Source organism: Castor canadensis, chromosome 4 (assembly GCF_047511655.1).
Source record: "Castor canadensis chromosome 4, mCasCan1.hap1v2, whole genome shotgun sequence".
Classification (NCBI taxonomy): domain Eukaryota; kingdom Metazoa; phylum Chordata; class Mammalia; order Rodentia; family Castoridae; genus Castor; species Castor canadensis.
Genome location: NC_133389.1, coordinates 130,656,912 through 130,920,051, shown reverse-complemented (window position 1 = coordinate 130,920,051; position 263,140 = coordinate 130,656,912). Strand labels below are relative to the sequence as shown.

General features: G+C 38.2%; 1 protein-coding gene across 13 annotated transcripts; it reads right to left on the bottom strand.

Annotated features, from left to right (window-relative positions):
* Positions 1–55,303: 55,303 nt before the first annotated feature.
* On the bottom strand, positions 55,304–254,017 carry Osbpl6 (oxysterol binding protein like 6). 13 transcript variants are annotated; one of them, XM_074071170.1, is made up of 28 exons: positions 253,876–254,017; positions 167,843–168,041; positions 167,105–167,249; positions 145,036–145,292; positions 114,197–114,289; positions 108,991–109,113; positions 106,181–106,234; positions 104,981–105,094; positions 104,697–104,867; positions 102,163–102,295; positions 98,883–98,986; positions 98,250–98,342; positions 93,363–93,437; positions 87,864–88,029; positions 84,624–84,757; positions 83,851–83,874; positions 76,305–76,412; positions 74,367–74,504; positions 68,497–68,584; positions 67,785–68,038; positions 66,079–66,216; positions 65,708–65,771; positions 63,623–63,701; positions 61,936–62,080; positions 60,388–60,532; positions 58,773–58,899; positions 57,233–57,355; positions 55,304–56,236 (listed from the first exon to the last, which is right to left on the bottom strand). In XM_074071170.1, exons 4-28 carry the CDS (start codon positions 145,135–145,137, stop codon positions 56,128–56,130), a joined length of 2,904 nt encoding a protein of 967 aa, XP_073927271.1. In that variant the 5' UTR covers positions 145,138–145,292; positions 167,105–167,249; positions 167,843–168,041; positions 253,876–254,017; the 3' UTR covers positions 55,304–56,127. The 13 variants fall into 13 exon arrangements, with proteins under 13 accessions (XP_073927271.1, XP_073927270.1, XP_073927267.1 ...); XM_074071169.1 differs by having other exon boundaries at positions 167,126–167,249; XM_074071166.1 differs by lacking the exon at positions 167,105–167,249.
* Between the last annotated feature and the right edge of the window lie 9,123 nt (positions 254,018–263,140).

Here is a 263,140-nt window from a genome sequence, read left to right as displayed (position 1 = left end):
TGAATGAACTCTACAAGAAGAATTACAAACTCCTGAAGAGAGTGATCGAGGAAGACTACAGAAGGCGGAGAGATCTCCCGAGCTCATGATTGGTAGAATCAACATGGTAAAAATGGCTACATTACCAAAAGCAATCCACATGTTTAATGCAATTCCCATCAAAATCCCAATGACTTTCACCACAGAGATAGAAAAATCTACTCTAAAGTTCATTTGGCAACACAAGAGACCGCAAATAGCCAAGGCGATACCAAGCAAAAAGAGCAATGCTGGAGGTATCACAATACCCAACTTCAAACTACATTACAAAACAATAGCAATAAAAACAGCATGGTACTGGCACAAAAACAGACATGAAGACCAGTGGAACAGAATAGAGGACCCAGATATGAATCCACACAACTATACCCACCTCATTTTTGACAAAGGTGCCAAAAATATATGATGGAGAAAAGACAGACTCTTCAACAAATGTTGCTGGGAAGAGTGGTTACCCATCAGCAAGAAACTGAAACTAGATCCATGTCTATCACCCTGTACTGGTATCAACTCAAAATGGATCAAGGACCTAAATATCAGACCTGAAACTCTGAAGTTACTTCAGGAAGGAGCAGGAAACACTCTGGAACTAATAGGTATAGGCAATAACTTCCTCAATAGAACCCCAGCAGCCCAGCAACTAAGAGAAAGGATGGACAAATGGGACTTCATAAAATTAAAAAGCTTCTGCACAACAAAAGAAATGATCTCTAAACTGAAGAGACCACCCACAGAGTGCTAGAAAACATTTGCCAGCTATACATCAGACAAGGGACTGATAACCAGAATATATAGGGAATTTAAAAAACTAAACTCTCCTAAAATCAATGAACCAATTAAAAAATGGGCAACTGAACTTAATAGAACTTTCTCAAAAGAAGAAATTCAAATGGTCAAAAAACACATGAAAAAATGCTCACCATCTCTAGCCATAAAGGAAATGCAAATCAAAACCACACTAAGATTCCACCTCACCCCTATTAGAATAGCCATCATCAAAAACACCACCACCAACAGGTGTTGGCCAGGATGTGGGGAAAGAGGAACCCTTATACACTGCTGGTGGGAATGCAAGCTAATGCAACCACTCTGGAAAAATATTTGGAGACTCCTTAACAATATAAACAGACCTGCCATATGATCCAGTAATCCCACTCCTGGGGATACACCCAAAGGATTGCAGCACAGGTTACTCCAGAGGCACCTGCACACCCATGTTTATTGTGGCACTATTCACAATAGCCAAGTTATGGAAACAGCCAAGATGCCCCACTACTGATGAATGGATTAAGAAAATGTGGTATTTATACACAATGGAATTTTACTCAGCCATGAAGAAGAATGAAATCTTATCATTTGCAGGTAAGTGGATGGAACTAGAGAACATCATTCTGAGTGAGGTCAGCCAAGCTCAGAAGACCAAAAATCGTATGTTCTCCCTCATATGCAGACTTTAGATCTAGGGCAAATGCAGCAGTGTGGTTGGACTTGGATCACATGATAAGGGGAGAGCACATTTGGGTGATATAGAAATAGGCAGAAAACCCAAAACATGAAAGTGTTTGATGTCCCCACTCCAGAGTAGCTAATACAGAAACCTTAAAGCGACAGAGGTTATCATGAGAAGGGGATCAGTAACCAGGGTAAAGATCAGTTAGAGATGAATCAACATGGGTCATAGCACGTGTACACGAAAGCAATGCTAGGAATATTTCTGTATAGCTATCCTCAACTCAACTAGCAAAACCACTGTCTTCCTTATTAGGTTTGTCTCTTTTCTTCAACAAAAATAGTGTTAAAGGCAGAACTGAGGGGAGAAGGGGGAAGAGGGTGGGGGAGGGGGGCAGGGGGGAGAAATGACCTAAACAATGTATGCACATGTGAATAAAAGAATTTTAAAAATTAAGAAAAAAGAGAAATCTGATTTCTAGACCTCTGTCATCAATGGTTACTAGAGTAATAGGAATAAAGAGAATAATTATAATCCTCAGTAATTAAACACTAAGTGCTGTGTGCTTTACTATGTGTTTAGGCTCTATAGCATCTCTGCAAGTAAATGATATTATTCCCCTTTTATGAATGAGAAGTATGAAACTTAGGGAGGCTAAGGGAGGCCTACCTGCCAAGCTCCTGATAACTGGGGCCCAAAGGCTCTGCCCAGCTTCTTTATCCCTCTGTGTTCTCAGTTCAACAGGTTAAGTCTTAACTCAGGCAAACATAAGTGAACCAAAGACTTCATTCCACTCATTCAATAATAAATAAAATAACCAGCAAGATGCCATATCAACATCCATTTGTGGAGATAAGATATTTGTTTACGAGAGAATAAGATCGCTGGGTGAGAAAAAGAATTAAACTATGTTTAGGGTTATCTGTTACACTAGATAAAATTATTTGCCCTCTACTAGAAAAAAGTTTCCATGTTGACATGAATCATCACAAATTCTGAAACCTTAAATCAAGAATAAACAGCTAACTGCTGGAAATAGTGGTTCATGCCTGTAATCCAAGCCACTCAGGAGGTGGAAATTGGAATGATTGCACTTCAAAGCCAGATTTATGAAACCCCATCTCAACTAATACTTGAGTGTGGTGGGACACACCTGTAATCTCAGCTGCCAGGGAAGCATAAATAAGAGGATTATGGTCCAGGCCAGCCTACACAAAAAGTTAAACCCTATCTGAAAAATAACTAAAGCAAAAAGGGCTGGGAGCATGTCTCATATGGTAAGAGCACCTGCCTAGTCAGTGCAAGTCCCCGAGTTCAAATCCCAGTACTGCAGGAGAAAATAAAAAAGAATAAACAGAGCTGGGGTGTAGCTCTGTTTACCTCCTCTCCAAAATAATAGACAGCAAGACTTAAAAAATCTAAACATTGATCTACCATATGATCCAGCAATACCACTCTTGGGGATATACCCAAAAGAATGTGACACAGGTTACTCCAGAGGCACCTGCACACCCATGTTTATTGCAGCACTATTCACAATAGCCAAGTTATGGAAACAGCCAAGATGCCCCACCACTGACGAATGGATCAAGAAAATGTGTTATCTATACACAATGGAATTTTATGCAGCCATGAAGAAGAACGGAATGTTATCATTCGCTGGTAAATGGATGGAATTGGAGAGCATCATTCTGAGTGAGGTTAGCCTGGCTCAAAAGACCAAAAATTGTATGTTCTCCCTCATATGTGGACATTAGATCAAGGGCAAACACAACAATGGGATTGGACTTTGAGCACATGATAAAAGCGAGAGCACACAAGGGAGGGGTGAGGATAGGTAAGACATCTAAAAAACTAGATAGCATTTGTTGCCCTCAATGCAGAGAAACTAAAGCAGATACCTTAAAAGCAACTGAGGCCAATAGAAGAAGGGGACCAGGAACTAGAGAAAAGGTCAGATCAAAAAGAATTAACCTAGAAGGTAACACACATGCACAGGAAATCAATGTGAGTCAACTCCCTGTATAGCTATCTTTATCTCAACCAGCAAAAACCCTTGTCCCTTCCTGTTATTGCTTATACTCTCTCTACAGCAAAATTAGAAATAAGGGCAAAATAGTTTCTGCCGGGTAGCGAGGGGTAAGGGGTGGTAAGGGAAGGTGCGGGGGGGAAAGGGGAGAAATGACCCAAACATTGTATGCACATATGAATAAAATAAAAATTAAAAAAATAATAATAATAGACAGCAAGTAGAAGTGTATCACCCTGGGTAATCTTGAGGTAGCCTTCATTCTCATATGCTATTAAAAGGACATGCCACCCTCCTTTTTTGCCTTATTTCCAGGTAGTTGATAATTTATCTTAACAGTTGTCGCTCTTAATTTAGAAAAATAAGACATATTTATTTATTCATTTCTAATTCTCTGAATCCTGTTGTCACACTTGCATGACAGTTCTACAAGAAACCTCTAATTATCTACTGCGATGGTCTACACTCCAGTCTATGAGGATGTATTTGGCAGGATTAACCCCTTGGCTGGAATACTAAAGGTCAGCATTGGAACTTTGCTACACCTACATGTTTACCCTTAATTTGAATGACAGTAAAAGAAGATTTTATATACTTTTTTTTTTTTCTTACAGTGCTGGGAATCAACCCAGAGTCTCACATATGAAAGGCAATTGTTCTACTACTGAGCTACAATCCCGGCCCTAAAATAAAATTTCCTACTGCTGCTAACAATTGCCATGTGTTCCCCAGGATTTCGTTACTGTGTCAAGTATTTTACGTGGATGATCTCAACTAATGCTTACTCAGTTCTCTGGTACTCTGATTACCTCAGTGTTCTTTTCAGGGTGCCATAATGATTTGCTTACTCTGAGTCACTTTGTTCAATGGATGCACCCTTATGTTTTTCACTTTTTCCTTAATGTATAAATCTAGTCTTAGTCCTTCTGAACATGTACTGTGTCTCATCTTTCTACATGTCAAGCTTCTAGAATGGTGCCATGCATATAGGAGGTACTCATTCTTCCATGGGCTTTGCCTTAGAGCTAGTGATCTAGTTAGCAAGTGCCTTCACCCACAGGAAGTGCACCCCGTTGGTCACCAGGGGGAGACACACAGCGCGGGAGTCTAAGCCCAGCTCCTCAAATCCCTCGTACCAGCCTCTATGCACTCCGCCCATCCAACCCACACTGTTTCAGGTAGGTGATAGTGATTACCATTCACTTTATGCCATTGCGGCTACCTAGCTCAGAGAGGAATCTTTTGCAAAGCATCTCATCCAAGACTGACCAAGCTGAGATGGAGATGATGAGCCGTTGTACTTTGGGTAAAACTTGTGAGTAAGCAGGGGAATTCCAAGATGGCGGCTAGAGGTAGGAAGCAGAAAGCGACCCTCCTATAGTGAAATCTTGGAGAGACGCTGGAGACACACTTTGCAGGCATAATCACCGAGAAAAGGCATAACTTTGACCCCTCCACATCTCCAGCCGGCGCAGAGAATCTCCACTTCACGTTAAACGGAGAACCGAGGAGGCCCCCGGGCCGCCAGTGGCCGGCGACCATACGGTTTGGGAAGACGCGGACCAGGTGAGCTTCGCGGTACCGCGGTTCCCCCACAGACAAGCCTGGCCAGAGCAGCATAGCCCCCTGGACAGACTGACCTCCACCCGGGGAAAAAAGAGAAACTGAGTACTAAGCAATAAGAACAGTTAAGACACGCTGGAAAGAGGGTGGGGCGCCCTGAGCGCTGAAGATTGGGGGAAGGGAATCCTTCCCGGGACTGTAAATAAATGAGCCGGGCGGGCCGGAGAGGCTCTGGCGGGAGCGGGGCGCGCAAGCAACCAGGAGCGGGGACGCTTGTGAGAGGAGGGAAGACCCACTTCCCACGTGAACTGTAAATAAACACGCAGGCCTGACAACGCGGGGCAGTGTCGCCTTTCCCAGTGCTTGGAAAGGGAAAAGCCTGTAGCAGAGGCCCCCTTCCCCTGCACAGGAGAACTCTGAGCAAACAAAGCCTGTGGGACCAGGTGAGTGCTAAGCTCACCCCAGAGATCTGCATAAATAACGCCGCCAGCTACAGGCTGAGAGCAGCAGGCAGGCAAGCCACAGTTGCAGATACCACTCTCAGAACTGCCTCCAGACGCTTTTTTTTTCTTTTTCTCCGTACCTTTGATGAGAGAACAACCGAATTACACCTGCAAGCCGAAAAACTTACTGAAACTGTATTGCATTTGAACTGGGGACACTTGGTGGGGCTTTTTTTTTTTTTTCTTCTGTGTGTGTGTGTGAGTGTAGTTTTGTTCTACTTTATGCATCCCCTTTGATGAGACAACTACAGAACAACATCTGAGGCACCAACTCCAGGACTGGAGATTGAGACGGACATCCAAATTATTAAGACTGAAATTGCATTGCATATAAACTTGGAAGTTTTTTGGATTTTTTGTTTTTTTTGTTTTTTTTAATTTTCTATTTTCCATTTTATTTTAATTCATTTTTATAAATAGATATTACTTTCATATACTTATTTTTTATTTTTTTATCTTTGATTTTCAATCCTCTCTCTGTCTCTCTAATGTCTGTTCAGCTTACTGTCGATTAGTACACTAACACTCCCTGTTTATACCTTTGAAACTCTCTTGTCTGATACCTTGTTCTGCTTTCTCCCTCTTGTCTGTATATTTGTTTTCCCCTTTTCTTTAACTTCTTGCTTTCCATCTCAGCTCACTCTTCCATTCTCAATATTACCATTGTTATTATTACAAGCTAGAAAATACTTAATTACACACAGTACAGGGACAGTAACAACACCAAGGACAATGACGGGAAGACAGAAAAAACAAGGAAACCAGTTTCCCCACAGCAAAAAATTAGTACAGGAACCAGAGGGGAATGAAGAGAACAGAAACTCAGATCCAGACTCCAACAAAATGAAGATAAACTATGCCAAAGGACCCAATGAAGCCCACAAGAATAATTTAAAAGAAGACATACTACAAGTACTCAATGAGAATTTTATAGAGATGATACTGGATAGGGTCAACCAAAATGTACAGGAGACACTCAAGAAATTCCAAGACAATAAAAATAGAGAATTTGAAAAAGCAAAAGAAGAAATAAAGGAAACCATAGAAGCACTGTATAAACACCAAAGTGAAAGAGAGAACACAATGAATAAATGGATAAATGAACTCAGGACAAAAATAGACAACAATAAAGAAGAAAACAGCCAGGATATGGACAACCTCAGAAAAAAGAACGAAACAGAACTGCAAAACAAAACGGAAGGCCAATCCAGCAGAATATAACAAACAGAAGACAGAATCTCAGAACTTGAAGATGAAATGGTAATTAAAGGAAAAACTGAAGAACTATTAATTAAACAACTCAAGACCTGTGAAAAGAAAATGCAAGAACTCACTGACTCCATCAAAAGACCAAACTTGAGAATCATGGGCATCGAAGAAGGAGAAGAGGTGCAAGCGAAGGGAATGCGTAATATATTCAACAAAATAATAACGGAAAATTTCCCAAATCTAGAGAAAGATATACCCATACAAATGCAAGAGGCCTCCAGGACACCAAACAGACCAGATCAAAATAGAAGTACTCCACGACATATCATATTTAAAACAACAAGTTCAGAAACTAAGGAAAGAATATTGAAGGCTGTAAGAGAGAAAAAACAAGTAACATACAAAGGTAAACCCATCAAAATCACAGCAGACTTCTCAACAGAAACATTAAAAGCAAGAAGAGCGTGGGGTGAGATCTTCCGGGCACTGAATGAAAATAACTTCAACCCCAGGATACTCTACCCAGCAAAGCTATCATTCAAAACAGATGGAGCAATAAAAGTCTTCCATGATAAGCAGAAACTAAAACAATATGTCACCACAAAGCCACCATTACAAAAGATTCTGCAAGGGATCCTGCACACAGAAAGTGACACCCAACTTAACCATGAAAAGGCAGGCAGCACCAAACCACAGGATAAGAAAAAGCAAGACAGTAGAGAGTAACATCAAGTTAGGTACACACAATCAAACCTTCAAACAACTAAGATAACTAAATGGCAGGAATCACCACATACCTATCAGTACTAACACTTAATGTTAATGGACTTAATTCACCCATCAAAAGACACCGTTTGACAAAATGGATTAAAAAAGAAGATCCAACAATTTGTTGCTTACAGGAGACTCATCTCACCGACAGAAATAAGCATATGCTTAGGATGAAAGGCTGGAAGAACATTTACCAAGCCAATGGCCCCCAAAAACAAGCAGGAGTAGCAATACTTATCTCTGACAAAGTAGACTTCAAACCTACATTGATCAAACGAGATAAAGAAGGACATTCCATACTAATAAAAGGGGAAATAGACCAAAAGGAAATAATAATCATCAATCTGTACGCACCCAATGTCAACGCACCCAATTTCATCAAACATACCCTGAAAGACCTAAAAGCATATATAAACGCCAACACAGTGGTTGTGGGAGACTTTAACACTCCATTATCATCAATAGATAGGTCATCCAAACAAAAACTCAATAAAGAAATCCAAGATCTAAAATATGCAATAGATCAAGTGGACCTAGTAGATGTCTACAGAACATTTCATCCAACCTCTACACAATATACATTCTTCTCAGCAGCCCATGGAACCTTCTCCAAAATAGATCATATCCTAGGGCACAAAGCAAGCCACAGCAAATATAAGAAAATAGAAATAATACCATGCATTCTATCTGACCACAATGCAGTAAAAGTAGAACTCAACAACAAAAGTAAAGACAAAAAACATGCAAACAGCTGGAAACTAAATAACTCATTACTTAATGAAGAATGGATCATCGATGCAATAAAAGAGGAAATTAAAAAGTTCCTAGAAGTCAATGAAAATGAAAACACAACCTACCGGAACCTATGGGACACAGCTAAGGCAGTCTTGAGAGGAAAGTTTATAGCCATGAGTGCATATATTAAAAAGATTGAAAGATCCCAAATCAATGACCTAATGATACATCTCAAACTCCTAGAAAAACAAGAACAAGCAAATCCCAAAACAAATAGAAGGAGAGAAATAATAAAAATAAGAGCTGAAATCAACGAAATAGAAACCAAAAAAACCATACAAAGAATTAATGAAACAAAAAGTTGGTTCTTTGAAAAAATAAACAAGATCGATAGACCCCTGGCAAACCTGACTAAAATGAGGAGAGAAAAAACCCAAATTAGTAGAATCAGGAATGCAAAAGGGGAGATAACAACAAACACCATGGAAGTCCAGGAAATCATCAGAGACTACTTTGAGAACCTATATTCAAATAAATTTGAAAATCTAAAAGAAATGGACAGATTTCTAGATACATATGATCATCCAAAACTGAACCAAGAGGAAATTAATCACCTGAATAGACCTATAACACAAAATGAAATTGAAGCAGCAATCAAGAGTCTCCCCAAAAAGAAAAGTCCAGGACCTGATGGATTCTCTGCTGAATTCTATCAGACCTTTAAAGAAGAACTGATACCAACCCTCCTTAAACTGTTCCATGAAATAGAAAGGGAAGGAAAACTGCCAAACACATTTTATGAAGCCACTATTACACTTATCCCAAAACCAGGCAAAGATACCTCCAAAAAGGAGAACTATAGGCCAATCTCCTTAATGAACATTGATGCAAAAATCCTCAACAAAATAATGGCAAATCGAATTCAGCAACACATCAAAAAGATTATTCACCACGACCAGGTAGGCTTCATCCCAGGGATGCAGGGGTGGTTCAACATACGAAAATCAATAAACGTAATAAACCACATTAACAGAAGCAAAGACAAAAACCACTTGATCATCTCAATAGATGCAGAAAAAGCCTTTGATAAGATCCAACATCATTTCATGATAAAAGCTCTAAGAAAACTAGGAATAGAAGGAAAGTTCCTCAACATTGTAAAAGCTATATATGACAGACCTACAGCCAGCATTATACTTAACGGAGAAAAATTAAAACCATTCCCTCTAAAATCAGGAACCAGACAAGGATGCCCACTATCTCCACTCCTATTCAACATAGTACTGGAATTCCTAGCCAGAGCAATTAGGCAAGAAGAAGGAATAAAAGGAATACAAATAGGTAAAGAAACTGTCAAAATATCCCTATTTGCAGACGACATGATCCTATACCTTAAAGACCCAAAAAACTCTACTCAGAAGCTTCTAGACATCATCAATAGCTATAGCAAGGTAGCAGGATATAAAATCAACATAGAAAAATCATTAGCATTTCTATACACTAACAATGAGCAAACGGAAAAAGAATGTATGAAAACAATTCCATTTACAATAGCCTCAAAAAAAATCAAATACCTAGGTGTAAACCTAACAAAAGATGTGAAAGACCTCTACAAGGAAAACTATACACTTCTGAAGAAAGAGATTGAGGAAGACTATAGAAAGTGGAGAGATCTCCCATGCTCATGGATTGGTAGAATCAACATAGTAAAAATGTCTATACTCCCAAAAGTAATCTACATGTTTAATGCAATTCCCATCAAAATTCCAATAACATTCACTAAAGAGATTGAAAAATCTACTGTTAAATTTATATGGAAACACAAGAGGCCACGAATAGCCAAGGCAATACTCAGTCAAAAGAACAATGCAGGAGGTATCACAATACCTGACTTCAAACTATATTACAAAGCAATAATAATAAAAACAGCATGGTACTGGCACAAAAACAGACATGAAGACCAGTGGAACAGAATAGAGGATCCAGATATGAAGCCACACAACTATAAGCAACTTATCTTTGACAAAGGAGCTAAAAATATACGATGGAGAAATAGCAGCCTCTTCAACAAAAACTGCTGGGAAAACTGGTTAGCAGTCTGCAAAAAACTGAAACTAGATCCATGTATATCACCCTATACCAAGATTAACTCAAAATGGATCAAGGATCTTAATATCAGACCCCAAACTCTTAAGTTGATACAAGAAAGAGTAGGAAATACTCTGGAGTTAGTAGGTATAGGTAAGAACTTTCTCAATGAAACCCCAGCAGCACAGCAACTAAGAGATAGCATAGATAAATGGGACCTCATAAAACTAAAAAGCTTCTGTTCATCAAAAGAAATGGTCTCTAAACTGAAGAGAACACCCACAGAGTGGGAGAAAATATTTGCCAACTATACATCAGACAAAGGACTGATAACCAGAATATACAGGGAACTTAAAAAACTAAATTCTCCCAAAACTAATGAACCAATAAAGAAATGGGCAGGTGAACTAAACAGAACTTTCTCAAAAGAAGAAATTCAAATGGCCAGAAAGCACATGAAAAAATGCTCACTATCTCTAGCAATAAAGGAAATGCAAATTAAAACCACACTAAGATTCCACCTCACCCCTGTTAGAATAGCCATCATCAGCAACACCACCAACAACAGGTGTTGGCGAGGATGCGGGGAAAAAGGAACCCTCTTACACTGTTGGTGGGAATGTAGACTAGTACAACCACTCTGGAAAAAAATTTGGAGGCTACTTAAAAAGCTGGACATCGATCTACCATTTGATCCAGCAATACCACTCTTGGGGATATACCCAAAAGACTGTTACTCCAGAGGCACCTGCACATCCATGTTTATTGCGGCACTATTCACAATAGCCAAGTTATGGAAACAGCCAAGATGCCCCAGCACTGACGAATGGATTAAGAAAATGTGGTATCTATACACAATGGAATTTTATGCAGCCATGAAGAAGAACGAAATGTTATCATTCGCTGGTAAATGGATGGAATTGGAGAACATCATTCTGAGTGAGGTTAGCCTGGCTCAAAAGACCAAAAATCGTATGTTCTCCCTCATATGTGGACATTAGATCAAGGGCAAACACAACAAGGGGATTGGACTATGAGCACATGATAAAAGCGAGAGCACACAAGGGAGGGGTGAGGATAGGTAAGACACCTAAAAAACTAGCTAGCATTTGTTGCCCTTAATGCAGAGAAACTAAAGCAGATACCTTAAAGCAACTGAGGCCAATAGGAAAAGGAGACCAGGAACTAGAGAAAAGGTTAGATCAAAAAGAATTAACCTAGAAGGTAACACCCACGCACAGGAAATCAATGTGAGTCAATGCCCTGTATAGCTATCCTTATCTCAACCAGCAAAACCCCTTGTTCCTTCCTATTATTGCTTATACTCTCTCTACAACAAAATTAGAGAGTAATTGGGTATTGAGGGGGGGAGCGGGAGGGGGTGGAGTGGGTGGTAAGGGAGGGGGTGGGGGAGGGGGGAGAAATAAACCAAGCCTTGTATGCACATATGAATAATAAAAGAAAAATGAAAAAAAAAAAAACTTGTGAGTAAAACTCTGTTAGGTTTGTCCTTACTGCCTGGGGTTGAAGAAGTGATGTTTTTCCTTTAGCATTTAATTTTAGGAACTGTAAATATAACTGTGTTTTACAGCTGTCACACAATCCTAAATCAAATCACTGTGGTAATAAAAGATAATTGGGTTAATATAAACTGCCCTAAGGGGTTTTTGATTGAGGACTGAATATTATTTCATTTGAAATGAGGTCGGTGTTTAACTTTGCAAGTTAAATAATCTTGACTTAGTCTTGCAGGGATCCTGAGATAGACGAAGAGAAATTTCATTTTCATACAAGTGAGAGATAAACTGTGTCTTACAAGTATGTTCATTAGTTTGACAGTCCAATTTGAGGAAATTAATATCTCTATGTACAAAGAATCTTCCCCGTTGACGGATTGGTATTGGCCCTTTGTACAGTATTGTAAAATCTAAAGGAAAAGCCCTAATGATATCAGTTTATACCAATTGCTATAGGACAATAGCAATGCTTACGATACCAATTGGGCATTTTCTTATTTCAGAGGTTTTTGTTTTTTCTGGAAAATTCCTCATAAGAAACTGAAATTCAAGCTCCTGTTCATTCTTCAGCCATCACTGCTCAATCCTGTCATTTATGTGTATGATGGTCACCTGTGTTTTTCAACAAAAGATGACAAGGGGGGCCCCATGAGCCTCCTCTTGGCCCTTCCTGGGGACTGGGCAGGGAAGACAGAAGCTCCTTTGCAGAAATGTCTTAGAGAGAACTTCTTTACAAAAAAAAAAAAAAAAAACGCAGGGGGTGTGGAGGATACATGCAGGAGAAGGAGGCCCCCAGACAGCAGATGCCTTTAAGAGCTAGGAGTCACCGGAGGAAGTCAACACTGGGACCTACTAGCAAAGCCACTGCAGTGCACCAGAGGCACAGGTCTGACAGGGGCCTGAGTCTACCTGGTCCTCTGCAACACCATCCAGAAAAGGAAACCCAGAAGTGCCAGGAGGTGCTTTGAGGGGCAGGTCACTGGATTGGGGAACAGGTCAGTGGGATGGGGTCAGTTCTGATCAAGGTGTTTGGCCTCAGGAATTGGAAGTGGGGATAACTGGGCTGAGGGAGCTGTTTGGCATCTAAAATAGAAAGTCTGCATAGGGTGGGGGACGGGGGACAGAGGGGTGAGAAAAGTGACACAAATGTTTTAGAAATTGATGGGAAAAATGATTAAAGCTTAATAATTAGGGAGGACATCCAGAAGACTGAAATATTAAGTAAACTTCATTCAAACAAAATAAAAGTCCACTTATCTGATGGAAATCAGGAGAGGGAAAAATCGTTCTTAAAAAATTTATATTAAGTAGCTAGCTGGGCACGCTGAGCATGCCTGTAATCCCAGTACTTGGGAGGTGGAGGCAGGAGGATTGTAATTTTGAGGCCAGCTGGGCTACAGCAAGACCCTGTTTCAAAAAAATCAAAAAAGAAAAAAGAAAGTTCAAAAAGATCTAGCAATTATATCTATAGAAGCGACATTTAAAATCACAGAATATAAAAAAGTAGAAAATAGCAATATAAGAAATGATACACTCAATTCTCTGAACTATAAGAAATTGAGAGAAGCAGTTTTCATATCTAACAAAACTTATTTCAAGGTGGGAAGCATCAGAAAGGACAGAGAGTGATGGTGCATGCTTGTCATCCCAGCTACTAGGGAAGCAGAGATTTGGGAGGACTGAAGTTGAAGGCCAACCAGTTGAGAAAGTCAGCAAGACACATCTCAGCAAGTAAGCTGACCATGGTGGCTTGAGCCTGCAATCCCAGCTACTAGGACATGGGGAGGAGGATCACTGTTTGAGGCCAACTCTGGGCAAAAACTGGTGACCCTATCTAAAAAATAAGTAAAGCAAAAAGGTTTGGTGGGGAGGTGGCTCAAGTGGTAGAACTCCTGCCTAGCAAACATGAGGCCTTGAGTCAAACCCAAGTACCACAGGAAAAAAAAAAAGGACAAAGGACAAAGAGGGACATAAGAAACAGAATAACTGATCAAGAATATAAGATGATCACCAGTTGTGTATATGTAATAAAAAGCAACAACTGACAGTGGGAAGAAATAGGTGAATTTCATTTGAAGATTCAACACCAATTCTTAGAACTTCATCAAACAGTAAATGAAATTCATAATTAATAATATAAATGATTAATGACAATGTGTTCAAACTAATAGAAATGTGTAGAATTTTAGAGTTGACAAAGAATATATATCTTTTTTAGTTATGTGTAGAATGTTCACAAAAATTTATATGACCTAGGCCACAAAGAAAACCTCAGTAAATTTCAAAGACTCAACACCAGGCAAGCTGTGCCTTCTGACCATAACGGAACAGAAATCAACAGCAAGCTGAGATCTAAATTCCATTCTGTCTGGAAGAAAAAAAAAAAAATAGTAAAAGATAAGATTATAAGAAAAATCCCCAAATATTTATGGCTGAATGACATGAAAATACTGCATGTGAAACTTTGTGCAATACAAATAGACCTAAAGGAAAGTGGAAAGCCCTAAGTATATTCCATGGGAAACCCAAAGGAAATAAACTAAGGAACAGGAGGTTCCAAAAGGCTTATAAATATAGCAAAGAAAATAGAGAGGGAAATAGGAATAAGGACAAGAAGCATACGGACAACTAAATAAAGAAGACAAAAAATATTGGCTATTATTAAGGAAGCCAAAGACAATGCTGCTAGAGAAAACTCTGGCAGAATTTGTAAAGAAAAACTAACAAACCAATTCACCTAGGGAGAGACAAAGAAACAAAATGCATAATAAAAAAGAGGAAAATAATTCCAGATGTAGTCAATTTTAAGATACAAACCAATATCATGAACAATCATGCAGCAAAAACTTTCAAAACCTAGATGAAGATGACAAATACTCAAAATGTAAAAAATCCTCGGAACCCCAGAAATATGAACCAATGAGTAACTGCTAAAGAAATTGAAATGGGAATGAGAACCTCCAAAGGAGGAGGGGAAAAGCCCAGGCTTAAGTATTTTTAGAGATGAGTTCAAACTTCCAAAGAACAAATAAAATCCATCTTATATAAATTGCTTCACAAAATAGAAGAAATAAAAGCTATTCAACTACTCTTTTGTGGCTGTGTAACCTTAAAACCCAAACCAGATAAGGTGACATAAGCAGAGACAATTATGAGTAATTTCTTATGAACCCCGTGAGTCTAAAAATATGATAACCATGGACACTATACTGAAACTCATTGAAGAAAGACAAGTCCTCATCTTTTTCTTTTGTATCTGCATCACCTACAACAGTTTCTAACATCCTGTAAATATTCCAGAAATTTTGGAAAAAGCAAATTCCAAAGGAATAAGTTTCTGTTTAGCATGAATTTATTTAATAATCTTTAAGCTTCTCTGTAGTATGTAGAATAATGACCCCTCAAATATGTCTATGGTATAACCCATGCAATTTATGAAGATGTTAGGTATGGTCAAAGGGGGATTAAGGTTGTACATGGAATTAAGGTCTTAATCAGTTGGCTTTGAAAATGCAAAATGGGCCTGGAGGCATGGTTCAAGCAGAGTGCACCTGCGTAGCAAACATGAAGCCCTGAATTCAAACTCCAGTACCACTGAAATAAAATAAAATAGCTGAGTCCAGTGGCTTATGCCTGTAATCCTAGCAATTGAAGAGGCAAAGATTGGAAAGATGGCAGTTCAAAGTGAGTGTGGGTAAAAAGTTTGTGAGACCCCCATCTCAACCAATAAAAGCTGAGGAGTAGTGGCTCATGCCTGCCATCCTATCTAATCAGGAAGCATAAACAAGTAGATCATGGTTCAGACCAGCCCAGGAAAGAATGTGAGAGCCTATTCATAAAATACATAAAGAAGGAAGGGCTGCCACTGTGGCTCAGGTGGTACAACACTTGCCTGGCAAGGATAGGGCCCAGAGTTCAAACTCTAGTTCTGCAAAAACACAAAAAGCACACACATAAAATTATCCCAGCTTGTTCAAATGGGCCCTGTGTAGTCATGGGGGTCCTTAGAAGTGGAAGAGGTAGTAGAAAAAAGAGAACCAAAAAGGTAGAAGTATAAAAGACTTAGCTTAACATTGCTGGGTAGAGAAATGGGGCCATGAGCCAAAGAAAGTGGATCACCTCTAGAGCATGGAGACATTTTCTCCCCTAGAGACTTCAGAAAGGAACTGACCCTGGTGACACATTGATCTTAGCCCAGTGATCTGAATTGGGCCTCTGATGTACAGAGCAGTTAGATAAAACATTCACATTGGTTGAAGCACTAATTTTGTGCTAATTTGTTATATCAGCAGCAAAAAACGAGTACTGCCTTAATTGTCATTGCTTATATTTAAATTTTTAGGGTTTTTTAAAATCTGTAATTTTCTTCTTTTTTTCCAACCACATTCATACATACTTTAAAATTTTTGTTTTTCTTCACTACTGCCTATATTTATTTTCTTGTTGAATTATTTCTGCTTGTGATCTTGGGCAAATTATTTAATTCTTCTGAGCTTATAGTTTCTATAACTTGAGATTAATGTTTATTTTGTGTATTACATTTGCCAGATGCTTGCATGTTGTTGAAGCATTAGAGATAATGTCTTTAAAGCATTTGGTGCAGAGGTTTTCAATAAATCATTATTATTGTCATATAAATATTGAACATTCAATATTTATTGAGGACTGTGGCTTAGAAGATGGAAAGAGAAGAAAACCTACTTCTTGTCATTATAGCAGGTCCTAAGGTGTCTCCAGGAGAAATGTATAATCTTAATTTTTGAACACTTATCCAAGAATTACACTTTTTACTTCCTGATCAGACCATAAATGTAATTGTTTAATTTTTTTTTTGAGGTAGGGTTTCACTGTGTAACCCAGGCTGACTTTGAATTTATTTTGTATTCTCAAACTCACCATCCTCCTGCCTCCACCCCCCAAGTACCAAGATTACAGGTATAAGTCACCATGCCTGGCTTTTTAATTTTTTAACATACACCACAAAGTCACACAATATGAGGGGAACAAATGGCAGAATGACTTTGTCTTAGATAAGAGAGACAGAAAGTCGCCCTTAAAAGTAAGCCTCCAAGGAGCTTCTCACCCAGATAATGAAATACAGAGGTCTTTCTCCTAGATAAGGGAGTCAGGAAACATCTTTAAAACAAATATCCAGAGGGAGAGAAGCAGGCTCCTAAAGGAAAGCAACACAACGAGCTCACACCAAGATAGCAAAAGGGAGTTATAAGACATACATGGTGGGTCTCACCAAGACAGCAAGTGGCAGTCGTAACATGTAAGTGGTGGGCCTTGAGGCCTGAACGAACTGACAAGACCCTCCTGGAATGCTCAGTTCATAAGGATGGGAGTTGGCCAAATGGTAAGGGTCAGTGAGAAGTCAACGAGATGACATCCAATCGCAAATGTAGTTTCAAGGTAGAACAGAGGGAACCTAAGTCAGACAAATCCCTGTATTATCCGCTAGACTTCAGTCATTGTGTGGCTTAGCTCTTTCACTAAGTCCCAGCCATTATGGTGCTTTGCTATCCTCTCAATAAACTTTGTGCTTGCTTTACTCTTAACTCCTGGTCCTATTGTGGCAGGAAGACAGGGAGAGGGAAGAGAGATTAATGAGTGCTACAGTAAAACAAAGGCAAACCTGACACCAGAGAAGGGTCACTTTGCCCCAGAGGTCAAAACAGCCACTGAAATAACATGTGATTATGTACGAGACAAGCTGTCTTCCCCTGACCACCATTTCTGTAATCTGCTCTACATGGTATATAAGGAAAACCACCTTTGTTCTTGGTGCTCAGCTTTTGGACATGAGTCCACTGAGTAGCTGCTGGCTTGCTTAATAAATTTGCTTCCTGAAAGCTTTGGTGCCCTCTCTGTCTCTATTTGAGCCCTCCTGCAACATTGCTGGGGGCCTGCCCAGGATTTGGAGGGTGGTGTTTTCGCTCCTTGTCACCAGCTCAACATCCCCAGCCTGCCGGGAGGGCTGCCCCTGCCAGGTGCCACCAGACCACATTGATCTGGAGGAGGGAGCCTCTCTCCTGGTGAGCTGAGGAGGCAAGTTCCGGTTGCAAAAAGGAGCCTGGAAAGGCTCGGGGACCAACCTGGGAGCCCCACTCATCAGACTGGTAAAAACCTGGATTCAAATTCAGGCCTGCCTCAGGAGGCAGAAGGGGAGTTGATCAATTCTCAAAAGGCACCCAAGTAACGCCCTTTTGGTGGGTGAAACAGTGTCATTCAAGTTCAGGGAATGGAGTGGAAGTACTGTGCTGTGTAAGAGCATGTGAAAGTGTGAACCTGAGATGTAGCTTGGTTACTAAGTGAGTGTGGAGTCCTGACCCACGGGTCCATGGTGAGCTCATATGGTCTAGGGTGAGCCCTAACAGGCCTCTGGTCCAGGGCTTATACAGACTCACTATGGTCAAGAGACACCTAAAATCCCCAGGAGGGAAGCTGTCTGAAGATGGACAAAGCGAGTGGTGTTATTTGTTTTCCTCTGTGTGCTGGAGAGGAGGACCCCTTACCTTCTCTCCACAGCCCTCATTCCTTCCGTCTTTGTCTCTGTCTAGATGTCTGGCAAATGGGAGGAATCGAAGGAGGTCAGAGTAAGGACACCCCCTCTAGAACTTTAAGAGGTGATTTAATGGAGATTATGAAGTCAAACTGACTCCTGACAAGCTTAGGGCCTTCTGTGAAATAAACTGGCCTGCTTGGTGTAGGATGGCCATCAGAGGGGTCATTAGATAAGGTCATAGTCAACAGAGTTTTTAAAGTGGTTGTAAGGAAGCTTGAAACACCCAGATGTTTCCTTATATTGACTGCTGGCAGGATGCAGTCCTCAATTGGCCCACATGGCTAAAACTCCACCTAGAGAAAGCATGTAAGGTTATGGTAGCCAGGGTGGCAGCAGCTTTCAAATACAGGGGAAAATGTAAAAAGCCAGAAAAACCCATATTAATGGGGGACCCTGAGGAGTCCCCATTCCCCTATGTGCCTCTGTACAGATTAGAGAATTTCTAGGGGCTGCAGGTTTCTGCTGGATCTGGATCCCCAATTACTCTCTCTTGAAAGAACCCCTTTGTGAAGCCACAAAGTGGGGAGAATGGAAACCCATGGTATAGGGAGAGAAACAACAACAAAAAAGCCTTTAAAAAAAATTAACAGGGCACTTCCAAATGCCCCTTGCTCTGGGCCTGCCAGTTGTGATAAAGTGCTTCTTCCTATACGTACATGAGAGGCTGAGAACTGTAGGAGTCTTGACCCAGCAGCTAGGTTTCTGGTACTGGTGGCCTATTTATCAAAGCAACTTGATGCAGTTTCCCCAGGCTGGCCGCCCTGCCTGTGTGCCCTGGCAGCTTCTTCTGTCTTGGTTGCTGAAGCAGAAAAACTTACTTTGAGACAAAAACTCACAGTCCAAGTTCTCCACTCTGTTTGACTCTCATGAAATGTAAAGAAAATTGTTGGTTAACAAACTCCTGAATGGTCAGATATCAAAGCATGTTATGGAAAAACCTTTGCATCCAACTACAGGTTGTTAAGACTCTAAACCCAGCCACCCTATTATGGGTTAATTCAGGCCCACAGGAGCATGACTGTTTAGAGATTATGGATGAGGTGTTCTCCCATCGGCCAGGCTTGACCAACCAGCCCATTAGTTACCCGGATGTTGAGTATTTCACAGATGGCAACAGCTTTTACTGTAAAGACACACATTTTGCCAGATACACAGTAGTGACTCTGGATGCTGTCATTAAAAACATAACCACTGCCAGTTGGGACTTCTAACTCAGGAGAAAAAGTGTTAAATATGGACAAAAAAAATTCTAAAATTACTAAAAGCTGTATAAGCCCCTAAATGAGTAGCAGTCACGCACTGCTGAGGGCACCAGAAGGGAGAGACAACAGCTGTTTGGGGAAATCAAAAGGTTGATAGGAAAGCCATGTGAGCAGCCAGCCCTCACAGGAGGACAAACTTTGGCCTCACTGGCAGCTGCCTTGTTTCTGTGTCCCTTGGCTAAATGGGATCCATGGTATACTTCACAAGAACAGGCTTGGTTTGAGACTGAAGCAGAACATTTTCTGCTGGATGGATGGTGGAAGTTTACTGATGGCCACATTGCCATACCTGAGTCAAACAGTTCCATGAAGGAACTCACTCAGGAAAAATAGCTCTTGAGACCACCTTAGGCCAGCATTTTTATGTCCCCAAGCTCTCCAGCATAAGTAAGACAGTATATAAAAGGTACAGTCTGTGTGCCAGAAACAATCCCTGAAATTTGCCCCTTCTCAGGATGGATAAAAGCCTTCCCCAGTTGGACTGAGAAAGCCCAAAAAGTGGCCAGGTGCCTGTTAAAGAAAATCATCCCTCAATTCGAAATACCTGTATCTATTGGGTCAGACAATGGGCTGGTCTTTGTGGCCGAGATGGTACAGTTAATGGCTAAGAGATAAAAATAACTTAAAAGCTACACATGGCCTACCACCCCTAGAGTTCAGGAAAAATAAAATGTATAAACAGGACTCTAAAAATTACAATTTAAAAAAACTATGCCAGGAGACCCACCTACTAGGGGATCAATTACAGCCCATAGCCTTGCTCAGGATTAGGTCAAGCCCCACCAAACAGATGCGTCTCTCCCCTTTTGAAATGCTTTTTGGCGTCCACCCCCTTTAGTCAAGGGCCTGTGAGGGGACCTTAAGGAAATAGGTGACCTCACCCTGAGACAGCAGATACAGGCCCTTGATTTGACTCTCTCAAAAATCAATGATTGCGTAAGAGAGAGACTCCCTGTTAGCCTGATAACTCCCACGCACCCTTATAAATCAGGGGATGCTTTAGGTAAAGAAATGGAATGTTCAACCATAAAGCCCCACTGGAGGGGCCCTTTTGTTGTTGTTTTGTGCACCCCCACTGCAGTTAAAGTAGCAGAGATCATTCCTTGGATCCACCACAGCCAAGTGAAGCCAGCTTCCTTCGAATTGTGAGTGTATCTCTGACCCAGACTCACCATACAAGATCACCTTCAAAACACTAGCGCCCTTCCCCAGCAGGACCCTACTTCCCAGGAGACAACAAGAAACCATGGACAATGAGACATCAGCCCTGCTCTAGTCACTCTGGAAGCTGACTAGTCTATGCATGGCAGAAGCTTGAGGAGTCACCCATCTCACCTTTGAGGATGAGTCTGTTCTATGTATTCTTCTTGCTAATCTTGGTCAGCTCTCTACCTGGTAACCCCCAGGCTTTGGACTGTGACTCATGTATGCACACTACCCAAGCAGGGAGTGCTGTTACCAAAACTCTGGTTTTCCATACTTATTACTCTTATGCAGGCACCATTGTTGGGTCATGCACCCACAGCCATACCACCTACTCAGTGTGCTTTCATGATGGTCAGTACATCTGTTTTAATGTATCACCCTCAAGAGCAATGGCTAGAGGTCCAAAGCCTCACCAGAAGTGGAAGGCTCATTAACTGCACCCAGGTAAATGATCCCAACACTGTGTCCATGTACTTTGATGAGTGTGCTGCATTACCTAAAAACACCAGGCCTTAGGGCAGCTGTGGGGAGCTAGCCTGGGAAAGGACCTACAGGTTAAATGACAAGTATATATTCCCAAAAGATAACAGTGGGAGATCTGGCGTGTGTCCTATGAAAAACTCTACTGCCCTTATTGGACAACTTGGCTGAAAGGGGAGGCCCATATCATGGAACTGCCACTCTTTTACAAAAAGGAAAGCAACCCCTGACTGCACTCTTGGTGCCTGTAACCCTGTACATTTCACTATTTTCAACCTCAATGAAACAGGTTGGGAAGTTGGGGAAAAGTTTTACATTTTAATTTATAAAAAGGAAACAGACCCCAGTACTTTGCTGAATTTTCAAGTCATGGTGCTCACTCATGAGAACTCCTCCTATCAGGCCTTTCACTCCTTTTACGAGGAGATACAAAGTGAGTTTCCCTTCTTAGTTACAAACAAAAACCTGTTCCTCTCACTAGCTGAGTCCATAGCACAAACTCTGAATGTAACTTCATGTTATGTTGGTGGAGGAACAAAAATGAGAGACATTGGCCATGGGAGGCAAAAGAGCTAAACCAACGAGAACCCTTTAATGAAACCAATCCTCAGCCATGGGGAGAGCTTTGGCTCCTAAAAACCTCTTTTATTGGGAATTACTGTATGTCCTGTCTGAAAGTCCAGTTCTCCACCCCGGTACAGGACTTGATCTGCTTGGGACAAAAGTTTTACATTGACGCTACTCAGGGGACTCAGTGGTGGGGGACTCCCAATCACACAGAGCCCCAACCTCACCCGCTGGCTACAATAGCTTGGAATAATCTCAATCTGAGTAACTGCTGTTACTCAGTGATGAGGAAAAGGTAATTAAAGAGATTACCAACAAGATAAAGAGCTTGCCCATGTCCCTGTGCAGACCTGAAAGGGATAAAGTCCCAATGACATTTTGGGGGCTGGTTCTCAACCCTAGGTGGGTTCAAATCTTAATAGGGACAACTTTCCTTGTCTTAAGAGCAAGCCTGATATTACCCTGCCTCTGGTACTGTGGTCTTTATCCAGAGATGCTCTCTGACCCAGAAGTAGGTCCGAGCATCATATGGGGGAATGTGGCAGGAAGGCAGGGAAGGGAAAGAGAGATTAATGAGTGCTACAGTAAAACAAAGGAAAACCAGAGTTGGGGAATGTTACCTGGAGACCAGAGGAGGGTCACTTGGCCCCAGAGGTTGAAACAGCCAATGAACTAACATGTGATTATGTATGGGACAAGCTGTACCCCTCTCCCCCATTTCTGTAACCTGCTCTAAATGGTATATAAGGAAAGCCCCCTTTGTTCCCGGTGCTCAGCCTTTGGACATGAGTCTGCTGAATCTCTGCTGCCTTGCCTAATAAACTTAATAAGCTTCTGGAAAGCTTTGGTGCCCTCTCAGTCTCTGTCTGAGCCCTCTTGCAACACTAAGTCTTCAATTACCAACTTCACCAGAACACGAGCTCAGTCAACAATCTAGTTTCAACAAGACATGATACCTATTTGTCTTTGATAAGGCCAGTTAGTGGGTCCTTTGTAGGGGTGAAAAACATCCTACAACATGTGAAAATACATCTCTTTGCTAACAATCCAATCCTAGTTACTTGGTGAAAGAAGAGGTTTTCCCTGCAACTAGCCTTAAGAAAGAACTCTTTTCAAAGACAGGCAACCAGGAGCATTTATTCCAGAAACAATCATTGCAGTTTGGAATTTGATCCTAGGTTGTAACTATATACAATCCAGACATCACCTGTAGCCCTTTCATTTAAAAATTTGGGGCTATGCAAATTAAAAAAGATGAGCCGGGATCCATAACGTTTAGACTTTTGCAGACCCTAGATTTGGGGGTATTGGATATTACATTTGGTAGATCGTGTGGCTTTCATTTGGAAGGAAAGTCTGCTACTGCAATTGGCTATAGGCAAGGCTGTCAGCTATGCTTTCCCAGTTTATATTGAGTTTATATTGAGTTTATATTGAGTGCATGGAGAGAACGTTGGCTATATTTTAGGAGGCATTTGACATACAGGGGACTCTGCTAGACAGGAAGCCACTGCTGAGGCCCCATGCCAAAGGAAAAGCTTCTCAATTCAACTTCCCTTGAAGGGTAATAACTTGTAATGATCATTGGTCCCGCTGGGCCCCAGCTTGTAAGAGTCTTTCTTGATCAAAGTTACCCTCTTGGACAGGCTGTGGTTAAGTAGCTTTAATCTCTGTGTTCATAAAATTCTGTTATCCTGGTCTAAGAGATCAAATTGCCAGTATCTAGTTTTCTTATTTTACTTTTTTAAACACAAACATAAAATTGTGAAGACATTTTTGTTTTGAAGTACTTGGAGATTCACAGGAAATTGCAAAGATAGGGTTGAGAGGTCCCCTGAACCTTTCACCAGTGTTCCTCAATGGTTACATCTTACATTCAGTGCACTACTAAAACAAGGAAATTAGCGAGTGTACAACATGTATATAGATCTATGCAACTTTTCAATTAAAATTTTTAATTGTGGCAGAATGTATATAACATAAAATTTAGCATTTTAATTGTTTGTATTTCACTTCCTTTTCTTCTTTTATTGCAACATTGGGGATTGAATATCTTAATCCTTTTCAAGAGTACAGGTCAGTAGTGTTAAGTACATTCACAATGTTGTACAACTAATCTCCAGAATTCTTTTCTCTAGTAAAACTGCAGCTCTGTACCCACTAAACACTCTCTCTCCATTCTCTCCTTCTCTAGCCCCTGAAAACATCAGTCCACTTTCTGCCTCTGTGAATTTACTTTGGATACCTCATATTTACATATTTTAAATACCTCATAGAGGTGGATACATAGAATATTTATCTTTTGTGACTGACTTATTTCAAGGTTCTTCATGAACTTTGTCTTCAAGGTTCATTCATGTGGTAATATATCTAATTTCCCTCCTTTTTAAAGGAGGAATAATAGTTATATATATCATCTGTCAGTGGACACTTGGGTTACTTCAACCCTTTGGCTATTGTGAATAAGTTTATAAAAATATCTCCTCAAGACCATGATTCAATTCTTTTGGATTTTGTTATGGACTGAATTGGCTCCCCACAAAATCCAGAAGTTGAAGCCCAAATCTCAGTACCTCAGAATGTGACTGTATGTGGAGGAGGGTCTTTACAGAGGTAACTAAGTTAAAATGAGGCACTTAGGGTAGGTCCTAATACAATCTGAAAGACGTTCTTATAAGAAGTGGGAATTTGGACACATTGAAAGACATAAAGAACAGTGTTCACAGAGGGATGACCACATGAAGAGGCAGCAAGGGATCACCATCTGCAAATCAGGGGAGAGATGAGAGTGAAAACAAACATGCTGACCCCTTGACTTTGAACTTCTAGTCTCCAAATGTGCAAGAATAAATTTCTATTGTTTAAGTCACCCCCAATATGTGGTATTTTTATTATGGAAGTCTTAGTAAACTTATATAGGTATATACCCAGAAGTGAGATTGCTAGATTATTTGGCTTTCTATTTTAAGTTTTTGAGAAACTGTGGTACTCTTTTTTCCATAACTACATTTTACACTTCCACTGACAGTGTGCAAGAATTCCAGTTTTTACACATCCTTATTCTACACTTATGTTCTATTTTCTTGATGTAACTATTCTGATGGTTATGATGTTGTACCCTCACTGTGGCTTGGGTTTGCATTTCCCTAATGATAAGAGATGTTGAGCATCTTTTCATGGCCAAAAAAGGCCATTAGCACATCTTTGGAGAAATATCTAGTGAAGTCCTTGGATCATTTTTCAATCAGTTGTTTTTTTGTTATGGAAATGTGGACCTTCATCCTTTAAAAGTCCTCTTTTTAGTCCTAATCCCTGGACAAAACCAATGACTATAAGAAGTAGTTTTGGATTGGAGGAGTGGCTCAAATGGTGGAGTAATTGCCTACCAAGTGTGAGGTCCTGAGTTCAAGCCCCAGTTCCACCAACAACAGCAACAAAAAAAAAAAAAGTTAAATAAGAACTAGTTTTAAGACTTTAAAAAAAATTTTTTTAAAAATCCATCCATATTTCTATAGCCAATCAAATGGTCCCTTCAAGTCATTTCAAATTCTAGTTGCATTAGAGATAAGCTAAAAAATTTCCAAATACACTTGATGGGTGAAAATTTGTATATGTTCAAGAAAAATCAAAATGAAATTCTACTTTGTAGATCATGTTTTAATTTTTCTAACCAAGGAAAAAAGAGTATATAGGGAGAATTTGCTCCAAATCATAAGCATGTTATAAATTATGTGCTTGGAATTACTTATATATAGGTCTCTGAAAAATTGTAAAACGTGCTCTTTCTTATTATTTACTCTTCTTTTGCCTTGTAGTTGAAATGTCTTCAAATTATTCAGAGAAAAAAGTTTGATAATGTGTGACAGAACAACTTCTTTTGAAATGTTTAAGTGTTGAACTCAGTTTACATATACAGAAATCGCTTATATTTTAGTTGCTATATGAAGCTAGATGTTATTTGATTTTATAAGTTTTTGAACTTTTGAGAATTTCATTCATATGGTATATATTTGTTTCAATGGTTTAATACTTTGGAAATAGATTGTACAATATTTATTTTAAAGGAAAATTCACAGTAGTACATTATATGTAATCCCTGTTAATCCCAGAGTCTCACTGTTGTGTTCTGTATTCTCTGATGAAAGGATTGGGTTTGTACATGTAAACAGTTCAGTGACAGTCAAAATTAGAAAAGAAAAAGTTGCTCTTTCAATTTTTAGCTGATGGTGAAAATGCAGATTGCTTTCCCCCCAGAGGGGACTGTACTACTGAGTTGATTTTTATAAACCAGAATTTACCAGGATTTGATTCCCCTTCAGAATCCATTTTTTATTTTGTTAAGGACTGTTTATAATACATGGCATAGGTTCCCTCAAAATTTAGTTGAACTCCTTTTTCTTTTTTTTGGTGGTACTGGGATTTGAACTCAGGATCTCATGCTTGCTAGGCACATGCTCTAATGCTTGATCCACTCCGCCAGCCCTTTTTTGTGATGGGTTTTTTCAAGATAGGGTCTTGTGAACTATTTGCCCTGGCTGGCTTTGAATCACGATCCTCTTGATCTCTGCCTCCTGAGTAGTTAGGATTACAGGTGCCTGGGCTCAAACTCTTAATAGCAGTTGTTTTGCCAAATACTTTGAGGTTTATTTTACTTTACATTAATTCTAAATTCACATTTCTTTAATTGACAGCAAGTGCTGGTGAAGGTACCGAGAAAAGAGAACCCTTGTACTATTGATGGATGTAAGCTACGATGGTCATTACAGAAACCGTATGGAGGTTCCTCAAGTAATTAAAAATAGAATTATCATCACCATGAAACGCCTTTGTACAATTTATATGCTAATAAAATGTTTTTTAAATAAAAAAAAAGAAGTAGTTTTAAGGAACCTAATTTCAGAAAGAGAGGGATCTACAGGTATACAGTATAATTATATAATTGTCCACACCAAGACATTTTGGGGAAGGAAGCATGTACTAAAAATCATTACAATTTTATGTTTTTTGAAATATTTATTTATTGATCAACAAATTAATTTTTTATATTGGTAGTCTGATGAGACGTTCTATTCAATTTTCAAAGATAAAATTTTCTTTAAAAAATAGGTGAGTGTGGGAAGGGTAGTTTTGTGGGAGAGCCCTTACATAGCATCCACAAGGTCCTGGGTTCAATCTCTAGCTGCAAAAAAATTTCAAAAATATACAAATTGGGAAGTTTTGCTTCCAAAAGCATAATATGCATGTAACTAATGTAATATTAAAAAATTAAAAGCTTCTTCATATTTGTTGTCTAAACATTAAAAAATTCAGCAGAGTGGCTAGCAGAGTGGCTCAAGTGGTAGAGCACCTGTGGAGCAAGCACAAGGCCCTGAGATCAACCCACAGTACAGCAAAAAAAGAAAAATCCAGCAGATGATTTTTGCTACATATTTATGTACACTAATCAGTTTCTTTGATGTGTCTCTCTTCAATACTGTGTTACTGGCATTTTGTAAAGTGTATACTTTCCATTTTTTTTTTATTTTCTACATATTCCTATATCTCCCATATGTGCTCTCCCCTTGTCATGTTATCCAAGTCCAACCACATTGCTGAATTTGCCCTTGATCTAAAGTCCGCATATGAGGGAGAACATATGATTTTTGGTCTTCTGAGCCTGGCTGACCTCACTCAGAATGATGTTCTCCAGTTCCATCCATTTACCTGCAAATGATAAGATTTCCTTCTTCTTCATGGCTGAATAGAATTCCATTGTGTGTAAATACCACATTTTCTTGATCCATTCGTCAATAGTGGGACATCTTGGCTGTTTCCATAACTTGGCTATTGTGAATAGTGCCGCAATAAACATGGGTGTGCAGGTGCCTCTGGAGTAACCTGTGTTGCATTCCTTTGGGTATATCCCCAGGAGTGGGATTGCTGGATCATATGGCAGGTCTATGTTTAGATTTTTAAGAAGTCTCCAAATTTTTTTCCAGAGTGGTTGCACCAGCTTGCATTCCCACCAGCAGTGTATGAGGATTCCTTTTTCCCCACATCCTCACCAACACCTGTTGTTAGTGGTGTTTTTCATGATGGCTATTCTAACAGGGTGAGGTGGAATCTTAGTGTGGTTTTGATATGCATTTCCTTTATGGCCAGAGATGGTGAGCATTTTTTCATGTGTTTTTTGGCCATTTGAATTTCTTCTTTTGAAAATGTTCTATTTAGCTCAGTTGCCCATTTCTTAATTGGTTCATTGATTTTAGGAGAGTTTAGTTTCTTAAGTTCCCTGTATATTCTGGTTATCAGTCCCTTGTCTGATGTATAGCTGTCAAATATTTTCTCCCACTCTGTGGGTGGTCTTATTATTTTTCAATTTTTTTTTCCTTAAAAGTGTCTGAAATAGTCTTTGAAGTTGCATTGTATAGTTAATAATTTTGGATTGTTGATACCTTCAATTGCTTCTTATCCACATACTATAATATTTTTATTAGCATACATTAATTGCATGAAGGAGTTTCATTGTGTTATTTCCACAGATACATACAATGTGCTTTATCCATTCTATTATTCTCCATTAATTCCTCCATTTCCTCCTTCTTTCCTCTTTTCAAACAGTATTTAGTGGGTTTCATTATGCTATCTTTGTGTGTGTGTGTGTGTGTGTGTGTGTGTGTGTGTGTGTGTGTGTGTGTGTAACATACTTCTGTTGTAGGCTTCTGTAGTCTCTAATCAGAAGATATCCAAATTCTTTGTGTCTGGCATGGAAACATCCAGGCAGGACACCTGGATGTAATAAAGGGAGGTCACAGGGAGGGAAGGCATCACAAGAAGCAATGGTGGCCCCATCTGGCCAGGTGGGAGGGAGAAGCAAGAAGCAGAGAGAGGGGTCTCTGTCTCAAGTCATATTTTAAACCGGTGTCGGGAAAGATTTGGGTGGTTCCGATGGGTTGGGCCAGGGCCAGCAGTTACTCTGCACATACAATTAAGCTAGCACATGTTTGTTTGTTTGCTTGTTTTAATCTGAGAGATAATGTAGGGCAGAATCACCCTAAGGGTTTTTGTCTTACAATTAACATCAAAGGATAACATTGGACTAAGATAAAGTGTTTAGCATGAAATGTGCTGAGAATAAGTTACATGGGGTCTGAGGAGTCCCATGGCATCTTTTCCTATTTCTAGTCTGTCTCACTTTGATCCTGCTCACTTCCCCAACACCCTCTCATTTCCCTGTCCCCTCCTGCTCATTCAACTCCAGAGAGTCCCCCTTTTACACTCAGGTACAATTAGTATTGATATTATCATTTCAGGTCTAGATTCTGTGTATGAGTGAAAACTCCAATGTTTGCCCTTCTGAGCTTGGCTTACCTTCCTCAACATGATGATCTCTAGTTCCATCCATTTCCTGCAAATGACTTAACTTTCTGTTTTTTTATGGCTGAAACATTGTATATATGTACCACATTCTCTTTATCCATCTGTCAGCTATTGGACACCTATGCTGATTCCACAGCTTAGAGCTTAGTTATTATGAACAGTGCTACAATAAACATGGGTGCGTAGGTATCTCTATTGTATGTTAACCTACATTCATTCTGATATATGCATAAGAGTGGTATATCAGAGTCATAAGATAGCTCTATTTTTAGTTTTTTGATGAACTTCCATACTCATTTCCATAGTGGTTACACTAATTTATATTCCCGCCAGCAGTGTATAAGGGTTCTTTTTTCCCCACATCCTTACCAGCATTTATTGTTGTTTTTTTTCTTAATGATAGCCATCCTGACTGGGGTGAGATGGAATTTCAGTGTCATTTTGATTTGAATCCCTTATGGCTAAGGATGGTGAACACTTTATTTATACTTCTTCTGACTATTGTTTGTTCAATTCGTTTGCCCATTTATTAACTGCTTTATGTATGCTTTAGGTGTTTAATTTTAAGAGTTCTTTGTATATTTTGGATATTAATTCTTTACCTGTTAAATAGCTGGCAAAGACTTTTCTCCCATTCAATAGATTGTCTCTGGATTCTGATAATTGTTTCTTTGATGTGCAGAAGCTTTTTAATTTGATGCAATCCCATTTGTCAATTTTTACTATTATTTCCTGGATAATTGAAGTTTTATCCAGAAAAGAGTGGCAAGGTGTATATCTTCAAGTGTTTTCCTGTAGTAGTTTTAGTTCCAGGTCTCACATTAAGAGCTTTGATCATTTTGAATTGATTTTTGTACAGGGTGGGAAAGAGGAGTCTAGTCTTTTGACTCCATGCTCCATCTGTGCCTGCCAGGTCTGTAATTTTGTGCCCATCAGGGCCTGCCTGTGAGTTTGTGAGATGCTGGTACAATCAAATCTACTGTGCCACCAGCCATGACTTCTTTGGCTCTTTTAAAGCTTTGTGTGAGAATAGCTGTTCAATATGGCGTATCCATGGGGAGAGATGCTGGGTAATATCATTCAGCTGCCATTTTGCCCCCTCTCCAAAACTACTATAATTTTTTTTATCCAAAAAGTTACTCTATCTAAAGGTCTGAGGTACTTGGTAAACTGGGGGCAAAACTGGCTAACAGAGGATGTTCTAAAACCTGATCTTTTTATGCTGCCAAATATGTAAAATTTCAGCCCAAATACTTTCATGAGTACTGTCCCTTTGTGCTAGTCAGAATGCCTCAGCAATAGTTTTGATAAGACAAAATGTGTCAAATAAGTTGTCTCTGTGATTACTTTGGCTATTTTGTCAATTTAGATTCTGTAAAACCCCTGGACATTCTTGATTTTATTCTACTTGAATAAATAATACAAAATTATCCAATTAAAAATAGGAACCCCATCAAAACACTCTTCTCTCAAGTTTAGTTATTCCAAAACTCAGATAATTTCAAGATTACATCTTTATTGATTGGGCCTTTTTTATTTGATTTCCTCAGCTCTTTTCTTAGCTTGATGAGATAAAATTTAGTGTCATCCTGTTTGGAAGTTTACTTTCACTACTTTCAATTCACTAAAAACTTCAAAAGCTGAAGTTTTGGCACTCTATTCATTGAATATTTACAGTAACAATTTCCAATTGATTTTGAACAAGATATAGCCAAAATTTAGAGGATTTGTTACCAAAAAAAGTTCAATGCCATTGTATGATACAAACAAAAAACCAGCAAAAGGTTTTGTACACATCAGACTTGCTACAAAATTTTTGCAATTTAGTTACTTATATTATGTATGTATAAACATTCTTTTCTTTTTTTTTTTTTGATGGCACTGGGGTTTGAACTCAGGGCCTCACTCTTGCTAGGCAGGTGCTCTTACCTCTTGAGCCACTCTGCTACTCCAATATTTATTAAATTTAACAACTACTTTTTATTGGCAAAATTTCTCAGCCTGACTTGCACACCCATGTTTATTGAAGCACTATTCACAATAGCCAAGTTATGAAAATAGCCAAGATGCTCCACTACTGATTAATGGATTAAGAAAATGTGGTATTTATACACAATGGAATTTTATGCAGCCAGGAAGAAGAATGAAATTTTATCATTCACAGGTAAATGGATGGAACTGGAGAACATCATTCTGAGTCAGGTTAGCCTGGCCCAAAAGACCAAAAATCATATGTTCTGCCTCATATGCAGACATTAGATCAAGGGCAAACACAACAAGGGGATTGGACTTTGATCACATGATAAAGAGAGAGCACACAAGGAAGGTATGAGGATAGGTAAGACACCTAAAAAACTAGATAGCATTTGTTGCCCTCAACGCAGAGAAACTAAAGCAGATACTTTAAAGCAACTGAGGCCAATAGGAGAAGGGGACCAGGAACTAGAGAAAAGGTTAGTTCAAGAAGAATTAATTTAGAATGTAACACATATGTACAGGAAAGCAATGCGAGTAAACCCCCTGAATAGCTATCCTTATCTCACCTAGCAAAAACCCTTGGTCCTTCCTATTATTGCTTATACTCCCTCTTCGACAAAATTAGAGATAAGGGCAAAATAGTTTCTGCCAGGTAGTGAGGAGTAAGGGAGGGTAAGGGAGGGAGTGGGGGGGTGGATAAGGGAGGGGCCGGTGGGGAGGAGAAATGACCCAATCATTGTATGCACATATGAATAAAATAAAAATTAAAAAAAAAAGAATTAGAGGGAAGGGGCAGAGTGGATGGTAAGGGAGGGGGTGGGGGCAGTGGGGAGAAATGACCCAAGCATTGTATGCACATATGAATAATAAAAAAATAAAAATTAAAAAAAAATAAATTAAAAAAAAAGAATTAACTTAGATGGTAACACACATGTACAGGAAATCAATGCGAGTCAACTCCCTGTATAGCTATCCTTATCTCAACTAACAAAATCCCTTGGTCCTTACTATTATTGCTTATAATCTCTCTTCAACAAAATTAGAGATAAGGGCAAAATAGTTTCTGCCTGGTAGTGAGAGGGTAAGGGGGAATAGGGAGAAGGTGGGTGGGGGTAAGGAAAGGGGGGAGAAATGACCCAAACATTGTATGCACATATGAATAAAAAAAAATTTCTCAGCCTGTTTGAATATAACTATGAATTATGCTTCTATCATGGATAATTCCTAAAATATTTCTCCTTGTGAGCTTTCATAATTTGCGGGGGGGTAGCGGAGGTGACTTTATTATTTATTTATTTTACCATTTTTACATTTACTTACATGTGTATTCATTATTTTGGTCACTCCAAAATAATGGACAAAACCTGTTCCTCCCTCTTGTTCTTGATTTTGTTGATGAGAAAAATAAGAGATAATAAGAAAAACATAGCGTTTTTGCTAGTTTTAGATAAAGATAGTGTTGTTACTGTGCATATGTATATTACAACCCATATTGATTCATCTCTACCAGACCTTTTCACTACTTTCTAGTCCCTTTCCCGTAGTGACCTCTGCCAGTTTAAGATTACTTTATTCACTCCTCTACAGTAAGCACATCAACCACATTCAACCACATTTTAGGTTTCCTTCCCCTTCCCTACTCCTCCCGTGTGCGGTCTCCTCTTAGTGTGTGACCCATGTCCAATAATATTACTTCATTTGTTTTAGGTCTATAATCTGCATACGAGGGAGAATGTGTGATTTTGGTCTTGTGAGCCTGGCTAACTTTGATTAAGATGATGTTCTCCAGTTCCATCCATTTACTTGCAAATGACAAAATTTCATTCTTCTTTGTGGGTGAATAAAATTCCATTGTGTATAAATACCACATTTTCTTAATCCATTCGTCAGTAGTGGGGCATCTTGGCTGTTTCCATAACTTGGCTATTGTGAATAGTGCCGCAATAAACATGGGTGTGCAGGTGCCTCTGGAGTAACCTGTGTCACAGTCTTTTGGGTACATCCCCAGGAGTGGGATTGCTGGATCATATGGCAGATCTATGTTTAGTTTTTAAAGAATCCTCCATATTGTTTTCCAAGGTGGCTGTACTAGTTTACATTCCCACCAGCAGTGTATAAGGGTTCCTTTTTCTCCACATCCTCGCCAACACCTGTTGTTGGAAGTGTTTTTGATGATAGCTATTCTAACAGGGGTGAGGTGGAATCTCAGTGTGGTTTTGATTTGCATTTCCTTTATGGCCAGGATGGTGAGCAGTTTTTCATGTGTTTTTGGCCATTTAGACTTCTTCCTTTGAAAATGTTCTGTTTAGTTCAGTTGCCCATTTCTTAATTGGTTCATTGATTTTAGGGAAGTTTAATTTTTTGAACTCCCTGTATATTCTGATTATCAGTCCTTTGTCTGATGTATAGCTGGCAAGTATTTTCTCCCACTCTGTGGGTGGTCTCTTTGGTTTAGAGACCACTTCTTTTGTTGTGCAGAAGCTTTTCAACTTCATGTAGTCCCATTTGTTAATCGCTTCTCTTAGTTGCTGGACTTCTTGAGTTCTACTGAGGAAGTCCTTGCCTATATCACTTTTCCCAGCAGCATTTGTTGAAGAGGCTGTCTTTTCTCCATTGTATATTTTTGGCGCCTTGTCAAAAATAAGGTGGGTATAGCTGTGTGGATTCATATTTGGGTCCTCTATTCTGTTCCACTGGTCTTCATATTTCTTTTGTGCCATGCTGTTTTTATTGCTATGGCTCTCTAGTGTAGTTTGAAGTCGCATATTGTGATACCTCCAGCGTTGCTCTTTTTGCTGAGTATTGCCTTGTCTACTCGCAGTCTTTTGTGTTTCCAAATGAACTTTTCAATAGATTTTTTTATTTCTGTGATGAATGTTACTGGGATTTTGATGGGAATTGTGTTAAACACGTAGATCACTTTTGGTAGTGTAGCTATTTTTACTACATTGATTCTGCCTATCCATGAGCATGGGAGATCTTTCCACCTTCTGCAGTCTTCTTTGATCTCTTTCTTCAGTGGTTTGTAGTTCTCCTTGTGGAGGTCATTTACATCCTTTGTTAAGTTTATTCCTAGGTATTTGATTTTTTTTGAGGTTATTGTAAATAGAATTGTTTTCCTAAGTGCTTTCTCAATTTGTTCATTGTTGTTGTATAGAAAAGCTACTGATTTTTGTAAATTGATTTTGTATCATACTACATTGTTGAAGCTGTTTATGGTGTCTAGGAGTTTTGGGGTGGAGTTTTAGTATCTTTAAGGTATAAGATCATGTCACCTGAGAATAGGGATAGTTCAACTATTTTTTTTTTTACCTATTTTTATTCCTTTTATTTCTTCTTCTTGCCTTATTGCTCTGGCTAATGATTCCAGGACGATGTTGAATAGGAAACTCTCCTTCCTGAGTTTAGGGAAAATGGTTTCAGTTTTTCCTAAGTATGATGTTGGCTATAGGTTTGTCATATATAGCCTTTATAATAATGTTGAGCTATATTCCTTCTATTCCTAGTTTCCTTAGAGCTTTTATCATGAAATGGAGTTGAATCTTATAGAAGGCTTTTTCTGTATCTATTCAGATGATCAAGTGGTTTTTGTCTTTGCTTCTATTAATGTTCTATATTACATTTATGGATTTGTGTATGTTGAACCATTCCTGCATCCTTGGGATAAAGCCAACTGGGTCATGGTGAATGATCTTTCTGGATTAGGTTTGCCATTATTTTATTGAGGATTTTTTGTATTAATGTTCATTAAAGAGATTGGCCTGTCGTTCTCCTTTTTGGATGTGTCCTTGTCTAATTTTGGGATGAGTGTAATACTGGCTTCATAGAATGAGTTATGAAGTGTTCCTTTCCTTTCTATGTCATGGGAAAGTTTAAGGAGTGTTGGTATTAATTCTTCTTTAAAGGTCTGGTAGAATTCAGCAGAGAATTTGTCAGGCCCTGGACTTTTCTTTTTTGGGAGAATCTTTATTGCTGCTTCAATTTCATGACATGTTATAGATCTGTTTAGGTGGTTAGTATCCTCGTGGTTCAGTTTTGGATGGTCAGAAGTATCTAGAAATTTGTCCATTTCTTCAAGATTTTCCAATTTATTGGAATATAGGTTCTCAAAGTAGTTTCTGATGATTCCCTGGATTTCCCTGGTGTTTGTTCTTATCTCCCCTTTTTCATTTCTGATTTTACTAATTTCAGTCTTTCCCCCCCCTCATTTTAGTCAGATTTATCAGGGGCTTGTTGATCTTGTTTATTTTTTCAAGAGCCAGCTTTTTGTCTCATTGATTCTTTGTATGGCTTTTTTGGTTGTTTTTTCATTAATTTTGGTCCATATTTCTCTCCTGCTTGTTTTGGATTTTGCTTGTTCTTATTTTTCTAGGAGTTTGAGATGTAGCATTAGGTTATTTGAGATCTTTCTGTCCTTCTAATATATGAACTCTTGACTTTCATTTTCATTAAATTCCAGGAAACTGTTGATTTCCTCTCTTATTTCTTCTATGACCCACTGGTCATTGAGCAATGTGTTATTCAACCTCCAACTGCTTGCATATTTTCTGCTATTGCTTTTATTGTTGAGTTCTAGTTTTATTGCATTGTGATCAGATAGAATTCAGGGGGTATTTCAACTTTCTCATATTTGTTGAGGCTTTCTTTGTGCCCTAAGATATGACCTATTTTGGAGAAAGTTCCATGGGATGCTGAGAAGAATGTATATTGTGCTATTGCCAGATGAAATATTCTGTAGACATTAATTAAATCCATTTGATCTATGGTGTCATTTAGGTCTAGGATTTCTTTGTTAATTTTTTGTCTGGATGACCTATCTATTGGTGATAAAGGGTTATTAAAGTCTCCCATTACCAGGGTGTTGGAGTCTACATGTTGGGTGCATTGACATTGGGTGCATATAGGTTGATAGTTGTTGTTTCCTTTTGATGTATTGCCTCTTTTATTAGTATGAAGTGTTCTTCTTTCTCTCATTTGACCAATGTAAGTTTGAAGTCTACTTTGTCTGATTTAAGTATTGCTACTCCTACCTGTTTTCAGGGGCCATTAGCTTCTAGCTAATCTTCTTCTAGCCTTTTACCCTAAGCCAGTGTTTATTTCTTCCTTTTTAATCCAGTTTGCCAGATGGTATCATTTGATGGGGGAGTTGAGTCCACTGACATTTATTGTTAATATTGATAGGTATGGGATAATTCCTGCCATTTAATTGTTTTTGTTGTTTAAGGATTTGATTGTGTGCAGCTGGTTCAAGGCTACTCTCTGATTACTTGTCTTTTCTTCTCCTGTGGTTTGATACTTCCTGAACTTTTGTGGTTTTGTTTGCTTTTATCTTCTGTGTGCAGAATTCCTTATGGAATCTTCTGTAGTGGTGACTTGGCATATATCGTTGATTTTCTGTTTATCATAGAAGACTTTTATTCCCCCATTAATTTTGAATGATAGTTTTGCTGGGTAGAGTATCAAAGGGCTGAAATTATTTTCATTCAGTGCCTGATATGCCTCACACCATGCCCTTCTTGCTTTTGAGCTTTCTGTTGAGAAATCTGCTGTTATTTTGAAGGGTTTACCTTTATACATTATTTGTTTTTTCTCTCTTACAGCCTTCAATATTCTTTCTCTGTTCTCCGTGCTTATTGTTTTAATGATAATATGCTGTAGAAAGGTTCTATTTTGGTCAAGTCTATTTGGTGTCCTGGAGGCTTCCTGAACCTGAATGGGCAAAACTTTCTCAAGATTTGGGAAGTTTTCTGTTATTATTTTACTAGATATAGTACATACCTTCTTTAGCTTGCACCTGTTCTTCTTCAATGCCCGTGATTCTCAGGTTTGGTCTTTTGATGGAGTCACTGAGTTCTTGCATATTCCTTTCACAGCTCTTGAGTTGTTTGACTAAGAGTTCTTCTGTTTTTTCTTTAATTTCTATTTTATCTTCAAGCTCTGAGATTCTGTCTTCTACTTGTTCTACTCTGCTGGAGTGGCCTTCTGCTGTGTTTTTTGTTTGACTAAAAGGACTTTTTATTTCCAGGATTTCTGTTTGGTTCTTTTTTCTGAGGTTTTCCATATCTTTGTTCAAGTCCCCTTTCATATTTTGTGTTGTCTTCTTTAATTCATATATCTCTTTTTTTATAGTGTCCTTTGTTTCACTTTGGTGTTTATTGAAGTCCTCTCTGAGTTCATTTATTAGTTTTTGTGTCTTCTCATGTTCTTTGGTTTTGGTGTCTTGAAATTTCTTGAATGCATCTTGTGCTTTCTGGTTTTCCATGTCTAGTATCTTCTCCATGAGTTTCTCAGTGATTTCTTGCATGATTTCCTCTTTGAGAGTTTTTTTTTGTGGTCATCACTGGGCTCACTAGTGACATTTATCATTGTTTTGTTCTGGTCAGGAACTTGGTATCCATTTTCTTTATTTCACTCTGAGTCTTGTATTGAATTATTTTTTCAAGGGATGTAATTTCCATCCCTTGTTTTTCTGCCCATCACCATACTTGGTGCTGTGCAACTATGTTTTTGATAGGCTAGTTTTAATTGTCTGTTTTTTTTCCCTTGATTTAATTTTTTGTGTTGAGATTGACTTGGTTGTTAGCTAGGCTGATGTGCTCTTTCTGACCCTGGCCTGGAAGGTATAAGTTAACAATAACAAATTCACAGTTTCAATGCCAGATGAGAAAACCCCTTGGTGACATTTATAAACAGTGGAATTAAGAGGGGTAATGGTTTTTAGGCTAGAGATAGAAACTTGGGTAATTGGTAAAGGTGGCACTAAAAGAGGGGTTGGAGAAAGGCAGGGTGGGGGAAGAGGTATGGAGGCTGCTGGGTTTTGTGGCCCTTATGTGTTGTAGTGAAGGGTGCTTGTGTCAGGGATTGCAGGGGCTGGAGGTGTGTATAGTTGGTACAGTAGGCCTATCAGTGGGTGGTGAGTATGTAGGAGGGAGGGGTAGTGTGGTGACAGGTTGGGAAGGATAGGAGGGGGAGGGAAAGACAGGGGGAGAGAGTAGATGAGAAGGGTCAGAAAGAGTAGTTAGGAGGGAGAACAATGGATTACAGTAAAAGGGGGGAAGTGAAGGGGGTAAGAATAGAAATGACAAAATAGCAATGATAAGTTAATAATTTTTAAAACCCCACAAGGTACAGCAATAGCAAAAAGTTCTGTCTGCTTGGTTAAAGTTCTGGAGTTATTCCTTATGAGTCCAGTCCTGGTATTGGTGCTTGGTATTCTGGGCTTTGTTGGGAAGGGTGCTGCCCTTCTTGTTGGACAGCTTTGGGAGAGACAGCTGGACAGTTTTTTCTTTTTCTCCTCTTTTCTTGGTCTTATGGGCCATTTGTTACAAGTGGGAGCTCTGATATGGTCTCATCAGGTGACTGGTTTGTGAGTAGTATTTGGTTCCTTCTGTATACAGGGCAGGTTGCAATTGGGGCCTGAGGTAATTCATTGCCAGTTCATGTAAGGTGTTCAGAGCTGGCTGTTGTTGCTTTCACCAGGCAGCAGCTGCACTGCCCCACAGCTGCAACTCTGTCCGGTCAGCACCTCTCCCAGCAAGGTGGGGCAATTCAGTTTTGAGTGCCACCTGCAGTCCCAGAGACTAGCTCAGGGATCCACCACTGGCTCTGCTTTGGGAGGTTGACTTGTCACCCTACCCCCACTCTCAGCCGTTGTGCCTTGCTTCACCTCTGCTCAATAGTTAAGCGCCTCTGGGAGGTTGGCTTATTGCCCCATCCCTGCCCTCAGCCTTTGTTCATTTTCCCACTTTCATTCACTGAAAGTTAGGCTTCTTTCCTGGGGCAGGTTCAGCATTCCACCCCACCCCCACTGTCAGTGTTAGATTGCAGTTCACTGTTTACGCTTTTCAGTTTTGTTGGGGTGGGGGGAATCAGTCTGCCCAGGGGACATGCTGGATTATGTTCTTGGGGGTTGGGTAGGGGAGTTGTGCATGGTGTGTGTTGTTCACCTGCTCATCCTGCAGGTTTACCCAAGCAGCTTTGGAACTGGCCAGTGGGGGAGAAATGGTGTGCTGCTTTTCTCAAGGGAGACACTTCCTGGGCAGCAGGGCATAGGGAAGCTTTCAAACAGGATGTCACAGAGTTTGATTCTGATTGATGCTCTGTCTTCTGCTTATTGAGAGAGAAAAAACAAAACAAAACAGGGGGCTTTTTTCCCAGGGCAGACATGCCCTGTTGGCTTTGTTGCCCTGGGATTTTCCTGGCTGTTAGGTGCAATTAAAAGCTGTTTTAAGGGTCAGTCCTTGAATTTTATGTGCACCTAATGTGATGGTGGTTATTATTTTGGCTAGAAGCAATCAGAATTACCCAAGTGTAGCTCTCGTGTCTCAAGGTGGTTTCTGGAGTCACAGAGCTCAGGAATTCTGATACCCTACCCTAACCACCGTCTTGGATCTTATTAAGAACATTATTTTCACCAAAAAACTGCACCCACCAATATTTGCATTTTTACTGCAAAGTAGAACTTTCTTTTGTGTGTATGTGTGTTGTACTGGGGTTTGAACTCAGGCCCTCATGCTTGCTAGGCAGGTGCTCTTATCACTTGAGCCACTCACTCCACCAGCTGAGAACTTTCAAACTGAAATTAGAGTAACATTCACAAAGTAATGTTAGATATTTCACTTTTGACATAATTAACTTCTAAAAATTTTACTTTGGCTCCATGAATTGGGCAAGAAAAAATTCACTTCTGGAATTCCTTCAATGTATGTTCTATTTAAAGTATTTCATGCCCCTGGTATAAAATTGATGTTATTTAACTATCATATTATCTGCTGATGGAAACAGCAGACTAATAGCTATTGGTTCATGTGCACGAAGAAAATTTGGACCAAAAAGTAAGTAGAAACAATTTAGAAGTAGAGACATGCTTCACAGAGTACTATGAAAATACACCTTCTGCAGTTGGAATGTATTAAATCGTTGTTAGGCATGATGTTCTTTTTTTAAAAAAAATTTTACCTTTGTTCACATGTGTATACATTGTTTGGGCCACATGCGCCCTGCCCCACTTCTAGGCAGAACCTGTTCCCCCTTCTTGTTCTCCGATTTTGTTGAAGAGAAATCATAAGAGATAATAAGAAAGACATAGCATTTTTGCTAGTTTGAGATAAAAATAGCTATATAGAGGGATTCCTAGTGTTGCTTCCATGCACGTGTGTATTACAACCTACATTGATTTATCTCTACCAGAACTCTTCACTACTTCCTAGTCCCCTTCCCATAGTGGCCTATGCATGATGTTCTTAAAATAACAACACACTTTTGAAACCCATTCTGATGCTTCTTCAGAAGATATTGATACTGGTTTTGAGTTCACAGGGTTCTTGTCCAGGATCACTTGAAGAATGACAAGCCTGAACAACAGGTGAATGGCAAGCCAGAAGAAAGTCATTGAAATAAAGAAAGACAAAGCACCTGCACAAGTGGGACTCAGAAAGACTGAGTCTTGGCAACCATCTGGTTTTCTCAGTCTAGAACTTTCCCACTCCCCTTCCTATCTTTGAGTTTCTGTCAAATGCAAGTGATGGAGGTCAATTCTCTTGCAGTAGGCAGCTCTAAATCAATAGCCTCTCTTCTCATTTGTGTGGTCTTCATTTATTTCTACTTATTGACTTTGTGATGGATGAAATAAACAATAGCAGATGGTAAAAGCTGACAGACATTCTGGGCAAATTACATATTTTATATTAGTCAAAAAAGAAATTTAGTACTGAATTTTTTAATGACATGTATACTTTTAAAAGCTGTCATGATAAATGTTTTTAAAAATGATCAAAGAAGAAATTGAACTAAACAAACAGTTGCTGACTTTTATCATTGCTCTAGAACTACTAGGGCAAGAATGAGCAGATGAGGAGAGCAAGATAGCTCTCCATATTTACTACCTCCTCCACTAAGATGAGTCAAAGTAACAGGTGTATAGCTGCATTTTTGGGTAAGTATTGGAGAAGAACACTGGGGAAAAACAGATACTTGTGAGATTCAGAGACCAGGGTAAAAGACAGAGTTATAGCAAAATTTATCAGCAAAGATTCTAGTAATTACTGATATCACAAAGTTTCACAACCCTCACAGGCTTACATCCTAACTAGATAAGTAACCCAAAATCCACATTTCACATCATCTCCCAGGACACTGCAAGCCAGGAGCCATCTTGAGAAAGGAGATATTGTCTAAATCTGGATTGCTCTAGGCATCAGAAATTCCTATATATTTCCTTTTTTGGGACTCCACTGATATTCCACTAAACTTGGTCAGTAGGTAGCAACCTTGGCTTGGCTTGGCTTGGTTCAGTAAAGTGACTCTAACTCAAAACAGCACCATAGGAGTGTTGGAGCAGGGAGGAAAAGAGAGGGCACCACCTGCAAGAACTGGGAGAGGGGGAACTTGCCCTCTGAGACTAGGGACATAACCAGTCCCATGTGGATTAACACTGGTGCCAGGAAGTTAATCATCAGAAGCTCCTGCCACTCCTCACCCCAGCACTGCCTGGGCACCTAATCTGAACACTAACCTGGCAGGAAAAGAACCCTGGTCCCACTGCTGCCCTGCCAACAGGGGCATGCAGGGTAGTAGTGAGCACAGCAGTGGTTCCATTCTACCATGGCGCCCATGACCTTTTTTAGATCTGGGAGAAATTTACCAGGCACCCGAGTTCTTCTCTTTCTCCTTTTCTTTCCCACAAGTACCTCAGCTGAGAGGAGTTTTACCTAGCTTTCACCATGACCCATCCTTGCTCAATTCCTTGCCAGGCACTCATGGCTGGTGTGGGGCTGAGGTCCCACTCCTCAGGCTGCAAGCACACAGTAGCAGACTAGAAGAACATGACAGCTACTGCTTCTACCACTCCTGTGGGGCCCACCATCAACTGCTCCTTCGCCTTGTCTGATCACGCACTGCTCACAGGACTGGGTGTGAGCCACTCAGGGTGCCTGTGATTCCTGCTCCAGCCTCTTACATTGCTGTGCTTGGGTCTGCACCACTGTCTGCTCAGAGGACCCTAAAAGCCCAAGATGCAAAAGCAAAACTTGAACAAATGGGGTTATACCAAATTAAAAAGCTTCTGCACAGCAAAACAATCCACACAAAAGAGATAACCTGCAGAATGGGAGAAAATCTTTGTCAGCTGTTTATCTGACAGAGGGTTAATATGAAGGCTACATAAAGAATTTGAAAAACCTTAACAATGATTCAATTAAATTTATTCCAATTAATGTAATCCAAATAAAAATAGGCAAATGATCTAAATAGACACTTGTCAAAAGAAGAAATACAAGTGGCCAATAAATAATGAAAAAATACTCAAGTATCATTAACTATCAGGGAAATACAAATCAAAACTATAGTGAGCTATATCTCACCCCAGTTAGAATGGCTATTATATATGTTAAAAAAAAAAAACCTGGTGTGGTGGTACACATCTATAATCCCAGCACTCTGGAAGTTGAGGCAGGTAGATCATGAGTTTGAGGCCAGGCTGGACTACAAAGTGAGACCCTACAAACAAATCCCCTAAGCCAACAAATAACAAGTGCTGGTAAAGATGTGGAGAAAAAAGAATTTTTATATTGTTGATGGCACTATGGAAAGCAGTATGGAGTTTCCTCAAAAACCAAACATAGAACTACATCCTTGTGTACATACCCAAAGGAAATGAACCCACATACACATTTTTTATTCCCACAGGATTGACAATAGCCAAAATATGGAATCAGCCTAGGTATCCATCAACAGATGCATGGCTACGGAAAATATAGTATACATACACAATGGAATATTGTTCAGCCACAAAGAAAAATAAATTCTGTCATTTGCAGGAAAATGAATGAAACTGGAGGGCATCATGTTAAGCAACAAACAAAAAACTGGAAAGACAATTATCACACATTCTCTCTCATATGTGGAAACTTAAAAAGTAGGGTAGTGATTTCCAGGAACGTGGAAGGGTTTGAGGAAGGTGTTGGGAATGGAAGAAATGTGGATGGATATGATCAATGCATACTGTATGGATATATGAAAACATCACAGCAAATCTCATGAATTCATATAATTAATATGTGTTAATAAAGAGAGAGTAAGCAGACCCTATACACCCTCAGGCAGGATCGCTCAGCCTCTATCTAGTATGTAACTTTACACATTTTCATCAGGCCTGCTTCATGCAATGTGCAAGCCAAGTCAAAGGCCATAGCACCATGAACAGTTATGCCCTGTAACTGGCAAACACATTAGCATTAGTTGCTTCTCCCAGCAGCACAGGAAGAAGCTAACTGTTTCTTGCTCCTAAGTCTGAGCACAGTTTGTTTATCAGCAAGCCTCCTGCCTGCTATCCTTGAAAGGGAGGGATTTAGTTGTATTGAACCTGGCAAGGATCTGGGAAAGACAGACAGGTTCTTATTAAGGTTTTCACTAGTTGTTTTCTCAGTTTTTAATCATGTGTTAAGTGAGAATCTTGTACATTGTACATACTTACTTGGTACTCTTGAAACCATGGTGCTAAGCTGGAAATATAAAGTAGAACCCTAATAAATCCATGCCTTATTTCAACTCAAATATTGGTAAAAAAGATTTATTAAAAATGAAAGCCTCAAAGACAAATCCTGTTTCCAGCAGAATTCTGAGATGATCAGCATAAACCAGTACCCAACTGGATCAACCTGTGTGTATGATCACATATCTGGAAGTGATGGTTAGGGTCCCAATGGGAAATCTGCACTATTGTCATAGTTCAAAGATATTCTAGAATGCTCCACCTGCTCCCTGGGTGTCAGTGTGGGTTCCTAGGGGCCTATAAATGATATGGACCAGGAGAGCACCCCAGGAGATCACACCTGTTATTTCCCACCTAAAAAAAATAATTGGATGTGAGAGCACACATGTGTGTGTATGCATGTATGTATCCTCATAAGGGCTTTGAATAACTATAGTTTCAAATGGCATGGAAGACTGGAGAGAACAGATATAAAAATAAATGAGGTTAGGTAAACCCCTGTATCCCTGATTTGAGTTGGGGAAAATCAGCATGAACTTGTAATGTATATTATCATTTAAAAAATATTACCCAACTTTCAACAGTTCCAAAGGCTAGGAATAATGCCATTCCAATAGCAATTAATACTCTTATGTGGCCAGATTTTGGTCTCTCCATGGCTTTTTTTTCATTCCAGGAAATACGACTCTTTGGGGAAGTGGCAAATTCAGGTATGGGACAGGAAATGGTCACGTGTAAGAAGTCAAGCAAGAAAGCAAGGAAGCTATCTAGACTATTGGGGGGAGGGTGAAGAGGCTCAGGAGCCAATGTGAAGAGACTTCTGCTGGTCAAAGAGGAGACAATTTGAGCATAATGAAATAATAACTTCAATGAATCAAAACACATCTAAATGGATTAAAACACATTTAAAGTATCACTCCTATGTGTTAATTAAATGGTTGATGAGGGGCAATTTGTCTTTGAGTAAGTATTCCACTAATGAATAAAAGTGAATGACAAAATATCACTATTTGCAACACCTAGTGAATTAGTAGATGTAGCCAGTTATCATTATCATATCAACATCTTTTTCACTTCTGCATTTGCTCTGGGCTAACTTGATTCCTACTGCTTTGTGAATACTGCTGTAGGCTGAATAATGGAATCAATGATGTCCTCATCCTAAACCCACAATGTGCGACTGTACCTTCCACAGCAAGAGGAACTTTATACAAGTTATCAGATTCAGAATTTTGAGATGCAGAGATTATCCTGGATAATGGAGGCAGGGCCTAAATTTAACCACAAGTGTTTTTTATTGAAGGGAGGAAGGGGAGATTCAGCTACAGTAGAAGGCAATGTGCAGACAGAAGCAGAGATTGGAGTGATGGGGCCACAGGTGTGGAAAGCAGGCAGCCATGAGAAGCTGAAAGAGGCAAAGAACAGCTCTCCCTAGGGCTTCCAAAAGAAACCAGCCCTGCCAACACCTTGGTTTTAGCCAGGTCAGACTCCTTTTGGAGTTGCAGCCTTCAGAACTGTAATCAAATAAGTATCTGTTGTTTCAAACTTTTACATTTGTGGTATTTTGTAATAGCACCAATAGAAAAATAATACAACTATAGACCTAGGTTGAGAGCGTAACTGTAACTTGCAAAAGTGAACTTCAGGGTGTAAGTCATTCGTGAGTTAGCAGTTTTACAAATTTCCCCTATTGTCTAGAAAAAATTTTTGAGGGTTTTTCCTTTATGGCTCCCCAAATCTTCTGAGGAAGTAGTATAATGTAAGATGGTACTTTGGAGGTAGGCAGGCCTAGGTTCAAATTCTGGCTTCTGTTGAATTTGTCATATTTAAATTGTTAAAATAAAGTTAACATAGGATTTGTTTCAGATGCTAAGAATTAAAAATAAAGCTCCTGGTCTGGGATGTAGCTCAGGATAGATCACTTGCTTAGCACTTTTGAGGCCCTGGGTTCAATCCTCAAGTTGCACCCACACACAAACCAAAACAAAAAAAGCATAAATTAATACTTAAGGGGTTCTAACATAGTATTAGCTGTCTTGGTTCATTTTGTGCTGCTATAAAACATTAAGTACCCTGTGCCAGGCAAGTGCTCTACCATTGAGCTACTCAGCCCCAACACTGGGTAATGTATTTATTTTATTGGGTGGGGGTACATTGTAGCATTTGCAAAGGTTCTTACAAAGTGTCAAATATATCATACTTGAATTCACCTCTCCACTGCTCTCTTTCATCCTCTCCACACCCCCCCATTCCTGGAACAGTTTCAACAGGTATCATTTTTGCATTTACATACATGTTGTATACATTATTTACACTGCATTCATCCTTCTATCCCTTTCCCCACCACCTCCCCCTCCCACCAGTGCCAACCTCCTCTCCCCCCCCCCCCGGGGGTAGAACCTGTTCTGCCCTCCTGTTCTTAGATTTTGTAGAAGGAAAAAAAACATAAAAGATAAAAAGAGAAACATGACATTTTTGCTAGTTTGAGATAAAGATAGCTACACAGGGAATTTCCTTGTGTTGTTTCCATGCATATATGTATTACAACCCCAAATGGTTCATCTCTAAAGACTAGGTAATTTAAGGAAATTTATTTTTCATAGTTCCGGAGGCTGAGAAGCCCAAGAGCAGGGCACCAACACCAGTACCTGATGAGGCTCTCAATGCTGGGTTGTAACATGGCAAAGGTAAGTGACCTCATGAGAGAAAGACACAGAGAGGGTCAACTTGCTTTAATAACAACCCATTCCTCCATGATAAAAACATCAATCCATTCATGATCTAATCAATTCCTAAAGGCCCCACCTCTTACTGTTGTTACAATGGCAATTACATTTCAGTATGAGTTTGGAGAGGCATTCAAACCACAGCACTAGCCTTGGACACTCTCATCATGATCAGCTAAACTGTGGAAAAACAGTTCATTTATTTCAATGAATAAAATTAAAAGCTTCAAATGTTCTATTAAATATGATCACCCAGGTTGGGTAAAAATGTGAAGAATTTAGAAAATGGTTTTGAACTCCTAGCACTGATACTACAAACCTGGAGTTGGTTGACTACAAAAGCTTCCTTCCACCCTCCTGTTTAATCAAGCCACAACCAACCCTGTACAGATGTCTACTTAGGTCCTGGTACCACTTGGAAGTAAATGTACAAAATCTAAAGACCAGGCAGACATATGCCAGGGAAATGTCATATGTCCAGAACTGTAGGGAAGTCAATGCAGAGACTTCCCCTGTCACGTCCCTTTACTCTGTATTTGAGGAAGAATGCCTTCAGGACACTTTGGAGAATTGACCTGCAGAGATTTCACAAAATGGCTGGAACATTTGACAGAAGAAGTATTAATTACACAAATTTAGAGGTATTTTATTCTACCTGAGAAAAATAGAATAGAGAAAGAATAATTGAGAGAATTTTGAAATACAATTTAAAAGGTGTGATGCTTAAAAATAATTCAATATGTGCTAATAAAAATGGGAAAAATATCTTAATTCATAAAAATATAATAATGACAATAAAGTACTGTGATGGTATACAGAAATTTCTGAGAGATGTGGCAGAGAAGTAAGCATTTAGGGAGAACCTTGGTAAAGAATGGTTGAATGTGAGGTGGTATGATTTTGAGAGAAAAATTCTTATTTTCACATTTCTTTTCTAATATTCTACAGATAATACCTGAATTTGAAAGGTGATTTAAAAAGTGATGGACAATTTCTGGAGTCATTGGGAAATGCAGGTGCCATCATTTTTAGCTTAGATTACGTGTTCTGTGGATAACTTATTTGCTTAGGGAGTTGAGAGCTTCCTGAGATTTATTTTTATAGTTTTCATTTTTTCCTTCCACATTTAAGAAACCCATCAAACCCAAATCTGTTAGCTGAACCTTTACAGAAAAGGAGACTGGCTTTTAGGCAAACAGCTGTCTGCATTGTACAGCTGCTAGGCCAACCCGCTGCCAGACAGGCCTCTGTAGTTCTGAGTCAGGCCAACCTACATCCTGTAATAATCAGCCCTAGTCATTTGGGGCTTTCCCTATGAGCAGACGAACAGTTGTCACAAATTTAATTGTGTTTATCCTAGTGTCATTCAATTTTGAGCCCAGTGAGCTAAACCTACACTAAAAACCACTACTATAAATCAACAATAGTTCAACGTAAGTGGGCTTCGTGCACGTGTTAGAGGTCAGTTTTTTGGCATGATTTGTAATTGGACAAAGGAACTGACTTACTTTAACCATGATTGTATAATCACAAACTATGCAAAGTAAGTTTCGTCCACTGTGTCTTTCTGTTATTTGCTTTCATTTTGCTTCCCAGTTACTTTATCATTACAGCAAGGTGAGGAGACATTTGTCATTTCAAGTTCTTGTTTCCTCTTTCTAAGCTGAGAACTTTGGGTGCATTCCAAGAAAAGGACACAAGGAATACTTGTTTTGTATATTCTAGTCACCCACATCAAAGCCTCTGCTCCATGTAACCCTAGGAACTTATTCCTAAGAAGAGACATCACAAGATCCTCACATTCTGTGATTGGACAACATCAGGATGAGGCTTTTGAAAGTCCCAGGGCACATGTGTTATCATTTCCTGGTGGGACTGAAATAGCTTGAGTAGAAACTGACTCAGTGAATCAAAGGGTCGGTAGGTTGCTTTACTGGACGCTTTCTGAACGTTTCTTCTTCCATCTCTTTTTGAAGAAATTAGTGGCTTGAGTCAAGGTTGATAAGAAATCTACTTTTAATACACATACAGACTAAAATCAGGGTATATTGCTGCTGTTTTATTAGAAGTAATAGGAAATATTCCCCCATGAAACCTCATTTTCAAAGGGAAAGTATAAACTAATCCCTAGGGCTTCCTTAAGAGTCCAGGATTGAAAAAGAAACCTTATCTGAGTGATTTTGTTTCCCACAATCATCATAGACATGGGAAGCTGAAGTCAGCTTTGTAAGTCTTTTAATATAAAGAAGTTCAAAATTGAGGGAAAAATCTAATGGCCGAGTGTCAGATTTGAAAACAGTTGCTATACAATAAAAGTCCTGAAAAATGTAGTCAGAATAAGCACTCAATCACTTTTATAGTGTATCTGAAGTCTCTTGCTGGAGACAAAATTATTTCATAAACTTAGTCATTGTAGCAAACTCAGTAATTTTATGGAAAAGTGATCAGAACATAATGATACATAAAACCAAATCTCTTTACACAATTTATTTAAAATTTATTGAATTTCCTGTGCTGTTACAAATGTAACATTCTCATATGCGACATTCATAGAGGAGGCACTGTTTTTATTTTGAGATGGTACAGATTAGACATTTTTTTCCTATGAATTACCCTTCATTAGGAAATTTAACTACATGCTTTTTTTTTTTCGTGGAAAGTTGCTTGGCATTCTATTCATAAGATAGAATTTTTCTATCATAAGATGACCATATGCAAACTAACAGTTCATGATCTCTGTCTTTATCCCTTCAATTATAAGCAGAGTAATTTCATATTGGAGTCTTCTTCAAACAGAAATTTTAAAAACTTATCATTTTTAGGGAAGAAGCTGACCTGTGTAGTGAACATGCTGATAAAAAGTGCTGTGAATTTGTCAGTCAGGAACTTGAGTGGGTTTTGTGCAAAGATTTCCTTTTGGGGTCTCCTTACCAGCCAGAACCCAGTCAATCAACAGAACATTCCCTTCAGAGACATAGCCCAGACCTACAAGCGAGCAAGGGGAGGCCAGGGATGGATCTGTGTAAACTTCTGGTTTCTTGCTGGTTAGACTGCTTCAGGAATACATTTCTATGTTTTCTGGCATAACACCAATCTCATTTTTTAGGTTTCAGAGTTCTGTTTTCCCAATTCTTTCTCTTTATTATAGCACTGGCATTGGGACAGAATTTTAAAAAGTGACAAAGTGGCAAAGTGAGTCACAAGTCACTGAGCTCTTCTGTGTGTGCTTCAGATCAAACCTAGGGTCTGTGCATGCCAGGCAAGTGAGTGCTCTACCCCTGAGCTAGCTGTGTCCCCAGCCCTCCTTTTTTCTCACTAACACTTGGGTGTCACTATAAAGGAAGGCTGAGTTGAGGTTGAGGCAGGGACAGTGGGGGGTGGGGGAGAAGGAGTACACTGTTTTACTTCCCATCTACCTCAAAATTCCCTGGGGACAGAGGGTACCTGTTAGAAGGTACATTCTTGGTTCAGGTCCTAGATCTACTCAGAGTATTTAGAGGGAAACTTAGGAATCACTGCAAACAAACATCCACAATGATCCCTGTTCTACTTGGAGGATATACTGTTCCTTCCTAGATTTGCTATCTCATTCATACATTCTTGCCTTTTCTCTTCATCAGCTAAATAATGCTAATTATGCTGGATTTGGTTACTCTGGAAAGTTTTCTGCCTCCCAGTAATAGGGTTTGAGGCTCAAGAGTAATAGGAAGGAATAAGCTTCCTATTGCCCACAGGCAAGTTCACTGGGCTTCAACACTTCCTTTCCAAGGCCTTTCTAAAATCAGGTTTATTTAATTTTGTTTCTAGAAGAGGAGTGAGGGTGTTAGAAGAGATAGCAAGGTAGTCTTCTTGAGCAATGGATTTCAAATATTTGTGACCAAGTAGGGTGACTAGAAAACAATGATGTCCTGTACATTTGAAGAAGGTAGGAGAAAGGGTTTTGAAAGTTTTCACTATGAAGAAATGATCAATGTTTAAGGAGACAGATATGCTGAACCTGGCTTAAACATTACAAAATGTATGCATGGTACCCCATTAATCTGTACAATTCCTATGTTATGTATAACTATAAAAAAATTTAATTTAAAAAATGTTTGTAATATAAAAGCAAGGCTGGGGGAGCAGGTAGTAAAGTAACTTAACACAGCTACTTCCCTGACTATCTCAAGAATATACACCAATTTCATGGCTTTGTCAGTGCTTCTTTCTTACACACCAAGAAAAATGCTACCCAGGGCTTCGTTAGCACCCTAAGCCATTCAGTGTTAGGAGTGTTTTGGACTCCCAAAGCACGAAAAACAATTAATTTACATGGCCATTTTGATATGAAAAATAATTTTCTAAGAAAATCTGTAGTTTTTACTGGGCTACCACAACTAGAATGTAACAGGATCCTCTTTCTCTTATAACATGTTACTATTTGATGGTCCATATGGGGATACTGACATGGGAGGTGTTGGCAGGCATGCTTTTAGCTGTCTGCACAAAGCCTTCCAGGAAAATCCCGTAAGTGGAAGACAATATGCAGACTTTTAAAAGTAAAAAAATGCTGGGCTTGGTGGTGCACTTCTGTATTCTAGCTACTCCAGAGGGGGAGATCTGAAGGATCCTGGTTGGAGGGCAACCCAGGCAAAAAGTTAGTAAGACCCCATATTAGTAAAAAAGCCTGGTGTGGTGACATGCACCTGTGATTCCAGCTACTTGGGAGGCTATAGGTAGGGGGATTACACCCAGGCCTGCTCTGGCAAAAACAATGATGCCCTACCTAAAAATTAACTAAAGCAAGAAGGGGTGTGGGTGTAGCTCAAAGGATAGAGCACCAGCCTAGCAAGAGTGAGACCGGGTTCACACTTCAGTACAAAATAAGATTTTTTTTTTTTAAGTAGATGAATGATTGCCTCAGGGTGGGGAAATATTACACAGGGGCTGGGGAAACTTTTGAGGGTGATGGTGTCAATGGTAAAATACGTGAAGTTTATTAGGTCACTAATACCTTAAGCTTAAAAAAAAAAAAAAAACCTTAGTAATCACTTAAATTCCTAACGAACAAACTGGATGAGAACCATTAGAGGGAGTGGTACCTAAGAGGAAAGAAGTAGCAGTTTGGGCATTATTCCCTCTTTAATAGTATAGAGTTCAGCTGCCTGCCCTAGTAAACAAAAGGGTTAGAAGAAACAGGTGGAAACGAAATAGCATTGTATCTTGTTTTATAAAATTTCTCTCTACAACTAATATTTAAAAGAAATGCATAGGCTAGAAACAAAATTTGCAGAAAACAAGAACACTTTTGTTTTGCATTTTTTCCTACCAATATGGAAGTATCAAAGTAACAACTAACTATACGGGTAATTTTTAATTCAGGAACAATTAATAGTGTTCAACGGGACATTTAGTGGTTTCCAATACCGATTCCAAAATTATGCACAAATACTGTATATTTCACAAACACTTAATGACAGTGCATAAGAACAGATATGTATGTGTACATCCTTTACTATGCTAGGACCAGAAGGTTGGAGACAACAAGGTAAGTCAGTGTTTTGGAAACAAAAGGCTGGATGTGACAGGTTAAGTTGTGTTTCCAACTTGAGCCACCTGCAAGCTGACTTAATCATGAAGCCCTCTTTGCTTAAGATCTTGGGCAGGCTGGTTAATCACAGCAATTTTTAAATAATTAATTCTTTAGATCTCAGTTTGAAAGAATTAATGGTAAGTCTGTCTCACACAATTTGCCCTTTTCTCTAAAAGCAGAGGCTGCAAAAAAAGATCTTACAACTCTGTAGGTGTACACTCTTAAAATTATGTATTGAAATTAAGGTTCTGTTTAAGAGAAAGACTCATGCAATGTGCAGTTTAAAAGTATTTTTACAAAATAAATTCAATTAAGTTAGAGGCTCTCGTGCTGGTTTGATATGTAATACTTTCAATAACTGGAAAACAAAAAACCCCAATGCTTTAAATCTTAATTCCACTGGCACATATTTTCCATATTTCCCCCAAAAGAACATTTCTAAAGCACAAAATAGATTCATAATGGTTTAATTAGATACATTTTGTATATCCTGAACATAATGGCTCTCTTAGAAATAAACTAATACTTTGTACACAAACTTTATTTACTGTGCCACATTCATAATACACTGAGCCAAGTGCAAACATTTATTATGCCCTCTGCTGTGTGTGGAGCTCTGCTCCCACAAACACTTCCTTACCTAGGATAACAGAGAACACGATTAGACAGGATGGATAATTAAAATCCACAAAATAACAAGGTACTTTAGATTATAAACGTTTCTCCAGCCACAGCTGTAACCAGTATTAAGCAAAACACTTCAGTCAGGTTTACCTCCCTAACCATGAGAGGGCCCATGGTTCCTTGGGACAGGATCTAATGATTGAATAGAGGAGTTGCTGAGAGGCATGGGGCCAGAATAATCAAGAGTAGCAAAAGGTTTGGAAATTATCAACTTGGCATCCTTCGTATTGAAAATCTTTTGGTTTCTCTTATCCAGAAAATTAGATTTGGTCCCCCACCTCCAAATATAATTAATATATACCATTAAAAGGTATCTTTAGTGAGATTTATTTTTTTATAATTGCCTGGAAATTAAAGGGAAGGTATTTTAAAGTAACCCATGAAAAATTATAATTAAAAACAATAAAATAAAGCAAAACTGGAGCGTAAATTTGTACCTTGAGTAGCAGCATCCAAAAATCAATATAGTTTGTAGTGGGTCTATGGAAGTGTCTGTGTGTGCCATTGACCTCTTCAGTCTAGCTCAGTCCTGTGTCATTGCCACTTATTACTGCTTTCCTTAATGACCATCCTAACCAGAGGAAGGAGAGTGCAAATAAATACAAGGACACATGAAGTCCTCCTCTACCCTACCATTTTAAGGAAAAACAACAAAACAAAAATGTGCTCCTAAAATAAAAAGGTTTATATAAAATTCTAAGGGATACTCAGGTTTTTAATCAAGAGAATAAGATAATATTCTATCTTTTTGCTGGTTAGTTTCCAAAACCCAAATATTAGGTAGATGAAAATTCCAACAGGGTAAGTCTCATAATTTCTATAACCACGTGTCAATAAAAAGTGACATAGAAGAGGGGTGTCACAGGAGTGTTTGATGGGGGAATTAGTGAATCAGATGTTATAGAATTAATCCTAAATTTAACTGTTCACTTGAGTGGGAATAATTAGGGTACTTGAATCCTAAAAGATAGTCTAACATAAGATACTATAAAATGTAATTTAAATTAATTTGACATTTTTCTCATTCTCATCTTGAAATCCTATCAGTTTCAGGTTGGCTCTGACCAGCATTCACCACTTGATTTGTATTTTGAACTTATGTAGTCAAGGTTCTATTATTTTTCCTTTTTCATGATTTATCACCCAAATGCTAGGTACAGTGGTTGCTTCCCCAAGGGTCCTGAGTTCTCTTCCAGCTTTGATACATCCCATCTTTCAGTCATCTGATACCTTACCTTTCTACTTTTCTGCTTGCAGTACTTTATGTCACAGGATTCTTTTCTTATATTTAAGCTACTCTGAGACTGTTCAGGGAAATGCTAGTAAGTACAGGCTAGAACCACTTTAAATAGTATTTTAAGCTTTATCAAAGGAGAACAGACTTCTGTGAGGAAGTCATTAGGATTCTGATTAAATTCTAATTAACATTAAATACATGTATCTTGAGGATAAAAGGTGTCAAGAAGAATGAACAGAAAAATAACAGATGGCAAGGGGAAGATTTTACAACCATAGGACAAGCTGTCTACAGACTCCAAACTGGAGTTCAAGTTGCTAGAAAGGATGGGAAGGGTGTTCAAGTGGAATTTTCAGATCCGGTGATGGATTAGGGAATTTATTTCAGAATGAAATTCCATTCTAACTAATGAGAACTATACATGTAGTATATGGACTTGGATAAAAGGAGGAATTAGTTTTGGTATAACTAAAATATTGCTCCATCTAGTGGAAATTTTGGAGTTTTGCCTTATGTTCTCATCAGCAGCTCTTTGTTTGTTGGTTAATTAGTCATTATTAGGAATGCTTTGGTGAGGAGAAATAACACTGAAGTCAACACCTCATAACAAAATATAAAAATGTCAGTAACCTTGTTATCAGACTTAAAATAATACTTAAATTCTGATGGTAAGAATCTAAGAATAAAAATCCAAGAAGAAAATATACGTAATTTTATAATTCACTAAGAAAATCTCTAGAGAATTTTTTTTTAAACCCACAGGAATTTATATAGTCATCTACGTGCAGAAACTTAGGAATACCAATGCAAGTTTCCTACAAAAGCTTCTGTATATTAGTGGAGGAAAAACAAATCCTCAAGTATACAAAACACATTTCTGCCTGCCACCCTTCCTTTTGGGATGGATAAATTCTTTCACCTAAATTTGGTATCTCAGAGTGCTCCTAGCAAGGTAAATGCTTAATATGTACTCATGTATCATATGGAACTACGTGATAAAAATAAGAAATACGATTTTGCATAGGATTCATTTAAACAATGCAAATAAGCTACTAGCATTCTTGTTTCTTTTCTCAGTGGAATTTGAAGTGTTAATGGGGTGAGATGTGTGTTACATTGTGCTTCACTTAAAAACAGTGACTGTTCTTACACTACCGATCCCACACAGAAATTCCATATGTTTTTTGTTATTTTCTTCTGTAGTTTTAACACCGATGACAAATGTCCAAATCAAACACAGATTTTACCAAACAATGGGGCACACTGTGAGGTGAGATGGAAGAGGGATGGTTTATTATCTGATGCAGGACAGGAACTTAACGAGCAATCTGAATACAGAGATCTACTTCACACATTTGTCCTTCTTGCCCTTCAGATATACCATGTAGTAACTGACTTATCAAAGTAAAGCACACGTTGTTCACATATTTAATCCATTTATGTTACTTGAATCATTGTTCTGATCGAGAAAGTGAATCATGCCATGATTCAAAAGATCTGTCCTTCACATAAACCTATGAGCACAAATTTAAAAAATGGTTTATTGTACATCTTTGCATTTCTTAAGGCATGAACAATGGCATACAGATGGAACAGGTTCTGGGAAGCATCACGCTTGTTTTGACGAGGCCAGCACAAGCACACCACATCAAAAACACTTGAAGTCTGAACCAACTGACTGCTGTGCCCCACGAGCTCCTGTAGTACGGGGATGGTGCCTCTAGACAACGGACCAAACATGTGGTTTTTATGTTGTTTTTAAATCTTCATCAGCTTTAAGCACCAGTTATAGCTTATTTTTCTTTACAAATGCTTCAGACTTTGGATTTTATCTTCTGTTCCTTTTCTTCTGCTTTCCAAAGAGGGTATGGATTTGTTTTTTAAGGAAAATGGTTGCAGCAAAACAGAAAGGACTCAAAAGTGTTTAGGGGCCTTGTCTAATGCACTTTTGAAAATCCATTATAAAGATGAGTAGAAAAGCAAATGGTAGGTTTTCAGTCGACCCAGAAACCACACATAGCTATAAGAAACATAATTGTGCATAGTTATTTATTCATTCAGAGTGTGATATGTTGGCTAGCTCTACATTTCCAGTTTACCAAAGAACAGGGCTGTCTACTTTGCTAAACCCAGGGTCCTTTCGAAGCTCCCAATAGGTGTCATTAGAAACCCAGGCTTCTCTTTGATTTGCATCGATAACTTTTCTGTGAAAATATAAAAATCAACATTAGCTACAAATCATATCAAGGTCAACTGATAATTGGACCCTGTCCTGTAGATTAGACATTTATATATAAGCAGTACTTTGCAAGCCATCTGGTAGCCTATCTACCAACAATTGACAATCTGACTATTTTTGACCAGGAATAAATTGGTTTTTGTGTTAAATGTTTGAAATGAAAGCAGGTGGGAGGATTGAGGATAGGAACAAATTACCTCCTGGAAGGGACAGGAAGCAAAGAGCCTCAAACACAGCATGTATAAATACTCTCAACAGGAGCTTCTAGCCTCAGACCCACAAGAACAGTTTCTACTTTACTTTCAGGGAAAAGCATGAAGCATCAGTGACTTTAACAGCCTCTGCAGGGCCCAAGTCTACAGGGCGCCTGTTAGACAAGTGAATCGTGAGGCTGCATTTCTGCTCCACGTGGCCAGGGGATCTAAAGTAGCTGAGGCTACCCTGAGCTTTTCTGTCCAGGCTCTAAAGGGCAACAGATAGATCTGGAAACTATGGACTCATCTATGTGATGTATAAATAATCCTGAAAAAATAATCCTGTAGTAATCACCTATGCACATACCCTAGAGAGACCAAATCTGAGTAGACGTAAGCTCTGTGTGACAGAAATTAAGTCCTAATGAAGTCATGATGACCCAGCCCCTGGGTGAGGAGTTAAAACAAGTTTTTAACCATTCTAAAGGGAACTGCTGATGGACAAAACCTTTGGTGTGAGACCCTCACTTTCTTTTAATGTCCATAAAAAGAAAAGACATACAGAGAAGAATTTATCTTTATGGTTACTAACTTTTTGTAAGTGTAAAATCTGACTCAATATTTTTTACTGCCAAAAGTAAAGTTACAAAAATTGATTTAGTTTTTCTAAACTATATTATCCTCACTTTCTTTTCATCTCAAGTTTCTTATGGATTGTAGCAACCATTTGCAAAATGTGAATTTGTTATGGGAATGAGCTGACTTACTTAAAAAATTTTGGTATATGTTCAAGGTTGTTTTCTTCCATGTATCGTCTTCGAGATCTCTGGAGTTCCTCTACTCTTTGCTTCTCTGCTGCTGCAGCTTCTAAATTTCCTTCTTCCAAAAATCTGATCAGAAAGCAGTTAATATTTTAATATGTTGCCCTCTTTTTAGAAAAAAGTCATTTGCATAAAATTATACTCTGGTTGCAGTGAATATAATACCAAGCAGTGACACTCTGGCAATTCATATACTTTATGAGCATGTAGACTGAATTATTGCATTCAGAAAAATAACAATAGGATGGAGAGGGGAGTGGTTTGGTCTTGAAGACTTTGCTGTGCGCTCTAGCATACTAGAAGCTGAGATTTTCAGAGCCCATGGTGAGAACAACATGAAGTCGCAAGTTGTGCTCCTTTTCCATAGTACCAAAAAGCACTTGTTAAAGGCTATGGAAAAGAGAATGGCAACTGGTTGTTTTCCATCTATTTTAAGAACAGAATGAGAGGCAAGGAGTTTTCCTGTTTTGTTGGGGAGAAGAGTGATGAAAAAAGAAGGTAACAGGGAAAGTCAGAAAAGGACATGGAATAAGAAATGAAATTCAGAAAAGAAATACTGAAATAAAACTGAGAAGGAAAAAAAAAAGCAGACCCAACAGTGATTTGCAAATATTTACATTTCAAAATGAGACCAAAAAACCCAAGATATACTATGACACACATTGTACAGAGTTAACCGATAAAATCTGAATGTCAAACTGTGAGATGCATGTTCAGAGTAGGGGGAAATAAAAGAGTATTACATTTGGTAGTAGAACACACTGAGTACCAGTAGACTAGAAGAACATAAACTTGTAGAACATTCTATATCAGGAACATTTTGACAGAAAACAGTTAAAGTCACAAATATGTGGGAAAGAGAAAACTGATCTTGGATAGAATTTGGATGGCATGCAGAGTTTTTGGGAATAGTAAAATGAATTCTGTAATAGTAGACATCATGATTATTATATAAGTAATTATAAAAAGTAAGAATCAGAAGGCATGAAAGATACTGCATTTTTAGTAGAATCTCACACCCTGTGGGACCCAAATCATGTTGGACAAACTCTGGATTTTCACTCAAAGCATTTCTGCATGCTCTGTAACCTACCCTCTTACTTGTCAAGTTAAAAGATACTTGATGTTACATGGTAATAGACATAAAAAGGTGAAAAACATTGGGTGAGGAGCAATTCTTTATTTAGTAGAGGGTTAATGAATTTGTAGACCTTTAGTAAATTTTGGAGGGGAGGAACTTTGTTAAAACACAGCCATGTTACTGTTCATTGGAACTTTACATTGAGGTAAGTTTTTGCTATGATCATCCTACAAATACTACTTGATTGGAAGCAGAAATTTTCTGGGTGAAATATTGCTGGGTGAATAGGGAATGAAGGAATGACTGAATAAATAAACAAATGACAGTGGTGAACATAAGTCTCAATGGCCTCTAACCCCCATGCTGTGATCTGGGCTATATCAGAAATACCGTTGCCATCCTTACCTTTGATCTGGTCTGAATCGGGCATCTGTTGGTGGAAGGAGATCTTTTAGTACTGGATCTAACTCATTGAGTTCAATGGCAAATCTTGTGAAGCCATAATAGAGTTCATAATTGGTTGGCATGGAACCTGGAAAGACACCAGTGAACCACTGTGAGAGATGAAAGACTTATAAAAAGAAGCAGCCAACTGATTCTGGTGTCTAATTAGTACACATGCTTGTGCCAAATCTATAGTCATAAACACTAGATTATGAATTTTTCCCAATGAATTAGATTGTTTACATTTTCCTAGCAGGAAACTTTATGTTGAAGATCCTAACTCATAAATAAAGATATTAATAAAATCCAGTCTTTAGAATAAAACTTTGTTCTATAGTAGTAGTCTTTAATGGCTAAACTACCTAATTTTTCTCTCACATATTCAATTGGGAAACTAAATGCCAGGGTAGTTAATTACAAACATTAAAATTTCACCAGAAACACTTGTTATTTACTTCCTTTTAGAAATGAAAAAAGATGCAGATATAAATTAACATTTAGTGGCTTTTTCCTTTCTTTCTCCTCCCTCTTCCTCCCTCCCTCCCTCCCTCCCTCCCTCCCTCCCTTCCCTTTCTTTTTCTTTCTTTCTTTCAGATGGGATTCTCTCTTTTTGCTCAGGCTGGTGTTAAACTTTCAGACTAAAGTGATCCTCCTGCCTCAGTGTCCCAAGTGCTGGGACTACAGGTGTGTCCCATCACATCTGGCAATACAGATACTAGATGCACAGTCTCTCATGTGTAGGTAAGTGCTCTACCACTGGTTTACACCTCAGTCCCTTCTTGGCACTTCTAACTAAACTCACAGGCAGGATTCCTTGTGGCTTTGCTCATTATTGATACAGTCCAAACTCCCAAAACAAGCCTCATCAGGTCATACTCATCATAATCAGTACTCCAGAAGTAGTTACTAATAAGTAAGCTAACCAGTCTATTAGCAGAAAATTTAAATAGTCATTGAAGCCTCCTGGAAAACCAATAACTAATTTTAAAGTAAAATTAATTGACAAATTCCACTAAAAATAAATCCTGTGGTGACTGTTCCATTTATACTTGATATCCAACTATATGTTAACATATTATCAGGACTCTGTTGATATCTTTTTTAGATGTCAACATATTGCAGCTTTTTGCTACTCAAGTGAAAACATCACTTATTGTGGTGAGTTATTGAATTTGTGGATTATAGATGTTTGCAAGCTTCCCTTTGTTTTATCAAAATAGAGAATAAATAACATGGGTGAGGATTTCAATGATTTAAACTTTAGCAAAGAGAGTTAAAGGTATGCTTAATTTTTGAAGAGTATGTATTAATTACATGTAGAGTGATTTCACATGTCAGAGTGTAACATGTCAGAGATTTTGCCTAATTTTTTATCATCATGCATCAAATTGGCTTTTACATCTAATGTACATGCTAAGTGTACATGTAACTCTAACTGCTGTAAGCATGTACATTTTTGATGTCACTGTTAAAGTGAACACAAGGCAAAATGCATGGGCTGACATGACATTCCCTTCCCTTTTGCTGTTTCCTTTGGCGTCCCTTTTCCTGAGGCAGGACATCTAGCTGGTCTCACCTGGTCTCCAGATGCATTTTGCAGAGGGGGCCACACCACAATAGAGTCCTTCGTGCCACTTCCCAAACAGCCGGTGCACCACCTTCCCCTCCTGGTCCATCACGGCCCCCTGTACTTCATTCACGTTGGAGTTCCAGTAATTCACCTGGAGAACCAAACCCCAGCCACGTTAGTGAAACACCAAGCTCAATAACGTCCATGTGGAAATTCTTCTTTACCTTGAAGTCCCTCATTCAAGTCATTTTCAGAAATCTAAAAAATTTTTTACATATTATGGAAGGTTGGTTTTCTAAGTATTAGTTAGGCTTTTTTTTTTTTTTTTTTGAGGTAAAGCTTCAAACTCCTGATCCTCTGGCCTCAGCTTCCAGAGTGCTGAGATTAATTTTGAGGCTAGATGAACTTTTAAGAAATGGATGATCCTGAGCTGGGAACATGGCTGAAGCATGAGCAAGGCCTTGGGTCCAATCCTGAGTACTGAAAAGAAAAAAAAAGATACTCCCTACTCCATGCTATTAGCATAGGAGCAAGGCACAGAGAGGCTCAGTTTCTATCCTATAAACACAGTATTAGGTTTACAGGTTTATTTATTGGCTAGTAATTTTTTTCTCAGATCTTCTTGTTTTGAATTTTCCCTTTGTTCATGGATTTTTTAATAAACTTCAATTGGTCATGTTACACAAATAGTTGATGGAATCTGTAACATACCTACACAGACATGGAGGTGATGGTGTATGTTCTATTTCAGACCAAAGTCACTACGTGAAAATACTGTTCTATGGCTTTTCCTTTTTCTATAGTACTGGGGATTGAATTCAGGGTCTTGTGCTTATAAGGAAAGTGTTCTACCACTGAAACCATGCCTCCACTCCCTTTGCTTTTAGTCTGGTTTTCAGACAGTGTCTCCCATTTTTGCCAAGGCTGGCCTTGACCATGATCCTCTGACCTCTGACTACTGAGTAGTTAGGATTACAGTTGTGCCTTACCATGCTCAGTGCTATGTAGGCATTTCTAGGCCAAACATGTTTTCTTGTTAATATGGGTAATATTTTGTTGAACTTATTTGGATTACAGTGGTGGTGAGAATGAATAAGCTTGTAGTGACTGGAAGCTATCATCTTCATGGCTGCTTTGTTCCAAGTATTTTCAGAAAATGACAATTGCATTATAATCATCTCCCTAAAATAAGATCACTTGAATATACTATGTTGTAATCAAGAAGGAATAGAAACAGAAATAGAAACCCTGGTATAGACAAGAAGTGCTTTCTGGAATTTTACTTATTGAACTACTGATTGGCTATTTAAACAGAAGATTCTTTAGAAAGAATTTTTTTTCTATTCATAGATGGTATCTTTTTTGACTTCTACATGTTCAGAAGCTTTCACACCTTAGCAATTCCTTAAGCTGCTTCTGCTTTCTTATCTAAAATGTCCTTAAGACCAATGATACAGGACAGATCCACTTGTTTCTATTTAAGATGACGTTCAATTTCTTCCTTAGGAAGCATTCTGTACTATTTTTCCCTTTTTGCTTTATGATATTATTTACCTTGACAAATGTGAGTTTGCAAATGCAAATGCTGCTTTTGGTATTTCTAATGGTTATTTCTCCGTAATGCTCTATCCATCTTCTCCCACTAAGGATGTTGTGTATGCATGTGGTGACTTTATTCCACACATAGTAATCCCCATACCTAGTGAAGGAGATAACACTGATTAAAAACAATGAAGACCACAAGTATATTAATGTTTCTACTAATGAGAATATTCTTTGAGCAAAACTTCCCTTCCTCTCATTTCACTCTTTTCTTGAAAGTTTCTGTATAGTCATAAATATTTATGACATGATTCATTCATTTAAGACTCTATGGGCCTAGAGCTACAAAGTTGAACAGGGCCTATTCTGGTTGCTCTGTGGCCAACAGTATGATGGGGTAAGATGGATATGTAAACAAATACTCAAAGTCAAGTATGATGAGGGTCATAAGAGACAAACGAAAAAAGTATTATAGGGACACAGAAGGAAAAACCCTTAGTCCTTAATTCTGTCCGGAATATGGGGTAAGGATCAAGGAAGATGTCCCAGAGGAGGGTTCAATCTAAGTTTTGATGGTGACAGGGAGGGCACTATGTGCTGGAGGAAAGCACCTACAAGTCACAGGGGCCAAAAGAACACAATATGTGTGGGGACCTATGAGTGGTGTGCTCTGGATGAGTGGCTGTGACGGGAGGCAGGGAAGGCCTTCAATAACCTACCAGTCTAGATTTATTGGCAGGCAATGGGCTGTCATGGAGGGATTTGAGAGGAGGAAGAGGGTTAATAGGGTATGTATTTAAGAACGATATTCTGAGAACACTGTTTCATACTCCCAGTTAAGGTCAAAGATGGGAAAAATTCTTTGGGAAAAAGACTGACAGGCATCTCTAACATGGCACAAATTCAACACAAATTCTGGAGAGTAAGCTTACAGAATTTCTGCCAAGGAATGGAATGATATAGTTTCAAACTACATTTAAGTTTGCTTATTATGTATATTTTCAAATAAACTTATTTCAAAATAAAATAAATGTTTCTAAGATTTTAATTAGTATGATGTAGGTACTATAGATACCAGGGAAAAATTTTTTCCTAATGAATTTTCAAATACTGAGTTTATCTCCCTCTCCTCACCTCACTTCGTATCTAATCCATCAGCAAATTCTGTCATTCAAATAGCCCAAAACAGGACCTACCAACCAACCAACCAACAAACAAACAAAAAAAATCAAGCCCTTGGCCTCAGTGAAAATATCATTTTACAAAGATTTATAAGTTATACCTTCTAAAACACAACCAGAAAAGGAATCCATCATTCAGTTTTGATAAAATTACTTAGAAATTTAAAATAGGATGTGGATCTAAGATAGATTCAAAAGAGCAATTATAACTTGTATAGAAAAGAAATGTATAAAAAGAGAGACTTTTCCATACAATGCAAACTAGCATTGTGATGGGGACGTGGCAGGTACCTGGTTTTGACTGATGAATGATGTGAAGAGATAAAAGAGAAATCTTGGTACATTTGCTGAATTTCTCATTTAATTTCATAGGGATTTATATTTGAAATCGTGGTGAAGGTAACAGAAGCTTTGAACATACTGGGAATCTTGGACCTTTGTTATCTTCTACTCTAAAATGCTCATTTTTGATTTAGAAAAGCAGTCAAGAGGCTGGAAGGGAGAAGAGAGTAACCTACTTTGGAAGCATGACATTCAATGTTCCAACAGGCAGGATTTCCATCGACTTTCCCCAGAACTTGTTTTTCCATCTGATATCTAAATGACATAGGCAGAGGACAAAAACATATACTCCATACCTAATCATTTGTTCTGCAAAAACTAATTTTGGTGTTATAATTTAAAAAAACATTTCTGTATTACAATTAGTTTTATCCTGCAGATTTAACACAAAGGCCTGAAGATGGCCCAAGGTAAAAATATTAATTGTAACCCCCCCTAAAAAAAACTCCACGAAACTACTGTCTGTTTCTCCATAATCAAGCTCCATATCTGCTTTCAACTAACAAAACTAAGAGAAGCCTGGAAAATACATATGTATGTATAAATATGTAGAGAGAGAAGAGAGAAAGGAAGAGAGAGAATAAGGAGGAGGAGAGGAACAGGAAGAAATGATGATGAGGAGGAGGACAGGAGAAGAAAAGAGAGGAAAGAGATTAGAGAAAGGGGGGAGAGTATGCGTGTGTATTCACATATACATATAAACATAGACTCCATAGTGCTTTAATGTTCAGGCAGTAACAAATGCTAAATGTTAACTAAGTGGTAAAAATAGTTACCATATATATCAAGTCTGATGTATATGCAAAAGTAATTGCAGTATGGCAATTTATACACGCATTTTTCCCTCCTGCATGGAACAGTAATATATAACTTGGGAGAACAGTAAAAAATGAAATCTCTAAATACAGATATGGAAGATTTATGAGAAAGTGGTATTAACTTAATGAACACATTCTCACACTGGTTGTTAAGATACAGCCAGAGGCCCACCACTTTATCACACACAGCTTTATGCTCTGATCTGGAGACTCTTATTTTCTTACATATTTGTAACATCCACCTAGTTTCATTTCAATGAACCAAGGGATCTTAGTTCTATCTCCACAAACTTCTTGATTCTTGATTATAATCAAGTAGTGATTTATTGTCTTGTTTTGCAATAAAGTACACTTACAAGCACTCTGTCATTTTGTGTGTTTCAGGTAAAGAAAATGCTCATGAGTAGAGTCATTCTCTGAGCAATGAAGCACTCTTCCAAACATGGAAGAGCTAGTTACACTTAATGGTCAAGTTCACATACATATTCTTTTCTTTTTAAAGAGATTTCAAAACTTTATTTGAGGCAAGTTTGTAATATTTGGATAGAATAATGAGCATTAGTAAGTAGAGACTTCATTACAAATTCCAGAGCCCTAGTGAATTAACAGAGCATATGTCACTACAGTATTTACATAGTCTTCTCTTGGTATTTGTGGGGAATTGGTTTTTGGACACTGGCAGATGCCAACATCTACAGATACTGAAGTCCCTTATATAAAACGCAAAGTATTTGCATATAATCTATGCACATCTTCCTACACACTGTAAATCATCTCCAGATTTCTTATGATACTCAGTACAATGCAAATAATTGTGATACTGTATTTCTTAGGGAATAAAGATAAGAAAAAAGCTGTACATGTTCAGTACAGATGGACTCATTTTCTCAAATATTTTCCATCTGCAGATATAGAACCCATGGATGTGGTGGGCTGACTGTACATCTGAACAGACTTTGACCACAGAAGATGTGCCACAGAGTTTTCCTTCATGATGAAAATCTCCTTCACCCCAAGAAGCAAGAAGGTTGCAGATTTCACCTCCACATTACAGATGCTGACAAAGTACAATGAGGGAAGGTGATGGTGCCAAGCTGGCAGTTAGCATGGAGCTCTGCTTTTCTTCTAATTTGTCTCCTAGATAAGCAATCACATTTCCAAGATGATACACTTTTGTTTTGTTTAGTGATACTGGGGTTTAAACTCAGGGCCTCACATTTGCTAGGCATACACTTCACCATTGAGCCACACCCCCAGCCCAAGATGACACAATTTTATATTAAACCAGGATATTTAATTTCTCAAACTGAATTCCATACCAATTACCAACCCTTCTCTGAGTTTCAAAGATAGAAATCTAAACTGAGTAAATGTACCTTCAGAAGTCATTAGTTTTTCCATAGGCACACAAATTTGACTACAAATTACTACTGAAATACAAACCTTGCCAAAACACAAAATTCTTTGATTCACAGTGGCAGGCAGAAATGGGTGGATGATGGCTAACCTGGTAATTAAACACAAAAAAGAAGGCAATTGGCAGCAGTGTTAAAACTTCCACAAAAAATGCTTTTTTTTTTATAATGTAAAATGGTCACCTCCAGCTGAAACTATAATTCATCCATTTAGTGATAGCTGTGAATTTTATTCTCAAAATGTACAAGTAAATCATCATTGGCAGGACAAGGTTGCAGATAAGCTAAGTGAGTTTTCTGTTAACTGCTGTCACAACCCATCCCAAATGGACAGTTATCAAAAGGGCATTTCATCACCAAACTGCCTTTGGAGTCTGCCTGTATAGGAACCTCACTTACTTGTTCTGAGAAAAATCGGAATCCCTTGTCTTCTCTAATGCATTCGTAAGTCTCCCCAAGGACTGGGTTGAATGGCTTACTTCCTGCTCTGAAATACGTAGAGCAATACCCTGAAACTGCAAATGCAGCAACGAGAACCTGTGAAGACATGCAAGAAAGGAACGTAAGACAGGAGAGACTACTTCCAGATCTGTTTGCCTCTACACCTCTAGATTTTACATATCCCATGTTGATGGGTGTTGATTTCATGCCATTTGCTTTTCAGTTATTTGCACAAACTCTTCATCAGTGTGTATGGGGAAAAATAAGTAAAAATGAAGTTAATACACATCCTTATATCCTGTACTTTCACAGATGTTGTTTTATGATACTGTTGATGCTCTGTCATTCTCTTTTCCTTTCCCTTTCCCTGAGTTCCATAGAGTAGTTCCACTGTTACAAACATGTTCTACATATGCATTAGTATATGATCATGCTTGTTTTTGTGTGTATGTTTATCTTTGGATCTATCTTCCACATGAGAGAAAACATGCAGCCTTTGTCTTTCTGTTCCTGGCTTACTTCACTTAACATGATGTCCTCCAACTAAATCCATTTACCTTCAAGCCACATGTCATTATTCCTTATGGCTGAGTAATACTCCATTGTGTATATATACCACACTTTCTTGATCCATTCATCAGTTGTTTCCATAGCTTGGCTGTTATGAATAGTGCTGTGATGAACACTGGTGTGCAGGTGTCTCTATTGTATCCTGTCTTACGTTCCTTTGGGTAGATGTCCAGGAGCGGTATCACTGGATCATACGGCAGTTTCACCTTTGACTTTTTGAGGATTCTCCATACTGCTTTCCATAGTAAATACATTGAGAATCCCCTCTGAACATCAACTTAAATATTAATAATGAAAGACAGGAATGTAAAATAGGTATAGTGTGTGTGGGGGGGGTACTACTCGGAGGGGGAAGGATGAATGAAGGAGATTAAAGTAAGGGAATAGGTGGATGGACTTCATATACTTATGTGAAATAGAACAAAGAAACCTCTTGCAATTGCTTTAAGTGGAGAGAGAGGGGGTTAAAGGGGAGAGACAATGGGGGTGATCTAACCAATGTACAACCACCCCCTGTATAATGAATATATCCTAATTGAAAAATTTTATAATAAAAAATGAGGTTAAACTACTCCTATGAGAACCATCAGGTCACTAATGACAAGTGCTCTTCATTCATGTGTCCACCCAATTTTGTGAGAAGCACAGAGCTCAAAGGTCCTGAAATCTAGTTTATAGGTTATGCCATGTGCACAGTCTTAGTCCTGTGTGCGGGGAGGAGGGTGTGGCTGCTAGGTAGGACAAGTTTTCCACAATCATGTGGAGTAAAGAGCAAAGTACCAACAGCAAGTTATGTTTTTACAACTAAGCTCCTGCACAAATAGGCATTCAGAAAAAGCTGATAAAGCAATGCCCAACATGCTTTCAACCTACGAAGAGCATATCACTGCATCCTAGCTTTAGAAATATTCTAGGCCACGCAAAAACCACATCATGTAGATCTTCCAGTAAGGCTACCTAGAACTTTTTAGGCCTAGTCAACTATACAAATGGACCAATTCTTTGCTTACTTGCACAGGGAGAATGGCATGAACAAATACTATGTGTCACCACAATGGCTTGTAGCTTAGCTCAGGTCCTGCCCTGCCCCTTACCATGCGCTCATATGGATCATCAGTCTCTGAAGCCTTGTCCAGGAGCTCACTGTACTCGATCTCCTCACAGAGATGCTGCAGGGTGTTGAGCGGCTCGTTGAGCTCCACAGGCATCGAGACTTTTGACAGGTCTTTACCAATGTTGTTCCTCAGGATATTCCACAGGTTAATGTTACTGGTGTCAGGGCAAGGCGCAGGCAGACATGTGCGCCGGCCATTCCGGAAGGCACCTCCCGTAAGCTCCCCATTCAGGACTGGGAGAGAGAGAATCATAGTGAAAGATTCTTCGCCTTTCTGATTTCATATGATCAGACAGGAAAATAGCTCTTTCAAACAATTCTGATTGGGATCCATTTCCTTTCATTATACTATCTCAAGAATAAATGGACTTATTTCTGTACAAGGTTGCCAACAAATGCACAAAACATAGGTTTTAAACATAAGGTGTTGAATATATTCCAATATTATTCAAGAAAAGACAAATCAAATAAAATATATATTTAATAAGAAGGATTCAAACTTTGAATATGAATGAGAGGCAAACTTTCCCACTGAGCCACATACCTAACAGATTTTGCAACCATTTATCTCAACAGATAAAATAAAATTTATGGAACGATCAGCTGAAAAAAGAACCATTAGTGAGGGGGAGAGGGAAATGCTGTAATTTGGCATGTAGACAGAACAACCTGGAATTTCAAATGATGCATACTTTGCCGAGAAACACTGTCTGCTACACTGGTGTTGTCTTCAGAAATGTTATCACTCACGTCACTGATGTAAGACTCATCATCTGATGCCTGAGGAGGGGAAGAACACAGAAGGAATCAGAGTTCTTATGATTCTTGTCTTGAAAGCTCAGATAAACAAATGATTAAAATTAACAAAATACTGCTCAAGTGAGAAGCAGCAGTGATAGTGGTAAATGTTTTTGGTACATGTGCAATGAATACTTGAGGGTCTTCCTGACTTGAGAGTCAGGATACAGGATGCCAGAAAGAAGCCTTGTGTTTATGTAGCACCTTGTACTACTTATAGTGGGAGGGGGAGAAGACCAGTACACAACCAGAAATATTTTAGGAGAATGTAGTAAGAATGTACATAAAAGAAGACCTATGACTCCACCTAGAGGACTCAGGAGAGGCTGTCCAGAGAAAGGCGTACCTGAATTGTGTGTTTAGGAGTGAAAAGGAATTGCCCAGTCCTGACAAGGGAGAGAAGCATAGAAAGAAGGGAGAGTGTACAAAGGTAAGGACCATGAGAGAAACATCCATCCTAGGAATGCTAGGAAGTTGAGAGTAACATGACAAAAGGTGGGAAGGACAAGAAGAGGGCATGACAGTGATGAGCTTTTCATACCAACATAAAGGGTTCACATATAATACCACAGGTTATTAAACAACAGCAAAAATGCTAGAGAATGCTAGATTCAGATTTAGTTCTCAGGAAGACATTTGGAGGATTTTCTTAGGAGGGCTAGGTGATTAGATACTGCACAGACCCTGGTAAGAAACACTGACAGCCTAGAACCAGATAGATGCAGTGAGGATGCAGAGAACAAGAATTAAGTCCCTCGCCATATATCTGAAGGAATGTAGGTCCGCATATTATAGAGATACCTCACATCCACGCTTATACCATCAATAGTCACAATAGCCAAGTTACGGAGTCAGCCTAGATGCCCACTGACTGGTGAATGGATAAAGAAAATGTGATATGTATATATGATATGTATCATGCATATGTAATATTATATAGTTGGATAGATATCTATACACAATATTACATATACACACAATGGAGCATTATTCATCCATAAGGAACAAAATTATTCCATTTGCAGGCAAATGGATAGAACTGGGTATTATCATGTTACGCAAAATAAGCCACACTCAGAAAGACGATTATCACATGTGTTCTCTCATTTGTGGAATCTGGTCCTAAAACATGACATGAATGTAGAGGGTAAATTCTTGGGAGGAGCCAGTGGGACCAGGGAGGACAAAAGGAGAGGGTGAAAGGACAATGAATATGATCAAAGCACTTTATTCACATGTATGAAAACAGAGTACAAACCCATTATAAATTGTAAAAAAACAAGGGGGAAGATTAAGAACGAGTAATAGAGAGGATGACTTTGATCAAAATATACTATATGCCTGCACGGAAATTTTGCAATGAAACACCTATATGCAATTAATATATGTGAATAAAAAAGAATTAAGCACTCTATGTGAAAAACATGGAACTAAAATGAAAACAAAATTAGCATAAAAATAAAATTAAGAAACAATGTACCCACTAAGAGCAAATAAAAAGGAGGTCAGCTTCCATACTGTTTAATAGTGTTCTGAATACATTTCCATTATATTGGATATAGTTTTTCATCTTTATTTGGAAAGGCATATTCCACTATACATTTATAATGTAAGGAAATTTAACCAGCATTTAGGTGGTTTCCAATTTTTTACCATTATAGGCAATAGTTGGAGAGACATCTTTGTAAATATATTTTTGTGAATCTGCCTGGAGATTTTGTTAAAATTTATTCTGAGATCAAATGGGTCACTTATTGACTTCAGTCATATATTCCCAAACTGCTCTCCTGAAAAAATTGTATTAACTTGTTCTTGCCAGTAGTACATGGAAACATCTATCTACATCTACTTAAATATTATACTTAATCTTTTTTTAATGTATACCTACTATACATACAAATCTCCTAAACATTTGACTTTCATCTTTTGTGAATTTGTTTTCTTATCTTTCACACAATTTTCTGTTGTCATATATATTGTATTTTTTCCTATCTCACAATTTATTTTTCAAGTTTGTTTGTACCAGAGTGTTTTTTCAATTTAAGTTTTAAATTTGTATGTAATAAAAACAAGTAGTCTTTACCTTTAAGATTTTTGGATTTATTCCTAATGTTTTAAATTCAGGATCAAAAAGAATTCATCTATTTAGAGTAGAGTGGTGTACTGGCAGAATGACTACATGCATGGACAATTAATGGGAGTTTTGCTTTAGTGCACAGAGTGAGTCTATAAAAGTGGAAAATTGAGAATAAATTTTTTTCTGATTCATATTCCCCCCTACACCTGGTTCCCATGCTTCACATAGACTGCAACAGATCTGAAAGATAAACCACCAGGCTCAGAAATGCTAACTTCTTTAGCTTGATAGAGAAAAAAAAAAGATAAATCAAATTGTTCTACTCAATTTCTCTGAAAATAGCTAATCACAATTATATGAGGAGACAACTGCCTACTTCAATCGAATTCATATTGCATGCATGTATATTGTTTGAATATTTGTTATGAAAAAAACTTACATTTATCCCACAAAAACCAGTAAGTCTACTCCTCTTCAATTTTTGCTATCTCCCAAACTAATATATCATAGAGATGACCCAATATCAATATTGTTAAAGAGTTCTGCAATGACAGTGGGCCCAAGTAAGACCTGTGCATATTATCTGTGTTGTGTACTAACTGAGTCTGGGTTATCTTGCTGTGGTCCTGTACATAGACCAAGGCTCTGCTGTAGCATACGTTTTTTTTTTTTTTTCTCCCCATGGTCAAGAAATCCTGGAGCCAAACACTCAGTATATAGAGTTCAGGAAGTATTTTTTTTCTAAGTGGCATGCAAGTTTAAGAGTAGAGACAAGGCAAGTAGATCATTCTGGAAATAATAAGACCATTTTTAAAAGAAGCTGAGGGTTCTTTTAAGTAAAGTACATTGCTGGACACCACACAAGTAGGGTTTTTCCCTAGTCATAAAAAATGTTAATGTAAGACAGCTAATGCCCAGGTACTTTTCAGAATAATCATGTCTTACTGTGCTAGACACTCTCCTTCCTTTGTTCAATTAGCAAATATTTACTGAATTCCTGCTCTGAGTTCACCAGACTGTTTTATTGCTGGAGAAACAGTGGTGAAGACTCTGCCTTCACAGAACTTACACTGTAGTGGGGGGAGACATAAAACAAACAAGTGAAATGTATGAAATATATATTATTAAGAAATACAGCTTGTGATTACATATTGTGTAAATTCAGGACATAAGGAATGGCAAAGCAGTTTAGCTATTTCCAGTGTGGGTTATAAGAGAGACTCATTTTCCTTGACACAAAGTGTCTTCAGTGGATGAACAACTCCAGGAACCACTGGAAGGCTCAAGAATAACAGAGTAATGTAAGGTTGCACCTGAGAGCAGGGATTAGATTATAAGGGTCTTTGTGTGATAGCTAAGTAGTTAGACTGTTATCCTAAGAATACTGGGGAATAGAGAAACAACCAGATTTACCTTTTAGGACTATTAATCAGGTTATTTGGTAGAAAATGGATAGGGGAGGATAAGAAAAGTGGCAGGAAAACCACTTATGGGACTGATCCAGTAATTTAGGTACAGAGAAGATGGGGGATTACTGGATTGTAGTAGTGGCAGTGCACTGCAGGAAGATTATGGATATGTGAATATTGGAATAGTAGAAGTTGCAAGATCTGATGAGTGGATTGATATGGGTGTTAGTAAGAAAAAAGCAGCGAGGAAAACACCCAAGAATCTGATGTGCACACTTGGGTAGAAGAGCCTAAGAATAAATTAGGGGCATGGATGGGGTGTTTTTATTTCTTGGAGGTGGTTGGTGCTTGATGGGTTTTTTTGGACATGATGAATTAGACATACTGTTAGTACCAAAGTAGCAATATTTAGCAGGTAACTGGTTATGCAGATTCCGAGTTGACTCTCTCTCTCCAGATGTACTCTGTCCTTGAGTTTTAGACTTGATTAACCAAGTGCCTAACATCCCTGAGAGGTCTGATAAACTCATGATTGCTCAAAGTGAACATATTATCTTCATGTTTCATTCTACTTTCTCATCCCTCCCTCTGCCACTAGATTCATTCTTCCCCCTGGAGATGGCACACTATCTTGCTTGCACTAATACAATAATCTGCTCTACATCTTCTTCATTTGTGTATCCATAGTGTCTAGAGAAAGTGATACCTGGATACCCAGGTGATATGTACCAAGAACTTAGAAATAGGGAAATAAGGGTGTTCTCAGAGAAAGCCTATAAAGATATTCAGGTGATGGGTCAGAGCTTAGATAATATGCAGCCAAGGTTGACTGTAACATAGTTGAAGAAGGATAGAGAACTGTATACCAATGGGGGCTCAGGAAAGTCAAAATTTAAAAAAATCTGCTACTAGGGAGGCTGAGGCAGGAGGATATTAAGTTTGGGGACAGCCTGGGTCACATAATGAGACTCTGTGTCAAAAGCAAATTCTGCTAGCGTGTCTCCAGCATGGTAGTCATTGGGAGTGAGGACAGAAGTACCTGTCCAGGTGGTAAAGTATCTCTATAAAGGGGAGGGAGCATAGAACTAAAACATCCTGACTCTCTCAGCCTGAACTAACTCACTTCTGCTCCCATTCACTGCTCACCAAGCAACCTCCAGACTACAATTAGGTATGCCATGTAGATTTGCCTACAGAGAAAGAGGCACTAATATCCAGCATGATTATTCTGCACATTGGATAATATGAATTACCATTACAATAATTAAACTAGCCCTCTGGCTTATAAATGTAATTTCTGTGAACTTGTCAATGCATGCCTGGGATCTGAGAGGCAGGTGCATGCCTTGGTATGGGAACAAATTCAGCACCTGCTGCAAGGATTCTATTTTACATTTCTCCCATTAAAAAAGTGATGTGTGTTCTTTTTTTTTCTATTTTCCATGTTATTTTTGTTCCAAAAGTCACTCATAATTGCAAACATCTAAAAACAAGTACTACTAATTGTCAGACTGTTTCCTCCCCATCTATTTTCTACACATATAATAACAACATTTAGCAACTAATTCATTTTTTAAATAAAAATACAGTGCATATTTGCAATCCTAAATGACAAAATTTCTAACTGGTTATGTGGGAGTTTTGGTTCCTTCTTCTATGCAAAAAATCAAGGCAACAAGAAAACAAAACAAATGAATCAAAGCATAGCTGAGTAAATTTTAGTAGTAGAACTAATTTCTACAACTTTATCTCTACTTTACATGATCTTGCCAAGCTCATGAAAATGAACAGTAACCCAATGTAGTAGCCAATGGTTAACCTCCAAAAACCATAATTTTCCAACTAGATACATACAAGCTATTGTCCTAAGCACAGACTCGAATCACTACCAAGATACATGATATGTATGTGTCTGCCTATATGTATGAAATGGTGATTTTCTATTTCTCCCGTTTTTCTACATTTATTGCCCAGTCCGCCCCCTAAAAAGAACTCTGCCGTCAACTATTTGGTTACTCTGAAATTTGAACTGCAGAACAAAGTCAGAACATATGTTTGATTCTTTCCCTTTATTCATCAAATTTAAGAGTAGTAAGTTGAAGCCTAGAAGTGTTGTCAAGTGTTCAGTAAATGGGAACTCAGATGGTTTTCATGCTTTTGGCTCTGCTACAATTTGTGTATCTTATTATCACACAAACAAACACAACAACCCGAAGTTCCATAGTCTTCTTTTTTTTAAACCCTAACTTCTAGTCCCCAGCCTGTTCAGGAATCTTACCTCATTCTCTGATGAACTTGCAGACAGAAGCACCTCTTGGGCATCAAAGAACTCAGACACAGACTCTGACATGGAGAGGCGGCTCTCATTGGCTACTTGTTGTGACAAGGGAAGGCTGACATGGATTTGGTCACCATCCTACAGAAAAGAGAAGTAGATGGTTTAATTGTGTGGTCCCCCCTCCTTGCCCACCACCCCTGGTTAGAATAACCATTTCCTCAAACTGGATTTCTAGAGAAATTCACATTCACATCTTAAAAGACTGGTTATAAGTCATTTTCAGCTGCTACTATATAAGATTCCTTCTAAGTCTAAAGGACTCCAAAACACAGAGTTGAAAGATGTTGGTACTATGACTTGATTTTAAATCTATGCTCAATCGATAGTAAATGAAGTTTAACAGGTGAAGTCTCTCTGTTAATAATCTGAATTGACTGTATAGACAAGTTCATTCTCTTATGCCTAGGCTTGTCATTTCTAGTTATATTCTAACCAGTATACTATACTTCAAGAAGTATTCATAAAACAAAACAAAAAAAAGTATTCATAGACATTACTAGAGACATGTTAAGAAAATGATGTCTAAGAGCAATTTTTGAGACTGAGTATACAAAAGTCAATTTCCAATTACATCACGACTTTTAAACACTGATACATGACTATGTTATTAAACCTTATTTCAAATAAAAATTGTGTTTTTATTCACTAAGTGATAAATAATTGTTTTTAAGGAATTACATATCAAGAATTACATTCTAATCACAAAATACACAAGAATATGTAACATACCCAATTTAAGATTATTAAATAAGTTCCAAATGATAAATTTTAAAAATACTTTTAGATTATGGGCAGTTAACTGAATATAAATGTCATTGGAGATCAAGTGATCCCCGGAGGTGAATGGAGACAGGGTGGACAATTTAACTCAGAGATAAGCCGCCTTGTAACAGTATTTCCTAAGCAGCTCAATGGTAGAACTCTCACAGGCATCACTGTGTATAAAGTTCTAATAGTACTGTTAAAAAGTATAAGTTCTCATGGTCACAAAATAATAACTTCACAAAGGGTTAGGAACAGAATTACATGCTTAAGTTTAGCCCAAATGCTGACTATTCTATTTTCCTACCATTTCTTCAACCTGAAAAGTGGAATAATCAGCACCCAACTTAGAGAGCTGGAAGTACCAAATGCAAAGCATTTAGCACCTCAACGCAGTAAGCATTCACTTGATACCTATGAGCTATTAATTAGTTTTATCATCATCAATAGGAGCTGTAGCAGCACAATTAGTATTGTCTTAGCAAGATTAGGTGAGTTTTCTTCTTAGATAGCTCTTTCCAAACCTACTTTAAGAAAATTTTTATGCAGCAATTTCTCAGCTAAATTTTTTCATGTCATTGGCCATTTAATGATAATGAACATTTTAAATGAAGAATGGAGTCACACATAGAAAATTAATAACCTGGAGTAAATATATAAATTATGCCAGGCACCAGTGGTTACACCTGTAAATCTAGCTACTTGGGAGGCTGAGATTGGGAGGATTAAGTTTCAAGGTCAGCCCAGGCAAACAGTTCATGAGACCACATCTCCAAAACAGCCAGAACGAAATGGATGGAGGTTGCTCAAGAGGTAGAGCACATACTTTGCAAGCAGGAAGCCCTGAGTTCCAAACCCCAGTCCCACCAAAAAAAATTTAAATATTTAGTGGCAGCAGGTGAATAGAGGAATAAATAAAATAGAAAATAATCACCAAGAATAAATGATGTCAAACTCATATACGTTTTTACTCCAAAGAACACTGAGCTGTCAATAACACAAATGTTTATGGAAGGGATTTTATTACAGTGAAAGAACTATATAAAAATACACAAAAATGCACTAAATTTAGATGCTATAAAATAGGTAGTCTACATCCATTAAAATGAGTCTTACCTCATCTGGGCTAGGAATAATATTTACACTGACAACCTGATCACAAATAATAGACTCTGAATGTATTCTGTTCAGTCGGCTCCTTAGTTCAGCATTCTGGTTGAGTGCCTTAAAATAACAAAAATTCAAGCTGTAACTGCAAATTAACAAGCAAACAACAGACAGAATACTACACAGGTACAACTGAGACAACAAAGTCTGAGATACTGTTAGCTCTAAGTTTTAGAATCATTGTGAGCTATATCCTATCAGAAAGTAGGAAACAAATGGCTTAGAATTAAAGTATTAATTTTTTGCAATGTAAGATATTACTTAGTAGGTTAGTGAGCTGAAAGAATTAATGGGCTTCATAAAAATGACACATGGAATTTTCTCTCCTTTTGAGTCAGGCCCATTCCATACAAGCCCAATCTACCACCACATATGTATTACCTTTTGCAGCTTGGGATGAAAACTACTGATTTTTTTGTTTTGTTTTTCTAAAGTTTGGGAGTCATTTCAAAGCCAGGTAGTTATCTTAAAAATTACTTGGAAATGGAATAAATAATGAACTTTCTTTAGTACATAGAATTGTATTTTAGTTTGGTTAAAGAAAAGAAAGAGCTTTATTTGTATTTTCTAGGAGTACATAATACACATGACAGTGGAGCAGAACTAACTTGAGTGTAGACCAAAAGATGCCTTCACCAAATAGTGTAAACATTGACAACCATAATAAAGAATGTAACACCAATAGTAAGCCAGCTCAAAGTTAGCTACACCATGCTACTTTCCACACAGCATACATTAGTGTCAGTAAAACACCACTAACTGCACTTATTACAAGAATTGAACAGGTTTACGTAAGTATGACCTCCCTACAGAGCCCCAGCAGACAAAAGCACAGTGAGCCCTCTAGGGATGCACAGCACATTAATGTATAAGAATATGTTCCATTTCCACCCTCCTTGCCTCCCTCTCTTCCTTCTTTTTTTTTTTTTGAGATAGGGTCTCAATGTGTAGCCCACAGTGAGCCTCAAACTCACTGTGAAGCAGAAACATTCTTGACTTTTCCCCTTGCAGTGCTAGGGACTGAACCCAGAGCCTTGCACATATTAGGCAAGTGCTCTATCACTGAACTACATCCTCAGCCCAAAATGTCCATTTCTGATGCAGATGTAGCTTGAGGCTTGATGTAATTCCACCGAGCTTAGGTTGTGCAGCAACTGCATTTACTTATAAGAACTGTACAATGTAATACCATAATAATAACTGTTCCTATTAAAACAGTCAGGGTAAACACAAAGAGCAAAACTACCCTTGTACTAAGCAGGGAATACTCCTTGAACATGCAGCAAAAACTGCTTTCCTCTCTCTAGCCTGGTGCCTACCGTTTCCTTCCCTTCAACTCAGGTTTTGCTTTTTGAGGATGGTAATGTTCACCTGCAGCTTTTGGCTTTTGTTTAAAGTCTTTCGAATCAGTTTGTAAAACATGTCAAACACCACATGTTCTGGTGTGTCAGGTATTGATGGATTAAAGGTGGATATGGATCCAACAGTCATTATGTTTGGGGATAAGAGGAACTATGTCCCTGGTTATCTGGGAAACCAGGGATGTTTCAGAAAAAAAGTGATTGGGTTCTTAGTAAAAAACCATGTGGCTCAAAGGAAGACTCCTAGTATCTATTCATTCTGCACAAGTGCTAAGGAACATTTTTCTTGGAGTAAAATCTTAAATACTCAGAATTTGGGAAAAACAAAACTATGTTAATCTTATTCTTTGTGACTACTATAGACATGCTTGTTTGTTCTTTCATTATTATTATTTTTTGCCCATAAGTATGCTAAATTATCTTAAGTCGTTGGAATATTTAGAACCTGGCTTGCCTATTTTTCCACTGTGTAAGTGGAAGGCCTCATGGTAAATTGATGGGTTTAATGGCAGAATCACAGACTTGACCTGAGGTTTTTATAAAAACCTTAACTAATGGTTCTACCAAAGTGACCACATCTTCTGTGGTCTGGAGCAATCTTAATGAAACAACCCACAAAATCTCAAGGGCAAGAGTAAGTAATGCTGTTTTTCAAGGTGGAAATTTTAAAAACCAGTTTTCCACTTATAATGAAAGTCGTAAAATTGTTTGCTCTGGATATTTAAAAACATTAAATTCTCATTTAAGCTTTCACCTTATCCAGTGAATATGATCCTGCCTACAGGTATGTGTGAAGAGCAAACAAGATAGCTTCTAACCATTAATATAAATAGGAAATGAAATAAACATTTTTTAAATCTGAAAATTACTGTTCCTTTTTCTTGAATGTAGTGTTAAAATAAAAAATCCTGGCCTGGGAGTCAAAAGATGAGGTTTTCTTGATTTCAAGTCTAAGAAGTCGTGATCAAGATACCTAGCCCTTGCCAGGCCAAAATTTATTTCCTCCCTCTCTTCCACTCTCTCTCCTTCCCATTTTGAGATGGTCAGCTCCTAGGCTGGCTTAGAACTCAATCCATCTGCAACAACCTGGGATTACAGACATATGCCGTGGTGTACAGCCACGTGTCTCAATTTCTTTAGGTTAAAAAATAAGGCAGTTGTACTGATAACCTTAAAGTCCATTTCAATTTTTTAAATTTTGTTTTTGAATTCACATGCTAATAATATGAGGGGATTTATTGTGGTAATTCTATATATGTGTACAGTGTACTCTGAACAAGTTCATCCCTCCATTATATTTCCATTTTTCCTCTCTCCTCCCCCACCCTTTTCAAACAGTGTTTGGTGGGTTTCATTATGCTGTCTTCATACTTATTTATGAAGAATTTATATATGAAAATATTTACATATTTATATAAAAAACATACTTCACCCATCAACATCCTTTCCTTCTTCCTGTCTCAAACTTAATAGAAATGCCATCAGAATCTTGAATAGTGTGTCCTGGTTATCACTATGATGAACAACTACATCCAAGGATAATGCAAAAATAATTCAGGTTTTGGGGATTTTCTGGTGCTTATAATATGGTTAGCAGGAGTTTTCTGTAGTTCCAGGGTCTGGTATTGGGCTTTCTAATAGGAAAATAATAAAGATATATGACATTATATGTAAAGTTTATTTTGACATTCTCTGGGATGGTCTAGAGAAAGATTTTTGTTACCTATGTCCTTAACTAATTCTTTTGTTGTTGAAACCTTTTTCCTCTCCTCAGCTGGGTAACAAACGGGTAGGAGGGAGGGTAAAAGAAATAAATCTTGGTTAAAGTATTGTTATACAGATGAAGAATAATAGGACTTTTTATTGTTTAATTATTTTTACATTTTAATTTTTTTTAAACTTGAAAAGTAATTTTTAAAAATTATTGATAATCCTTAAAAGCATATGTCATAGTTTAACACTATTATTGTCAAAATATTAATATTTTTCCCAAAAAAGGCTTAGTTCTATTTTTTAAGTATATGACAATGCAGTTTGCTAGTTCTTATTTTACTAATTTTCAGAGTTGCAACAAATGTAGAAGACTTAATCCTGCTACTATTTCAAACAGATGTTACACATGGAGTTCAACATTAAACATTTAAAAGGAATAATCTTATGATAATATATATGCAGTGGTAGGAAAAAGATGTTATTACATGGCACAAAAATGCATGGAAATAAACAACTCCAACTCTGGCAACCTCAGTGGTAGGAAGTGTAAGCAATGGCTGAGCATGCAACAGCTCATTTCTGCACATCTTCTGTGGCTGGCTCCTCCTTTTTCCTTGATCATACATACTGTTTTTGAAGTATGTTATAGCCCAGTGCCATGAGTTTTGTGGTATAGCATTCTCCAGTAGTAGTGCTCAGGATCACATTTAGTATTTCCCTTCCTGGAACTCAACAATTTTCTCCTTTAAGATATCATGGAGATTAGGGAACACTGAAGAATCCAGGCATGATAAGGGAAATGACACGGTTAGTGATAATTAACATGAAAGAGGCCAGAAGATGCCAGAAACAACGTAAGGAATATCCCCAAGGAAAGTGAACAGTGGCAAAGCAGGGGAAAAGGAGGCAGTTCAACAGCTACTGGTGCCAGCCAATGAGCAAGAAAAGCTACCAAGACCTGTCAATAACCGCATTGCTCTTTTGTGGCATATGAGACCAAAGTCTAACTAGGAGAAAGTACTGTAGCTAGGAACTGTGTCTATAGTCTTCATAAGCAGGTTTCATATATAATCTCATTACTTAATGAACTTGGACTTCACTAAAAACTCTTCAAAGTATGCTCATTCCCCATGCCTTGTCCCCTCACATACACATCTGAGTCTAAAACATCCAAGAAACATCCAATTCCTTCTCAAGCTATAAAAGAGACTACTATTTCAAAGATCTGGGCCAAAATCAATTACCTAAATCCCTACTTCTTTACCTATTAACCCTGGTAAGCACTGGGTAAGAATTTACCTTAGACTGGATAGGACACTGGCATAAGTATTTTAATAATTGGAAATATGGGTTCTGGTAAAGAAACATGGCTACCTCACAGCTGGAGAAGGATTTGAAACACATGGCAAGACTGAATCATCATAAAAGCAAACCCTTTAGATAACAGTAAAGCTAGTTCAAAAGAAGTGAGAAAATTAATATAGAAAATGTCAAAACTGGAAAAAATTCTGAGCATCTCTTAATGATCACCTTGATTTTTCAATTAACTATTATATTTAGAAAATGAAAAAAGTAGAAAAATACTTTAAAAAATTAATACTTTACTATACAATTATATATATTGTTTGGGGCCTATTTCTTTCTAGCTTATTTTCCTAAGTATTTTTTCATACTGCTTACTGGGTATATAGCTTACACCCAATAGCTACCCTTTAATCTTTGTATATAAGCTTTTATGTAAAAAACTCTTCATAAATATGATTCTGATAGTTGCATATTAAGCAATGACTTCCTATTATTGGCAACTTGTGTGGTAACTGATTTGTACAAGAATAAATAATGCTGCCATGAACACTTGTGTGCATAATTGTTTTCTATATTCAGCATTACTTCCTTAGACTAGTTTTACTAGTGTGGACCTTCAGGACAATGGGTAAAAACTTGATAAATCTTTTTTGATATTGCCAAATTACGTCAATGATGACAACAACTTAAACTTGGTAGATGGCTAAGAAAAGATGTGAAGGATTCTATGAAGAATATCTTTATAGACAACAAATTTGACCTAGAGAACTATGGAGTTCAGAAACAAATGAATGCACTTGGAACTTTTATCTCATCAAAGACTATTTTGGGTATGTGGAGTGTTATGGGCAAGAAGGATGACAGATACTACAATTGGGGTTTTAAATTATGCTACAGTATGTCTTAAACCATTTTTGCTAAAATAAGCATACATACCATGTTTCACCAGTTAATTACTGTTACTCTGGCAGTAATTTTTTTCTTCCTCATTAATGCACAAAATAATGATGTATCTAACAACTGGTGGCATGTTGATTTAATGAAATACAGTAGTTCTAGCTGGAGGTGATGGGTCACATTCTGGTTGTTCACATTTATAAAGATTCAATTTGTACTATATTCAGCATGAGCACAAATTTAGGGGCCAAAAATCAAACTAGTAACAGTGGACAGAGCATAATATACTGAAAATAGACTCAAGGAAACCTGAATCTTTCGTTATGGTAATAGGGAGTGCCAAGATACCTTGGCCTTATTCTATGGCACTGAATTTTTCGTGTTCAGGGTATACATAAAACAGGACATGAAATTATAGCTGATATGAAATAAGGTCATCATATAGAATGTCCTGTTCTATAAACTTAAGGCCAATATTTAGGTTTTCTCAGGTATGAGAGTTAATGTAAGTCTCATGGGGTAAAAATAACAGAATTATGTTGTGTTTGTATACATATAGATCAGGGAAATACTACTTTAGAAGAGGAATTCATTTGACTACCTAGCCTTTCAAGCTGTTACTCTCTCAAGGCAGGTAACAATTTATGCTGAGCAGATAGAGAAGAATGCTAATTTTGTGTATTTTACATGCTATATGCCTGCAAAAAGAATGATGGAATTTTCTAAGTTGATATATTACTTAGAAGCCACATTGAAAAGTGGCATTTTAATCATCATATAAATCAAATAGGACTATACCAAACAAAATATAAGTTTTTAAAATGTTAGATTATTTAAGTTATTTAAAAACCATCTCTCTCCTTCCTTTCCTCTCTAGAGAGAGCTGGTCATGAGGATGATATCTGGGGGCCTTAAGGTACCTAAAGGTGTCTTTAAGTTACCTAAAACCACACTATAATGTGAAGTTGGACTAATATGAACATATACTCAGAGCACTGAGAACAACTGTCTCAGTGTTATTCCAACTACTTAGTACTTGTTCCATCTTAAGTGCTGTATTAAAGCAAGGTTGGCCAACCAGGATAGCTACATCAGTTAATTGTTTCCCACCTCCAGTATCTCCTTATCTGCTAGCTCCTTTTCTGATGATGTAAACATGCTGAGATGATTGCCAAGTTCAAGGTTGACATTCCAACCATAGATTAGTTGCTACTAAATTGGATGCTGTTAAACCTTTTCTTCCCTGAGACCATCATTTAATATCAATGGTCATCAATCCCAAATTCTTTGACTACTTCCTCTGGGTCTCCATCAAAGGATCCTCTTTCTTAGCATATTTAAAAAATATTAATGTTCTTTATAATAGCACCAGCATCACAGAACTTTTATTGTATGTGAAAACACAATTTACCAACATCTATAACTCCACTGAGATCCTGCAGTTGCCACATCTTTCTGTCTCCTGAGCTCTACATCTTTAGGTCCAATTGGCTGCTGAATGTCCCATAGACACCTCAATCTCTGTAAAATCATTCATCATAAACCAAATGACAAACCAAATGAATGAGCAAATTAATATTTGTTTTTAAAATCTTTTCCTAGTCATTTCTAGTTTTACCTGAAGCCCAAATCTAGATCTCCAGACCATTCTTAGTTTTACTATGAAGCAAATAAAAGCAAGCAAGGGGCAAGCGAGAGGCATCACTAAGCTTCTATTATTAAATACACTTTAAGGAAACACTGCAACATTTAAGGGGCTAAAAGTATATTTTATGTGTTTATAAGATGATATTTACATGGTTATTTGACTATTATTTTGTTCTTTCTGATTCATGATATTTTCAGAATAATGATTAGGAAGATCAATTGATGTCAACTGAGAGTTCAGTGGATACACAAAATGAGAAGCGTCCAGGAAGAACGTGTGAAGAGTTCTTAGGAACAAAGCCCTCTGCAAGCCGGCAGATACTGTGGTTATGCCTATGCTCTTGAGGCTCCTGATTTAGCACTGCAAGCAGTGTATGCATCTCAGCTGACAGTGTTTCATGGTGAGTCAGGAAGTGTGGCCCAGATAGTGGCACTCCATAACATGAAACTTACCACTAAAAATACACTGACAGTTAAGGTACATAAAACACAGTGATACGGTTTACATCTAAGTTTTAGGAACGGAGGGAAACTACTCAAGCAGGATCTGATCCACATGGAAGACCACTTACCCAGGATTTGCTGGCTCCTTCACTCTGATCCAAGGCACCAGGAAGTGAACAATATTTTATATAAACACCAAGTTTGCACATAAAATCACATAACAATATCAAATTCTCAAAGGAATTAAAATAAGTGCATTCAAGGATTAATTGAAGAAAATATTTACTTCAGAGGAAGTGCTGAGTGCAGAAAGGCATAAACATAAGCATAGTTTTAAAGGATATGTATCAGAAACCTTGACTTTGAGCTACATAGGGATTCGATTAGCATCTGATTAGTAAGATCAACTATATGATACATATTAAAATACAGAATTCTAGCTTCAGGGAGCATTAACTTAGGTAGGAAGGAAATCCCATGAGTTCAAATCAGAAGAGAAATGGAGTTACAGTAATTAGTAATTTCCAACAGATTGAAATTTAAGTGGAAAGGCTATTATGTGTGGAAGATCTAGCAGATTTTCTTATATTTACCATTGGATCGAATACATTCTGGAACATACGTTGTTAGATGGGTAAATCACATACAAATACCTGGCTACCTTATAAATGACTAAAGACATTAAGTATTCAAGTAGCCAAAATAAAAACTAAATGTGTGCAAGCAAGTGTGGATAATTTTTACTCTTACCTTGACATTTCTGGGGAAGAAGATAGTAAAATTCAATAGTGACACTGCAGTGTCTCGGGAGAATTTCAGAGGAATATTCCATACCCAGGGCTGTTAGACCCCATCCCCATCTTTGCCTGTCATGCACGTGAAAACAAACACTCTCCTTTACCTGAGACAGTGACTGCCGGAGCCGGGCCATCTGCGTGCTATGGCCTTTATTGCGATCCTGCTCAGAAACCATCTGCTTCAGCTTTTCTTTCTCTATAGCGATGCTATTGAATGCAGATTTCAAAAGAGAGTGCACTGGATGGGAAGAAAAGGGAGAAACAAGTATTAAAAGTATCTAGAAAGAATATACAAAATGATAACTTATAAGGACATTAACTCATATCTAGACATTTTTCTGAAAAGGCTGTGCTATAGTCTAATTAAAAATCAGCCTATCAAAATTTTCACATTCAAAACAAATATGGAAATTATTATTGATATGGATGAAAAGTTTAGTATTTCATAGCAGGCAAGCCAACAATGGTTTGGAAGAAGCATACAAAATATCAGTGTCAATTCTAAACATCGATACTTAGGAATCAATTTCTAATCCCTAGGAGAAAAAAGAAATGTTTCACTTGTCATATTTGATGATAAAATTTTGAGCAGTTCTGCCTAGCCTAAAGTGTCATTGCAAATAATTTAGTTTTTTAAATTTAATTATTGATAAAATTATTTTCCTAGAGAGTATTATCTCCCCAGCACCACCCCGGCCAGGACAATTTTATGAATCCTATCAGCATAAAACAGGCAGCTAATCTAAAAGCGCTGACTAGCTCACTTGAAGGTAGGAAATGACTTGGCCTTAAGACCATCACTTGTACTGCTTTTCAGCCAGAAACGTCTTAGTGTCAAAAGTGCTTCAGTTTAAAAGCAACAATAAGAATAACACCTCTCTCTCCATTTCCTCCATATCTAACAATTCATGTTGGTAAAAATCTGAGGCAGTCTTTCCCTTTGAACTTTGAAGGTTTTTTCAATTCTTATTTTATTGTATTTTTGGTGGTACTGTGATGTGAACTCAAGAGTCTCATGCTTGCTAGGTAGGTGCTCTACCACTTGAGCTATTCTGCCAGAATTTTTTTACATTGGGTATTTCCAAGATAGGGTCTCTTGAACTATTTGCCCCGCCTAGCTTTGAACTACAGTCCTCCTGATCTCTGAGTAGCTAGGATTACAGATATGAGCTACGGGCACCTAGATGGCCACTAGGTAGCGCCTAGCTATTCTTTTTACAGTAACAGAGTTTCTGTAACATGCAAAAATCTCTTAAAATAGTTATTTCCTTACTTGAAAAAGGTTATTTTTAAAAGTGAAAATTTTTAGCAAATCTACAAAATACAGTGGATTGAACTGAAAAGAGAAATGACCAGGTCCCAAAGGATTTATAATCCAATAATTTATGTACTACATTCTATCTGCAATTTAAAGATAATAAGTTGATAGAATGCATTAACCCTGTTGTAGTAACAAAAGCAGACTCCGCACTCATTTTAAAACTCAGAATGCTTTCCAAAGAGTTCACTCAACAGTCATGGAAAAGCCCTTCCCCTCCTTTTTTTGGTACTATAGAGGATGCGTATGTCTGTTTGAAAAGAAAACACATAATTTCAACAAAGGCTTTAAAACTCTGTTGAAACTTGGATTTCCTGAAAATCCAAGGACTGCAACCAAATACACAAAGTTTTCCTGAGGCTGCCTTCAAATTAATCCATCTCCCTTTAACAGCTGTGCTATGCTCATATACTCAACTCACACATTTGTTGTCTCATTCTATCTGCTGCCACCCATTCTAGGAATAAAAGTCACTGCCTGTGGATCAATGCTATCATACGAACAAAGTATTACTGCTCTAGTCTAATAACATGATTATCATCCAGTTATAATACAATGAAAATGCATTTGCTAGGAAGTAAAGAGAGTTGGCATCTAAACTGAGAAATCTATAGGTAAAATTACTAACTGTTAAAGGGTTATTGAATTAAAGTGATATCTGATAATCCCTCAAATACCTGATACCTGAAATTTAAGGAGTATCAAAGTAAGAAGAGTTAATTTTGGAAGCCAAGGCTCTTGTTAAATATCACAGCATATCTTTGTTGATGGTTTGAGAATATAAATTTTTGTTGAGTTCGAAATTCCGAGAGACATCCTCAGCATTCATCCCTTCTTTTCCTGAGCTAACATCCTTTTGAGTATTTGTGGGAAATTCCATTCAAGACACATTTTCAAGAATATTTTAAACCTTATTACCAGCAGCCCCAGAGGAAATAAATGATTACTTTGCAAAAAGGTGTAAGTGACTGAAGACAACACGATGTGTGTATCTCTCAGGAGATTTAAAAAGACAACTTCTGAGAAGGTACAATCTTAAGTCAAAAGAACAACACCACCAGCTGGAAATTAAATACCACAGGAAGTAAGGTGCCTGTTAATCTGGGACCCAAGACTTATTTGTTAAACAAAGATAGGCCTGCTCAGTCTACACACATCCTACTATAAAGCTTCTTATTTATTATACCTCACCTCTCTCTAGCTCAAGACAACAATTAAACTCACACAACAAGCTTTACTGGAAATTTAACATAAAAAACAGACTCAAGGGTTTGGTTGATTTCCTATCACCTCAAATCTGAATTGGCCTATGACCTGTAGAATCTGACTTTGACCCGTAGAATTCACTCCAAGTGACAATGCGCCAGTTCTAGAGCTGGCCTTGAAGAGGCCACTCCACTTCCAAGTGTCTTGGAGCCCTACACTATCATGGGCAGAAAGAAAGGCATGTGGGCAGTCCTCCAGCAGTCCTGGCAATGTGCCAGGCACATAAAGGAAGCCACATTGGGTCTTTGAACCCAGCCTAGTCTCCAACTGAATTTCACTGACTGAACCTAGTCAATAAGACATGGTGCAAAAGGCAGCTCTCACCTGAGCCCTGCCTTAATTACTCACCAATCAATTGTAAAGTACAATAAATGAATGCTGTTTAAATCAGACAGAATCTAATTTTTCTTTACTAAGTATAATCAATAAATACGTATTAAAAGACAACTAGAAGACACAGAAAAAAAGATGGCGAATGGTAGTATCTTTTTGAACTTGCCTACGACAACCTTTTTGTCTGTCTTCCTCTCCTCATTCCTGATGGCACATTATCCAGTCCACACTGAAACCTGTGATGTGTGTTCTCCCAACAAGCAGGCACTCATGTCCTGCTGCATTTGGTGAACAGAATTCCAACCAACATATAAAACCATTTAATCTTTCTGCCATTATTACCTAGACAAAGATAAAAGAATAAATCTTTTATCAACAACTCTCTCATTGAAGATACCTTCTTTAAAGGGCACAGTATATCTGTTACCTTTCTGTGCAATTAGACAAAATTCTTCTTGCAGCTTTGTATAATCTGTTGAACTTTCCAGTGGGTCAGTGAGGTGGCTAGGGGGAGTCTGAAATTCAATATCTGCACAGAGATTGGGGTTGGAGGAATGCAGGCGAACTGGTGACATGGTGGCACTGAAGGGAACCTGAAAGGACATGATACAAATTAGTCAAGAACAATTGTGCCCGGTTCTACCTTCTCCCACACACAGAAAAGATCCCTCTTATGGTTTAAAATAATAGACTCCTCTCTGATGACACACTCGGAGACACTCAGTACTCATTTATTTTGCAGGTAGTTGGGCTGGGGAGAGGGAAATCAGCTCATTTCCCAGAGCTGATTTAGAACTGCCAGGACAGTGTTTCTTGGTTATAAAGAAAGATAACTGCACAATGACAGGAAAAAGGCATAATCTCAGATTAAACTTTACACCTGTACCTAAAAAGTAACTGGTAGAAAACTGCAGTGTGCACTGGGAGATAGCTAACCTTCTCTTACAAAATCAAAGTATAATTTATGCTCATTTCTCTCTGAGCCTAGAGCAGGATCTTACTAAATATGTAACTTCTGGAGAAGCACACAGAGAAAGATTCTCTTGCTCCATAACCATGAGGGGAAACAAAAATCAAGTTTAACAGAAAATATAATCATGACTTAAAGAGACTTACAGTTGGTTTTTGAAATAGATTTATTAAAATATATATTAGTAAGTGGAACATATTATGTAAATCACTATAGTTTACCTTTGCATGTCACATACAACTCTGTTATATATATGAACATGGCTTGTGAACTGGCCAGCAGTGAAAAACATCAAATAGAAAAAGTTGTATCACTATAGATTTTCCCAAATGGCTAGAGGTGCCTACTTATGAAGGCTAGCTCTGGACTAGGTTTGTGCTAGGTAAAGGCTAAACACCTTTACATTCCCTTCAAGAAGGTTGTACCTGCATACAAATGCTGTTGGGTATCCAATCTTTGGAAATGGAAACACCAAAGCCTCACAATAAAGTCTCTAATTTTCCTTAGGAAGCATGCTCTGGACTCCACCAAAGCTGAGATGTGCCTATCTGAAATGATAATGCCTGCTCCCTACATAACAGGAAACATGCTGGAGGGAGAAGGAACCAATATCTTGTCTGATGTGTGACTACATGTCAGAAACACTTCATTTTTAAATTTTTTGTTTTTTTGAATTATACTTCCTAGCAGACTTGGTGAGTGAGTTATGGCAGGGGAAAAAGTGTATACTTTCTCTGAGGAGATGAATGAGAAGGAGAGAACCAAAAATTCTGGCCTGAAAGGCAATAAAAGGGCAGTTGGGACTAAGCTGAGAGCCCTTCTGATGTAGTTCTGTCCAGGCAGGGAGTTATTTCAAAAGATATCCAAGGCTTACTTACTGAAGAAGGAAGTGGGCATGAAGCTTTCTCCCTAAATTCAGCTAAGCCATGCATGTTAACATCTGTTCTCCAAAGCATTTGGTATCACCAGACCTCATCCTCTGTGGGGAACTGGGTTACACTGGGCTGAAGATGTCAACAGCTAGTTTATCTTAACAGGCTCAAACTTCTGTAGGTTCCAGATTTGAAATACAGAAGTGTCAAATAAACCATTCGTGAAAATAGAGTACTGGAATCCTATTTAGGTTACTTTTATGATAACAATGGCTGAGGTACTTCTGGGATACCTAGAAAGGAATGGGACTTATATGGAAGAATGTTTGAAGATAGACAAAAGAAATTTAACTGTGGTAATGCTAAATCTGGGAAGAGCAGTCAGTTCAGATCCCTGGGAGGGACACAGAATTTGTAGAAAGGTAGAAATGAGGTCATGGGGTGAGACTCTAAGATAAAGCATGGGTAGATCAGAGAGTTTTCAGATTTAAGGATATGGCTTCTTGATAAAAGGAAGTAGAGGAACATGAAGAGAAAGAAGCAGGGCACAGTGATATACAGCTATAATCCCAGCTGCTCTAGAGGTGGACAACAGGAGGACCGTGGCTCAAGGCCAGCCCAGGCAAAAAGTTAGCAAGATCCTATCACAACAAATAAGCTGGGCAGTGGTGGTGTGCACCTGTGAGTCCAGCTACACAGGAAGTATAGGTAGGAGGATTGTGATCAGAGGCTCACTCTGAGCAAAACCATGAGATCCTATCTAAAAAATAACTAAAGCAGAAGGGCTGGAGGTGTGGCTCAAGTGACAAAACACATGCCTCGCAAACACAAGACTCTGAGTTCAAACCCCAGTACTGCCAAAATAAAAAGAAAGGAAAGGAAGAGAAAAGGAAAGGTATATGAAAAGAAAGAAAAAGGAATATGGGTGTTTGGTGAGGAAGACATAATGTGCTTAGGATTATGGAAAAGGTTTTATGTGCCCCCAGGAGCCTTCAACACTCTAAGAACTCATCCACTCAGGAGTCTTTTCTGAGTAGGTGGGGAGGAACTCAGGAGAACTGAGGCAGTGGTTGCAATAGGGGCCATTATGTAGCAAAAACTCCAGACAGTTCAATGAGCACCTACACTTGTCCCTGAGATAATGGCCTCCCTATTAAATATTGGAGTCAGTTGCTAAGAAGAAATACGTAAGTTACAAATTTATATTTTGAACATAATGGAACTTTAAATTGGTTATTAAAACAGTAAAAGTGGCTTTATATATATCCTATAGGGGAAGAGACTCGAAATTCTCCATTCAAACAACAATCAGTTCCTTGGGAAATTGAAAACTAATTTTTATATTCGCCTGACTGAAAATGTTTACACTGATACCTTTTTTGTTGTTGTTGTTAAAAGAACTGGATTGAATGGGTCATTTTTAACTGAGGAATTCATGAAATGAAACTGTGAATACAAATTGGGATGTATTAATCTAATTAACTGAATATCTCTTAAGCCTGGAGACTTGTTTACTCAGTTTTTTATTCATCAATTTGGGTATTATAGGATTTAAATTTTTAAATGGTACCTAGCTTCTCTGTTAGTGATATTTGGAGTGGAAGCTGCCAACAGCTCTCTGTGTTTATACCTGAGAACCCTCAATGCTGGATTTGAGACTTTCTACTCTGCTTGGGAAAGAAATCCAAGACTTCCTTGAAGTCCTACGATTGAGAGGGAGCCTGATCCTGGAATATTATGTTACCAATAATGTCAGTTTGGAATGGGGATGTTGGGAGATTTTCTTAATACCTGTCGCTAAAAAAGTCAAAAAGAGAAGGGAATTGCCTATGGTTCTGCTGGTTCTGAAATTTAGAAACAGTAAAAGTGAAAAAAAGCATATACAGTGGGTCTCAAACAAATGCTAATCTTAAAGGACTTATTGAGTCAGTGTGAAAAATCCCTGCTCCTGCCGTTCTACGTTATGTGTGCAGGGATGCTTATGGAATACTGGTTACTTTGGGAACCTCAGTGTTCCTCTTGGGGAGATGCGTGTAGCTCCCTATTTCCCAACTCCTGTTCTGTGGTCTGGTGATGGTACGGGTTGGTCATTCTGAGTGATAGTGTTAAGGGTCAGCAAGAATAAATTTTGAAAACATCTCCTCAGTACATTTTTCTTTGGTGCAACTGCAGTTGGTCCAGACACCTGAGTTAGGTGAGGAAAACAAGATGAACAGAAATTATTTGGAAGTTCTAGGTAAAAGGCACCTATGAGGATAGGACAGGCTCAAAATGTGATGGGTAACTTCAGTGTTGGGAAGGAAAAGGACTGAGAATTAAGAGGAACCACTGCACTAGAAGAAATAGGGGGCTGAGTCAAGCAGTGTTAATACTTTGCTATGGAGTCAAAACTAGAGGGTTTAGAGTAGCCATTCCCCCTACTTATTCCTGAAAACATTATTAAATGGTACCAGTAGCTTTTCAAATTAGATGCATCTAAGTTATTTTTATAACTTCTGTGGTCACAGCTATGTTGGAATGTGGGCATTAATGTTTTCTTTTTTTAAAAGCTTTTTCTCTTTTCCCCTAATTAAAAAAATACAAACCCATTCTATTCAAATAGTTGCTAATCCTTGTTTTATTGTATTTGCTGTATGTATCTGCAATTTGAAAAATGAATATAGGAGAAATACAATCACTTCCCTGCATGTATCTCAGAAGCACATTATTTGAAGAAGCATTAGTATTTTCATAAAATGATATGCCCTTTCTATTCAGACTTGGAAGCTGTTCTTTCTCTAATGGGCATTTGTATTTCTTCATTTTATAAATAAAAATTAAAGATTTAACTGATTACACAGATGTCTATTTTCAGAATGTGCTGTCGCCTCAGTGTTCACCTGTATTTGAATACACACATCAGATATACACTCACCATGAAAGCAACTTCAGTAATTCATCTGTTCAAATGTTTACCAAAATTTAAGAGTCAGGTTGCTAATAATTCCCAAGTTTTTGGTTATTTTAATAGTCAAAAGCAATTCTGTTCTTGAATTCAAGAAAACATTTAGATATAAAGCCAGAATTAATTATTAGCCATAAAGTAGAAAGCCAATAATTCTTGCACCAGTAGATATTCTCCTATAATGCAACCAAAACTTTTTCATAAATTTTTTTTTTTTTTAGCTATTCTAGTCTTGAAATAGATCCCACTTTCAATAAGACCAAGACTTGTTAATTCAGGAAATATGCAGTATACAAAAGACTGACAGTCACAATTGGTATGAACTCAGGAATCTGTACTTTAGAAAACTCACAGGATCTCATGATTAAGTAAATATTATGACTTGCTTTTATCTAGCAAACGATTCCTGTGTTCAGATACTCTATCTCATTTTCTGTATGGAATCCACTATTCTTGGCCTTATCTATCTCAATATAGCTCTATTTTCTTTATTTCTCATTTATTTCCATTAGGGAAAAACCTCTAGATATGAATTAAACACTATCTAACTCTGTTTTTTTTTCCATTTCCACACTGTATTTTCTGATTTTCATGTCAATATTCTTTCTAGAAAACAATTTTTCCTTGCTAAATGTAATTTGGGTAGCCATGTAGAGATGACATCAAAATTCACCTTTTCTTACCCTCTCATTTCTTTCTCACATCCTTTTCAAATAGTCACATTGCTACAAAAAAAAGCACAATTTATGTCTGTAGTAACATGACTTCTCTTAGAAAAACAGAAATCAGTTAGCAGAAATTCTAATATCAGTATGGCAAAAATAAACATCATCTAAGAAAATTTCCCCACCACAGGGCACTATACTCATATTTGTAAACTTGAGTTTCAATCGTTTCTTATACTGACGGAAGAAGTAACGAGTTGGATTATGTAATAGTTCTCTATTGCAAAGACAAATACCCGAGTTCAACTCCTGCCATGCAAACACAGCCAGAAAACATGCGAAAGCTATGCTGACATGAGTGGGCTAGAGTTGATACTCGTGTGTGAACACGAGTGGCACCATCAGAGCAGGGGGATTACCCTTGTACAGTTTCTCATTCTTATTAAATTTCCACTTGAGATTGAAATCCACTCACTGTTGTAGCCACTGCTGCTGCTAGCCTCTGCCGACGCCGAGTTGTGCTCAATTGGCCCTTCGCAGGTGGCCCTTCCTGACAGTGAATGGGAGAAGAGAAGGGGGTAAAAACATGGGATGGGAGAGAGAAAGGGTGGGATGTGGGAGGATGAAAGATAATCAGACAAGGGAGAGGGAGAATTTTTCATCTGAAGTTGACTTTTCTTCAAAAAAATTTAGTGTTTGTGCCAAGAGAAACGCTCATTATTCTCATTATGAATCACTCAAACACTGTAAGTCCATTTGCTGAGTATAAACTCTATCCCAAAAGGAGAGTTAGGAATTGATGAATGACTTATGATTCTAAGGCAAGATGTGCACACCACTTTTTTTCATGTGATGTCATGTTATATGAAGTCAAAGGCCATTCAATAAATGGTAACAAAGAAAAAGTAAGTCCAGGAAAAACTGATCAAATAATATGCAAGGGCTAAAATGAGCAGGTTGTAATGAGACCCTACTGTGGGGCCAGGTAGAATTTTATTTTTTATTGGGTGATTAAAAAAAATGTAAGGAGAAAGGTTCCAGGATTCTTTAAGTCCCCACTTAAACTCCTACCAAAAAGTTTCCTGGCTGGGACTAAACATTAAAATTAGTGATAGAATCTTCAAGTTGAAGAATTTTCCAAGGAGGAAGCCAACCCCCAAAAGACAGGGAAATAAAACCCAAAGGTTCTTCAGCATATGAGGAAAATGCCAATAAAATCAGCTATGGAAAGCTGAAAGTATAGGTTTCATTTAGTGACATGCACTTATACATAAACCAGCAGTAGAATGTTAGAGCTTTCTTTCAGTTTTCCCTTTTTCTGGTGGATGGAATTAAGGAATATTCCTTCTACCCACCCAACACACCTGATGAGTCCTGAGTTGTCAACATTGTAAATAATAATTGCATTTCCCATTAACTGAGTTATACTTTCTTAGAATACCCTAACAGTTAAGATTGAAAGAACAGTACAACTGCTTTCATCTGTTTTGAATATCAGAAAAATATTTAAAATTCTTTTTATCTCCAATTCTCTTTAAAAATTTCCAAAATACATTTGTATTTTTCTTCCATTTTCATAAATTTTCTGCATATACATATGCATTTCAGACACACACACACACACATATATATGTATCATCTGTTTTCCTTTTATATACAAAACCCTGTTATACTTAATGTACTAAACATAAGTCAAAAAATTTTTAGCCTTTGGTGTAATTTCTGGATGTGCAAAATTTAGGGTAGCTACTTGTGAATGATACAATTTATCTGCTACTAGGTGCTTCCTACTACTCCTCATCTCTCCAACATCTGGAGATACAGTATTCAATCCATGGTATTAATAACATAGGAAATCTAGCAGTTCTTTCTTCTACAACACACCTTTAAAATCATTACCTTCTTGCCCTCTTCTACTTTATTGAAAACACAGTCAAATGGTTACTGCATAATGATATTGAGATTTTTATCAGAACCAAAATACCCTTGTAGTTTGGGAGGCGGGAGGTCTATTTTCTAAAAGATAATCCCTACACAACTTTTGCAGACAAATGTTGACTTCATGGATTACACACTGGATTTATGAGGCAAATTCCCCAATTGCATCTAACAAATATGGCCATACAGGTCTAGACTTAGCCTTCATATTCAAATCCGGTGGATAATCTCACTTCCCAAGAATAAGCAACCAAGCATCCAGAATAACACATTTTTCATTTTCACTTTCCTCAGGTCAATTTTTTAAATTATCTATAATTATTTCAAAATGACAGTGACTATAGAATGTTGAATGAAAAGCTCAGTGACATGACACCAATAACAACAACAGCAGTAATCACCACCACCACCACCACCACCACACAATATAAGTTCCATCACAAGTGGCTTAATGATTTAAGCGATTCACACAACAGAGGGGATGGAAAAGGAGTTGTCACAGTTGGAGAGCCTCTCAAGCTGGCTGTAACAGTGATCATCAGGAAAGTCAGATGATACTGAACCAAAACAAATGCTTGGCATCAACAGATGGAATTCCCACAGTCAAAAAAGCTTCCTTTTCTCACAAAAAAACCTTGTAAAACCTGTTTTGCACTATGCCTTTAAAAATAACTGAGTACATTGAAAAATTGAGTCTTTAAAACCTGTTGACCCAGTTAGGAAATAAACAATTTGCTTTTTGTAATCTGAACTTTCATAAATGTTTGTCTATTCCTTTTTTTCATTCTAGTCTGTCGTTTAAAAAAAATAGAATAAATGAAGTCTTTTTTAAATTTCCTTTATTCATATGTGCATACAATGATTGGGTCATTACTCCAAATGAAAAGTCTTTTTTTTTTTTTTTAATTTATATGTAGAAGAGCTCTAGAAAGAAGACATGAGATAGGTTGGTCATAACCTACAGTATCAAATTGCTGTGTCTCTAGAGCATGGGAATTTACATTTTGAAATGACAACTGGTTTTGTTAAATAAAGCCCTCTTAAAATTTCATGGTTGGAAAAATACTTGTTTAATAAAGATGCATTTTTACTCATTGAAAAAAAAAAAAAAAAAAGCATTTCAAGTAGGAAAAACTGGACATTACATTAGGGCATGGTAGGAGTATGTTAAATCCACAAGAGTGAAAATGAATGCTGTGTCTTTCTAGGCAAGATACTGTTGAGTGAAGATATCCATGTGGGCCACAACCACTGATAGATGAACTTGTGGTTCCCCGGCAGGTGTGGATGTAAGAAATTTCCTAGTCATTGAGAATGAGCATTTTGAGCAAGCAAAAAGGTCCAAGGATGGTACCAAAGTCCACAGCATTTCAGCCTATGGTATCTTTTGTTTAAGTGCAAGTGGAAGTGGACTTTTTCTAGGAGTTACTAATAGATTTCTGCCACCCAAAATTTATTTGTTTCTACTAAAGTTGAACTACACCTGTCCATTTTGAAAAGGCAAAGTTTTCTCTGAATATGGATGGCATTATTTTAATTCTGCTAAAAAATAGCTAAACAAGAATTACAAGAGTCACTTCTGTTATTCTTTGGCAAAATAAAAATGAAGCAAAATAGCATAAATAACAAATTTAAAAGCAAGTTGTGACCGAAGTATAAATGGACAATGTTTTCCTGCTTTTTGAAAATTTCTTCTGATGACTCAAAAAAAATCTTCATAATTTCTTTGCACATTTAAAAGCACAACCTGTGTCTAGGAAGCATAGTTACATATGCATTGTTTCCTACAGAAAAAAATGGAGAAATGTAGGTTTGTGGTGGGCTTTTCTAGCCACAGCAGGCAGCCAGGGGCATTGCATCACACTTGCTGAGAGCCAGTAGTTCACACAAGACTACAGATATAGATGGGAATCTGTCCAGTGGTATGTCTCATAAAAAAAGACTGAAATTAAATCTATTTACAAATGTGTATGTTCTTATGACGCTAGCTTTCTTCAATCATTTTAAAGGATTTTTTTATTTATAAAAATGGTTTTTTTCTGACTATGAGAATCAGATTCACCAAGCTTTAAAAAAAAAGCCTAGACAATCAGAAGCTCAAAACAAATGAAATGGCCAAAGGCAATTTTTAGGTAATTTTCTTGTGAAATTATTTGGCATATTTGTCCCTACAGTGCTAATTTTATGAACAGAAGGAAAAACATACAAAAACATACGGAACAAAAGAATACACAAAACTGTATTCATAGGATATAGATGTTATAAATAAAAATGGATATTTAGTGCTTATGAAAATTTATTTTTAAACACATCAAATTAGCAAGCAAAGTAACAGTTATTTACACATGTGTTATTTACACGTTTAGGATAGAATACAAGGAATGTTATTAAAGTAGTTAGAATTAGAAGAGGATTATTCTGTTAATCAGAAAAAACTGAGGAATTCTGAAAAGCAGTTCTTTTTACCTTTATGTTAAAATATAAACTTTTGTAGCTTAATTTTAAGAAAAGCCAAATCATAAGTCAAATTTTGACTATGCAGTAAAAGAATCATTATAATATACAGCTAAGATTAGGCTAGTAGAGATTTGAATTTAAGGATTTGAAAGTAATAAGATTTACAACACAGAAGGTTTTAGTCATTTATCATATTTTGTATCACTGCAATGCAATAACCTAACAGAATCTTACTTTAAAATTTTAGAACTACTTATTTCAAATGAAAAAATTATTTCAAATAAATTTCAAGTAAATTTATCATGCACCATTAAGTACAGATTTTAAAGTGCTTTTTTACAGGACAAATACTACCTATGTTTGTAGAAATATAGAATTTTAGAGTTGAAAGGGAATTTAGGGTTCCTTAAACTAACTCCATCACTTTACCCAGGAACAAATGGAAGTCCAGAAAATTGAAGAGAAGTGCATAAGAATACATAGCCAGAGAATTATCGATTATACTAGAACCCAAGTTTGTTGATTTCTTAATATATGGCTTTCTTTTTTTCTTTATAGATAAAAATTTGGACAAAACTCACACATAAAAGGCTTTTTTAACATCTAGTATATATAAATGAGCTTACAGGCTTTCTAGTTTAGATTTTTAAGGGTGACTTTTTGTTAAAATAAGTTTTAATGGTTCCAAGACTATAATTGAGAATGAAAATGCTACTCTGAAGCCATATTATATAATTTTAACCTTTCTTTCAAATTCTTTTCATTTATGCCCAAGTAAAATAAATACGATTTTCTACTATTTTGGATAATACAACTGTTTGAAAAGCGCTGACTTTAAAGTAGCTAAGTTATTCTCTCAATTTAACACCTAAGCTATTCTCTCAATCTAACACCTATGAACTAATATATAAGGACCAACACTTTAAAGTAAATGAAAACATAAAGGAAGGAGAAGTAAAAGCTGTACCTGCAGTTGTATTTTTGTATCTTTGCTGACACTTTTTGTTCTCCAGCGTCTTGTGACCCGCTTGTCTTTCTTTGAAATATCTACACAGTTAGCCTACATTATACAAATAGTTAAAAGCAACAAAGAATTATTAAATTCACACAGATGATACACACACAGACAAAGAGCACAGCAAGTTAGTGAAGAATCATGTTAGAATCTCAAAGCTAACCAGCTGGACAGAAGTCATCACATTGAAAGCAGAGACTTTTACAATTCAGTTGTAAAAGGTATTTTTCTGATATGAGAAATAAAAAGAATTAGAGACTACATCTTTTCTACCTGAAAAGATTATCATAATTCTGAAGTCTATACCTTCAAAGACATGATCTAATGCAACAGAAATATGGAGAATGATTTAGATGTATGCTTGCATAACAGTCTGTACTGTGTTTAAATGTTAAACTTTTTTTTAAAAAGTCATTTTACTTAACACAATGACACCAAGATTCAAAAATATTAAGAATAAGTCTAGAATATAAACTGTCTTTATTATGCTTATGTCCCTTTAAGCATCAGCTTTCTATCCATAGAATGATCAATAGATTACATGTTTACATCTTAAGTTTTTACCAGGGGCAGACATATGTTTACCTGCATATCAGTGAAGTTAGGTGCTGACTGAGTTCTCTGAAGTATCTCCAAATTTTGCAGGAGTTTGCTAAGTTCCACCAGGTTTGATTGGCAATGTGCAAGATCTATTAAAAATCAGAAATAAAAATGTTAGAATTGGGCAAGGATGTCATGTGATGACTGTAATAAAAAAGGACCTAGTAATCCACATTATGCAAATATGATTAGGCAGATCCAGGTTTATAGGATGGTGGTATTAGCAAGGGAAACAAAGCAGACCACTCTCTGGTTTGTAACTGTAAAACAATTGATTAGATGATTTCAAAGCCCATTCTTACTAATTAATGGCTCTTAGCATGGATGTCATAAAAATCCCAGTCAAATTGTGTGTGATTACTTTCCTGCCCTCATGGCTTTTGTAACATGGGAAATACACTCAAGGGAACTTCTGCAGTTTGTAAGTTATATTTTTAAGGTCCTATCTGTTTCTCTAAAATAGTTTACAAGGTGGTTGTATGGAATTTGGGTGGAATCAAAGTAAGGTTCACAAAAACAGAATGGAATACAAAATCAGTTAAAATATTTATAATTTAGCTCACTAACAATGTTGCGATGAATGATTTCTTTAACATCTGAGACATTGCATTAACTAATTTAACATTTTATCTTCACGGAAAAAGTATGTTCCAAGAGCCAAAAAGTTTCCCTATGTATTTAAGGTCTGGACTAGTATAAGCCAGACCGAGGAATTGCCAGGTACTTTAAGTATCAGAACTATACATCAGATATACAATGGGTTTATAAGGGATCTTTCGAAACACAACCAATGAAATACGCAAGAAGCATTCTTACTTTTGAAATGCAACTAATCTCAATATTAGGCACTCTCTATGGCAAACTATCAATATAGGTTTTTTTAAAAAATGCTATAGGATATTAGAAAAGGGAGGGCAACTGTTGTTTTGGGGCATAAGAATAGACATAAGAGAGTGGACATTTTTCTGGGCAGGGAGATTGATGGAAAGATTTCAGCAAAACAGAAAGGTAGGGAAGAATAGAGAGGGCACTTCAGGTTGGGAGGAGCAACCTGCCCAAAGGCATGCAGGGAGTGATATACAAATATGTTCATGCAATAGCAGCTTGGTTGAGTCTACGGAAGGCAAGGTTGAAAGGGTATCTAGGGCCAGAATCCTGGCTTGCTAAATGCTAAACGCTAGGCTAAGCAGTTTGGACAAATGCCCCAGAGCCAATGGAGAATAACTGAAGGGTTTTTGCATAAAAGCTATTTTAAGAACTAACAGTCTTGAGGGAACACTATACAATGGACAAAGAATTGGCTTTAGGGTTAGTTAAATGTGGGTTGGCTGGTAGTTGCCTCCCTCAGGGCAACTAGATAACCGTGGGTAAATTTCTGAACCTTTATGCATTTTACTTTCCTCAGCTACAAAGTGGGGATAACAGCAATAACTGTGTCTCAAGACTGAATGTGACAGAATAATTCTAAGTGCTGACATGCACACAGGTTCAAGAGTAGTAATTTCCCATGAGCCTCTGAGAGGAATGAAGCCCCAGAGAAGAGACTGAGATGGATAAACCAGTCAGGAGGCTGTGTGACCACCATGGCCTAAGTCAGAAGTACAGGAGTATAATTCAAAAAAAAGGTAGATCAGAGGGAAGGGTGAGGGGGTGCTTTCAAAGAAATAACAGGACTGTCTCTGTTGGATGAAAAGGGATGAGGGCTTGCAGGGGTGGTTATGACAGCAGTACTGACAGAGACAGGAAGTCTGGGTGCTGTTCCGACCCTCAGCAAAGATCCAACTGAAACAACAGCAAGACAAGTTCAAACCTGTGCTCTGTAGTCAGTACGCCCAAGTTTGAACCCAAGCTCTACTTTACTTGCCATGGGAAGTGGGTCAAGGGAAGAACTTCTCTGTACCTAAGTTTCCCAGGAGAGGCTCAAGAATCACTGCTGTGGAAACCTGCCAGAGTTCTTGGAGAGTGAAGTCAGCCTGAAGCTACCACACCGTAGGAGTGTTTGGTGAGTATATCCAAGGAAAATCTTTTAATGGAATGGCAGCTGGATATGATTATGAACATAAAATTCCTCTTAATATATCCTAGTTTCACAGAGAGATTAAGTTTGGGAAGTGGGTGTCTTAAGGCTGGTAAAAATGCTGCAGACTTTGGATGCACATACTAGTGGGTGAAACACATTTTCTTTTTTTGATTGGGAGGCTGACACAGATTGGCAAATTTTAATTTTTTTCAAAGTAAGAACATCAAATAGTTACCTAACATCTACTTTTATTATAATCCTATAAAAGAAAAACTATAAAAAATATTAATCCTGACAATCATCTCAAAATGATTTAATAAATAATCCACTGAGTTCTATAAAATACTCTCTACATTGCCCTTGTTCTTCTTAGCTTTGGAGATGAGATAAAAACTGTCTCAGAGTGGAAGTGGCCTGTGGATCAAGTTTGGGTTAATGTGCTCTGGCTGATCACAAGGAAGAAGGTGAGAGATTAAGTGACTCAGAGATGGCAGAATATTCAGAATATTTAAAAACTGATCCATAGTGAAACATCACCAACAGGGAAAGATGCAGCACATTGGAATTGTGCTGTTTATCTCTATGTCATCAGGAAACACACACTTGTTCGTAAATAAGACAGCAGCAGAGAAGGCAGCTGGGCAAGGGACCTAGAGAGGAGGGCATAGCAGAGTCCAGGAGTATGGGTGGAGGGCTTTCCAGGGTTGAGGGTGGAGGGTGAAGGAAGCCAGAGGGAACTGGTAAAGAGATCAGGAGGGAAGGCTGAAACAGGTAGAGGTCTAGATAAGGACAAAACTCAGATTCATGTGTTGTGAGGGTGCAGAAAAACTAGCAGATAATAAGCCCAGGTCATGGAATGGAGAACAATAGACTTAAAAAAGAAATGTATGATACAAGTCTAAGATGGGGACCATCTGCGGGCGGGGGACGACCCATGGGAGCAGGGAGGGTGAAAGGAAAGGGTGATGGAGTATGTGTAAATATAACTGAAGTACTTCACATGCATGTATGAACATACAATAATGAAACCCATTAAAATTGTTTAAAAAGTGGGGGAAGGGTGCAAGAAAGATGAAAAGTACATTATCTGCACATATGGACATATCACAGTGAACCACTTTTGGACAATTAACACACTAATAAAAATAAGAAAAGAAAAAACAATGGCAATGTATTTATATTGTGCGTTCTGGTTTAGTTTGGCTTTGGTCTCAGGCTTCTTCTGATACATGGGCAAGAACTAACCTTCTGCACACCTGTCCATTTCTTCTGAGTCCTGCAGCCAGGCTGCCACTTTGCTTTGGCCAGTCGTGCAGGTCGCAGGGAGGCTATTGCTACATGGCAAAGGGGACTGCCATGGAAAGCTGTTTGGCTGCACCTACAACAAATAAAACAGAGATGAAGCATATGGTTACTTTGTTAGAAAGTACAGGTATCCTCAAAGTGACACTAAAGAGAATGGAATAAAGGATGCATTCAAATATGGAAAAAGTATCTTGGGCAAAATTCATAAACAATAACAGTACCCTTACTAAGTTGCCAGTTCCATCATTCAATGAAGGAGATAATGTTCCAAGTATTTTGAGTCTCATACTCACAAGGACCTGCCAGCTCAAATTTGTAATCATTTTAAACTTAATTTTAAATTGTTCAGTTATATTTGACAGTATCCTTATTGTGATACACCTAACTCATGATTTAAGGCCTTCCTTTCCAAAAGATCTCTGTGCCTGTGGTCATCTTCAGCTCTGGTCAGCCATATGATTCCCAAATCCATTATATACCAGCAAGCAGCCTTGCAATACTTTGAATATACACCAAAAATTACATTAAAAGGCAATCTTGCCAAATCATTCTATATAGCTGATAGAATTTCCATTAAAAGGATTTTATGTGAATTAAAGTTGTATGAAATATGTAGATAGTAGGATGAGTGCAATAAAAATTCAGTGAACTAAACAGAAACTTATGTTCCAAGAAGCCAAAATAACTTTAAAATTCCATATTTGACTTTAATATTCAATTACCACTGATTTTGTCTCTTCTAAATCATTATGAAGTGAATGACGAACACACTTAGCAAACCCAGACTTATTTATTACCCACAGAGGGCCACTAATCAATCAACATTTGGGAGTCTCATAATTTGATAAGTAGAAGGCAAGCAAAGTGATAAAGAGCTCTTTTCAGTTCCTTTTGCCTTTTCATAAATGTAATGGAAATCTTTCCTTGAGTGAGATCTTACAAGTATGTCATTTGCAACTAGAGAAATAGATATTTTTGAAAACCAGAATTGAAGAGCTTTCTTGTTCCAGGGCAAACAGTGGGGAGGACTGGTTTCAGTTCACCATTCTCAGATATCACCCAAGTTATTTGATAAGTAAGACAAGGGATAAAAATAATGCATCTTTTATCAATACTTGGTACCAGATGTATAGGCAGTAGCCGGAAAAAACAAAGAATTAAAAATTCATTCATTTCTACAGATCCATTTGGGATACATTTTTCATTTAATTTGGACTAATGCTAGGATTTGTTTTATCCTGTGGGGAGAACACAGGTGGCCCACAGAAACTTGTATTCTATCTTGGGAATCTGTAAGTTCCCAAATTTCTAGTCCTCCAACTTCCTAGTATTTGAGAACTGGTTGGCATTAGGGTTACCCCAGCCCTAAGAACAAAGTAATTAAAAAGTCCATAGCAAGACGGCAACCAAGGTTTGAGAGCCTTGTGAAATATAATTAATGAGTTACAATGAAAATTATTTAAGTAATTTCCACTGAAATGACAAAAACTGAATACAGTAATGTTGCACTAAATCTGGTTTAGTTAGTCTTGCTGTTTCTTAATGAGGTTTCCCAGTGCTTTTCAAAAGAAACACGGACCTAGTTATTACATCACTTCTGTGGAAGAAAACAGAAAGCAGAATCTCTGCTGAAATGTTCTCAAACCCAATCCTGCAGGAGCTCTCTGTCCTTAACTTCAGGTGCCAAGTGTGAAGCTGGACTACCCCTTGCCAATGCCACGTGGCCAGGTTGCAGGGACCTTAATTACTAAATCAAAGTAACATCGGCTTTTAAACAGGAAATACCTCTAGCTTTTTCGCAACATAGAAAATGTACTTTTACTTCAGCTCAAAGAACAACTTCAGCCTCCCTTGCCTGGCACCTGTTATAATGAAAAGGGTAGTGGTTTTGAAACCAGAAATGTGGAGACCAGTTCTAAAATGGCATAGCCATTACTGATTGCCTCTGATCTTTGGCTATATGAAAGATGGAGATGAGTGAATGCCAAATGCTTCACACAGTACCTGGTCAATGGAACAGACTACTGGTTATATGATTTGTTATATTCTCCAGCTTACTAGCATTGACTTCATGAGAGTATTTACCAGCTTTTCTCTGAGTCATGGATATATTATTGCTCAAGGTGGGAAAGCAAGTTTCATTTTCAGAACTGTGTAGTCATTTTATTACCAACTAAAAAGGTACCTGATTTCTAGATGTTGATGAGATAAATGCTTGCTTTACTTCCCACTATTTCTGCAAAGCCACATTAAATAGAATGTAGTCCTATTTAATAGGAAAAATAATGATAATGTTTTTGCTGATCCTCACTTCTGACTGCACTTGTAATTAACTTTGATGCCAATGTCACTGTTGTCTTCTGAGTGTCAGTTTATAAACCTCTTTCTGGTATTTTCAAATGAGATATGTTGATGTTTTTGCGTAATTTTCTAAGCAATTTCCAGGGTGATTTTTTTTATGACCAAAGTCCTACCTTTCCATCCACAACAGAAACATTAGCAGCTGGGGAAGACTCAGCTGTAGAGGTTGCAGGAAATATGTGAAAACTAGCATCTCTTGGCGATCTCACAATTTCATTCTGACGGTATAACCGGTGATGGCGCAGTTTGGAGACCCAAGCATCAAACCAGTCCTGGGATTTTACCTGAAACACGATCATGAGGAGAAGGTAACTGGGAAACCAATCTCCTGTCTACACGGTTGCAGGCAAATTATTTCCCTGCTAATGTCAGAGAAGCTGTTGAAAAGCAATTTCACCTTCAAATGATAGATGTGCTCTTCAGTGTCAAGGTCTATCCTCCGAGCTTTCTTTTTAATTGACATGACTGACAGTCCGACATCTATGCTCCCATGGACCTTCCCTTTTTGAATCTGAAATCAAAAGAAGTGTAAGTAGGTTGGAAGGTCATATGGTCTGATGTGTTTCTATAATGAACTGAAGTGAGCTCAAGGTAATTTTTAACTTATTTATGGGAAGTGGATTATAACACATCTTTAATAAAGAGAAAATGACTAAAGTTTTGAGGTTAAGATTCTTAAACCAAGGATAGTTGAAATTGCTATGACTTCACACCAATTTCAATATGTGATACTATCCATCTTATTCTTATTTTTGGCATAACCAATAATGCCAATTCTTCATAATTCTAGACCGCACAGCCTATGTCCCCTTAAAAAGACAACTTCAATGGTTCCTAAAATAACTGTAGTCAATTTTGACCTATGACTCACAACATCCATGAATAGTCATCTGGAAGACATCTGCTAGTGCAGAATTGGGGAGCTGGGACCAGAGAGTAGGGACCAGCTAGCTCCTCATGGATGCCACCTCCTGATTAAGGATATAGCCGTTTCAATGGCAAGAGATGGGGACAAAACTGAAATCTGAGACCTTGGTTATTTCTATATTTCCTATACCACAATAAGGAGAGAACTTACCAGTTTTGCATGCAAACTACTACTTTATATATTAAATGAAAATAGTTTGGAACAATATTAGTTAGAATCTCCAAATAAAAGGATGCATGAAATAGAAATGAAGTCCAAAAGACAGCTTTTAAAAGGACATGGACAACAATTAAGATTGCTTTAAATCTCAAAAAGCACATAAAGCAGAGTTACAAAAAAAAAAAAAAAGATTATTTGTGTCTTCTCTCCAAAAGAGAAAGGGTGATTTTATTAATGTGTCAGTTTTAGGTTGAAACTTCTGTTTTTAACAGCTAAATGAAATCTTCATGCACTAGTTTGAGATTTTATGCTATCTTGAATATAAGCGTAAAATACACCTTCTCTGGAACATGCAGGCTTGGTAGCTCATCAAATATCACAGGTATAGACATGCACTATACCTGGTAAACACTGGTAACTAGGGCACAGTGCTTTGTACAATTACAGTGTTTACTCACTTCAAGGAGAATTCTAAAGCAATCTTTGCAACATGTCCTGTGTGCTACTTACATCAAGTGGTGCCTTTGAATACTTTAACATTCCATTATCCAGGACAAAAAAACGCTGCAAGAACCAAACACCCCTAGTTACTGCCTGTAGTTTGAATTACACAAAACATTTACAAAAGTCAGTCTAAAGTTGCTTGGAATTTAGTAATTAATACATTTGGTCATTTTAACGTATGAACACAAGTGCACCTGGCCACGGTCAGTAACATTAAATGGTAAGGAGATTAGAGCTCTAGAGTTTGTGCTACAAGGACTATACTATTTTTTTTTTTTAAACAGATAACCCAATAGAGACGGGGTCTTTTCACCATAGTTTATCTTAACAAGGGGGAATCTCAGGGCCTACAGTTAAAACTTTCGGAAGGAACCACATTGAGATGTTCATTAGAAAAAAATGAAAATAACCTGGATAAGATGATCATGGCAATTCTGTGAATTCTACAAAATTCTACTGGGAACTTTTCACCCTGGAGGTAACTCCTAAATTTCCCCTGAATACTATGGATACTTTCTAAAAAATGTTTATGCCCCATTACACAAGCCAGAAGATTAGATTCATTAACAAGTTACCTAGAAAGTTTAAGCAGCCTTAGTAATATAAGCCTTAGCTTATATTTTCCAATTATTCCACTTGCATTTGCTATTTGTAAAAGAGATAAAAAGTTATTTCCAAATTACACTAAGGGTAAAATGGGGCAGGGGAGAGACTCTCTGCTGTTCATTTCCCTTTTGTGGCCAGTTCACAAAAGAAAAAATAGCTCCAGGACCCAATCACATCACGGGCGGTCCCCTCCTCTAGTTCTGTAGCTATAGGGAGTACTCCCTCTCTGTGAGATTACTCTGCTGGAAAGTTCTTATGTTACTGAAGAACTCTTAGTTGCTGAGGTTGTAGGCAATCAGCTGGGGGGAGGGGACACCCTGCCTAGAACTCACAAAATGCCACTGTAATTCCTTTTTTTCAAATTCTGGGGGACAACAAGGAAATAAGTACCAGAAGAAAGAATCTCCATATTGAAAAACAATCAATTATTCAATTGCCTGTAACCTGGGCAGTCAAATGGGCTGATGCTTGAATCTATATATGGTGGTATTAGAGATCACGAGAAGAGGCAATTTCGAGGGAACCCCACCTATTATTTATGCAGCAATATGTTCAAAGGCATTGTCCAGAAAGTTGAGGAACCACAGCCAGTTTTGCTGAATCGTGAACTGAGTGCTAAAGCTAGCACTTTGCTAAAAAAATGTATTTTTTTGACCTCTTTTTGCTAAAAATTTCTATCTATCAAAGAATTTTAGCCCGGATAACTTACAGGATGTCGCAGCAAAGAGCTTAGCAAGGCCACTGACTGAAGAAAATGCAAAGTCAGAATGAAAGGCAAAAGTGGTCCTAGAAAGGATCATCGGCTGGCCAAAATTCAAGAAAGAACGGTGGAGGGAGATCCCTGGGATTGGTATAGTATTGCAGGTTCCAGAGAGACAGTTTCTATTTTTTTTTTATTATTCATATGTGCATACAATGCTTGAGTCATTTCTTCCCCCTCCCTCCATCCCCTGCCTTACCACCTACCCTGTCCCCTACTTCTCCCTCCCCACTCCCTCGATACCCCGGCAGAAACTATTTTGCCCTTATCTCTAATTTTGTTGAAGAGAGAGTATAAGCAATAATAGGAAGGAACAAGGATTTTTGCTAGTTGAGATAAGGAGACAGTTTCTAAAAGGGAAAGGGCTACTACTTACAGCCCCATTGACCTGTTTTCATTCCACCTTCGGGGACAGGGAATTGAGGCAATGTTTCCCAACTGGTCATTCTTAAGTCTTTTCCTTAAACTGAATAAAATGTTTCTTCAAGGAAGTTAGAATTCATAACCTCCCTGTTTGGAGGCAGCGAGCAGCCACCACCCAGTCGTTCAGGGTGACAGACCCATCTGTTTTGAGACTCATCAGAAGAGGTGGTATGTAGATGAACTTGCTTTTGCATTAATGCTGAAGACCACAATAAACTGTCTACCACAGGGCTTATAGTGAACATGGAAGAGAACTGCCTCCTTCTTAGCACCACAGAATTATTTTTGGAGACAGGATCTCATAAACTCATGCACTCAAATGACCCTCCTGCCTCTACCTTACAAGTAGTTGGGACCACAGGCATGTCCCAACATGTCCAGTGAGGGCCACAGTATTCCTGCTAGTCAGGTAATTATAACAGTGCAGCAAAAAACATGTTCTCCCTAATTAAAACCAGGAGATAAAAAAGGATGTTGGGAGGGGAGCGAAGAATAGACTGTTTTAAGTGGCAATAAACAAACTTCTAGAACCAGTAATTTTTCAAATTTAGTTTGTACTGGTAACAGCAACTGTAGGAATTTATCCCAAGGAATTAAAGAGTATTCTATTATAAAGATATCCATCATAACATCTAACAGTAATAAAAATTAGACAAGTCCTAAATATCATCAATAAGAAACTGGTTTAATAACGGGAAATAAAAATCTATACAGTTGATATATGCTTGCATTTAAAAATATTCTATATTTAAAAAAAATTTTATGAGAACACAGCCATACTAATTTCAGTGAAAAAGTAGGTTAGACAGTAATATGTATAATTTGCATTTCAATATCATATAAAATATTTTTTCCTTCCATATGAATATTCCAGATTCAAGTAGATCTGAGATTGTAACTCATATGGTTAAAATAAGGCCTTAAAATTAGTTTTATACAAATAACAGCCTTGGCTCCCCATCTAATAATATCAAGTAAGATCCTCCCTGAGAAGATGATCTGAACTTGAATCTGATAAAAACGTTACCTTGTGCCAGCCTTTTAAAGGCCATTTTCTTTTCTTCAGCATAAATCCCTCATGTTTGTCTGGTTTCTGGACATTAGTTTGGCCTATTTTTAGCCCTTCTATAATTTCCCAGCTGTCAGCTTCCTGAGAAAAGAAAAACAAACCACATATTTTTCTGTGGTTAATGACACACTTAAAGCAAATTCTTAAGTAGAAGTTGCTTTTGAAGCAGCACTCGACCTGCAGAAGTATGAATGACATTCTGGAGCAAATTGTAACATCAAATGCAGCTATGCACTTTTAACTGAATTAAAACGAATTTCTCAGATAGATCTGGAGGCATTCGGGGTCCATCAGAGATTCACTGGGGCCACTTTGTCTACTTGGGGTGGAAAAGAGTTTTGATTACTTGTCTTCAGAATGCTTAAAACCATTTTTGCCCCCTGGGAGTTAATTTCTGAGCACCGAGGAACTTTAAAGTTTTAAAATAAGACTTTTGATGACAAATGTTCAATTAGTGTACAGATCGGCTTTTTATGTAGAAATAGGAAGCCTGCAGCACCCTAATGTGGCTCATAACCTGCTACTGATACAGAAAAACAGTGCTGTGGTTGCTTACTCTTGATATAGCAGCTCAAAGTGTGCATGAAATGCCTCCCTCGCCAAATATACACTAAGAAGTCCAGGCTTTCCAAGATACATTCCCCCTTGGGAGCCTGTGGAAAGAGAATTAGGCCGCAAGGCAAGAATCTGCATTCTAGAGCTGGGGATAACTCACTGATAGAGCATGTGGGAGGCCCTGAGTTCAATCTCCAGCAACAAAAATTAAAACAAAATAAAACCTAAAAAACAAAAGAACTGTGATTCTAGAGTCTACAATCCCATCCTGTTAAAAACTGAGTAAATCACATTTACTCTTTTATAAGACATGCTTTACTTATCTATTAACTTAGTTCTTTTTTGGAGGGGATAGTATTGAGGGTTGGACTCAGGGCCTTGTACTTGCTAGGCAGCCATGCTACCACTTGAGCCATTCTATCAGCCCTTTTTGTGGTTATTTTGGAGATAGGGTTTCCCTTTATGCCTGGGCTGCCTAAACTATGATCTTCCTATTTATGTTTCCTGGCATACTTGAGACGACAGGTGTGTGCAAATGTGTCCACTTGAGATGGGGTCTTATGAACTTTTTGCCTAAGCAAAAAGCTCCCAAACAGAAGCAGCAGCTCCCAAAGCTGCAACAGGCTTCTCACATCCCTGGACCAACTGCTCAATCCTGCCCACAGCTCAGGGCAACAGAATCTCTCAATACAATATAATCTGCTCTGCTGCCTTAGCTTTGGAAGGTTGGCTGCACCATCCACAGATCAGGGCAGCTCCTTTGCACCATGCCCCATCCCAAACTGATTGTGAAATTGCCTTCCTTAAAGATTTTTTTTTTTTCTATCAGAAACCATTCTTAGACCTCAGAATGAAAGGCTCAATAGGATCAGCTAATGGAGTTCACTTCAGAAGAGATGGATTTGTTGGCCCAAGTAAGCCAGTGGCAACTGCCTAAAAGCTGCTGATGGACTATGAGGGGAAAGGTACCATAATTAGCTACTGATGTAGCCATGGGATAGGAAGGGGAAGGGGCTGAGTGTTTACCACCCTTTCTTCTCTCCTCTGGTTTCTCTGGCATTCCAGAAGCTGCTTGCCCTATGGCCAAGTCTAATCTATGTTAAATTTAAATATGAGTAAATAGGGTGATACTTTCACACAAAGTTATGTTTCTAGGAGATATAAACTCAGTAAGGCTAGAAGATGCTTCTGATTTCTCAAAAGTCCCAGAGGCACCAGGCCTTTGTCCTACCTAAGCCCAACTCCACAACTACCTAATCACCACCCAGGAAAAACAACATGAGATTACTGTCATTTCTTCATCTTCTTAGTCATTGCTGAAGAATGATCAATATACCTTATAAAAACTCACCTACTGGTGTTCATTTAGCGATGTTATGAGCTGTTAAGGATTGGTAATGATGCAAGAAGTAGTTTCTGCTTGAAAAGAGTTCTATCTGAAACTCTTATTGATCTGGTCAAAAGTGTTACTTAAATACAGTTGAACTTTTAAAAACTGGAAAAAAGTTTCTGAGGAGGCAATTTCAAGGTGTACAGACTATCATGTTTTTTGGAAAATACAAGTACAGATGGCATCATCACGTTATTCAAAGTACCAAGTATAATATTTTGGCATCCACTTTCTTAATACTGGGGTGCAATTCAACAAGTAAGCACTACTTATGAATAATATAAAAATAATAAAAAAAAGAAGTTCTTACAAAAGTCCAGAATCTTTGGCTTTCTGTTCTTATCAGGAAAATAGATAACTACTCAATTCAAGAAACTAAAAGAACAAGTCCCCCAATAAGTATAAATGTATTCACCTGACCTTTCTGTTAGAAAGATGTCAGCTGTATCTGAAGGTATTTCTACTTTTAGTGACTGCATCCATGGATAGTATCTTTAGAACAGCATTTTTTATTTGTGACTATCTAATACTGTGTGTGTGTGTGTGTGTATAGCAATGAAGAATACTCCATAACTTGTGAACATGGAAACATTTAATATTAATAATAATATTAATATTTCTTTTAATTAAACTCAGAATGTAATAAAATATCTTTGTGGGGCTATGGGTATTAGGGTGTTTTTCTTCTTTGGAAGTTTAGCTGGGAGGGGGGAAGGGATAAAGGAAGAGACAAAAGGTTAAATATATTTCTTAAGCATAAATGCTACAGCTCTGAACAAGCAATTCCAGTTTGTCTGAAGCAATATTCCTAAGCCTAGCAAAAGAAATAGAAAAGAATGTTAATATAGTTCTTAAAATTAAATAAGCTGTCAAACTGACAAAGAGGCAAAAGAGAAAACCAGAGCAAACAATGTTCCACCTATTTCAATTATAAATGCCAATAAATAAAGTATGCAAGAAATGAAACAACCCATCTTAGTACCAGATAGAATCTTCTGTGTTCTATTTTATATTACACTGAAATGTCCTCCTCCTAGTAGACTATGTCTACCATAAGAAAATGAAAGTAACTTTCTAAAAGTTGAAGATTTTTTTTGAAATTTCAATTCTCCTTTTCTGCTTAAAAGTTTCCAATTCTCCTAGATCTACTTGAATCAAGAAACAGAGACAAAAGTCCTGATATGATAATTAGTACTTGAATTAAGTCAGATATACAAACATTTTTGGCACTATAGAAGTTTTCTAAAAATACTTTTAATCTAGTAACAATTAATAAAAGCAAAAAGCAATCTAACAACAGACTGAGTCTGTTTATTTGAAAAAGCACACATTTCCTTTCTCCAGGTCTACTGTATATGTGTGTATGATTGTGTGTGTAGGGGTTGGGGGGTGGTAGGATGGGATGCATATAAAAATGCTGTAAGAATTGAAGGATCAAACCAAAAAAAAAAACCTGAACAAATCTTGAGTCAGGACAATGTGTGCCTCAAAGTTCTACTACCAAACAAGTGCTCAGGAAGCCTGACTTCTTTTAAAGGGCTGAGAGACAGCAAGGTGCTATGATACCTGGATTGGCACGCCCTCTGATTTCATGAAGCCCCAAGATTTGTTCTGAACCTACCAATACAAAAACACAAGGTTCATTTGTCCTATAGCAAGATCCAAATGGGCAACAACATGGAAAAGTAACGGGTAGGGGATACCTTGGTGTCATTCTGTCAGGACAGTGGACCCACACCCCGAACTGCTGTGAGCAGGGCTAGTATGAGGAATTAATGTTTGACTAAGTTGAGACTTTTATGCCTGGGAAATCATGCTGTAATTATAAGTAAAATAAGAATATGAGTATCCACTTGAACAAACTGAGGACTGACTGAGAGAATGCATGTTCTAATTCAGGGTCTGGCACAAAATAAGTGCTCAGTAAATGTTAGCTACCTTTTCCACCACTCCATGTTTATTTATTCTCTTTCTTTGCACTAACTACAAGAGAGAATGGATATTTCAAAGAGATACACCTGTTATATTTAACATTCTCTACTTGTTGTTCAAATGGAAGCCAGTCAATTTTTATTCCTCTCTAAATTATTTTTACTGTTTAGTAGCTCTCCCTTTCTGTGGCTTTAGGAGTCTACTATCTAATAAGCTTTGTAGCTTGTAATGTCTTCAAACTATAAAGAGGTACAAGTGTACATTTTCCATAGTACTAGGGTAGTAACATGTTCTTTTCTTAAAAGATTATGTTTAATACAGGAACAGTAAAATGGAAGGATCAGCTATACATATTTAGAAGCTAACCATCTTTGGAAATAAAGTACTATTTTTAGACGTGAACTCAAAATCTGCATGCATTCTATTTTCAGAGTTTCTCAGTAAGGGAGCCAGACCATTGAACTTCGATGGAGATGAGTAGGATGACTTTTACATTTTAGACATAAATGACTTTAGATGTTTGCCCAGTCTGAGGAAGAACAGGTTGAAGGGGAAGGAAATCTAGTTTCTATGAAACAGAAAAGGTGTTAATAATCTGTAGTGTTCTCCCCGGAGCTCACAGGTAAGGAAGGCCAGATGTGAGAAGGAGAACAGAGCCTGGAACATGTGACAGCCCTTGGTTTAGGTTCTCTTTGATCTGGTTGGTCATGCACAGAGGGGAAGCATCTGTTGTAGAGTTGGGAAAATCTAAGTTTGAATTCCTGCTCTGATACTTCCCATTTTTTAATTGACTTTGGGCAAGTTATTTTCAATTTCCACACTTCTAAAATGTAATACATATTTACATTGTATGGAACTGTTTAAAAGAAATATATTAAATGGGATAACATATTTAAGCACTTAGCATAGTGCTTGGTATGCAATAATGGTATTATTGATATTATTATCACTAGACCCAATGATATTTTTTCCACAAGCTCGGCAGAAAAATATTTATCTCTCTTACAATGAATAATGGTTTCTCTTTTCTTCTTCCCTGAAAATACAGAGAATTTTATGTCTTTGTGTGTAATCTGCAAATCCAAGAAAAATAACCTTTCAACTACTTTCTCCTTATACAAAACAGAAAAATTCTTTGTACTGGAAGCAGAAAGAAGTAGAAGAGATGCCCTACAGTCAGCATCATAGCTACCTTAAGACAGTCAAGAGTAAAAGTTATTCACAAATCATTTGTTCTCAGAGCAGGCGTTGTGCCATCTGAGAAAGCAACCACATTTTGTCACTGACCTTGGAAAGGGGAACCGGCTCTGGTTCTAACAATTGCCGACTTACAGAGGGCTCCGTGCTAGAGGAAGCAGTCCTCTCCAGTATATGAATACTCTGCAAATGAATAGAAATATAGCTCAGAGTTAGATCATCCATTCCACATATCAGTGGGCATGGGGGTGAGCTCACACAGATCATGGCACAAACAATAAGCTATGTTAAGAATGGCAAGTGCCTTAGAGGCCAAAGTCAACAGTAGCAGCCAGGAAATGTGTCAGTACAGGATTCTGCTTTCTCTTCTTTTGGATTTATTGCTGAGTTTCTGCTGCAATGCTAGTTCAAATCCTAGAGAAGGAGTCAGAGTTAGTTTCTCTGGAAAAACCTTGGGACACAGAAAAACAATTAAGTGTATCTGACACTTTTACAATTTTATGATAATGGCACATCTACTCCTTGGACTCATTAGCCTAACATAGAAATATTTGCACATTTCTCCAATAGAAAATGGCAACAAAGTTATGGAAACAGCCAAGATGCCCCACTACTGACAAATGGATCAAGAAAATGTGGTATCTATATACAATGGAATTTTATGCAGCCATGAAGAAGAAAGAAATGTTATCATTTGCTGGTAAATGGATGGAATTGGACAGCATCATTCTGAGTGAGGTTAGCCTGGCCCAAAAGACCAAAAATTATATGTTCTCCCTCATATGCGGACATTAGATCAAGGGCAAACACAACAAGGGGATTGGACTTTGAGCACATGATAAAAGCTTTAGCACACAAGGGAGGTGTGAGGATAGGTAAGACACCTAAAAAATTAGTTAGCATTTGTTACCCTCAACGCAGAGAAACTAAAGCAGATACCTTAAAAGCAACTGAGGCCAATAGGAGAAGGGGACCAGGAACTAGAGAAAAGGTTAGATCAAAAAGAATTAACCTAGAAGGTAACACACATGCACAGGAAAGTAATGTGAGTCAACTCCCTGTATAGCTGTCTTTATCTCAACTAGCAAAAACCCTTGTTCCTTCCTGTTACTGCTTATATTCTCTCTTCAACAAAATTAGAGATAAGGGCAAAATAGTTTCTGCTGGGTATTGAGGGGGTGGGGGGGGAGAGGGAGGGGGTGGAGTGGGTGGTAAGGGAGGGGGTAGGGGCAGGGGGGAGAAATGACCCAAGCATTGTATGCACATATGAATAATAAAACAATAAAAAAAAGAATCATCTGCAAGATGAAAAAAAAAAAAAGAAGCATATGCCTCACTGACCTAGCAATTCTATAACTAAGACTTCACCCTAAGGAAATAATCAGATAAATATGCAAAGAGTACGAACAGATATAGTTACTGAAGTATTATTTATTAGAGTAAAAATAGCTAACACATAGGAGAATAGTATAGACTTAAAAGAAAATACTTACATGGCAATGTGGATCCATCTTCACAGTTATGTGCGTATGTAGAATAAGACGATGCTATGCATATAATAAAAACTTACTAGAGAATAGTAGATAGCTTGACAAAGGTGGCGGTGGCAGGATTACAAGTGATCTATAATTTTTCTTAATAGTTTTCTGATTAAAACTGTTCTTTGCAATGAATAGATAATAACTGTATTTGAAAAACATTAAGCATTTTCTCAGGAGAAGGGATAAAGTGAACAGCACCAGAGAAGTAACTCCAGGGAGCTAATATATAGACATAGACTGAAAATAGAATGTAACATTTCCACTTTGGTAATAACATCTCACTGTTTTTTTCTTTTAAGGAGGGATTTTTTTCAGTCTTCACTGTTTTAATCAATAGGATTTTTTTTTAACTTGAGGACTCTATTTTTGGTATCCCACTAGAAAACTTATTAGATTAATGTTTGTTTTTCATGAAGAAAAGTACACTTTGACCTGAGTCAAATTATTCTAATTTCTTTGTAAAATTTCAAACTATTGGTTATTTCTATTACCTGGAAAACAAGGAGAGGCTGGTCACAGATTTAAAAAATCCTACCTGAGTACACTTTTTAAAGTCATATATTAGAAAGAAATAATCAATGTGAAAGATACAGGAATTGGTCCTATTTCTCCAATTCAGGACAATTAGATGCTGAGACCAGGGATTAGCAGGAATTCCTAATCTGACAAACCCAGTGTCCAAAGACTACATAAGCATTGATACTCTCCTCTCTCCATTTCCAGATTTACTTGACTTATCACAGAAAAATTATAAATGTGGCCTAGTGTTCATTGTGCCAATGTCTTTCATGGGAGAGTCAGAAGCAAAGTGATAAACTGGTAGTGTATTCAGGTCTTTGTTAGACATCATGGGACATGCTTGCTCATGTTGATATTTGGCATAGGATCCTTACATCAGATAAATTGGAAATTTAGATTTACTGGGAGATCATATAATTACAAATTATAGTGAGACTCAATTACTGAAATAAAGATTTTATTATCTTCTTTTGGGTAATGATCTTTTTTTCTTACACTCTTTCTTTTTGATTTTTTAAAATAGCAAAAGTAATATATACTTACTGGAACAATTCAAATGCAATATAGAAATGTAAAAATGAAAAGTCAAAGTTCCTCGCCTACTGATCTTTACCCTCCTACCTGCTAGCTTCCAAGTGGTGGTTTTCAAAGGGAGTTCATGAGCACTGGCAATCACAAGACCCTTTCAGGGTCTGTGAGGTGAAACAAATTTCCATAATAGTATCAATATGTTATTTGCCTTTTAATGCTTATTTTCTCATTAGCATACTGTGGTGTTTTCTGGAGAATACCTAATATATAATGCAATATTCAGCACAGAAGCAGATGTGAGAATCCAGCTGTCTTCTATTAAGCCAAACACCAGAGATATTTACAGAAATGTAAAACAATATAATTCTCACTGAAATTTGTTTTGGAAATACAGTATTTTAAAATAAAATACGTAACTTAGGTAAGCACGTCATAGTTCTATTGCTAATTTGAAAAAATAAACATTTAAAATTTTATTCATTTAAATTTCTAATATACAGACAGATCTTTAGTCTTCAGTAACATTTATGAGTACAAAGGGTTCCTGAGACCAGAAAATTTGAAAATTGGTATTTTACAGGAGCAACTATTAAAACTTTGTGTTTATTATTAAAATAGAGTATTCTGATATGTATGTAAGTTACTCTCTTTCTCATAATGGTTCTTTTAAGGGAAAACATTTAATTTTATTTTTTTTCTTTATTTTTTTTCCATTTTTCTTTTATTATTCATATGTGCATACAAGGATTGGTTCATTTCTCCCCCCTGCCCCCACCCCCTCCCTTACCACCCACTCCACCCCCTCCCTCTCCCCCCCCCAATACCCAGCAGAAACTATTTTGCCCTTATTTCTAATTTTGTTGTAGAGAGCGTATAAGCAATAATAGGAAGGAACAAGGGGTTTTGCTGGTTGAGATAAGGATAGCTATACAGGGCATTGACTCACATTGATTTCCTGTGCATGGGTGTTACCTTCTAGGTTAATTCTTTTTGATCTAACCTTTTCTCTAGTACCTGTTCCCCTTTTCCTATTGGCCTCAGTTGCTTTAAGGTATCTGCTTTAGTTTCTCTGCGTTAAGGGCAACAAATGCTAGCTAGTTTTTTAGGTGTCTTACCTATCCTCACCCCTCCCTTGTGTGCTCTCGCTTTTATCATGTGCTCATAGTCCAATCCCCTTGTTGTGTTTGCCCTTGATCTAATGTCCACATATGAGGGAGAACATACGATTTTTGGTCTTTTGAGCCAGGCTAACCTCACTCAGAATGATGTTCTCCAATTCCATCCATTTACCAGCGAATGATAACATTTCGTTCTTCTTCATGGCTGCATAAAATTCCATTGTGTATAGATACCACATTTTCTTAATCCATTCGTCAGTGCTGGGGCATCTTGGCTGTTTCCATAACTTGGCTATTGTGAATAGTGCCGCAATAAACATGGATGCGCAGGTGCCTCTGGAGTAACAGTCTTTTGGGTATATCCCCAAGAGTGGTATTGCTGGATCAAATGGTAGATCGATGTCCAGCTTTTTAAGTAGCCTCCAAATTTTTTTCCAGAGTGGTTGTACTAGTCTACATTCCCACCAACAGTGTAAGAGGGTTCCTTTTTCCCCGCATCCTTGCCAACACCTGTTGGTGGTGGTGTTGCTGATGATGGCTATTCTAACAGGGGTGAGGTGGAATCTTAGCGTGGTTTTAATTTGCATTTCCTTTATTGCTAGAGATGGTGAGCATTTTTTCATGTGTTTTCTGGCCATTTGAATTTCTTCTTTTGAGAAAGTTCTGTTTACTTCACGTGCCCATTTCTTTATTGGTTCATTAGTTTTGGGAGAATTTAGTTTTTAAGTTCCCTGTATATTCTGGTTATCAGTCCTTTGTCTGATGTATAGTTGGCAAATATTTTCTCCCACTCTGTGGGTGTTCTCTTCAGTTTAGAGACCATTTCTTTTGATGAACAGAAGCTTTTTAGTTTTATGAGGTCCCATTTATCTATGCTATCTCTTAGTTGCTGTGCTGCTGGGGTTTCATTGAGAAAGTTCTTACCTATACCTACTAACTCCAGAGTATTTCCTACTCTTTCTTGTATCAACTTAAGAGTTTGGGGTCTGATATTAAGATCCTTGATCCATTTTGAGTTAATCTTGGTATAGGGTGATATACATGGATCTAGTTTCAGTTTTTTGCAGACTGCTAACCAGTTTTCCCAGCAGTTTTTGTTGAAGAGGCTGCTATTTCTCCATCGTATATTTTTAGCTCCTTTGTCAAAGATAAGTTGCTTATAGTTGTGTGGCTTCATATCAGGATCGTCTATTCTGTTCCACTGGTCTTCATGTCTGTTTTTGTGCCAGTACCATGCTGTTTTTATTGTTATTGCTTTGTAATATAGTTTGAAGTCAGGTATTGTGACACCTCCTGCATTGTTCTTTTGACTGAGTATTGCCTTGGCTATTCGTGGCCTCTTGTGTTTCCATATAAATTTAACAGTAGATTTTTCAATCTCTTTAATGAATGTCATTGGAATTTTGATGGGAATTGCATTAAACATGTAGATTACTTTTGGGATTATCGACATTTTTACTATGTTGATTCTACCAATCCATGAGCATGGGAGATCTCTCCACTTTCTATAGTCTTCCTCAATCTCTTTCTTCAGAAGTGTATAGTTTTCCTTGTAGAGGTCTTTCACATCTTTTGTTAGGTTTACACCTAGGTATTTGATTTTTTTTGAGGCTGTTGTAAATGGAATTGTTTTCATATATTCTTTTCCAGTTTGTTCATTATTAGTGTATAGAAATGCTAATGATTTTTCTATGTTGATTTTATATCCTGCTACCTTGCTATAGCTATTGATGATGTCTAGAAGCTTCTGAGTAGAGTTTTTTGGGTCTTTAAGGTATAGGATCATGTCGTCTGCAAATAGGGATATTTTGACAGTTTCTTTACCTATTTGTATTCCTTTTATTCCTTCTTCTTGCCTAATTGCTCTGGCTAGGAATTCCAGTACTATGTTGAATAGGAGTGGAGATAGTGGGCATCCTTGTCTGGTTCCTGATTTTAGAGGGAATGGTTTTAATTTTTCTCCGTTAAGTATAATGCTGGCTGTAGGTTTGTCATATATAGCTTTTATAATGTTGAGGTACTTTCCTTCTATTCCTAGTTTTCTTAGAGCTTTTATCATGAAATGATGTTGGATCTTATCAAAGGCTTTTTCTGCATCTATTGAGATGATCAAGTGGTTTTTGTCTTTGCTTCTGTTAATGTGGTTTATTACATTTATTTATTTTCGTATGTTGAACCACCCCTGCATCCCTGGGATGAAGCCTACCTGGTCGTGGTGAATAATCTTTTTGATGTGTTGCTGAATTCGGTTTGCCATTATTTTGTTGAGGATTTTTGCATCGATGTTCATTAAGGAGATTGGCCTATAGTTCTCCTTTTTGGAGGTGTCTTTGCCTGGTTTTGGGATAAGTGTAATACAGGCTTCATAAAATGTGTTTGGCAAGGGAAAACATTTTAAAAACCAAAAAACAATACATTTCTAAATTTCCTTAAATCTTGTTAATACACTGTCAGCTAAGTAAGAGATCTGATCACTGATCAGCCGAGACTCTCTTGACACACAGCAAAAGCCTATATAAGAAGGACAAAAACTTTGTCTCGTGCATTGGCCATCTAGCTCTCTCAGCAAGATTCCCTAATGCAAATTCTACGAAGATAAAAAAAAAAAAGGGAAAGCATTTTTGTAAAAATGAGGTGATTTTTTTCTAGAAAAAGAAACACGAGCAGTGAAGATACACAGGTGTCACTGTATTGCAAGATATAAAATGGTTCTCCAATCAATAAATACTTTATAATTTGAGATAATTCCCTACAAGAAAAAGTTCCCCAAATATCATTTTTAAATATTAAGATTTAGAAGTCAAATAATTCAGTAGCAAGTTCCTTCACTAGCTAATAGAACACTGACAAAAAATGCAATCCAAGTAAATAGAATAAATCAGAAGACCAGAAATTACCAGTGAAATGTGTCATACATTCAATTAATCAGAAAATCATTACTAGACACCTACATGGTGCCAGACACAGATTCCAAGGCAAAAGAGAACGGCTCCTGTGTGTGATGTTTGTGTCCTCAGGAGAGGTCTTATCATACAAAATATCAAATAATGCTGAACCCATTTTTGTAAACCATGCATATGCCCTGGCTACTGCTTTTGCTTCCTTTAGTTTTTTTCAGTCAGGTACCTTTGGTTTGACTTTAAGGACTCTCCTCTGCCCCATACTTTCATGTGAATGGGCAATAAAACACACCTATATCACCATCTCACCTCCCTTTCCCCAAAAACACATGGTCAGAAAAGTAAATATGAAAACAAACTTAACTTTAGCAACTATGTAGATATTAAATGAAGGATTAACTTAAGCAATTTGGCCAGGAAAAATAAATTAACCCCCCTCATTTCTAAATCAAGACATAGACATAGAGATCAATTTGGTGTATTTAAAACAAGTTTTGTATCTATAGGTACCAGGGGATTCTTAAAATGTTGCCAGAATTTGGTGTATCACAAGGATTAACAACCACATGAAACAAGACAGACATCTGTAAAAAAACCTCCCTCAGTACCTGGCCCAGGCAACACAATATTAGTTTTCTTCTCCACCTAACTTTACAAAATAATTTATACTATGAAAGAAAAGGAAGAGGTTCATTCATTTTGAATATGGTATAATAAGTACATATTAAAACTGAATGAAAAATTTAAACTACATTTTGTTGCTTTGCCAAGACATAATCATAAAAATATTTATTGAAACATATTAAGTAAATGAGTATTTTTATTACTGCAGATGTGTGTATTATGTACATATTTATATATCTCACTGAAAAAGCACAATTTATAAAACTACCAACTGATACCAATTATTATAATTGTTAACTAATTAAAATAAGCTATTTCATTTAATCTCCAGTAGGATAACAAAGAAGTCAATAACTCTTCTACAAATTTATCATTCTTGTATTTGCATATTATTAGAACCTAATCACCATTATCCTATAATTTAAGAACTCAATCCAACTCTTAATTGGTTTCAAACTCACAGTGTTTTTAAACTTAAAAACATATCTCTGAGCTGGGCCCTGTTAGCTCATGCCTATAAAAGGCTGGAGATTGGGAGGATAATGGTTCAAGGCCAGCCCAGGCAAGTAGTTCACAAAACCTCATCTCCAAAAATAATCAGACCAGCATGGACTGGAGATGCAGTTCAAGTGGTAGAGTGCCTGCTTTGCAAGCTCAAAGCTCTGAGTTTAAACTCCAGTCCGACAAAAATAGAGCGTATCTCTGAAGTTATATAATCACATATCTATCCATTCATTATTTTAAATGAAAGCTCTAAGTACCTGAAGACTATCCTTTTAATATCAACCGCTGTAAAAATGAGTTTTAAGTTACCATACCCAGTCTCAGACTCTAGTTAGATTGGGTGCTCCTTGGAGTTAGGACCAGCTGATCTTCTTTTCGGGACTCCATGTCTACCCCAAGCATCGCCCTCTATCCCACACAACTCACACCATGTGTGAGGCCCTGGGTTTGATCATCAGCACCTCAAAAGGGAAAACATTTTGAACTTTTCAGTTATAGAGAACAGACCATCATTTAACACATTAGCCTGAAAACTACCTTCCAGCTTTATATTTGAATTATAAAACTCACAGCTCTAATAGGACAGAACTTTTTAAAACATTTAACTTGCAAATTGTTAGATGTAAAGCTATGACTGGTCAATGGGAAACACATCAAATTTGATTTTGCAATACTGACAGTTACAAAATTAGTTATTTTCATATTATTTCATTTAAGATCATAATTTGTGCTATAATGTCTTTGTGCTTTTCTTCACAAGATGGCTATTTTCACATTCTTTCATGGTGACTTGGAAACACATGCCACTATTCTGAAGGTGTTATATGTTACATAAGTAAGCTAAATAAAGGGTTATATAAACTTATTAATTTTTTAAAATTGAGTTTTCTCTCAAATTCTAAAATTACAACCTAATTTCCAGGTCAGTTTTTGTAAGGCACTTAGAACACAGAGATGGAGAATCACGCATCCTGTGGTCCCCCTGCTGAGAGGGAACTGATGTATACTGAGCTCAATTCAGGAGGCTAGAACACATTTGCCGGCAGCGATTCTGCTAGGCAAAAGTATGTTCTCTGTGTTAGCAAAGTAGCGTTCTCTGTGTTAGCAAAGTAGCGTTCACTGTCTTAATACCTCTTGGACAGCAAGAGGAAATCTAACATGACTGTAATCTAGTTTCCTCTGTACAAAGACAAGACGTGGTATACAGACAGATAATGAAACCCTTACTAAAAGCCAAATGGTTCAGTGTAACTCATGCAGAGGAGCATGACTCCAGATGATCTGCTGAGCAGGGCTTCATGTCATTTACCTTCATTTCATTTGAAAGATATAAAGCAATTGCTGGAAATAGTGTGCTATAAACTTCAGTATAGACTCACTTTTCAGACAAGTTTAAGACCGTAGTAAAGACAACTAGACCATTGCTGCCCAAATGTTAACTTCACTGAAATTGTCCGTCTATCTTATGATCTAAGCTGCTTTTGTATTCACAAATTATACAAAATGTCTTCAAAAGAAAAGCATACAAAATAACTTAGAGACTTATAAAGCATTTTCTTTATGTTTCTGGCTATTAGGCTTGTCTCTCTTCTAATTACAGCTAATTTCAGTAACACTAAGAACTGTCGTAGGGTAGTGCTGCTTCTGCTGGCAGTGTATTGAGTACTTTCAGTAACCCCATCTCTATGCTCTACATGACTTATTTTGTTATATCTCCACAAGAAGCCTTCAGTAATTACTGTTAAACTTATTTTACGGCTGATTGAACAATAAGGCACAGAAAGGCTAAGAGGAGCAGAGTCAGTAAGTGCTGGCTGGGATGTAAATCAAGATTTCGTTCTGCAGTCAAGTTTTAAGTTGAAGTAATGCCTCAACTGAAGTGAAAGCTAATGTTCAATGACAAAAGCTACAGCAATTTCAAATAGCACCAGCCCTCAACACTAACAGAGCATACCACATGGCTTCCTCCACCACAGTATCCTGTAAATACAGAGGGGTAGAAATGAGTAAAATGAAAAAGAAAAGATTACAGACTTCTTAAATAGCATGCAACTTCAGGGCTAACTGAACTACCTCAAGTTAACGTTCATGGTCTAATTTTCGAGAATGAAGAGTGAATCAGCTGGCTTTCACTTTGGGGATGCAGTGCATGATGTAGAGAAAAGAATGTGAGGTTTGCGGTCACACAGACTGTCTACCACCCTCATTTTAATTACCATGTGACCTAGGCAAATCACTAACTTCTATCTGCCTCAATGTCCTCTATCTGTAAAACAGGATGATCTCTACCTTACAAAACACTACCAGTCCACAGAGTTGGCACTCAGAGGCTAGTACATGATAGGCATTCAATGGACAGTAGCTACCATCCAGCTGTAATCACTACAAATGACAGAAATAAATGTTTAGAAGCCTTACATATTCAAATTGCAACAGAAGTGTCTGCAAATTCTCTGCAGGAGCCCTTTCGAAGTGACGAATTCATCCTCACATGACCATCATGTCACCAGTCAACCCAGTAGTCACAACCAGTGCCACCTCAGGACTGAACAACAGAGTGTACTGCGAAACCTGTTGCTGGGAGTGGAAGTAGATGCCCTAGACATTTGCAGTGGAAACCAATAGCAATGGTGGCAACGCAGACTCTGTGTCCACCCAAATGCCTGCTGTGTAAGACAGGCACAGGCTGGCCTGCTGCCATTTTAATAATTTCCTTTAAGGATTTTTTAATTTGTGATAGCATAAAATATTAAAGTCACCAAAGCCAAAAGGCCATGACTGAGGAAGAAGCAATCCTACTACTCTACTGTTATAATTATCTGGCCTTCACTGAAAGATAATAGCAGGGCATTCATAGTAAGCTTCCATAAAAATCTCTGCTAACTGAAAGTAGAACACTTAAGAAACAGTGGCCAGAAAAAGCCCACATGGTGCACCTGGGAAAACCTAACGGGGAAAAAATGTCACCACAGTCTTTGCTCTTCCTGCAGTGACATGGGAGGGACACTATGAATTAACGGCTATCAACAACACTCATCTGCTCTGTTTCTGGGAACCCTTCATTGTAAGAAACGCCATCTGCTAGCTGAGAAATAGTTCTGTGATCTCTACTATGAAGTGACAAGAGGCATAGGCATAAATAGTGTTTTAATCCTTATGGCTGCCTTTAGGTAGAAATAGAAACAGAACTTACTGGTGAACTCAGCTGCTCCCCTGTCCTAACACTCAGCAGCGGAACAAAATCACTGGTAACCATAGCAATTGGAGTAAAAGTGCTCATTACAGCAATTACAAACAAATGGCAAATAACATGGACAAGTACTAGGCTACTTCACAAGCAAAAGCTCTAGAACAAGAAGATTTCATTCAAAACAGAGAAGTCCCTTACGACTTGACAAGAACACTGAAGTTAATTTGTAATTTTCTACAAGGCTTTCACAATTACCCCGAACACAAAAAGAGTTTCAGCATAACACTCTCATGATTTTGCTAACAATATAAGCAAACAATTACAATAACAACAATAAAGTACCTCTCAACATTTATTACATATATCTGAGCCAGAATGGGACTATTTTGACCACCCTTGTAAACTCAAGAGCATGTGTATCCATGATACGTCTATACACACTTGTGATCATTTGCGGAAAGAAAGAATGAGTAAGTATTTGCTGTACTATGAACAGTGTCTCGGTTCCTGCGCTGGCATGATTAAATGACCAGGAGATTAAATCCAGGTAATAAAGAGGGCGGAGGTGACCCAGCTTATGCCTCAGCACTTCGGGAACAGGAGGACTGCCACAGTCCTGTTTTATGCTCCTGTTTTAGCTGGAATGACAAGCAAGTACCACCATGCCCAGCTATTGCTTTACATGGGGTCTTGCAAACTTTTTGCCTGAGGTGGCCTCAAACTGCGACCCTTCCAATCTCAGCCACCCAGGTAGCTAGGATTATAAGCGTAAGCCCAGAGGAAATTCCAAGATGGTGGCTAGAGGTAGGAAGCAGAAAGCGACCCTCCTATAGTGAAATCTTGGAGAGACGCTGGAGACACACTTTGCAGGCATAATCACCAAGAAAAGGCATAACTTTGACTCCTCATCTCCAGCTGGCGCAGAGAATCTGCACTTCACGTTAAACGGAGAACCGAGGAGGGCCCCGGGGCCGCCAGTGGCCGGCACCCATATGGCTTGGGAAGACGCGGACCAGGTGAGCTTCGCGGTACCGCGGTAGCCCCACAGACAAGCCTGGGCCAGAGCAGCATAGCCCCCTGGACAGACTGACCTCCACCAGGGAAAAAAAGAGAAACTGAGTACTAAGCAGTAAGAACAGTTAAGACACGCTGGAAAGAGGGTGGGGCGCCCTGAGCGCTGAAGATTGGGGGCAGGGAATCCTTCCCGGGACTGTAAATAAACGAGCCGGGCGGCCGAAGAGGCTCTGGTGGGAGCGGGGCGCGCCAGCAACCAGGAGCAGGGACGCTTGTGAGAGGAGGGAAGACCCACTTCCCACGTGAACTGTAAATAAACACGCAGGCCTGACAATGCGGGGCAGTGTCACCTTTCCCAGTGCAGGGAAAGGGGAAAGCCTGTAGCAGAGGCCCCCGCACAGAAGAACTCTGAGCAAACAAAGCCTGTGGGACCAGGTGAGTGCTAAGCTCACCCCAGAGATCTGCATAAATAACGCCGCCAGCTACAGGCTGAGAGCAGCAGGCAGGCAAGCCACAGTTGCAGATACCACTCTCAGAACTGCCTCCAGACGCTTTTTTTTCTTTTTCTCCCTACCTTTGATGAGAGAACAACCGAATTACACCTGCAAGCTGAAAAACTTACTGAAACTGTATTGCATTTGAACTGGGGACACTTGGTGGGGCTTTTTTTTTTTTTTTTCCTTCTCTGTGTGTGTGTGAGTGTAGTTTTGTTCTACTTTATGCATCCCCTTTGATGAGACAACTACAGAACAACATCTGAGGCACCAACTCCAGGACTGGAGATTGAGACGGACAACCAAATTATTAAGACTGAAACTGCACTGCATATAAACTTGGAAGCTTTTTGGTTTTTTTTTGTTTTGTTTTGTTTTGTTTTTAATTTTCTATTTTCCATTTTATTTTAATTCATTTTTATAAATAGATATTACTTTCATATACTTATTTTATTTTTTTATCTTTGATTTTCAATCCTCTCTCTGTCTCTCTAATGTCTGTTCAGCTTACTGTCGATTAGTACACTAACACTCCCTGTTTATACCTTTGAAACTCTCTTGTCTGATACCTTGTTCTGCTTTCTCCCTCTTGTCTGTATATTTGTTTTCCCCTTTTCTTTAACTTCTTGCTTTCCATCTCAGCTCACTCTTCCATTCTAAATATTACCATTGTTATTATTACAAGCTAGAAAATACTTAATTACACACAGTACAGGGACAGTAACAACACCAAGGACAATGACGGGAAGACAGAAAAAACAGGGAAACCAGTTTCCCCACAGCAAAAAATTAGTACAGGAACCAGAGGGGAATGAAGAGAACAGAAACTCAGAGCCAGACTCCAACAAAATGAAGATAAACTATGCCAAAGGACCCAATGAAGCCCACAAGAATAATTTAAAAGAAGACATACTACAAGTACTCAATGAGAATTTTATAGAGATGATACTGGATAGGGTCAACCAAAATGTACAGGAGACACTCAAGAAATTCCAAGACAATAAAAATAGAGAATTTGAAAAAGCAAAAGAAGAAATAAAGGAAACCATAGAAGCACTGTATAAACACCAAAGTGAAAGAGAGAACACAATGAATAAATGGATAAATGAACTCAGGACAAAAATAGACAACAATAAAGAAGAAAACAGCCAGGATATGGACAACCTCAGAAAAAAGAACGAAACAGAACTGCAAAACAAAACGGAAGGCCAATCCAGCAGAATATAACAAACAGAAGACAGAATCTCAGAACTTGAAGATGAAATGGTAATTAAAGGAAAAACTGAAGAACTATTAATTAAACAACTCAAGACCTGTGAAAAGAAAATGCAAGAACTCACTGACTCCATCAAAAGACCAAACTTGAGAATCATGGGCATCGAAGAAGGAGAAGAGGTGCAAGCGAAGGGAATGCGTAATATATTCAACAAAATAATAACGGAAAATTTCCCAAATCTAGAGAAAGATATACCCATACAAATGCAAGAGGCCTCCAGGACACCAAACAGACCAGATCAAAATAGAAGTACTCCACGACATATCATATTTAAAACAACAAGTTCAGAAACTAAGGAAAGAATATTGAAGGCTGTAAGAGAGAAAAAACAAGTAACATACAAAGGTAAACCCATCAAAAATCACAGCAGACTTCTCAACAGACACATTAAAAGCAAGAAGAGCGTGGGGTGAGATCTTCCGGGCACTGAATGAAAATAACTTCAACCCCAGGATACTCTACCCAGCAAAGCTATCATTCAAAACAGATGGAGCAATAAAAGTCTTCCATGATAAGCAGAAACTAAAACAATATGTGACCACAAAGCCACCATTACAAAAGATTCTGCAAGGGATCCTGCACACAGAAAGTGACACCCAACTTAACCATGAAAAGGCAGGCAGCACCAAACCACAGGATAAGAAAAAGCAAGACAGTAGAGAGTAACATCAAGTTAGGTATACACAATCAAACCTTCAAACAACTAAGATAACTAAATGGCAGGAATCACCACATACCTATCAGTACTAACACTTAATGTTAATGGACTTAATTCACCCATCAAAAGACACCGTTTGACAAAATGGATTAAAAAAGAAGATCCAACAATTTGTTGCTTACATGAGACTCATCTCACCGACAGAAATAAGAATATGCTTAGGATGAAAGGCTGGAAGAAGATTTACCAAGCCAATGGCCCCCAAAAACAAGCAGGAGTAGCAATACTTATCTCTGACAAAGTAGACTTCAAACCTACATTGATCAAACGAGATAAAGAAGGACATTCCATACTAATAAAAGGGGAAATAGACCAAAAGGAAATAATAATCATCAATCTGTACGCACCCAATGTCAACGCACCCAATTTCATCAAACAAACCCTGAAAGACCTAAAAGCATATATAAACGCCAACACAGTGGTTGTGGGAGACTTTAACACTCCATTATCATCAATAGATAGGTCATCCAAACAATAACTCAATAAAGAAATCCAAGATCTAAAATATGCAATAGATCAAGTGGACCTAGTAGATGCCTACAGTACATTTCATCCAACCTCTACACAATATACATTCTTCTCAGCAGCCCATGGAACCTTCTCCAAAATAGATCATATCCTAGGGCACAAAGCAAGCCTCAGCAAATATAAGAAAATAGAAATAATACCGTGCATACTATCTGAACACAATGCAGTAAAAGTAGAACTCAACAACAAAAGTAAAGACAAAAAACATGCAAACAGCTGGAAACTAAATAACTCATTACTTAATGAAGAATGGATCCTCGATGCAATAAAAGAGGAAATTAAAAAGTTCCTGGAAGTCAATGAAAATGAAAACACAACCTACCGGAACCTATGGGACACAGCTAAGGCAGTCTTGAGAGGAAAGTTTATAGCCATGAGTGCATATATTAAAAAGATTGAAAGATCCCAAATCAATGACCTAATGATACATCTCAAACTCCTAGAAAAACAAGAACAAGCAAATTCCAAAACAAATAGAAGGAGAGAAATAATAAAAATAAGAGCTGAAATCAACGAAATAGAAACCAAAAAAACCATACAAAGAATTAATGAAACAAAAAGTTGGTTCTTTGAAAAAATAAACAAGATCGATAGACCCCTGGCAAACCTGACTAAAACGAGGAGAAAAAAAACCCAAATTAGTAGAATTAGGAATGCAAAAGGGGAGATAACAACAAGCACCATGGAAGTCCAGGAAATCATCAGAGACTACTTTGAGAACCTATATTCAAATAAATTTGAAAATCTAAAAGAAATGGACAGATTTCTAGATACATATGATCATCCAAAACTGAACCAAGAGGAAATTAATCACCTGAATAGACCTATAACACAAAATGAAATTGAAGCAGCAATCAAGAGTCTCCCCAAAAAGAAAAGTCCAGGACCTGATGGATTCTCTGCTGAATTCTATCAGACCTTTAAAGAAGAACTGATACCAACCCTCCTTAAACTGTTCCACGAAATAGAAAGGGAAGGAAAACTGCCAAACACATTTTATGAAGCCAGTATTACACTTATTCCAAAACCAGGCAAAGACACCTCCAAAAAGGAGAACTATAGGCCAATCTCCTTAATGAACATCGATGCAAAAATCCTCAGAAAAATAATGGCAAACCGAATTCAGCAACACATCAAAAAGATTATTCACCACGACCAGGTAGGCTCATCCCAGGGATGCAGGGTGGTTCAACATACGAAAATCAATAAACGTAATAAACCACATTAACAGAAGCAAAGACAAAAACCACTTGATCATCTCAATAGATGCAGAAAACGCCTTTGATAAGATCCAACATCATTTCATGATAAAAGCTCTAAGAAAACTAGGAATAGAAGGAAAGTTCCTCAACATTATAAAAGCTATATATGACAAACCTACAGCCAGCATTATACTTAACGGAGAAAAATTAAAACCATTCCCTCTAAAATCAGGAACCAGACAAGGATGCCCACTATCTCCACTCCTATTCAACATAGTACTGGAATTCCTAGCCAGAGCAATTAGGCAAGAAGAAGGAATAAAAGGAATACAAATAGGTAAAGAAACTGTCAAAATATCCCTATTTGCAGACGACATGATCCTATACCTTAAAGACCCAAAAAACTCTACTCAGAAGCTTCTAGACATCATCAATAGCTATAGCAAGGTAGCAGGATATAAAATCAACATAGAAAAATCATTAGCATTTCTATACACTAACAATGAGCAAACGGAAAAAGAATGTATGAAAACAATTCCATTTACAATAGCCTCAAAAAAAATCAAATACCTAGGTGTAAACCTAACAAAAGATGTGAAAGACCTCTACAAGGAAAACTATACACTTCTGAAGAAAGAGATTGAGGAAGACTATAGAAAGTGGAGAGATCTCCCATGCTCATGGATTGGTAGAATCAACATAGTAAAAATGTTGATACTCCCCAAAGTAATCTACATGTTTAATGCAATTCCCATCAAAATTCCAATGACATTCATTAAAGAGATTGAAAAATCTACTGTGAAATTTATATGGAAACACAAGAGGCCACGAATAGCCAAGGCAATACTCAGTCAAAAGAACAATGCAGGAGGTGTCACAATACCTGACTTCAAACTATATTACAAAGCAATAACAATAAAAACAGCATGGTACTGGCACAAAAACAGACATGAAGACCAGTGGAACAGAATAGAGGATCCAGATATGAAGCCACACAACTATGAGCAACTTATCTTTGACAAAGGAGCTAAAAATATACGATGGAGAAATAGCAGCCTCTTCAACAAAAACTGCTGGGAAAACTGGTTAGCAGTCTGCAAAAAACTGAAACTAGATCCATGTATATCACCCTATACCAAGATTAACTCAAAATGGATCAAGGATCTTAATATCAGACCCCAAACTCTTAAGTTGATACAAGAAAGAGTAGGAAATACTCTGGAGTTAGTAGGTATAGGTAAGAACTTTCTCAATGAAACCCCAGCAGCACAGCAACTAAGAGATAGCATAGATAAATGGGACCTCATAAAACTAAAAAGCTTCTGTTCATCAAAAGAAATGGTCTCTAAACTGAAGAGAACACCCACAGAGTGGGAGAAAATATTTGCCAACTATACACCAGACAAAGGACTGATAACCAGAATATACAGGGAACTTAAAAAACTAAATTCTCCCAAAACTAATGAACCAATAAAGAAATGGGCACGTGAACTAAACAGAACTTTCTCAAAAGAAGAAATTCAAATGGCCAAAAAACACATGAAAAAATGCTCACCATCTCTAGCAATAAAGGAAATGCAAATTAAAACCACACTAAGATTCCACCTCACCCCTGTTAGAATAGCTATCATCAGCAACACCACCAACAACAGGTGTTGGCGAGGATGCGGGGAAAAAGGAACCCTCTTACACTGTTGGTGGGAATGTAGACTAGTACAACCACTCTGGAAAAAAATTTGGAGGCTACTTAAAAAGCTGGACATCGATCTACCATTTGATCCAGCAATACCACTCTTGGGGATATACCCAAAAGACTGTTACTCCAGAGGCACCTGCACATCCATGTTTATTGCAGCACTATTCACAATAGCCAAGTTATGGAAACAGCCAAGATGCCCCAGCACTGACGAATGGATTAAGAAAATGTGGTATCTATACACAATGGAATTTTATGCAGCCATGAAGAAGAACAAAATGTTATCATTCACTGGTAAATGGATGGAATTGGAGAACATCATTCTGAGTGAGGTTAGCCTGGCTCAAAAGACCAAAAATCGTATGTTCTCCCTCATATGTGGACATTAGATCAAGGGCAAACACAACAAGGGGATTGGACTATGAGCACATGATAAAAGCGAGAGCACACAAGGGAGGGGTGAGGATAGGTAAGACACCTAAAAAACTAGCTAGCATTTGTTGCCCTTAATGCAGAGAAACTAAAGCAGATACCTTAAAGCAACTGAGGCCAATAGGAAAAGGGGACCAGGAACTAGAGAAAAGGTTAGATCAAAAAGAATTAACCTAGAAGGTAACACCCACGCACAGGAAATTAATGTGAGTCAATGCCCTGTATAGCTATCCTTATCTCAACCAGCAAAACCCCTTGTTCCTTCCTATTATTGCTTATACTCTCTCTACAACAAAATTAGAGATAAGGGCAAAATAGTTTCTGCTGGGTATTGGGGGGGGGGAGCGGGAGGGGGTGGAGTGGGTGGTAAGGGAGGGGGTGGGGGCAGGGGGGAGAAATGAACCAATCCTTGTATGCACATATGAATAATAAAAGAAAAATGAAAATTAATTAATTAATTAATTAATTTAAAAAAAAAAAAAAAAAAAGCATAAGCCCAGAACCTGGCTCACACTCAATTCTTAAGAAAATTAGAAGTATACTATTTTTCAATTTAATAGTCTTTTTTTAGCAATACATAATTTTCCCACAGTATTAAATATTCTTCAAAAACATTTTGAACAGCTGTGTAATATTTCACTGCATAGTTATGACAGCTTATTTAAATACTTCCTTATTGTTGAACACCATATTGTTTCTAATTTTTAACTTCTATAAAAATACTTCAATGAACATTTTTACACAGTTATCTCCTTAGAACACATTTTTTGTGGTACTGAGATGTGAACTCTGGGCCTCCCGCTTTCTAGGCAGGTGCTCTACTACTACAGCCATTCTACCAGCCCTGTTTTGGGTTTGTTTTTTTGTTGTTGTTCTTTTTTGGTGTGTGTATGTTGGGTATTTTTCAAGCCATGGTCTTGTAAACTATTTGCCCGGGGCTGGCTTTGAACAGTGATCTTCCTGATCTCTGCTAGGATTGTGGGCAGGAAGCCACCCATGCATGGCTAGAACACATTCTTTTAGAAGCTGAGTCACTAGTCCTCTAATGTGACCTAGACTTTGGATACATATTACCTCCTCTCTGAAAAAGCAAAATCAATTAACATCTTAGCAGTAATGCATGAAGCTTCCATCTCTTCAAAGTTTCACCATTACAAATACAAATGTAAATATAAATCTCACTATTATAAATATTACAAAATCACTTCTTAGGATTCAAGGTAGAAAAGTCTGGCACTTGAAATATAAACTATACACTATGTCTGGGGGTTTCCTTTACCATTCTGAGAGTATTTAACCTATAGCCTAGGGGAATTACAGTGGATACTGGGCAGAGGGAGGTAAAATTTTCTATTTGTACCAGTTGAAAACCAAATAAAGCAGTTTTACAGACTTAGGGTCCTTTGGGATTCTCTTTTTATAGTCCTAATGAAACACCTAAAAATGAATTTTGTAAGAGAAATGATTTCCAAGCCCCAGTGAAGAACAGACTCCTGGGGATACTTCATTAATGACAGATTCCCAGGCCTTTTCAATAGAGTGAGAGATCCTCTGGGGTTCATTAATGGATTATACTGTGGCTCCATCCATTTGGCGTTATGCTCAAGAGTATAACAGGCAGTGTTAATCTTGCATCTGACAGATGAATTTGTGGCTGTAAAATGCTATCTAAAACCACCTATCTCAGGGTAAGAGAGAACCTGTAATGGGAAAATGGATAAAGGCAAGCCTAGAGGGTCAAAGGGCTCTGGCAAGCACACCCAGGGACCACAGCAACAGACACTTACACTGAGTTCTGAATCATTTGTGGGTAATGAGTGTCTGAGTGCCAGGTGGCAAATTTCTTTCCAGTGGTCTCAATTTCAGTACATTTCACAGGCTGATCACACACTGTAAACACCACGCAACAGTGACTGAGATCTCCAAATGGCAGGGGACAGCAAGAAAGCTGTGGGGCTGCTCATTGCTTTTAATGAAAAAAGCTAATAGCAGTTTTCAATAAACAAATGATCAAAACTTCTCACAACAAAAGCAGTATGTGTAGTAAAGGTACAAACAATGCATAAAAGCATAGATAACATAAAATTCACCTATGATACCAGTACTCCATGATAACTATGAGCATTTTGGTCTATGTACCATTTGGTTACAGTTTCCCACACCAGTGAGGATGTGGAAATCATCCTCAGATGAAAAAATGAGAAGGTTAATATATAACTCAGAAGTGACTGACAAGTGCTGCCTTATAAAGTTCCCTTATCAGAATGCAGAAGGCCCTTCTCTTGGACATTCAGCTTGACAAACTTTACCATAGATCAAATAGTGGATTGTGCAGAATGGGAGCTCCAGAAACAGAAGTCAGCAAACCCTGTCTTCTCTGCTCATTAGCTGTGGGCATGATATTTCACCACTCTTGCCATAGATTAGTTCTCTGAAGAAAGCACTGATGGTGTCAGCCTTCCATAGTGAGAGCTCATGAAATATTAGCTGTTGCTGGTGGTGTTCAGAAGAGTTAATTCTGTAGGACAGATAGAGGCAACTCAAGAATTCAGCACCAAGAGAGATAATCTGCCAGCTTTAGTGAAGACACTGCAGCTTTCCAGATCAACTTAGTATTTCTCTGAGAGACATGCAGCTGGGTTCCAAGGTCAGTGTGCAAATCTGTAGATCCACTGGAACTCTACAGATGGCTAAGAATTCAAGCTATATTGCTCCTCACTGATAAGGACTGAAGGTGATTTAAATGGGAGGTTAGGTATCAAATCAGGTATACCTGCACTTTTTTCTCTAAAAATTAGAGCACTTGTTACAAATTTGAGATAGCATTGTATTTTACACAATTCCAGACAGAAATAGGCTTTTTATTCAAAGTAGCAATTTGGTAATTTCATTTAACAAACTTCACTTCACGCGTGTGGTGTGTGTGTGTGTGTGTGTGTGTGTGTATGTGTGTGTGTGTGTGTGTGTGTGTGTATGCTTGCTAGGTAGGCATTCTACCAGTTGAGCCATGCCTTTTCTCTCTGCTCATTTATTTATTTGGCAGCAGTTAGGTTTGAACTCAGGGCCTCACACCTGCTAGGCAGGTGCTCTACGACTTGAGCCACTCTGCCAGCTCTTTTGATGTTGGATATTCTCAAGATAGGGTCTCCTGAATGATTTTCCCAGGTTGGCATCAAACCATGATTCTCCCGATCTCTGCCTCCCGAGTAGCTAGGATTAGGTGTGAGTCATGGTGCCCACCTTGCTCTGCTTATTTTTGAGATAGGGTGTTGCTTTTTTCCTCTCTGTGCTGGACCTGGAACCATGATCCTCCTATTTTATGCTTCCCACCATAGTTGGCATGACAAGTATGCACCAACCACCATGTGCCCAGCTTTTTCTATAGACAGAGTCTTGTGAACTTTCTTTGTCACAGCTGGCCAGGAAACAGGATCCTCCCAATCTCAGTCTCCCATGTAGAGGAAGATATTTTTTATCAGATTGTTTGTCCAAAAACAAAACTTGTTATGGAAACCTTGTACATACAGGAGAGACACTGATGAGGTACCTTTTTGGTTTTTTACTTTGTGGTTTTCTAGGCGCCTTTTCACATATAATGAAAGTTGCATATATAGCAGCTGCTGCTGTCAGACTAGGTGGTCATGCCACCAGTCTGGGTATATCAGCACATGGTCTTGCTGAATCACTGCTCAGGATGGCCTTCACATGTCATCAGTTGGTCTTAACTGAATGGGCCACTGTTTGTAGTGAAATGTATTGCTCCTGATAATACATAGGAAAATATTTGCATATCCATGTAATTAAAATCATCAACTGTTTAATTGATGATACTGCATACAGACTTTGCAAAAACTGGCAAGAAGATTAAATACCAGCCTATTTTGATTTATTTATAATTCCTTCCTAATTTGTGATCTTTGAGCTTTAGCAAACTTCCTATCATTGTAAGGAATAGCTGGTATTTTCTTCTTCAATTTTTCATTAAACAAAAAAGACTGACCCACTCAAGGACTGACAAGATGTAGCTGGTGGAGCTGTAACAATTCACTCATGGTAGGTGCCATCATCTGGGAATTATGTATTCAGGTATCTGTGTTCTTAGAGCCATGGTGTCTGATTTTCTGATATGTGTTGATAGTAATACAAATAAAAATAAATCACTGGCTCCAAATAGGGGCTTTGCTTTAAAAAATGCACAGTCTTGGGCCAGGTGATCAAGTGGCAGAGTGCCTGCCTAGCAAGTACGAGGCCTTGAGTTCAAACCCCAGTACTCTAAAATTGCAGATTCTTGGGCCTGATCTCAAAACTACTTAAATGATGTTTATAAGGTAGTCTGTCATGAATAATTTTTTAAAATCTCTAAAATATGTAAACAAAATAATTATGAACACAAAAGTTAGTGCATCACAAACTTAGTAAGAGTACTAAATAAAGTTATCATAAAGTACTATGATTTGACTCAGAAACAAGAACCCCGAAGAGATAACTCCCACAAATATTCTTAACATCTATGTAAAATGTGCCAAAGTCTTTGTCGGTAGCATTTCCTTCACTTACCTCAGCTGTTTATTCCACCTTACATCTACTCTCGGGGGCAGTTGGAAGAGTCTGTGCTCTCTCAGCTCTGCTCCCCTCTGTTACGTTGGGACTATACTCTTCCCTCCCAAAATCCATTTGTGTGAGACTCAGAATTCTCAGCTATGCCACTTTCCTTGCTGTCATAATTACTTCTCTATCTAGGCCAATGGACCCTTGTTCACAATCTTCCTTCCATCCCAACTTCTCATTCAGTTATTCATTAAATACACTCTGGGCATACCATAATATGCACGACATTGTGCAAAGTGTGAGGGATATATTTCTAAACAAATCAACTCCTGTTTTCAAGAAGCTTACATTTCAGTGGCAGGGAACAGATGAAGGGAATATAGATACAAACTTACAAAAACCAGCTAAGAGGACAGTGAGAAATTAGGACATGCAGGGAAGGGAAGAGCAAGTTCCCCAGAGAGGGTACATTTGAAAACTGAGTCAAGTGGGCAAGCAAGCTGGGAGTGACTGGAGGAAAACCTAGCAAGGCTGAGAGAACCAAATACATAAAGGCCTTAAGGTGGGAACATGTTTGGCACATCTGAGGAACATGCTAGAGAGAACCAAGTGAAGGGGAATGTGGAAGGAGATGGGATTCGGCAGCAATAGATTATAAATGGCCTCATAGACAAAGGTCAGCAAATCAGTATTATTTGGTGACAGATGGAAGTTACCAGTGGGCTTGATGCAGAAGAGAAGTTCAATCTGACTTAGGTTTTGAAGGGGAACACTGACTGCTTTGTAAACAATGACTTGTATGTTGAATGACAGTAGAAGTACAGAGAACACATAGAAAACCAGGGCAAACATTCAGGTGAGAGATGAGAACAGGATGGAGGGTGAGAAGGTGACAAGCAGTGGGTACCTCCTGAAAGTAAAACCAATGGGGTCTGATGATGGTTTGGAAGCAGGGTATGAGAGAAAGAAAGGAAAAAGGGATGATTTCTGAATTTTTGACATATCAAATGAAAGGATACAGTTGTTATTTCCTGAGAGGGAAACTGGTAAGGACCAATTCCAGAGGAAAACTAAGAGTTCAGTTATGGACATGTTCAGTTTAGGATGCCTTGTTCACATTCAAATGGAGATCTCTCTGGGTAAGTTAAATATTACTGAGACAGATCTACTGACATCCGGGATCAAGGTTCACAAATTCAAATGCTTCCAAGAGCCAGGAAGTCAATAAAATAAGTATTGAAATCATTATGACAGGTGAGGACTGTGACTTCTCAGAAAGTAAATGCCCCATCTAAACTGGAAGTCAGCACTGAGTCCAGTCCAGTGTTGCCTCCATGTTCCTAGGTCTTCCAAATTTTAATCTGGAGTTTTAACAGCCAATATTAGGCAAAAAGGTTTCATAATCTACTAAAATCTAGCAGTGTTGAATTGAGTAAAAGTCTTATTTCAGTACTTATCAGTGTCCTTAATTGATTAATGCATACTACAAAAGAGATTTTGTTTAGCATTTTTTGTTAGCTTACTTGGCAGGAGAACTCTCTTTTCATACACCTCAAGGTACAAGCCTTCGCACTGACTTTGGGGAATAGTGCTGGCTTGTGACTAAGTCCTGGATGTCTGATCAACTGATTTGTTACCTCTTTAAAGTTATATGACATATGTATTTAGTGTAGCTTACGAGTCACAGATGATCATACATTCAGAGGCAATTTTTATTAGGTGTTCTAACATCTAGTATGGGACTTGAGTGAAACATAATTAGAACAATTACTGAAGTCACTTAACTTGCTAAATACCAAGTGGACTCTTATTCAACATAGTCTTGGAATTCCTAGCTAGAGCAATAAGACAGGTAGAAGAAATAAAAGGAATACAAATTGGACAGGAAGTAGTCAAACTATCCCTATCTGTAGATGACTTGATCTTATTCCTAAAAAAAACTCCACCAAAAAGCTCCTAGATGCAATAAACAGTTTCAGCAAAGTTGCAGGGTACAAAATCAATTTACAAAAATTAGTAGCCTTATACTACCAAAAGCAATCTACATGTTTAATGCAATTCCCATCAAAATCCCAATGACATTCATCACAGAGATTGAAAAATCTACCCTAAAGTTCATTTGGAAACACAAGAGACCATGAATAGCCAAGGCAATACTCAGCAAAAAGAGCAATGCTGGAGGTATCACAATACCTGACTTCAAACTATATTACAAAGCAGTAGCAATAAAAACAGCATGGTACTGACACAAAAACAGACATGAAGACCAGTGGAACAGAACAGAGGACTCAGATATGAATCCACACAACTATACCCACATTATTTTTGACAAAGGTGCTAAAAATATACGATGGAGAAAAGACAGCCTCTTCAACAAATGTTGTTGGGAAAAGTGTTATCTATCTGCAAAAAACTGAAACGAGATCCATGTTTATCACCCTGTACTAGTATCAACTCAAAATGGGTCAAGGACCTTAGTATCAGACCCGAAACTCTGAAGTTGATACAGGAAAGATCAGGAAACACTCTGGAAGTAATAGGTACAGGCAAGGACTTCCTCAATAGAACCCCAGCAGCTCAGCAACTAAGAGAAAGTATAGACAAATGGGACTTTATAAAGCTAAAAAGCTTCTGTACAACTAAAGAAACAGTCTCTAAACTGAAGAGACCACCCACAGAGTGGGAGAAAACATTCACCAGCTATACATTAGACAAAGGACTGATAACCAGAATATACAGGGAACTCAAAAAACTAAACCCTCCCAAAATCAATGAACCAATAAAGAAATGGGCAACTGAACTAAACAGAACTTTCTCAAAAGAAGAAATTCAAATGACCAAAAAACACATGAAAAAATGCTCACCATCTCTAGCCATAAAGGAAATGCAAATTAAAACCACACTAAGATTCCACCTCACCCCTGTTAGAATAGCCATCATCAAAAACACCACTAACAACAGGTGTTGGCGAGGATGTGGGGAAAAAGGAACTCTCATACACTGCTGGTGGGAATGTAAACTAGTACAACCACTCTGGAAAAAAATTTGGAGGCTTCTTAAAATCTAAACAGAGATCTGCCATATGATCCAGCAATCCCACTCCTGGGGATATACCCAAAGGAATGTGACACAGGTTACTCCAGAGGCACCTGCACACCCATGTTTATTGCGGCACTATTCACAATAGCCAAGTGATGGAAACAGCCAAGATGCCCCACCACTGACGAATGGATTAAGAAAATGTGGTATTTATACACAATGGAATTCTATTCAGCCATGAAGAAGAATGAAATGTTATCATTTGCAAGTAAATGAAAGGAACTGGAGAACTTCATTCTAAGTGAGGTTAGCCAGGCTCAGAAGACCAAAAATCGTACGTTCTCCCTCATTTGCAGACTTTAGATCAAGGGCAAATACAGCAATGTGGTTGGACTTGGATCACATGATTGGGGGAGAGTGCATATGGGAGGTAGAGGGAAAGGTAGAAAACCCAAAACATGAAAGTATTTGATGTCTCCACTGCAGAGGAACTAATACAGAAACCTTAAAGTGACAGAGGTCAATATGAGAAGGAGATCAGGAACTAGTGAAAAGGTCAGTTAGAGATGAATCAACTTGGACTGTAACACATTTATACATGGAAGCAATGCTAGGAATCTCTCTGTATAACTATCCTTAACTCAACTAGCAAAAACCCCTGGTCCTCCTTATTAATGTTTATACTCTCTCTTAAACAAAATTGAGATAAGGGCAAAACAGTTTCTGCCTGGAAGCCAGGGGGTGGGGGAGAGAAGGAGGGGGTGACGGGAAAGGGGGGGAGGGGGAGTAATGACCCAATCATTGTATGCACATATGAATGAAGGAAACAAAACAAACAAACAAAAAGAAACCACACATTCGAACTCCAGTACCACAAAAAAAAAAAAAAAAACTACAGAAGATGGAAAGGTCTCCCATGCTCATGGATTGGTAGAATCAATATTGTGAAAATGGCTAAATTATCAACAGTAATTTATATGTTCAATGTAACGTCCATCAAAATTCCAATGACATTCTTCACAGAGATTGAAACAATCAATCGTAAAGTTCATCTAGAAGCACAAAAGACCATGAACAGCCAAGACAATACTGAGCAAAAAGAGCAATGCTGGAGGTATCACAATACCTAACTTCAAACTATACTACAGAGCCATAGCAATGAAAACAGAAAGGTATTGGCACAAAAACAGATATGAAGACCAGTGGAATAGAAGACACAGATATGAATCCACACAGGTATGACCACCTGATTTTTGACAAAGGTGCCAAAAATATAGCCTCATCAACAAATTTGCTGAAGGGAATGAGTAAAGGGTTTGAGTAGCCAGTGATTGCATCATATAAACTGGGTCTTGAAACCTGGAGAGGTGCAGGTGGTGAGGAGGGTGGGAATTCCATGCATGAAATACAAGGCAGAGATAGACTAGGGAGATTTAGGAACATGAGCAGACATACCTGTAAGACATGCGCCATGAGACTGTGCTAGATCATGGATACCAAGTAAGGAAATCTGACTTTAATTTTGTAGGAAACAGGAAGTCTTTGAAGGATATTGAACAAGAATCTGCCATATTCAGGGAATTTACAGTGGTGAAGTTATGAGGCAGATGGTGAGGCAAGAGCATGCTGTGTGACACTGGGAAGAGGTGATGGGAATCTGGGCTGGGGATCTGACAATGGGAATAGAAGGCAATGATATTACTGAAGAAGAAATGGCCAGGAGGACTTAACCTACAGAATATAAGAGAAGCAAAGAAAAAGGACATGGCATTGACTTCAAGTCCCTGAAAGAACTGTTATTCTAAGGGCAAACTGGTTTATATGTATTGTTTTAAGGCACAGTGATACACATAAGCAGAAATGCTCATTCATTTCTTTAGTAATTTGAAACTAGAACTTGAGAAGGACCAGAAAAAAGATATAATTAAAATGCTATTGTACCTTGGCTATGTTGTAGATCCTTTACCTATATGATTAAGAGAAAAACAAAGTTGATTTTATAATTTGGAACTATCTGCATTTCTCAAGAGAATGGATAGGGTTCAATGACGAAAAATTTATCATACTTTTTCTATGTCCTTTCACCATGAAAATAGTTATCACACAAATATATAAAAAGTAGTAAATCATATCACACTACATCACTGGATCACACAAGATTTCTGACTTCCCTAAGTTCATTCTAAGTTTTAGGCAGTAATTGAGACAAGGGAGAAAATGAAACAGAACTGTAATTGTTCTAATTTAAATTAATTTCCCCCTTGAGGGGGATGGATGACAAAACAGGAGTCAGGAAGGAACCACAGGAGAAAGTATTTGGGAGAACTTTCACCTGCTGAGATAAATAGGAATGAAAGTAAATTCTCACCCAAAAAATAATAATCATTTGCACAGTGTCTCCTGTCTAGAATTTATGATCAATTTACAGACATGCTACTCTCATTCCTATCATCAAACTTTCCACTCACAAGCCAGTTAGGAGTTCACATTCTACCTTCACACCCCCTCTGCAGACCAGCGTCTCAGTTTTCCCTACTGTTTTGCATGCTGGCCAGGAGCTCAGGTGCAACAGGCAGATCAACAAGGCATGACAGATGTTTTTTCAGCAGTCATCAGTCTTTTCTATTTGCCACAAGTCTCCAGGGAGAGCTGGGTCAATCCCTTCCTTCTTTCCAGAGGCTAGGAAGGTCATGTTGCTTAAAATTCATCTCTCAATTTAAATACCCAGAGCAAGAGAAAAATGCAGAAGCCATAACAAGAAAGAACAGAGGGGTAGGAAAAGGGCAGACTAGATTTGCAAAGTTAGGAAGCATCTTAGCATGCAGCAGATATTTAACATACAAGTGTTCTCATTCATGGTACTCTGAGTTTCTTAGACTCTAAAAATTCACTGCAATAAGTACTATAACTATAGTATTGTAATGTTAATGCAATGCTAATAAATCTGTGTAATCATGGATTTACTTAGTGGCAGAACTGATTCTAAGTCACAGAATATAAGTGACCTTTTTGAACTTGCTAACAAAGGACGCCAATATCAAAATTTCCACAAGATCCCACAGTGGAAATATTTATGTCAGGACGTTTAAAAGATATAGACATAAGGAATCATTGATTCTTATGCATTCCCCTGGAATTTCTTGCTAGAAACAGGAGGGGGAGTGGAGGAAAATTGAGATAAAAGTGAGTGCTTTCCCACTATCTTAAAGAATGGTTTCACATCTGAACTGGCTGTTTCAAGAACAACAGATACTCTGGAAAAAAATTTGGAGGCTTCTTAAAAATCTAAACGTAGACCTGCCATAAGATCCAGCAATCCCACTCCTGGGGATATACCCAAAGGACTGTGACACAGGTTACTCCAGAGGCTCCTGCACACCCATGTTTATTGCAGCACTATTGACAATAGCCAGGTTATGTAAACAGCCAAGATGCCCCACTACTGATGAATGGATTAAGAAAATGTGGTATTTATACACAATGAAATTTTACTCAGCCATGAAAAAGAATGAAATGTTATCATTCACAAGTAAATGGATGGAACTGGAGAACATCATTCTGAGCAAGGTCAGCCAGGCTCAGAAGACCAAAAATCTTATGTTCTCCCTCATATGTGGACTTAAGATCTAGGGCAAATACAGCAAGGGAATTAGACTTTGGTCACATGATAAGACAACAACACACAAGGGAGTTATGAGGATAGGTAAGAAACCCAAAAAAACATATGATAGCATTTGATGTCCTCAATGCAAAGGAACTAATGCAGAGACTTTAAAGTGACAGAGGCCAATAGGAGAAGGGGACCAGGAACTAGAGAATAGGTTAGTTCGAGTAGCATCAACTTAGAATATAACACATACGTACATGAAAGCAATGCGAGGAATCTCCCTGTACAGCTATCCTTATCTCAAGTAGACAAAATACCCTTGGTCCTTCTTATTATTGTTTATATGTTCTCTTTAACAAAATTAGAGATAAGGGCAAAACAGTTTCTGCCTGAAAGCAAGGGAGTAGGGGGGGAAGCGGGAGGGGGCAGGGAGTAAAAGGGAAGGAGTGGGGGAAGGAGGGAGAAATGACCCAAACATTGTATGCACATATGAATAAAAGAAATTAAAAAAAAAGAATCACAGATACAATGGACTGCTAATAACTGATGCACAGACTTCTAGAAATTAGGCATTTATGAACATATAAATCGTGGGCTGGAAATGGAGAGAAGTGAGGGAATATTGCAAGAAATCCTCTAACTGAAATCTGCTCAAATGGAAAGCTCTCATAAAAAATAACAACCTACTGTGAATTTCTAGTTAGACAACTGAAATACTATCACAAGACAATAATAAAATGTAAAACAGTTATTCTCCAATCTGTGCCAGCTGAAACACCAGTGTTTTGACAATGAAGAGTATTCATATCATCAATCCCCATACAACCCTAGCAGGAGAACAGTCACTAAAATAGGACTGAAGTAACTCTAAACAAAAATAGCTTACAGAATTGGCAAATGGGACAATGGCTGTTTTCCATTATAATTTGGTAGCAACAGTTTACTTCCTCTGTTGTATTTTAAAATTATTGAATTCTCACAGTTCATAATTCCCTGATACCACAATTTTATTTGCATCCTAATTCCTGAATGCAACTGTTACCAGATTCCACAGAATACCATTGGCTGAGGCATAGTAGATTTAAAGATAGCCTTTTAGAAAGAAGTCCTTTAAGGGTTCAGATATCCTTTTCCATCTTTATGAAAGAGAGGAAGAGCAGAATACTCAAGGTCAGATGCTGGATTCTCCTCTGGGTATGGACAGTAAGGAGAAGACCCTAGAACACCCCCTTGGACCCTGTCTCCTTCTTGTGATCTGTATTCTTAAAAGGACCCCAAATAAAAGAAAACCAAGATTAACGGCTTCATGACATCAGGTGCAGCTACAGAAAATGAATTTTCCTGTGGCATTTTCCAGAGAAAACTTCAGAATAAGTTGTCAATCCCATCCTGTGCTAATGGTACTGTATTTGCATAAAATTGAAATGCACTTTATACTCTTCTCTTACCTGCCTACTGTCCCTCTGAGAGGACGTTGAAGAGGAGGCACTTCTATGGGTTGGAGTGGATGTTTTATGAGCAGGAGATATGCCCTTCTCTTCTGAACTCATTGCTGCAGTTAGAGTCTAGCTATGCACATTTGAGACCATCCCAATCTTCTCTTAGACTCACAGGTGAGGAAGCAGATGGTTTTTCAGCTTCATTCCATTTCATGAATCAGGTTATAGTAGGAAAAAGCAGGCAAACATTGAAGTGTCCAAACAACCTAAAAGCAAAACAAAGAGGTTTCATGTAAGTAATTAAAAATAAATTAAAATCTCTATATTTAGGAAAAAGTTAATTTGTGCTAGTAAGAAGAACTCTGACACAAAGGGAAATGCTTCTTCCTTCAGATTTTAAGTTAGAGGATAAAAGCATCAATATATTTCTTTGTCAACAAGGAAAATGGGAAGAAACCATATGCTCAAATCCTATTCTTCCCTTATGTTCTCTACATTTTAAGGTAGCTTGATTTTTATAATCTGGATTCTAATGCCAAAGTATATCAGCTTCTTCCCCAATAATTTGCACTTCCTGCACCCAATGGATTATAAAAGTTCAGTCCATGCTTGTCATTAATATAGTCCATCTATGTCATATATGTGATGGTTAAATCAAACACAAAGCGGTTATAAAAGGGTTAATTCGTTATGTGCACTCTGTGATCCAGTACTGCAAAAGATCAGGGAATATCCTTGCTACAGTTTGGAAGTTGAATGTCTCCCAAAGACCCATGTCTTAAAGGTCTGATCTTCAGGTTGGTACTCTTAGGAACAAGAACTACCTCTACAGAATGAGACTATAGGAAGTCCTTAGGTCATTAGGAGTGGGCTCTTCAAAAGGATTGTGGGACCCTGGTCCCTTCCTTGTTCTCTTTTGCTTCCTGGCCATAAAATGAGCTGTGTGCTCTGCCATGTGCTCCCTGTCATTGCATCTGATACCTTCAGCCAAGTCCTAAAAGATGGTGATGAGCCAGGAAGAAAAGAAACACCCCCTCTCCTTCCTAAAAAAAACACCTGTTTGTGCCAAAATCTTTGTACTGAAACATAGTCCTCCCACTGGCAATAAAAAAAACTATAAAACCCAACATCTAATCTGACTCAGAGGACCACTGGTTTCTGGGTCCCGCTGCATGTCCCCCCATGCGGCCTTTTCTTTCTCTTCTCTACAAATAAAACTTCTCTGACCTCTGCTGCTCAAGTCTGCCTTTGATTTCCATCTAAGCATGGAACAAGGACCCTCACCACCCCAAAATCCCAGCGTATCAATTTGAATAATCTTTAAAGATCATTTTAACCAATTACCAGTCAAGTGTTTGATCACCTGTTCTATTTTAAAATGCATTATAAGAGTACATTTAAATTCTGCTAGAAGGTTGGACCTACTTATTCTTTATTCCTAGAGTGTAGGAATTATTGTGACATAAAAAAATACTTATTTCATTTCTATCAAAGAGCATTTTCAGAAATTGCCTAAACAAGGTTCTAAACCTAAGACCGTAATTTTAAAGTCAATACCAACATAATTACTATACTCAATGAGAAAAGTACAGTGACTGAAAATAACAGCAATATGAGAGCTGAATGCCTCATTTTTCTGTCTCAGTCTTCCCTTTTATCAGTAGGTGTACTATAAGTATTGCTAAGTGCTGTAACATTTGCATTTACATGATTGACATAAAATTCAGATTTATGATACATGGACCTCATTTTTTAAAGCAAAAAGTGGTAGGGAAAACTTTCAGGACTTGCTGCTCACTAGGCCTCATAAATTATGTGTCCAGAAAAACATGTGAAACTGAGGACTATTTAGCATTGGCTACGTAGTGATGCAATCACAAGGAAGTCCCAAACCCCAGGGGCTTACAAAGGATATTTATTACCTGCCAATTTACAGACCCATATCCTAGGCTTACATAGAAGAGCAGTCCTCCCTACCCCTCTGCCCATGAGAGGGAGGGAAAAGAGCCCCTATGGCGAACCATAGGGACAGTTCTTAAAGCTTTTGCTTGTAAGTGGCACATGTCACCTCCACCCATATTTATCGGCCAAAGCAAGTTATATGGTCCAGATGAGATCGGTGATGCATGAAATAACTCCTACCAGTGCGACTGGCAGTAGACACTGGGGAAGAATAACATAATTCACTATATAAACAACAGGAAAAGATTAAAAATTCAGATGAAAATGTTTGACTTGACTAGTTTTATCACTCAAAGATAATCCTTGTTAACATTTTTGGTTCTACTTTAACCAAGGTCAGAGAATATCAATAGCACTATCTGTAATATGCCTTTTCAATTAGTATAACACTAACAGCTTTTTTAATGACAAAGAACTTCAACCCCAGTCTTAGCCAGTACAGATCAAGCTACTATACAAATATTCAGTAGATCTAAGCATTCTTACACTGGGACATGTAAATTGTATTCAGTGTATCTTGAAACAGTAAGATTTATCACAAAAGAATACGTACTAGCTACATACTCAATTTTAAGCCTTATAAAAAAGACTGTTCAATACTTTTTTGCTTTTTTTTATATGCTTTCTTTTTGTTTACAAGTATTAATGAAGTTTTGTCTATTTGTCATGTGTAGTTTTTCTGTATCATTTTGTATTACATGTCCCTGCAGTAAGCTCATACTGAGATTTTTTTTTTTTAATATCTAACTTTAGAGGCTTTTTCCAATTTTCACTTAGTGTTATAAGTAATAGCTGGCCTTATTCCTGCTGTATGATTTTACACATTCTGATTTTTTTTTTTTCCCTTTAATACTTAATGGCTTTTCCTTTACAATCTGCCTAGGCAATATACTGACTTTTACTTTGTTTTAGTTGACTTTTATGTTTGTCAATAATTTTAAAAATATGATTTCTGTTTTCAAGTCTTATCTCTTTTTCCCTTTAAGTTTTTCCAAATCATTCTGGAACCTACAGCTAGTGACAACTGAAAGTAAAATGGGATCTTTGATGTCTTCCTGTGTAATATAATCCCCATTCTCCTCCACCCTACCACCATCAGAATGCTCTCCTGCCAGCCTTATCTCTATCTTGGTGATTCTATCAAAGGGTTTTGAGAATATCACTTGGATTCTACAGTAGTAGAAAGTTGCTGGTACTACTTTTTCTGGTGGAGGCCAACTAGGATCTCAAGGTGCATGGACAAACTGTACGGAAAGCAAAGTCAGTAAGATTAAAAGCAGGTTTCTTTTCTGCAAGTGAAGCTAAGGTTTGCCATAATCAAAACCTGGCCAGGTTTTTCTCAGTTTGAGATATAACCTTCATAAACATATGGTTTAGTTTTGAACACAGACTTCAAGTTAGTTTTTGGGTTACTGATAGTTTATCTTTTTTCAGTCTTTGTGTAACTATTTACAGAGAATTTGGGGGGACTATATTACAGATCCTAGACACAAGCCACTTGAGTCAGGACATTTCTATCAATTGATTGTATCAATGCAGATGTCATTCTTGTGCTGAGGGTTGGAGTAAACTAGTTTTCCATCAAGATCACTGCCAAAGCAATGAAGGCTTATAGTCATTATATTGTTATGACATACTACTGTTCTTCCTTAAGGAGAAAAGATAATGAATCTTTTTTTTTTTTCCCTCCTAAGGTCATTAATACAAAGGTAAGAAAAAAAGCAAACCAAGGTTGATTTTTTGTTTTTTGAGACAGGATCTGCTCGTAGCTCAGGCTGGCCTTAAGCTCTCTATCTTCCTGTGTCAGTCTCTTAGTGCTAGGATTACACCCATGTATCATCATGCTCCTCTAAGGACTGATTTTAAGAAGGTAAGCCAGTGACTTTAGGAAAGATGGCAGTATGATATGTGGTAGTTATTTTCCTAGAAAATGGCTGAAAAACCAAGGATGATAAGGACTTTCAAAAAAAAGAGAGAGATTATTATTACTTATATTAAGAAACAGTGATTTCTACATGCCACAAAATTTAATGAGTATGTGCTAAAATCACTTAATTCAGGACACAACCATGACATGGAAAACCTAACTTCCCTTCTAAAGATAGTGAAGCAGTGTTAGAGGGAAAAAGTCTGGCAAGCTCGACTAGTTTCCCCAAATTGGAGAGGTAAGAGGCATGAGACACAGGCAAAGTGCTTGCCACAGGTCAAGCTTTCTGAGCCACTGAAGCACATCCTTCCTGGCATAGTGAGTACCCAGCCCTGTCTTGCTCTTTACTGTTTTCTTCAGTCTTAGCTTCCTATGAACAATATGGATACATCCCAGCATATCTCCAAAATATAAAATCTTCCCCATCCAAGGCTAGCCTCTGGTACAGTTGCTTACAAAACCAAGGAGGGAAAAGTACACAATGGCTCAGGTTCCCTGATAGTACTGACCAAGTCTCCATTCCTCCCCACACTCCTTAGGCATAAGTAAGTAAATAACAAATATCACCTCCTTTATCACCCAGCCCTCCAGGGTGAATTTTCAGAGGAGGATTTGAGTGTGAAGTGTAATTGGTACAAATAATCTTTTGGCAAAGAGCAGACCTCACACAAAGAAAAGAAAATTAAAATTTAAAAAGTATATTAAACATCTATGAAAATTCATTCCCCAAAAGAGAGAAAATTTTTATGTGCAAAAGTTAAAGAGCACCTTTAGAATCAGGGGAAGGTAGCTTTAAAGCATAAGTGATTAATACTTTCACAAAACTTAAAGAAGAAACCGATTAAGAGATGACAAGTTTGGGTGTGATGGGAACTGGCCTACTTAAGAAGTTAAGGAAACAAATAACACCAGAATTGAAATCTACTAACTAAAATCTTACTAATGAAGCACAGGATGGTTCTGCATGGAAAAAGTTAGTGATAAGAAAGTTAAAATCGAGAAAACCATCTTGCAAGCACAAAAAAGAGCAGGAAACAGTTTAAAGCGTAAAAAAGAAAAGTTAAGAGCTATGATAACTAACTGAATCTACAGATCATAACAGTCCTGGACAGGAACTAAAAAAGAAAAAGAAATATTCAAAAGGAGTCCTGAACATGGAATTCAATGTGGAAATTAAAAGGATCACATATAAATTATATGAATAAATATATATAGCAGGCTGATAAGAATTTTGAGTTCTACTTTATGTCTCTTTAAAATACAGGACCAGAGAAGAGGTTTGTAAGGGTAGAAAAGAAGGTGGACATATTCTCTGGAAGGCAGATAAGTCTCTTGTCGCTCTCTCTCTCTCTTACACATCTCACTACACACACACCTCACTGAATGAACACACACACACACACACACACACACACACACAGCATGAAGAAGATAGGGTTAGAAAGCCATCAAGTAACATCCAAGTTGTATGATTTTTAGAACTACAGTAAAAAGGCAACATGAATCATATGTGCAAAAATCACTTCTTGTAGATGAACTCATGCCAAAGGGCTGATTTTACCCACCAAGTAGAAAGAATTCCTTACTAGAGAAAAGGTTAGATAAAAAAGAATTAAACTAGAAGGTAACACACATGCACAGGAAATTAATGTGAGTCAACTCCCTGTATAGCTATCCTTATCTCAACCAGCAAAAACCCTTGTCCCTTCCTATTATTGCTTATACTCTCTCTTCAACAAAATTAGAAATAAGGGTAAAATAGTTTCTGCTGGGTATTGAGGGGGTGGGGGGAGAGGGAGGGGGTGGAGTGGGTGGTAAGGGAGGGGGTGGGGGCAGGTGGGAGAAATGACCCAAGCCTTGTATGCACATATGAATAATAAAACAATAAAAAAATAAAATAAAGAATTCCTCATTGTACTTTATACATTTTATCATAGCTACAGTGAAATCCTTGTATTGAAAAGTTTTCACTTTCCTTATTTTATGTTGTCTCTATAATCAGTCTAAATTTTCTTCAATGACTTTAGAATTCATTTTACTCATTTATTTGTAACTCTTCATATAGAAACCTCCAAAAATCAGATTGCATCAGTCATTTTCTAATAATACACTAATCTCTGTGAAATTACAATGTGATAACATCTTTATTTGAAAGCTGTCGTTTGAGCTGAAGTACTACTCTCTAATTAGGACATCTGCCCTTAAATTTAATAATTACACATTCTTTTCGATCTACTTTGAATGTTCTGCTTGTGTGAAATTTGTATTCTAGGAATATGGCCCACACTCTCCACTTGTGTTAGCTTTTGTTGGTTCTTGGACATTCTGCATTGAATTGTTCTCAGGACTGAGTCTTCAAAGCATTGTCAGAAAGAGATTAAGGAATGCTTCCTTATCCTGAATATCAAACTACCTCTGATACTGTTTCCCTAGGCAATCCTTCTCTGGACATCTGTTAATTTTATAATTAACAAAAAATAAATGGCCTTTCAAACAATTCTCAATGAGTAAAAAAACATCACGTGAGAAATGTTACTTGAGGTCAGAGTTCTAAAAAAAAAAAGAATGCCACCTCCTTCCAATAGCTCTCTCTATCATCTAGCATTAACGGGTTCCGCGCATCCACCAGACTGACGTGCTGCCACCCCTCTCCCAGATCACTTGCTGTCCATTCGTAGGAATGGCTCCCGTTAGCCACTGTGTATAAATGAGGAAATAACTGGGGCTTAGGAAGTTTATTAAATAGAGTCCTTGGTTTGGTTTCCCAACTGATTTGACGTTAAATCCCAAACCACAAATTCTTTCATCATTCTTTACCCTAAATTTACCAATAAATAGATGAGCAAACTAAGCAATAAAGCAAGTTTTCTAGAACATAGTACATTACTAAAGGCACAGGATCCAAATTTATAGAGGTTCTGAACCTATGACTTATGAATGATTTCAGCATGTTCTTCAAACCCTAGAAATAATATGAAAAGTGGTGGGTATATGTGCATTTTGTTTTCCCTAGGAGCGATTCAGTAGCTCACATCAGATTATCAAAGTTCTAAAAAAAAAACACAAAGGAGAGCCTTGGGAGTTTACGTTACTAAAAGGGTTCCTATCAGTACAGGTTTAAAAAAATCACTGGGCACACACAGAGGCTGTGTAACATTGAAAGTAATGAGATCACAGCACATTTGATCTTGATCTTGATGGGAGCATGTGCCAGGGGTACTCTTCACAAGGCCACCTTGATATCTCACTTGATAATTATTTTACCAGCACTAACTTTCCAAAATTCACTTCTTCACTCATCACTTGGTTTCTGACCTTTGCTGACACGTCAAAAAAGGAAGACTGGCTAATGTTACAATTTATATTTTAACAAGAAAAATAATAATATTGTGAAATATGGTCCTGATGACTGCTAACAGTCATTGTCATCGGCAGAGTACAAAAAGGAAACAAATTTGGTTTTCACCTCCACTTTGTAAACTTAATTCATAAATCCATGTCAAGTTTGTACCAAGTGACTCTGAATATCACATGTCCGGTTCTGTGGAGGAATATCCTGTCAAAACAACCATATTCTGCATGGAATTGAGGTATGCTATGAGCTGGCTTTAGTTAAAAATGTTCCTAAACTAACCCTGTACAGTGCTTTGAGAATAGAAAATGGTGTAGCTGCTGGAGGGAAAAATGTACAGCAATTTTTCAAAATACTAAAAATAAGGCTGAGTGCCTGTAATAAGGCTCATGCCTGTAATCCCAGCTACTTGGGAAGCAGAGCCCAGAAGGATCAAGGTTTGAGGCCAATCTGAACAAAAAGTTAGGAGACCCCAATCTCAACAAATAAGCTGACTGTGGTGACTTGGGCTGTGATCTCAGTTATGCAGAAGGCACAGGGTATAAGGATCAGTCTGAGGCAAAAAGTAGAGACCCAAGAAATGCTAAAGCAAAAAGGACTGCAGACATGGCTCAAGTGATAGAACACCTACCTAGTAAGCAAGAGATCCTGAGTTCAAACCCCAGTAGTGTAATATGTATATACATACCTAAGTATATAGATAGATAGATAGATAGATAGATAGATAGATAGATAGATAGAATTGCTATGTGATGGAGCAATTCCACTGCTAGGTTTATACCCAAAAGAAACTGAAGGCAGGGGCTATAACACATGTTGTACACCCACATCAAGACAGTATTGTTCACATTAGCCAAAATGTGGAAACAATGTAAGTATCCATCAATACATGAATGGACAAAGAGTGTGGCATATTAATATAATACAGAATGCTAAATAAAATTTAGCCATAAAAAGAAAGGAAATTATGCCAGGTGCAGTGATTCATGCCTATAATCCCAGCACTCAGAAGACTGATACAAGATATTCATGAGTTCAACACCAGCCTGGGCTACATAATGAGACCCTGTCTCAAACAAACAAATAAGACAATAAGACAATAAATAAATAATAAAGGAAGGAAATTATGACATATGTGACAACATGAATGAACCTTGAAGACAGTACACTAAATGAAATAAGCCAGACACAAAAGGACAAATACTGTATGATTCCATTTGTGTGAAGTACCTAGAGTAGCCAGAAAGTATACAGAAAGTAGAATGGAGGTTTACCAGGGTCTGTGTGGAGGAGGAAACAGAGAGCTAGTACATAGTGGATCCAGAGTTTTGGTCTAGAAGATGAAGAAGTTCTGGAGATGGATGGTGAAAGTAAATGTACTTAATGACAGAATCATCCACTAAAAATGGCACTAATGGTAAATGTTATGCTACATGTGCTTTTATTGCAACAAAAATATTCCTGAACTATTAGCTATCATGACTTTTATAATATGCCTTTATACTGTTTTGCAGTCAGTTTACATCTTTATGCAAACTCCCCTCACCTAGCAGAACTGGCTCTCTAATCTGTATTACTTTCTTACTTCCATGTCATATGGTACTGAAGATGCCCTGCACTGTTTATTTGACTTGACTCAGGGACATCCTTGAAGGAGAGGACTGTATCCCTTTGTCATTGTAGTCATATGTCATTAGCTACAGAACCCACTCAGAATGTTTACTGGGCTTATCACTTTAGTTAGACTTCAGTTCCTCCATTATACCCATAAGTATAGCTGGCTGTGCTCACGGACTGCCTGTAGATAACCGTCCTGTGATTTTACTTTATTTGCTTGAAAATAATCCAAAAAAATTCAAATAATTTGTGATTGCAGTTTCTTATCTGTTCAGAAGTCACTAGAAATAAAGACTGTACAAAGTTCAATATTCCCAAGAGAACACTCCTTGGTTGTCCTAAAAAAGACACACCAGGCTGCTAATGGTACTCTAAGGGCCTGCTGCTTTATTAGGCTCTGTTCCCTGGTGCCGAGTTATGCATTAGAAATAAATATTCTTTCAAACTCAGCTGATAGGTGGGCCTCCCCACACAGAATTATGGCACCTGCCACCTACTAATTTACTAGCCATCGTCTACCCCAATTGCAGACATTTCAATGTCAGAACTTTGAGAACCTGCCATCACTCTAGAGCCTGCACATATTAGGGTACCAAAACTCTGCTTTTGTTAGACATCTAGCATGAGTGTTGGCTTCAATTATTGCTCCTTCACTGTTACAGGAAGGAGGAACAACTGGCTTAACAGAGGATCTGCTGCCAAGTGCTGGGTTCTTCAGCCTTGTGAGCTTGTTTAATTGGAGTTTGGTAATCTTAGAACATATCTAGTGGAATCCCTTGCTCTGGCTCAGAAACTGACTGTGTGCATCTCTGGAGCTCAGGCTTACAGATATCTGCCTTGGGCACTAGAAATGGGCCATGTGAGAATATTCAAGCCACTAAACATTTACCAGCACACCACTGTGTATAACTTGTGATTTTTTTTTTTTTTTACATACACACATACACAACCTCAGCCTGGTACCAGTGGTTCATGCCTGTAATCCTAGATCCTTGTGAGGCAGAGATGGGGAGGATCACAGTTTGAGGTAAGCCTAAGCAAAAATTTCATGAGATTCCATCTCAACAAATAGCTGGGTGTGGTGGTGGTGCACACATGTCATCTCAAGCTATTCAGGAGACTGAGATCGGGAAGATTGTGGTTCCAGCCTGGGCAAAAACCTAGTCCCTAGCTCCAAAATAACCAGAGAGAAAAGGAATGGAAACTCTGCCTATCAAGCATGAAACCCTGAATTCAAACTCTAGTACTGCAAAAAAAAAAAAAAAAAGAGAAAAAGAAAAGAGAGAGAGAGAGAAGAAAAACAGAAGAAAAATCTTGTGGACATTGAAACTAATCTCAACTCTGTTACTGCCTAGTTGAAACCTCAGGCAATTTACTTCATCTCTCTGCTCCAGTTTCTTCATCTATAAAACAGGGATAACTTTGTTTCAGGAAGTTTTGAGAAACAAATGAAATAATCTGTGCAAAATGCTTACTATTGTTATACACACTGTTCTAAGCCCATCCCCTAGGTTGCTAGGTGAGGGGATTCAGCCTTGAGGACACACTACATATTTTTTAGCATGAGCTTCCCCCACAAACAGGTTCAGGAAACCCTATCTCAACCAATAAGCTGGATGACACACACCTGTCATCCAGCTATGTGGAAGGCATAGGCAGTCCAAGGCCGCCCTGAGCAAAAAAGCAAGACCCTATGCAAAAAATAACTAAAGCAAAGAGGGCTAGAGGTATAGAGTATCTGCTTAGCAAACACAAGGCCCTGAGTTCCAACCCTAGAACTAAAAATAAAATTCCAACTTTGAGAATGATTTGCTCTATGATGATTTTTGCTAATTTTCCATCAAAGCATAATCAGTATTGGAAGATACACACAATTTTTGAAAAACCCACAAAAATAGAAACTAAGGTACAGGTTTAAATATATATTGTGTGGCATATCCTAGCCCACACATCAATACAAGATAAGAGAATGATCGAACACCACTCTTACTAAGATTATTTTAATGTGAAAAATACTTAACATACTGACACAAAGTGAGGGTAAGGGGATCCTGAGGGTTTGGCAACCTATACTTGAGATCCAGAAAGGGTATCCTTCCTGTGATAAGCTACAGTTCATAAAGTAATAAACTTCAAAAGGCCAAACTCCAGCCTTCCTTTTCAAATCCCAAGCTTTGGAAATGCCATTGCTAAGTGCCTACCAGGAAGGTTCTGAGATGCTCCCTGGACCAACATGTCACCTATAAAGTTACGTGAAATGCAAGTTCTTGAGTTCATCCATACTCATGAATCCAAAATTCTGAGAATGGTACCCCACAATGTGTGTTTTAACAAGCCTGCCATCAAGCAGCAAGAGTATTGGGGGTGCCAACTGGAATCTATTTAGACCTAATACCAGGGATTAGTCACATAATATTAGACAGTTATTCCCAAGTCATAGACCTAAAGTCTCAAAAATAAAGGAATTAGTAAGATTTTTTTCTTCAGAAATTAAAAAAGTTTTGGAATAAAACTTTAAGTTATAATTAAAGCACTTAGCATTTCATATTTATATATTCATAAATGGTTTTTATACTGTAAAATTATTCCTAAAAACCATAGAGAGCCTATGGAAAACAATTTTAATACAAATATAATACGCTTATGAATAAAGACAAAAATAAAGCAAAAAATGTCTATCATGAATAACAGGATTTCTGCTGTCTACTAATCCCTGCAGTTGCAAAAACTCTTGGATCCCAAATTCAGAAATTAAGAGAGATAACTTAGCCACTGTCTTTGACTAGAATGGGAGGGGAGTCTATAAACATTCTATGTAAAGGGCCAGACAAAATATTTTAGGCTCTGGGAACCATGTAGCTACTCAGTAAATATGCCAATTGTATTGGAAAAGCAGCCATAGATAATCTACAAAGAAGTAAGCATGGTGTATTCCAATAAAACTTTATTTACAAAACAGGGAACAAGCCATATTTGGCCTGTGGTCTTTAGTTTGCTGACCCCTTAACTAGACCATGAATCATGGGGATGCATTCTTGGGACCAGATGCTGGAAACTGCTTTCACAGTCCATAGATTACCAAACAGCTTCCCAGGTCTGGCAGATCTGCAAGAAGGCTGGTAAGTCATTTATGCTAGAGATCTTAAATTTAATTGTTTTCACCAAGTTCAGATTTCTCTATTATCTCCCCTAACATGTGAATGAAGATATTTTATGCTTAGAAGTACACAAATCAAAAAATCTAAGACAAAGTACAAAGCCTTCTTTTATTAATAGTAAAACTTTTATCTATGATGTTAGTTTTATTAATGCTCATTAGAAAAAGATTTGCTAAATTCTAGCTGAAGGACAAAACCCCAAATAGTCCAAGAGTATTTCAGGAAAATGCATAAATAAAGAAATAAAGAAAGAAAAAAATGGATCTTGAAAATTGAGAGTAAGATTTTTTTCAGTAGTGGGGCATCTTGGCTATTTCCATAACTTGGCTATTGTGAATAGTACTGCAATAAATATGGATGTCCAGGTGCCTCTGGAGTAATATGAATGTGATTTTAAAAGAACAGAACTTGAAAATACTACAATCTCTTCTCCAAAAGCTGTTAATTCACAAAATATCATCCTACATAGGACATCTGTTCTAAACAACATTAAGTACAGTTAGTTGTTATTAGCATTAACAGTAGCCTTTGGGCTAGGTGTGATGGTATACATATATAATCCCAGCACTGGGGAATTGGAGGCAGAAGGTTACTGAGTTCAAGGCCTGCCTGAACCACATAGTGAGACCCCCGTCTCAAAAAAATAAAAATTATTTTAAAAATAGAGTAATAAAATAGCTTACAAATTTCTTAAAAACATTCTAGAGTAGTTTAATTTTGCCTTTTGAAAAACTTTTTTCTAATCAATATTTGACTAGTTTCAAAAAATCTGGCAATCATATTGTATTATTGTCCCAATTACTTTCCTTCTGCTTTTGAAGTAAAATTTGAGGATATGCCTCTTTAAAACTTTTTTTCCTCCTAAAGATATATTTACTCTCTTCTCAATTACATTCAAAAACTTGGTAGAACCTATTATTATATGCAACCATGTTCATAGAATAAACCAATGCATTTATTCCAGGTATGAGAGACCTAATGAAACACTAGAAAAAAAACAGTTGAAACATAAACTCAATCAGAAAATCTAGGACATGACATCAATTTGGACATGATGAATGTTGACAACTGTTTGTTTTTCTGAAGACTGCATTATTATTTGCTGTTGAATAAAATACTCAAAAGGATAAAGACAAAAACAGACTAAGAACTTGTACTGTCTTGGATCCTGAAGATGTCCTCCTATTTTTCCCATAAGTTTCATAATTTTACATTTAAATCTGTAACCTACTATTAGTTTATTTTGTATAAAGTTTAACTCAAGGCTCACTGCTTTGTCTATGAATGTTTAATTGCTCAAACACCATTTGTTGAAAAGACTATCCACCTTTCATTGAATTACTTTTGCACCTTTGTCAAAAAGTACTTGAGCATTAAAAAAGGAAATAAAGAATGAAATTATATCATTTACAGGAAAATGGGAACTGGAAATTATCATGTTAAGCTAAGCTCAGAAAAAAAATTTCACATTTTCACTCATATTCAGAATTTAGACCTAAAAATATGAAATGATTGCTAAAGAGGGACTGTTTGAGAGAGGAAGGAGCGGGAGAAGAGAAGGTGATGGGGGGGAGGTGAATATTGTAGAAGTACATTGCATGTATGTATGAAAACAGCACAATGAAACCCTCAAAACCTGTTAAAGTGAGTGTAGTTAAGAAAGAACAAAACAGATGGGGTGAGTATGATCAGAGCACATTATATGTTGTAAATATCATCATGATTTCCAAGGGATTTCCCTTTGTACGATTAATTAATGCTAATAAAATTTTTTTAAGGAAAAAAGATGAACTTTGTAATTTTTGTTAGGTTGCCGACATTTAAATGTTAAAATGAAGCATTTAAGAAAGTCAGAACCTGTCTAGCCTGGAAATGAGCAATTGGAGAAAAGTCTAGCATGTAAGAATATTCAAGTAATGGGTTCTCAACACCCACAATTTTCCCAGCAGCTGTTCCTGTGTAAGTATGGCTTCTTTGTCCTTGCAAATCTAAGCACACAGTACTTGATTTAGTATACACTTTAGCATTTCTTCAGTGTTTTTCTTCTAAATGTTTTATTTTGGCATAACTTTAAATTTGCAGGAAAATTTCAAAGATACTATAGAGAGTTCCCATGTACCCATCACCTAGGACACTCCAGTTTTCACCAGCTTTTTCAGAAGCTGATAAAACAAGATTTTTAAAAAAATTTTTATTGTTTTATTATTCATATGTGCATACAAAGCTTGGGTCATTTCTCCCCCCTTCCCCCACCCCCTCCCTTACCACCCACTCTGCCCCCTCCCTCTCCCACCCACCCCCTGGATACCTGGCAGAAACTATTTTGCCCTTATCTCTAATTTTGTTGTAGAGAGAGTATAAGCAATAATAGGAAGGAACAAGGGTTTTTGCTGGTTGAGATAAGGATAGCTATACAGGGAGTTGACTCACATTAATTTCCTGTGCATGTGTGTTACCTTCTAGGTTAATTCTTTTTGATCTAACCTTTTCTCTAGTTCCTGGTCTCTTTCTCCTATTGGCCTCAGTTGCTTTTAAGGTATCTGCTTTAGTTTCTCTGCGTTGAGGCAACAAATGCTAGCTAATTTTTTAGGTGTCTTACCTATCCTCACCCCTCCCTTGTGTGCTCTCGCTTTTATCATGTGCTCGAAGTCCAATACCCTTGCTGTGTTTGCCCTTGATCTAATGTCCGCATATGAGGGAGAACATACGATTTTTGGTCTTTTGGGCCAGGCTAAACTCACTCAGAATGATGTTCTCCAATTCCATCCATTCACCAGAGAATGATAACATTTCGTTCTTCTTCATGGCTGCATAAAACTCCACTGTGTATAAATACCACATTTTCTTAATCCATTCGTCAGTAGTGGGGCATCTTAGCTGTTTCCATCACTTGGCTATTGTGAATTGTCCTGCAATAAACATGGGTGTGCAGGTGCCTCTGGAGTAACCTGTGTCACAGTCTTTTGGGTATATCCCCAAGAGTGGTATTGCTGGATCAAATGGTAGATCAATGTTTAGCTTTTTAAGGAGCCTCCAAATTTTTTTCCAGAGTGGTTGTACTAGTTTATACTCCCACCAACAGGGACAAGAGATTTTAACCTTAAGGTTTATCTATTCAGTTTATCTATCAGTTGAAAACTAAAAAGACATTTGGAAATAAATTCAAATGGCAAATCTATATTATGCAAACTCCATAGTATCTTCAAATTTACTATTCTATTACTGAAAATTTAGTCAGGAAATCACCATTTAGCACCCAGCTCAAGTGTCACCTCAGAATATGTACAGCACCCTGTCCCTTTGGAGCACAATTTTCTTTTTTTTTTTTTATTATTCATATGTGCATACAAGGCTTGGGTCATTTCTCCCCCTTGCCCCCACCCCCTCCCTTACCACCCACTCCACCCCCTCCCTCTCCCTCCTACCCCCTCAATACCCAGCAGAAACTATTTTGCCCTTATTTCTAATTTTGTTGAAGAGAGAGTATAAGCCATAATAGGAAGGAACAAGGGTTTTTGCTGGTTGAGATAAGGATAGCTATACAGGGAGTTGACTCACATTAATTTCCTGTGCGTGTGTGTTACCTTCTAGGTTAATTCTTTTTGATCTAAACTTTTCTCTAGTTCCTGGTCCCCTTTTCCTATTGGCCTCAGTTGCTTTTAAGGTATCTGCTTTAGTTTCTCTGCATTAAGGGCAACAAATGCTAACTAATTTTTTACTTGCCTTACCTATCCTCATCCCTCCCTTGTGTGCTAAAGCTTTTATCATGTGGAGCACAATATTCTTTTCATTTTCTTCACAACACTTGTCATTTGTGCTCTGGCTTATTGTCTACCCCTAGAGACCTCACTTCTTGTTCCTGCTCTCCTGTTATAAACCCAGGATGCAGAATAGTGCCTGGTGGACACTAAGTATGTACTGAATAGTCTTTGCTGGAAACATAAATGAATAAATGAGTGCTTACATAAATGAGTAAATGTTTTCTATAGTGGGAATGATGTAAGACATAATAAATGATATATCTGTTTAGATGACTGTTAGTCCTAAAATTTCAGACCTTTAAATGTCTACCACTAGCCATACACAGTTGAATTTTGGGGAGTCTGTGTGTTAGCCCGTCATCTTTATAGTCAGTTCTTACAGGAACAATGTTTAGAATTATTATTTTGAAAGGTTTTAGCTTTGAAACCTTTCAAAGCAGATCAGTGTTGTTGGTTCACTGCCACAATATTTCCTGGCATTATTCTTTTGATTGGCAAAGTCAATGAAGTAAAATTTAAATTATCCTCAAAGCTAGGCTAATTTAAATATGAATCATTCTTCCATACATAAAGGCATATTTGAAAAAAATTCACAAATATTTTACTCCAAGGGTTTGGGAATGAGACATTGTGAGAACACAGGCTAAAAGTTTAAAAGTCAGTAAGGGGAATGATGCATCATCTCCTTCCTCCTTTCTGTTGCCCATCTCTGTGATTCAGTTTCAAGGAAATTACCTTAATGGAGGGAAATGGAAGGAGAGAAGGATGAATGGATAGATGGAAGGGAGGGAAAAAGATTCAGAGGGAGGGAAAGACTACCTGTTCCCATATTTTCTATGAACCATTATATCCTCCCACAATCAAATAGTATAAAATGTGTACAGAAATCAAAGCACTTGACCAACCAAAAGAAAACAAAATCACTCCAGGGTAAGCACCATAAATATACATTTATCAACTGAAAACAGGAGGATAAATATGCTGGAGCACTTTCCGGCTCTCTGCTTCATTTTGACTGTGAATCTTTCTTTTCTTTCTGGACCTGCACCATGATGAAGGAGGTGGGAGCATACACTAATAAATGCACTCAATGAGGCACAAACTGATCCACCATCCAGACAGCACACTAATCATACTGTCACTCCCGGAACATCTCCTGCTTATGATGTAATGAGCTGCAAATAACTCAAATTATCTGGCAAACTACAGATTGAACAGACTGACTCTCACTGCTATGAAATATGTCAATACTAATACTAAAAACAGATTTAAAGGAAAAATTCATCTTCTGACTTCACACACAAATCTTAAAGGACCAAAAAAAAAAAACGATAAAAGGTAAATGGTCAAAGGTTTAGAAAATCTTATAGTTAACTCCTTTCTCTACATAAGGAACCAGGGTTCCTAGGAATAGTGAGTATGAAATGCCCAAGAGAAGTATGGGGCAACCTGTTATTGTATCGTAAAGCAGGATCAAAGAAACTCATAGAACAAGAAGAGTGCTTCTGGCATATTCTGTGTCTTGGTCTGGAACTGGTTACATACGATCCTATTCATTATGTCACAATTCACTGTGTTTCAACATGATAGGCTCTCTTTACTAAATGCACATGGCAAGCCAACTTGCAGAGGTTCCCAAAGAACAAAGAAGGGTTTATCTGAACATGGAAACCAACAACAAAAACTGCAATTAATTAAAACATAACAAATATTAAAAACCCATGAATTTATAATGATATTCATGAAAAAGGGAACTTTCCCTAAAAATGCAAAGATACAACATTTATCACCTTTTGAAGAAACAGATGCACCAATTCTGAAATTGTCAGTCATAAGGGAAATAATAAGCGCTTCCCTTCTGTCACCAGATACTAGTTGGTGAGGGAATTTCTTCATGAAGGAATTCCAGCAAATAAATACTAGGGCAGGAAGAGGATAAATCTTCTTTCACTGTTCCATTTTTATACACATATATAAAGTACATTGACCATATTCATCCTCCTCAACCCTCTCTGTTTACCCTCCCCCCTCCCAGTGGGATAAAATCTTTAGATTAAAAAAACTGATGGGGGCATTTCACAACAAACGATCACAGTGTCCTCCCTGAGTCTGCTGTTAAATCATAGCACCTCTTAAAGTAAGGCAGTCAAACCAAGGAAGCAGAACTTATGCCAAAATGTTAAATCTGAATCCAATCTAGTTTCTGGGTCTAACTTCCAAGTTCTAAAAAATTCAGACAATAAAAGAAAAAGGTACCAACAATTAACCAAACCCAGTATGTGGAACATTCTCTTGACCAAGTAGTTTAGTATCTGCAACAAATGAATGACTTGAGAAAAGGGGGAATATTCTAGATAAGAGACTAAAGAGAATCAATAACCAAATGAAATGTGGTTCAACTATAAAGAGCCAGATTTGAGATAAGGGAATATTTAATAAGTGGTAGATGATACCAAAGGATGGTTCTTCCTATTTGTAGGAGCAATAGGACATTATGGTTTTGTAGGAAATTTGCATATCAATAGATGCATACTGGGCATTGGGGTATATCTCACTGGTACACCACTTGCCTAGCACAACTAAGGCCGTGGGTCTGCACTGAAAAATCAAATGAACAAAAACAAGAAAAGCAAGATGCATACTGAAGAATAGTAGATATGTCATGATGTCTACTTCTAGCAATTCTAATAATTTCAGAATGAACAGAAAGGAATAGATGAATCTGATGTGTAAATTAAGGAGGTTCACTATACTATTCTCTTTACTTTTGCATAACTTTGAAATATTTCTAAGAGAAAGATATTTTTTATTTTTATTTTATTTTATTCATACGTGCATACAATGTTTGGGTCATTTCTCCCCCATTCCCTGTGCCCTTCCCTTAGCCCCTCCACCTCCTCCCTCTCCCCCTCAACCCCCTTGCTTCCAGGCAGAAACTATTTTGTCCTTATCTCTAATTTTGTTGAAGAGGGAGTATAAGCAACAATAGGAAAGAACAAGGGTTTTTGCTGGTTGATATAAGGATAGCTATACAGGGAGTTGACCTGCATTGCTTTCCTGTACATGTGTGTTACCTTCTAAATTAATTCTTCTCAAACTAACCTTTTCTCTAGTTCCTGGTCCCCTTCTCCTATTGGCCTCAGTCGCTTTAAAGTATCTGTATTAGGAGAAAGATATTTTTTTAAAAAATGGAGAAAAGGGGGCTGGTGGAGTGGCTCAAGTAGTAAGTGCCTCATAAGTGTGAAGCTGAGTTCAAACCACAGTCTTGCCAAAAAAAAATAGGGGAAAAAGGGGCTGGGGGCATGGCTCAAGTAGTAGAGTGCTTGCCTAGCAATCATGAGGCCTTGAGTTCAATCCCCAGTATTACCAAAAATAAATAAACAAATAAATAAATAAAATTGAAAAAAATATAAAAATAGAAAACAAAATCAAATCAAAATAAAAATAAATCAAAACTTTCCTTTTCCTTACTACTTACAACATGAAATTTTTGACACTAACAGTACACTACATTTTTTTCACTTAGTTACTTCTACAGCTGCACTTTACTGGACATAAACTTAATGTAATATTTATTTTTGAAGTCAGTCTAAATCTTTCAGCTGTTTTTGCAACTCAACTACTGGAGTACGAAAGATGGGGATGGGCAGAGATGGCCTAGGCACAGCCTTTTTCACTGCACAAAGATGTTTTCCTCATCCCTTCTTCCCATTATTTTCCCAAAGGGGAATCTTGAGGTCTTTTCACTTCCCTTTTATGGAGAAGGGCTGCCTGCCAGCCTGCTACCTCCCCCTTAGTCCTTCAGATTTAGGTGCAGTTTGAGCAGAAGAGACCCCCCCTCCCACCTGAGGGAAAGCCAAGGATGGGATGACAGAGGGCAGGAAAACACCAGCAGTGCCACTTCTTGTTTGATCTTCTCTCCATTCTCATGACCCAAGGAACAGGCAAGTCTCAGGACTCTCAAAACAGATAGAAGTAACAGACCTCAGCTTTCTTACCAGTCCTATATATTCTTTTTCCTCTTGCAGTTTTTGCCTAACCATGTTATATTTGCTGACTAGTTAACTGATTTACTGTTTCCCTTTTTTAACAAACATTTCAAACTGTTTTATATGTAAATAATGGCTCTTAAGCTATCTTTATGGTTTTTCATTTTCTCAACCTGGTTATCATTTCTTCAGGGAATTAAGACAAATAGAATGTGGAGCTGATAATAGGAACTTTAAGAACTAGAGATAAAGGAGCATTCTAAAAGCATTTCTGAGTATAATGCATATAAACACTAAATTCTATGACAAAAAAATAAACAAGCAGATTTCATTTAAAAATATGGAGTCAATCACCTGAATTTCCCCTTAAAAAGAAGAGTTTAATTGGTTTCTCATACAGTCAATCACTACTCAGCCACATGTGGAAAAACAGTTCCAAGTATTTTATTTCCATGAATTTAAACTTGAGAGTCAAAAGATCACATGCACATTTCATCTTTGCATGGGGTCAAGTATCAAGAGACCCTAGACACTACTGACCTAAGAGATTCCATGAGACAGAGCAAAGTAACGTAGGCAGAAGGAAACTAAGCCATCCAAAAGAAAAATCTAATCTACCTTGCCACCTTTCTTGTTTCCTTCAATGTTTAAAAATGGACAAATGGACACTCTAAAGCCAGGTGCTGTGGTCACAGCACTTGAGAGGGTAAGGCAGGAAGATTTTGAATAATAGGCAGCCAGGGTTACATAGTGAGATCCTGTCTCAAAAGGAAAGGACACTCTGAGGCCTAAAATTTGTTTTAGAAATAGGCATTCCTAATGGAAGTATAAATGGGTTATTGGGAAGTTTCTGTAAATCAAGTGTGTTAGTAAAATGCGCAGGTGACTCACACCTGTAATCCTAGCTACTCAGGAGGCAGAGATCAGGAGGATGGTGGTTCAAACCCAGACCCAGGCAAATAGTTACCAAGACTCTATCTCGAAAAAACCCATCACAAAAAAGGGCTGATGGAGTGGCTCAAGGTGTAGGCACTGAGTTCAAACCCCAATACCACAGAAAACAAAAACAAAACAAAACAAAAATACCCAACACACTGTGTTGGGAGCATGTAGTTTCTCACACTTGAGTTGTTCTGCTAGTACAGAAGTACTATGCCCATAAAGACCCTATAATTTGAAAAGCTTCAACAGCTAAAGCACTGTATTACTAAATAAAAGTTTGGCTCAATATCAAATTAATAGGAACATTACTGAACGAATTTTAATTGACAACGAGATACAGTGGCCAGAGACGGGAAAAGAAGTCTTGTGATTAACTACACTCCACTAGAAGGCACCTCTAACTCTGACGGCAATGACTCCCGATGCTGAAAGTACCGCACAGGTAGATGTACAGCAGATGCTCACTGAACCACCTGGTATCTGGAGGTGAGGGGAAGAAAATGGACTTTGAATCCCTAGAGGTGTCATTCAAAAAGTCACTTCAATGAATCAGTTTCATCTCCCTGGGACCAAACGGTCAGATTGCCCAACAGAACCCTTAGGTCATGAAATAACAGACTGAGATGATAACCTCAATATCCGGAAAAAACAATTCAGACTATATCACTGTGCCAAACAGATTGCCTAATTAAGACCAACAGGTCATTTTATTTTGAAAAGTCTTCCTTCTTCATGGGCAAGCAGGGCAATTCTAGAATATTACTATTCTCAAAAATCATACATTTTATATAAAAAAAAAAAAGCTAAAATAATGTCAGAGAATAAAGACTAACGGAGTATTATGTTAATGTACTTTGAAGTGACTTCATGGAAGGAGAGGAAAAGAACTGATGGAGCTCTTAAAGTCAAAAGCCTTCAGGTAGGTACCAGGCACATGCCATCAATCTGTAAGACTGTTGGGTTAAATATTTAGGGAGCGCTTACTGCAGTCCCTGGGATAGTAACAAGCTCAGGTTTTTAACCTTCTAAGAAAAGCAAGCTATCTGATTTTCTATGTAAAGTTCCCAGATTTTCAAAAGTTGGAAATAAATTTTTTTTTTATTTTTACAGATTAAAAAATTATGATCTAAAATTTGGCCTGTGTGCTACCAGTCTGCAAATAAAATGTAGCTTTAAATAATGCAGATATAAACATAAAGCTTATCATATGATAATGATTATGCTACATTATTATTGATCCTTTGTTTCCATGTTAAAAAAAAAAAAAAAAGGACAGGAGTGGTATCAGAATTAATGGAGCATTTTTCCCCCAAATTTCATAGCATAATGTTTTACATGTTTAATTTTTATTAATTACAATATGTAATTACACATATCTGGATTGTCATTACCACTACACCATCCCCAGTCTGTGCCTGGGAAGGATGTGCTGCTTGAAAACATCCCCGAGAAAAGCAATGCCACATCCTTCCATCTGAGACCACTGACTTGGAGAAATCAGAAAGCTTCAGGTACCTGGGAGGAGAGAGGGGTACAAGTTGTGAAGACCAAACTTACTGGGCCTTTCAGAACTTACTGAAGTAGTTCTGAAAATAATACATGCAAAAATCAAAGATGATGAGTAGCCCATGGTTAAGTACTTTATGTATTATACTCATTGTTTCAGTCTCATGGGCAAAGAGAAAAGAATCAATTGCCAGTTTATTTGAATGATTACAAAACCAGATGCATTTTTTTAAAAATGTGTTTATGTATGTCCATGTGGGTTTGTCTGCATGTATGTATATAAACAAACTAGGAGGACATTTCAGCCAGTTTTAGGTTTAGGTTTGCAAGCTCATTAATTGTATTGTCTTATTTCTACATAATGCTATAATACACATAGGAAATATTAATTTTCTACTTCCTATTTAAAAAAACAGAACTTTTTACTGACATGAGTAAACATAACTAGGATTATGACACATTATTTTAAGCTCTGAAATGCAAATAAAAGATATAAAGAAACACCTTCCTGTGATTTAGTAATATGTCACTAATTTTTTGCTATTTAGCACTGCCTAATCTAATCCTGCTTTTGGTTATAAGATTTCATTCTTGGAACCCACCTTTTACCTATAAGTCAAACTCTTCTAGGCTGGCTGTACAGCCAGAGGTATTGCTTCCCACTGGCTTATCCTCAGATCCTTGTAGTTTTTCTCCTTTGAATATGGTCATCTGTCTCTTGACAAGACAGGATTAGCTGGGTAAATTACAGATGGCTCCTTTATTTCCTTCTTTTGTTGTTTTCCCAGCAAGGGGTGAAACCTGAAAAAGAGAGAAAGGAGTCATATAATACCTCTCCACAGAAATTTCATAAGTCTCTTAAGAAGACTGGCTATGGCCAATCAGAAATTCCTCCCAATGTATTTTTGGAAGAGAAAGCTCATACAGGAAGGTTTCTCAACTTTTTAGTTCCTTAGCTCAATCTTATATAATTGTAAAGTCCTCAGTAATCAGTAACATTACTGATTCATAATTACATTTTACCCAGAGTTTGGAATAAAAACCTCTCAAATGATACAGCAAATATTTTCTAAGAGAGGACAAAATACATTTTCTAGAATCAAGGTTAGCCCTTCAAATAAATGTAAATCTCAAGTAGGGTTTTTTGATGTAGTTAGTAGGAAGTGGTCTCATCACACATTCACAGAGGGCTCTGATAAAGACCCATGAATAATATCTAATTTACCTTATGAAAGTCAAGTTGTTGCCAAACTCCTAAAGCAATCACCTAGTAGAGAGAACTAGCTATATACTATCGAAGAACAAAGTTTTCAACTTGACATAATTTCCCAGAAAGGAAAGAAACAGTATGAAAAAATAAATATGTTCACTTTAAGGAAAACAAAAAAAAGCTGACAAGCAACCCAAAGTAGACTCAATACTAGTTGCTCTCTGATCCTGAAACATGACAGCAGATTTTCCTTCAAGCCACAAACCTCTCTAAGCAAACTCACTGATTCACAAGACGACTTTAAAAATTACTTCTCACATTTCACCTTTTCAAGTGCCCCCCTTTCTTCCCCCACATACCCAGAAAGATTATGATGTACTGAAATAGGAAAAGATGTATGTCTACCCAACCATCAGATGTCCTGATTACTCTTTCTGCCAATAAGTATTTCTCCTCAATTCCTAACTTTTATATTTAAAAAAATTTATTTTGTCGTGAGACAATTCCATGTATTTTATAGATCTAAATAAACTCTAATTGTTGATTATGGTGATCACAAGGAACTGAAGTTAGTGTCCATCAAGATTATTTTTGTATGTTCAGTATTATATCTTTTTATTTTTTGCACACAGGACTCAGTCTGTGCCCTTTAATCTCATATAGTTATGATGGAGCATAAAAGGTCTGCTAAAGAAACTCCCCTTGCCACCTTTTCCTTGTATTTTTTTTCCAATGATGGACTCTGCTAAGCTTTGGGAAAGGAGAAGACACTGAAAACTGAAGAAGAAAAAGTATGGTAGAGCCCCTGTGCTATCCTGTAGCTCTCTTTGCCCACTCCCACTCCATTCTTCTTTCCTAGTCTTTCTTTATGAAGTCTTACCATCTGAAAATGGCAATAGAAGGTAAAGCAGAACACAGGATCCTGGGGTAGAATTAAGGTTTCCTCTCCTTCCCTCTGTTTCCTGCACTAACAAACAGCACAAGGGAGAGAGACAGCTGCCAACACCTAAGGAATGTTCTTCTTTCTCATCATATCACAAGCCATGTGCATCCTCACAGCCTATGTAAACTATATCTGGGCCCCAGTTGCACGTTTCCACTTCTCTTCGTTCTTCCCCCTCAGTGTTTGCCAATACATTCTTCAGAATCTAGTCCCAAACCATTCTTAACTCCTTCCTTGATCTTCTCAGCTAGAAAAGAGGCTGCTGGAAATTTGTGTCAATTCTCCTCATGTGAGATTGTCCTTGTTTAACAATTACTTGTGCTTATAACTCTGTATCTTGTACCAGGTCAGTACACTATGAGAAGCAGGGACCAGATTTTAGATTCCTGCACACAGTACTTGTGAGAGTAAAAAAGGGAAATTTAAAGGTGTCAATTCAGAAGATTCCAAGATGGTGGCTAGAGGTAGGAGGCAAAAAGCGAGCCTCCTATAGTGAAATCTTGGAGAGACGCTGGAGACACACTTTGCAGGCATAATCACCAAGAAAAGGCATAACTTTGACTCCTCCACATCTCCAGCCAGTGCAGAGAATCTCCACCTCATGCTAAACGTAGAAACGAGGAGGGCCCCTGGGGCTGCCAGTGGCCGGCACCCATATGGCTTGGGAAGACGCGGACCAGGTGAGCTTCGCAGTACCGCGGTAGCCCCACAGACAAGCCTGGGCCAGAGCAGCATAGCCCCCTGGACAGACTGACCTCCACCCGGGAAAAAAGAGAAACTGAGTACTAAGCAATAAGAACAGTTAAGACACGCTGGAAAGAGGGTGGGGCGCCCTGAGCGCTGAAGATTGGGGGAAGGGAATCCTTCCCAGGACTGTAAATAAACGAGCCGGGCAGGCCGGAGAGCCTCTGGCGGGAGCGGGGCGTGCCCAGCAACCAGGAGCAGGGACGCTTGTGAGAGGAGGGAAGACCCACTTCCCACGTGAACTGTAAACAAACATGGCGGCCGGCAGGAGCAGCAGCACCGCCCAGTAAGCAGGAGCAGGAAAGCTTCTGAAAGTGGCAGTGGGAGGAAAACTGCATAGGAGAAGGGGGAAGACCCACCTCCCACATGAACTGTAAATAAACACGCAGGCCTGACAATGCGGGGGCAGTGTCACCTTTCCCAGTGCTTGGAAAGGGGAAAGCCTGTAGCAGAGGTTCTGCACAGGAGAACTCTGAGTAAACAAATCACCCCAGAGATCTGCATGAATAATGCCACCAGCAACAGCAGGCTGACAGCAGCGAGCAGGCAAGCCACAGCCGCAGATACCATTCTCAGAACTGTCTCCAGATGCTTTTTTTTTTTTCTCCCTACCTTTCATGAGAGAACAACCGAATTACACCTGCAAGCCGAAAAACTTACTGAAACTGTATTGCATTTGAACTGGGGACACTTGGTGGGGCTTTTTGTGTGTGTGTGAGTGTGTGTGTGTGTGTGTGTGTGTGTGTGTGTGTGTGTGTGTGTAGTTTTGTTCTACTTTATGCATCCCCTTTGATGAGACAACTACAGAACAACATCTGAGGCACCAACTCCAGGACTGGAGATTGAGACGGACAATCAAATTATTAAGACTGAAACTGCATTGCATATAAACTTGGAAGCTTTTTGGTTTTTTTTTTTTTTTTAATTTTCTATTTTCCATTTTATTTTAATTCATTTTTATATATAGATATAACTTTCATTTACTTATTTTTCTTATCTTTGATTTTCAATCCTCTCTCTGTTTCTCCAATGTCTGTTCAGCTTACTGTCGATTAGTACACTAACACTCCCTGTTTATACCTTTGAAACTCTCTTGTCTGATACCTTGTTCTGCTTTCTCCCTCTTGTCTGTATATTTGTTTTCCCCTTTTCTTTAACTTTTTGCTTTCCATCTCAGCTCACCCTTCCATTCTAAATATTACCATTGTTATTATTACAAGCTAGAAAATACTTAATTGCACACAGTACAGGGACAGTAACAACACCAAGGCCAATGACGGGAAGACAGAAAAAACAGGGAAACCAGTTTCCCCACAGCAAAAAATTAGTACAGGAACCGGAGGGGAATGAAGAGAACAGAAACTCAGATCCAGACTCCCAACAAAATGAAGATAAACTATGCCAAAGGACCCAATGAAGCCCACAAAAATAATTTAAAAGAAGACATACTACAGATACTCAATGAGAATTTTGTACAGATGATACTGGATAGGGTCAACCAAAATGTACAGGAGACACTCAAGAAATTCCAAGACAATAAAAATAGAGAATTTGAAAAAGCAAAAGAAGAAATAAAGGAAACCATAGAAGCACTGTATAAACACCAAAGTGAAAGAGAGAACACAATGAATAAACGGATAAATGAACTCAGGACAAAAATAGACAACATTAAAGAAGAAAACTGCCAGGATATGGAAAACCTCAGAAAAAAGAACGAAACAGAACTGCAAAACAAAACGGAAGGCCAATCCAGCAGAATACAACAAACAAGACAGAATCTCAGAACTTGAAGATGAAATGGTAATTAAAGGAAAAACCGAAGAATCATTAATTAAACAACTCAAGACCTGTGAAAAGAAAATGCAAGAACTCACTGACTCCATCAAAAGACCAAACTTGAGAATCATGGGCATCGAAGAAGGAGAAGAGGTGCAAGCGAAGGGAATGTGTAATATATTCAACAAAATAATAACAGAAAATTTCCCAAATCTAGAGAAAGATATTCCCATACAAATCCAAGAGGCCTCCAGGACACCAAACAGACCAGATCAAAATAGAACTACTCCACGACATATCATATTTAAAACAACAAGTTCAGAAACTAAGGAAAGAATATTGAAGGCTGTAAGAGAGAAAAAACAAGTAACATACAAAGGTAAACCCATCAAAATAACAGCAGACTTCTCAACAGAAACATTAAAAGCAAGAAGAGCGTGGGGTGAGATCTTCCAGGCACTGAATGAAAATAACTTCAACCCCAGGATACTCTACCCAGCAAAGCTATCATTCAAAATAGATGGAGCAATAAAAGTCTTCCATGATAAGCAGAAACTAAAACAATATGTGACCACAAAGCCACCATTACAAAAGATTCTGCAAGGGATCCTGCACACAGAAAGTGACACCCAACTTAACCATGAAAAGGCAGGCAGCACCAAACCACAGGATAAGAAAAAGCAAGACAGTAGAGAGTAGCATCAAGTTAGGTACACACAATCAAACCTTCAAAAAACTAAGACAACTAAATGGCAGGAATCATCACATGCCTATCAGTACTAATGCTTAATGTTAATGGACTTAATTCACCCATCAAAAGACACCGTTTGACAAAATGGATTAAAAAAGAAGATCCAACAATTTGTTGCTTACAGGAGACTCATCTCACCGACAGAAATAAGCATATGCTTAGGATGAAAGGCTGGAAGAACATTTACCAAGCCAATGGCCCCCGAAAACAGGCAAGAGTAGCAATACTTATCTCTGACAAAGTAGACTTCAAACCGACATTGATCAAACGAGATAAAGAAGGACATTCCATACTAATAAAAGGGGAAATAGACCAAAAGGAAATAATAATCATCAATCTGTATGCACCCAATGTCAACGCACCCAATTTCATCAAGCATACCCTGAAAGACCTAAAAGCATATATAAACGCCAACACAGTGGTTCTGGGAGACTTTAACACCCCATTATCATCAATAGATAGGTCATAGAAACAATAACTCAATAAAGAAATCCAAGATCTAAAATATGCGATAGATCAAGTGGACCTAGTAGATGTCTACAGAACATTTCATCCAACCTCTACACAATATACGTTCTTCTCAGCAGCCCATGGAACCTTCTCCAAAATAGATCATATCCTAGGGCACAAAGCAAGCCTCAGCAAATATAAGAAAATAGAAATAATACCGTGCATACTATCTGAACACAATGCAGTAAAAGTAGAACTCAACAACAAAAGTAAAGACAAAAAACATGCAAACAGCTGGAAACTAAATAACTCATTACTTAATGAAGAGTGGATCATCGATGCAATAAAAGAGGAAATTAAAAAGTTCCTGGAAGTCAATGAAAATGAAAACACAACCTACCGGAACCTGTGGGACACAGCTAAGGCAGTCTTGAGAGGAAAATTTATAGCCATGAGTGCATATATTAAAAAGACTGAAAGATCACAAATCAATGACCTAATGATACATCTCAAACTCCTAGAAAAACAAGAACAAGCAAATCCCAAAACAAATAGAAGGAGAGAAAGAATAAAAATAAGAGCTGAAATCAACGAAATAGAAACCAAAAAACCATACAAAGAATTAATGAAACAAAAAGTTGGTTCTTTGAAAAAATAAACAAGATCGATAGACCCCGGGCAAACTTGACTAAAATGAGGAGAGAAAAAACCCAAATTAGTAGAATCAGGAATGCAAAAGGGGAGATAACGACAAACACCATCGAAGTCCAGGAAATCATCAGAGACTACTTTGAGAACCTATATTCAAATAAATTTGAAAATCTAAAAGAAATGGACAGATTTCTAGATACATATGATCATCCAAAACTGAACCAAGAGGAAATTAATCACCTGAATAGACCTATAACACAAAATGAAATTGAAGCAGCAATCAAGAGTCTCCCCAAAAAGAAAAGTCCAGGACCTGATGGATTCTCTGCTGAATTCTATCAGACCTTTAAAGAAGAACTGATACCAACCCTCCTTAAACTGTACCACGAAATAGAAAGGGAAGGAAAACTGCCAAACACATTTTATGAAGCCAGTATTACACTTATCCCAAAACCAGGCAAAGACACCTCCAAAAAGGAGAACTATAGGCCAATCTCCTTAATGAACACTGATGCAAAAATTCTCAGAAAAATAATGGCAAACCGAATTCAGCAACACATCAAAAAGATTATTCACCACGACCAAGTAGGCTTCATCCCAAGGATGCAGGGGTGGTTAAACATAAGAAAATCAATAAACGTAATAAACCACATTAACAGAAGCAGAGACAAAAACCACTTGATCATCTCAATAGATGCAGAAAAAGCCTTTGATAAGATCCAACATCATTTCATGATAAAAGCTCTAAGAAAACCAGGAATAGAAGGAAAGTTCCTCAACATTATAAAAGCTATATATGACATACCTACAGCCAGCATTATACTTAACGGAGAAAAATTAAAACCATTCCCTCTAAAATCAGGAACCAGACAAGGATGCCCACTATCTCCACTCCTATTCAACATAGTACTGGAATTCCTAGCCAGAGCAATTAGGCAAGAAGAAGGAATAAAAGGAATACAAATAGGTAAAGAAACTGTCAAAATATCCCTGTTTGCAGATGACATGATCCTATATCTTAAAAACCCAAAAAACTCTACTCAGAAGCTTCTAGACATCATCAATAGCTATAGCAAGGTAGCAGGATATAAAATCAACATAGAAAAATCATTAGCATTTCTATACACTAACAATGAGCAAACGGAAAAAGAATGTATGAAAACAATTCCATTTACAATAGCCTCAAACAAAATCAAATATCTAGGTGTAAACCTAACAAAAGATGTGAGAGACCTCTACAAGGAACACTATACACTTCTGAAGAAAGAGATTGAGGAAGACTATAGAAAGTGGAGAGATCTCCCATGCTCATGGATTGGTAGAATCAACATAGTAAAAATGTCGATACTCCCAAAAGTAATCTACATGTTTAATGCAGTTCCCATCAAAATTCCAGTGACATTCATTAAAGAGATTGAAAAATCTACTGTGAAATTTATATGGAAACACAAGAGGCCACGAATAGCCAAGGCAATACTCAGTCAAAAGAACAATGCAGGAGGTGTCACAATACCTGACTTCAAACTATATTACAAAGCAATAACAATAAAAACAGCATGGTACTGGCACAAAAACAGACATGAAGACCAGTGGAACAGAATAGAGGACCCAGATATGAAGCCACACAACTATAAGCAACTTATCTTTGACAAAGGAGCTAAAAATATACGATGGAGAAATAGCAGCCTCTTCAACAAAAACTGCTGGGAAAACTGGTTAGCAGTCTGCAAAAAACTGAAACTAGATCCATGTATATCACCCTATACCAAGATTAACTCAAAATGGATCAAGGATCTTAATATCAGACCCCAAACTCTTAAGTTGATACAAGAAAGAGTAGGAAATACTCTGGAGTTAGTAGGTATAGGTAAGAACTTTCTCAATGAAACCCCAGCAGCACAGCAACTAAGAGATAGCATAGATAAATGGGACCTCATAAAACTAAAAAGCTTCTGTTCATCAAAAGAAATGGTCTCTAAACTGAAGAGAACACCCACAGAGTGGGAGAAAATATTTGCCAACTATACACCAGACAAAGGACTGATAACCAGAATATACAGGGAACTTAAAAAACTAAATTCTCCCAAAACTAATGAACCAATAAAGAAATGGGCACGTGAACTAAACAGAACTTTCTCAAAAGAAGAAATTCAAATGGCCAGAAAACACATGAAAAAATGCTCACCATCTCTAGCAATAAAGGAAATGCAAATTAAAACCACGCTAAGATTCCACCTCACCCCTATTAGAATAGCCATCATCAGCAACACCACCAACGACAGGTGTTGGCGAGGATGCGGGGAAAAAGGAACCCTCTTACACTGTTGGTGGGAATGTAGACTAGTACAACCACTCTGGAAAAAAATTTGGAGGCTACTTAAAAAGGTAGACATCGATCTACCATTTGATCCAGCAATACCACTCTTGGGGATATACCCAAAAGACTGTTACTCCAGAGGCACCTGCACATCCATGTTTATTGCGGCACTATTCACAATAGCCAAGTTATGGAAACAGCCAAGATGCCCCAGCACTGACGAATGGATTAAGAAAATGTGGTATCTATACACAATGGAATTTTATGCAGCCATGAAGAAGAACAAAATGTTATCATTCGCTGGTAAATGGATGGAATTGGAGAACATCATTCTGAGTGAGGTTAGCCTGGCCCAAAAGACCAAAAATCGTATGTTCTCCCTCATATGTGGACATTAGATCAAGGGCAAACACAACAAGGGGACTGGACTATGAGCACATGATAAAAGTGAGAGCACACAAGGGAGGGGTGAGGATAGGTAAGACACCTAAAAAACTAGCTAGCATTTGTTGCCCTCAATGCAGAGAAACTAAAGCAGATACCTTAAAGCAACTGAGGCCAATAGGAAAAGGGGAACAGGTACTAGAGAAAAGGTTAGATCAAAAAGAATTAACCTAGAAGGTAACACCCACGCACAGGAAATCAATGTGAGTCAATGCCCTGTATAGCTATCCTTATCTCAACCAGCAAAAACCCTTGTTCCTTCCTATTATTGCTTATACTCTCTCTACAACAAAATTAGAAATAAGGGCAAAATAGTTTCTGCTGGGTATGGGGGCGGAAAGGGAAGGGGGGACTGTGAGGTAAGGGAGGGGGTGGGGGCAGGGGGGAGAAATGAACCAAGCCTTGTATGCACATATGAATAATAAAAGAAAAATGGAAAAAAAAATAATGGTTTCAATTCATGTGTGCCTTGTAAGGAACTAATCTATTATAGTCCATTTTGCTACTAAGAGCACAAAAGTGTACACTGTCATACACGGTGTATGCAATGAGTTTTGGCCTGTTCTGAAACTATAATCATTGTTCATGTGGACACAATATACTATCTTCAAAAAGACAACCATCAAGGTAAAGTTTAGTGCTGTCTATTACCATCAAGGGACTGAGCACTCCGGGTTACAAATTACTATTATCATACATTAATGTTACAATATGAATACATGATTACTACATGGTTTAATTAATACACTATCAATACATGGTTCAGACACCAATCACCTACGATAGTTACTCAAATCAGGAGTATCAGGAATATATGTCTTGGGCTGGGGTCATGGCTCAAGTAGTAGAGTACCTGCATAGCAAGCATGAGGCCCTGAGTTCAAAGCCCAGTTCTATCAAAAATGTCTTAATTCACCTTCAAAAATTTTATTACACAGGTTAGATGGTCATTTACTTTCCAAATTTCCGGGTGACAAATACATTGTTTTATTCAAAAACCAAGGAGTTCACCAAGTGGCAAGTCAACTTTATTTTAATTAAAAAACTACATAGGGGCTGGGTATGTTGGCTCACACTTGCAATCCTAGGGAGGACTGAAGTTCAAGATCAGCCTGGACAAAAAGTTCATGAGCCTACCTTTCAACCAGTAGCCAGACCTAGTGGCACATGCCTATCATCACAGATACATGGGAAGTGTAAATGGAAAGATCTTGGTCCACGGAAATAACTAAAGCAAAAAGGGCTGGGAGCCTGGTTCGAGTGGTAGAGTGCCTGTCTAGCAAGTGCAAGGCCCTGATTTCAAGCCCCCCAGGAGAGGGAAGGAGAGGGAGAGAAGAAGGGAGGGAGGGAGAGGGGGAAGAGAAGGAGGAAGGAAGGAAGGAAGGAAAGACAGAAGGGAGGAAGGAGGGAGGGAGGAGGGAGGAAAGGAGGGAGGGAGGAAGAAAGAGAGAGAAACAAACTACACAGGGTCCTGTTTTACCATGAACACAAACTGGGTTCAGGGCAGAAAGCCAAAGGTAATAATCTTACAAAGTTCAGACCTAATTACTCCTGTGACAGCACATGTTCAAGATAAATTCTTAAGGCACTAGTTAAGAAATTCACTTAGTGAATGAAGAGATTGATTCTTTTTAAAAGCAAAACCAAAACTGATGCTACATATTTTCTTTTTATCAACATACTGACAAAAAGAATCATGTTCTAATTCAATGATACTCTCTGCAAAGCAAAAAAGATTACAGCCCTCTGCCTAAGTCATTAATAAATTGGAAGTGATAAAGGTTGGAAAGATTGATTCAAACAAAGTCTTCCATACCAAGCAATAGTCAAGTAGGAGTCTGGAAAATCTCATTCAGGAGAGATTAGTGATTTGGCAACAGTGCCTTCCGAATGGCTCATTCAGGAAGCAAATGATCTATTATCTTTGTAGCAGAATTTCCTAAGTCCTGTGACTAATCTTCCCACAGCCTGAATTTTGCCCACTATACACCATGTTCTTGTCTACTGTACTTTCCCACACACTCCTCTTCTTATTCATGAACAGAGAGCATGCCGAATTCTATCAAAGACTAGACTGCAGCATGTGGTTACTAAATGTATAAAATGCAAAATGGAGACAAGATAAAGCAAGTCCCATTGCTCTGTAAAATAATAAGTTCCTTAAAGCAGCAAGGACAACCAGAAGAGTATTTACACGAAGTCAACTTCACAAGAAAAATAATGAGACACTTTAGTCTATTTTCTGTTCATATGTGGCTCGTGATTTTACTTAAATGCTCAAATCATTTCCATAAAGAAGGATTATTTCAATTTAAGATTAAATACCCTGTATTGCTTTTCCAGTAAACAGAAGCCCAAGACATACTGCAAAGCCTTTCTTCACTATCATGCTTATTTTGCTTATGTCACCACTATATAAACTGCTGAAAAAAAACATTGTTTTGCTTTTTTTCACTGGTAGCAGTGTTTTTTGGTTTTGTTTGTTTGTTTGGCAGTACTAGGGTTTGAACTCAGGACCTTGCACTTCCTAGGCAGGTACTCTACCACTTAAGCTATGCCCACAACCATTTTTTTCTTTAGTTTACTTTTTAGATACAGCCTCATATTTTTGCTTGATGATGGCCTTGAACCATGATTCTCCTACCTCAGTCTCCTGTGTAGCTGATAATACAGACCTGCACAACCATGCTTGACCAGGCAGCAGTGTTTCAATAAGAAGCTTATTTTTTTTCTTCCTACATGTGACAATCCCAAGTACACTGAGAGTTTCTACAATGTATCTAAATTCCTAGAGAATACACTTCAGGGCTACAACAAAATTAATTTATGGAAACAGGTAAGTGGGGTAACTTTCTGAAGATGAAAAATACAAACTCCAGTCACTTTGACTTAAGGACTACTGTGGCTTTCTTGAAATGTATCTAGTCTCATTAGAACTACTATGTATCACAGAAGTTAAGCTTCATTCACCAGCTGAAGTAACATCAGAATTTTCACATATGCCATTAAAAACTGATTGATTGATATACTCAGTATTACCTCAAATGTGTAGTTATTACATATAAATATCAAAAACAGAGAATAAAGATGATCTAGAAATGTAACAAACAAGTTTCCTTCCATTGAGAGCGTAGCCACAGGAAACAGGAAAAGTCAGGTGAATAGTGTTTTTTAAGTTACAAAAGCAGAGTGTTCTGGAATGTGAATTCTAGCTTGGAATCTGTGGGCTGGGAGGGAAGCAGAGCAGAGAAAGTTGCTCAAAAAAGGAGGCATTTGAAAGCTATGTAAAGTTGGTCAGGAAATGGGCAAGCAGGGATGAATCAAAGACATTTCAAACAGCTAAAAGGTGAATGTTAATCAAGGAAGTGGAAGGGGTAGCCTCTAGGTCCAGTATTCAAAGCTTGAAAGTCCAAAAAAGAAGAGATGCCAGAGACAAGGTCCAGAACCATGCAGAAGGTCTTAAATGATTGCAAAAAATACATTTCACTGTGTGAGCTATTCAAAATGGAAGTCACCTGTTCCATTTTAGGGAGGCAAACCCAGCAGGGAATAAACTGGAGGAAGAGGCAAAAGAGCCTCAGACAACCACATTAGCAACCCAGAATGAAGGTGGTAGCTACCTGGAAGAGTGGGCATTGGGAGAGGCAAGCAAAGAGCTTACATTGACAAGGCAGACTGAATCTGTACAGCCTCACAGACTGCTTGTTTCATCAAACTAATCAAGGGGAAACAGAACACAGTTAGGTAAAATAAGAGACAGTTGCTCCTTAGATCCACTGGACCATTGATTTCAGGACCCCCTCAGATACCAAAATTCAAGGATGTTCACGTCCTTTGTATAAAGTAAATAGCATAGTGTTATTTGCATGAAACCTACGCAATCCTCTTGTATACTTTAAAAACCATGTCCAAACCACTCTGGAAAAAAATTTGGGGCTACTTAAAAAGCTAAACATTGATCTACCATTTGATCCAACAAGACTGTGACACAGATTACTCCAGAGGCACCTGCACATCCATGTTTATTGCGGCACTATTCACAATAGCCAAGTGATGGAAACAGCCAAGATGTCCCACCACTGACAAGTGGATTAAGAAAATGTGGTATCTGTACACAATGGAATTTTATGCAGCCATGAAGAAGAACGAAATGTTATCATTCGCTGGTAAATGGATAGAATTGGAGAACATCATTCTGAGTGAGGTTAGCCTGGCCTAAAAGACCAAAAATCTTATGTTCTCCCTCATATGTGGACATTAGATCAAGGGCAAACACAACAAGGGGATTGGACTATGAGCACATGATAAAAGCGAGAGCATACAAGGGAGGGGTGAGGATAGGTAAGACACCTAAAAAATTAGTTAGCATTTGTTGCCCTCAACGCAGAGAAACTAAAGCAGATACCTTAAAAGCAACTGAGGCCAATAGGAGAAGGGGACCAGAAACTAGAGAAAAGGTTAGATCAAAAAGAATTAACCTAGAAGGTAACACACATGCACAGGAAATTAATGTGAGTCAACTCCCTGTATAGCTATCCTTATCTCAACTAGCAAAAACCCTTGTTCCTTCCTATTATTGCTTATACTCTCTCTTCAACAAAATTAGAAGGGCAAAATAGTTTCTGCCGGGTATCGAGGGGGTGGGGGGTAGAGGGAGGGAATGGGGTGAGTGGTAAGGGAGGGGGTGGGGGTAGGGGGGAGAAATAACCCAAGCATAGTATGCACATATGAATAATAATAAAAAAAAACTCATGTCCAGATGACTTTTAATACCTAATACAATGTAAATGCTATGTAAACAGTGGTTTTGCTATATTATTTATGGGATAATGGTAAGAAGAAAGGTCTGTCCGTGTTAGTATAATTTTTTTCCTTTGGTCCTTGGCTGCTTGAATCTGCAGACACAGAACCCAAAGGTATGGTGAGCTGACTATATAAACCAAGCTAGTATTCTTTAAATGATTTACTGAATACAAAACATATTTTTCTCAATCTATTATATTTCTAGAATCTAGTCAATTTTCCAGATTTTTTGTTTGCATCTATCCTAGCTCATATCAATGTACATTTCTCTGACTGCGAGTAGTGTTTCTCCAAAGGCCAGCCACAGGAAGGACCTGGCACCTAGTAAGCATCCCAATGAGTGTTTTCTCACAAATTAATAGTTTTGTTAATTTTGACAACAATTCAGATGACTGATCACACAGTTTAGCATTCTGGTTATAGAGTTATTAAATGGAGACTACGATTTCACTATTCCCTTGACAACTTGTGGTCTTTTATTTGTTTGGTTGGTTTTCATTGGTAGTACTGAGGTTTAAACACAGGGCCTTGTGCTTGCTATACAGGTGCTCTACCACTTAAGCCACTCCACCAGCCCTACAGCTTCTGTTTAATATTCAAGAATAAGTATTACAGAAACCACTCAGCAATTCTATTTTTCATCCGATTGAAATTTTATTTTAAAAAAATCAGAGAATTCCATTAACTCTAAAGCACTATAAGCATACTTGCGACATATCCTAATCTTCTAAGGTAGTGTGCTCTAAAGCTAGTCAGCAAATGTTCTCTGTAAAGGTCTAGATCAGTAAACATCTTAGGTTGTTTGAACCACACAGACTGGTACTTGATACAGCTATTCAACTTACTGTTGTAGCAAGAAAGCAGCCATAGATAATATGTACATGAATGAGCTTGGCTGCATTCCAGTAAACTTTATTTACAAAATGTGACTGAACAAGATGGGCATGATGGTACATGCCTATAATCCCAGCACTCAGTAGGTTGAGGCAGGAGGATCATGAGTTTGAGTCCAGCATGGGCTACACAGTGAAACCATGTCTCCAAAAACAAAACAAAATAAAAATGTGGCTGAACTGTAGTTTTCCGACCACTGTCTAATAAAGAGCTGTGTCAACTTAGGGTGATTTTAATGTTCTTCACTCCACAACTCTGATGAAGTAAGAAAAAATTTATTCTGAAAAAAATGGGCTCCAAAGAAATTTTCAAAATGAAGAGGTTCTGAGGAAGGGATGTATTCTAGAAGACAAAAGAAGTTTTAAGACACTTTAAAAGAGAATGTAGTATTTGGTGATGTTCAGATCATTATAAGGACAGGGTAATATATATTCCATGTGGCAAAATGAAAAGCCTGACTCACGAGATCAAGTCATGCCAACCAATGCCCAAATACTCATTAACTGAGGGAAACCTTCAGTGAACGCTTAACCTATTACATAAAAATATGCTTAAGAAATGCATGAATCTTAAGTAATTCCTTTGTGTGAGAGAAAGCCAGGGAATTTCAAAATCTATGAAAGTCTCAGATCACATTGCCTTCACGAATATCAGTGCGCATCCTGTATTTACTTGATGTAGCAGGGGATATGCACGGAATATGGTTACCAAAGCTTTACCAACCTACACTGAAGTCTATAGAAGAGCAATGGTCAAAGCCATCTTAACTACATCTGCACAATGATGCTACCACTCACTATTGCAAATGACTTCTCCTCTCTGAGCCTCAGATTCCTCATCTATAAAATGTTGCTCTTTTGTGGAATTGTGTGAAGATTAAGCAAATTAATGTGTGTGAAGAGGTCAGATCAGGCCTGGCACAGAGGAAGTGCTCGAATGTGATGCTGCAGCTCCCCTGACTCTTTCCCCACATCAGATTTATTGTGTTCCCTTCCTTTGCCCTTTTCTTCTCCTTCTAGTCTCCCTGTGGGTGGCCTTGTCTATCCATCCTCAAACTATGGTTACTTTTGCATTACTATTTGTTACTTTTTTCCCCGTAATTCTCTCCTCCAAGACATCTTTCATTGTCATCAGTGATATAGCTCTTTCATATCTGATTGTCTTATCCTCTTGTTCAGTAGTTCTCTATTGCCTGGGTAAAGGGTATAGAGGAACTTCAGAAACCCTGGGAATCCTCTGAAATTGCATATAAAAATATGTCTGCTATGGTTTGAATGTTTGCCCCTCCAAAACTCATGTCAAAATTTAATTGCATTGTGATGGCACTGGGAGGTGGGACTTTTAAGCAGCATCTTGGTCATCATGAGTGGACTAATGCTGTCATTGCATGTATGGTTTGTTCCCTATAGCTCCACCCCCAGCCCCACCCTGTGGCTTTTCTCTCTCTGACCTTCTGCTATATGCTGCCTTCTGCCATGTTATGCTGTAGCAAGAAGGCCATGCCAGATGCCAGCACCTTCATCTTGAACTTTCAGCCTCAGAACTGTGAGCCAGTAAATTTCTGATTATAAATGATCCAGTCTGCAGTATTCTGTTATAGCAGCACAAAGTGGACTAAGACACTGTTAGAAGGCAACAATTTTTAAACTGCTCAGCAGGGTACAGTCTATAATCTTACACTACATCTTGGTCACACTCCAATGTTCTAAACACACTGCCTATTTTAGATAAAGTGAACAGCATGCTTTCCTCCAAACACTCACATTGAAGGCCACTTGCCCTCTCCAAGCTTCTCTGTGTACTGTGCTGTTCTTTCTGTTACAATGCTCTTCTCTGCCTGCTGAATACTTGAGAACTCTTTCAGTCTCAGCTCAAATCTCAAATGTCACCTCTGGGAGGTTCCGCCCAAGAGTACAATGGTGCATGAAAAACAAAATGGATGCTAAATGGATTTCTGGTGTCTGTGCATTTTAACATCAGTATGAAATTTCTTAAATTCAAAGTTTCACGCTATATACAATAAATAGTAATGAATATTTATGTTTACTTAATTAAATCTAGGAACATCCTTACTGATGTCTCTGTATTTCAATGAGATCGGGTAAAGAGCCTAGAGCCTAATTGCTAGGTTCAAATCCTGGCTCAGCCAATTACCAGTAATGTGGTCCTGGGCAAGTTATACAGCTTCTCAGTTTCTTGACCTTAAAGATGGAGTAGTACCTACCTGTTAGGATTATTCTAACAGTATCTACCTGCAAGGTTTGAATTAGTTCATCTGTAAATCACTTAAAATTATGTAAGTGTTTGTTAATATTATAATTATTCACTGAAAGCAGGACTAAAGGGATCATCACAATGAACTGACTTTATTTGCATAAGCCTCAAGCTTTAGTCAACTGAGTTATTTAGCTAGAGAATTCTAACAAAGATGGCCCTTTTCACTAATATTTTTATCAATGAAAAATGTTTCAAGTTTATCTGATAAGATCCCTCTAATAGCCTTCAATAGATAAAAATATCAACTCAGAATATTTCACACTACAGGGACCCCAACACAATTCCTTTGAGTAGAGAAAAGCCAAGCTGCTCTTCCTTGAGCAGCAAATCAATGGCCTCCTATGCATAATCTGAAGGGAAAACACTGAGAAGCAAACCAGGAAGAAAGATAATGGATTTACCTCAGCTTCCAAACAGACTGGCATCTTGTTTGCAGAGAAACAGAGTAGTAGGCATTAGTAACACCCACCAGATTAAAAAAAAAAGTCTGTCAAATGTAGAGCCTAACATCATGAAACCTAAGAAGAAAGCAAAACAAGTGCATGGTAAACCTTGTAGCTGACTTTCATTTAAGTGGTTGGGTCCCATAAGGTACTAGTGGCCTCTGTCAAAAAATTTTTAGCTTTAAAAGAGCCATTTTAGCCCAGACCTTAAATACTGTGTAAATGGTGTTGTTTGTTACCCAGCATATTGCCAAAAACCAATTATTCTTTATTAATGGCATAGTAATTCAAATTTAGGTTAATATTGGAACGAGAGAGAGAGAGAGAGAGAGAGAGAGAGAGAGAGAGAGGAATGCTCAATTTCTTAGCCTAATATTGGAGGTCCTCCATTACACAACCCCAACCCCAGCTAACTTTCCAACTTTTTCTTCCAAAGTACACTTCTTAAAATCTTCAACCAAACGGAGTTTCTTGCAACTCCCCAATCATACCCACTCTTTGCCTACCTGAGCTGTGTTTCCTCTAACTAGAACAGTTTTCCCTTTGCATTTCCAAAGTCTAAATCCCATCTCATCCTTCCTTTCATACCATGGGTATGACCCCATTCCTCATGGCCCTGTGGAAATCATTCTCCAGGTTCTTAACTTTTATAATCCTTGCTCAGTAATCCTTGGACTTTTCTCAGTCTGTCTTGATCGAGGTTGACACATGTATCTTCTCTTTTCAAGACTGGATTGTTCTTTGAGGTTAGCGTCTACAGCTGTTCTATCTTTGCGTGTCCACCTGTAACTTGGGCACACTTGCACATGGTAGGTGCTCATACTTTTTGCTGAAGTGTGCAAGAAAAATGTCAAATTCTGGTAAGGCTCATGGTGACTGATCACTTAAATCAAATGGATGAGCAAAAGAACCTCTAAACTTACACTGTCTGATAGTACTTGGGCAGAAGTTCACAAGTCCCAATGTGTCAGTTGGCACTAACTGAAGTGCTTATTGGATGGTAAAGTGGAGGCTGACTTCACTCTTATGTGAAGCTTCAGGGCTGTGCAGATCAGTGTGTTCTTTTAAGACCACTGGCCAGCTGCCCACTGTCTCAGTCTTATGTTCACAGATGATATTTCACTGCCTACTCAGTTCACAAACTGTTACATAAATGAGGTTTTATATGCACTCTCAGACATAAGTAGTATTCCTAAGCCCCAAATCATTCTGGAGGAGACAACCTAAGACCCAAACCCAGATGAAAGAGCACTTTTACAGGGATGTCTTGACTCAGGTGTACAAATAGGAAATTTTCTGTTGGATGATCTCTCTGGTACGGCTTTCCTATCAACAGCATCTGGAACATTCAGTCTCTGATACCGTGCTCTGGTATTGCTTGGATTACTGGAACAGCAACTGAATCCTGGTAGCAGCAGACTCTGTGTTTTAAGTGACTGAGTCTTCAAAACAACTATCATATGCATTCTTTAAAGTATAAGTATGTCTATCACATGCAAACTGAGAAAAAAATTAGTTAAGAAGTTACAAGTCAGGTAAACAATCCTAGTGGCACTGCCATAAACTATGCAATGTTTCGAAATTATACAACAGAACTTAAAGAAGTCTAAAATTTGTATAATATGTGTCAATTTGCATATAAGCTTTAGTTGAATAATCCTGGTCAAATTTCTTTCTGAGTCTCTTCTACCTCTTAGATAACTTAAATGGAATTATTTCAAACTATCCTATTTCATAGGCTTACTATATCTAGATTTCCATTTGGTTTCCACAGTGACTTGTTTGCTCATTAGACCACAACAAAATTTAACAACTAAATCAGACATATTAGCATTCTATGAAAGCTTCCTGCATTCAGATGGATAGCACTGGCAGTAAAATTTATTAGAATAAATTTTTAAATGCTGCAAAGTAAACAATGTCATCCATTACAATCAAAGCTGTCCTTCTAGAAATTTAATTTGGTGTCATAAAATGATTTTTTTAAGTGGATGGGGCAAACAGGGAAGCCTATGTTATTACACAGCAGCAATTTCCTGGAAACTGAGACTCTGGGGCATAAGTGAAGTCTGCAGCACTATGGACTGAGCACCTCAGTCTTGGAGTTAAACAGCCATGGTTCAAATTACAATGTTAATGCCTTTTAGTTATGAAACTCAGGGTAGGTTATTCTGTCTAGCTGATCCTCAAGCCTCGCACTGCACAGGGATTTAGGCTAATAGTTCAAGCTGCTTTAGAGATTACAGATACAGTCATGTGCCACTGAATGTTTTGGTCAAGGACAGATTTCCTATCTGATGGTGGTTGCATAAGATTACAATGGAGCTGAAAAATTCCCATGGTTTAAGGCCACCATAGCCCAGTAACGTCTGGTCACGGCAAGGCCACAGTGCAATGCGTCCCATGTCTGTGGTGATGCTAGTGTAAACAAACCTACCTTTCTGCCAGTCATATGACAGAACAGCTTGTAATTATAGACAGTCCATATACTTGATGATGACAGTAAATGACTTTACTGGTTAATGAATTTATTACACCATACTTTTTATTATTATTTCAGAGTACATTCCTGTTTATAAAAAGTTTACTGTAAAACAGGATGTTAAGTTGGCAGAAACCTCATACCTCTCATGTTTACTACATCTCTTGATTGCATCATTTTTCTCTAAAAATACTGAATATAAAGAGAAGACCGTTTATTTAGCTCACAGACCTAGAAATTCAAATGGCACTGGCTTCTGCTTGGCTCTAGTGAAGGCATCATGGTGGACAACACCACAGTAGTAGGAACACACACAAGATCAAAAGATCATATTGCCAGAAATAAAGCTGGGGGCAGGAAGAGAAGGGGGACAGACTCACTTCTTTGACAACAATCCTCTCAAAGTAATTAGGAGACCCCCATAAGAATTCCCTTAATTCCTTCTAAGGGCAGTGCCTTAGAAAGGACCCAACCGACTCACTCAAAGCTCCTCTTCGTAAAGATTGTACCACCTTGTACATTGCCACAGTGTGGACCAAGTTTCCAACAAATGAACCCTTGGAAGACGTACTCAAACCATACCCAAACCATAGCACTGTGCTTCTTCTCTCTTCTTACGTCTCCTTATCCATAACCTAGAGCCAGTAATAGTGCCTACTCATAGGGCTGTAATGAGGATTTAAGAACAGTACCTAGGACTTAGGAAGTACCCAATCTTAGCAAAGACCAGACACTTAATTAGGTTTGTAGGATGAATGGCATCATGAATCTGGCAAGCAACAAAGCTGGGAGCTTTGGTCTCTTTAAGAATCAGAAATCAATAACTGGCTGCCAGCAGACTTTACCCCTCTATCTGCCTTCCTAATCTACAGTTCCACCTCAGGATGCACTCAAATACTCCAGAACTGCCCGAATGCCTACATTGTCCCTGTCCCTGAGAATATAGCTTACTATATAATATAACAAGGCTTTGGGAAGAGGGGCAGGGTTGAGAATTTAGAAATATAAGCAAATATGGGAAAATCTTATTCCCTTCCTCATTTGGGTTATAGTGACCAAGGTCTTAAGACATTCAGAATGAATTCTATGGACAAAACAGTTTAGAATTCTGTATTCAAATTCTTATGTTGCTAGTGGGAACACAAATTGGGATGACCAGTTCAGAAAAACATTTGGCAAAATCTTCTCACGCTATCATCCAGCAATTCCACATCTGGATATATATATATATCCAAGAAAAGTGAATGCAAAGTAAGAATGTTTACAGCAGCTTTATTCATAATTCTCCCAAACTTGAATTAACCCAAACATCGACTAGGAACAGAATATGGAGGAGCTTCCAGGTTGGTGAACACAAGGAAGTGCTGGCAGGGTGGCACTCCTGGAGAAGGCATGAAGCCCCATCCTAACTGTAGTCATACCTTGCCCAGTGTATCTATTCCATCTGGCTATTCCTGTCTTTATCCTTTATAATACACTAATGAATGACATTAAAGAAGAATTAAACAAAGGGAGAACTGTACCATGGTCTGCTGATAGTGGCACATAAAAAAAACAAGAGCTACACAGAGCAATAAGGACCAAATTTAAAAACACATGTTCAGTGAAAGTATGAGTTGTAAACTGAGCTTGAGTGAAGACACAATTATGTGGGAGCACTGGAGGCCATCTTAGGACAATGATGAAAAGTCTCAAGATGGATGTCAACATGCTAAGGGTGATGGTGGAGAAAAATGGACAGAGATGTCCCTTGTTGTTGGCTGTGAGCCACTGTACTAGTACAGGTGTGGACCTGCATCAATCATCACGGGTATGAGAATGACTAGATATCCTTATTTTTGCAAAAGAAATGAGTACAATATTAAGGAAATACTGGAATGATCACACATTGAAATGAAATAAAGAAGAATGAACTATTGATTAGGCAATAGCAAGCAGTATCATAATTATACAACTGTATAATTCCCTTTATGTGAAATTTAAAGACAGGCCAAATTAATGTGTGATGACAGTAGAAGAATGGCAGTTACTGTTGGGGAGTACAGACTGGGATGAGCGTAAGAGAGCCTTCTAGTGTGCTAGAAATGTCTAGATCTTCATCTGGAGGTAGTTCTCTGCATTGATATAAATATAAAAAACTGGATGCATACTTATATAAATTATTTCTTTTAGAATATCTAAACAAGTAAAAACACTGTATTTACTTAAAAACCTTTAGTGGTCCCCAGACTTTAATCCTTCCTCACTCCCTCCTGTCCTCTCTTCCTCTCTTCCTCCCTTCCTCTCTTCCTTCCTCTCTTCCTCCTTCCCTCCTCCCTCCTTCCAATGTTTACTCAATGCCTACCACTACGCTAAGCATTGTAAGCACACCACGCATAGTCCTCATCCTTAAAGAGTTTGGATGCTAGTGGAGAAAAATCACTTCAACTGGTAGCACTATTCACTCAGCAATAATAAATCACATACCTCCTTCTGACACCACATCTGTTCTCATCTTCAATTATTTGACATTGTGTATGTTGATTAAATTGACAGCTATTTTCAACTTGAAATGTAAATTCCTTGGTGGTGTTTCAAATCTTTCCTATGCCCTTAATACTCAGGCACACTGACATACAGTACCCAGCAAGCATTCATCAATTTATTTAACCTATCCCATCACACTGCTTTTCTAAGCCAACATTCTCTTCTCCTGTTTACACTTTTCTCTGCCCTCTAAAGCCTGCAGATCTACAAAGACACTACATGTCTTATACTTACATATACTATACTGAGCAGTAGAGCACAGGATATAACTTTTATTATGTCAAGATTTCTTTCATTAACCATTTCATCCAATAATAAGATTTTTAAATCTGGGGGAAGTGAAGTAGGGAAAGTAAAGAGTTATAGACATATGTCTTTGGGAAGAAAATACTAAACTTTGCAACACAAGGCAAAACCAAAATAGCCATACCTGTCTGGCTATATGTATATCAACATGCCCAGGAAATATCCTTGAGAATGACCTAGAGAATGCCATTCTTATCCATCTCCCAGTATCAATTTTTTAAAGTGTGGCTTTTCTAAAGGCCACTAATGAGGAAACTATCTGACTGTGCCAGGAAAAAACCTGGGGGCCTCAATATCAAGTACTTACCAACAGCTACAATTATTCTCACAACTAGGGGCAAGTTGAAAGAACTGGAAATTGCTTTAGGTTCATAATTTTCTCCTTTGTTCTGATTTCATACAGCAGGTCTCACTTGATTCCTTAGGCCACTTGTTACCACCTGGCGTCACAAGACCTTGAGGGCTGCACTCTAACTCCTCGGCCTCTCACTGTTCACGTTCCTGCTGACTTGAAGCACTGGAGTGGCTGCACACCATCTGCTCCTCCAAGAGCCAGGCACACCTTACAGAGGGAACAGCCCATTGACTATAAGCCCTGGGGCTTGTGCAACAGGGAATCCTGATGACAGAATTGTTTCTGTTTGGCTCTTTCACTGATATTCAAAGGCAGGATCCTAGGTGCTACAAAACTTTACTTTCTAGCCTCCTCTGGGATTTCTGCCCACTATATCTTACCCTGGGGACAATCATTGAAGGTCATGTTCCAAGTTGGTACAGATAAGTAAAGGCTGCATGGTTAGTGTTATCCCATGAAAAATCAGAAATTCATATATGGGGCCATGACAGTTCACTGGACTCAATGTGGTCCTCTCAGTGTCCCAAATAAGCCCTACAAATCTCAGTGTGATCTGCTCCTGCTTCCCTCATCCCATACCACAGCATTCTTCCTCTTAATTCATTAAGCACATTCTGTTTCCTGTGCCCAGAAAGCACTTCCTTCCCTTTCCTTATCATCTGGTTAATCCCAGTTCAGCCCAACTGTCAGTTCCCCAAGGGAGTGCTCTCTGACCCTATAGGCTGGGCCAGATCTCTCTGTAACCTTGTCTCATAGCATCTGCCTTTTATTTTAGCATTTATCAGTTGCAATTAGAAATTTCTGCAATTTTTCAGGCATATGGTTTACATGCTAGTCTTAGCTTCTCAAGGATACAGGGTGCTCAATAAGTATCTGTAGAACAAGGTAAGGGAGGAAGGGAGAAAGGAGAGAGGGAAGGGGGAATAAGCCAGAAAGGAAATGAAACAGCAAGACTTAAGAATGTAGCTCACGATTTTCAGATTTAGTCCAATGGTGTAGGAAGCTCACAGCACTACGAAAAGGCTGCCACACCCCCAAGAACTGGCCTATATTTTTTGATGAAAGCTATCATAAAAAAGTGAATAACATCTACTATGACTAAGGGACAATTATTCAATCCTGAAACTGGTACTAGAAAATAGCATAAAAAGTGTCCTGTGCAAACTTTTAGGGTTGTGTTTAGTCACCTCATAGAAATACATATAAATTTTTAATGGCAACAATTATTAGTTCAAAACTCTAAAACATGTAAAATATTAAGAAATCACTGCCACACTAAGAGTTTTCTTTTATTTTTCTCATTCCCTGTGAGTTATATTCCAATGATTCCCAACATAAGGGTTTAGGGAACCGTTAGAACTTACACAGTTATTGCAAAGGGTCCAAAAATATACACATAGAGTAAGTATTATTACCACTGGAAGACCATGAAATTTTATATGTTGAAAAAGGTCTTCAACCTCCAAATAGTTCAAAGCCATGCAGGTTGGAAACTGTTTCCATCATGTTGACAGAAAAAGCCCCCTTGCAAAATGGGCCGTCATCACTACTCTACCTGAGCTGAAATTTCCAGCCTCAGGAGGGAACTCCTGGGATATGCAAGGTGCTGTGGTGCCTGATTTATTGCTCACAGTAATATGGTCGGTATTCATGAATGAACATTTGGGAATTGCTAAAGGGTATGTTAGTGAGATGAACAATTTGGAAGCTTCAAATCAAGTAATTTCAATGGACTTAATCGACTCTTTTTTCATGTTTATGAATTTTACTTTTCCTTAGATAATTTCCAGAACTGAAAGATCTTACTGGACATAGGAACTAGCATTCACCAAGGAAGTTAGGGTAGTGTCCCCATGTCACAACCCAGTTGTGAATCACAATGAAGGGGCTCCACAGTGAACAGCTTCCTGAACACGATGTTCACCCATCACAGTTCTCTCCTTTGTCGGAAATGTGAGCAGAGGATGAAAAAAGGCAAAACAGGAGAGGCTTCAAGAATCCTGAGACAAATTCAAACTTAGCATTAGATCAAGGGCAAACACAACAAGGGTATTGGATTTCGAGCACATGATAAAAGCGAAAGCACACAAGGAAGGGGTGAGGATAGGTAAGACACCTAAAAAACTAGCTAGCATTTGCTGCCCTTAACGCAGAGAAACTAAAGCAGATACCTTAAAAGCAACTGAGGCCAATAGGAGAAGGGGAATAGGAACTAGAGAAAAGGTGAGATCAAAAAGAATTAACCTAGAAGGTAACACACGCACAGGAAATCAATGTGAGTCAACTCCCTGTATAGCTATCCTTATCTCAACCAGCAAAAACCCTTGTTCCTTCCTATTACTGCTTATACTCTCTCTTCAACAAAATTAGAGATAAGGGCAGAATAGTTTCTGCCTGGTAGCGAGGGGTAAGGGGGGGTAGAGGGAGGGGGTGGAGTGGGTGGTAAGGGAGGGGGCGGGGGGACGGGGGAGAAATGACCCAAGCATTGTATGCACATATGAATAATAAAACAGTAAGAAAATAAAAAATGAATAAAATAAAATGACCTTAATTCAAGAACAAAAAAAAAACAAGGCTGCTAGATGCTTGTCAAGTTCCCTCCAGCTCTGACAGTCTACTCTATGTCCTTCTGTCCAATATTATATTATATTATATTACATTATAATATAATATAATATATTATATTAACACTGTTTTGGAAGAAATCTATAATGGAACTAATTTTCATTTCAGAACAAATGAGATCCAGTTTAAGAATTTTTTTAATTAAATCTAATATTTCATCCATTTTCATTGTAAATTTGGAACAACACCATCAAAAGATTGAGTCTAGAGCTACTGACAAGGATTAATGGAGTTCCAGGGCCTGGGTAAGGAGTAGTAGATGGAACTTAGGACACACTTTCCTCACCTCCTAACTTTCAACCCTACTTGATTCCTTGCCCCTCCCCCATTTTCCCCAAATTACTAATTTCAAGTACGCATTTAAAGAGGTCCCACATACACCCATGTCCTCTAATTTTCACGCCTAGGACAGTGAACACAACTGTCTATGCCGTAACACCCTACCTGCAATCAGAGATTCAGAAACCCAAGCCCTCTCATTTCTCTCCCTCCCTTTAACCCACTGGATTTCAGCACCTTAAAGACGGAGGCTATGAAGTTATTTTCTGTTGAAATACTAAACGGAATCAAGTCTTGCCACACTGCATTTCAATGATGTCGATTTCAAAATATTAACATTCTCTCTTTAAAACTGAATATTAGGTTAAATGATACTTCAGGTATCTTTTATTTTGACTTATAAAATACTGCATTTGGAGATAGATTCTGAATAATAATAATAAACTTTTGCTAACATTTTGACACTATCCTAAAAAGCCAACAAATTTTAATTTTTCCACTATCAAAAACAATTCTTTTTTATAGTATATATTGTGGAAAGTTTACAACTCAAAATAGTTGAATATATTTAACATATTTACTTCATTTCTGTAGAATTTCAGTTTGGAAATTGACTGGCACTTTTTAACCAATATGGGAAGAGTTTTTCAATCATATCCAAAAACAAATTCAACTCTCCCAATAAAGTAAGCAAAATAATTCAAGTCTATACCTCAAATTATAACACACATACTGTAATATTTTGCCTAAGATATGAACTGTGTGCTGAACACAAATTCCCTACCCTGTTTAATACAGAATACCAGTCAAAATGTCTCTCCTTAAAAAAACGATAACAGCAACATTAAAGTTTGAGACCAGGAAAAATCGGCAAAAAAATGATGACAAAGAGCTCACATGACTACAAAGGAAAACCAGAAACTCTGTGGGCATGAGGGAATTGTAGCCAATTAATTTTGTCTCGTATCACAGACTGAATACATTTCTAGGGATAAAATCTTTTCTTTAAGAAAATGTTCAATGTGAGAAAATAGTTAAAGAAGCATCAGCCAAAGTTGAAATTTGCACAATGCAAAATTCTCCATTTACACTGCTGCAGTCTGTTCCTGATCTCTTCACTTCACATAAATCACTTCATATCAAGTCCTGCAGCCATATTTCTATACTATGAGAGCCAGTGAGTAATATCTGTGTTTCACCTTCCTGAACCCCTTCTGTACTCAGACATATTCAAACATAGTTTTGTGAAAGGGCAAAGAAACTAGGCAGAAAAATAGATCATATCATATTTTGAGGCCTTTTTGCACGTTTTGTGATTTTATAATTATATTCTTTATTCCTGCTACACTTTTCTAGTTAATCATTCTTTAGTTAGTTCTCTTATGATTTTCTTCTTTAACTGTTCGATTGAATTATAATGTTCCTGAAGAATAAGGTGATAAGTAATTCTTAGGTACACAGGGTGATATTTTGCATACGTACACAACTAGATAATTACCACCTAGGTCAAGGCATTAAACATTAGCCTCCCAATCAAGAATTTCTCAAAAAGTCACCATTCTAACACCAGATTAGTTCTTCCCACTTTTAAACTTCATCTAGATAAGCATCAGTCTTTAACCTGAAATTTGTTCATATCCATCCACAGAGAAATGAAGAATTATATTGGTTTCAAGAAAAGCAGGATTTGGGGAATGGAAAAAAAGAGGTATAGATAGTTAAGTTAAAAAGGTAGATGCATTTAAGTAAAAAAACAAAAAACTTAATATTCAGTTTGATTTGGGAGCATCAGCATGAATGAATGAAATAGTTTATTTAAAGGTGAAATTTCCTAACTTAATCCTCCAAAAAGGCCTAGAAATAAATTAGAATCACCACCCCTACTGCCCAAATTGTTCCTTGCAATACCATTTCCATCAAAAGGAACAAGAGCTCCTTTAAAGTCAACGCCAGGAGTGGGGACAAAAAGTACAGTGAGACTGGAGCATCTTGTCTATCAAAACTAGTAGGACTATGTTATGAAATAAGTAGAAAGATGCTGGATAGAAAGACATACATATGTATTTATATACATATACATACACATACAGCTTTATGAGTCAATTAGAAGAGGCTCATCTTGCTAAAAATGGGATGGTTTTATCATCAAAAGAATAACAAGTGCAAATGGGATAAAACAATGAAATCCATTTACATTATCCACATCATTATTATCACGTGGAGTGAAACCTGATAGATTGATCAACAGATACATAGGTGATAAAAGGATGGCAGGAAATTGATAATTACAGCAGCTAAGAGGCAGAAAACTGTGATTCCGTACATTATTGAAGTCCATAAGTTTATGATGATCTTTCAAAAAAACATCACTGGTCAACTTTGTAGGAGGCCAGTCAATTGACTCATTTTGAAATGGCAAATACAGGAAAAGAATCAAGCATTTATCCTGACTGTCAATTATACATCATACTTCTGGATAGTTGAGGCCTTGATGCAGAACAATCATTCTTTATATAAACATTGCAACTAAAAACTGAAGACAAATGCTACAATTAGAAGATTACCATTTTGCATCTTCTAACAAATAAATGGGATCTTGGCAATGATCACCAGGTCCTGTTAGGATTACGAGAAGCCAGTCACATCCTCCAGAAGTTTCATACAGGGAAACAGACCATCTAGTTCTGACTCAATGCAAACAGCAAAGGTAGTGAAGTAAAAGTCAAATTTACCTCTTGGGCTCTCCTTTCCAGTTAGTTAAAGAAACTATGAGGAACTCAGTAATGTCAATGTATAAACTTCCTTTGGGAAAGAAATGCTGCCTGTCAAAGGAGCCAGAGGCATCTATAAATTGGTTCATTGTTGGGTTCAGTGCTTTGCTTATGAGTATTTCAGGTATAAATTCTTAAATATGTCTTCCCTAAAAGCTAAACATAAGGGTAATTCTGCCTAAAATAGGGATAATTGAGTTAAAGAATTCAAACAAAATTCCCTACAGAAGAAAAACACATTTGGATCTAATTCTACTGTTGAGTCCTCACTGATTTCTTTTAAATTACATGAAATTAAATTAAATGCAAGCTCTGCATACAGTAATTTAAGCACTATTTTGATCATTTCTCTTCTATTTAATTAGCAAAACTAAACCATTTAAGTAATCCCATTAAAGGCTTTCTGGATCTTAGTACTGGATCAGTACTTGATCTTAAAAAAGTCAGCACTATCTCCAAAGGAATATGACCAAGAAGACAACTCCAAAAATATATAAGCAGGTGCATTAGGTGAAATCACTGGGCCAGGAGGGTGGTGATCCTTCCCTTTCAAGGAAACAAATCAGCTAGCTGCGGGCAAATTATTCCGTGTATGGCATTGCCTTCACCACGAACATTCCAAACAAAATCAGTTGCCACTGGACAGAACGATGGATCTTCCACAAAGAAAATTGCTAATCTCTGTACTTGAGCTCAAGCAATGATGAGCCTGTTTTCTCCATCATGCAGGAAACTATCTTCTGTAGCTATGAGATGGGGATGGGGATATAACTCCAGACTAAGCAAACGGCACTAACTTTGGATCAAAAGACTAGAACTTCATACACACGATGTTGAATAAAAGCAGCCAGACACAAAAGAGTATATACTATTTATATGAAGTGCATGAACAAGCAAAGCTAGTCTTACAAACAAACAAACAAACAAAAAACCAGGGTAGAAAGCTGAGGGAGAAAAGCCATTGAGGGACTCTTATGGAGAGACAGAACTATAATAACAGAGTACAGGTCACACAGGTGACCAATTTGTCAAAATTGTACAGCCAAGATTAGGACTTTTCAATGTGTGTAAACTGCTTTGGAAACTATTTTTAAATTTGCCATTGTTATGATCATGTGACATAAGAGTTAATGAATACATAGATGAAACAAGGAAGGCAGAGCATTGATAACTGTGGCTGCAAGTGGTGGGTAACTGGGATTCACTATATAATTCTGTTACTGTGTACATATTTGAAATTTTCAAACAAATGGAAATGGGCTGCCCTGGTATGCTGTTGTTGGTCCAAGTTTCAAAGTGAGTAAGCATGCCAGAGCAATGTATGAAATAAGGTCATTCTAGCTCAAAACTATACTTATGAGAAGATCCTTGCATAAATCTTTTTGCATTAATGTCACCCTCAAATAATAGACTGTGCACCAGTGCCTACTTGCAGGGCTTCAATAGCTCTTAAGATCCAGTTTTGGGGAGCTTGTTCCTTTTATCTCAGATCTGGGTTGAAGCCCCTCAGTCTGCTGTGAAATGACCTGGAGAACTGCTCCTTCTTGCTCTCTCAGATGCTCCATCTTCTCTTTTCCACATGACTTCCCTAAGAAGCACCAGGTCAACCTACCAACTGCTGGGTTTTAGAAGTTGCCTGAGGAAGACCATCTGAGCTGTTATTTATAAAATTATTCAATAAAACCATGCTTGAAATTGCCCACTTCTTGCTCCTTTGTTGAGATAGAGGAGATTACAGAACACCACAGTGAAAGAACTGGGTAAACCAAGATGTTCAGCTAAAACCGTCACTCTAGCCATCACCCTGTTAACAAACCCAAACCTTCACAATCTAACTCCACAAATTCCAAAGCTATGTTCTAAGTTAGATTATCTCTAAGTCTCACATCTCCATCATGGAAGGACTCTTTTCTCTAAGATGCTATGCTGCTTTCTCTAAGTATTTAACAATTTGCTTTTTTCTTCAAATTTATCACACAGTTGTACAGCTTTTTTACCATCAAAGAGGAAAGCTTGCCTGGGAGCCCATGAAACACATTACCACCCTTGTGGTTACCAAGTCAAGAGAGGAGACATTCAAGAGGAGAAGAGCTTCTAAACTGTTTATCCCAGACTCTAATTTCATCCAGCTATAGAAGAAGAAAAATCACAGACATCAAGGTCAAACCACAGATGACGTGAACACCAAGATTTGAATGGATTCCAAGAACTTTGAACCAAATTATTTCTTCCAAGGTCATTTTAAACTCTAAAGTTCTACCATTTATAAAGAAACAGTGAAACCTAGGAGAACTGAGGGGTTGATTGAGAACAGGAAGTTGAAATGGAAACTCCACAGGATTCTGAAATAAATCATTCCTCTGTCATTCCCCTCACGCAAATCACTTCACTTTATCAATTTGTTCCCAACATTCCTTTAAACCTTGGCCCTGATGTCACACTGTGATAGAAAGGAAATCAAGGTGAGAGGATGGGAAATTGGTAAGAATTGAAAACAACCGTTGAAGTAGCCAACCACCGAACCAAGGAAGCAAACCCCTTAGGAGTCTCAGCTATGGAGGGAAATTGTATTGATTTCAGAGAATCATCTCCTTGAGAACATTTGTCTCAGAAAGCACCAGTGACCAAGCATCACAAAACAGCAAACCCCAAGGCTCTTTACAATCACTTAAAGGCACTGTTTAAAAATAAGAACACCTCACTCTGGCATTTTTAATAAGCTCTCAGGGAGTGCTATGACTTGGAGAGCAGTGTATTCTAATAGTCACTACTGCTTAGTCTTTCTCAATTTTCATCTTGTATGCCTCCAGCAGTGTTAACAAATAAAATACAAGACATCCAGTTAAATCTGAATGTCCAATAAATAAAGTCATTTTTTAGCATAAGCATGTCTCAAAATTTTTATTTAATACTAAACATTGATATTAAAAATGTTGTTGAAGTCTGAAAGAGTGGCTCAAGTGGTACAACACCTGCCAAGCAAGCTTGAGGCCCTGAGTTCAAACCCTAGTACCGCCAATAAAAATAAAAATAAAAATGTTGTTGTATAGCTGAAATTCAAATTTAATTTGATGCCTTATATTTTTATTTTCTAAATATGAAAACTTGATGCCCCACCCCCACTACGACTACAATGATGGATAAAATCAATGGGCACATAAAGAACATACTATATCTACTTGTGACTTGTTGGCCCTGAATTTATCACTTCAGAATATATAGCATGTGGATAATATGCAAACTATATGAATGAGTATGATGATATTATGGGAATAGCCTCCATTTTCCCAACTGTAAGATGGAAATACCTGGACCAGATCTAAAATGTTGTTAAACCACTGAAATAATTTACCTACATCAAATTTAGTCATTCAATCTGAAATGGCATATCTCCTAAAAGAAGCTTCCTCACAAAAGAAAATGACCACCAACACATTCATTTCTCCTTATGCCTCAAAAGCAATTCCTGAAAACTGTCTTCTCACAATTCATTAATAATGATAACCTCTAGTCTCATATGGCTTGAATATCTGCCATCTTCTATAGATCCTGTCTAGTCCAATCTGTCAAAAATGTTCAGGAGCTGTGGAGAATTCATTGTCCCTAGCCTGGTCACACCAGGGTCAGGACTACATGTAGTGATCCCTGGCATGTCACTTGCCAAAAGGTTGTGTTATTTGAGCAGAAGATCCAAAATAATTCTAAGATGAGGTTGTGCCATGAGTGCTTAGCTCATCAAGCCAAGAAGAAAGGAAGAGCAGACATCTAATTCAAGCTGACCAAAGACAGCTGAGAAGCATTAGCACTGATTATTAAGAGTAGGTAGGATTTACGTCTCTATGCCTCTTTGATTCTATTCAAGTTGCCTCAATAGCCCCATCTTGTTATCTTTGATATAGATGCCATCTAAAGTAACTGTATTTGTTTAACAAAGACTACTGAAATCCTCTCTAAAATCTGACTTTAGGCTCAACCACAGGAGAAGAAAAGTCTCCTACATTTTTTGGTTTTACCCAAAATCATCATCTCTGCTTTCAATGTTTTGGTTGGGGCAATTATGACAATTATGTTAGCAAACTAGGGCCCTTAGGCCAAATCTAACCCTCTTTTTATTCATAATAAAATTTTACAGGAATATAGTGGACACATTTATTTATGTGTTCTCTAAGGCTGCTTTTGCACCATAATGGCAGAGTTGAGTACATGGCAAGAAAAACTGTGGTCAATGAATCCCCAAATATTTACAGTCTGGTCCTTTAAAGAGAAAGTGTGTGAACCTGCTCCAAAGTACTAATAATAACCCTATTTTAAAGAGGTGAAATGCAGGAGAAATGAATTCAAGGCTTTTGGTAAGAATTTAAAAAATGGATGATGACTACCAATCCAAGAATTAGCAGCCTACTACCAGCCCATGCAATCTCTAAGTGACCAGAGAGCATTTTCAGTGTGATGACTCATATATCCAAGTGTTGTTTGAAAAGGACACTGCTCCTTACTCTCAGATACTAAGAATCCAAATAATAAATACACATGCATGGAAATAAGATAAATGACATTTCTGCCTAGAAGCCCAGGTTTTCAAAAGGCAAAATTACACAATGACAAGCACACACATAGGATGGCTGCTGCCACTATTATTTGTAGTCTGACAAAGGAAATGCAGAAGAGTAGCAATAAAGAAATTGTCTCCATTTGGTGCCAGTGCCTACGAGGAACTGTCACTGTTGCAGGGACTGAGAATTTAAATCAACATTAGCTCTTATGTGGTTTCCTTGCTTTAGGCAGGAAGAGTGTGTGATCAGAAAGAACAGCTGCCCTCAAAACTGAAACTACGAGTGGGTCAGAAAATATTCCCAGCGCCGGTGCCTTACAGAAGAGATTAGAAGGTCAGAATCACAGATTCTAGTTTTGCAGAGGCTCTTAGTCAGTCTGCTTCCTCTACAGCAATCAAACATGAAGGGCCCCCTCCCCACCAGAAGTTCCTTTCTTTTCCTATGGAAAGTCCTTGCAAACAGAAATGGCACACTCACACTTAATGACATTCATGCCACAGACTATTAAACACAGATATTCCTCCTGTTGAAAGGAGCAAGAAGAAAAAAAATGCCATAGTAACTGTTGCTAAGTTTAACTTTACAATATTGACAGAGTAGAGATGGTTTACCAAATAAAAACTTTAGGGTCTAATTCAATCCTTCAACCCTATTAGGGATCACAATAGTTCTCCTACAGAGAAAGAGCAGAGATCTGGCTCTTTCTACCCTCCTTTGATTCTTACTCCTCCAGTCTGCATTACCTTCCACTCCCTAATCCCACCCTTATCTTGTTGGGCTAAAGGTGGGTTGCATACCTGAATGCCTTAGGCTGCTGCTAGACAAGCACACAGAATCAAATATACATCCACTCTCCCTGAAATGGGGAAGGTGCAACCAGACCTCAATGTTTATACTTTTTTTTAAATTCAAATATTTGATAAATGTCTATAATGTACTTGGAGTTAAGGTTCAAGGGTGAATACAGTAGGCGTGACCCTAGCCTTCTGAGGTCAATGACAGGGTAGGGAGAGGCAGACATCAATTTTTCTTAAATCCCACCAATGAGTCTAAGATTATAAAATGTGTTCAGTGCTATGAAGGCGAAGAGCAGGAGTTTGTGAGAATATAAAGCGTCCTAATTTATATCACAGGATCTGAGAAAGCTTCTCTGCCATGGAAATGACATTTAAAATGTAACCAGAAGGAGGAGGAGTTACTCAGGTGAAGATGAGAGCTGAGAAGTATTTCAGGCAAAGGAACAGGTGGTAGAGAAGCCCTAAGGGAAAGTATGACCTCGTCAATCCAGGAAGGCAAGAGTCAGGATAGGAAGAAAAACAGCAGCCTTCCCAGGGAGAGTAGAGATTTTTATTTCATTCTAAGCACAATGGGAAGTCGCTGGGAGTCTTTGAACAGAGGAGTGAAAAATGAGATCTACATTTTTAATAGACGACTTATGTGAGGGCAGACCTGAAGGGCAGAAGCAGAAACATGAAGCAGGAATTGCTGAGGCAGGAGATGATGGTGATCAGGTTTGAGATGGTTGTAATCAGCATGGAGAACTGTGGCATTATCCAAAATGCTTACATGAGATGTGGAAACATGAGGAAGGAGGAGATTCCAAGGTGTCTCCCAATTTTCTATAGCTGCTAGGTAGACAGGATACCATTTACCAAGGAAACACTTAGAGTGAAAGTTCATGAATATCCTCACATGAGTATCTGAAGAACCAAAAAAAAAAAAAACAAAACTTAGAATCAAAAATGTAAAAAATAATGACAGAAGTGAATAACAAAAAGTTAGAGCTGCAATGAATTGGTTGAGTACAACAAAAAAAGAAAAAAGGCCATTTCTTCTTCAGTGTAAGCTGCCCAAGAGAAAACAGACTTGAATTATCACTTACAAAAATATAGAAGAAAGAAGGAAAACAACAAAAACAGGAGCCAGTAAAGAGCTTGAGGTATCTGGGAATGGTGAGACCTACACACTTGGGAGATACAATTAACAAGTGACACTGGAACAAAATTCAGTCATTTGACAAATATTTTTGAGCATCAACTCTCTACAGGGTGCAGTTGCCAGTGATTGTAAAGTGAACTAGCTCTCTCCTGATAAGGAAGACAAGGCAGGGAACCAGGGACCTTTGATCAGTGATAGAATCAAACTAAATTAAAAAGAAGGTAACCATAGATGTGGAATGGAGACTATTTCAAGAATGGGACATGACTGAAAGGGAAGATAGTTAGAAGGCCACAATAAATAATTCTAAGATAAAAGCATCAAGATTTCCTGATGACCCCAAATAAAGAAGACACCAAGGCTTTACTGTGGAAAAACTGGAGAATGACTTTGTCAATAGATGGGAGAGAATTTCAGCTTCATTTTGGGGATAGTGCAATATACTATATAGTTCTCTCTCAGGAGAGAGTACAAAAGGGAGACCTTGAGAGTGGTCACCTTTTTGATTGTAGAGGAAACTATCAGACATAAAGAGATGGCCTGTGAATATGCAGTTCTCCTGCCAGGTCATGGAACAACTCTGGGAGCATCAATATTTAAGGGGTAGGAATGAAGAAAAAGCACTTCCAGGCAAAAGAGAAGGTGCCCAGAAGCCATGAAATAAGACACTCTCGAAATGGCGGCTGAGACACTGCACAGAATAGAAGGGCTGAGAAATGGGAACTCAGATGCCACTGGTCATCTGGCTAATAAGCAGTTTCCAGTTGAGAAGTGAGTGGCATCCACAGAGGAGAAACAGTGAATGCTCTCACAGTGGAAGAAAGAAAGGACTTAGTTCTTTAAAATGGTGACATGAAAGGGAAGTGGGAGTGGAGGGACAGGAGAGAGCCAATGGTAAGGTCAGGACTGAAGAAAAGGTAAAAGAGAATGTAGTGATAGGCCAGGGTCTGGAGGAATAAAGGTGATATCCTATTAGAAAAATAACTAAAGCAAAAAGGCCTGGGGGCAGCTCAAGTGGTAGAGCATCTACCTAGCAAGAACATTCAAACCCTGGTATTGAAAAAACAAAACAAAACAAACCAACAAAAACTATGTTCCAAGAACAGTCAGACACTGCGTCTAAAGAAAGCATCTAAAGAAAATTGACTACTGCCTCTCAGCTGATTGGGGAGACCAGCACTCCCCAAACTGTGTTCAGGTAGTTGAAACCCACTAACAATGGAAGACACATGAGTTCTGTTGAATCATCACGTAAGAGGTCACTGCAGTCAACGCATTGCATCCTCTCACATTTGCATCACTGTCACCCCTGAAACAGAGCCAACTCTGCAAAAGCACATCTTAAAATGGCTGCCTCAGCCTCTCCCACCATTCAGTCAAAATCGTTTCACTGTAGTGATAATCTGTAACTTAGCACATTATTGGGGGGAAATAATGCATGTGGAGAAAATATTTTTTCACTCTCAAAGCAGCAAATTATTTTTGCTATTCTACACAGTACAGTGAGGCTCACACATTTTAGGCAACCTAGATAAATTTTTTTCCATTTGAGGCAAGTCTCAGTAGTGATTTAAAATTAAATTGTTAACCAAGTGTCAGGAACCATGAAATAAGCATAAGTGGTAGTCCCACTCTGACTAGCAAATACCAGGGTGCTTGAAATCATATGAAACTGTAAAAGCACATGGTAGTAACACTATCTATTCAAGCCTTCTCATCAAGAAAGCCACCTACCACCTTTAACAACCACAAGCAAGGGAAAAACATTAGGAATGCAATGTTTTCATTCTCTTTTTATAAAAGACATTCATTTACTCATTCATACAAACACATATTAAGCAGTGCTAGGAACTGAGGATATGGGATAAACCAAACAGACTTGTCCTTGACCTCATGGACTTATGGTCTAATGAGAAAAACAAGCTATGCAGATGATCACAAGTATTAAATGCCAGAAGCAAAAAAAACAGGGTACTCTGAGTGGGAAGTGCTTCTCAAAGGAAGCAGCGTTTTTAAGCTAAGACTGAAGGGCAAGGGACAGTGGAGTTTGTGAGGAGTGTATGTGAGGGAGGAGGGCTGGAATGAGGTGGTAGTCATAAACATGAGACAAGTAATTTGGAGGATTTGGGTTACATTTTTTTTTTTTAAAGTGCAGTAGGGAGCAGTGCAAGACTAAACAGGGCAGAGACAGGATCAGATTTGTGTTCCAAAAAGCATGAATGGAGAACAAAAAAGAAGGAAGTATGGCAATGGAGATGGGGGGAGAAGATGGTATATATTTTGGAAATGAATGGACAAGACTGTTTCCCATGAGGAGTGTGTGAAAGAGTGTGCACCAAAGATGACCCTGGGTTCCAGTTGGAGCAACTGACTGAATGGAGGTGCTGCATACAAAGACAGGAGCAGCAGGAGGCACAGATTTAGTTGGCAAGTAGAGGATCAAAAGATTGGTTTTGTAGAAAAAGTTAAAAAGCCTTTGAGACCTTTTGAGGTACAAGTGGTGGGATTAAGTGTAAAAGAAATGTGATATGTACCATTTTGCTCTTAGAACCTGTAGTAGTTTAAGGCTGTCTTGCCACCTTGGGAGGAGTTACCCAACAGTGTCACTCGCTTCTGGACACAGTCTACTCCCGTGTCAACGAGCCAGACAACAGGATGGGAATACAGGTCCTCCCTAGGAACGCTGAGCAGCGCTTGTTCTCAATGACAGCAAATTACATTCTGAGAAAGTAGAGGCGTCTGCTAGAAGCCAACCATACAGGGTTACAGCTTTTATAAACTTTATAATACATTATAAATTATATAATGTAATTATGTAAAAGATTTCATGTATCTTACAAATGCTATAATTATACAAATGTTATCAAAAATTATATTATGAATAGAATTTTAATGTATGTTGTAAAAACACATTTTATATAAAAAATGCAAGTACATTTTGTAAAGGCTTCCCTCACTTCGGTGACAGGGCTAGGACCCAGCACCTTGTGCATGCTAAGCTGCGTTCTAACACTGAGTTATTCTCCATGCCCCATTTTCTAAGGTATTTTGTGTATTGTTTCAAAGTTGTCTTGTAAAAATCTGTCCTGTACAGATTTTTCAAGATAGGCCCTAGATGATTAAGTGAGTTCATCTACCATTTCTTTGATAAAAACTTAGAACATACGACCAGCTAGTAGCATTTTGGAAATTACCAGTACAGGGTACAAAATCACTGCATCAACCATTGATTTGTCTGCAGGTCATAAAGGACTCCAAATCTGATACCTGGGTTGATTTTGTTTTGTTTTTAAATCAAATTGCCACAATTCTTTGCTAATTGGAAAATTCCACCAATTTAAATGAGAACAAGCCCTGCAGAAGCAGACCCACCACGCTTGACTTACTTAACACCAGCATGACTGCCAAATAAAAAGATGGCGTCATCCATATCTGCTGACTCATGGAGAAAAGGAGGAAATAAAAGGAGGAGAGAGAGAAGCCAAGAGAGATGTGGGAACTGTGACTACGTTTTGCTGGAAAGTAGGCTGCTGAGCTAGGCAACTGCATAAAAATGTTACTGGTAGCCCGTGAAGAAAGAAAAAGATGTACTTTGTGAGCCTAAATCAGAGGAGACAAATATTTATTAGGTGAGCAAAGGCAGAGTGTTAGCTGGGAGAGCCTGAGAACAAATGTTCATTTTTCCGAGTATATATACTTGAAAACATAATTTCTCAATCATACTCTCTCAGATTATATTTTTAAATAATCTTTAGAGCCACTTTGTCCAAGGCAATTACTTAAACTTGTTACAACTTAAAACATTTGTTTAAAGTCTAAAAATAAAACTTTTTAAGTGGTCAAGACAAGTATATGGGAGCATAATTACTAGAGTAAAAAAGTATTTCTTTGTTATTTGTACTTAATTGTCTTACCTATAAATGTCTACCATCAACATGAATATGTGAAGAGTATCAATAGTATATCTAATATATTAAATTTAAAAAATAAATAATAAATGCACAAAATTAAAATGAATTAAGTATTTAATTATAAGCTATGCCCATTTTCATAGGACTAATCCCCTAAAAAAGGTAACAACAAAGAATGTTTGCAGTTCATTGTCATAAAAACATTTATCTAATAATTATCTTCTGAGTACTATCATGCACAAGAAAATGTGAAACACAATGGGAAAGGCAATCAGCTACTGGGCCAAAATTACGACAGTCTGAGCAGGAATGATAAACAGGCCACACCAAGGGGAGGTCACTAATGGGAGAGGGAGGGTAAAAGAAGGAAGCAAAGAAGGTGAATATGGCTGGTGTACTTTCTATACAAGAATACAGAATTTTTAAACCTGTTGAAATCACCATAAGAAGGGGACTTAAGGTAGAGAGGAGAAAAATAGGGGGATGAACTAATTCAGGATATAAAACATATATACATGGAAATGTCATAATGAAACTCTCTGTATAGCTATCATAAACAAACAAAATGTCTTTTTTCAAAAACAGAGGATGGGAAGGTAAAATAGGTCTTGTCTGGGGGCTGCTGCCGATGGAAGTGGGGAGGGTATAAGGAAAGGGTGTAGGGCAAGTATGGTAGAAGTATCCTGTACTCAAGTACGAAAATGGAAAAATGAGACCTGTTGAAACTATTCCAAGAATGGGGCTGGGGAGAAGGAGAATGATGAAGGGGGTGAATTTAACTAAGATATATTGTAAGCACTTTTGTAAATATCACAATGTACCCCCAGTACAACAATAATATGACAATAACTGGCTTTAAGGGCGCAAGTCAGGTAGGCACATTCGCATTGTTATGTAACCATCACTACATCCTTCATCTTCCCAAACTGAAACTCTGTAGCCATTAAAGAATCACTCCCTATTCTCCCAGCCTCTGGCAACCACCGTTCTACCTGAGTATTATGATTTAATAAGTGTAGCTAACTATATACTTCTTCTATTTGAACCTAAGGTATCTTTACAACTAAGACATTAAAATTAACTTTATAACAAAGTATTAAATCCAGATTTTTAAAAATGAAGCACATAAAATCATTTACAACAGAGGCTAGGGATGTAGCTCAGCAGTACAGCATGCCTAGCAGTAGGTTGAATCCCCTGCACCACACACACACACACACACACACACACACACACACAGACACACACACATATAACATCTTAAAACAAAACGGTTTGACTATTAAGAATTTTAATATTATGATATGATTATAAAATGGGAACTACTTGTGGGGGGGGGAACCAATGGGTGCAAGGGAGGGAAAGGAAACGGTGATGGGAGGGTGAATATTATAGAAGTACATTTTATATATGTATGAAAACAAACATGAGACCCACAAAAAATGTTAGAAAGGATGAGGGAGTTGGGAGTTAAGAAAGAATGAGATAAATGGGGTGAATCTGATCAAATTACATTACATGCATGTTGTAAATATCACAATGAAACACCACTGCAAAATTAACAAATGCTAACAAAAATTTTAAATATTCGTTTCATCATTCTCCATTTTTGTCAAATTCCTATTTTGTATGTTTTATAATACTATTGTACATGTATAAATTTATTAATAAATATTTTGGATATAACAGGTTCAAAAACTTTTTACTGATATGCTGTGCAACCAAACACATCTAGAGAACCACTGATACAACGGGAATCAATGAAAGTAGGGATGGTGATAAAAGTATGTTGAGTATTTTGAGACATACTGAGCTTAATTGCCATGTGGACATCTCCAAAAGACAAAAAAGACATGCAAGCCCAGAGCTCAGCTGAGAGATAAGACAGAAGGCGGGATGAGAAATGTGAAAGATGGAGACAGTAGAGTCCTATACAGAGGAGACAGCTCACATCTGGAAAATAAGCAAAACAGGAAGAGAGGAGGTGACCCAAAAGAATACATAAGATGGATACCACAAAATGAAGCCACAGTGGCAAACAATGCCAAAAACAGAAGAAGCTTAGAAAAGGCCACTCACTATATTTGGCTGCCAGGCCACTTTGGTCCTCTGGGAGCATTTCTGAATGATGGGTAGTGTCAGAGCCTAAATGAGGATTGACTGGTGAGGTGGAGAGTGAGTGTTCCAGAGGGAAAGTTGATGATGGGAATGAAAGAAGATGGTGCAGGATGAATGGCTTAGTTTGCAAGAAGGATTCCTAAAGCAGTGGTTCTAAAAAACAGGTAATGCGATTTAGAGACAATTTTGGACCCCACAGCTCCAGTGTGCTACTGGCATCTAGCAGTAGAGACCAGGGTTGCTACTGATTATCCTGCAATGCACAGGACAGCCGCTGCAACAAAGAACGGTCTACTCCTGAATTTCAACAGTGCCAAGGGGAAGCCCTGCTTTAAGGATCAGAGAGATCTGAGCATCTTCATGTGGTGAGAAGTTACCATGCTTAAGTTACAAGAAAAAAAGGATGTAAGCAACAAATTAGCATCTCACATAATAGGAATGTATATGATTAACCAGAAAGAGCTGGATGAGCACTGGAAACCAGAAGACTTTTCAAAATGTTTGAAACAACAGGACTCAAAGCTGAGACAATAAGAAATTAGAGAAGCAGGAATTTAAAACAAGAAAATTTAAGGAATTCATATCTGATATCCTTGATCTTATTAGAAAGGTAAGCAGCAAGAATTCTACAAAAATGTGGGGATGGAAGTAAGGTCATTGGAGAGGAAAACACTTGCAACAGCCCTTTATGGAGGTAGAATCAACCTCAGGGGCATAAATGAATTACTAACCCCAGCTGGGAAGGCACAGCAGGGACAAAAATTCCAACTCAGTGTTCTGAATATCTTCATTTAAAAGGTTATTTATTCCTAGAGTAAGACAGAAGAATGACATTAGGGTTTTCTCAAGGTCAGTATTGGCAGTACAGCTGAGTTGGCTTACTTGAGGTCCAAACTAAGGCCAGGAAACTGAAATTGGAATGGAGAAGACAGGAAGGAAGCTGAGGGCCACCTTGGTTGGGTGAAAGGGAAAATGAAAGGGAGTGTTAGAAGGCTATGGTCAAAGCTGTATCAAATCTTAGAAAATAAACTGTTTCAAATTATGATGAGAGCCAAGACAAAGTCATGCCTATAAATGTCTACAGAAAATTCTGACATCCAAGGGGAACAGAGAAGACTCAAACATTCTGGATTATACCATGTTTGGAAATTCCCACCAGCATCAGTCTTTGAAACGCTCTTACTTATCAATGTCTCTGTTTAGGTAAGCCAATTACACTGTTCCTAGATCCCCATGTACCTCCTATACACACTCTGGTGGCATGGCCATCTGAATTTAGTGTCTGGGTCATGAAGCATCCCTCTCACCCAGGCCAGCAGACACACACAGAAGTCAAACTCTCAGCCATCAAACTCTCCTGAAAGGGCTCCAGGTGCAAAAGGACATGATGAGAGAGCAGCACATGATATCCACTGTTACAAGATGGCCATCACTACCTTCAGTGACTGCTGTTCTAGGACCACCACCACAGAAATAAGCAAAATCCAACTTTATAGCCAAGGCAAAACCAGCTTTCCTTTCTTGCCATGGGAATGCTACTTGACTAAGCTATATAAAAACACAACAACATTAAACACTCTTCACTAAGTTTAGAACTTTTTCAATATCAAGATAAACACATATCTATTTTGTCATCATTTTAGCTACTGCCTTTTAGCACAAGGCCTATTGTAGCATATCCTTCCATCTGAAAGAAAAAAAATTAACTTTTAAAGGATTGTTGCAGCTGGAAACATAGACTGAATAGAACTAATTATTTAGGAAAGCATACACCCCAAATGAGAACTTAACCTTAAAAAAAGTCAAGTATGGTTGTACATGCCTATAATCCCATCAGTTGGAAGGTGGATGTAGGAAGGATGAGTTACAGGCCAGCCTGGGCTACATAGTGAGATCTGTCTCAAAAACAAAACCAGAAGGAGGAGGAGGAGTGTGGAGAAAGAAGATGAGGGAAAAAAAAAAGAAAAGAAAAAAAAATAAGGAAAGCTTGAGGTATGGCTCAAGTGGTAGACAGCCTGACTACCAAGTGTGAGGCTCTCAGTTCAAGCCCCAGTACTCCCCTGCCCCATTCCCCCAAAAAAGGAAAAAGAAAAGAGCCCATGAAAGGGATGAAAAGACCAGGGGAAAATGTTATTTCAGTTATGCCTATTTAAATGCCTGTTTAAATCTCCTGGCTTTGATTTTGCACTATTGTTATGACATTGTGCTCAAATGACAATGTTACCTTTGGGAGAGATTGAGTAAAGGGTACACAGCACCTTCCTGTGCATTTTTGGACAATTTCCTACAAATCCATAGTTCTTTCAAAACAGAAAGTTTTTAAACACACACATGTTAGTCATTTACTGGCCAATTATACTACAGACTGAATAAGCTTTATTCTAAAGGGCTGAAGTCCAAAAAAGGTTGGCAATTCACAACCCACAAAATCTTTAAAACGGCTTACCTGAATTGGACTTTCTCTCCACCTCTATCTTAATCCAGATGCAAGTGCCAAAGTTGTTGTCATTACTATTACTATTTCACTTCCAAAGTAGTATTGTGACAGGTACCATAAAAATTGAATAAATGATACGACTTCAGACATACACGGTAGTGAACTTTAAGAGTTATTATGAAAATGCTTCTATTTTTCTCCTATTAATGTAATACAGAGTGAACATTCTTAAGGCTGTATGATTAGTATTGTTAAGAAACTGAATAAAGTAAGTTACTCTGCTTTTTAGAGAAAAGAAAAAAACTGCCACTAGAGAACTATTACTGTCTCAATTCATAAAACGTGCCAGCAAGAGTATTCTCGGTATCTCTACAACTGTACGTACTGTGAAGAGTAAGATTAGTGATAATTGCTAGTACTTGTAAAAGAACAGCCATGTGCCAGGTATTGTGCTAATCATTTCCTAAGTGGATAAGCTTAATACTCACAGCAACCCATGAGGCAGGTACTTTAGAAAAGATGTGAACAGTGAGGTTAGATAGCTTATGCCCACACTCAGGCTCTGACTTCGACATCCCAAGAGGATGAGGAATGCTCTGAAAATGCAAGAGAAATTAAGGGCACTGGCTTCTGATAAGGTTTTTATCAAATCTGACACTAAACTTTTCAACAACTAACTAAAGTAATAAAATGCACACTATTTCCAGTAACTACAGATGAACCAGCACTGAAAACAAAACTACCAAAAATAAAGGAGTCTTCTGCTCAGCCAACTAAGAAGTCTCACCAAATTCAGAGAAAGCAGCCATAATAAAAATAAGGCCAAGGAAAACTCATGAATATAGCCACAAGTTTTAAGACAATAAAGCCATTTTACAGGAAGTAGAAATTCATCATTGGGAGGTTGTGGTTATCTGAATTCTAATTTCACTTTTACTGTGTATTTCATTTCTAAAACCAACGCAAGGATTTTTTTAAGTATTTTTTCATTTTTTTTTAAATATATTCAAACACTGAGGAAGTTCCTTTTTCCATTTCTATACTCAGAATACTGAACATGTTTCAGCTGTTTTGAATTGTAAAGAGTGGAAAATAATAATTTACAGTTCCCAACATTATGAAAATGAATATATTCCAGGTAGTACAGGATAGATTGCTTCTGTTTAGGCACTAGGAAATATCTTTATGCAACTATTTGATACCCAATGTTAGTTGCAATTACAAATTATAGGAGAGTTAAACCCCAGGTGCTCTGAGTCCTTCTGAAGGGTTTCCCACAGGCAGCAGTTAAGAGGGCTTCACAAGAACACATTCTGTTCCTCCCTCCACTCCACAGAATAGAAAGGCACTAAGGAGGGGAACTGCTGGGTGCTGCTTTTACTGTTACTATAGAACAGTACTAGGCTGTTGGGTAACCTCAATGTTCTGGTAATAGAGAATGACACATCACGCGACTGCAAGACAGTAGACAGAAGATGTAAAATGTAGTGTTATTAAAACCCCAAGAGCAAGGAGGGAGATCACTCAGTTTCCTCCTCCATAAAGGAGTAACAGTAGCAGCTAATAATTGTTCAGTGGACCATGACAAATGTACCACTAACCTTTTGATTTAGCCATCACAACTACTTTGAGATGGGTGCTATTGTTCCATTTTACATATGAGGAAACTGAGTCTCGAGCAGGTTTAATAACTTGTCCAGTACCTAATTCAGTAGGTAGGACTGAAGTTAAGATTCAAATCCAAGCACTTTGAATCCAAAGTCTGTAGGACTGTACCTCAACACAATAAAGGGCATATATGGGAAACCCACAACTATAATCATTCTGAATGAGGAACAGCTAAGGACCACAAATTGAAACAAGGCAGGATGCCCTCATTTACCACCTCTATTCAACATAATACTTTGCTGTGGTTTAGATCTCATTTGAGTGTGTCCTCCAAAGGTTCTTTTGGTGGAATCTTGATCCAGTTTAATGCTACTGAAGAGGTCAACTATTGGAATCAGTTAATGGAACCTCAGTTCACCAGTTAGCAAGAAAAATTTATCATAAAAATGTGAGATCTGTTTGGTTTCTGGATTCCTATCTTACCATAAGCAGGTAGCTCTTTGACATAACACCTTCATTTACTTCAGATATAAGCCCAATAGTGTGATGGCTGGATCATATTATAGTTCCGATTTTAATTTTTAGGGGTATTTCCATATAGTTTCCCATCATGGTCATATTAGTTTACATTTTTAAAAACAGTGTGTAAGGCTTCTATTTTTCTATATCCTTGAAACAGTTATTTTTTTTTCCTTTTGAAAATAGTCCCAGTAATGTGTGAAGTAGTGACTCGTTGCTATTTTAGTTTCCACTTCCCTGTAATTAACAATGTTGAGCATTATTTTTACTTGACAATTTACATTTTTTTCTTAGAGAAAAGTCTATTCATGTCCTTTGCCCATATTTTCCATTGGTTCATTTGTTTGTTTTTTTATTATTCATTTATTCACATGTACATACATTGTTTGGGTCATTTCTCCCTCCTGCCCACTGTCTTCATTGATTCTGAGTGTTACTTTTTAAAATTTTTATTGTTTACGTACATATTTGAATAATACGTATTATCTTTGTATGTCAGAGTGAGAGAGTCAGAGGGAGAGAGAGACTGCAAGGTTTTTGTGATGGAAATGATAAGTATTTTGAACTTTGAATTTTAAATATCATCTGTTGCTTCTCACTGCAAAGACCCTTTTCTCTTTCCAATTGATTTTTGTGCCTTTTTACTGTGATACTAGAAATATTATGTGACATTTTCTAAGAATAAATGAATTAAAACATAAAAAAATTGATGCTCAACGCCTCTTGGCTTAGTGATTTCCAAGCTTGTTTTTTCCTTGAATTTAAGGTACTTCTTTTAAAGTACAGTAAATTACTGATAAGTTAATTTTAAGGTTATATATCTTTAGGTAGTCCCAGGTTACCTTATACTAGATTCCAAAATAGGCAACCAGTAAAATATGGTAAATGTGTAAGAACAATTCATGAGAAATCTAATAGAAGAAAGCTACACTATTATTTTATTTATGAAGTAAGAACAGATACTGTTTTACCTAGTTTAAGGATTTCTGAGCAGCAAAACATCTGTGTCTAATTCCTAAGGCATAGAACCATGTAAGTAGCCCTAAGATGAATGTCAAAGACATGGAAATTTAAACAAGGATTAATTAATTTGCCTATTAGGTTTACAGAGATTAAAAAGGCTGCTGCAGTTTGTGAAGATGTGGGGAATGGGCTGCACATGCACTGTTGTGTGTGGAAATGTACACAGATGTTTGCTATGGTGCTAACTATAAAACCCACAGCAGAAGCCACTGACAGGAATTCATTAACCTACAGTAGCTTGTTAACAATGCCAACTCATATATAACGATATGCAAGGTATTTGTTACTCCAAGTCATAGGGAAAACCAGACTGCAAAACAGCACAAAAGCACAATCCATTCATTTTTAATGTTTTTGGTGTAAGTAGGTAAACATAATAAAGTGTTAAGGGTTACTCTCTCTGTTGGGACAGTCAAACTTGTCCTCTTACCACACATAATGCAGCACACACAACCTTCTTTGCTTTAAGGTGAGTGATCAGAGACTGATTTGGTGACTCAAATCCCTCAAGGCACATTTCAAGTGACACATTTCCTAGCACTTTTAAGCCTTACTTAGATGGTATAAGCATCCATATTTCATGTATTTGACTTTTCCAAAGAACCTGTTACATTTGATCAGCACTACCATGCTCACTCTTTACCAAATTTTAGACTGCTTCCCAAACATGCCCCATGGATACTAGCTCCATATTTAGTGGGAACATCCTGGTTATAAAAGCAGTGGTCAGTGAAACTGATTTTATGGCTAATTAAATGCTCTTTATACAACCATTTAGGATATATCATCCCTTACCTGACAGGTCTCTGATGGTGACCATGTTTTTCTAGAACAATCTTGAGAAAACAGCTAAACAATCTTAAGGTCCTGAAATCTGGCAATGCCATCATTATTGAATGACTACATTTTATTATGGGCTGGATGTACAAGTTTCAATGCAGTAAAATTTGCACAACTCACTTTGAGACCTGCAAAAGCAGGTCTTTGGGCAATTCTGGATATTTCAGGAATGAAGCACAGCTAGCTTGCTTGCTTTTTCTTTCTCTTTTTCTTCTTTTCTTTTCTCTTCTCTTTTCCTCTCTCTCTCTCTCTCTCTCTCTCTCTCTCTCTCTCTCTCTCTCTCTCTCTCCCTCTCTCCCTCCCTCCCCACTCCCTCTCTCTTTCTCCCTCCTCCCTCTCTCTCTCCTTCCCCCCCCTTTCTTTCTTTTTAATGTAATGGGCATGGGACTGAGAGTCCACAGGCAGAGAGTGGTCAGCTCAATGTTATCCATAGACAGACTTTCATCCAAGGCTACACAATGCCTTTCTGCACATTGGAGCAGCTGAAATCCTCCTACCAGCCATAGTAAATGTCCTGGTATAAATGCATATATGTTTAAACACACATACACATACAACTGACAACTGACTTTACACTCACTTCAAATCTGTAATGGTTCTAATTCATGGAAGTAACAAAGAAAATATGTCCTATGATTCTGAATGATGTAATGCTGATTCCAGAAGAGATCACTCATGATTCACTCAGCCTACAGTGGAGACTACAGGAAGAAAACAATGTCAGTTCCACAAAGCACAGGCAAACATATTACACACAGAAGTCTGTTTCAGCAAAGAAAACATTTTATTGTATCCTTTGCAGGATCTCCACTGTTCTTCTTCCCTCCCCAGATATTTGTGGGCTACAGGATTTTTTCTAAGCAAAACTTTTTTACCTGGTGTCCTTCTGTTCACTCTGAACTATGATGTTTTCTTATGCACAAAACATTCTTTTATTTGTTATTTTGATTTCTACCATTTGTTTCAACACAACCCTCTCCTCCTTCCTGCTTCTCCTCTATTCCCTGCCTTTATTCTCACTGTTCCATTCCGAGTTCATCTTTAGATCACAGTATAATCTCCCCTCCCCCCACATTAGCAAAGTATCCTAAAATGCACAAATGCACTTCCGCTGCCACTCTGAGGGCAGGGTTCCTCCATTCAGATGTGGTGTTCCCACTGGGACTTGGGTTATCCTTGGGGCATTTGACTAGAAGCAAGTGAGGTTGCCCAGGCAACCATTCCACATTGTCCTAAAATGCCTGGTAAGTGTGTTTTCCAAAGCCGATGTGAAGGTCACACTAGCCAGCCCTGTGACAGTTAAAGGCAAAGTGTCTGTGCAGTCAGCCAAGAGTTCCGAGGACATCCATCAAGATGAGCTCAATAACATTTGCATAATCATAAAATCATCAGATTCCCAAGGCCATAAGGACCCAGCAAAAGAACAATTTTAAAGAGCCAGAGATACAGATTTGAGAATGAATAACAATAGGTGAGTATGCTAAAACCATTACAAACACCACCTTAAAAACCAACCAGATGGAATCCAATCACTTAGCTGACGAGAACACATGGGCTACTCAGTTTTGTGAGATGATTTAGGAGCAGTTCGACCCGGAGGCAATAAACTGAAGAGACTGGAAAAAGTCATAATGGGCCCTTTTATTTTTTAAAAACTAATTTCCTTAGATTCGAAGTGTATAAAGTGCTACTCTAAATGGCAAGACCCAATAATGAATATATCCATACCACTAAATTAATGTTATATTTGATCAACTCTCGATCAAAAATCAAATCCTGTGGGGAAAATACCAACAAGGCAGAGAAGAACCCATATTTCTAATACTTCAAGTGCCCTCACAAAACAATATGCTGAAAGAAGAATATACAAAAAATGTAAAAAAGAATAAAAACTACCTGATTTACCACAAAATCCAAGTGGCCAACACAATACAGAAAAAAAATGCTTGGTCAGAATAACAAAGATGCAGATTTAAACAACATGTAACTGCTTTTCATACAACAGATTGATAAAAAATCAGAATATACTTTGGGAGAGCAACCTGATAGCAAGTCTCACAAGCTTTCAACACATGCAATGCTAGCAAGTTATCTTAAGCATGCAGTTGAGCAAGAACACAACCGTGTGTACAAAGATGCTTATTATAGCAAAAACAAGGATGCAATCTATGTGTCCAGCAAATTGTTGCAGCCATTCTAAACAATGATAAACAGTCACCAACATGGAAATTCTGGGGAGGGGAGGTATTTATAAAAGAAAAACAAAGAAAAAAGAAAAAAACGCAGCACGCATAGCTTAGCATGACTCCATTTTTGTATAAAAAAATACGCATATATGTACTTCGTACATATATTATATATTATACTTACTTATATAATATATAGTATATCTACATATACTTACATAATATATAGTATAGTTATATACTAGTATATGTACATATATAATATACAGTGATGTTTTTAGGATTATAAATCTTAGGGAGGACATCTGGGTATTTAACACAAAACAATATCTATTTCTGGATAATGGAATCATGGGTGATTTTTATTTCTTGTAAGAGGGCCTACCTTAATTTTTTTCTGTCATGAACAAATGCTACTTCCTACATATTTACATTTCAAATGTTAAAAGAACTTGTAGTTAATTTTCATGCACACTAAGACCATTTTACTTTTTCAGCAAACTTTTGCTTTAGGCCAAGATTATAAAATCCCTCTGCAATATCTGAATCCCTATGAGTCAGAGTATAGGAGTTTTAAGGACATCTATTCATTTTAAGCAGATGAATGGATAAGGGATTAAAATAACATCACCAGTGTCAATTCCTGGAAGACAGGCTGATGGCTGGAAAAGCTGCAGCATGGTGCTGCTTCCTGACATGATCACAGAATCAGAAGTTCCTGAGAGTTCGATGAGAACACACTGCAAACAAACCATCACTGTTTGCAGCCTCCATGAAGTTGACTCTTTAGCAGATAGATGGTCTCCCTCCTTTCTCTTCATTCCCAATGCATAATATAGAAAAGGAGAACAAAATTTTTACAATATAGTTGAGAACACAGGATCTGAGAGCATGCACACTTTGGAATATAGCACTCCATGGTGGTTTGCCACAGGGGAAGCAATTTAATTGCTGTGCCAGTGAGAGGTCACTTGACAGTACAGATTTGAACTCAGGAAAGCAAAGCCATTCATTAATATTTGTTTTATCAGGTAAAGTATCTAAAATTTGCTACTTTTGTTATCACTGGTGGCTATAGGGCTGTTTGAGTAAGTTACCTTGAGTATCACCCATCAACCATAGCTATATCTTTGCAAATTCAAACCATATCTCCTAAGAATAGATTGTATTTGGCTGATGAGCAGTGCCAACTTCTATCCTCATCTGAACTGAAAATCAACTGAAATCATTGTGGGGATGTTTAAGGTTTACTACTTGGGAAAGACCAGTGGGAAATATATGAGACATACACACAGCCAACCAAGGTTTAGGATCAAATCATTACTCTTAGAATTTAACTTACATTTCCAATAAATCATGCTCATAGCTTCATCTACCTTTGTTGGATGCTTTCATTCTTTTCACTCAATAGACACAATTCCCTATTTAAAGAGCCATATTTTTACTTTATAATGGATTCCTTCAAGTAACATTGGGATGTAGTATTAGATGCTTATTATTGATGTTTCCTAGTGAGTGATATTTCTACTCCAATATTAATTCTTTATTCTTATTTGGGTTTACATTTATTTCTTTGTTCTCCTCTCCTCTTCTGTTCTTCCTACCTTCCTTGTTCCCTCCTTCCCTCCCCTGCTGTCTGTATTTGCTAAGTGGCCATCTTCAAACTGCACACAACAGGCTTTCCAGAGATGGTTTCGCAGTAGTTTTGATTTACATGCTATATAAATAGCCAAGCCCCCAAATGGAAAGAAACAAAGAAGTTCTGTACCACAGACTCCTGAGCTAAGCTCATCATAAATGCTGCATTCTGGGACAGACTCTGTCTTAATGGACACTGTCCAGTTCTCCCATGGGGGCAATTTTTTTTTCAGATGTTTTCACTGCTCGGCCACTCTCCAGCAACATTCTGAACATCCTGTTACTGCCTTCTCCCAGGCGGTGTCTCAGCAACATCCAAAAATTCCAAAATTGACAGGAAAAATCCCTTCAGGAGATAATCCTAATGCCAGAGACATAAGCAGAACCACAAGTGACACGGTATGTCTGTGTCTACATCTTGACTAGTGGCATTTCCACAGCATTATACTGCATTTCTGCATTCTTCTCTGTAAAACTGAACATGGACGTGTACCTAAGAGATATATAAACAAAATAGTTCAAATTCCAATTAGAAGTCTGCTCATTTTTTTATAGACTGGAGATACACTTCCAATTAACCCAAGGTGGCCAATTAACACAACAGAATTTGGTTTCTTAAAGCCTCAGCCAAACCAGAGTTTACTTCCCAGCATTATGTTCTGTGTGTGCCCCAGGTTGCATAGGCAAAGAAGCAGCTAGCATATTGAGACCCATGTGGGAACACAGACAACCTCATGACAGCTTGCTCAATAGCACAACCTCATCCTCTGTCAATCTCTCCAACCTCCTTCCTAGGCACCCAAAATCTCCAACCTCTTAGAATCCACTATGTTCTCCTGTTTTGTAACATCCAGACCACTATTTAATAGGATGTCCTGAAACTAGTCACCTTGAAATAGTATACCTTGGGTATCAGTGGGGTGATGGTGGGTGTGGTCATTAAACCTATCCATCATGGTAGAATTTGTTGCCCACAGTTCAGCATACTGATGACAACATGCCACAATATCACTAATTGCTCCTGACATGTGAGGTTTACCACTGGAACCTCTGAAAATGAAATGGGTCTTGGATTTAACAGCATGTAATTAGTTCCTGTGACATTCTAAAAGGACTATCTTGCTAGAAAGGGGTCCAATGGGATGACTTTCAGCAGCAACACACACTGACTATAATTATTTTCCAAAGAACCACCCTTCAGAGGCCAACATATCATTCAGCATCCCTCCCCCACAACACTGGTGTAAAAAGCAACACAAGATTCACCCACCCCAAGTTCTTTCTTACTGATACTAAATTACTTAAATGCCTCTTAGCCCCTAAGGTACTCACTATAGAACCCAACTATTGAGGAACTAATACCCTTGGGCCATGCATGTAGCAGGACTGAAGCACTGTAAGTATTGATATTCACCTTGGGATACGGAAACTTGGCTTTGCCACTTACCAATTTTGATTTGGGGTAAGCTGTTGGACTTGTGTGCTTCCATTTCCTATTCTATAAAATGAGGTTAAGAGCATGTACTCCAAAATGCTGTTGAGGATTAAATGTGAATTCAGATAATGCAACTAACACAGATCGTGAGCCACAGTAAGCATTCAGACAGCAGTATCTAGTCACAAAACTTCATTTGTTACAAATTGCCAATTGTTAATTATAATTCTAATCTGAAAATCTAATTCAGACTGGCCTTCCTCTTAAATAAAGACAAATTGGAAAAGTAGCATTACATCTAGAATCATTTCTTCCCTGCAGTGCTGGAGATTGAACCCAGGGCTCCATGTATGCTAGGCAAGTGCTCTATCACTAAGCTACATCCCCAGTCCTCAGGAATCTTTGAGGCTACAACAAAAAGAATCACATCAAAGAGTGTGGGTAGGGAAATGAAGCTGTAGGATGGAGACAGCAAGTCAGAGTCTGAAATAATACAAAGACAAAAACAAGGAATTATGAGGGGGGAATGGTGACATACACCTGTAATCTCAAAACTCAGGAGGCTGAGACAGGAGGATTTTAAGTTTAAGGCCAGCCTAGGCTACAAAGCAAGACCCTATCTTAAAACAACCCCCTCCCCAAAGAATTTTGTATCAGAAGTGAAAATTAGGTCTGATAAAAAAGAAGGAGCAAAAAGAAGAGAGGAATGAAAAGTCAGTAAAAGAGGAAACTTGAAAGAAAAGCATAAAGAGAGATACCAGGTGGTGAGGAGATAGTTAAGAGACAGTGAGACAAATTGGAAACAAAGTGAAAAGCTCTATTCATTACCAAGCCAGAATGCTTCTATCAACACTATGAAGGGCTGGGTGCCAGTGGGTATGTCTGCAATCCTAGCTACTCAGAAGACAGAGATCAGGAGGATCAACATTCCAAGCCAGACCAGGCAAATAGTTTGCAAGAACCTATCTCGAAAAAAACCACCACAAAAATGGGGCTGGCAGAATGGTTCAAACAGTAAGAGTGACTGCATAGCGAAGCGCTGAGTTCAAACCCCATACTGCCACAAAACAAACAAACAAACAAAAATACATATATATATAGGGATTACAAACAAGACCACAGGTCCACACACAGCATTCTGTCAATAATCACGTACATTTCTACAATGTTCTCTTTTAAAAAATGTCTACACATTTGTCCCATTCTGCCTTGAGAAAGGCTCAATTAAGACAGGCCTAGGATCCTGGATAAGCTATTCCAATCCACGAATGCCACTTAGCCTGTCCCAACAGTGGATCTAATCCAAGATTTTAGGATCAAATCCAAGATCATGCATTGCATTTAGTCATCAAATGTTACAAGTCTCCTTCAACCCACAGCAATTCCTTAGTCCCTCCCTTTCTCTTTCATCCTTGACAATTCTGAAGAGTTAGAATGTTTATTCTCAAAAACAACAATCTGTGAGTTACTTTGGGTCCTTCTGACATTTTCTCGTGACTAGACTCAGGCCATGTATTCCTGGCAAGAAGACCAAAAATGCTGTGCTCTTAAGAGGCACACTTAAGATGCTCACCTGAATCACCTGGACAAGAAATGTGTCTGCCAGTTTTCACCCCTATAAAGTCACAATTTTCCTCTTTCATTAATAAGCACTTTGCAGAGAAACACTACAAAACTATGCCAGTTCCTTGTTCTTCGATCCCCACCCTCCATTAACTGACAACGCCTGCTGTCAACCATCACTATGATATGTGCCAAATGGCGATATTTCTGTTTTCTACACTCCTTCTGCATTTATTTGCTGGCATTCTGAACTAATAAAGGAAGAGTTTTTCCTTTCCCACCCCATATACTTATCAGTATAGACTCAATGGATCCTATTTAATGGTTTATAATCTCTATCAATTTTTTATTGGTTCCATTTTCCCCAGATTTGAATTTGGTCAGTGAGAGCCTCTTACACTTAATTTTTTTGTTTTTAAGGCAGGGGTTCTCTATGTGACCCAAGCTGGCCTTGAACTCACTGCATAGCCCAGGCTGGCCCTGAACTCAAGGTCCTCCTGCCTCTTCCTCCTCCTCCTGAGTTCCGGGATTTATAGGCACACACCATTACATCTGTCTTGCACTTGCCATTTTGAAAGGCAGATTTCGTGAAAATGATTTCATGTACCAAGAAGTATATTCTAGGCCAGAAAACTGCTTTCTTAACTTTGGAAATTATAAGACAACAGAGAAAAAATTTTCATAAATATAAGACTTTTTTCTTTCTCACTGACGTTCATCTTTAGTTACAACCACACATTCTAGAAGCAACTATTGAGTAAAATTTAAAGTGGCATTCTATATAGTCCTTTATAAAATGATAGAAGACCTAAAACAGAATCTTCAACACCAACTACCTTCCTCAAACTTTCCCTTTGGCTTGAGATCCTCCTTAGGTGATCTCACCCCAGCTTGAAGTACTACTTGCCTCTCAATCAGTATAGGAAATAGTGAGTTATACGCAGACCCAGAACATATCCTCAGAAAGTAGCAACTGTTCCCCTCTGTCCTGTTTACCAGCCTCAAACTAAACATTCACTCCTCTTATACCACCATTTCTATTACTCATCACAGTCCCCATCTTTCAACCTCACAGTCACCTTCAAATTTTTCTCCCTCATTCAGTCAAAAAACTGTTAGTGCTAGAATCCAGCCCTTTTTCTTCAACATTACTGCATAGTGTTATTTTAGACGCCTGCCATGAATATACTCTCTCCGTCCCTCACTTCGTCCTCCATACCAGATTCCTCTTCTACATAACAGAAACATGGCACAGACCACCAAAGAGGGCTTCTTCTCTGCCCATGGAAGAAAGCTGGACCCTCCTAAGCTTATGGTTCATGGTTCTTCATACTCGGGCTCATAGTCTAAACTCCAACCCCAGTGAACTCTGGCCTGTAGTTATTTGTTACTTTTTCTCTACCTAAATGTCTACAATCCCTTAAGATTCAGGGTGGTATTCTGTCATCTTGTGACTCTAAATTGCCCAGCTCTGAGCTCAGTAAAATGTTTGCTGTTCTAACAATCAAAAGGCACTCATGGAAGACACAGTGGTATACTCGTTAGAAGCCCTATACATAAGAGAGTCAATTTTCTTAGAATCTTCTTACTGATTCACTTTGAATTAGTCAAACATTTGTTGTAGGTAGTGCAGTAATAGGCTATCTGGTGTACTTAAGCAGGATAGGCAAAAATAACTTTAACACAGACATTATTTCCATAACTAGTAAGAATTCCACTTAATAAAGCATTTGTTTACCATTTGCAATGCCAGAAGTACCAAGGTTTTAGAGTTTTTTGTATTGTTTTATTTTTGGTTAATTGTTAGCTCTGCTTTCAAACTGGTGCTCTGCATTGAAAGCTTATTTAATGATCTGTTTTATGTGTCAGCATGGCTACCGGCTACAGTCTCTAGTTATTCAATCAAACAATAACCAAGGTGTTGCTGTGAGAGTATTTAGTAGATATGATTGAAGTCCATTATCAGTTGATGTTAAAGAAGTTAACATATGAAATCTGGGAAGGCTTGGTTCAATCCACTGCAAGGTCTTATGAGCTGAGCTACAAAGTCCTTAAGGAAGAATTTCCACCTGTGAACAGTAGCCCACCCTCTGCCCAAAAATCCCAGCCTGCCCAAGGAGCTCCCTCAATCACAATGTTAGTCAGCTTTCTGTTGTTGTGACAAATACCTTAGAAATAATTTACAAGGAGGAAAGATTTATTTTGGCTTATAGTTTCAGTCCATGGTCAGCTGGATCCATTACTTTTAGAGCCTAGAACACCAGATACCCCATCACAGAGGAAAGGAGGAAAGCTGTTCACTTCATGAAAGTGAGGAAACAGAGGGACAGGAAGGAGCAGGGATAAGATATATCTCTCCAAGGCACTATCCCACCCCAGTGACTACTTCTTCCACTAGGCCCAACCTCCCAACAATACATCATACTATGAATCCATAAGGGATTAATCCATTGATTCGGACAGAGCCCTCATGGCCCAATCACCTCTCAATGATTAAATCCACCAACTAGGGATCAAGACACCAATATGTAAGCTTTTTTGGGGGAGTAAACACACTTCATACCCAAACCATAATAATCACATAAGCTGATTCCTGCATTGAACCTTTTATCTGCTATTGGTTCTGTTTCTCTAGTGGAGCCCTCACTGATAAGGTCCACTTCCAGAATGAAAGTGGAAAGAATATGCAACAGCTGAACAGTTACCGAAATCTAAATAAGGCCTTCACAGAATTGCTTCATTATGGAGTGAGAAGCATTCAAGTTCCTAGAACATCAGATACCCCATCTTCAAACATAAGTAGAAATACACATAACATATGCCACGGCTTCTGTCCAACCACATTCATTATACATTCAGTTGGCAAATGTTTGTTATGAAAGGCACTGGGGAGAGAATGGTGAGCCAGACAGGCATGATCCCTGGTCTCAGGGAGTTTACAAGCTAGTAGGAGAATCAGGCAGAAAACTAGTAATTATACAAATACTCAATTATAATTATAATGAGTGCTAGAAAATACAGGATGCTGTTGGCATATTTAGTAGGGGAATCTAACCAACTGGATAAGGCTTTTGGAAATATCCCTGAGGAATAATACTGAAGCTAACACTAGAAGGGAAAATAAGACAGTAGACAGGCAGAGCATAAAAGGAAGAGCATCCCAAACACATGGAACCATAAATGCAAAGATGTTAATCAGGGAAGGTCCAGATAAATCCAAACACCTAAAAAATGGCCAGTCTGGGCTGTTGCAGATTAGGGATGGAGAACATTTATGATCAAATATCCACAAAAGTAAAAAATATTGAACTTTAACCAACAGCAGTAGGGAATCATTTTGTGTGTGCACGTGTGCACACACACAGGTAGTGACATGATTAGACTTCTGCTTGAATACTTTTCTAGCAGCGGTCTATAGTTTGGAAGCAGGCTAAGTGGATATGAGGAACCTAGTTACAAGGCTTTCCCTGCAATCCAGGAAGGAGACAGTAGGGGCATGGACCAAGGCCAGGGAATAGAGAGAAGCAGTTAGCAGTAGGATGAACAGAATATGTAGTGTGTTAGATGGTCTCCCAAGTTGAGGAGCAATGGCAGGGTGGAGAGGGGCTACTGTGAGACATCACAGTTCTGTATTGGGCAGGCACACATTTGTGGTCATGTATGATAACTGCATGGAACTATGAATATGGAATGCAGAGGAGGGCTGGTCATGATAAATTTGGGATATGCTGGCAAATCACAAAAAAAAAAAAGACTAGAAAAAGACCCAGGACAGAGCCCTGGGAACACTGGCATTTTGAGTGAACAGAAGAGCTTCCAAAAGAGCTGAAGAGGAGCAATCCAAAGAACCCATCTTCATATAATGCACACTCATTTACACAAAACACTTCTCCACTAGTTTTTTTAGTTAAACTTCCATGAAAACTTTTCCACTGAAAAAGAAATAACCAAGTATAAGGTTGCAAATTGGGGAAAACTCAATTTAAAGAGATGTCAATAATTTCCAGCTAAGGTCTTTTGTATAGTGGATACCACCTCACTGATTACTGTGTGCCATAGTTATTTAGTCTTTGGGCCAAACTGTACTTTCTCAAGTCACTTCTTATTGACACACTAATGGTTTGGCTCTTTATGTATAATTAGTTCAGGCAATTAGTTGTAAGTCTCACATTAGAACACATTTCTTTAGTCTTTTGAAAATCACCAGGTGTCGCATTATTCCGAGAGCCTCACTTGAAAGAAAACACTAAACCTATAAGAAGTACTAATTTAAGAAGAGTGCTCTGGCCCCCAAAGAATCACACAAATTAGTGCAGGCTCAATGACTAAAAGAACTTGAGCCCCAGGAAAGGACATATTTAGATTAAAATTGCACTTTTTCAGACAAGCACCCCTTCTTGCCTTCATCCTCTCTGTTAGTACATGTGCTACATCAGGGAAAGCTCTACCATGTGCTGAGGTTCAGAGGGCAATCTGTAAGGCAGCCTTGTTGTAACTGATAAAAATAGGCTCAGCAGAGGCCCCACAGAGCGAGCAGTCACAACGGCATCATGCACAAGTGGGAGCCTAATGAATGTTTGATGATGACATTTTTCCCCCCTTGCATGCTGTTGCAAGGCAGCCCCCAACCTACCAGTGGGACCTGTGCCAAAATTTTGGTTTTTCAAATTTATTACCTGGAACCTGAAACATATTTTCCCTTAAAAAAATGTGTTGTAAATGGTGGAGTCCTGTCCATGTGCTAAGCCACAAAAGTCTAATTTTGTTCCCATTTGCTATTTATAACAATGCTTTTATAAGAAAACACACTGAGTTATAATTTAGTGCCCTAAGAATGTATTTTTCTCAGCAGCAGCCCCAGAATGGACAACACTCCTCCTAGCAGCAGGCAAGGTTCCTGCAGCTCAAGCTGGCAATCTGGGCAGAGGGAAATGGTAGAGCATCAGTTAGGAACAGTGGCTGGTGGTTGCCACCTGAGAGATCCAAACCCAAAGATGGGGATACAGGCAATACTTCAGAATAGGGTTAAGGCAAAGACGCAAGCCCTGCCAGGGCTTTAGGGATACAGGGGATTGGAAAATCTATACCAAGAAGCAACAGGCTGTGGTCAGGAAATAAGCAGTAAGTGCTGGAAGGAAATGTGTTCTGGCAGGAGCCCTTAGGGGCCAGTGGTTCTGGGATTAAGACAACCAGGTTCAAAACCTCCTTGACTTCATAACTTGGTCTGTTCATGGGGTCATGCCCTATTTGGGCTTAGCAGCCAGTGTGACAGTTAATCATTTTTTTTCATTGTTTTTTTTTTTTTTGTAGTACTGGGGATAGAACCCAGAGCCTCACACTTGCTATGCAATGTTCTACTACTTGAGCTAACCTCCTGCCCTGATGACTAATCTTGGTTGTCAACTTGATTGGATTGCAGATACCTAAAAGAACAGTAAGGCATTCCTCTGAGTACGTCTGTGAGGGCGTTTCCAGAGACGATCTGATCATGAGGGCACTCACGTGGGTTAATCCACTGACAGATTCAAAATCTGAATAGGCTATTAGGAGGTGGTGGAACTGTGGAAGGTGGAGCCTGGTTAGAGGAAATAAGTCCCTGGAGTGGAGTGGCACGGTGTCCTTAAGGGATGCATCTTGCCCTGACCCCTTCCTATTATGGCAAGCTCTGCTTCCTGGCTGCCACGATTTAAACAGCTCTGTCCCACCTCCTACCACCACCATGATGTTCTGCCTCCCTAGAGGCCCAGAACCAAAAGAGCCACTCAGAAACCTTAAGCCAAAATAAATCTCTCCTCCCTTAAGTGGTTCCCTTCAGGTATTTGCTGGTATTTGCTCAGAGCAATGAGAAAGGCTTACTATAATGAACATAGGTAGCCTCCTCGATCACATAAACCAATTATTGAATTAAATCTTTTATCTTTTGTCAGTTGTGCTTTTTTAGAACAACTTTCAGAATCATCAAATAAGAATATACTAATTTGTTCTAATTGCAGAGGAAGGTCAGTTTGAAAGTCTTTGCTCACTTCAAATTTTATTTACCAGCCTTTATTTTTAATAGTTTTTCAGAGTAATACAACAGTAATATGGAGAGAGATAAAAGAGAATGAGACTAGGACTGGTGGAGTGGCTCAAGTGGTATTTCACCTGCCTAGCAAATGCAAGGTCCTGAGTTCAAACCCAGTACCGCAAAAAAAAAGAAAAATTTTTTTAAAAAGAGACTTTATGTCTTCAAAAGTCTTTTAAGTTATTTAGTAGAGAAGGAAAACAGCAACCAGGCCTGTAGCATTTAGGCAGAAGCTTGGGTGATTGTTATCTGTGGAATCTTCCCAGCTCAATAGGAAAAACCTCAAGAAATTACTGTTTTAGTGCGGGGTGGACTTCCTCCTGGGGCTGCCTCTGTCCATGAGCCCTCAGTATAGAAGTTCCATTTGGGTTCCTGAAGCTTACCTATCAACTTGTGGAGGACTCACATTTATACAGAAGCAAATAACTAAGGATCACTAGGTATCAGGGAAAACTTCAACATGAAAGACAAACAAGGAGGGAGGGAGAGAAAAAAAAAAAAGGGAGGAAGGCTGGACACAGAAAGACAAAGATATGAACTAAAGAAAGTATATCCAACACAGGGAAGAGGTGGAAGGGATCCCTGGTTCCTGCTAAAGGGAGAACTCAGGTGACAGAAGTTCACAGAGCACAGAAGGCAATCCACCCAGAGAAGCCCAAGCTCTCAAGTTATGAAGCAATAGCTTTAGAGTAACTTTATAGCAGGCTGCTTTAATGTGTACTTAACTGACGGAGATATTCTTAAAATGTAGCCGGTGGTTGTGAGGACTTAAGCTTTTTGCATATCTAACTGACTCCTGAGTGATTACAAAGTTGCTGGTGCCAAGAACCATAATTTGAGTCTTATGGATATGACAACTAATGAGGTTAAATTCATGATGAGAACATACAAAAACAAGTAAACCACAATTAAAAAAAAAAAAAAGAGGGCTAGGGGTATAGCTCAATGGTAGAGTACTTGCCTTCTAAGCACTACAAAACAAAACAAAACAAAAAAAAAAAAAAGAGAAAGACCATCATTGACTTAAAGGGAAGCAAATACTTTTGCAGCTGAAGAAAAGAAATCATGGTTACTGTATGGTTCAGCTCTGAAGAAAGCTGACATAGTCCATGTAATATGAATGCAGAATGCTGACTGATATGGTTTGAATGTCCCACCGAAACTCATATTAAATTTAATCCCCACTGTGAGATAGCAAGCAGTGGAATCAGGTGGGGCCTTTAAGAGAGGGCTTTGCCCTGGCAAATTGGTAAGACCATTCAGAAACTAATGGATTAATGGGCTATCTGCACAGTGGGTCTGCTAACAGCCAATTCAGATTGTACTTGCTCCCGGGAGTCCTCACCACCCCCTGCACCTTAGGCCTCAGTCTCCAGAACAGTGAGTTGAATAAACACTCTTCATGTATTATCCAGTCTGTGTTCCCAGTCTGTGTTACTCAGTTACAACAACAGAAAATAAACTAAGACACTGATCTAACCAAAAATACAACTATGCTGAAATGGAAAAGGACAGGAAAGGTAAGCTTAATGTGGCGGTAGGGAAGAGGCACTAGGAAATAAAGTCAATTGTAAAGTTTCATAGTAAAAAACTAATAAGCCTGATAATCCATTTACTACGAGGCAGTTATCTACGTTCATGGAGCCTCAGTTTCTTTACAGATGAGATTATAAAGCAGGTACAATAGTTACTGGTCTCGTAGAGTTACTATGGTTTTTTTAAATGGAATGTCACTTGTAGGAAAATGGATGGAACTGGAGATCGTCATGCTAAGCCAAGATAAGCCAAGGTCAAAGGGCCAAATATCAAGTTCTCCTTCAACTGTGGATCCTACACCTAAAATTATGATTATGATAGCAATACTAGGATATGAATGTATATGTGGGGCTTTCTGGGGGAATCATTAGGAGGAAGAGGAAAAAGGAAAGGATGCTGAGGGGTGAAGAGGATGGAGGCAGGCTTCATACATACAGACGAAGACAGCATAATGAAACCCACCAAACAGTTTGAAAAAGGGCAGAAGAGGGTGGGAGGGGAGCGGAATATAATGGAGGGGTGAACTTGTTCAAAGTATGCTGCATGTATGGAATTATCACAATGAAATCCCCTTGTATTATTAACATACAATAAATCAAAAATAAAACTTTTAAATTTTACAAAGAAACCAAAAATGTAACAAATGTAAAACTTAATTATTAAATGTAAAAAGTACTTAGAACAAAGTCTGTGCAATTTTAATAGTGTAATAACAGTTTTCTAAATGGTTTAAGACTAAGCTATGAATAATAGTGAAAAACTATTGGTTGGCACTTCATTTCTAATGAAGCTACTAATCTTCACATTTGCACACATCTTCTCTAAACTCAATTTCCATAATTTAGTTCATATTTGCATATTATCAAATAGCTGAGAAGGAAAAAAATACTTTCAATATTAGCTCAAAGTCATTAGCTCTTGAACTTTCTCAAACCAGTTACAGTGTAACTTCAAGATGGTCTCTGGTACAGGTGCTATCTTCCCTCAAGATTCTTTCAAAATACTCCTTTTACCTCAGTCTCTCCCTCCCTCCCAGGAATTCTATCTCTAGCTCAGCATGCCTGGGGTTCATGTAGGTGACTTTCTTGCTTTCTTACCACATCCAGATGTTCACAGGCAGCTCCTGGTGGCAGGTGTATTCACGGCTGGGAAAACCAACTGTGGCTGAAGAGTGCACCTCCTCCCAAAACATATGTTCACTTCCTAATCCCCTGCATTTGAGGATGTCACCTTATATTGCCAGAGAGAATACTGCTATATAAAGCAAAAAATATGTTAAGGATACTGAGAGGAAGCACTTATCCTGTATTATCCAGGTGGGCTCTCAATGTGAATGCATGTATCCTTATTACAGAGTGGCAGACAGTGTTTTGACACAGACAGAAAAGGAAACTGAACACACAGGAAAAGGAGATGTGAAGAGGAGGGAGGTTTTGAGTTATGTGGCCACAAGCCACAGAATGCCAAGGAATGCCAGCAATCACAAGAAACTGGAAGAAACCAGGAATGAATTCTTAGTGGCCCTACCATTGCTCTGATTTCAGCCTAGTGAAACCCATGTTGGATTTGTGGTCTTTGGAACTATGGAAAAATAAATCTGCATTGTTTTAAGCCACCAACTTTGTGGTATCTTGTTACAGCAATCATAGTAAATTACTATACCACTCTGCCAGCACTCACAGATGTACACACATACTTAGAACCACAACTGTAAGCAGGGACCCATTGGTCATACCACTTTCTCATTGGAAAAAAAAAAAAAAGAGAAATTCTTTGGTATGTGGTTCAATAGGAATCAAACTTTCTATCCCTTTCTTCATCTTGAAAAACAAATGATGGGCAAAACTATTATGAAGTACATAGGTTATGCTACCATGGCCTCAAAGGTTTTGATTTTCACATGCAGCTTGTAGATTCAGTCTCATTACTTAATTATTCATGACCACACAATATCAAGTGATACCTGTGTTCTTCCTTTCCTTCATGTTGACATAATCAATAGCTTTTTAGCCATATAAGAACTCAAGAAGGTTCTTTTTGGTTTCATTCTATCTACTAGAAAATACTTTCATCTTCATACAAGACAAACATCAGATGCTGACTTTCTCAAAATAGAAAATAAGATAAATCCTAATTGTATTGGCTTCAAATCTTAGATTAATTAAATAATTATTGGAAAATTTAGATGTATAACCTGATTAACCAGCATGTTGAGTATGCCTGAATAGTTGAAGTTTACATAATAACTCAATTGCAACTAGGCTTTAACAGTTGGAAATGCAACTTTAAAAGATGGCAGAATAATACTTCTTTCCCCAGCCTTTGATACTTTCAAAGCCAAGAGCCAAATGCTTCTAAAGTGTGACAAATAGTCACTCAAATTAAACCGATCAAACCATTAGCTGTGCTGCTTAGTGGCATAATTCTCTTAAGAGGATTAGACAAACAATTCTGGAAATACAGAAATCCATCATGTTTGTTAGTGAATTGGTATTTCAATAAATGACTATATATAACTTCTCATTTGTGAAGTCACTGACTTAAAGGTGATATATGTACTATATGTATATAGATATATATATCTATATACCTATATACATATGTATATATATGCATACATTCGTTTACAGATTATGTAAGTGTGTATATAAATATATATTTATGTATATATATAGCATATACATATATATTATCTGGAAACATCTGTTCACCCTTTTCTGCTTTTTTTGCTTTCTGCACAGTATTTTTGATGAAAAGAAAGTTAAATATGTCTAATTTGTCCGCTTTTTTCCTTTACAATGAGCATATGTCCTTTGTAGGAAGTACTTGTTTATTCTTTTTTTTTTAGTTCTGTAGTTTTACCTCTCTCAGGCCTACAACCTATCTGGAACTATTATTAGAAACCAAAGACATACTGGAAGATTGGGAAAATTTCTCAGTTTCTTTCTCCCACATCACTTTTCACTGTCATCATCTAGAACTTCAAGCCACTCTGTTCCTTTAAGGCCCTTACAGCCATGAAGTGGTCATGGCTGAGTGAGTGTGCCTCACTCGGCTGTATCTGCACATTGCTGAGAAACTCCCCATTTCATCTGGGCTCTCATTGGGGAGCTATCTTGCTCATTCACTGCATGGGCTAAGTTAATTACTATACACACCCCTGGCCCAACCTCCACTTCACTCTTCTGCCTCCTCACTTTCAGTGAATCTCTGGGGACTTCTGCTTCTGGCCAAGATGAAGTAACAAGAACCAAATTTACCTTCAAAGAGACCAAACAGTGGGCAAAATATACAAAGAAACAGTTTTCCAAATACTATAAGGCAACAAAAAACACTGAACCTTGAGAAATGAAAAAGGAGTAAGATGAGTCCTAAGAAAGACTTCAAGCTTACTACTGCCTAGAAAGTTTCCAACCATTGCACAGACCCAGGCAGAGACCAGCAGACTAACTGAATCCAGATTCTAGGAAAAGCAAGGCAAGCTGCAGTTTGAAGGAAAGAAGAAGCTTCACAGAGCAAGATTTCCATAGACCTGCTGATTCTCCTCAGAAATTCAGCTGAGTCCTGTTCATGGGTATAAGGAAAGTTAAGGGGGCTGGAGAAGTTAGAAGCACCAGAAAGGAGCAGAGATTCTAGCACAGTGCCTGCACTTACAGAATCAAGAGTAGTCTGCTTTCGCCTGTTAGACTGGAACACCTCCTGGTTTAGGGGACATTCAGTAACGTACACAGAAGGGTCTTGCCCAGTTCTGGGAAATAATCCTCAACTGCATACTGTCTGGTCCCAACTAACAAATCTTAAACTAAGACCTAAAAGAACTGAACTATTTCCAAGTAAATTGTCTGCATCCACAGAACAAAGCTCAAGAATATTTAAAGGAATGCAAAAATATCTAGTTCCTATCAAGGTAAAATTCACAATATTTAGCATTTACTCAAAAATTACCAGGCACACAAAGAAGCAGCAATATATGACTCTCAATAAGGAGATCCTAGTCTAGAACTGACACAAATATTAAAATTAGCAGACAAGGATATTAAACCAGTTTTAATTGTATTCTGTAATGTTCAAAAAGTTAAGCAGAGACATGGAAGATAATTTGAGTCTGGCGCCTTAGACCACTCGGCCATCCTGACAATCTTGGAAGATAATTTGAAAGACCCAAGTACCACTTCTAGAGATGAAAACTACAAGGTCGAGATGAAAAATATAATGTTATATTTTTCATAAATACTATTATGGAATTAGAATTTTAGGTAATACCAAAGAAAAGACTGCTAAACCTGAAGACATAAAACAGAAATTACTGGAAGTGAAAGAGCAAGAAAAGAGAATTTTAAAAAATGAACAGAGCATCACTGAACTATGAGACAACTTCAAGGAACCTAATATATAAGAAAATCGAGTCCCTCAATGCAGAGAAGAATGAAGAAGGAATAGAAAAAATAAACAACAAAAATTCTAAAGAAATGGCAAAAAATGGTCAAACTCTTAAAAACTAAAACTTCACATATCCCAGAAGCTCAATGAACCCCAATGGCACAAGAGACATGAAGAAAGGCACATCTAGGCACAGCATAATAGAACTGTCATCACCAATGATAAAAAAAAAAAAGTCTTAAAGCAGCCAGAGAAAAAGACAATATGAACAAAGATAAGGACACCAGATTTCTCACTGGAAACAATGCAAACAGAAAACAGTACCTTTAAAGTATTAATACAGTCTACCCAGAATTTTATGCCCAGTGAAAACACCTTTTAAAACCTAAGCAAAATGAATATATTTTTACACACAAAAGCTGAAATAATTCATTCGCAACAGACACAAGAAAGGTTAAAAGGAGTCCTTCAAACAGAAAGAAATTTATTCCAGATGGAAGTATGAATCTGTAAAAAGGAATGAAGAACACCATAAATGGTTAATACATGGGTAAATATGCAAGATTTTTAAATTAATCTTTAAATCTCTTTAAAAGGCAACTGTTCAAACAAAAGTAGTGGCAATATAATGTGGTATTTATTACCCAAGGAAAGTTAAACAGATGACAATGATAGCACAAAGGTCAGGAGAAGAGAAACGAATGTATCTATTAGAAGGTGCTAATGCTATAAACACTAAGAATACCATTGGCCTCTGTGGTATTTTTCTTAAATCTGTCTATATATTTGAAATCAATTCTAACATGTAGCACACACCAGTTGAGGATGGTTTCATAGGCAGGCCTGAGATGGTCAGTACAAGCGATGAGTCTAGCATCGGCTTGGACACCTCACTCAACTCTCAGAACCTCCTTTTCCTCATCTACAAAGTGATGAAGGTGGACTAGATGACTTCCAGGATTCTTTCTGTGATTTGGTTAATGCTGGAAAGGCTAATGTGACTGTTAAATCTTAGGTATTGACAGCTGGGGATGAAGCTCAGAGCTACAGCACTGAGAGACACATACAAAGGGAGATAGAGAGAGATGTCAATCACATTAGGCATCTGCTTGTCACAAAGTAGTTTCAAAGAAACCCCCAAAGAACCATTATTTTGAAAGACGGCCATTCTTTCCCTCACAATTTGTCATTCTGAGCTGATTTTCTGAAAATCAGCTGTCTATCAATTCCCAACATTGTTCACCAGTATTTTCTTTAGACAGAGTACTAACCATATTTCATAACTACCTTCAAGTCAGAAAGGTGGATTAATCTTAATTCTCAACAAAATATTAACATGTATCTGTAGAGCATATAGTTTTAGGACTGTTTTTCCGGAATTCATCAAGCATTTCTGGAACTCCTGAAGAGACGCCCTCCATTTTAGAAAGAAAATTCCAAAGAATTATGGAAAATAGTAAAAACTTATCAAATAATACCCCTGAACACTACACCACCATCAAAATGAAAACACCAATTTCCTATTGCTAATACGTAATACCTATGCCAGCAGAGAAGGAAGAAAGTTACATCATGATTGGTGGATAGTTTTCAAAAGTGTCTGAAGAAAACAGAACCTTACTTATATTTAACTCCTAAGTTATTGATTTGTAGAAAAATGTCAAATGGCCTTTTTAAAGCAAAAAGAAGTAACTAATTAGTTCTAACACCTCCAATTTAAAGAAATGTATTTAACCTTTGCCAACTTTATTGCTGCCTCTGAAAAATGTAATTTCTAAACCTTGTCATTTTACATTTGGCAAGTGCACAAAGAATAATTAGATATTCTTCTCAAAGGATTTTTAAAATACATTCTTATGGAGAGAAGCAGAAATAATTGTCAGTTAGCTACCCTTATAGCAGACATTTTGAGACTACAAGTATAGCACTGCTTCTTCTGCATGTGTTTTCCATTAAAAAGAGGGGACAGGCTTCAAGTTTTTTCTTCAGCATTTCCAAAGACTACAGTGTAAATACAAACCTATAATTAGCACATCTAATGGAAAATGATATACAGGGTAATTTTATATGAATCATTAAGAATAATTATACACTTAAAAATACTTATGGAATGCCTACTATGTACAAGGAAATGTGATGTGGGAGTTAAAAAAGATGAAGAGGTAGAGCTTTCTAGTTCTATGAAAAGCCCCTTAATAGCATTAGTTTTGAGGATTTAACAAATGGAAACAAAACAAAACCCTCCTAATTGTTATCAGTTCCCCATGACATCTGAATAGTCCTCACAAGCAGGTGAAAGTTGAAGATTCAGTAAGAGCCAGGGAACCACAGGATTTAGTCCCAAACCTAGGCAATAAAATCAGTCTGGAAAAACACTTAGCAATAAATACTCAAGCATCCCCGAAGGAGCAAATTGAGAGACATACTAAGTGCACGGGAAGGTAATGGCTTGGGTTTGGGGAAAACAGAAAAGAGGAGGGAAATGAATGTGAACTTTTAATTGTTTAAAGCAGAATTTCAACAGTAAAATAAAACATCAACATGCTGCCCTTGGATAGTCACACAGGGAAGCTCTTATGTGATTTAAGGAAACTGAGTTTTATGTTAATGTTTCTTTTATGCAGCAATAGGGATTGCTAATTTTGGTCCCACTTTACTACCTACCACCCAGTATTTATACACTGAACATAATGAAGGCTGAGTGAGCATCCAAAGGACATATGCTCTATCCCATTTCCTCTCGATATAAAAAATTTACAAACTGTCATTATGTTGTACTCACTAAATACCAACAATGTACTGCTAAACGACAATTGAGTCAAACAAAGGTGAACTTGAAGAAAATTTTCTATTTGTATATTTATCCATTACCTGAAAAACTGAGACCCAATTAAATTCTCCATGGAGAATACTCTTTGAGAGTATTACTTCTGTAACAATGACTCTTTAATACTACTGGCAACATTGGCCAAGTGTTTATATGGACCAGAGGAGCCCACAACACAACACAACCCCCAGAATCAAGTTCTAATAGTGTTCTCATGCTACAGATAAGGAAACACCTGGGGCAAGTTACCTAACCTCTTTTTCTCATCCTGAAAACTGAATTGAAAGTAGTAACTAAACAATAGCATTACTGCAAGAATTAAATGAATAAATACTTGGAAAGCATTTGGAGCAATACCTGATACATAAACTGTTCACAGATCAGGAATTACTGTTGTGGCTACATCTTTACACCTCATAGGACATTCTTTTTATGAAGCCCTCTCACACATTCCGAGGAGTAAAAAATGATTTTTTAAAATGTCTGAAGGGTTAGGCTATTAGGAGATACCTAACAAAGGCCTTAAACTGTTCATCTCCCTTAATCTAGCAATTCTAAGGAAAAATCAGAGTTGTACACAAACCATTCATTGGGTTATTTGTCATACCAAAAACACCAAATGTCCAACTAGAACTAAACAGAACATAGCACATTCATAAAACAGTACATTCTACAACTTTTTTAAATTGCATTTATGCCAGACGTGGTGGTACATGCCTGTAATCTCACCTACTTGGGAAGCATAGATAGGAGGATCATGCCTGAGGCTCGCCCTGGGCAAAGCCCTTTTTACTGAAGCGTAAAACAGGCTGAGGGCATAGTGCAGGCATAGTGCCTGTCTAGCAATTGTGAGGCCCCAAGTTCAAACCTAGTGCTGCCAAATAAATGAGTAAGTAAGTAAATAAATAAAATTATGTCTACTATGGAAACAGTGAAAAGATTAGCAGTTGATGGGCTAGAGGTAAAGGTATGAACAATGAGAGAACAGATTTTGGGGCAATGAAACTACTATGCATGATACCACAATGGATGGTACATGTTATTATACATCTGCACATGTCAATAAAAGGTACAATAGCAAGAGTAAATTCTAATATAAACCATGGACTTTGGATGATGACGTGTCACTGACTGTAAGAAATGTGCCACTATGATGCAGGATGGTGGTGGTGAAGGCTAGGAGGAGCAGGGGAGGAAAGAATCTACCAACTGTTCAATTCTGCTGTGAAACTAAAACTGCTTTAAAAATAAAGTCTCTTTTAAAATTAAGATTAAGACAGTAACACATGGCACAGGAAATACTCATGATACACTGTTGAGTGAAAGAAAGCGATCTGTAAAGAACTGAAGGATATACTCAAATGTCGAAAGTTAGCTTCTAGAAGTAGTAGTGTAAGTCATTTGAAAATATATTTTTCTGGGGCTGGAAGTGTAGCTCAAGTGATAGAGTGCTTGCCTAGAAAATGTGAGGCGCTTCAATACCTGAAGTACTGTTAAAAAAAAAAAATATATATATATATATATATATATATATATATATATATATATACGTATATACACGTGTATACTCTTCTGTATTTCTAAAAATACTTTTTACAATGAACTTGTATCACGTTGAAAATTAGGAGGGTGGGAGTATAATTCAGTGGTACAACACACGCTCAGCCTACATGAGGCCTCGGGTTCAATCACCAGCACCAAAAAGGAAAAACAAGAAAAAAAGCACAGCTGGGTGTGGTGGCACATACCTATCCCAGCACTTGGGAGGCTGAGACAGGAGGACCAAAAGTTCAAAACCAGCCTCTCTGTGAGACCCTATCTCAAAAACAAACAAGCAAAAAAAGTGCTGGGGAATCTGGCTCACTGGTAGAGCACTTGCCTAGCATGGACAAGGCTCTGGCAAAAAAAAAAAAAATTCAGGGGACAGTTTTAGAACTTTCTTTTAAATGTTACCCAGTTTTCAAATCAAAGTTGTTTTTTAAAGGCACATAAAGTATGTATGAAAGTATGAATGAATTGACATTCTAACATCTCCACAAATCCCAAAAAATCGTACCAGTTACTTAAAATCCATTCATTCATTCACTGGTTCCACAAATATTTACAAAATGTGTACTAGATCCTGAGAACAGAGCAGTCACTCACCTAGACATTAACACTCATAGAGAGGAATGACAATAAACAAATACACAAGGCAGGAAGGCGGTGTTCTCCACTGCACTCAGGTGACAGGCATACCTTGCTGAAGCATGGGATAAGGTCTCTCTGCTACTTAGTTGACCCAGGAAAAGGTGGAGACCCATCAAGAGGGAGGAGGATGGGGGGTGGGGCCACTGCATCTAAATTGCTTTGGTGAATGAAACTACACAACGCCTAGTCAGAAAACAGGTTAAAATGACTATTTTCTAAAACTGATTATAAGCCAGACTTCGAAGTCAGTTTGGTCTCAAATCCAATTTAGCCAGAGATGGATTGTGAACTGGTCACCTCCTCTGAACTTGGCCTTCATATCTGTAAAATGGAAGGAACAATGCCTGCTTGCAAGAACAACCACAAGACTCTAAACCAGAAGGTAGGTAATCAGGTCAAATGCCTGGCAAACAAAATGCTAACTTATTGGTAACTAGTCTCAAAAATGCAATTTCAGGAGTTTAAAAAAAAAGAAGACAACTCCTGGAGATTTCCCTATACTAGCATGTATTGCTTAATGATAGGAATACACTCTGAGAAACGTGTCATTAGCAAATTCTACTGCTGCATGAACTTCACGGGATATATGTACACAAACCTAGGTGCTTTAGGTCAACTGCTCGTGCTTTAGGTCAATTCAGATCAAACCCAGGCATACCACTGAGCTACATCCCAGCCCTTGGTTTTTTGAGATAGGGTCTCATGACACAGAATGGTTTATGTCCTAGAGTCTGGAGTGCTAGTGTCCAAAGAGAAGAAATTCTACATCCCAGCTCCAGCAGAAGATACATAAACACCCTTTCTCAGTTTGGTTCCCTCTAACCCTGGCCTGATAGGATGGGCTCATTCACCTTAATAGGGATCTTCTCTACCAAGTCCACTCAAACTCATTATTTCTCTTCCTAGAAAGTCTTTCCTTTGTTCACCTAAGGACATGATTCTCAGTCTTTTGCCTATTACTCTAACACTTCTTTCTCTCCTTCAGATTACTCCTCTTGTTCTCCCTGTTCCCAGAAAACGTCACCAGTTCCTAAGTTTCTATCCCTGGCCCTCTTAGCTGCAAAACCTCCTTGGATGCTTCCCAGCCTCTAGAGGTACTCACAGTACTAAGTCACATTCTTGGTGCAACACCTACCTTGCTAGACTTTTCTGTTAATATTAAATAACATCTTATCCTCCCCATAGGATTGGCAGGTTCTTCAGAACAGGATCAACAGCTTAATCGTCTTTCTCCCTTAAGCGCTAACAATCCCCTGAACATCATCACTACTATCAGTAACTAAATGCGTAAGCATATAAAATGCCTTTAACAGGCTATTAGCATTAGAACACAGCCTCGGAAATATTGTTGACAGTTTCCTTTTGCACTCAAATTAGCTTTTGATTTGTAATAAAGGATGAGAGACACTATATTTCCAGTTTACATAAGTATTCTAATTAATAAATATTAATGTATCTAATTTTCAATTAGCCTGATTAAAATAACATCTAGCATTTATATAGAAGTATGTGCACCATCTAAGAAACATACAGGCAAAAAAGAAACAATGTACACATGTACACAAGTGGAAAAATGGGACCTGTTGAAACTATCCCAGGAATGGAGGGAAGAAGGGAGAAAGGAAAATGATGGAGGGGTAAATTCACCTATGAGATATTGTAAAAACTTTTGTAAATGTCACACTGTACCCCCAGTACAGCCATAATTAAAAAAATAGAAAAATTAAATTAAAAAAAGAAACATATAAGAAACCAGTTTGCTATATTCTCCCAACAACCCCATCTGATAGGTACTATTCCATTTCCCATCTTACAAATGAGGTAACTAGGGCTGGCGGAGTGGCTCATGTGGTAGAGTGCCTGCCTAGCAAGCAAGAGGCCCTGAGTTCAAACCCAGTACCACCAAAAAATTTTAAAAAGGGAACCACTGAGGAACTAAAGCAGAGAGGGTTCAATGACTCACTGAGGGTCATGCAGCTAAACAAAGCTAGCACTTAAACCAAGCAGCCCTGGCTCCAGAAGGTTGAAACCCAAAGCCTTACCTAATAGCCACTCACTACAAAAATCTAATTTTACATTAACATTTTGAACACATCTATGGAACTCTTTAGACAAGCTTGTTATTTATAAGTAATATTTTCTGTAACAGTCTATAACACACTGAACACGCCCAATTATGTCTATCATACATACATACATATATGTATATAAACTAACACTCAGGATACAGTACACATAAACAATGTGCTAATGAATATTTCATAATGTCAATATTGCATTAAGGGTTATAAGTTACCTTATCCTACTTCTAAGTGCTAAAAAGGTGTTAACAATTTAACATGAAATCCTCCTAACAATCCTGGGCAATAATATTTCTACACATTTAAAAAAATATTTTAAAAACTAAATAATTTTAAAAGCTAAATAAATTAAATATATATACAATATAAATACACTAATGCTATTTAGTGCCAACTGTCACCGAGACAACCACAATAATATTGTAATCTTGCTGAAAATCACAATATATGATCTTGGGTTTCAAGGCTATTGTTAGCCTTAACTTCCTACCACTAGAAAACCTTACTGTCATAAGGCGTTCTTAATTCTCACATGCTGTTATACTTAAAGTTTTAGGTTAATACACCTAAGTACAGTGACAGAAAATTCCACTATTAAAATGCAAAGTTCACTTTCACTGAATAGCAGAACTCTTAAAATGTGGCTAGCTACTACTGGTAGGACTGATTTCTCAGTGAATTTTTAAAGAAAAACAGTTCCTGTTTTTGGCAGACAAAAGTAAGTGTAATCAAAATTGTTCAAGAATAAAATCCTGTGGATTTCAACCATAAAAATAACTTGCCCAAAGCAAACTTTTTTTCATACTTTTTCTTCCCTCCCCTCTCCTCCCCTTCCCTTTTCTTTTTTCCCTTTTTTTTTTTCAGACAGGGTCTCACTATATAGTCCAGACTAGCTTCAAATTCAAGGTCCTCTTGCCTCTGCTACCCCAGTGCTGGGATTATAGGCACATGCCACCACACAGGCATTTCTGTACTTTTTAAGGGTACAAAACTTAATGAATATCTTAGATGCCAACAAGCTCATTGCCCTGGCTTGCACTTTTCTGTTCCCTCTGCTAGGAAGGGAAGTGCAACCCAAGAAGTCCACTATTACAGGTTGAATTATGTCCCCCAAATGATATGTGGAAGTCCTAATCCTCAGAATGTGACCTTATTTGAAAACAGGGTTGTTGCAGAGGTAATTAGTTAAAATGAGGCCATTCTGGAGTAGGGTATACCCTTAATCTGTTATGACTGATGTCTGTATATGAAGAGAGACACAAGGGAGACAATTACGTGAAGGAGGCATTGACTTGAGTTATGATACCATAAGATACCAGAAGAAGCAAGGAAGGATCCACCTTGACTAAATTTCTAGACTACAGAACTATGAATGAATACATTTCTGTTGTTTTATAGATACCTAACTTGTGTCTGGGTGCGTACTTTGTTATGGCAGCCCTCACTAGCAAATATACCCACCAACTCTTCTGACTTCAGAGCACAGTCTAGCACATAACAGTTGCTCAAGAAATACCTTGTCAATTAAAGGAATGACATTAAGAAGGATGACAGGATTAAAGAATGCCAAAATAATTCATATCCAATGTTCTAAGTAAGTATAATCCTTTCTGTAATCTAGTAACAAGGTCAAATCCCAGATTTATCCAGTAACAAGGGAGATTCTGTGCCATTCTAACTCTCTGGACCTATCTGGAAGATTAACCTTGGAACTAAAGAAAAATAGCCTCAGTAAAGAGAGAGGCAAGAAGCACTCTTCACTCTCTCCTTCAAAGACGTGTCTGAAATATAGCTACTTTTTGTCCGAACGTTTTTCATGTGTCAGAAGAGAAGACGCTTTGTGGGGAAGAGCAGCATGAACAGGTATCGGGGCCTAACAGCTACTGCACACACAAAAACAAAAGACTTTCAAGAAAGACAAGTCACTTAAAAGTCAAAGAAAAATTCTGGGATTATTAGGTAAAGGAACAAGGCCCAAAGTAATCTATTATGGGCAGGTGTGATAATGGGCATTCTTTTTTCCTTTTTTGGGGGGGAGGAGGGAGCAGTACTGGGGTTTTGTACTTTCTAGGCAGGCACTTTACTGCTACAGCCCTTTTTGCTCTAATTAGTTTGGAGACTGGGCTCCTCTGTTTGCACAGGCCAGCTTGTTCTGTGATTCTATTTTATATTTCCCGTCCTTGACAGGTGAAAGTTACCACACTCAGCTTTTTTTTCCACTGAAATGAGGTTTTGCAAACTTTTTTGCCCTGGCTGGTCTGGAACCGCAATCCTCCCAATCTCAGCCTCCCTTGTAGCTTGGGATGACAGACTTGTGCCACTGCACCCAGCTGTTGGTTAACATGAGATATTACAAGCTTTTTGCCTGGGCTGACCTTAAAGTGCAAACCTCCTGATCTCAGCCTCTCATGAGTCACTGATGCTGGCATAACAATGAGCATTCTTAAGTCTGACCATTTTTGCATCACTGCTTGAAAGCTCACGGTGTTGAGGCCTCTATGAACATTTTGGGGGAGGGAGAGCAGTAGTAGGATTTGAACTCATGGCTTCATGCCTGACTAGGCAAGCACACTAACACTTAAGCCACGCCCACCCTCCAGTCCTTTTTGCTTTAGTTATTTCTCAGAAAGGGCCTCGGGTTTTTGACTGGGGCCAGTCTCAGACTATGATTCTCCGACCTATGCCTCCCAAGTAGCTGGGATTACAGATGTGTACACCATGACTAGCTCTGTGAACAATTTCTTAAAGTGAAATATACAAATCAATCATTTTTAAAACTATTTAAAATCAAAGGAAGGAAGGATTGTGTCAGTTATGGGTAATACTTCTTTCCTAAAATATGGCAGAAAAATGAAGAGCAGGGATGTGGGTATTGCACAAACACCAGAAGAGCACAGAAGACACAAAGAAACAGTAAGGTCCTCCTAATAAAAGAGCTCCCTGCTTAGAAAGACAAAACGGACAAACGGACAATGACTCCACGTAAGGAAGACAGGAGGCCGGGAGCTGTAGGGGACAGCAGCAACACCCACAGGTTTCTGAAGAATGAGACAAGAGTAGGCTAGAAGTAAACATACACACGGACCTGGGTATCAATGGCAGAGAGCAAGGAAAAGCAGCCAGGCAGACAGAAGGAAGGACAGCACCCTCAGAAGCAACCTGAGACGGACTGGTCTTGGTGAGTGATGCCTATTAATTTCCAGAGAACCATAATGTTGAAAAATGACTGAGTGTAATGAAATCATAGTTTGTATTTGGTTTCCCATCATTTCTAATTTCTGTAGCACCTCAGGAGGAGTTCAGCACCACATCAGTTATCACTGAGTAAGAATATAGAAAAAAAATGTAGTTCTTTAGGTTTTCTGGGTTTTGGATCCTAGGTGAGCGGGAATTTAATGTAAAGATTAATAACTTTCTATCTATGTAGGACTTAAGAGTACTGCTGTTTTCTGCTCATTTGTCAGATGAGGAAACAGGCTCTGAAAGGTTACTTGGTAAGTGGGGAAGCTAGGAAGAACTTGGGTATACATGATCCCCTCTTCAGGGCTCTTCCTGTCAAATATATGTGGTTTCTCTAAGGGAACAGAGTTACAAAAAAAGTTAAAACATGCCAGGCTCTGGTGGCATTATGCCTGTAACCCTAACTACTCAAGAGGCAGAGACCAGGAGGGTCAAGGTTCAAAGCCAGCCCACACAAATAGTTTGCAAGACCCTATCTCGAAAAAAAAAAAAAAAAAAAACACTTCACAAAAAAGGGCTGGTGGGATGGCTCAAGGGGTAGGCCCTGAATTCAAGCCCCAGTACCACAAAAAAAAAAAAAAAAGAAAGAAAAAAATAGTTAAAACATGAAGGATATTTTCACAGAGGGATGTACTGAAAAAAGTTGAACCTGTGGCAAGGAGAAAGAGGCAGTTTTGCCCAGTGACATGTTCCATGTATTTAACACATGCTACTGGATTTCTTGAAGAACTATAGTTACATGTTCATTCATGTAAGATTAAACCTGCTCTCAAAATTCCATTAGGAATTAGATATCCTAGTTAAGGACTACATGCATTCTGAAATTTCCATGGTCCTGGAAAGGAACAGGAAGGTCTTTCAGATTCTTCCACATGTCTTCTGCAAAGCCAGACCTTCAAAGGTCATTGCAATGTCTTCTGTGATGTGAGCTTTTCTGGCCTTTCCCATTCACCTCTACATCCTTTGCTCTTCAAATCACTCTGCTTTCACACCTAACACTTCCCATAGCATGCTGCTACAAGCCGATGACTATTCCTTCTGCATTCCAAATAAACTTGTTTGAAAAAGAACATCACAAAAAATCAGAACTTCTACAGAAGAGGTATGCATATTATTTCCTCAATTCTGCATCAGTATATATAAAGTGATCTCATACTTTTTAACAGCTACCTAATTTGTTTCTGCTCCTAATTTAATAGCCAGTCTCCTATCGATGAATATTTAGTTCTTTTTAAAGGCTTTGTCATTAAACAATGCTGCACTAAATACCTTTGTGCAAATTCATTCTTCCAAGTATATCTATAGAGAAATCCCTTAGGATTCCTGGGTGAGAGGTAGGTAAATTTTATTTGGATAGATATTGCCAAATTGTTATCCATAGATATAGTATCACTTTGTTCCCTTACCGACAATGCATGAGCTCAATGGCTTCCCTAAGGTATTAGAAAAAATGATTTTTTCTCAGTCTGTTAAGTAATTTAGAAGTGTAGTTCTCTCAGCACGAGAGGAACATTATTTTGTATTTATAAGTGCAATCTGTAATTCATTTTTTGTGAACTGTTTCCTCATTTCCTTTGCACTTTCTATTAGGTTATCTGTCATTTTTTTGTTCTTGATACAGAGGAGCTCTTTGTTTATTAGAGATGCTGCAAGGAGTGTGGTGATGTTTATCTTCTGTCTATCATACACATGATCTTTTCTCAAATGGAGTTTAGCAAGTTTTTATTCTATATCTTCTGCATTCTTTAAAATGTTTAAAACTTTTTTTAATGTAGAGACAGGTACCTTCCCAAATATCTGAGCTCCATAAGCTTTCAGATTTACACTCTCATTTCCTCTGTTGGGTCTTTCTGAAACAAGACTGAGTGACAGGCTAGGATACAACTCCCACCCACTTCCTTTTTCCTGATTTACATGGATTTTGCTGTCATTCTTCCTTGTGCTCTTCATGGACTTTTACACCAACCCTACATTTTCTTGGTGTACCTTGCAGATTATATCCTCTTCATAGTTTTGCCACAATTTGAAACTTATTTAGATCAAAAAGAATTTCATTAATGTCTTCTCATAATCAACATGCCATTCAAAGTGTGCTACTTTTTCTATTCTAGGGAACTATCTGCCAAAAACCGTTGAGATGTGCTGTCTGACTGGGTGAGAATATGCAAAAGCTTGTCTAGCTGCTACAGATAAGCATAAAGCAAAAATATGACCACAATTTAAAATAAAGTTAGACTTTCAGCTTTATCTCCAGAAAATTTTTATAACAAAATTTTGCAACAAAAGATTTTGCAACAAAATTTCTTTTTTTTTTTTTTTTTTTTTTGCAGTACTGTGGCCTGAACTCAGGGCTACACCTTGAGCCACTCCACCAGCTCTTTTTTGTGATGGGTATTTTTGAAATAGGGTCTTTCGAACTATTTGCCTGGGCTGGCTTTGAATTTTGATCCTCCTGATCTCTGCCCCCTGAGTAGCTAGGATTACAGGGTAATAAAAAAATTTATTTATTTTAATGCTTTTTTCCATACTTTATTCTTCCAATGTTAACAGCTGATAAGTTTGCTCCTTGTGGCAATAATGTATTATGTATAAAAAAAAATCAAGGTAGCTTCTTTAAGTACATAATAAGGAGCTGGGATATTATGCTTGCCTAGCAAGCCCTAGATTTATCCCCAGCACCACAAAAATAAATAAATAAATAAAACAGGCTCTAGTTTAGGACATATGAAGGAACATTACTGCTAGAAATTGAGGCCAGGTTTATTTTAGGTTTGACTTTTGAAAAAAAGACTAAAAATATACTGCTATTGCTCTTCCATACTCTTTTAAAAGGTGGCTAGTCTGTCTCAAGAGCTGTAGTGAGAAATGTCTTGATAAGATGCAAGATAAAAAGCGAAAGTTAATGTTCTAGTTCTGACCCAATTCCCTCTGCACCTGGATTTCCCTTATATTAACACATAGAGAGAGAATGGCAAAGGAAAAAAGAGAAGAACCTAACCCAAGATAATTTTTCTCTACTCTTTCCTGTCTACTGAATTAAAAGACAAAGCTACAGGTATCAAATACACTCACACACACTCATACTCACTACAGTCACACACAAACTCTCTCACACACAACTCACACTTTCACACACTCGCATTCACACACAATCTCTTTCTCGCTCTCTCTCTCTCTCTCTCTCACACACACACACACACACACACACAAGACTTCACTTCTAAGCCAACCAGTCAAAAGGAAGAATGACAGAGAGAAGATTAAAATTCCACTGGAGATGTTGCTGCTGGTTTTCTCATTCACCTATCCTCAATTCCTTAATTTAGGAAAGAATTCACCACCAACAGAAGTAAGCTATTCACACACTTCTTTTAGCTATAACTGCACAAAGTGCTGGGTCTCATTAGGCAAGTCTCTGGGCCTCTGTTTTCTCACTTGGAAAATAGAAGACGTTGGAATAGATAATTTTTAAAAACCCCTTTCAGACTTAACATCTTAAGGAATCAAATTAAAAATCATTTAAGCATCAAGTCATCACACCATTATCAGTACTTCTAGTGTCTGGGTATTTGCTTGAACAGAAAAAGATAGTCCATCATTGTGAAAGAAGATATTTTGTGCATCAGTCATGAAGTTTTTGTATTCAATCTCATATACAGAGAAACCTATTCAAATGACAATCTTCTGACATTTTATTTAAATGTTATTTATTTAAACTTGTTTTTACTTACATTTATTCACTTGAACTTACTTTAAGCTTAGTAGTTAAATGTCATATGTAATGCTCTCGCTAATTGAGTTATCCCTTAAATTGTCCTGGATGATAAGCTTCTTGGTTTTGTGTTCCTTTCCTAGCTCTACCTTTTGTCAGCTTCCTATAGATTTTCTGGGACACTGGCCCTGTCAAATGAAATTCCCTGGATTAATCCACCAAACTGTGACCAGAAGAAATCACTGGGGGCTGGCAGAGTGGCTCAGGTGGTAGAGCATTTACCTAGCAGGCATGAGGCCCTGGGTTCAAATCCCAGTACTGAAAAAAAATTAATTTAAAAAAATAAATAAAATCACTGCACTTTTCTGCTCCCTATAATTTACCTCCTCATTAACATAAACCTTATAATTTACAGATATGTTACATTTAGATTATGACTTATTTTAATATCAAAGCAATACTCATACACAAAGGAAGTGAACACAAACTCACAAGAGGATGGGTTCATCTAACCCTTCAGAACTTAGAACTTCCTCTCATCATGACTCAGTATACTCAATTCTCTATAAAACTTAAACTTGAATCTTTAAGTAGCCATTTATTTCTGCCTATTTTCTACTTTTCCCTTTAAAAATCAACTCAACACTAAGTTCTATTCTGTTCCTAACAACGCTGAATTCCCTCATTCAACTACCCCTTCCCTAATCTGTCTTGCTCCTTTTGATAACATTTAAATGTTTTCATGACAAGAGGACTAATCTTGACCATAAAACCTTCTGTGCTTCACAACAAACAAAATAGAACTACATTTAAAATAACTTCTTTACAAGGACTGCATATATTTTTCTATAACAGTCTAAACATAAATCTAGAAAAAGTTGGGGGTACAAAAGAAAAAATAGATACTGCATATAAACTCTAAACTCAAAGCCAGATCTTCCCACACACTTGCACACATATTCAATAGTGATTTCTTATCCGAAAATTATAGTTTAGGTCAACCTTTCAGGAAAGACATGTTTATGATCCAGCACTTAAATCTGATACCTGGCACACAGCAGATGTTCAATAAACACTGGCTCTATGAGGAAGAAAGGCACTTGATGTGCTGTGTCACCTTCACATGACACCCACAGCCACTGGCCACTTCACTGTGAAAGTGATCAGCCTTGGTTTGGTAATCGAAAAAATAGATGCAGAACTACTTCCCAAGTTCACGAAAAGTCAGAACCTCGCTAGAACAGCAGACTACCAATTTCAGTAACTGAGATGTACTTCATGCTCACCCTAAATTTAGTTATTACTAAAATTAACTTTAGTTCATTGTCTTAACCAAAGCTACTAAATCCATTCTGGATTTCAAATAATTAAATACAGCCATTTAGGGAACCTGAGGAATGCACAGTTGAAGACAGAGATGTGGACACAGCCCTGACTAACACAGGCTACAGACTCCTACTGTTGTGCACTTTTTGGTAACTTCTGACTTTATTCATAAACAAGCTTTGTTCCTTTGGGGGGGGGGTCAGTCTTTTTTTTTTAATCAAAATGCTGCCACATTAATAGCAGTTAACTATTTAACTGCTATTAAAATTGTCAGTAAGATGCTCTGGGGATTGCTATGCCAGGAGAAGGCAACTGAGGACTACATTTTGTCAGAGACAACTATACAGCCACCACTGTAACAACTGATGTTAAATCAGTGAGAAAATACAGTTAGAGATAGCAAAGATTATCAAGAAGCATAAGCAAAATCAGGAAAAAAATTTTAGAATATGAGAAAATGCTAAAAACCTATCACAAAATTTATGAAATAAATAAGCCATCTAAAATGATAATCAGTCATTATATGTCAGAATACCCTTAGGACAGCATAGACAATCCTTTATTTTAATGAAAGAAACTTAATGGGTTGTAAATGCTCTATCTCTTTCAAGGAAGTATAGAGAGAATTTGCATGCACATGGCATTGCTTGGCAACATTTGATGGGAAACAGTGTGAAACAAAGTTTACCCCAAAAGGTTCTAGTCCCTCAGTCCTATCTTGTTTCCTGCATCCATGTGAGGTGACTATTAATAGCCTCATTTCAGACGTGCAATAACTTAGGATCGAAGGATCCCCATCCTCCCAATCAACAACCCAATAAACTGTACTGATCCAACACTTCCGATTTAATCCCAGCATTCTTTCAACTGTGTGCCTATCTCACTGTCAATGCCGACACATCTTAGCACTTATTTCTTGTTTTCTTTACATCAGTAAAGAAATAATACAAGTTTTATTGTAGTATTGTCTCTCGAAGACTTTTCCATACTCATTCAGATAGCTCAGTAGAGGATCACATTCTTCAATGTGAGGGTCCTAACTGCTCACCAGAGCTCCAAGCCCAGGTGTTCAAACATGAGTTTGGTAGCTATTAGCTCCATACTTCACATGTGCAAACCACATTAAAAGCTCCTGCTGCAGTTTCCCTAGTTCTTTTGATTACAGTTCAACATCTTTGACTCTTTCCTCCTCCTCTTATCTAGGATCATAAACCCTTGGATTTTCCTCCAGTGTGTTTTAAAACCCACTCTTTCATTTTCATTTTCTCCAAGCTTAAGAATTTGCATCTCAACCAAGCAGCTTTCTAACTAGGGGCTCTGCGGTGAATCTCTCCTCCTACCCTCAATCCATCAGTTCCGCAGACTTCTAATGCTGTTGGAAAATTTCCCAATTCTCTTCCACTTCTGTTCATATCATTTACTCAGTATGAAATAGCCTTCCTCTTCTCAGCATGGCAACTTCCTGCTCATCCTTCCTGCAAATCTCCTTCATGAACCCTTGGCAACTCATGCATACACACAGGAACTGCTTCTCGTCCTTCACCTGACATCTTGTTAGTATTCTCCTGCAGAAGCTTGCTGTCCTGTGACACTTTTTTTTTTAGAACTTTAAAAATATCATCTGGTCCATGTATTATCCTCTTTTTCTTTTTTTAATATAATGACCACCTATGAACTCACTGCCAAACCCAATTAGATCATTACTGATCACATATCCACCTATGTGCTCCTCTCTAAGCTGCGGTCTTCCAAAAAACAATTAACATCCTAAATGTTATAGTCATCATTTTCTTGCTTAAAAAAATGTGCACTTCCACACATACATGTATGCAAAATAAATGCTTGTTTGTGTTTGGTCATTTGTGTTTGCTTGCTTACCTGGCTTATATAAATCAGTAAAACTATCCTGGACAATAAAATGATAATACCTAGTAAGTTGGATAGTCACACAACTCTACAAACCAGTAATTCTATTCCTTGGTATTTACCCAAGAGAAATACTTGTAAGAAACATGAACGATCAAAGCAACACTGCAAATTTTTAAATTAAAACAAATAGCCATTGGCAAAATAGAAAAACATATTATGTTATAGGACACACAGTAGAATACTGTACAGCAGTGAGAGTCAATGAACTACAGCCACAGATGACATGAATAACTCTTACTGGCAATACTGAGTGACAGAAAAAAAAAGCACCAGAAGTGAATAGAATTTTTTTCCAAGATATAAAATAGCATTACAATTATTAATGTTTGCAGTAAAAAAATTTTAAAACGTCTCTCTCTCTTGAGGATTTATACCTTATCTTTTCAAAGGAAGACTACAAACCCACATGGTCAGGAACACCTTTTATTCTTATTTCTATCTCTCACAGTGCCTAGACTAGTGTCTGAACAGAGTGGGTTCTCAATAAGTGGTTATTGATGGGACAATCACCAAAAGCTAATTGACCAAGGCATTTTAATAAAACTGAAATCTCCCTAGCCCAATGGTTTCAAGAGTAAAGTCATGTGAAACTTATATCTGCTTATAATTTTACCCAATTCTGTATCTGCAGTACTACTACAGACCTCCAACCATAAACATTTCACCTTGGAAGAACTTTATCCTTCTTGTTGGTATAAAGTTAATATAAGGTTAAGTCAACGTAGGGATAAGAAAACACAAATTATGTGACACTGCAAAAGGCAAAAATCCGACAGAACAACATCAGACTAAAGCCAAGAGACATCTGACAAATCATAACTGGAAACTGCAATGTCCCCAGATGGGCATCATCTGAAGGTATAAGTAAGTTATCCATCACGACTGAAAATATAAGCAAAACCAGAAAAAAAGCAAAGGTTTTACATTTCAAAATATTTTGTTTTTATCTTGAGAAATTTTTTAGGGGAAACTATATTAAAACTAGCTGAGAAAAATAACAGGAAACACACTGCACCAATCAGGGCTTTCTTTATAACCCTATGAGGGCTGTGTCACAATTCTCTGTAGGTGACTATAGCTGAGTTACACAGCAGTTTCCCTTCGACCTTGGGAACTCTGCTTAGTCCGAGTTACTGCGAGGTCTTCTGTTTCATTTATTATTAGTCTTTGTATCTGCAATGCTGTAACAGTAGATAGGAATATCAACACTGAACTTGCAGTACCCAAAACTGTACAAAAGCTTCCAAAAAGCAACGTGCGGGGATGGAAGGAGGAGAAAAAAAAAAAAAGCAAACTAAACAGGAAGGAAGCATAGCTTAATAGTTTCAACATGGGAAATTTCTTCTTCATTTTCTCTTTGAAGACATTTACTAATCAGCGCTGTGATATATAACACGAAAATTTTAAATTTAAGAAAAAACATGCTAGAAAAATTATTTTGTTATTTAAGGGGAAATCACAATGGAATATAATACACAATTTGCTAAATCTCGCCCAGTGATTTAAAAATGGAAATACTCATAAAGAAAAAGGCTTACGGGACTTTGCGTCCGGAGAAATAATCTGGCAATCCAGTGAATTCACTTAGTTTCCTGCCACCTGCTTCATGCCCATTATGTAATGCTTCCCCAGCTTTAGGTCTCTAGTTTAAGCAACCGTTCAAGTGTGTCACAAAATCGGTATCTAGTCATAACTTTCAAAAGCAGCTTAAAACGTGGCTTGCGGATGTGTCTATATCCAGGCAAGGCTTTTTAAAAATCTGCTGTTGTCATTAGTTCTTCCCAGCTTCCTCCCCGGCCAGGTTTCCCACCCCCTCCTCCCCCCAGCATCCCCGGCGACTCGATCTGCGGGCAGCTCGGGCTCGGTGCAGGGGAAGCACGTCTCGACTGCAATGCAAACCCTGTCCCGATCTGAACCGGGGAGGCAGAGCGGGGCCGGCGGCTGCAGGAGGGCTGCAGGGGCGCCAGCAGGGGGTGGACAGGGTGCCAGGCGAGGGCAGTCCGCAGTGCACGCGCACAACAAAACCCAATGCACAACTTGCCCAGCCGTTTCTCCCGGCTCCCCGGATTCCCTGAAAGGTGCGGCGTAGGCGTCAGCTTGCGCGGGCGCGCCGATTCGCTTCTCCGCTGACAATTACATCAGTCCTTCCCCCGGTCCCGGCTTCAATCCCCAGCCAGCCCAGGGGTGGGGACGCGGGGACCCGGGCGGCGCGGGGGAATGCGGGCGCCAGTGCCAGGCGGTCGAAATTCCCCTGTAACCAAGGGGAAGGATGGCGGCGAGCGGGGGCCGTGACCCAGACGCCCCCTCCCACGCTGGCCACGCGAGGAACTGACAGGGTCTCCGGGGTCTGCCTGGCTGGGAGGGGTGGGGGAGGTCCGGGGGAACGGCGACGCCTTGGGGCCCCGGAGCTGCGGCTGCCCACCCGCGCGTCTCTCTGGGTCCTCGGCCCTCCGGACACGCACAATGCCCCCGGGCCGCAGGGTGGGCACTGGGGTGTCTGCCCCAGGCACCGGCTCCGCAGCGAGGACGCCTACCTGGAGAGCGGCGCGGGGCTCCTGCAGCGGCCGCAGCGCGAGGCGGGAGGCGGCCCCGGCAGACCGCCAAGCGCGCGGGCTGACGGAGTGGCAGAGGCTCGGGCGCCGCCTGCGCGCGGAGCCGCGGTCCCCGGCACCGACAGCGGCCGCGGCAGCGCTGCGCCTCCAGTGGTCCTCCGCGCCGCAGCCCCTCCTCTCCCACGGGCGGGGCGCGCTGGCGGGGCGGCGCTCCGGGCTCCCCGCCCCCGGCTCCCGCGCGCCGGCCCCGCTGGAGCGGGGCCACCCGCCGCGGGCTGCCGCTCCCGCCTCGCTGAGCGCTCCTCCCTACGCCGCCTGCTGCGCGCCCACCGGCGTCCTTCGTCCCCTTGGCGCGCGCGGGGCCCCCCAGCCTGGACTCGCCCAGGGCCGGGCCTCGGTGGGAATTCCTGGTGTCCGGAGATCACCCACGGTGGAGACCCAGACATGGCCAGGGCCATAGAGGTGCCCTGTGCGTCCGGTCCAGCGGAGGCAGGCTGGCCGGGCTAGAAAGGATGGCTCCAAATGACTCCCGCGCTCGGGCTTCGGATCACAGCAGCTAGGAGCACTGCAGGAGAGTGATTCATATGGGAACCGCAGCCAGGCCACCTTCCCGTGGCGCTGCCAAGCCCCTGTCCTGTGACGCCCTTCGAAGGCCGTCCTTCCTACACTGTGTGCCTGCTCCCTGTCCCTGACTGTCATCGGGGACAAGAACTTCCCTAGCCCTGAGAAACACTTGAATTATATGAAAGGGAGGCTCCCAGCAACCTCAGTCCCATCTCAGTACACCTGGCCCAGTCCTTTAACCCTTCCACACTTAATGTCTTCCTGGCCTGTGTCCAAGAGAAGATTGATCTGAAGGCAAATTGATAGGAGGGACGGGGGTGATTTAAATATTTGCTCAGAAGGTTCGTCTATGAAGGGATGACTGAGGAAATGTCAACATGCCAAGACATTTCTGTGAGCATCTTCATGGGGAACAATCCAGAGAACATGGACTGGGCCTAGAAGGTAGTTACAGAACAGTGCTGGGGTACTTTGTAGGCTCTGTAGGATATCAGAGGAAAGGAGTGCCTTTAAAAATTAAAGATACTGCTCCCTACTGAGACAAATATGACAGCATTTCACTGTTCTCTGTGCTGATAAAAATCCTGGTGTGCTATGTAGCCCAGTCACAGGCCACATGTACTCTCCTACATGCGATTTATCTTGACTCTCTACTCTCATCCTTTTGGATTAATTTCTTCCACCTTGACTAGTAACATTCTCTTTTCAAGTCACCCAGTGACAAAGTAACAGATGCGGGACCCTGTGACACATGGCAGTCCCACCTTCACCCCTCCCCTGTGAAGACAGTCTCCTCAAGGGAGCCCTTATGCTGCTGACCTTCACTTGGTCATAGCTACCTTCCATCTGGGTTCCAATGACAAAAACACTACTGAAACAGTTTTCACACCAACGCACATACACACATGCACACACCCATATATATACCTACAAAGTGTAAAAGATGAGAGGGAGCACACACAGTCTTTAAACATAATGAAGTTCTCAAAAATTTTTTGAACCCTCTTAGCAGAATTATAAACTATGGGGGAAAAGGAGGGCATACCATAAACCCAAATCTCATTTTTTGTTGTAAGAATGTCTGTACACTTTTTCCTCTGTTCAGAGTATCTGCATCTGTGTGTGTGTTATTGTGTTAAAAAAAAAAAGGTTTATAGATCAGAAGGAATGTCTCCTACCTGTCTCATTGACAAATGGTCAAATAAGATTTAATGGCACTACATCTATCTGGGGGAAATGAGTGGATTAAAGAAAGCTGTAAGTACAGAGTTGTATACCAAGGCAGTTTCTCCACTCTGTATCACAATATTTTGAAAACTCATAGACTGGAATAGATACATAAATATGAGTAACAGGCTTTTCATTGCTTTGTGAGCTATGGCAGGGATATTGCTCAGCAAAGTGCCAGAAAGCCATGATTTCATTATGTGTATATTCTTGCTAAGAGTTTAAATCACAAGTCATATGATGTTGGCTGAAAGGATCTCTGCTATCCCGATCCATTCCTTTTATTTGTCTCAGAAATACTTGTTTCTTTTTTTGGTGAAGAAAGAAAATACATAGTCTTTTTTTGGTGAAGCAAGATGATGATGTTCTTAAATACCCAGTACTATTACGCATAAACGAGCCAAGCCTCACATGAATCATTCTCCACTATCAACTCGTCCAATGCACATTTTATTTTCAATGTATTTTTCCCCCCTGAAACTGGAGTTTGAACTCAGGGTCTTGCACTTGTTAGGCAAGTTCTCTACTCTACCCCTTGAGCCATGCCTACAGCCCACATTGTAGTTTTTTAATGGGCACTATTTTGGCTGAGTTTGCTAGGAAAGCTGAAGTGTTAATGATTTGCTAATGCTTCATTGAAAGATGCAACCCCAGGGCATCAGGAGTGGGGAAAGGGGAAGTGAGATGGGGAAGAATGGGAAGCAAATATACGATATGTTGCCAACCTAGTCTAGGCTTCATGAACCTGAAAAGACACAACCCGGTGCTTGGCCATGCTAAGGAATAATCATCAAAAGGAGGCCAAAGAAGAAATTTACCAATAAGCTACCGCCCATATCCTGTCTCCCACTGGTTGAAATTTACTCTACCGGTGGTTAGTTCTCCCTCCTTCAAGGTTGTATCTGACCCTTTGGGCGGCTACTAAAGAAAGAAATTCTATGCGCTATAACCCAAGTACGATACTTGTGCTGGGTTGTTCTTTAGGCAACTTAGTTATACTAGGAACCATGACTCCCCAGCTCCCCTTTTATGTGTGCTTACACGTCTATATTTGTCCAATTGGGCAAAACTGAAGTTGCCTAATATTTGGAGGCAAAAATGACACAGCAGCCCTTACATTCTGAAAGTCATCCTTGGTTCTAAGTGGCAAAAAGACAGTTCCATAACCCTGCCGGTTTGGATTCCTCTGCCAGTGTCGAGGCTGGTCCCTGATCCTTTTCACAGTCTTCATCTCCTCCCCCAAATGTGAATACTAATTTCGAAGAAAAAATTCCTTACTCAACATACTCACTGTGGATCTGCTCCCCTAGTGGAATTCTGTCTCCCCAGGGCCTTAAGCCTGAGCTGCTTTACTCTTGTGCTGGGGCAGTCACAGGAAGCAGGTGAGGCAGGACAAGTAGCACAGAGGCCTGCAGCAATACTCTATACAAGCAGAAAAACTACCCATAGTTTGGCATTGTATTTGTTCATTGAGAAGATTCAGCTTTGAAAATATTTTAATATTACTAAATTAACCTATTTTGGTGAATCACTCTCTATCAAAACGAACAATTGCTTATTCTATCTTTGTTGAGACACCCTGGTTTTGTTAACGGCGCTGGTACAGTCTGTGATCAGAAGATCCTGTATTTTGTGCTCCAAATGGAAAAATCCAAGCAGACCACATGGATGGGGTGAGGTAGGATAGCTTTATTGAGAAAAGGGGCCCGTTCTGCAAGTGAAGAAAGAGAAGAAGAAGAAGAAGGGGGCATGGTGGATGCAAGTGGAGTCTGCTGACAGAAAGAGAGCACTTTTCTTTTTCAGGTCCCTTTAAAACCTACACTACCCCATAGGAGGGTAGGCCCAGGAGGTTCTCAACCAATAATGAGTGAATGGTAAGGGGCATGGGCGGTTCCCAGCAGGTGAGGGAGGTCTGGCCCATCCCCAGGCATCCTACATGAGCCCCAAACTTTTCCTACTTCTAGCCTGCCTCAGTTTCTTGAATGGAAAACAATAAATCAAACATCACTTGGAAAATTCTGATCACTACCTTCCCCTGAATATGGAAGCATTGTCTTTGAGTTTCCCACTTTGATACAAATTTAAACATGAGGATGAATACTCCCTTTGTAATCTTTTTATAAAGTAAATTTTAAGACAAATTTAGCACTTTTACAATATCAAAGGAACACAGTGAGTAATTCAAAAGGCCAAGTCTTTGGAACAATGAGGGTTGCAGTGTTCCCTTGTGCTTCTAAGTGTGAGGGGTCTTGATCTAGCCTTACTTACCATTTGTCTGCCAGATTTGATGATGTCTTTGCATATTTGCATAATTTTTTCCAGTATATGCAGTGCTCCCTAAAAATCTCATATATTGTTGAAACTTTTCTTCCCAAGAAGAGTGCCATCAAGAACTCCTCAGTAAGAATCTGGCAAGTTCAGAAGTCTAAACTTCATTTTCTGAACTTTCTCCATGTGGTCCTACAGCCTTCATTCCCACACTCTTGTCATCTGCCAAGACAAGCTGATCCAGTTCCACTTCAGAGTGAACCCTTCTTGCAGAATGCTTTATCAGAGTGCATAAGCAGAGAGAGAAGTGAGATTTTTTATTTCAGCTTACAGGAAACAGGTTAGCCTATTGGGAGGGAGTGGCTACTGGTTTATTCATTTAATTCAATAAATTTTTTTATTCATATGTGCATACATTCTTTGAGCCATTTCTCCCCCTTGTCCCCCTTCCCCCCCCGCCCCCCCTCCCCCCCTCCCCCCTCCCCCCCACCATCCTGGCTTCCAGGCAGAATATGTTCTGCCTGCTTCAATTTTGTTGAAGAGAAGACATAAGCAATAAGAAAGACATAGAGTTTTTGCTAGTTGAGATCCAGTTAAGATAAGGATAGCTATACAGAGAGATTCCTAGCATTGCTTCCATGCACAGGTGTATTACAACCTGAATTGATTCATCTCTACCTAACCTCTTTACTACTTCCCGGTCACCTTCCCATAGTGACCTTTGTCATTTTAAGGTTACTGTATTAGCTCCTCTATAGTGAACATATCAAATACCTCCAAGTTTTGGGTTTCCTACCTTTCTCTATTCCCCATGTATGTGTCCTCCCCTTAAAGTGTGACCCATGTCCAATAATATTACTGCAATAAATGCTTTTTGAGTGCCTGGAATTAATTAGGTAGTATCTAAGCTTTTGAGATATTAAGAGTAAGCAAAGCAGCAACCTTTGTCTTCATGAAGCTCACATTTCACAGAATGAGACAATGAACAATAGACCCAACAGAGGAGTAAATCACACAGTGTATTAGAAATCTGTGAATCATACGGGAACAAGTTGAGCATGTTAAGAGAAATAGAGCAGGATTGCAAAGTTGCACTATTAAATAAAGAAATCACCTGACCTTCACTGAGGAGGGGACACTAGAGCAAAGACTTGAGGGAGTTAGTCATGAACATATATGGGAACAATAGGCACTGTGGCTCATGCCTGCAATCCTAGCTACTTGGGAGGCAGAGATCAGGAGGATCATGGTTTGAAGCCAGCCTGGGCATATGGTTCATGAGGCCCCATCTGGAAAATACCCAACACAAAACAAGGCTGGCAGAGTGGCTCAAGTGGTAGAGTGCCTGGCTAGGAAGTGTGAGACCCTGAGTTCAAACACCAGCCCTACCAAAAAAAGAGAAAGATATTCCCATTCCATTAACAAGACCAGCCATTGCAAAACCAAAGCCTGTGGGCTGAGCATGCATGGTGTTCCAAGAAGGGCAACAATCAGACTGCCTGGGACACAGGGAGCAAGGGAGTAAAGCAGTGGGGCCAGATCATAAAGGGCTTGTAGGGCAGTATAAGAACTTTGAGTGTCACAGGATTCACAGAGAAGAGTGAACTTATTTGACTAATGTTTTAGAAAAGCCATTCTGGCTGCTCTGTGTTGAAAATAGACTCTGGACAAGTAAGTACCAGATGGGGAGGTGGCTGTTCCCTTCAGCCCAGTTATTGGTAAAGGACGTAGAGGGCCAAGTGGTGGAGTAGCTATGGTAGGGAGAGGTAGAATGCAGCTTCAGCATGCTTTTTGTTTTGTTTTGAGACAAGGTCTTGCTAGGCAGTCCAGGTTGGCCTGGAACTCAAGATCCTCCTGCCTCAGTCTTATAAGTGTGTTCTACCACATCCATCAAGAACCCAATATCTTTTTTTGACAGTACTAGGGTTTGAACTCAGGGCCTTGAGCTTGCTAGGAAGGCTCTATACCACTTGAGCCACACTACCAGGGGAACTCAACATTCTTGTTAGATAAGAATACCAAAGGAGATGAAGGTTCTCTACAGATACATTAGTGTAGCAATAGATGTTGCTTACCTGAGGCAAATCATACCTTCTACCAGCACTTTGGAAGGATTATTTCCTCTATATTTATTTCCAGATAATGCATCTTAGAGACAATGAATCAGAGTGAGAAAGTCTCTTTTCAATTCTCTTTCATTTCGGTAGGTTGACCTAAAGGATTATGGCCATTTGGTGCTCAAGTTTGTAATACCTCTTTAACACCAGCATATCTCCCATTTAATAAACAAGCAGATCCTAGGCTTAAGTCATTGATAATAACAAGATGTTTCCAGAATTTAATAAAATTTTTTGTTGGCTTTCACAGCATCAATTTTTATGGTTATTTTCTACTTGCAGATTGTGATATGGTTGTAATGTAAAGTTTATTTTTAGAATGAAGAAAACCATTAAGAGCCACTGGACCCACTGGGCCATGAAAATCCACACACATACAAACCACAGTCCATACACAGAATCACCATCTCAAGCACAACTGGACCATGCTTTTTCAAACATATATAGACATAGGCATTGTTTTTGTTTTGTTTTGTTTTTGTGGGACTGAGGTTTGAACTCAGGACTTCACATTAGCAAAACAGGCACTCTACTACTTGAACTACACCTCCAGTCCATTTTTCTCTGGTTATTTTGGAGATGGAGTCTTGCAAACTACTTGCCCTGGCTGGGCTTGCACCACGATACTCCTGATCTCAGCCTCCCAAGTAGCTAGGATTACAGGCATGAGCCATAGGTGCTGGCATTCTTTTTATTAGTAAGATACAACGTTTAATTAATAAGATACAACTCATTTAAAAATATGACTAAGCTGTCAGTAGATTTGGATTATAAAACTTATTACTTTTATGAATGGGTTCACAGGTGTTTTTATTTCTTTATTTTTAATATCATGAGCCTTTACATTGAAAGCGGTTGGGAGACACTGAATTCAATAATGCTCAAATGTATTATACTGCCATGTGTAGTGCTTCATGCTCATAATCCTAGCACTCAGGAGGCTGAGGCAGGAAAATCTCAAGTAAGTCCAGCGTGAGATCCTGTCTCCAAAACCAAACAAAAGAAAACCCAACAACAAACAGCAGAACAAAAAAAAAAAAAAAAGAAGGAAGGAAGAAAAGAAAGAAAGAAAGAAAGAGAGAGAAAGAGAGGCAGGATTCCAAGATGGCAGCTAGAGGGAGGAAGCAGAAAGCTTCCTAAAGTAAAATCTTGGAGAGACACTGCAGATACACTTTACAGGAAAAAACACTGAGAAGAGGCAAAACTTTGACTCCTCCAGACTCCCAGCCCGCGTGTAACATTCCCACTTCACGTTAAATGGAGAAACCAGAGGGCTCCCACGCTGCCAAATGCCAGCACCCAGACCATGGGGGAAGATGCAGAGCACAAGGTGAACTAAGCTGCACACGGTACTCCCACAGACAACCCTGGGCCAGATCAGCATAGCCCCCTGGACAGACCGACCCTCACCAGGGAAAAAAGAGAAACTGAGTAATAAGCAATAACAAAAAAGACACATAGCAAACAGGGCAGAGTGCCCTGAGTGCCGAAGGGGGGGGAGGGGAATCCCTCACAACAAGCCGGCAAGAAAGTAGAGAGTAACATTGATTCAGCTGCAAACAACCAAACCCTTAAACAACAGACACTAAATGACGGGAATCACCACATACCTATCAGTACTAACACTTAATGTTAATGAACTTAATTCCCCCATCAAAAGGCACTGTTTGATGAAATGGATTAAAAAGGAAGATCCAACAATTTGTTGCTTACAGGATCCATCTCACAGACAGAAATAAGCATAGGCTTAGGATGAAAGGCTGGAAGAAGATTTACCAAGCCCCTGAAAACAGGCAGGAGTAGCAATACTTATCTCTGACAAAGTAGACTTCAAACGTACATTGATCAAATGAAATAAAGAAGGACATTCCAAACTAATAAAACAGGAAATAGACTAAAGGGAAATAACAATTATCAACCTATATGCACCCTATGTCAATGCACCCAATTTCATCAAACATACCCTGAAGGACCTAAAAGCATATATTAACTCCAACACAGTGGTCATGGGAGAATTTAACACCCCATTATCATCAATAGAAAGGTCATCCAAGCAAAACATCAATAAAGAAATCCAAGATCTAAAATATACAATAGATCAAATGGACCTACTTGATGTCTACAGAACATTTCATCCAACTTCTACACAATATATATTCTTCTCAGCACCCCATGGAACCTTCTCCAAAATAGATCATATCCTAGGGTACAAAGCAAGCCTCAGCAAATATAAGAAAATAGAAATTATACCATGCAACCTATCTGATCACAATGCAATAAAACTAGAAGTCAACAACAAAAGTAAAGACAAAAAACATGCAAACAGGTAGAAACTGAATAACTCATTGCTTAATGAACAATGGGTCATTGATGAAATACAAGAGGAAATTAAAAAGTTCCTGGAAGTCAATGAAAATGAAAACACAACCTACCAGAACCTATGGGACACAGCAAAGGCAGTCCTGAGAGGAAAGTTTATAGCCATGAGTGCATATATTAAAAAGACTGAAAGATCTCAAATCAATGACTTAATGATACATCTCAAACTCCTAGAAAAACAAGAACAAGCAAATCCCAAAACAAATAGAAGGAGAGAAATAATAAAAATAAGAGCTGAAATCAACAAAATAGAAACCAAAAAAACCATACAAAGAATTAATGAAACAAAAAGTTGGTTCTTTGAAAAAATAAACAAGATCGACAGACCCCTGGCAAACCTGATTAAAATGAGGAGAGAAAAAACCCAAATTAGTAGAATCAGGAACGCAAAAGGGGAGATAACAACAAACACCATGGAAGTCCAGGAAATCATCAGAGACTACTTTGAGAACCTATATTCAAATAAATTTGAAAATCTTAAAGAAATGGACAGATTTCTAGATACATATGATCATCCAAAACTGAACCAAGAGGAAATTAATCACCTGAATAGATCTATAACACAAAATGAAATTGAAGCAGCAATCAAGAGTATCCCCAAAAAGAAAAGTCCAGGACCTGATGGATTCTCTGCTGAATTCTATCAGACCTTTAAAGAAGAACTGACACCAACCCTCCTTAAACCGTTCCAC

Coding starts and splice junctions, on each gene's coding strand:
- Osbpl6 (XM_074071170.1), bottom strand. CDS start 145,137: ATGAGTTCAGAAGAGAAGGGCATATCTCCTGCTCATAAAACATCCACT. Junction 66,217..67,784: donor ATGATCCATATGAGCGCATG/GTAAGGGGCAGG, acceptor ATGTCTTCACAG/GTTCTCGTTGCTGCATTTGC. Junction 65,772..66,078: donor TCCGATTTTTCTCAGAACAA/GTAAGTGAGGTT, acceptor TTTAATTACCAG/GTTAGCCATCATCCACCCAT.